The 268592-nt window shown below is 38.4% G+C and overlaps 4 protein-coding genes, 3 long non-coding RNA genes and 1 other non-coding gene across 21 annotated transcripts; 3 read left to right on the top strand and 5 right to left on the bottom strand.

Annotated features, from left to right (window-relative positions):
* Window positions 1-39619: 39619 nt before the first annotated feature.
* LOC129445035 (uncharacterized) lies at window positions 39620-48530 on the bottom strand. Of its 2 annotated transcripts, XR_012369548.1 has the most exons (3): window positions 48327-48530; window positions 40469-40575; window positions 39620-40389 (listed from the first exon to the last, which is right to left on the bottom strand). It is a non-coding gene; the product is annotated as an uncharacterized lncRNA (long non-coding RNA). The 2 variants fall into 2 exon arrangements; XR_008644686.2 differs by lacking the exon at window positions 48327-48530 and having other exon boundaries at window positions 40469-40957.
* LOC129445956 (uncharacterized) lies at window positions 43033-48181 on the top strand. 2 transcript variants are annotated; one of them, XR_012369547.1, is made up of 4 exons: window positions 43033-44184; window positions 44597-44684; window positions 44946-45028; window positions 46738-48181. It is a non-coding gene; the product is annotated as an uncharacterized lncRNA (long non-coding RNA). The 2 variants fall into 2 exon arrangements; XR_012369546.1 differs by lacking the exon at window positions 44597-44684 and having other exon boundaries at window positions 43068-44184.
* Window positions 48531-56772: 8242 nt separating the features above from the next.
* On the bottom strand, window positions 56773-58261 carry LOC129414926 (uncharacterized). The gene is made up of 3 exons (XR_012369545.1): window positions 58105-58261; window positions 57857-57974; window positions 56773-57443 (listed from the first exon to the last, which is right to left on the bottom strand). It is a non-coding gene; the product is annotated as an uncharacterized protein (transcript).
* A 6935-nt stretch (window positions 58262-65196) lies between these two features.
* msmbl (microseminoprotein, beta-like) lies at window positions 65197-66618 on the bottom strand. Its single transcript, XM_055169181.2, has 4 exons — window positions 66455-66618; window positions 66064-66145; window positions 65769-65886; window positions 65197-65506 (listed from the first exon to the last, which is right to left on the bottom strand). Exons 1-4 carry the CDS (start codon window positions 66455-66457, stop codon window positions 65377-65379), a joined length of 333 nt encoding a protein of 110 aa, XP_055025156.2. The 5' UTR covers window positions 66458-66618; the 3' UTR covers window positions 65197-65376.
* Window positions 66619-71503: 4885 nt separating this feature from the next.
* LOC129414410 (GTPase IMAP family member 7-like) lies at window positions 71504-77666 on the bottom strand. 3 transcript variants are annotated; one of them, XM_055168462.2, is made up of 4 exons: window positions 77475-77666; window positions 77226-77327; window positions 77109-77145; window positions 71504-72749 (listed from the first exon to the last, which is right to left on the bottom strand). In XM_055168462.2, exons 2-4 carry the CDS (start codon window positions 77319-77321, stop codon window positions 71902-71904), a joined length of 981 nt encoding a protein of 326 aa, XP_055024437.2. In that variant the 5' UTR covers window positions 77322-77327; window positions 77475-77666; the 3' UTR covers window positions 71504-71901. The 3 variants fall into 3 exon arrangements, with proteins under 3 accessions (XP_055024437.2, XP_055024438.2, XP_055024436.2); XM_055168463.2 differs by having other exon boundaries at window positions 71504-72713; XM_055168461.2 differs by having other exon boundaries at window positions 71507-72752; window positions 77475-77657.
* On the bottom strand, window positions 73192-76497 carry LOC129418357 (uncharacterized). 4 transcript variants are annotated; one of them, XR_012369544.1, is made up of 6 exons: window positions 75931-76497; window positions 75004-75125; window positions 74761-74884; window positions 74222-74365; window positions 73985-74073; window positions 73192-73895 (listed from the first exon to the last, which is right to left on the bottom strand). It is a non-coding gene; the product is annotated as an uncharacterized lncRNA (long non-coding RNA). The 4 variants fall into 4 exon arrangements; XR_012369542.1 differs by having other exon boundaries at window positions 74761-74921; window positions 75035-75125; XR_012369543.1 differs by lacking the exon at window positions 75931-76497 and having other exon boundaries at window positions 75035-75727.
* Window positions 77667-133941: 56275 nt separating the features above from the next.
* On the top strand, window positions 133942-167588 carry kansl3 (KAT8 regulatory NSL complex subunit 3). 6 transcript variants are annotated; one of them, XM_055168089.2, is made up of 22 exons: window positions 133942-134176; window positions 134768-135053; window positions 138149-138319; window positions 138524-138614; window positions 140602-140787; window positions 141075-141206; window positions 144459-144575; window positions 144724-144822; window positions 144925-144996; window positions 145081-145155; window positions 147182-147339; window positions 147429-147492; window positions 147646-147801; window positions 148835-148991; window positions 150469-150546; window positions 153652-153834; window positions 154585-154672; window positions 156585-156712; window positions 156789-156877; window positions 157058-157229; window positions 162572-162684; window positions 166625-167588. In XM_055168089.2, exons 2-22 carry the CDS (start codon window positions 134839-134841, stop codon window positions 166625-166627), a joined length of 2547 nt encoding a protein of 848 aa, XP_055024064.1. In that variant the 5' UTR covers window positions 133942-134176; window positions 134768-134838; the 3' UTR covers window positions 166628-167588. The 6 variants fall into 6 exon arrangements, with proteins under 6 accessions (XP_055024064.1, XP_055024065.1, XP_055024062.1 ...); XM_055168090.2 differs by having other exon boundaries at window positions 147646-147807; window positions 154597-154672; XM_055168087.2 differs by having other exon boundaries at window positions 133943-134176; window positions 147646-147807.
* Window positions 167589-178498: 10910 nt separating this feature from the next.
* On the top strand, window positions 178499-268246 carry bmp1a (bone morphogenetic protein 1a). Of its 2 annotated transcripts, none has more exons than XM_055167360.2 (20): window positions 178499-178701; window positions 207020-207133; window positions 210731-210871; window positions 211139-211256; window positions 215279-215457; window positions 216840-216945; window positions 231390-231514; window positions 236190-236305; window positions 237375-237477; window positions 237755-237871; window positions 240691-240836; window positions 241238-241433; window positions 241519-241644; window positions 248297-248457; window positions 251931-252111; window positions 252200-252325; window positions 254456-254583; window positions 255506-255719; window positions 258763-259013; window positions 264541-268246. In XM_055167360.2, exons 1-20 carry the CDS (start codon window positions 178557-178559, stop codon window positions 264676-264678), a joined length of 2931 nt encoding a protein of 976 aa, XP_055023335.2. In that variant the 5' UTR covers window positions 178499-178556; the 3' UTR covers window positions 264679-268246. The 2 variants fall into 2 exon arrangements, with proteins under 2 accessions (XP_055023335.2, XP_055023336.2); XM_055167361.2 differs by lacking the exon at window positions 178499-178701 and adding an exon at window positions 206801-206877.
* Window positions 268247-268592: the final 346 nt, after the last annotated feature.

The following is a 268592-nucleotide window of genomic DNA, read 5'->3' as shown; positions in this document are numbered from 1 at the left end:
AGATGATGGCATGGTCAGAGATGTGCATAGGACAATGCCCAAACATATCTATACCGTGATACTCCAAACAATAAATGACATCCAGGAAAGTTTACATCAATGCATAAACCTTACTGAACAAACATTACGCCCTAAAAAGATATTAAACCTGCCTGGACTTTGATGTTGAAACAAACAACAACATGCACTCAATGCTCTCTTTATATTTACAAAGTCTATTCCTGAAAATGTGGGCTTAGATAAAAAATCAGGACAGTGTCTTACAATAACCTGTTTGGCCCAATTCTCCAAGCAATACACAGATATTTTCCTTTCAGCTGTTGTGTTATTGTCAACTTACTGTACGGTAGTGGCTCAACTTGCAGAGATTAACATTAGTAATGTTAAAGTCACTGGATTGATTCCCAGCGAACGCACATACTGGTAAAATGTTAAGTCAATGTACTGGTCAGAATTATTGCCACCCTTATACACTAGGTATTAAACAGGAAATATGGGGATGACGAAATGTTTTTCTCCAATACATGTTGGTTTCAATTATTGATCCCTTTTTTTAAATACATTTTGCAAGTCTGCATTTTGCTAAGGTAACAGGATGGTCAGACCTTGAATTTGTGTTCAGTGACCCATTTTTGTGTTGACTTTGATGATTATTCTGGATTTGTGTCACGATCCAATCACAGCCTGTTATCTGATTAGCAGAGCAAGGCAGATTTTTCTTTTTCTTTTTTAACTTGTTGGTATGAAAGTATCTTACTTTTTATATTTTGATGCAATGTATGTCTCTTAAAAACACCCACAACATTACAAAAAATCCAGCAGTATACTAAACTGTGGGCAATTACTAATAAATTACCAAGATATGTACAAATGTAAATTTTCAGTGAGCGCACCGGGTCCAGAATTATCTTATTTTGACTTAATATAAAATATTCCTTTCATTTTTAATGGTCTATCATGGACCCAGTACCACATATGAGATACTGTCTGAAAGCTAAGACTCTCTACATTCTGCAGATATGCATCACTTTGAGAAATCTTTTACTGTAAGAAAGTTAGTTACACTTAATTTACACTATCATCCCCCCATATTTTTTAATATCTTTTAATATTCACATATTTCATATTTTTCAAGTATGACCAACATGGGCAAGTCTTATATCAAATGAAAGCTCTCATTCTCAGGAATAAAACTGCAGCGTTATTTTTGTCCTATTATTAACACATAGCCTACAATCGTCGAATGAATAATGAGGTAAAAAATTGTCTTTTGTAAACGTATGGGAAACTTGGGTGTGGACTGCCTCAGATAGCACATATAGCCACAAATGATACATCATCTTTTCTCTTAGGTCCTACTCTAAAAAATGAGTCCATTAACAGCATTTTCTTTGGTTGTGTGCATAATTAATCCCTTGCATTATATGTGCAAAACAAAACAATAATATTTATATAAAAAAAGTATTTTCGCACACTTCAGTAAAATGAGAATAACTTTTTAATGCTACATGCTAAAGAGTTCATTCTTTTTTTGGGTGTTTACTGTCTGCTGATGGCAACAACCAGAACTGTCTGCTAGAGCACCCAGAACCAGAGTTATACACTATCAAAGACAGTATTTACGACATAAAAAAAGAAAATTTGGTGTTTTATCATATGAAAACCAAATAAATAACACTATTTGTCACAAACAGCAGCTTTTTATGTAACTTCAAAGGGTTTTCTTTAAAATGATATAAAGCAATTGCATTTATTCCACTGTATGTGGTTATGGGAGCACTTCAAATGTTTTTAGGCAGAAATATATATACAAAGTATACAAAAAGCGTATTATTCCTCCCATCAGTTGGAGTAAAATAACTTTTGCATTTATAATGATAGAGAAAAAATTCCTTTTTCCTCTGTAAGCTGGCAATTGCTGGAATCAAACAAAACTGTCTGCAGGTTTCGTTACCACTCAGGGCCAGAGTTATACACTTTTAAATACAGACTTTAGAAAAAAAACATCATTTATTAGAGGACTGACAACACATACAACCATGTTTAGCACTTTCAACAGTGTTTTATGTAATTTCAAAGGGTTTCCTGTAAAATGATACCAAACTTTTGTATGTGCACCTCTGCTTGTGGGTATGAGAAGCTTTTAAAATTGGGTAGGCCAAATCTAGGTGAAAATCCCCAAAATAGCCTCAGAGTGTAAGAGGTTAAAGCAAACTTGACATTATTGGCTATTATTTAAAACTATTATCACTCAAAACAGTTAATTATAATAAAGACTGTTTATCTAGATACAAGAGTATATTTTAATTGTCTAGTACATAATTACCATCAAATTATGTAATGCTGATACTTCAATAACCTGAATTATAAAACTCCAAAGATATTGGATATAACAAGATGAAGCACTGCTTTGGGGGATGCTGCGAGGGATCGACATCAATACATCGTTTTAAAATTTCCACAGAACAAAGAACCTCAGAGAACGTGGAAAAATATATTCAATTCTATTTCACCAACAAGAGCCTTAAAAACTCATTTTAAAGTGCAATGTACAGACAGTTAGTACTTCACAATACTAACACTGTTTACATCTCTTCAAGACAGTACATAGGGATGGGCGATACCAGTTATTTTCTTGTCGATCCGATACAAGGTACTTTTAAGACAATTATCACTAACCCAACCGAAACCAAACCGTGAGGTACTATGCAATGGAAAAGCACCAATATTGTGGTACATAAACTGTATGTGTTTGGTAAATGTTTATTTTTTAATATCATTTAATTTGTCTATTTAGCATCATTCAATGCATATGAAATTATGACTCTGACTCTACATGTTTGGAATGCAACAAATATTATTTGAGAATATATATATGTGTCACACCCAGGGGCCGGCTATGGTTTGTCTAAAGCCACGCCCCTTTTCAACTTCCACCTCAAGGAGGTCCCCAAAACCAACCCAATGACCAGACAACAACGAGGATGAGTAAGTATAAAACATAGAACTTGGGGGAAATGGGGAAGGGCAATTAAAATTAGGGTCTCTGGCTCTGCCCTCCAGGTGGGCTACGGCCAAGGCAATGACGGGGAGAGGTGGAGGGGGGCGTAGAAAATCAGGCTCCTGCCTGGTCCCTTCTACCTGTGGCGCCCTCCTTTTCCTTCCTGGAGGCAGAATAAAAGCAAAATGAGTGTTGGCGTTGTTTTTCCTGTCTGCGTACCTTTTTTCTCTTCACGGGGACTTTCCACACGTGCTTGTACTGTTCCCTGTCGTGTCGTGTCGTTCACTCTCTCTTTCTCTTCCTCCACAGGCAACGGCTGGGACACAAAAGGCAGAGTTAGTTCGACTTGGTTTGTTCTCACCTCTTCGCTGACTACAGCTCACTGTAAGTACAGGTTTCACACAGTTCGTCCTCTTGGTGCTCACTCTCTTTCTCTTTCTCCACAGGCGACGGCTGGTCCACAAAGGCACAGTTAGTTCGACTTGGTTTTGCCCTCACCTCTTCGCTGACTACAGCTCACGGTAGGTACAGGTTTCACAACAGTTAGTTCTCTTGGGATCCTCCTTGCGTTCCGTTTCGGTGCGGTGCGTTCTCCGTCCCTGTAATCAACAGACTTAGAAAGGGGTCCAATATAATACAACCAGGTGGCGGACTTACAACAATTGGTTTTTCTCAATAGGTCAGATCGACAAGCAGTTTTCCAGGCAGTGTCGGGGACAGACCCTCACGACGAGCTCGATGATCACAGAGGGGTGGGCACGTCGCACCGTCACACCAGGCCGAGCGCTGCCCTTCTCTGGTTGCCGTTAGGCGATCGTATACCGAGCAGGGGCGCCCCTTTGTAGAGACCACGGGACGGCTAAATTCCTACACCTCACTCTCTGCAACAGTAAGTATTACGTAGGTAAAAGCATCAACAGTAGTGACCCTTAATCGTACTCACACGTACACCAATCGTTCAGTTCTTCACCGCCGTTCTTTAGAAACACCCCAAACGTCTGGAACGGGAGATCGTCCGTGGCACCGCTTCGCTACGTAGGCCTGAAGCATTTTCACAACATATAATCAGATGTTCTTCACTAAGACCGGCAACCTCTTCGTCTTCCTTTGACAAAGTGTACGAAGGCGGGGGTTTGTCTGACAAGACACACAGCAATACACAGCAGTACACAGCACCACGTCAAAAGTGAAAGTTTCCACAGCACAAAGACTCACCCACCACGCTCAAGTGTACACAAAGGACGCCCGTCTCCTTCCACTTTGCCCAGGTCCGATTGGTGATGGAAAATACGGTCTAGCTGATGGTCTTGTCACTGTGCTTAGCTTCCTTCGAATATTCCCTCGGCTCACCCACCTATATTAGGGGTAGAGCCGCCCTCCTTCTCCTGGAGGTATTCACTGGAAAGACAGGTTAGTATACAAAGCGTCTTCACAAAATATTATACTCACGAATACTGTGAACTATTTGTCTCACTGTCCTTTGCTTCTGGTCCACACAACAGGCAACATCAACCCTGCAGAACAGGGCGTCTCTTCCAGCGTTTCCACAATTCACTTGCAGGTCTGTACTCACATATACTCCGTTCTTCTCCTTGTGTTGTGTCTTTGTTTACGATATCATCCGTTCGTCTTTCAACCTTTAAGGTTCACAATATCTCTCCAACTATACCGCTTCAGCCTGGGAAAGAGAGCCGGACCGCTACCAGCAACGTGCCCGATGAGTACACGCAGCACTTCAGTACAACGTCAACAACCAGCCTGGTGCAGTGCTCCTTTAACTCTCACAGCTCCGTCCTCTTTTGCCTCTCTTGGCTGCCGTACTCTCTCCTCTCGCTCTAAGCGCTCTGTGGATCAACGGCGCCCTCCGGCTCCTCCGAGGACGGAGTGTGTGATTTGGGTCTGCCCTAGGCAGTAGTGGAGCTCGTGCCCGAAACAACTCTAGTCCCTTGTGTGTTGCTACCGCTCTATTTATGTTGCCCGTCCTCATTTCTTCTTCCAATCAGAGCTGCCGCATTAATTTGCCGCACCTGTTGCTCGTATGCTCATGATCTACGTTGCTAGGGAGACAAGGAAGTAAAAGGTGCGTTTTAAAAATCGGGCCGGGCGAAAACCATCTTCAGGCGGAACCTATCTCTGCCACTTTTGGTTCCGCCCTTCAATAGTCACCCGGTGACATATATATATATATATTTCCAACATTCTGAAAACATGTCTCCGACTTCCCTATTTCAGGATGTTGTGCAAGTATCTCTCTATGCTGCACACATTGTATAAAAGAAGCAGTTCAAATGAGATTTGGATATTTTGTTTCAAAAACATCATGTAACATATTTTTTGCTAGCTATAGGATATTGATAAATTCAGTACCATATTCATAAGTCAGTGAAATGTAAAGCTGCTTGTTTTGTTGAATGCGCGATTTGAACTTCACAGTTTCTGTTATTGTGATTCTACCCTAACATTTCATTAAATCTTTTAAAAGAAAAACAATCAATTGACAGGTCCATAATCTTAAAGACAGTCTTTCACATCTTTTATCATAACAGTTTTGACGCGTGTGCAGCAGGCAATTATTTTGACAAAACACGTGAAGCACATGGTTCACATTACGCAACAAACAGATATTTTGAAAACACAAGCAACACACATATTTTCCCCTACTGCAGATACCTGTCTACTGTACTTCTAGTCCAGAGGTGCCCAAACTAGGGCCCGCGGTCCAAAGTTGACCCACAATGACCTTTAATTTTATTTAAGCATGCTTGTTCAAAGTCAGACCACATATTATAATGTTTGTCTTCAATCAATCTATTTGACAAAAGAGATAAAGGTTAGACTTTATAATAAGGGTCCATATATCATATGTATCATATAACATGCATGTATTTTTAACATGAACTAATGCTGAGTTAAGGCATGTACTAATTATAAACCAATGAAGAGTCATCATTAACTACAACATGACATGTTTTTCATTGTTATTGTATGTGTTGGGAATGTTAGCAACTAGCGGCTCTCTGCTATTTTAAATGATTTTAACGTTATATGTTTGCCTTTCTTTATCATTTTAAATATGAAGTATATCCATGTTTACAGAGGTCATGTACCATGTGGTCAACTTCGTTAAAGCTGAAGAGGTTTTTGGGTAAAAATAATGTAAATTTATTCATTCAGTGTTAAAATCCAACGTGATCTCACAAAGTTCCTTGGGATAATCACAGAATTTTTCGTTTTTCCGAGGCCCTGCCACAAACTTTCTTTTTCGCGTTATTCTGACGGATTGGTTACTCAACTGTTTTTTCCTATTTTCAAAACATTGTCGCTTCGGTTTAGTGTTAGTATGAACGTTGAAATGTTGTGCTCTTTCTCCACAGGCAGCGGCTGGGACACATACTGTGTCCTCCAATCACCCGGCGTTCCTCTTAACTGCACACAGCTGCAATCAATTTGTTGATTTTAGCTCTTGCGGCGCTACCGGAAGTCCGGTGTCTCTCTCTCCCGGTCCGGATGGAAACTTCCGGGCGGAACCAAACTTTCTCAATTTTTGGTTCCGCCCCTGACAAGATCGTCACCTTGTGACAGTAGTAGTAGTATACTTTTTATTGTCCTCGAAAGGTAAATTGTTTTGAACTACAAATACGTATTGGATAATACACTTTTGAATTGCGGACTGCAACATAGCAAATATACTGGTTCATCTGGTTGGAGCAAAGTGAAACGGAAGGGTGGAGTTCACACTGACGGGCAACTTCTCTGCGTATTTCTAGCGTGACACTCAAGTCGGTCCCAAAATACGACTCCAGTGCACCCACGTGGACTCGCATCAAGGGTCCCTAAAGTCTGCACTCTATGATGTCATCAAAGTGTGCACTCTGAGGAGGACCACAAATCCAGAGTGTCCCATTTGGGACAGGGCCTAACAAGACGCGATGTGCATCATGTCATGATTATGCATTGGTGAGGAACAGTTTTATGCACAAAATACGTGACAAGTTGTGTTACATATTGATTACGGGACAATATTTTCTCCCAATACATGACAATCCTATATTAAACGGATAAGTTGCAAATTTAAACAGTGTGGACTTGTTTACAGTATATGTACATTATAGTACACAATGTAATTAGCAATTATTTTTGTTCTTTGTTTCATTCAACTGACATAATTCAGTAAATAATGCCATGTTTTTTTTATGGCTATTGGGGTGTTACTTTTTTCTGCATTTTTTTTTTTGGGGGGGGGGCAGATCTGGAGGAAATATTTTGGTTCAGTTTTTAACTTGCCATGCCAGAATTTTTACTGGCATCACAAAAAAGCAAAAAATAATTAAATAGAACTATTGTGTATTTGTTGTTTGTGGCCTGTACTATTTTAACCATTGTTCAAGTAAACAACGATAAACCTTTGTGACAGTGCGGCTCTGAAGACAATTTTATTTATTTCCCCACCAATGTCAAAATCAAACTTACTGTATGTATAGACACCATTTCATTTTTAAAGAAACTAGTGGTTTAAAGGGGTCATATGATGAAAATGTTAGCATTGCCACTTTGTAGGTTTGAGCAAAAATGTGTCGTTTTGGGTGTGTTTTTTTAAAATGCAAATGAGTGGATGAAGTGCAAACACTGATCACAATGATGGTGGTTTGTTGTAATTCAAACTCAATTGTGCTGTCAAGTCCTTCTTTTCTCTCTCTTTCTCTCTGCACTAAACGGCAGTGCAGTGGTTGGATAGTGCAGATTAAGGGGGCGGTATTATTCTAATAAGATATCCTTATGACATCATAATGAAAGCCAAATTTCAATGACCTATTTTTGCTCACACCTACAAAGTGGCAATGCTAACATTTTCATCATATGACCCCTTTAAAGGAACACTTTAGTTTTATTGGCGAGGTGAAATAATTTAGACTTAGCAAGAGTTGTTGCAGTGAATTTTATGAAATTATATTGGTTTTTGCAATGTTGCCGTTTTTGTTTTTATTTACTTAAAATTAAGTAAATATGTTTTAAATTCATAGAGTGATTTTGTTTTATTCAGTGCGTTACTCTTGGTTGACACGAATAACATGGTTAACCCACCCAGAGCTGAAAATAGAGAATGCCTGCTGGTCATTAACATAAAAAGCCCTTCAAATCTCACAGCCAGCTGTAAGGATTCCTGGAAACTTCCACCAGTATATACATACGAAACGATGTTTCATGAGTTTACTTCTGTGTATTACCTTTCCAAGCACTCTGCCTCAAATCTGGCAAACCTTAGTTTAGGAGGGATTTCCCATCCCGTATACTGGACAGCTCTTTTCATGCAGTGATATACATTTTATGCTTTAACATTTCTATATTCTTTAGGTCTTGTAATGTCCAAAAGAAACCAGTGAAAGTTATTGTTTTTCGTAAATCAGTGGATACATCAATACTTCTATTATTTCTTCATTGATGGCATTTATTTAAGAGTGGCAGAATAAGGACATTGTTTTTTCTCAACAACTTGAACTGTGCATGTTGTGTAATCTCTTTCCACTGTGCACTTGTTCGGATAATTAACAGGATTTGGCATTCTGCAAAATACAATCAAAATCACTTAAAATACATAAGAGTACAATAACTGCATATATATATATATATATATATATATATATATATATATATATATATATATATATATATATATATATATATATATATATATATATATATATATATACACACATAAGTATAGGAATATATTATACAGCAGATTATCGTCAAACCACAATCAGGTTTAATGAGTTACCCAATACTCTATCCATGAAATATTAAGAACAGTACTTGTGTATAAATTCATTTAAATATATTCATGATATTTGTAGAATCAAGGGTAGAGCTTCAAACAATGTAATACTTAACACTACTTAACCTACATAATGTAAAGATCATTCTATGAAAAATAACCATGATATCTTTAATATTGACTGATGTCAAAGATTGAAAATAATACAATTAATTATTAGATACAATGAATTGCATTTCCTGGCTTAGCTAACCTTGGTCCGGGAAACCACCCCTTACTATTTAGTGTTGCATTATGTTAACACAAGAATAATTCAACTCAACGTTTTTCTTTCCGTGAGAGTAATTTTAGCTAAAAGTTGATAAAGTAGTTCATACTTACGCAGAACAGCAATTCATTGACTCAGCAGTACAATCACAGTCCATACACTTACTGTTCCTCCAAGTGGTACCAACAGGATGCCAGGTTTTATCAGTTGTGTCCTGACAAAATTTTACACCTGGCAAAAAATTCAAAAATGCATAAGTCATAATGTGGCCATGTATGTGAATGTAATGTTGACCACATTTCTGTAGCGATCTAGGAATGTGTGCTAGCAAAGGATCATAAAATTGCATTAAAAGTGTATAAAAATGAAGTGTGTGTACCTGCTTTTTGTGGATCCCGTGAGCATTGAGGATGGACAAGAGAAAAGACCGCACACAGAAACACTCCCAAAACTACAGACCTCTTTAAAAATCAACATATACAATAAACAAACTGATCCAACATAATCAGTAAATATATTCATAGCTATAAAAGGACATAATGATATAAGCTGAATGAAGTGATGCTTGCCAAAAGTTGTGAATAATTGATTTATTTATTGAAGGCAGACATATATAATAAAACTTACTATAGGAGTGAAATTTGTATTAATGTGTTTAAATGTGATTTTCTGCAAACTCAAACTGTAAAACCAATATTATAAAAAAAAGTTGCAGTTAATGCATGATAGGAACTTACCATATTTATGTAGATGATGACCTGATTATATGAGTCTAAACTCACAATGCCTGTATTTATAATGAACAGAGTGTAAGAGTCGTTATTGTCTGGTGTTAGTTTTCATTGTGTAAAGTGTTCTCACCTGTGTCGTTATCATCATCCCATTGTTTCCACCTGTGTATTAATTCCTCCTCCTGAGTTGCAGTCTTGTCTGGTATTGCCTTGTGAGCACATTTGTTTAATGTTTCATTAAAGTTATATCCCATATATTACTTTTGTATCCCGTAGTCAGTGTGTTCATCTCGTGCATGATAGAATACCAGACCAACAAAGTTTATATGATGTTAGCGTGTCTCCGTCTATGCAGTGATTCCCAACCGGGGATATGCGAAAAGATTTAGCTTTAGCTTTGATCTCATTAGGTGTGTTCGAGATCATCCGGCGCTGCGCAGACCGATCGGCGAGGTTTGCCGCTTGCAGTCGAGGGAGGAACTGAAGACGGAGCCGTCAAGCCGGACACCTGCTGCTTGCCGTAGTGACGTGTGCGCCCTGTTTCCTTGTTTATAATCGCAAATGAAGTGAATAAGATGCTGAATTTGATAAAAACAAACCTTTTAATAAAAAGTTGCAACCAGAAACATTTTATATCGAATATTTTAATTGCTGCTTAAACTGTATACCCGAAAATAACGGGAAACAAGCCTATATTATTAAAATACCAATAAAGTTTGTTATTTTCATTTTTATTTTATTACACGACACAATATAACATATTTTAGGGTATTAAAGTGTTTTTTTCCTGTTTTAAAACATGAATTTATAATGTTTATTAGTGAAACTAAAGGTTGGATTAAACTTGAAACGCACGTGATCGTTGTCATCAATGAGGCGACCAATCAAGTTAAGCTGTTACGTCATCACAACTCCGGGCAGCCGCTCTGGAGAAGCTGCACCGGCTGAGCCAGCCGGCTACTCTCAAAACGCTCTCGCGGTACTTAAAAACCATATGACACAGTCACGTGCCTGCAGCGCCAGCTGAAGTCGGACAAAAGTACTAACCAAAATGCACTGCTTCAAGGCAGCCGCCGATCGGTCTGCGCAGCGCCGCATGAAGTCGAACACACCTATTTACTTTTAATAACAATTTAGAAAAATCCAATGCAACCTTTTAGGTCATTGGAAGCTCCTCCCACTAAGGACAGCTGGAGCCTATATGAACTCAGTTAGTGCAATTTTCAATTGTGTTTGGTAGTGCAGCAGTTCACACTCTCCTTTGTTCCTGATTCATTTCTCTGTGGTGCTTTAGCTCAGAGGCGATTCTAGGGTTAGAGCTTTAGGGGTGCTGAGCACCCAATGAGCTCCGCTGCCTGCCACCACCCGCTCTTTTTTTCCTACAGAAACCAATAATATGTCTTTTGTAAAATAGCTATCATTTTAACATTGGTTCAACTAACTCCAAAATAAAGATTTTTTTTGAGACCTTTCAGGCATGAAAATGGGTCAGGGGTGAAAAAGATGAGAAGAATATTACCCCTCTAGGGTCCGGGAGCATGCTCCCCCTTAGAATTTTTTCAAAATAACATATTTTAAAGCATCAATCTGATGAGTTTTCAGATGCATTTTTTTTGCCAACCTTTTTATTTCTAATTAATGGTGAGCTAGCACATTTTTGCCATTAATGCCATATTAAAGTCTCAGGACGAAAGGTGGGCTACACCAGCAGTGTGGGTATGGTTTTATGTGAATATACAGTGTATCGTTTAAAGCCTTTGTCAAAATGACAAATCTCCTAATTTATAACTTTTATGCCTACAACATATGGAAGTTTATTAATAGTTTGTTAATTTGCAGCTTTTCTTTTAACAGTCATTTAATTGAACCATTACCTTTACTATATGTCTAAAACAGTGTTTCTCAAACTTTTTCAGCCCAAGAACCACTTTATCTTCCAATTTTTTTCCGAGGACCACCTAACAGAATCCCACTCTAACACTCCCCAAAAAAACAACAAAATAGGAAGGATAAGCTAAGTTTAAGTTTAATATGCAACTGTTTCAAGTCAAAAACTAATTTTTTGAAAACAAATGCAATGCGTTCAGAAATTATTATATGAATTTTATTTCATTTGAAAAAGTAAATGTGAAATGAGTTGCAGCTTAATATGAACAACAAACTACACATGTATAAAAACATACTATAACAGCCTAGGTCCCACTTAATGTCATTCCAAAGAGCCATTAGTTTAAAACTGAGGTGGTGGGTAAATGAAGTTTATGGTTATAACTACAATAAAATACTAAAAAAAAATGTTCCCCTTAATGTCCAAAATCACTGAAATTACAGGGATTTTACACATGAACAAAAACTAGTACATTACAAAACTAATAAATCTGTGGATTTTAGCTGCTTTCAGTTGACGCTTGATCTTTTATTTTGACTCCTCTTTGGTTTAGCCAACCGATCCATTTTTACGTTAATAAAACAGAATGGCAAGAACTGATATCACAGTTTCGCAAGTGCATTAAAAATCTACTTAAATAAGTGACGATTGTAGACACTTGCCTAGTTTAGGTCATCTTTTGGCGGACCACTGGGTGGGTTTGGTCCGCGGACCACACTTTGAGAATTACTGGTCTAAAACAAAACACTTGTGACTCCTGCACTAAGGGTTAAATACGTTATCCCCTTCATATTAGTCTACATGTGACAAACTAAAAAAATATTTATTGTCTAGTTTGATAGTCAGACAGTTAGTGATTTCACACATAACTTACCGGTAGCCTACTGGTGGTATACAGTGATATGTAGTTTGTTTTCACTCTGTTCCAAACGCCATGTTTTCATGACGACTGACCAGAAAAGACGCACGTGATGTCATGTTTACATGACTCCCGATTGTTAAAATAAGTCTCAAATTAACGATAAATCATACAATAAACTTGAACAACGGAGACACACGTATGCAACTACCCACTGAGATGCACAAAACTGCATGCGTCTTGCGGAAGAACATTGTAACCGGCGCTACTTTTCTCCGTTTAAGTCCATGGACGAGTCACCCAGGTACTTTGCTACTCCGCAGCGCGCGGGTACCCGCCGGACTAAAATAGTCCGAAAATAAACACTTATTATACGTGTACCATGGTGATTCATTATAAGACAAAAACACGGCGTGAAAGATTGATTCGTGATGTACTCGCTCATTATAAACATAACGTAAACATTTTGTAAGATTTGAACAAAAAAGTTGCATCACAACACTTACTGATTCTCACTCTGCGTGTGTTTCGCGCTGAATGGCGGTCGGGCTAAGCGATGCAGGTACGGAGAAGTAGAATAAGAGGATGACACCATTTGCTAAGCGGGGAGGTTTGCATTTTCTACCTTATTATACATTTTAAACCACAAACTACGGAGAATATTTTGGACATTATTTAACCTGGTCAAAGACGAACGAACATTTTAGAATAATTAAATTTCTTGCCCCAAGTTTAAGGGGTGCTGAGCTCCTTTTTAGGGGTGCTGAAGCACCCCTAAAAAGAGGCTAGCCTCGCCCATGCTTTAGCTGTATGTAATGTAAGTTTTGTTATCTCTGATTGTTTGGAATATATTCCTGACAGAAATGCTAAATAATATACAAAACTAAATTATCAGTGGTGTATAAAGACCTTTCATAATGAACCGTTATGTGTTTATTACCTTAGAATGAGGCGTTTTATCTACATAAACCGAGGGTCCCCTTACATGGAGGTCGCTATTTTGTGCCGCCATGTTTCTACAGAAGCTCTTAACAGACAAACATTTTTACTAAGTTGTATCCGGCGATGACATGTTTGTCCGGTGGCAGCTACCGTAGCTTCTCTATGAGTTTCAAAAGTGAGAGGTGGACTGAGCCTTTGGTTGTAATTCGCAACCTCGCCACTAGATGCTGCTAAAATTTACACACTGCACCTTTAAAACAACAACTGTTTTTTTATATTGACTTGTTTGCTTATGTAAATAATATAGAAACATTGCATTTTATTATTTTAAAACTTTTATTAAAAAAATCTGATTGCTGTAGAAAACACAATTCACTTAATAGGTTTAGATGTTGATGCTTTGTTTAATTTTAAGTCATCTTACGCCGATTATGCTTATTAAACTGATAATGTGTGGGGTCATGTAAACGCGTAAAACGATTTTCTTTAATCGGGGAATGCAAAAACCGATCGGCACAGGTAGTTTTTTTGCTCATTACGCCGATTTGGCGTGGCATGTAAACACCTTAACCGGCTTTCTCACGGTTTTGTCCATGTGCGCATGTCTCCGCGTATGAAAGATAAACGTCACACACACAAAGTGAGCGCAAAGTAACGCATAAAAGTCTCCGCTCGACTAAAGCAGTTGGCAGAGAAACTGTTAAAATAGAAGCTCATGTTACATTTACTTTTATGAGTTATTTATGTTGACTTTTTGATCGACTACTATGTACTATAGGTGGTGAAGTCACTGCCTGCGAGAAAACTGATAATTCTTCAAGTCCCATGTAAACGCAGTTATCTGCATAGCCTGCTTATTGATTTGCATGTAAACGCATGAAAACAGTTTTCTGTTATAAGCAGATTTTTGATAGTTATCCACTGATTCTGTGCATGTAAACGTACTCATTGTGATCAGACTCTTGCCCCTTGACTGTCTGCTTGCTAGTTTTTTACCGGTTGCATTACTTGGTGTGTATAAAACATATATAAATAAAATGGTAAAGATCATCATCTAATTAATTGATTTACCCATCAAAAGTTTATTTGCTGTTTATATTGTACATGGGATCCAGCACTTCTTTCACAGCCGTTTGTCATTAAGGAGTTTTAGAAACTTTGGGCAAAAGTTAACTGCGATATATTTGGAACACACAAACATCAACAATCAGAGTACTCACTAAAAACAGTTGGGTTAAAAATAACCCAATAAATAACCCAATGGTGGGTTACTATAGCACCGACCCATTGTTGGGTTATTTTAACCCAATGCATTGGGTAGAGAGTTTTACCCAATTAGTTGGGTTATGAAATAACCAATTTGTTGGGTTATTTTTGCAATGCTGTTTTAACCCCATTATTATTATTAAGTGTGCTTGCAAAAGCACACTTATTGTTCTTCTTAAGTTTTATTATTAAGTGTGCTTGCAAAAGCACACTTATTGTTCTTCTTAAGTTTTATTATTATTAAGTGTGCTTGCACAAGCACACTTATTGTTCTTCTTAAGTTTTATTATTATTTTTCCCGGGTAGATTTTTTTGGCCAGCTCTAGCGATTAGACCGTTTGACACAGAGACACCGTTCAAACTTTAAAATGTTCGGGCAGTACCGGTGTAAGTTGCTTGAGAAGATAAGGTCACAGATCGATGTCGTTCTTCCGCCATATTGGATAGAACCAGTCCCGGCGCCATGGGCGGGCTTTAGGGGGCCGGGCCCGCCCTGTGAGTCACTAGTGCCCGCCCCGGACGAACCTGCGGTCTCCCTTCACCTGTTCACCAGCTCCATGTTTTTATCAATAGGCCACTGTTATTAATTAAAAGTTATTGTTTTGTACACATATAACTCATAAATAAAAATAAAAATGTGTTTGGTCTGATTTAAAAATATATATATTTTAAACGAATTTGATTGGTTTGTCAGTAGTGAGCGCGAAAATGTTTGGTTGTTTGCCAAGCGCGCCACCGCTTAATGTTAAGAGTGCTGCCTGCAGTGAGACTGACACGTTATGGTTCTGCTGTTATCTTTTACTATTTTCGCTGCTGGAACAACAAAAACAGTCAACATTGCGTGTAAAATGTAAGTGGCTTAATATTAATTACTTGTTTAGTGAACTGTCATTAAATCTGTCACATTTTCAACCGTGATGTGATGCTGCTTAACTGTATCATGTTATTAAAAAAAAATCCAAATTTTTACCGCAGTACATTTAACCCACTTTGTTAACACACTTTGTGTTTGCTGTGCTTATTTGTTTAACTTTGCGTTTTTACATTATGCACTTTCGGTCGCCATTGATTAAAGGATGCAGAATCATTATCGTGTTTTGGTACTTGTTATTGGCGTTTCTAATCAGACTAGGCTACTTGTTCGGTCGAGCAAGTAAAATTGTCTTTCACTTGGCCTTTTAAAAAATCCACTTGTCTCTGATATTAACCGGACAAGCGTTGATGTCGAGCCCTGCGACGCGTTTTATTTGCGTTTAGATTGCTTCAGTAAGCTAGGTACAATCTTTACGACTTCTCCGTTGTATTGCGTTAATGGAGAGGTCTGTTAGTTCTTCCTCGCTTTTTTGTCCACTTAATTCATACTTAATGATATTATGCATTGCAGTGACGTTGCTCTCATTTGTGCCCCCCCTGAAAAATGAAATGCCCGTCCGTGAATTTGTGTCTGGCGCCGGGTCTGGATAGAACACAAAACCTTAAAAAAGTTTCACAGGTCACAAATTTTGTCCAAACTTCAGGAAAATCCACGTACACGATCCTTGGACCAAGCCTCACAAAAGTTACTAGAAGGATTTTTGATTTTCGGAAGCGTTTGTCCGTCACAGCTCAAACTAAATGTGCGTCGACGCCGCCAAAACAGGAAGTAGTTTATATCTTAGGAACGCTTTCACGTATTGAAACTAAACTTTGTACATGAATTTGGGTCTCAAATGTGAGGATGCACAACATCAAAAGAAAAAAAAAATTCTAAAATTTTACGCCGCCAAACAGGAAGTAGTTTATATCTCAGGAACGCTTTCATGTATTGAAACCAAACTTTGTACATGAATTTGGGTTTCCAATGTGAGGATGCACAACATGAAAATAACATTTTTTTTTCTAAAATTTTACGCCACCAAACAGGAAGTAGTTTATATCTCAGGAACGCTTTCATGTATTGAAACCAAACTTTGTACATGAATTTGGGTCTCCAATGAGAGGATGCACAACATCAAAAGAACAATTTTTTTTCTAAAATTTTATGCCGCCAAACAGGAAGTAGTTTATATCTCAGGAACGCTTTCATGTATGGAAACCAAACTTTGTACATGAATTTGGGTTTCCAATGTGAGGATGCACAACAACAAAAGAACATTTTTTTTTCTAAAATTTTACGCCCACAAACAGGAAGTAGTTTATATCTCAGGAACGCTTTCACATATTGAAACCAAACTTTGTACATGAATTTGGGTTTCCAGTGTGAGGATGCACAACATCAAAAGAACAATTTTTTTCTAAAATTTTACGCCGCCAAACAGGAAGTAGTTTATATCTCAGGAACGCTTTCACGTATTGAAACCAAACTTTGTACATGAATTTGGGTTTCCAATGTGAGGATGCACAACATCAAAAGAACAATTTTTTTCTAAATTTTTTCGCCGCAAATCAGGAAGTAGTTTATATCTCAGGAACGCTTTCACGTATTGAAACCAAACTTTGTTCATGAATTTGTTTCTCCAATGTGAGGATGCACAACATCAAAAGAACATTTTGTTTTCTAAAAATTTTACACCACCAAACAGGAAGTAGTTTATATCTCAGGAACGCTTTCATATATTAAAACCAAACTTTGTAAATGAATTTGGGTCTCCAATGTGAGGATGCACAACATCAAAAGAAATTTTTTTTTCTAAAATTTTACGCCGCCAAACAGGAAGTAGTTTATATCTCAGGAATGCTTTCAAGTATTGAAACCAAACTTTGTACATTAATTTGGGTCTCCAATGTGAGGATGAACAACATCAAAAGAAAAAACATTTTTTCTAAAATTTTACGCCGCCAAACAGGAAGTAGTTTATATCTCAAGAACGCTTTCACGTATTGAAACCAAACTTTGTACATGAACTTGGGACTCCAATATGAGGATGCACAAACTAAATCTGCAGCACCAGAGCAAGCACACTTTTGCAGTTCCTCCGGAAATGCATTTTCTAGTTATTATTATTTTTCCCGGGTAGATTTTTTTGGCCAGCTCTAGCGACCAGACCGTGTGACACAGAGACACCGTTTAAACTTTAAAATGTTCGGGCAGTACCGGTGTAAGTTGCTTGAGAAGATGAAGTCACAGATCCATGTCGTTCGGCCACCATATTGGATAGAACACAAAACCTTTAAAAAGTTTCACAGGTCACAAATTTTGTCCAAACTTCAAGAAATTCCACGTACACGATCCTTGGACCAAGCCTCACAAAAGTTACTAGAAGGATTTTTGATTTTCGGAAGCATTTGCCCAAAACAGGTCAAAATATACCTATGGCGTAGTCCCCAAACAGGAAGTAGTTCATATCTCAGATTGTCTGTAACATATCTTTATAATTTTTTTAATATGAACTCGGAACTCCAATGTGAACATGGCCAAGATAAAAAAAACATTGCAGTAACATGTCTATATTATGTTATTTTCACTTTAAAATGTCCAATAAAATCCTATGTAAAAATAAAAATGTCATATAGCTTTTACCACTAGAGGGCAGCCCAAGCGTGTTTAATTGCCTTGCCTTCACACGTGACTAGACCGAAACTTAGTCCGTGCCTATTGAAAACTATATATACTGAGGATTATTTGATACTAAATCCAATGGAATATTAATATTTCTCATATACATTTGTGTACAAAACTGCAAATGGATGTTATATTCTGAAGGCGTGAATCAACGCGAGCTCTCTGGAGAACGTGCAGTACAGGTAGGAATGTTTCGGGGATTCAGACGTAAAACCCTTTCTTTTATTTCAGTAATATATAACATGACAAGTTTAATTCCGTTTTTCATCAATGTAATACATTGTAAACCTATTAGTTTGTAAAGACGTCAATTTCGCGTCCTCGCGTAGCAGTGATCGTTTGGCATCGGCTCTATAACAGCTGCATGGTTTAAATGATTGTGAATTGACGCGAAAAAGTGTCACTTTACCTTAAATCATGCATGTTATGCCAAGTGTATTAAACGTAAAGAGTCATGACTTTGAGAAATGTATGAGACATTAAAACACAGCTTGCCACAGCTAGAAGACTGCGTATATTTACATAATCTTCAGATAAGAAAGTTATATATCATCGTATGCTTAACTAACGGGAACACGATCGATTGCATTATGCTGTCAATCATTATGCTGTCAATCACTCAGCGAAGCATTGATTTCACATGGAAAGCAAGAGGACAGGGTCGCAATCTTGATGCGCGTGCATATGTTGTTGCATGAGATGCAGAGCGCGAGTCACCCCTTCACGTGTATTCGCGCTTTGGTCTGCCCGCGTCAAGATGCAGAGACCACGGACTCTATGGCTGTTTTAACTTTATTTATTGTATTTCCAGCTTACAACAACTCCTCTTCCGACAGTTGTTGTCTGATATGTCGGCTCAACGATCACAATGACATTAGATGTCTTAATAAAGGAAACGATTTTTGTGAACTAGATAAAAGATCCTGGCGTTTCTCCGAAGTTCAAAGCAGACAAAGGCTCAAATATTATGCGAGTCATCGTTCTCACACAAGAATGCAATTTAAACGTGTAAGTTAATCGCCCATCGCTCACAGCCCAGCACCTGCACCACTGCATGCGTATCGCGCTGACAAACATACACGTGATTTTACTGCCCTGATGAAATCTAAAAGTATAATTTCTCTTATTAGAAGCTAGCTTAATGTTTGCCAGTTATTAAGATGGCGGTTGTAGTTTAAATAGAGGTCGTGAAATAATTAGCATTGCCAAAAAGTGCATAAAACAATGTTATGTTCCATATTATAAACTTTTGGTTATGTGTACTTAAGTGAGTAAATAAGTTAAATTCTCAATGAGTGTGATATGGCTCTTATTTACCCCTTTAAATGAAGAATAAAGCTTACTCGGGTATCTTACAATGCACTTATGTTGTTATGCAGTTTTAAAATACAAAATACGAACGTCTGGATGTAGATAAAGCCTACTTGGTCATATTACAATGCACAAGTTTTGTTGTATGCAGTTTGAAAATACATGTTTGTAGAAAAAGTATATTGTACAATGCACTGATTTTGTTGTTATGCAGTTTCAAAATACAACATGAGAATGTTTAAATGTATATGTAGTCATCATCACTGATATATCTCTGGCCCCCATGACAAACTAATTGAATAGCCCTGTCGTAGACGCTCAACACACAATCATATTCATAAATAGTAAAGAAATGAAATGATATTAGGCTATCAGTGCTGCTGTCGCTCTTTCCTATCGCTTATTTTAAAAATGAGCTTATGATCAATAAAATGCAGCTTACATCTGCTGCTTTTGGTGACGTGAACTCTGGCCTACATTAAGTCTCATGTTTTTAAGATTATCTTAAGTACTAAAGAAGAATTTTTGGTATATTATGTACAAAACTAGTGTGTGAAAATAGGACACTTTAAAGGGATTGTTCACCCAAAAATTAAAATTATTAAATTACAATTCTAAAAAAATTTAATAAGAAAACACTGAACATGTGCAGCATAGCTGTTATAGTTGGTTCTAGGCTAGCTAGAGCGGGTTATCTAGGCTTGTGATCCCTGTATTTACATAAAATGGTCTGTGCTAAACCCCGGATGTCCTTCAATGCTGGAAACACCCCTGGTTACAAGCCTGTATACATTTCTGTGTGTGTGTGTGCGTGTGTGTGTGTGTCAGGAATGCTTTCACGTAGAGGTCGACCGATATGGCTTTTTCTCTGGCCAATGCCGATATTTAGAAATCAGGGCAGCTGATGGCCGATATGTTTGGCCGATTTTCTATATGTACATAATTATCAAAATGTTCTCATCATTAGCAGATATTTTAAATGTAAAAATGTCACTATTTAAGTCAAAGTCTTTTAAAAAAATTATGACTGGTCTTTCTGAAGAGTTTTACAACCTCCTCTGCACCATGCATTTATCAGACACAGATATTACCTGACACTCTTCTGTCATCATCTTTGATCAGTTTTTTACCATGGCTTTTATTGCTTTGTAGGATAAAATCCTTATTTGGTAGACCTGATAAAATATTTATTCATCATAAAGTTAACATAGTAATAAATGTCTATGTTTTTTAGTTGAGACTGTTATTTAGGGCAAATCTTTCTAAACAGATTTACATTCTCCTTTCTGAGGCGCTATAAGTGACTGATTGTGCTGACAGTGACGTCTTGTGAGTTTAGTGTTGGGACAGATCTGTTGTTTCAACCGTTCATTCAAACGAATCCGTTCAAAGGAGTCAGTTCGCGAATCGGACGCATTGTGTTGTAATCCAGGCTGAGCAGCGCAAAACTGTAAACAAAGTGTTACTGTAACAACACGAAAAACATTTCCTCGGTGGATATGATTTGGTCTTCCGACCTTTCGCCATCGAGTCAGTTTTGTTTTGAGTAATAAAAGCAGGGAGACAGTTTAAAGACAGAACTGTCTCCCTGCTCTCCAGTAACGCATAACTTATGTTGTTATGCAGTTTTAAAATTCAAAATATGAACATGTCTGGATGTAGCATTTTTTTGTGGAGGGAGGTGCCCTTTTTTTTAGGTTAGAGCAACTGCCCCTTAAAATTCCTGTGCACGTCCCTGATGCTTACTTACTGTTGAATGGGAACACGATTGATTGCATTATGCTGTCAATCACTGAGTGAAATATTTTTTTTTATGGTAAATTTTAGAGAAACAGTTGTTACAAGTCTGTATACATTTCTGTGTGTGTGTGTGTGTGTGTGTGTGTGTGTGTGTGTGTGTGTGTGTGTTTTTAAAATGTTCGGCCAGTTCCGGTGTAAGTTGCTTGAGAAGATGAAGTCACAGATCCATGTCGTTCGTCCGCCATATTGGAAACCTTAAAGTTTCACAGGTCACAAATTTTGTCCAAACTTCACGAAATTCCACGTACACGATCCTTGGACCAAGCCTCACAAAAGTTACTAGAAGGATTTTTGATTTTCGGAAGCGTTTGCCCGTCACAGGCCAAACTAAATGTGCGTGGACGCCGCCAAAACAGGAAGTAGTTTATATCTCAGGAATGATTTCACGTATTGAAACCAAACTTTGTACATGAATTTCGGTCTCCAATGTGAGGATGCACAACATCAAAAGAACAATTTTTTTCCTAAAATTTTACGCTGCCAAACAGGAAGTAGTTTATATCTCAGGAACGCTTTTACGTATTGAAACCAAACTTTGTACATGAACTTGGGACTCCAATGTGAGGATGCACAAACTAAATCGGCGGCACCAGAGCAAGCACACTTTTGCAGTTCGTCCCGAAATGCATTTTCTAGTTATTATTATTATTATTATTCCCGGGTAGATTTTTTGTGTCAGCTCTAGCGACCAGACCGTTTGACGCAGAGACACCGTTCAAACTTTAAAATGTTCGGGCAGTACCGGTGTAAGTTGCTTGAGAGGATGAAGTCACAGATCCATGTCGTTCGGCCGCCATATTGGAGAGAACACAAAACCTTAAAAAAGTTTCACAGGTCACAAATTTTGTCCAAACTTCATGAAATTCCACGTACGCGATCCTTGGACCGAGCCTCACAAAAGTTACTAGAAGGATTTTTAATTTTCGGAAGTGTTTGCGCGCCACAGCCCAAACTAAATGTGCGTCAACGCCGCCAAAACAGGAAGTAGTTCAAATCTCAATATGTCTGTAACATTTATTAACCAAAATTTTTATATGAACTCTTTACTCCAATGTGAAGATGCCCAAGATAAAAAAACATTGCAGTAACATGTCTATATTATGTTATTTTCACTTTAAAATGTCCAATTAAAACCTGTGTAAAAATAAAAATGTCATTAGCCTTTACCAGTAGAGGGCAGCCTTTACGTTCAAACGTGTTTTTTAGACAGAATGTAAAGATAGCGGCAGCCATCTTTAGAAGCTAAGCTAACAGGCTATTGCTCCGTGGAAAAGTTTGAATAACAATGGTGGGACAGATTCCTGGATACATATTTTTAGACTCATAAACTTCATCTTATTCACTATACAGTATGCGGTTTCGGACGCAAAACTGCAAATGGATTTTATATTCTGAATGCTTGAATCAACGCGAGCTCTCTGGAGAACGTGCATTTTCACATACAGGTAGGAATTATATGATTCAGACATATTTTAATCCCTTTCTTTTATTTCAGTGATATATGGCACGACAAGTTTAATTCCCTTTTTCATCAATGTAATACATTGTAAACGTATTAGTTTCGCTCGCGTCAGTATCGCGTCCTCGCTCGCGTGATCGTTTGGCGTCGGCTCTATGACAGCTGCATGATTTAAATGATTGTGAATTGACGCGAAAAAGTGTCACTTTACCTTAAATCATGCATGTGATGCCAAGTGTATTTAAACAGTCATGACTTTCAGAAATGTATGACACATTTAAAAACACAGCTTTTGCCAGAAGACTGCGTATATGCCATTTACATGATCTTCAGGTAAGAAGATACATATATCTAAATCGTATGCTTAGCTACTGTTGAACGGGAACACGATTGATTGCATTATGCTGTCAATCACTGAGGGAAATATTTTCTTTTATCATTAATTTCACAGTCTGGGTCGACAGAGGCGCGGGCGCCGCAAAATCTTTATTTTTCAATCACTCCGCAAAGAGACTTAGATAACTCTGCTGATTTTGGACTTACATATATGATTTATACATCATTTAAAACGTTAAAGTGTCTAGTATTTTTTCTGTCCACTCCCATTAAAAACAGAATGTTGTGCTTTTCGCAAAATTAAGAAAATAAACATAATGCGCGTTTGTTCTCTCTCTTAGTGACGTCCTTTCAGAAACACGTCAGAAAAATGAGCTCTAACTTAACGAATTGTTTTCATAGAAACAAAAGATAAATGTCTACATAATGCTTGGAATGTCTGCTTTTAAATGGTGTAAGTGAAATCGAAAAACAAATATTGTACTTCGTTGTTAACTGTATTAAAAGAGGGAGATGTACCGTCTCTCATGTTACTGCATTATTTATAAAGAGCCACGCCCCGCTCCATTGAAGAGAAGAACAGAGATCATCCATATTCATTAGTCAACGCCACAACGAATGTTTTCTCTGTGCTTGCTCATACAGCAAAGGCTCAAATAGTATGCGAGTCATCGTTCTCACAAAAGAATGCAATTTAAACGAGCAGAGGTGTAAAGTACTCGAGTAAATGTACTTCGTTACTGTACTTAAGTATTTTTTTGGGCTACTTTGTACTTGTACTGAGTATCAAAAATATAGGCAACTTTTACTCTCTACTCAATTACATTTTTGATTGGGTATTTGTACTCTTTACTCCACTACATTTGAAATGACACTTAACGTTCCTCGCTACATTGTTTATTCGTCAAATAAAAACGAGACGAAAGTGTCAGAGGGTGATGATGGATAGAATCTGTGGTCGCGAGGTTACACGCACACACACAACTGAGGGACTTCATTTGGCGCTGCGCAGAGCAAACGTATGAAATCAAAGTACTGAGAGAGCGAATCAAATGCATATGGAGAAGTCTGGTCTCGCGGTACTTTGATGTCAAACGCTGAATGGCTTGCGTTGAGCCACCGTAGCGGGACATCTGCGTGCTGCGTATGTCATAAACTGTAGAGAAAAGTTCGCGTCTGGTCTGAGAGAAGAGATAAAGAGCAAACATATGGATGCATATCACATTTGCTTCTGTCAAGGGACCCTTTGTTAAACATGTGATGCTACAATCAAAACAAAAGTGATGCGCGATTGCAGGAGGGTCATCCCGCAACTCAAAGGCAAGCACAAATGTTTATATACTCTGACGCTACTGTATCAGCTAACCTGAGCTGGTTACATAACTTGATATAACTTACTATATAAGCCCAAATAAACCAGCGAGGTCCTGTACTGATTGCCCGAGTAACTTAAGTACATTATAAGATTGATAATAAGTGTACAATTTCACTGTCCTCACATTTAATCAAGTATGCTGTAATGTATTTACTGTAAAGAGGGATGCATGACGGAAGAAATGTAGTGCACTTAATGTGAGATAGTGGTGTTACGTACTACATGTGTTTACAATTAATCTGTCAAATGAACAACTTCACGTTTTTAATATGCATTATCATATTTCTGTTAGTGTAATTTTATTTTACAGGAATTTTTTAAATATTAAAATTATATCTTTTTTAGGATAGGCCTATATAAGAATATTTGGTAATGTTAACAACATTTTAATAAAGTATTAGTAATTGTTGAAATTAAAGGGGACATTCCATGAATATCAGACTTTTTCCATGTTTAAGTGCTATAATCGGGTCCCCAGTGCTTCTACCAACCCAGAAAACATGAAAAATAGCAACCCTGTAACTTTGTTTTGGTAAGGCTCTCTCTGCAAGCATGTGAATAAATAGGTCATGCGGATTTCGCTCCCCCCATGACGTAGGTAAGGGCTCCAATTATAATGATACCGCCCCTTCAACTGCGCTATCCAACCATGAACGGCCTCACGAGTGCGATAGACAGAGCGAAAGAATGACTGACAGCACGACGCGTTTGTATTCCATCAAACACAAACAGGAGCCTACAATCTTATAACTTGTAGTTTTAATAATCTTTCTAAAGATTGAATTAACGTTCTAAAGGATTAACGTTACCTTAGTGCAAGAGAGAAAGCGAGTGAGCGAACGAACGAGAGAGAGAGAGCAACGCGACGGTTCGCTTTCAAGCAAGTTATGTTGTTTAATATGTTTCTCTGAAGTTTATATAAATGAACACGAGGATTAATGCACTGCACGAGACAGAGTGAGTGAACAACGCGTATTCACTATCATACACAATAAGTAAATATGTTGTTTAATGTTTCTCTGAAGTTTCAAATGAATGAGGAGTTACAAAATAGATGAGAGACTGACAGAAACGCGAATGTGTTCAATATGTGTGCACAATAAACTTAAACATGTCATTTGATCTGTTTCTCTAAAGTTTAACCATTAAACGTGTTGTTTTATTACAGATCATTTAAATGTGCTCGTGTGGTTTGGTCAAAAAGCAAACTTCTGAGTGTTTGTGGACGTGTATTTTATTGTAACATGCTGAAACTCATTATGCCTGTTTAAAACAAGGGCAACATGAGACCTTAAGTCTTTATTTTTATTCCACAATGTTCCCCATCTACTGATAAACATGTATTTAGTATGCATAAAACAGATAATTTACTTTTTAAACTTGTTCATATTTATAATGCTTAACATCGCTCACAAACTTCTTTCGTGAGAGAATCTCCCTCGATGTTCTGTCAGCTCTGCAGCGGGAGCGCTTGAGACTCCGCCCACCTGAGCAGCTCGTTTGGATTTAAAGGGATACACACAAAAACGATGCATTTTTGCTCAGCCCCATAAATTGCCTATTTTAACATGCCACAATAAATTACCTATATGGTATTCTGAGCTAAAACTTCACATATGTACTCTGGGGACATCAAAGATTTATTTAATATCTTAAAAACGTCTTCTGGAATGTCCCCTTTAACATTAACAAAGATGAATAAATGCTGTATAAGTGCAGTTCATTATTAGTTCATGTTGAGTAATGTAGCTAACTAATGTTAACTAATGAACCTTATTGTAAAGTGTTACCATATATTTATATCACAAAGTTAGGCTATATATTTTTCAGCATGGCACATTCAAGTACACAATGACACTAGACTAAAATTAAATGGGTTTAAATTAAATTGAATGTAGATTTCTAGACTAAAATCTCATGGCATTTAGTTGAATAAAATTAGACTTAAACTAAATCAATTCAGATGACAAAAATATGACTAAAACTTAATTAAATTTTTGTCAAAAGACTATGACTATGTTTAATCTGTGTATGTTCTGCCAGGTCAAAATTTTGAGGAGTTTGATTTCTTTTCTATATTAGGAAATAAAACCTCATAAATAAACTTTCTTAGTTTTCACTGCCCAGGTCTACAATGTCTCTTTGTGTTGAGGACTAGTGCATCTTTGAGCCAACATTCAGTACGAGTAAAAATACTTGAGTACTTTTAAATTGGGTTACTTTAATACTTTTACTCAAGTCGTATTGAAATTGGTAACTTGTAACTTGTAGTGGAGTAATTTTTACTGTAAGGAATTTGTACTTTTACTCAAGTATGGCTTTCAGCTACTCTTTACACCTCTGTAAACGAGTAAGTTAATCGGCCATCGCTCACAGCCCAGCATCTGTCCTGCACCACTGTATGCGTATCACGCTGACAAACATACACGTGATTTTACTGCTCTGATGAAATCTAAAAGTATAATTTCTCTTATTAGAAGCTAGCCTAATGTTTGCCAGTTATTAAGATGGCAGTTGTAGTTTAAATAAAGGGTTGTGAAATAATAAGCTTTGACAAAAAACTGCATAAAACAATTTTATGTTCCATATTATAAACTTTTGGTTATGTGTACTTAAGTGAGTAGATATGGCTCTTATTTACACCTTTAAATGTAGAATAAAGCTTACTCGGGTATCTTACAATGCACTTATGTTGTTATGCAGTTTTAAAATACAAAATACAAACATGTCTGGATGTAGATAAAGCCTACTTGGTCATATTACAATGCACAAGTTTTGTTGTATGCAGTTTGAAAATACATGTTTGTAGAAAAAGTATATTGTACAATGCACTTATTTTGTTGTTATGCAGTTTCAAAATACAACATGAGTATGTTTAAATGTATATGTCGTCATCATCACTGATATATCTCTGGCCCTCATGACAAACTAATTGAATAGCCCTGTCGTAGACGCTCAACACACAATCATATTCATAAATAGTAAAGAAATGAAACGATATTAGGCTATCAGTGCTGCTGTCGCTCTTTCCTATCGCTTATTTTAAAAATGAGCTTATGATCAATAAAATGCAGCTTATATCTGCTGCTTTTTGTGACGTGAACTCTGGCCTACATTAAAGGTGCAGTGTGTAATTTTTAGAAGGATCTCTTGACAGAAATGCAAAATAATATACAAAACTATATTATCAGGGGTGTATAAAGACCTTTCATATGGCTCTTATATGGCCGTTATGTTTTTATTACTTTAGAATGAGATGTTTTTATCTACATACACAGAGGGTCCCCTTACATGGAAGTCGGCATTTTGTGCCACCATGTTTCTACAGTCTTAATGGACAAAATCATGACATGTTTGTCCTGTGGTGGCTACCGTAGCTTCTCTATGCATTTCAAAAGCGAGGGGTGAGCTGTGAACTGAGCTTTTGGTTGCAATTTGGAACCTCACCACTAGATGCCGCTAAAATTTACACACTGCACCTTTAAGTCTCATGTTTTTAAGATTATCTTAAGTACTAAAGGATTTTTGGTATATTATGTACAAAATTAGTGTGTGAAAATATGGCACTTCAAAGGGATTGTTCACTCAAAAATTAAAATTATTTAAATTACAATTCTAAAAAAAATGTAATAAGAAAACACTGAGGGCTTGACATTAACTTTTTGAGGAACTTGTCCTTCGGACAAGTAAATTTGTGTTTCACTTGTCCATGCACAAAAGTCACTTGTCCGGGTAAAGTTTTATAATATAATGTATTTTTTGTGTTTTGATAATCAGTGGCAGAGCAAGGGATTTTTCATAGAGGAGTCGGACAACTAATTTTTTCTTACACTTGTCCTACAAAAAATCCACTTGTCCTGGACAAGCGGACAAGTCTTAATGTCGAACCCTGAACATGTGCAGCACAGCCGTTATAGTTGGTTCTAGGCTAGCTAGCTATCCCTGTATTTACATAAAATGGTCTGTGCTAAGCCCCGGATGTCCTTAAATGCTGGAAGCACCCCTGGTTACAAGCCTGTATACATTTCTGTGTGTGTGTGTGTGTGTGTGTGTGTGTGTGTGTGTGTGTGTGTGTGTGTGTGTGTGTGTGTCAGGAATGCTTTCACTTATTGAAACCAAACTTTGTACATGAACTTGGGACTCCAATGCGAGGATGCACAAGATAAAAAACATTCTAAAATGTAACATTTCACAAATCACGTTAGTGACCGCACCAGAGCAAGCACACTTTTGCGGTTCCTCCGGAAGTGCATTTTCTAGTTTTTATTATTTTTCCCGGGTAGATTTTTTTGGCCAGCTCTAGCGACCAGACCGTTTGACGCAGAGACACCGTTCAAACTTTAAAATGTTCGGGCAGTACCGGTGTAAGTTGCTTGAGAAGATGAAGTCACAGATCCATGTCGTTCGGCCGCCATATTGGAGAGAACACAAAACCTTAAAAAAGTTTCACAGGTCACAAATTTTGTCCAAACTTTATGAAATTCCACGTACGCGATCCTTGGACCGAGCCTCACAAAAGTTACTAGAAGGATTTTTGATTTTCGGAAGCGTTTGCGCGCCACAGCCCAAACTAAATGTGCGTCAACGCCGCCAAAACAGGAAGTAGTTCAAATCTCAATATGTCTGTAACATTTACTAACCAAAATTTTTATATGAACTCTTTACTCCAATGTGAAGATGCCCAAGATAAAAAAACATTGCAGTAACATGTCTATATTATGTTATTTTCACTTTAAAATGTCCAATTAAAACCTGTGTAAAATTAAAAAATGTCATTAGCCTTTACCAGTAGAGGGCAGCCTTTACGTTCAAACGTGTTTTTTAGACAGAATGTAAAGATAGCGGCAGCCATCTTTAGAAGCTAAGCTAACAGGCTATTGCTCCGTGGAAAAGTTTGAATAACAATGGCGGGATGTAGTTTTAATGTTAAGATGGCAAAATGGAATTTAAAAGAGCTTTTGAGAGAATCTGGTGTTCCTTTAAGAGCCACAATACAGCGAAGAGCTGAGGAAGAGAAAGCAGCCCGGAGAAGAGGCGACAGCCTCAGACTCTGCTGCGAGCCCATGGAGGACTCAGTAACCTCGGCTGCCACCCAATCTTCGTATCGTATATGGACAGATTCCTGGATAAGTTACATATTTTTAGAATCGTAAACTTCATCTTATTCACTATACAGTATGCGGTTTCGGACGCAAAACTGCAAATGGATTTTCTATTCTGAATGCTTGAATCAACGCGAGCTCTCTGGAGAACGTGCATTTTCACATACAGGTAGGAATTATATGATTCAGACATATTTTAATCCCTTTCTTTTATTTCAGTGATATATGGCACGACAAGTTTAATTCCCTTTTTCATCAATGTAATACATTGTAAACGTATTAGTTTGTAAAGACGTCAGTTTCGCGTCCTCGCGTAGCAGTGATCGTTTGGCATCGGTATTTTAATTAATTACGAAATTTGTATTTTATTTTTAAATTGCTATCTTGTGTTTCTGGCGCATTCGCGGATTAATGACTCATTTGAGTAGTTTTCATTACAAAGTGTTGCAAATAAATGAGTCTTTTGAGTCGACTCTTTACAAAGCGAATGGGCCAAATGTTTTAAAGTGGTTCGCGAATCAGTTTGAATGAATTGTTCAGATCGCTTCAAACACGGAATCGTCCGAAGCTGTTTTACTCGTAACCTATGTAGAAACACGCAGAATATAACCAGTGTTGGGTGACGTGGAAATGAATTTACCAATCTTTTAACTAAAAGCAAAACTTCACACATGTACCCGCCATTACATACGCGCGACCGCCGACCTGTTCGTCGTCAGACACAGTTAAACGCGTGCAACCTCCAGAAACACTGTAGCACAGATTGAAGAAAATCCATGATCCATGAATTCGATGATTGACGTCTGATTCGCTGTTTAATGTACTGTATGATGTAAGTGATTCTCACAAAACACACGTGACATGACAACGTAAGAAAACATGAGTTTTGTTATAGTGTAAACTGTCAATGTCCTCAGACCATCTTAGGAGATTCCAACTTTATACATATACAAAACTGTTGTCAGTTTACTTGTCTGATATTTCAGCTACAAGCTACATCAACATTGAGACTAAAGTTAATTTGTTAATTTGAAATGCTTGTCTATTCTGTGCTCGTATTCTTTTTCTGTACTGTTGGTGTATGTTGCAGTTTTACACATACTGTAGAAATGCCCTTCATACGTATTCTTCTGTTTGTTGTGGAGTCAAGAAATGTCTAAACATTAAAAGATGAACATGAGACAAAAGTACAGAATCTGTCACATTATTTTTTTTAATGGGCACTGAGCGGTGTCCTGACTGTTTACACATGAAAAGCATAAAATATGTAGGATCAGTTTGATTCACTTATGTGCATTTGTGTACAATACACATAAGTCAGCATTTAATGCTGTTGTTCTTTGTTGTTAAAGCATGTATGTGTTGAAACATAAACAAAGGTTAATAAAATGTGACATTCTAAACTTCTGGCATACTGATATTTATCTTACCAATTTCTGGTCTCCACATCAAACAGAAAAAGCTTGTCTTTATTGTTCTGATACTTATGGAGGGCACTGTGTGTGTGCGTGTGTGTGTGCGCGCGTGTGTGTGTGTGTGTGTGTGTGTGTGTGTGTGCGTGTGTGTGTGCGTGTGTGTGTGTGCATATATCTAGATTTATTTTTTCATGAGTAACTAGTAACTCGCTACTTGAGTATTATTTTCATTGCATACTTTTTACTTCTACTTGAGTAATTATTTATTTAGTTACTTTTACTTTAACTTCAGTAAAGTTTTTGGCTACTCTTTCCACCTCTGTTAAAATCTTCATGAATCTAGGCTGAGTTTGCCACGTTGAAGCCTAAATAATCAGACAGATAGTAAGTTAATCGCCCATCGCTCACAGCCCAGCACCTGCACCACTGCATGCGTATCGCGCTGACAAACATACACCTGATTTTACTGCCCTGACGAAATCTAAAAGTATAATTTCTCTTATTAGAAGCTAGCCTAATGTTTGCCAGCTATTAAAATGGCGGTTGTAGTTTAAATAGAGGTCGTGAAATAATTAGCATTGACAAAAAACTGCATAAAACAATGTTATATTCCATATTATAAACTTTTGGTTATGTGTACTTAAGTGAGTAAATAAGTTAACCGCAAAAACTAAATGTGCGTCGACGCCGCCAAAACAGGAAGTAGTTTATCTCAGGAACGCTTTCACGTATTGAAACCAAACTTTGTACATGAACTTGGGACTCCAATGTGAGGATGCAAAAACTAAATCGGCGGCACCAGAGCAAGCACACTTTTGCAGTTCGTCCCGAAATGCATTTTCTAGTTCTTATTATTATTCCCGGGTAGATTTTTTGTGTCAGCTCTAGCGACCAGACCGTTTGACGCAGAGACACCGTTCAAACTTTAAAATGTTCGGGCAGTACCGGTGTAAGTTGCTTGAGAACATGAAGTCACAGATCCATGTCGTTCGGCCGCCATATTGGAGAGAACACAAAACCTTAAAAAAGTTTCACAGGTCACAAATTTTGTCCAAACTTTATGAAATTCCACGTACGCGATCCTTGGACCGAGCCTCACAAAAGTTACTAGAAGGATTTTTGATTTTCGGAAGCGTTTGCGCGCCACAGCCCAAACTAAATGTGTGTCAACGACGCCAAAACAGGAAGTAGTTCAAATCTCAATATGTCTGTAACATTTACTAACCAAAATTTTTATATGAACTCTTTACTCCAATGTGAAGATGCCCAAGATAAAAAAACATTGCAGTAACATGTCTATATTATGTTATTTTCACTTTAAAATGTCCAATTAAAACCTGTGTAAAAATAAAAAATGTCATTAGCCTTTACCAGTAGAGGGCAGCGTTTACGTTCAAACGTGTTTTTTAGACAGAATGTAAAGATAGCGGCAGCCATCTTTAGAAGCTAAGCTAACAGGCTATGGCTCCGTGGAAAAGTTTGAATAACAATGGCGGGATGTAGTTTTAATGTTAAAATGGCAAAATGGAATTTAAAAGAGCTGTCGGGTGAGAATCGGGTGTTCCTTTAAGAGCCACAATACAGCGAAGAGCTGAGGAAGAGAAAGTAGAGAACCCCGGAGAAGAGGGACAGCCTCAGACTCTGCTGCGAGCCCGTGGAGGACTCAGTAACCTCGGCTGCCACTCAAGCTTCGTATCGTATATGGACAGATTCCTGGATACATATTTTTAGAATCGTAAACTTCATCTGATTCACTATACAGTATGCGGTTTCGGACGCAAAACTGCAAATGGATTTTATATTCTGAGTGCTTGAATCAACGCAAGCTCTCTGGAGAACGTGCATTTTCACATACAGGTAGGAATTATATGATTCAGACATATTTTAATCCCTTTCTTTTATTTCAGTGATATATGGCACGACAAGTTTAATTCCCTGTTTCATCAATGTAATACATTGTAAACGTATTAGTTTGTAAAGACGTCAGTTTCGCGTCCTCGCGTAGAAGTGATCGTTTGGCATCGGTATTTTAATGAATTACGAAATTTGTATTTTATTTTTAAATTGCTATCTTGTGTTTCTGGCGCATTCGCGGATTAATGACTCATTTGAGTCGTTTTCATTACAAAGTGTTGCAAATAAATGAGTCTTTTGAGTCGTCTCTTTACAAAGCGAATGGGCCAAATGTTTTAAAGTGGTTCGCGAATCAGTTTGAATGAATTGTTCAGATCGCTTCAAACACGGAATCGTCCGAAGCTGTTTTACTCGTAACCTATGTAGAAACACGCAGAATATAACCAGTGTTGGGTGACGTGGAAATGAATTTACCAATCTTTTAACTAAAAGCAAAACTTCACACATGTACCCGCCATTACATACGCGCGACCGCCGACCTGTTCGTCGTCAGACACAGTTAAACGCGTGCAACCTCCAGAAACACTGTAGCACAGATTGAAGAAAATCCATCGATGATTGACGTCTGATTCGCTGTTTAATGTACTGTATGATGTAAGTGATTCTCACAAAACACACGTGACATGACAACGTAAGAAAACATGAGTTTTGTTTTAGTGTAAACTGTCAAAGTCCTCAGACCATCTTAGGAGATTCCAACTTTATACATATACAAAACTGTTGTCAGTTTACTTGTCTGATATTTCAGCTACAAGCTACATCAACATTGAGACTAAATTTAATTTGTTAATTTGAAATGCTTGTCTATTCTGTGCTTGTATTCTTTTTCTGTACTGTTGGTGTATGTTGTAGTTTTACACATACTGTAGAAGTGGCCTTCATAAGTATTCTTCTGTTTGTTGTGGAGTCAAGAAATGTCTAAACATTAAAAGATGAACATGAGACAAAAGTACAGAATCTGTCACATTATTTTTTTTAATGGGCACTGAGCGGTGTCCTGACTGTTTACACATGAAAAGCATAAAATATGTAGGATCAGTTTGATTCACTTATGTGCATTTGTGTACAATACACATAAGTCAGCATTTAATGCTGTTGTTCTTTGTTGTTAAAGCATGTATGTGTTGAAACATAAACAAAGGTTAATAAAATGTGACATTCTAAACTTCTGGCATACTGATATTTATCTTACCAATTTCTGGTCTCCACATCAAACAGAAAAATCTTGTCTTTATTGTTCTGATACTTATGGAGGGCACTGTGTGTGTGTGCGTGTGTGTGTGTGTGTGTGCGCGTGTGTGTGCATATATCTAGATTTATTTTTTCATGAGTAACTAGTAACTCGCTACTTGAGTATTATTTTCATTGCATACTTTTTACTTCTACTTGAGTAATTATTTATTTAGTTACTTTTACTTTAACTTCAGTAAAGTTTTTGGCTACTCTTTCCACCTCTGTTAAAATCTTCATGAATCTAGGCTGAGTTTGCCACGTTGAAGCCTAAATAATCAGACAGATAGTAAGTTAATCGCCCATCGCTCACAGCCCAGCACCTGCATCACTGCATGCGTATCGCGCTGACAAACATACACCTGATTTTACTGCCCTGACGAAATCTAAAAGTATAATTTCTCTTATTAGAAGCTAGCCTAATGTTTGCCAGCTATTAAAATGGCGGTTATAGTTTAAATAGAGGTCGTGAAATAATTAGCATTGACAAAAAACTGCATAAAACAATGTTATATTCCATATTATAAACTTTTGGTTATGTGTACTTAAGTGAGTAAATAAGTTAACCGCAAAAACTAAATGTGCGTCGACGCCGCCAAAACAGGAAGTAGTTTATCTCAGGAACGCTTTCACGTATTGAAACCAAATTATTATTATTATTCCCGGGTAGATTTTTTGCGTCAGCTCTAGCGACCAGACCGTTTGACGCAGAGACACCGTTCAAACTTTAAAATGTTCGGGCAGTACCGGTGTAAGTTGCTTGAGAGGATGAAGTCACAGATCCATGTCGTTCGGCCGCCATATTGGAAAGAACACAAAACCTTAAAAAAGTTTCACAGGTCACAAATTTTGTCCAAACTTCATGAAATTCCACGTACGCGATCCTTGGACTGAGCCTCACAAAAGTTACTAGAAGGATTTTTGATTTTCGGAAGCGTTTGCGCGCCACAGCCCAAACTAAATGTGCGTCAACGCCGCCAAAACAGGAAGTAGTTCAAATCTCAATATGTCTGTAACATTTATTAACCAAAAATTTTATATGAACTCTTTACTCCAATGTGAAGATGCCCAAGATAAAAAAACATTGCAGTAACATGTCTATATTATGTTATTTTCACTTTAAAATGTCCAATTAAAACCTGTGTAAAAAATAAAAAATGTCATTAGCCTTTACCAGTAGAGGGCAGCCTTTACGTTCAAACGTGTTTTTTAGACAGAATGTAAAGATAGCGGCAGCCATCTTTAGAAGCTAAGCTAACAGGCTATTGCTCCGTGGAAAAGTTTGAATAACAATGGCGGGATGTAGTTTTAAATAGGGATGCACCGAATCCAGGATTCGGATTCGGATTCGGCCGAATACTGGGCTTTTTGACGGGGTTCGGGTTCGGCCGAATCCTAGATTTTTTTTCCACCGAACCGAACCCTAGGCTTGCGCTACGCTGGTCGACGTCACGCGGCCGTTGATCACACACATCGGGTGCTGACGTGGAGATGAGCTTTTTCTTTCGGTGAGCCTTAGGGGCTGGACACGCCAAAACTTTTAAACACGGCTGAAAACGCCTTGAGGACGCCAAATGCCAGCTGTTTTTCAGCCGAGCGCTTGGTAGCTGTGATGCTTCAGCTGTGAGCCGGTTGGTTGCTGTGGTAATGTCCCGCCCCTCCTCCACTGTAATTGGACGGCCGTGTGAAAACTGACATTGACGAGCGAAGCTTCTCACTCAAAGTTAAATATAGTTTTCAGCGCGGAGCTGCTTGCTTATTGGAAAAACGAGCGTGTAGCAACGCATTGCTTTCATTATGCATATGCTTATGGTAATTGTCAAAATAGTTTTCCAACTTGTCATCCTGGCATAATGTACAGTTAAAATAAATAAAATGAAAAATACACTGCTGTGGACGTTGTTTACTTCATTAATGTGCTTTACTGTGTTAATGGAATAAGGATGCGAGTAGGATTCGGTATTCGGTTTCGGATTCGGCCGAATCTTAAACTGTGGATTCGGGATTCGGCCGAACCTAAAAAATCTGGATTCGGTGCATCCCTAGTTTTAAGGTTTAAATGGCAAAATGGAATAGAGAAGAGCTGTTGAGAGAATCGAGTGTTCCTTTAAGAGCCATAATACAGCGAAGAGCTGAGGAAGAGAAAGCAGAGAAGCCCGGAGAAGAGGCGGCAGCCTCAGACTCTGCTGCGAGCCCATGGGAGGACTCGGTAACCTCGGCTGCCACCCAAGCTTCGTATCGTATATGGACAGATTCCTGGATACATATTTTTAGAATCGTAAACTTCATCTTATTCACTATACAGTATGCGGTTTCGGACGCAAAACTGCAAATGGATTTTATATTCTGAATGCTTGAATCAACGCGAGCTCTCTGGAGAACGTGCATTTTCACATACAGGTAGGAATTATATGATTCAGACATATTTTAATCCCTTTCTTTTATTTCAGTGATATATGGCACGACAAGTTTAATTCCCTTTTTCATCAATGTAATACATTGTAAACGTATTAGTTTCGCTCGCGTCAGTATCGCGTCCTCGCTCGCGTGATCGTTTGGCGTCGGCTCTATGACAGCTGCATGATTTAAATGATTGTGAATTGACGCGAAAAAGTGTCACTTTACCTTAAATCATGCATGTGACGCCAAGTGTATTTAAACAGTCATGACTTTCAGAAATGTATGACACATTTAAAAACACAGCTTTTGCCAGAAGACTGCGTATATGCCATTTACATGATCTTCAGGTAATAAGATACATATATCTAAATCGTATGCTTAGCTACTGTTGAACGGGAACACGATTGATTGCATTATGCTGTCAATCACTGAGGGAAATATTTTTTTTTATCATTAATTTCACAGTCTGGGTCAACAGAGGCGCGGGCGCCGCAAAATCTTTATTTTTCAATCACTCCGCAAAGAGACTTAGATAACTCTGCTGATTTTGGACTTACATATATGATTTATACATCATTTAAAACTTTAAAGTGTCTAGTATTTTTTCTGTCCACTCCCATTAAAAACAGAATGTTGTGCTTTTCGCAAAATTAAGAAAATAAACATAATGCGGGTTTGCTCTCTCTCTTAGTGACGTCCTTTCAGAAACACGTCAGAAAAATTAGCTGTAACTTAACGAATTGTTTTCATAGAAACATAAGATAAATGTCTACATAATGCTTGGAATGTCTGCTTTTAAATGGTGTAAGTGAAATCGAAAACAAATATTGTACTTCGTTGTTAACTGTATTAAAAGAGGGAGATGTACCGTCTCTCATGTTACTGCATTATTTATAAAGAGCCACGCCCCGCTCCATTGAAGAGAAGAACAGAGATCATCCATATTCATTAGTCAACGCCACAACGAATGTTTTCTCTGTGCTTGCTCATACAGCAAAGGCTCAAATATTATGCGAGTCATCGTTCTCACAAAAGAATGCATTTTAAACGAGTAAGTTAATCGGCCATCGCTCACAGCCCAGCATCTGTCCTGCACCACTGTATGCATATCGCGCTGACAAACATACACGTGATTTTACTGCTCTGATGAAATCTAAAAGTATAATTTCTCTTATTAGAAGCTAGCCTAATGTTTGCCAGTTATTAAGATGGCGGTTGTAGTTTAAATAAAGGGTTGTGAAATAATAAGCTTTGACAAAAAACTGCATAAAACAATTTTATGTTCCATATTATAAACTTTTGGTTATGTGTACTTAAGTGAGTAGATATGGCTCTTATTTACACCTTTAAATGTAGAATAAGAATAGAACTCGGGTATCTTACAATGCACTTATGTTGTTATGCAGTTTTAAAATACAAAATACAAACATGTCTGGATGTAGATAAAGCCTACTTGGTCATATTACAATGCACAAGTTTTGTTGTATGCAGTTTGAAAATACATGTTTGTAGAAAAAGTATATTGTACAATGCACTTATTTTGTTGTTATGCAGTTTCAAAATACAACATGAGTATGTTTAAATGTATATGTCGTCATCATCACTGATATATCTCTGGCCCTCATGACAAACTAATTGAATAGCCCTGTCGTAGACGCTCAACACACAATCATATTCATAAATAGTAAAGAAATGAAACGATATTAGGCTATCAGTGCTGCTGTCGCTCTTTCCTATCGCTTATTTTAAAAATGAGCTTATGATCAATAAAATGCAGCTTATATCTGCTGCTTTTTGTGACGTGAACTCTGGCCTACATTAAAGGTGCAGTGTGTAATTTTTAGAAGGATCTCTTGACAGAAATGCAAAATAATATACAAAACTATATTATCAGGGGTGTATAAAGACCTTTCATATGGCTCTTATATGGCCGTTATGTTTTTATTACTTTAGAATGAGATGTTTTTATCTACATACACAGAGGGTCCCCTTACATGGAAGTCGGCATTTTGTGCAACCATGTTTCTACAGTCTTAATGGACAAAATCATGACATGTTTGTCCTGTGGTGGCTACCGTAGCTTCTCTATGCATTTCAAAAGCGAGGGGTGAGCTGTGAACTGAGCTTTTGGTTGCAATTTGGAACCTCACCACTAGATGCCGCTAAAATTTAAACACTGCACCTTTAAGTCTCATGTTTTTAAGATTATCTTAAGTACTAAAGGATTTTTGGTATATTATGTACAAAATTACTGTGTAAAATATGGCACTTCAAAGGGATTGTTCACTCAAAAATTAAAATTATTTAAATTACAATTCTAAAAAAATGTAATAAGAAAACACTGAGGGCTTGACATTAACTTTTTGAGGAACTTGTCCTTCGGACAAGTAAATTTGTGTTTCACTTGTCCATGCACAAAAGTCACTTGTCCGGGTAAAGTTTTATAATATAATGTATTTTTTGTGTTTTGATAATCAGTGGCAGAGCAAGGGATTTTTCATAGAGGAGTCGGACAACTAATTTTTTCTTACACTTGTCCTACAAAAAATCCACTTCTCCCGGACAAGCGGACAAGTCTTAATGTCGAACCCTGAACATGTGCAGCACAGCCGTTATAGTTGGTTCTAGGCTAGCTAGCTATCCCTGTATTTACATAAAATGGTCTGTGCTAAGCCCCGGATGTCCTTAAATGCTGAAAGCACCCCTGGTTACAAGCCTGTATATATTTCTGTGTGTGTGTGTGTGTGTGTGTGTGTGTGTGTGTGTGTGTCAGGAATGCTTTCACGTATTGAAACCAAACTTTGTACATGAACTTGGGACTCCAATGCGAGGATGCACAAGATAAAAAACATTCTAAAATGTAACATTTCACAAATCACGTTAGTGACCGCACCAGAGCAAGCACACTTTTGCGGTTCCTCCGGAAGTGCATTTTCTAGTTATTATTATTATTATTCCTATTTATTACTATTATTTGCTTTATAAATAAATAATACAAAACTTACAAATACATTTATAATGCTTTATTTTCATTTAGTCATTTGCACCTGCATTTAAATGTATAAATACATACATGTATAGAAGCATAAATACATACACACATACATAAATATATACATACATAAATAAACAAAAACATAAAAACAAAACAAATCTACTCAATCTTATCCAACTAAAAACTGCTTAAAAGCATAGTTCACACATTTTGTCATCATTTTCTCCCTCTCATGTTGTTATAAACCTGTATATAAGTCTTTACTCTGATAACCACAAAGGTACACTTCAAAGAATGCCTGAAATCAGACCGATCACGAGCCCCATTCATCCCCACAGTATTCTTTTTTCCTACTATGACAGTCAATGGGGCCCACAATCTGTCTGGTTTCAAACATTACTCAAAATATCTTCCTTTGTGGTCATCAGAACAAAAAAATGTGTACAGGTTGGTAACGACAGGAGAGGAAGAAAATTATGACAATTTTCATTTTGGGGGGAACTGTCCCTTTAAGCAGGTGACAGTGTGTTCAGGAAACATCACATGGTACAAAATGTATTGTGTGTTACAGAAACTACTTAACAGTAGTGAAAGGCTTGGGATACTCTGTATAATATGTAAAAAAAAAAAAATTAAAGCATGTGTCAACTGCTGGTCTTGCTCCTGGGCCATGCCTCCCCACGATAACAAAGGCTTGTGATTAGTCGAATTCATCCCATAGGAGGACATGGGGTCTTCGTCATACCTCCTCCTCCAAATACTGAATTATGTTTGTTTTCTGACCTTAAGACAGAATTTAACACAATGTAAATATGCACACATAAACAGGATAAAAAAACTAAGTGTCATAAATGATACTTACAGGTTGCAAATTAATAAATGTTTGCTTTGCCTCTTGGTACTGTAGGAAGGCTGAATCATCTTGCTGGCCATTTTATAAGGTTTTTAATGCAACATCTCCAAGAATGTCTACATTTAAAGAAAATAATAATTAATTAAATCTCAAAGCAAACACATCTGGCACGCTGAATAAATACTCTACTTTGACAGTAGATGGCGCTGAATTGCAAATTCAACCGTTACAGGGGTTACAGTAAACAGTACGTGCAGGATTAAACAGCGCTTTGTCAGGGATTATACTGAAGTAAGACGACAATAAAATGCCATCGAGTAATTTCTTAAGACATTTACATTCAGAATGACATTTATATTACAGCTCTGTGTCTATAACACAGACCGCCAAAATAAAATATTTGGAGCAAAAAACACCCGGTTGCATCCCTTACAAAAGTTAAAAAACGGTTTTTACTACACTTTAAACCAAAAAACATTGTCTGTTACAGAAAGCATGGTTTAAAGCAATATGGCAATCAATACGCCATGAAACTAACGTTATACTACTAAAAGAAGAAATTAGGTAATACTTTGTTTTACGACCCGCAAGGTGCCGCGTAGTTGAACCGAGTTTACAGCGTGCCTATTTGTAGCGGCGGAGTGCCTCTACGGTGCGTACTTGTAGGTGTGGGGGAATGGTATTTTGAGTTTGGGGTAATAAGGGGGCAAGAATATATGGAAAACTATTCTCCAAGTATTTCACACCCACAGGGCACCCACTGCAATACCACGTGGTATGTATGACTTATGTCTATGGGTAATATGATCTATGTGTAATATGTTTTTTTTTCTTATTTGCTGATGAAGTGTTTTGTATACCCTACAGTTGATGTCTACAAGCCACGTCGGCAAATAAAATATAACACACAATAAAAATAATAGCAACTTGTACCTCTTTGATCTGTATATGTATACAGGAGTTACCAGGTAACTATATATTTGCGGGCTGTAAATTAAAGTGGGGCTTATTCCCCGCTTGTACTGTGTATGTAACAGGTAACTCTCATATTTGCGGGCTGTAAACTAAAGTGGTGCTTTGTTCACCTCTTGTTATAAATGTTATAGGGTAAATACCATAAACATACAGAATATTGTTATTTTTATTTTAAAACTTATTTCAAAACATGTTTAAAACACTATAATTAAGTCAACACTTAATGTTTATTATCACATAACTTTTATTTCAAATAAAGTCATGACAATTTTTCGTTGTTTTTGCGGCTGGCTTCCTCTGTTGGTGTTCTTGTCCACTCGGATGATGAGTTGATTTCGTCTCACAAATGCTGTTCTGCATTACATATAAAAAACATAAATGAAAGCCTTAAGTAAACATTCCTTCACTGTGCCTTGACAGAAACAGAGTTTTTTGAGCCAGTTAATAACTTTAGGCTAACGTATGTGCTAGCTAACCTGCTACAGTTAGCTGGCAACTTTCTTGAAAACACATTGTTTGAAATGCTTTAGTCATGTATTAACAAAACCAGTCACCTTATCCAGCATGCGGATCCTGCTGACATCACTCGCAGCCGTACTCCACAGTGTAGAAAGTTTTTAAAACCTCTTAAAGAAATTTCACCTCAGGATCGCGTTCCAGCAAACCTCCTGCAGACGGCCGCGCGCTCTACACCTGCGCAGTAGCCTACGCCTGTAGTCGTCTTTTGCTTTAGCAGGAGCTGATATCTGCTGTTGTTTCATTCTGGTTTGCCATTGCATAAATTATATTTGGCTAAAATACTTATTTAATTTTACCAATGATAACACCTATTAAAAATAAACAAATAGCGTGCTGCTTTGTGGTCATTATTGTGTCATTTGAAATAAAAGTAAATAAATTGCAAAGCACCACTTCAAATATGTCCGCAAATGTGAGAGTTTCCTGGTAAAAAGGGAATAAGTTGCTATTTTTATTGTACTTACCTTAAAAAAAAGATAACCACATTAAATCAGCTGGACTTTTGTTATTAAAAGCAAGTAATATAGGCTACTAAAATAAAAGTGATGTGCTGTTATATTTATTTGCCGATGTGGCTCGTAGGCATCGACTGTATACAACATTCAGTAGTCAATATGAAAATTCACAATAAAATAAAAAAATAAAATAAAACAATTTCCTCATAGACTTGACTAAGTCATACATACCCCGTAATACTACAATAGGCACCCTGCAGCCACAAAACACCCAGAGCATAAATAATTTATAATTCTTCATATTCTTACCCCCTTATTACCCAAACTTAAAATACCATTCCCCTATACCCACAAGTACGCACTGCAGAGGTACTCTGTTGTTACAAATAGGTACGCTGTAAATTCGGTTTAATTACGCGGTACTTTGCGGGTCGTAAAATAAAGTGTTACCAGAAATTATTCATTTTTGTAAGTGACCATGCTGTTGGTGCTGTTTAGTATTAAAATAAATTGCGATGTCTCTCTACGTTTATGATGGCTTAAAAACGCGTTTGGCATCGGTAACAGTTAATCAATGGAACAGGTCCCAGCAAACAATGACCTGGCGGTCCGCCGGCGGTTTTTGGGCGGCACGAAGTCAGCGGCTTGACACGGTCGGACCACCGTCGGGGCACCTTCGGCAAACCGACCAACGTAAAAAAGTTGTCGGTCTGCCGGCGTTTCTTGGGTGGCAAGCCACCAGCGGCTTGCCCCTGCTGGACCACCGGTGGTACACCAGTGGCAAACCGCCCCAGCAAATAATGACCTGGCGGTCCGCCGGCGGTTTTTGGGTGGCACGAAGTCAGCGGCTTGACGCGGTCGGACCACCGTCGGGGCACCTTCGGCAAACCGACCAACGTAAAAAAGTTGTCGGTCTGCCGGCGTTTCTTGGGTGGCAAGCCACCAGCGGCTTGCCCCTGCTGGACCACCGTTGGTACACCAGTGGCAAACCGCCCCAGCAAACAATGACCTGGCGGTTCGCCGGCGGTTTTTGGGTGGCACAAAGTCAGCAGCTTGACGCGGTCGGACCACCGTCGGGGCACCTTCGGCAAACCGACCAACGTAAAAAAGCTGTCTGTCTCCCGGCGTTTCTTGGGTGGCAAGCCACCAGCGGCTTGCCCCTGCTGGACCACCGTTGGTACACCAGTGGCAAACTGCTAGTTTTCTACTGAAACTAAGAATTATAAAAATCTTAAGAAAATACATGAAAAGCAATATGAGACTGCATATAGGGCTTATTTAACGAAATGCATACATATTTTTTAATATTTCAGTTTAAAAGAATTTTAAGGATAGAATAAAAAATGAGAGATAGTGTTTAATACAATATAGTCCACGTGCAGGCGTGGTAATTTGGACATTTATAGACAACAAAACGAGTTTGTGATTTCATAATCATTTGAGGAGATTTTAAATTGTTGTAGTGATTATGTCAATGTGTGAATTTGCCATGACGCGTGTGCTGTGCGCGCCGAACACGTGCCCTTTTTGGCTTGTTCGACTTCATGCGGCGCTGCAAGAACCGACAGCTGCATGACGTCAAAGTACCGCGAGAACGATTCGAGAACTCATACGAAGTGTAATTTCGTCTCGCTCTCGCGGCACTTTAACGTCACCCGTCTGTCAATTCTAGCGGGGCCGCAAGCAGGAAGTCGAACAGCCTTCTTTCTCAATACGGATTACCATGAGGTGGGACTGACGAAGCTCCTCTTTCACGGGTTTCTTTACTGTTTTCAGGTAAGTTTAGTCCCTCAAAATACACAAATAATACACAAAACTATTATTGACACGTAACAGAAACGCTTGTGTTGAATATTTACTTCATAGAAATGTTTTTTGTCTTAGAGAAAGTCTGATAGCATGTGGACGCTTTTCAAAAGTGATAATGTTAGTGTGACTATAGCTTTTGCATTGTTTATTAAGTTTTGGCTTTTTAAAAATAAACTTCGTGTGTTGATGAGATGATGTGAAAGCTTTGTTCAGGTTGTCAATTCATTATTGACATACTTTGTTTAGCCTAAAATATGCAATGTACTGCACAGTTAAACGGTGAAAAAACTTTCATATAGCGTGAGTATTTGGTGAAAGTAGTACAAACACATGTTTTATCGTAAACATATATATACAAAAAGTTGTTATTTTATTTTAGGAGTGATCAAAATAACCTCTATAATAGAAGAAAAGCTGAAGATTTCAAAATTTTCTGAAGGGAGCCACAGACAGAGATGTAAACTCAGGCAGGTTGAGAGCATATTAACTTACTTTTTTCACAACATATTACCATGAATCTTGTCATTTTTCTGCGTTTATAGCAATTATTCCAGGAAGGTTTTAACATCCAAACGTGAGATGCACCATATGAGCAATATTAAATGAACAAGTAAACCTAAAAACATAGATTCTGTTATATTTTGTATACTTCAATTTTCTTTTCAGTGTTTCACATCCTTTTAATCAATATTGATTGCTTTGTGACAAATTGCATGTTATGTTTGTAGATTTTCCAGGCTGATATCCGTGCAGCAGAGTCGAAGCAGACCTGTCAGAAAACATCTCTAAGGTGCTATGAATCTCATAACTAGTAAGTACAACCTCAAACTAATACATTGCTGTTTACAGGTTTAAGGTTGTGGTTTATTTATAAAGTGCATCCAAATTCATTGGTAAAAAACAATGTTATTTTGTGTATTTGGTATAACATGCAATGTGTTTGCGTGGTGTACGGTTAAAAACACATACATTTTTATAGCTTTAGATTTCCTCCCTTCCTCAAACGCATTGATTTTGTACAGAACTCATCGATCTGAAATGCGCTGTGTCCCTGATTGGCCAGCTAATATGTACGTTGTGATTGGCCTGAATATGTCTGACGTCAGCCGGAAATGTGACGCTCCTGTTTGAAAGATTTGGTCACAATGCAATGCTGACAGGAGTTAATGTGTAGGCCATGAGTAAAAGCGGGAGCAATTATAGAGACAGCGCATTATTTGAAAACCACGCCCACCGGGGGAAAACAATCCAACCATCTCAATTTACTTTATATTGCATTTCTGGCTTATAACCAAAGATGAAAACAGTGCCTGAAAGCTGCTGCGTGACAGAGTCTACAGCTAACACGTTGAAAAACCCAGAAATAAGTTTTTAGTACCAAGCTATAAAACTCAGCGTTTAAGGAGACAAAAGTGGATCGCTGATTGTGTATCCCTACAGTGGGCCACTGGGCATAGTTCTAATTATAGTAGTACTATGACAAGTTGCCTGTATCCAGTTTTGTGTCTTTGAAACGCTAGTTTTTTTTTGTGTCAACAGCTTATAAAATCTTATTTCTGGGTTTTTGGCTTGTTAGCTCAAGCCTGGTCCAACCAGACTCTCGTACATTCATTTCATTTGTACAGGGAGTCTGGCCACGCTCCATTGCAAAAGTGTTACTTTCGTTAAGGAGGGTCTTCTGTTGAAGTTTAAAACTATTGGATCTGCCCAGAGTCACTCAGGATCTGCCATAGGCAATTGTTAACGTGTGGTCGTGACGTATGTCATGCGCCAAAATTGTCTGGAAACAACAAGTTTGAATGATCAGACCAACAAAACTTAGCAAACATTGTTCTTGCTCCGGCTTTAACTTATGTGTATTCGGCAGTTTTGCAACAACGGACTGAATAGCTTTTCTCACGTCTCTCTCCGCTGCCATTACTGAATTACAACTCAAACTGACGCACGACCTCTGTTCGCTGATTGGTCCTGCAGATTTTTGCAGGAGAAAACGAAACTTTACACAGCAGTCCCAGACATTGTACTGAAGCTAAATGAAAATTAAGCGGAAGCACGTAGGAGGGCGGAGCCAGGCTATGTTAGCTCCACACCCTGTCACACAGCAGCTTTTAGGCATTGTTGTGGTATTTGTTATAAGCCAGAAATGACATGGAGGTTCAGGCAGCCTCACGCAATACAAAGTCATTGTTACTCATTGTTTACGCATATCGTTAACATGTACTAATACATACTTACACACCAAAGTAAATGTAAAATCATGAGTCGGACCATAATTGCTCTTTAATAAAATACAATAAAAAGGCAAGGCTTTTTCACATTTTACTCCTAAATTCTCCCATGCAGTCTAAATCTAGAAAAAACACCTCTTCTAAGACAAGCATTCACATACACAAATACATCTTATGACTTTGTTAGTCAGTAATTAAATAATAAAATGCCCAAATGAGCTTTTGCTTGAAATAATATGAACAGCAGCAATCCTAATCCTTCTCATTTTGCTTTTCTGTTTTTGTCCATCAGGATACACATCATAAGATAACTAGAGCTTACGGCTCTGTTTGGATCCAGCCTCACTTGTGAAGACTTCAGATGACGTAAACACTCACAAAGACATTATATGATGGCATCTACAGATGGACATACACAACTGCCAAATGTAACATATTGTAATTACTGCACCAAAGCGCAACCCTACAGATTTTCAACCCACTTAATATTGTTACAAACACAATATATGTTTATATTTGAAAAAAATATTCTTTAGCTAATTTTACTGATTTATTTCCATTTATTTGTCCACAATACTCTGCCAAAATGATGTTTGCATCATCCAAATATTGTTAATCTACATATTACAGACATTGTAACAACACAAAGTGGGTTGAAAAAGTTTCTAAGTGCAGTAACTACGCAAACACTAAAATCGAGAAAAAAGTTCTTAAAGTGTTTTACACCAGCCAGTCAAACTTGTTACTGCAATTTTGGCAAACACATTTCTCTGATGGGACAAAATTAAACCAGGAGACTTTGTCACAAGACAACAGATCTCACAAAGCCCATTTCAACCTTTACCTCAATTTTGACCAAATGCATAGTTACTGCGCTTTGGCTTTGTTGGGCAGTATAGTAGTATTATATTAATGCTGGAGTGAAAGCATGGTAACCATATATTTTTAAATCATGGTAAAGTTTGTGGTTACTAAAATGTAGTACTATAAACCTATGCTGTTGTAAGAGAATGTTTATTCTTTATTATTGTTGTGATTTTATATTTACCATGTGTTACTGCAAATGATGGTAAAATCATGGATAACTTTGCATGGGTACAGAAAGGTGTAAACTGGTTGTTTTTATTTGGAAGTCATGTTGGTTTTAATGCATGTGATATGTATATGCATTTGAATATTTATTCTGTTTACTGACAATAATAAATTTGCAGTTGCTGATGTAAATTGTTTATTATTGTGTTGAAAGACATTTGGTTAGCGTGATTAAACAATTATGAACCACGGACCGACCGGGCAGCTAGCAACCATTACCAGTATAAACCAGCGGACCTTTGCGGCTGCCGCTGGTGGTCCGCTGGAAAAACGATGGGTAAAACTCCGGTGAGCCGCTGGCGGCATCCGCCGGCGGACCTCCGCTCGTCCGCTGGCCTTGTGTTAGCTGGAGCAGCGGTCCAACAGCGGACCTCCAACCTTTGCGGCTGCCGCTGGTGGTCCGCTGGAAAAACGATGGGCAAAACTCCGGCGAGCCGCTGGCGGCATCCGCCGGTTGACCGCCGCTGGTCCGCTGGCCTTATGTTATCTGGGGCAGCGGTCCGACAGCGGACCTCCGTCGAAAAAGTAGCGGCTGCCGCTGGTGGTCCGCTGGAAAAACGATGGGCAAAACTCCGGCGAGCCGCTGACGGCATCCGCCAGTGGACCGCCAACTTTGCCGCCGGTGGACCGCTGACCTTATGTTTGCTGGGGTGTAACGGAAAAAAAACTAGACAACAGCGTTTTTGTACACTTATTTAAACGTGACTGATAGTTTACTGTGTGTTAGAGCTTAAAGACACTTTGTAGAAAAATAAAACATTACACAGAGATATATATTTTAAAACGTACCTCTCGTGTCTGTCCGCACTCAGCCGTGGCACCGGTCAACCGTTGAAATTCAAAATGCGTGACGTGAGCCCGATTTTAACCCAACTCTCTGGGTTGTTATGGAAATAACCCAATACCAGCTAGGAATAACCCAACAGAACAACCCAATATGTTTAACCCACCTATTGGGTAAAACAAATAACCCAACGGTTTTTAGAGTGTATGAATCTCAACCATGGTGACAAAGAAAATTGTAAAATTCTCATTATTTATCCATGTTGCAGTGCATGCTGGGAGTCCTGGATGAGATTTGTAATTTGTTAATTCCCAGCATGCATTGCAGCATGACGTTTTTCATTCAATTGTTACCATGATTGAGATTCATACACTCTAAAAACCGTTGGGTTATTTGTTTTACCCAACAGGTGGGTTAAACATATTGGGTTGTTGTGTTGGGTTATTCGTAGCTTTTATTGGGTTATTTCTATAACAACCTAGACAGATGGGTTAAAATCGGGCTCACGTCACGCATTTTGAATTTCAATGGTCGACAGGTGCCACTGCTGAGTGCGGACAGACACGAGAGGTACGTTTTAAAATATATATCTCTGTGTAATGTTTTATTTGCTACAAAGTGTCTTTAAGCTCTACACACAGTAAACTATCAGCCACGTTTTCTACAAATACTTGTTCAAAAACGCTGTTGTCTAGTTTTTGTCCGTTACACCTGTTCCATTAATTAACTGTTACCGATGCCAACACGCGTTTTTAAGCCATCATAAACGAAGAAAAACATCGCAAGTTACTTGAATACTAAACAGCACCAACAGCATGATCCCTTACGAAAATGAATCATTTCTTTTTTTAGTAGTATAACGTTAGTTTCATGGCGTATTGATTGCCATATTGCTTTAACCATGGTTTCTGTAACAGACAATGCTTTTTTGTTTAAAGTGTAGTAAAACCCGTTTTTTAACTTTTGTAAGGGATGCAACCGGCTGTTTTTTGCTCCAAATATTTTTTAGCCGGTCTGTTATAGAAACAGAGCTGTAATATAAATGTGCTTCTGAATGAAAATGTCTTAAGAAATGACTCGATGGCATTTTATTGTCGTTTTACCTCAGTGTGACAGGATTGGCAAAGCCCGTCCTGCTCTTGGATTGGTTGGTCGTTGTGTTCATTGATCAGCCTATCACTGGGCAGGGGGATGTATAAATTTGACTGCGAAGCAGTATGGTGTGATGCGTTACGCCCCCTTTCTGCGTCATCTCGAGTCGCCGGTCAGGTATGTGTTGGTTATGTTGGTTGAGGGTTTGTAGTGTGCTGTGTCTTATTAGTATTTTCCTTGTCTAGAGTTGTTATTTGGACACACCTTGCGACTGGAGCTTGGTTGACGTGTTCCCTCTAGTGATGGGGAAATGAAGCTTCGAATGAAGCACCGATACTTCTCTTACTGTTTCGAACCATGATTCGAAGCCTCAACGAGGGTGTCGAAAACAGCGCCATCTTTTGGTTAATAAAACATATAGCAGTTGCTTCTGGAAAAAGCTCCATCAATGAAGCAACAAGCTGATGAAATTCAGCTGAATATTAATATTATGTGTACAAATAAAGCTTAGACAACATGTGTGTGAATGGTCAATATAATAAATGTATTTACTCATTAAAGTGTGGCGATAAATTCCAGTATGAGTTAAAGGAATAGTCTACTCATTTTCAGTATTAAAATATGTTATTACCTTAACTAAGAACTGTTGAATCATCCCTCTGTCATCTGTGTGTGTGCACGTAAGCACTGGAGCGCGCTGCTACGCTATGATAGCATTTAGCTTAGCCCCATTCATTCAATGGTACCATTTAGAGATAAAGTTAGAAGTGACCAAACACATCAACGTTTTTCCTATTTAAGACGAGTAGTTATACAAGCAAGTTTGGTGGTACAAAATAAAACACAGCGCTTTTCTAAGCGGATTTAAAAGAGTAACTATATTTTATGGCGTAATAGCACTTTTGGGAGTACTTCGACTCGCCTGAAAAGTCCGTTCCCCTTCTCACTCTCATAATGGGAGAGGGAGGGTGTTACTGCGCCGAGTCGAAGTACTCCCAAAAGTGCTATTACGCCATACAATATAGTTACTCTTTTAAATCCGCTTAGAAAAGCGCTACGTTTTATTTTGTACCACCAAACTTGCTCGTATAACTACTCGTCTTAAATAGGAAAAACGTTGATGTGTTTGGTCACTTCTAACTTTATCTCTGAATGGTACCATTGAATGAATGGGGCTAAGCTAAATGCTATCGTAGCGTAGCAGCGCGCTCCAGTGCTTACGTGCACACACACAGATGACAGAGGGATGATTCAACAGTTCTTAGTTAAGGTAATAACATATTTTAATATTGAAAATGAGTAGACTATTCCTTTAATATTCATATGATTCAATACTGTATTGTACAGAATAATGTTCACACGCACATAATAACACACGCGCACACAAGTATAAGTAAATACAATACTATATATACAGTATTATGTGAAACCAAGATGTGAATAAGGCAAATAACCTCTAGGGTTCGAACCTTCTGACACGCAAAGCGAAGCGCGCACGTGACTGAGCAGAAAGTGTAGCTTCGTTTGTCATTGGTCACGTGATTATAACGTTACCAACACAAGCTTCGAATCAAAGCTTCATCTGCCACGCCCACTTTTGCTCAACACAAGCTCCAAAGCCTCGCTTCAAATGTAACATCACTAGTTCCCTCTCGATAGGTAAGTGAAACCGCTATAATGCGTTTTCGTGTAAAGACTGCATGTGTAATTAGAATGCGTCTGTTTGTGTATAGTTTGAAGTGAGTCTGCAGGAGACTTTAACAGTGCCGACCGTTGCCAGATGTTACCCGGTGCCGTTGTGCGCTGTGAGATCTCTTTATGTAAGTGAGCCCACGGGTGCACAGAGTGCTGTGTACGTGATTTGTGGGGAGATGGCACACATACGGTACGTGGTTTTAGAGTTTTAACCGTGCAATAGTTCCAAATGTTAGGTTGTATGATACTGTTAATTCTATTATAGATCGTGTTGTCTCGTATCAGCGGCTCCTGTTCCCTGTACACGCTAATCCCAGATTGACAGAACGAGCCTGCAGCTTTCTGCCTTATCCTTGTATTATCTGTGTTTCCGGATCGCTCATTCAACCGGTACGTGTTTTTAAAACATAATAAACATTTTGCATGTACACTGTTTAATGTGTTACTATTTTTAACTTCATTACAGACTTGTTGCGTCTATGGGCGATTAATATTCGTACAGTCAGGGCTTCGTGGGAAGTATCGTCCAGAGGCGCTGTTGCTTTGCCTGTAATTTAGTGTGTGTGTGTGATTGAAGCTTATTGAACGTGATTGCTTCTTTAGTTTTGTTGCTTTTCTTTTACTGTGATATTCGAGTGCTAAAGGTTGTTCTTTTTGTTTAATGTTTTTTGATTTATTTTTGTATTTTATTAACTCTAATTTATTGAGTTATTTTGTTTATTGAAGAGGGATATTAATATCCCTCCTTTTCCTTTTTGTTTTTGGTTTGTTTTGATTTAATTGATGTGCTTATGTGTAAAGGGCACAGTGAGAAGTTAAAGGTGCCCCCCTCATCCTCTGTGTTGACACTCATAGTGTGTTGTGATCCTACCAGTGACTTTGTGACCATTCTTAAGTGTAATATACTATCTTATTGTTACAGGAGCTGAGTGCCGAAGGCGGGGTGGATTTTGGTGGTGGTATTGCTTCACGAGTGCTGTGCTGCGTGCAGTGGTGTGCGTGTGTGTGTGTGTGTGTGTGAGTGTTTCCACACAGGTGTAGCCAAAATTGTGCGGTGCTGTGGAGGCCTATTAGTGCCCTTAATCCCTGCTGTCACGCCTCGGCTCCTGCTTTTACACCCATAGAGGTATTTGAGGATGGAGGTCACCCGTAGTACATCCTATTAAATTGATTGTGTTGTGGTTTCATTGTGTGCATAATACTCTTTTTTATATTTAATAAAATTTCATACTTATTTTACCCACGTCTTCTACCAATTCTTTAGTACAGGAACCTGTGTTGCCTAAGTGCAAGTTATTATCTCTGGCCAAGTGCCAGGGTGGCGTAGTCGCTATATATATTCTATCAGCCCTCGGTGTGTCATGCCACATCAGTATAACCCCTGATAAAGCGCTGTTTAATCCTGCACGTATATTACTGTTTACGGTTACCCCGGTAACGGTTGAATTTGCAATTCAGCGCCATCTACTGTCAAAGTAGAGTATTTATTCAGCGTGCCAGATGTGTTTGCTTTGAGATTTAATACATTATTATTTTCTTTAAATGTAGACATTCTAGGAGATGTTGCATTAAAAACCCTTCAAAATGGCCAGTAAGATGGTTCAGCCTTCCTACAGTACCAAGAGGCAAAGCAAACATTTATTAATTTTCAACATGTAAGTATCATTTATGACACTTGTTTTTTTTATCCTGTTTATGTGTGCATATTTACATTGTGTTAAATTCTGTCTTAAGGTCAGAAAACAAACATAATTCAGTATTTGGAGGAGGAGGTATGACGAAGACCCCATGTCATGGGATGAATTCGACTAATCACAAGTCTTTGTTATTGTGGGGAGGCATGGCCCCGGGAGCAAGACCAGCAGTTGACACATGCTTTAATATTCCCAAGCCTTTCACTACTGTTAGGTAGTTTCTGTAACACACAATACATTTTGTACAAGGTGATGTTTCCTTAACACACTGTCACCTGCTTAAAGGGATAGTTCCCCCCAAAATAAAAATTATGTCATAATTTTCTTCCTCTCCTGTTGTTACAAACCTGTATACATTTCTTTGTTCTGATGACCACAAAGGAAGATGTTTTGAGGAATGTTTGAAACCAAGCAGATCATGAGCCCCATTGACTGTCATAGTAGGAAAAAAGAATACTATGAAAGTGAATGGGGCTCATGATCAGTTTGTTTTCAAACATTCTTTGAAATATGTTCCTTTGTGGTCATCAAAATAAAGACTTTTATACAGGTGAGAGGATGAAAATGATGACAAATATGTGAACTATCCTTTTAAAGCAGTTTTTACTTGGATAAGATGGAGTATTTGTTCTGTTCTTATATGTTTTTGTATATTTATGTATGTATATATGTATGTGTGTATGTATCTATTTATGCTTCTATACATGTATGTATTTATACATTTAAGTGCAGGTGCAAATGACTAAATGGAAATAAAGCATTATAAATGTATTTGTAAGTTTTGTATTATTTATTTATAAAGCAAATAATAGTAATAAATATTAAATAATAATAATAATAATAATGGGGTTAAAACAGCATTGCAAAAAATAACCCAACAAATTGGTTATTTCATAACCCAACTAATTGGGTAAAACTTTCTACCCAATGCATTGGGTTAAAATAACCCAACAATGGGTCGGTGCTATAGTAACCCACCATTGGGTTATTTATTGGGTTATTTTTAACCCAACTGTTTTTAGTGAGTACTCTGATTGAAAAAGATCTGAAATGGAAATAAGGAACAGTGAGCGCGTGGGCCCCTATTCGGGGAAAAAACTGAAATCATGACTTCTGGTGAATATAACTAATTGATACATTTAGATAAATATATTTCATACAACTCATTAGGCCTAAATATTTATAGAATAGCAAAGTAGGCCTAATCTGCATACAAGACTGAACCACATAGATGTGAAGTATAAAGGCTATCATGGGAATTTTGCCAACAATAACCCATGGATTTGTTAAGTTTCATGCCAAAAATGGGCCAGATGAAGGTGTCAGATGTGAGCCAGATCTGGGCTACAGCAATTTTGCTATCTGGGTAGCTGCCAGTAACTTGCTGTAGATTTTACATTTCTGTTATTTACTGGAAATAGTTTGTTCAAAGTTAAATGAACATGAAACATTGTCTTCTACAGTAAATTACTGGCAATAATTACAGCTAATTTTTACAGTGCATGCAGTGGTCCGGTGAAGTTCATTTGGAAAAGTCATTGTCAAAAAGACAAAAGAGAGCATTTCTTCTAGTGTCCTGCTGTTGTTGTGAGAGCAGAGTGAATGTTTTAAGAAGAAAATAGTCTTTTAAACATCTAAATATGAGATGAGTTCCACAAATGCTCACAAATCTGTATTTTATAACAGTTAAGCTATTTTCATGTAGTCGCGACGTTATATTGTGTCATCTTCATCAAAATAAAATGGATAAAAAACGTAGACCCCACTTCATTGGTATTCAAATAATTTATGCTTATTTTGAACTTTATTCTTGTAAAAGAGACGCTGTAAGCCTCTTCAGTTCCACTCATGCTCATACACGGACATTCAAAACAGTATAATTCACTTTTTATATAGTTTACATCTTACAAATCATGTTTAATGCAATTAAGCAAGCAAACGGCACGTGATCAGCCATGCCTGACGTAAATGCAGCAAACTACGGGAAGCACGGCGCGTCCAACTTCACGTCTCCGTTTTCAGCTCCTCCCCGCCTGCACGCGGCTAATCTCGCCGATCGGTTACATCCAGCCACAGCCGATGTCGAACACACCTATTGTGTTTTTGTCACAAGCCGGAGTGGACCACAAACTGTGTGCGTCACGCTCCTCCCAAAGTTCCACCTCGAGGAGGTCCCAAAAGCACCCCAATGACCAAACAACGAGAGATAGGTAGAATATAAAACTGTAACTTTATTTAAATTAATTAAAAATCAGAGGGGAATGGGAGTCTAAAATATTTCTTCTCGCCCTCAGGGGGAACTACGGGGCAGGGGACGTTGGAGGGTCTGTTCCGTGGGGCCAGGGGATAGCAGGGCAAGGGCCGGGCGGAGCTCCTTCGTCCTCAGCCCACCTCCTGCGTGGAAGGACTCCTCGGTGCTCCTCGTTCTCTGAAGCCATACATCACCACCACCATCTGACATAACAGGAAGCGGGGTGGGGGGTCCCTCCTGGTGCTAGGCTGTGGCCGACACGGCGGCGCCTCGATGAATGGAAGTTCAGAATGGCAGAGACCACATGTCCTCTTTTTTTCTCCTAGGGCAGGCGAAGATCTCACTTTGTGGCTCCGGCTGACTCCCACTGGACACAGTCACGTGGCGTGTTTGATTTGGCTTGGCATGCACCGGCGTCTCCACAGAGGTCTAATCCTTCCTGAGGTGAGTACAAACGACAAGGACACGGCACAACACTACAAAGCTGTACTCACGTCAAATAGATCACTCTCACGCTGCACAGCACACACTCCAGTGAATAGTTAAGGTCCGTACTCCTCTCTTGGCGGGACCAACTCTGGGTAAGGGAGAAAGGTCTAGATCGCTACGCCCAGCGGTGTCCCAACTGGGCTTGGAGGCCTCGCTGTCCAATGTCAACCCAACACACGTCTTCCGGCTCACCCACCTATCACATACCTGGTGGGGCTGCTCATAAACAGAATACACTCTCCTTTAACAATGTAAGTCACTCTCATACATCAGTGATTTCTGTTACTCACGACTGGGATGTCTCTAATCGATCTCTCTTTCTGCTTCCTCCTCCAGACGTCCTCCAATGCAGACAGCCCCGTTGATACGACTCGCCCAGGCCTTCGTGTAAACACAACAGTAACAGGGATATTAAGAAGTTCATACAACTCTGGTGCTCACCTTTATTTGACTTTAAACTATTTCTCTTCCACAGACCCAAGAGCGTTTGCTCAATGCTGCCTTCCGGTGCTCAAAGTGTCAACCCAGTGGATATTCCCAGCGCCTGTCCAATGCAACCGAACACTACAACGTCCTACAAACAACCCCGCCGTCCTTTCGCCCAGACCAGCCCCGCACTCTTTCCGCCCGCTTCCTAGCGGCCGCCGGATCAGCGGGGCCTCCGGACTCTTCAGAGGCTGGTGTTTGTTGTGCTGCCCAAGGCGGAAGTTGCCTCGCCCGAAATCGACTGCCTTTCTGCATCTTCAGTCCACCTTTTATGTCCCTATCAATCATAGGGACCGCCCAGTCAGTGTTCGCTCATTCATTTGCGCACCTGTAATGAATTAAGCCCCAAATTTGTTGCCATAGAGAACCAAGAAGTGATTGTGTTTTAAAAAATTTGGTCCGGGCGGAACCTCTCCTCTCCATTTTTGGTTCCGCCCTAAAAGTCACTCCGTGACATTTTACCAGCAATGTCTGTCTTTATGTGTAGCAACTTAAAGGTCGCAAAGATACAGGCCCAGTACAAACAGATTGTTGGAATGGGAGGGCTACTAAAACTGAGGCACTATTTAAATCACTGAAAAACTCAGAACGGGGTCATTGTCATTGTCATTTTACCAATGCAGGTGTATACACCCTATGACCAGTATTGTGTTTCAAGCTGTCTGACACAATTCTTTAATAAAATACTTTGAAGACAATTTAACATCTCAATCGTCTCTGATTCTCCTGAAAAAATCAAACAAGCAATATTGATTCAGTTTTATTTATATAAACCCAATACAGCATATCACAGTTTTGTGTTAGTTAGTATTGACTAACTACTTGAAATTACATTCATATTTATAACATACATGTATTGTGCTTTTTCTTTTCTCTGCCTTTTACCTTCACTGTAAATAAAGGCAGCTAACAAAGGTGTCTTTATACAGCATTACATTCCCTTATCACACAAGTTATTAAATTCATATATATTTTATGCTTTAACATTTTTATATTCTTTATGTCTTGTGGTTACTGTATTGTTTTTATTCACTGTAAAATATTTCTGTATTTTACAGTATTACTGGGTATTATTGGTAACTAGCTGTCAGTAACTTACTGTAGATTTTACATTTATGTTATTTACTGGCAACAGTTTGTTCAAAGTTAAATGAACATGAATTTTTATCTTCTAAGTTACTGGTAACCAGCTGCATAATTACAGCAAATTTTCTACAATGTATGATAATGTCCAAATTAAACCAGTCAAAGTTATTGTTTTGTATATCATTGGATTTTTTTTAATTTTCACTGTTGGCATTTATTTACCAGTGGCAGCATGAGGACATTGTATTTTCTCAACAACTTGAACTGTGCATGTTGTGTAATCTCTTTCCACTGTGCACTTGTCCGGATAATTAATAGGAGTCGCCATTCTGTAAAAAAATACAATCAAAATCACTTATAAGAGTACAAATACTGCATACACATATCAGTATCCCATTGCACTCCCATCACCAGTTTGTATGAATTTAAATCAAGACGCAAGGCATACATTTGATACCTCCACTATCGGTAAATACATATGAATCAGGAGTCCTGAATCTAATCTATGCATACCAATAATGTTTTTTTGTCATTTATGTTTGTAAAGACAACTTTAATGTCTTAATAAAAGTAAAGCCTAGTCCTGGATTAATCTAAATTAACTACCCCTTACTGTTTTAATGTTTGGTGTTGCATTACAGACATTATGTTAAAACAAGAATAATTCATTTCAAAGTTATTTCTTTGTATATTCCGTGAGTGTAATTAAAAGCTAAAAGTTGATAAAGTAGTTCATACTTACGCAGAACAGCAGTTCATTGACTCAGCAGTACAATCACAGTCCATACACTTACTGTTCCTCCAAGTGGAACCAACAGGATGCCAGGTTTTATCAGTTGTGTCCTGACAAAATTTTACACCTGGCAAAAAATTCAAAAACTCTTCAATCATAATATGTGGCCATGTATGTTATGTTGACCACATTTCTGATGCGATGATCATACACTTTAAAAAATGCATTAAATGTGTGTACAAATGCAGTGTGTGTACCTGCTGTGTGTGGACTCTGAAAGCATTGAGGATGGACAAGAGAAAGGACCGCACACAAAAACACTCCCAAAACTACAGATCTCTTCAAAATCAACAAACACAAACAAACTGATCCAACATTACTCAGTAAATATATTCATAGCTATAAGGATGAAATCAAAGAACATAATAATGAAATGATGATGATATAGAACTAATGAAATGATGCTTGACAAAAGTTGTCAAAAATTGATTTATTTATTGAAGGCAGAAGTACATCATAAAACTTACCGTATAAGTGAAATTTCTGCAAATTCAAAATGTAAGAACAATATTATAAAATAAAAATAGTTGTGATTAATCCATGATGACTTACCATATTGATGTAGATGGTGACCTGATTATATGAGTCTAAACTCACAATGCCTGTATTTATAATGAACAGAGGAGGTAGGAACAAAATGTTAATGATTCATTTGTCATATGATTTGTTGTCGAATTTTTCAGTATGCCAAATTCCTATAAAAATACAAATATAGTTTGATTGTACTTGAAACTATGCACTCTTAAAATGAATTTTGTAAAAAAAAAAACATTTTGTATTGTTCCTTTTATTTATTTGAACTCAAAATAGACACGAAACGACACACAATGTGTTAAATACAGTAGGACAACACAAAACATAAAAAATTAACACATACTTTTAGAGTATAGGCATAAACACAAATGACAATAATATTAAGGTCAGCTGGCATATCATACTTTAAAGGGGGGGGGGGGGGCGGGGGAGGTTCAATGGTATTTCAAGCATTCTGACATATTAACACAGTTATAGAGTTGTTTCCTCATGCTAAACGTAGGCAAAGTGTCAAAAAAAAGCATTTGGGCATGTTACAGAGTATTTTTGTGCCGAATGCACTTCGCCAGGGTTCGTACAAGTTTCGGAAAGTTTTTTTTCCAATTACAGGTCCAACTGACGTTTCAGGGGTTTCTATACGTATCACTTCTTTATATGGCCACTTCCCCCGGAAAACCCCGCCCACCCGTCAATCAGCGGGAGACCCTAGAACTTACAAACATTCACATCACGTTACACAGCTTTGTTTAATTTCAAAACTCAACAATGGCACGAATGAAAAAGTGTGTTTTTGGATGTAAGGAGAAGAAATACACTCTTATGGAAACAATGGATATAGTTTATTATTCGGGGTAGCAGCGGAGTTTTGCGTGTGTGTTTGATGCGCTGGATTTTCCCAACCGGGTCATGAGTTGCATGCGGTAAGTAAGACTTCTGTCTTATGTTGGAAATATGCGAACATGTAGTGAATCATAAGTTATACGTGCTGTATAGTGTTGCGTGACTCGTACTCGCTCTACCCGCGGTAGTAACTCCTCCTTCTTCATTTTTTCGTACGTTATTGGAAAGATTCGGTAAAGCTAATCTTTCTTTTATAAATCTAATTAAACTAAAGACTCTTCGGAGATGTAAAGGATGTAATACTACTCTATAGGTACTCCAGATTAACATCAGAAATGCAGAAACAGCGTGTGTTACGTGAGCTTTAAAGTAGGCTATAACAAATTATTTTTTTAAATAGTATTTTTATTTTGTGCTGCATGGTTTGTTTACAGTAGGAGATCATGGCATGGTCAGAGATGTGCACAGGACAATGCCCAAACATATCTGGGTCATTCTACAGAAAAGGTGGAATTCAGGTGATGGAAATCTGCTTAAATGAACTTCTTTCAACATATCCAAAACTTCTATAATAGCATTAATTAACGCAAAATGGGGAGCTTAATCTATGTTTAACCTTTTAATACATTTTAATTTAAAAAAACATGACAAAATGAGAATATAATAATAGATAATGAATATGATAAAACTTATAAACTTAAACATTTTTCCATCTTGTTTTGTTTGTATGCTTTTATGTTGGTCAGTAAAGGAATAGTGCTTAGGAAGTACTCATTAGTAACACCAATGACCGTAACACCAAAGACAATTTACAGAAAAAACTAACATTTTAACAAAATGGCTGCCATTAGCCATGTGCTATTTCATCAGAGATGTAACAATCACATACTTATTCAGTATAATGTATTTTTATGTAAAGATCTTAACACTCCCAGCTATAAAAAAGAGTAACACTAATGACATCCAAAAAATCTTATCTCAAAATTCTTAGATTTATCATGATATTTTAGACAAATAAGGAAAGACATCTCACAAACCTTTTGCCTTCCTCCACTGCACTTCTGCACTTAAATAATAAAGCCCTATTCGGACGGGATAAGTTTTACTGGGGGACCTCTGAGAAAATCGTGCTTCTCAGAGGTCCTCTGTGTTTTTAATCCCGTCCGAATCGGCCATGTCTATGTTTTTCTCTGACGACCTCCGTAAAAATTCCAGAGCAATTTACCTAATGTTTTTCGCCGAACTCAGAGGTCCTCTGAGAAATGTAATCCCGTCCGAATGCAAATGTCTTTGTTTGCCGCAATATCTTTTGAAAACGCGGTTAATTTCGTGTTTTGGCCAACGTGATCTGCCGTAAGGTCTTAATTACTAACGCGCGTATATTGTATTTCCTGAGTCCCATTCATTCAGATATGAATGTTTTTTCGCATTCGGCAAAATAAAGTAATTAAATCAAGACGAGCTGAATATCATACACTGTTAAGACTAAACACTGTAATGTCATTAACATTATAAGAAACTCCGTTCAAAGTTGTTCAACTCCGGAATGGTAATGTTAATTAATAAAGATATTCAATTTTATTAATCATTATTTCTTCATTTCTTTGTGTTTGTTATAAGCAGACAGTTATATAAAACACGCAGGCTAACGTTACTTTAGTAGGATTTGTATATTTTATTTTGATTTGTTAAAATTAAATTAATAAATTACATGTTCTGTCATAATTTTACATTTAAAGCAAAATATTTAACATTACAAACACGCGTATCAAGAGCACGTGCTACTGCAACGCCCAAATGCATGAAACAGACACTCCCATCTCTGGAATAGCCTGCATCATTTTAATCCCGTCCGAATCGGTACATAAAATCACAGACGTCCTGGGGGACACGCTGAAACTCAAACGTCGTTTGGAAAACTAATCCCGTCCGAATAGTGCTTAAGTGCACAGTTCAACTTATGTATGATCAAAGGGACAGGGCAATTTTCAGGACCAGACATTTAAAAAAAAGTTTTAAAAAAGGGAAAAAAAAGAAAATTAAAGAAACTCTCTCATCATTTTAAGGACAGTCTATATTTACAAAAAATATATCATTATGGGATTATTGGGTCAAATTAAATGATTAAGGGGTCTGCAAAAGCAAGGGACAAGCATTTCCACCTTTTTTGTAGAATGACCCATCTATACCATGATACTCCAAACAATAAATGACATCTAGGAAAGTTTACATCAATGCATAAACCTTACTGAACAAACATTACGCCCTGAAAAGATATTGAACCTGTCTGGACTTTGATGTTGAAACAAACAACAACATGCACTCAAAGCTCTCTTTATATTTACAAAGTCTATTCCTGAAAATGTGGGCTTAGATAAAAAATCAGGACACATGTCTTACAATAACCTGTTTGGCCCAATTCTCCAAGAAATAGCACAGATATTATCCTTTTAGTTGCTGTGTTATTGTCAGCTTACTGTACGGCTCAATTTACAGAGATTAACATTAGCAATGTTAAAAGTCATTGGGTTGATTCTCAGCAAACGCACATGGTATTATTGAATTATCCCACCCGTAATATATACGGTAGGTATAAATCTGCATTGTTAATACTATAAATTTACTCCACAAACTTAAACAGTAGGAAATATATGGATGATGATTTTTTTTCTCCAATACACATTGGCCTCAATTTTTGACCCACCCCCCATTTTAAATGCTTTTTGCAGTCTGCATTTTGCTGAGGTAACATGTTGACAGAACCTTGAATTTGTGTTCAGTGACCCATTTTTGTGTTGACATTGATGTTTATTCTGGATTTGTATCACAGCCTGATTAGCTTAGACTTTGATTACTTTTTTAAATTGTTGGTATGAAAGCATACTTTTATATTTTGATGCAATGTATGTCTTTTCAAAAACACCCACAACACTAAAGATCCAGCAGTATACTTAAGTTGGGGCAGTTACTAATAAATTACCAAGATATGTAAAAATGTGAATTTTAAAGCAAACTTGACATTTTTTGCTATTATTCAAAACTCTGGACGTCCATCCCTCAGTAGAAACAAGTGGAAGAAACATAAGTTATGGTACTCTTAATGTCTGTTTTAATTATTGGTCAGTATTATGTTGTTAATTATGACATTAGGATGGGATTTTAGAGATATCTATTTTTTCCGTAGATAGGGCAGTCTTGAAATGGCTGCCTGAAGTAGTTGCATGGCACAACTTCTTTAAAGGGAATCTGACTCTGCTCGATACTTTAAAGGACAAGTTCCGTATTTTACACTTAAAGCCCTGTTTTCAGATTGTTTATGATGAACTAGAATGGTTTTGACTGAAATTTGGACATATGATGCTCGTCCGAGAATTTTCGTTTTTTGTTGTATCAGCCCCCACCCTCACAATGGCTGTATAGGTGCACTGAAACAGTCCTTCCTAAAATGCATTAAACTTTCGTTTACAAAGACGTGAAACTCACCGAGTGGTCAGGGGTGTTCATTGATATGCTCACACAAAAATCGCTGCAAAAGATGCTTTCCAACAGGTGTTTTAGCATTCGTTGTAAACTTGTGGACCTATTTTTCCAAACGCCTCACACCCGTATATTCTTCCGTTAAGAGCTTGAATAATAGTATAATAGACTCTCCAGCCCAGTTGGTGGCGATAATCTGATAATCTTGCCAATTGCAGGAATACAAACAAGGTTCCCGGCGCGGAGTAATACCGTACCTCACAGCACATCTAATACAAGTAAATGGAGTTGGACAAAAACTACGATAAAACCTGTTGGAATGTGTCTTTTGCTGCGATTTTTGTGTGAGCATATCAGTGAACACCCCTGACCACTCGCTGAGTTTCACGTCTTTGTAAATGAAAGTTTAATGCATTTTAGGAAGGATTGTTCCAGTGCACCTATAAACCCATTATAGAGGTGGAAGGTAGAACAAACACCCCCAAATTCTCGGGCCAGCATCATGTGTCCAAATTTCAGTCAGGACTGTTCTATGTCATCATTAACAATCTGAAAACGGGGCTTTAAGTGTAAAATACCGAACTTGTCCTTTAAAATGTTGTTAAAATAACAATAATTTGTCAACAATAATCCAAAGCTCAATACAGCAGACTATGTGATGCTTATTTATGATGTGCTATATGAAGAGTCCAGTTGAGAGAGGGAGGTCTGATACTCTTTAAACATTATTACCTAGGATACACCTTTATAACACATCTGGCTGGTGTAATTAAAGAAATATTACTTCACAATAAGTTAATCCGTAACATTTATTATTTCAGTAAGTACAGTTTTTACCATTGTATTATACCTTTAAATTTACACAATTTGCATTGTTATTGTCTGAAAATTGCACAGTAATTACTTGTAATATATGGTTTAATAATAATAACATTACCATGAAATTACATATATATTACCATAACATTACCCCGCTATTACCGATCTGTAAAGTGTAACCGATATCTTTTATTAGCTCTTTTGTAAGAAAATTAAACCCACTGTGATGGACACCTGTTTCCTTATGGTGTAAGCAAAGATGCATTCAGTTTATTCATTTATAAATAACATGTCACATATGCTATTATTTATACATATTTATACTGTATTCCTTTATAGCTATTAAACTACACTTTGTAATGCTGCATTTACACCAACCGCATTTCAGGCGTCAAAATCGCGTCTACCGTGTCTAGTTTGCCGCTTGAACAGTTTAAAATGCATTCGCGCGTGTAGAGCGAAGTAGACGCGCGGAAAAAGCAAGCATTTGACGCGCGTCAGAGGCTTCTTGTGGGAGGGGCAAGTGCTATGCGGTTGTCTGTTTGCAAGATGACTGATGTTGATTGTGCATTTATCGAGAGAGTTACCAGTTTGTATTTGGTAACCTTACTATAGGGGGAAAATAAACTGCGCGGGTCGATAAACGTCACGTGACTCAAAAGTGAAATGTGTATTACAACTTACCAGGTTGCCCAATGTCCTCACTGACACTCTTCAAGCGAGGTCCTTTTTATTCCTGTCTCTATAGAAATAAGAACTTGTGTCGTATAGCTCCGGGTGACTGCTTACGGACAATATCAAGCGTTGGTTGAATGAGTGACTCCGGGCGGGGCTGCCACCACAGCAGCAAGCAGGCTCCTGATTGGTTAACACAGTGTGCGAAATTCCGCCAAAGTTCAAATTTTCAACTCAGGCGTCAGCGGCATATTCGCGTGAACGCAAAATGCACAAAAAGCACCATTCGCGTGTACCACGCACCAAGCTCAATTCGCCTTTCGCGTGAACTAGACGCCAACCGCGGTAGAGGTGTGAAGCGCGAGCGACCTCAATGTCAAGTCAACGCGAAGACGCGTCTACGCGCGTCCGGAGGTCCAGCGGCGCGGATGAGGCATTTGGCACGGCGCGAAAGAAGCGTTTCTGCTTCATTCGCACTGTGCCAAATGACCTCCAGACACGCGCAAACGCGCCCTCACATCGACCCAACATCGAAATCACCCGCGCTTCACACCTCCACCGCGGTTGGTGTAAACGCAGCATTAGAAGACTGGTAAAACCCGGATGAGTGTTATTGTTTGTTTTAGGCTACACATGAGATTAAAACAAAAAACCTTACATTTCATTTTTTCACTTTACGTTTCAAGACACCACTTTTATTGTAGTAAGATTGGACCAAAGTTTTGAAAAAATCATAACATATTGGACCAAAGAAAGCATAATTTAGTTTTAGAAAATGGTAATACAGCAACACGTATATGAAGTGTCTTGTGGTAAAACTGCTGACCAATCAAAATGCAGTGGGAGGAGATCCAGCTCCTCCCCCTGGATGTCATGTTCTGCAGTGAGATGCTATTGAAGAAAGCCAAAGACGTGAATGTTGATCTCAATGAAATAAGCGGATGTGTTTTGCCATTACAGGTTGTTTAATTGTCCTTCATTGGGGGGACAATACAGGCTTTATGCATTTTACATCCATTTAGTTAGGTAAAGCACTATTGCATGATACAGGATAGTCTAGTACATTATTTTGTTTGATATCAAATGAGCACACATTTTAAGCAAAAATAACCTTGCATGTAGTATTACTTCCCAGTAGCACCGTACTGACATTTAATGTTGCGGTCTTTTGTATGAAACACCTCAAAGCTGCATTTTCTGTAATCGTACTCCACAGTGCAGCCTTCAGTGTGGATTTTGACCACTTTGCCCATCCTACAAAAAAGCAAACATAATTTTAGAAAACCTAGTACAGTAGGTCATTGTAAGTGCTGTTTGCTCAGTGTAAACATTGCTTCACTTACTGTAGATTACACTCCTATCAAGCCTTGAGCCAAATCAACCATGTTTACTTTATAGGCAGCTTATTTACATGTAACATTCAAGCATTTTAAGCTAAGACAACTTGCACAGGTTGCTTAGTGATTCTATCACATATATAACATTGTTTTCTAAAACTAGCACAAAAATGTCTTACATGTCACAGCATCTCATTCCTCTAGTGGAGCATGTACATCTCATACACCCGTTGCTTCTCCAAGTACTTCCCAATGGATACTGGGAATTATCTTCGGAATCAATACAATGTGTTGCCCCTGGTAAAAAAAAATAAGACATCATGTGTTTAATTCTAGGATATACTGCATGTACTTTCGACAAATTTTACTGCTAAACATGTATGTCAATTCTTTTTTAATTTTAATATTGCCTTAAAAAGTTTCTGCAAATCGCTATACATTCACCATTGCATTTTTGTGTAGAGTTTTTTTTACCTGCCACTGGAAGTTGATGAAAACAGGCAGAATCACTGAGAGAAATAAGGGCACATAACACCAGACTTAACGCCAATAGTGCCTATAAAAAGAAAAGTAGCAAGTAGTAAAAGAGAAATATAAACATTATAAAAACACTAATCACAACGCTGTATCTGAAAATTTTGATCCTACCTGGTTAATCGTGCCATTCAGACATCTTTTTTTAAATTATAAGTGCATAATAAATGTAAAAAAACTACAATCAGTCGTAATGCTGTAATGATCGCTATATAATATCTTTTATTACACGGCTCTCTGAAATAACGAATAGCAGTAATTCACAAATTCTTTTACAGTCATACAAGAATCGTCTACTCTATTTACAAATTAATAGCGTCATTAAACTTACCATTTTTGAAAGCACAGCTGTCCTGATGAAATAGTTTCTTACTTAGTCTTTTATAACAAATATGAACAAAAGAGCATGTCACATGGGCTCATAGGTCATTGACATCAACCCACATGTAGACAAATCCTTTAAAACAGGACTGATTGTTTACTGGTATCTTCAGCCAGTCACAGTCCTTTGTACAGTGAGGAGGGTTATTCCGGCAGTAAGCTAGTAGGGCCGTCCCAAAGCCGAAGTTCAAAATGCTGGACCGGCACGTCACGTGACTCATGTAGACTTCAGATATACTTTAATCCCAAAAAAGAGCAAATTAACCCCCCACCAAAGAACATTGTTTTCCAGGATAGTTTGGAAATTGGTGATGATACAGGCACATATACTTCCCACACACACCAAATTAATCCTGACAGCATTGTTTATGGGCATATTAAGCCGTTTTCACACTGTGTGGAGTATTTTTGGAGAATTTTGGGTCTGATGGCAGCAGCTTCCAACATGATTTCTTTTGGCCTACTGCACATGAGACCTCCTCAGTGTTGGTTTATCCCTGTAAAAAAATCTGTAAAAAAAAGGGTAAAAGTCTGGCAGCAGAGTTTCCAGACAAATTTCGTCAAATTAGAACAGAGATGATTTTACAGTCAAAATTAATTAAATTGCAGAATATTACAATTGATAAACATCACTTAAACCCTAAAAAAACTAATCTTGAATTTAAAAAACATAACAATAGCTGTCAGGAATCAGACGAGAACCCAAGCGGAGACGATGAAGGGGTTAACAAAAGACTTTAATTTTACAAACACAAAAACAAAAGCCCTCGTGGGGGCAAACAACATACACAAGACTCTTTACTCTTTTACTACTTTTCACACAAGCGGTCAGGAATGCTAAGGCTAACTATTATAGACAGAAATTTGTTTCTTGTGGCACTAATACTAAAACGTTTTGGGATACAATAAAGTCTATGGAAAACACAAACGCCACTGCACAGTTACCCACTGCTTTCCATTTGGCAACTCCTTTCCCAACTACTAGTACACCACCCCTTGCACAACCATGCTCCTCCCCCTCATCTTTTTCTTTCGCTCATATTCATATAGCTGATGTTTTGAGCGAACTGCAAAATCTAGATTCCCTTAAATCAACTGAATTAGACAATTTGGATCCTTTTTTTCTAAAATTGTCTGCTTCAATTATTGCTTCACCTATCACTAGTATTTTTAACATCATCTTTGACTCTTCTGATATCCCAAAAGACTGGAAAGTTGCTGCAGTGATTCATTTATTTAAAGGAGGGGACACGCTCGACCATTATTGTTACAGACCTATTTCCATTTTGCCTTGTCTCTCAAAGGTCTTGGACGCCTTGTCAATACACAGATCATCACTCATTTAAAATCTCATCATAGTTTTTCTGATATGCAGTCCGGCTTTCGAGCTGGCCATGGGTGCACCTTGGTTACTCTTGAAGTTTAAATGACATTATAATACTGTCCAGCAGTTTTCATTGACCTGGCCAAGGCTTTTGATTCTGTTAATCACACCATTCTTCTTAGTAGGCTGAAGAGTCTGGGTTTCTCCGATAATTGTCTTGCATTGTTCACAAATTATTTTTCGGAACGTTTCCAGTGTGTTAAATCTGAAGGCCTGTTATCCAGTCTTCTAGCTGTTTCTATGGGGGTTCCGCAGGGTTCAATTCTCAGGCCGACCCTTTTTTCTATATATATTAATAATGTTGCCCTTGCCGCAGGTAACTCTATGATACACCTATATGCAGATGATACCATTCTTTATATATCTGGCCCCTCTCGTAGCACTACGTTACAAAATCTTCAAGTGAGCTTTGATAGTATTCAGCATTCTTTTGTGGCCTCCAATTGCTTTTAAATTCTAGTAAAACTAAATGCATGATCTTCAAACAATCACTTTCATCACCTCTCTGTCCAATAAACATCACTACCCTTGATGGGTTTGTTTTAGAATGGGTTAGTAATTAAAAGTATCTAGGGATCTGGCTAGACTCTTAATTTTCTTTCCAAACCCATATTAACTCTTTCCCGCCATTGACAAGATATCTCGTCAATTAAGAGAAAACGCTTCCCCGCCAATGACGAGATTTTCCGTCTTTCCGCAATACCGCTTTTATCCACCAGGTGGCGCACTTCCGCAACTTATACAACCCGGAAGTATTGCCCTCTGACAAGCTGCTGCATGTCCGTGTCTGTTTAAAGATCGCTCTGAATGGGATCTCTATGAAAAGTCCGTCACAAAAATGGAATTATCTCAGCTTTTTGCTCAAAATGTGGTGTTTTTGCAGAAACCTACCCATATTCAAAAGCTGATTACAAAAGAACTACTGAAGGTAGGATGAAACGGTTTTTGTTTGTTTGAAAGCAGAGGGTCTGTTCTTTCATTTGGTATATTGTATGTTTATATATCGGAAGAAGAACATTTTCTGGAAGGCATTAAACTTTGGTGAAAATCATGAAAAACGCTGGCGCTGACTGGCAACTTTTTAAAAAAATGCTGGCGGTGAAAGAGTTAATCATCTTCAATCTAAAATAAAATCTAGGATTGGCTTTCTTTTTCGTAATAAGGCCTCCTTTACCATCTCTGCTAAACATGCCCTTGTGAAAATGACCATCCTTCCTATATTAGATTTTGGTGACGTGATTTACAGATCTGCCTCAAACACTTTTCTCAGAAAACTGGATGTACTATATCATAGTGCCATCCGTTTTGTTATCAATGCCCCATATAATCACTGCAATCTAATCAATGCACTAATTGAATGGCCCTCACTTCATATTTGACGTCTAATACATTGGTATTGTTTTATTTATAAAACTATTCTAGGCAAAACCCCATTTTATTTAATTATTATAGCCTCTCCTTCTATAAATCTGCGTTCAAGAAGGTTTATCTCTTTGGTTGCCACGAAAGCTCGTACCTCTTTTGGTCGTCTCTCCTTCCAGTTTTCTGCAGTTAATGACTGGAATGAGTTACAAAAATCCTTGAAGCTTGAATCTTTAGTCCCTCTGATTACTTTCAACTAGAGATTAATATCTAACCTATTGACTCATAGCTGTTCATGTTAATTTCGCACTGTCACTTTATATTTCGCTGTATTAAGCTACAGTATTGGCTTTTATCATGTTGTTTGTATGTTACTGCTTGTCATTTTAACTCAGATTACTTACCTTTGTAGTAGCCAGTCACTTATTATCTGGGACTTATGCAATGACATGTCGTTTTATGGATGTTTGTATATTGTATTGTTTTTTGTAAATTTGTCTTGTTATTTATGTGTAACTACACTGTAAAAATACTTTGCTGCTTTAAAATCATGTCAACAGATATGAGTTGTCACAACTTATAAAATATAGTTGAGAAAAGTCAACTAAATTTTATAAGTTATAACAACTCATCTGTAGTTATAACAACTCATCTCTAGTCAAGATAAATAATAGTAAGTTGAAATGACTTGTAAATCCGAGTTGATTCAACAAAAAATTTTAAGGCAGCAAAGTATTTTTTACAGTGTATTTGTTGTTTGCACTCGGCACTTTATCTTGGCCAGGTCGCCGTTTTAAATGAGAAATTTTTCTCGACGTGCCTACCTGGTAAAATAAAGGTTAAATAAATAAAAATAAATAAAATAAAAGACTATCACACTAGACAGAATAACACTAAACTAGAGACTCGACACAAAACTAGACTATGACTTGACTTGACTTGAAATACACAAGACTTGAAAACACACAACAGGACAAAATCATCCAGCACAGGACTATGGACACAAAGGGATTAAATAAGAAACCCAAACAAGATAACGAGAACAGGTGAAGGGGGTAACGCATTACAAGTAACTTGCATTACGTATTTATATTACTTTTCTGAAGTAACGAGTAAAGTAACGCATTACTTTATAAATGTACACATTAATATTTGAGTTATTTTTCAGTTTATTAATTTGATTAAAAAAACTGAATTAAACTGAATTTATACCACAGGCCTGTTGAATGACTTATTCTGATCGTTTGAATGTTCCACGGGTGTTGCTAATTTTTCTGTAAACTGCACACCTGACCTGTCAAATGTCTTCAAAATAGGCACCAGAGCATGTTTGTGGTAACCGTGGAATAAGAGGAATAATTGACTCTGGTCCTTTGAATTATAAGAAAATAATGCACACCCATGGTGTTGACAAATGTGTCACGGCTGAATGGGAACAGTTATAGTCAGAAACGGAGATGGCAGGCCACAGCTTGACATTTTTGCGACGGAAATATGCATGAAACTTCTCTGTCATAAAAAACACCTGCAAAGCCTAAAAGAGATCAAGCCGCAGCCAAGTAAGAAAAAGTAACGCAAAAGTAACTTAAAAGTAATGTAAGCATTACTTTCCATTAAAAGTAATTAAGTAATGCAATTAGTTACTTTTTTGGGAAGTAACTTACTTAATATTGTAATGCATTACTTTCAAAAGTAACTTTCCCCAACACTGGAAGGGAGTAAACTGATAATAAATAATAAGCAGAGAGAACAAAGGGGCGGGACAAGAGACGAGACACCAAGGGCACATGACCCGATACACAAAGTCATGAGCCCATAAACATGGGACTGTCAGTTAACATCTATTAATGGCAAATCCCTGTAAATGTGTGGCTTTCATCAGGTAGTTTATGAAGCTGTTCTGCATTTTTACAGAAATTTACTTTAAAATTATTTTCCATGTACAATAATTGAGAATTATCATATTAAAAACAGAAAAAGCTTTAAAGCTTATATTATTATTATTATGAAGTAATTCTGTCTCTTTACAGAAATGTACTTAAAAAAACCTGTACAATAACTGGGAAATATTTTCTGAAAAGCACAACAAATACATAAAACAAAGATACCTGACTGTAGATTTACAGTATTAATCACAAAAAGAATAAAAAATACAAAGTAAAACATTAGGGAACATTTATTGGTTTTAGTTTACTTAATAAATCTTACTATATAGGTACTCAAATAATTTGAGAAATGGTTTAAGTTTATTTAACTCAAATGAATAAAGTTACATAAGATAAAGAAATACATTGGTATAAAATAATCATGACAGAAAGAGATAAAATTATTACATACTGCAAGTAACATCATTTGTAACAAGTTTTACTTTCTTCCTTATGACATTTAAACCCAGTTTACTTTATATTGAAAAAGTCGGAAAAGGCAAACTTCAGGATGTGGTAAATAACCTGTTGATTGATTATTATTGTGAAAAAAGTACCCCTTCAGTAATTTACCTTGTGGTTGATGAAATTATTTGAAATTATTAATTGGTTGAATATATTACAATAGAATATATATTGAGAATGTTGATTAGGAGGTGTCAAGAAACATTTTTTTGTGATAACGTTAGTACTTTGACAATCAAATATCTATATAAATCGGTCTTTTCAAAGACCTACTGTATTTCTAATAAACTCCAAACCGCTTTTTACCATGTCAAAAGATCTGTAAAATGGCATCAGAACACAATCGCATATTTCAGCCCTATATCTTGCATCATCATCATATTTCTTATTTAGCCTTTTTATTTCTTCTTCAAGCCTGTCGGTTGTAAGTTTAGCTTTCAGATATTCTATCTCTTTTATTTTCTGCTCCAATGTCTCTTTCAGGATACGTTGTTTCTCTTCCTCAATCGCTCTCTCCACCCTCTCAAGCATCTCACTGCTGTAATGCTGCCCATCATTTGCAGTAACCAATTGATCAATCTGGTCCAGTAACTGAATGACCTGATTTGGATTCTTATCTAAATTATCGAACACATGGTATCGTCCATTGCAGGTTTTGATTAACTTGACCAGTTCTGGACTTTCACTCAAAAGTTCAAGAATGTTTGTGTCCTTCAGTTGATCTCCATGAGTAAACAAGACCATGCTGTATGTGGAGACTTCTTTGCCAAAAATTGCTTGCATGATTTTAACAGCTTTTGCCTCTTCCTCAGTGAATCTGCCCAACTGAATCACAACTAAGAAGACATGTGGACCAGGAGCAGAGAGAGGAATACAGCGTTTAATTCTTCTGATTGTCTCATCTTCACTCAACTTGGTGTCAATCAGACCCGGAGAGTCTATCACTGTGACGCTTCTTCCATTAACTACGGCATGACTTTTTTCACATTGTCCAGTCACAGAGGCAAACGACATGGATGATTTAAAAACATTTTTTCCCAAGATGGTGTTGCCTGTTGCACTTTTCCCCACCCCTGTTTTTCCAACCAAAAGAATTCTGAGTTTTTTTTCTTCTGTACATAAACAAAAACTATTATTTTACATTTACATTCATTTATATATATAAATATATATATATATATATATATATATATATATATATATATATATATATATATATATATATATATATATATATATATATATATATATATATATATATATACACTCTTAAAACAAATGTGTTAAAAACAACACAACATGTGTTATTTTTTACACATGTTCTGAGTGTGCGCAGGGACAACACATGTTGAGTTAAATTTAACACAGAATATGTGTTATAAACTGCAACACAAAAATGTGTTGCTTCAGTAAACACATTAATGTGTAACTTTCTATTAATCTAACACAACTGTGTGTTACCGAGTAATTGTTTAGTTTTAATATTAAAGAGAAAAAAAAACATATGATTTGTAAACTTTAAATTATGAAATCAAGCAGACAACTATTGAATATTGTTCACAAACTATTTATTTGTAAAATAACAAATATTTGACAATTAATGCTTGCATGAAAATATGCTAGTACTCTATGTTGCTAGATGTATGCTAATTTAAATAAATGTAAGTGCAAGTATAATAACTTCAAACATACATTACATTGATACGTTTTAAAACACTATTTATAAAATAATTCATTGAATTTAAAAGCAACTGTGCTAAACATGTTGAATAGAACAATGTCTGAAATCGTTTCCAACATGCAAATTATCAAAATTTTTTAACTTGTCCTGAAACATTAACATGTTATCTTACATTTAGAAAAATACTTAAAATGAACTTGACAAGTGTATTCAAAGAAATTTCCGTCACAAAACATTTAGGGGCGGTTTCCCGGACATTGGATTAGCTTAATCCAGGACTAGGCCTTAGTTTAATTAGGAAATATAACTGGTTTCAACAAAAAACATTACTGGTGTGCATTTTGAGGCAAAACAAAGGACACTGATATATTTTAAGATATGTCAGTGCAAGTGGTTTTCAGTACCGCACAGGTCAGATTGTCAACATCAGGTGGAAAGGCAAAAGAATCGTTCATTGCAACAGTTACGTAGTGGCCTCCATGTCCTGAAGAACCGTTGGAAACCAACTGTGGCTGAGCTGATTTCAGACACCCTTTGATCATTTAGTAAGCAAAGACGTCACACTGCTACCAGCCTACACAAATGAAACAATGAACATCATTAGAAAATGTTGTTGCATGAAAATTACTTATTTTATATAAAGTTTAGAGTCACAAAGCCTACCGGCATCAAGTCCCACAGGTCTGACACAGCAGAATTCACACAGCAGAAGATGAACGAGTATCCTTAACATTGTATAACACAGCTCTCATCTGGGTGTAGTAAACATGCAGGTCACATGTAAAATATAAATGAGAAAAAATTATTTAAAAAGGATTACTTTTATATCGTATTTTGAATGTTACATTTTAAACGTAATTTTCCAAATTAAACATTTGGAACAGAGATAGGAAATCATACCATTATGTTGACTGTCAGCTTTCTTCAATAAATGTCTGATGTCCATTTTCTTCTCTAAAGATGCTTTTCCCCTGAGTTTCTCAATAATTGTCACATTCCCATTTCTTCTTTCCCATCGGTAAGTCTGGAAAACTGGATGTCCCCCTTCAGTGAATTTAAAAAAAAAATATTAATATTGGAATTATGAAACACTTTGTGTAAAGTTATCTCCATTTAAATGCGGAGTGCACAATGTTTGAAAAACGCTTTGGAAAAGGAGACGGGCCGACTACCAAAACACATTTATAGCCAATCAGCAGTAAGGAGCGTGTCTACTAACGGACATCCTTGCCGGGTTGCTTATGTGTGGGGCGGGTCTTTTAAAAGAAGGTCCGGATTCTATTGGGGTAGGGGCGTGTTTGTTTAAGTGATTTCAAATATCAACATTGGCTTTCAAACATTGTGCACTCCGCCTTTAAGTATATTACAAACACTGGCATGTCCAGAAATTGGGGATATTCCTTAAAGATTTCACCAATAATTGGTGATTTTGTCATTACCTGTATCCATCTTCTTTGATGACTGAAGGTTTGGTCAATGGCATTCTTAATTGATGATGTCCTCCCACTTCAACTCTGTTGAAGCTACCGTCTGATGTTCTGTAATCTCATTTTTATAAATCCACTGTGTGATGGCCCATCAAAAAAAAAAAAAAATGCTCCTATCATGATCAATGCAAAAATAGCACTTAGTTAGAGTCAAGTACAGTTTTTATACACATTGTCAAGTAAGTAATTTCATACACATAAATGAAGTATGTAAAAGCATCCTTACGGTACATGTCCCTCTTTTTGACCAAATGAGACCATAATCCAAAAACACAATCTCCTTTGAGAGTGCCAGCTTTTCTTTTTCAGATGGATAGCTGAAAAAGATTACAAACAAACATTGACACAAGAATTGTGATTTACATCTAGTTAAGTATTACTGGGCAGTATTTATAACTCAATAGTGCAAAAACACTTTACAGCTAGTAGCACAAAACTACACTAATCTTATTCACGTAGCACTTTAGCCTTACTGCAGTGAAAGGTTCGTGAAGTTCGACTCTTAACATTAGACCACTACTCTCCCAGTAATTAATTGCGTCTTGTGTAACTTTATATTGAACGCGAGCGGCGCGACACGAAAATAAAAAACAGTATTATAAAATGTGGCTGTGCATCATCCAGAATGTACAGCATCACCGATTAATAATGAGTTTTACCGTCTTTTGTCTCGTCATGCCGCTCACAGGTGTACAGGACGTTAGGTACAGTGATGTGCATACTGTTCCACCATGTGCTTAACCAAACGCGACGAGGCGTTACGATAATCGAAAGGCATAATTTATAATGACCCGTCCTATAACGTAAGGACATAAACTGAAAAAAAAACCGTTACCGCGTGTCACGTCTATTTAGGACACGGTGTTAACGATTTACTTTACAGTGCTGCAAGCAAGTGTCACACATATTACTAACACGTAACTAGTCCAATGTGCCTTTCATTAAACAACAATGACTGTTAACATGAATCTCAAACGTAACTTTGCAAAACGAGCGAGCATTTAACGTTACCATAATAAAGTTTAAATTAACAGTCTCCTGCACAATTAATACGAAAGTTTCTTACACTATATGAAAAATAGATATCATATTATAACTGTAATTTTTAATTTAATTTCTTACCTGATGCAGACAGGAACATTCGTCACGTCCTCTTGACTGGAAAGGCGGTTGGAAAAGAAAGTCACTGCGCAGGCGCAACACAATAAGCGTTGTGTGTTTGTTTTTTCAATAAAACAAATTCAAAACAGACTGCCAGCCAAGGCTCAATAATAATGACCATGATTTTCATAATAATTAAATAAAAATAACACACGCAAAAAATACAATTAAAAATACAATAATGCGTAGTTGTCTGTCCATGTGAAACGTCATCAGCAGATTCGTGTGAACTTATGACAGCCACCAATGGAAGAGAACGCCTGCATAATGTTTGAAATATTACTCTTATTGTGTCACAAAGTGTATGTTCAAAAGCTTTTTAGGCGAGAATGTATGTATAAAAAGTTCAAATTTGCGGTCGGTTTATAAAGAGAGCGTTTATTAAAAAATCTGCCCCGACTTTTTCGGATTTCTGATCCAGACAACCAACGGGTACTTAGCGCTCATGTACCCCGCCCAACGCAGCTTGATCTCGGCAAGTCCTTCTGAAAATCACCGCTGGCCGCTGGGTCTTATGTGTTAGTAGTGGTTAACAGTGTTATATATATATTTTATTTTCGGTACTGTCTTATGGACAATCTTTGGTCTCATAAATATATTATCTGTTCCTGGGCAAATCGTTTTGACTAAGGACAAAGTTGCATTGTAAAACTTTATATTTTTTATTTAACTTTGTGGTGAAGTGCAGACTTATTTGTGCTTTTGACCGAACTTGCTTGTATATTTCCTGTTGCACAAACATCTTATACTTGATAAAGGAATGTGTTATATATGATATTTGGTTTTTATAACAAACAAAAGTACAGGATAATCAGTGTCAGTGCACGCTGCCTAAATCACTTTTTTATGAAAACGACAGGATATAGTGTTTTATATCACATTTTTTCGTGTTAATTCGTTTAAATATAAATCGTCATTAAACTACAATAATTATGCATTTCATTTTATTTTGTACTGGTTAACGTGTTTTACACATTCATTGTGTAAGCAGTAAAGCATAATATTTACACATTATGTGTCAGTTCCAACACAAAAATGTGTTAGAATCCTTTTACACATATTTTGTGTTAATTTTTAACACATCAATTTTAAGAGTGTAGTGAATATTATATTATTTGTACATACAAGTAATACTATACCTATATCACACAAATCATCTTTTTGGTGATTGAAGATCTAGAGATGATTCAAAATATGGTTGTTTATGCATGTTAAAAATAAAAGAACAAAAAAAATTATGATTTTTTTAAGCATACCTGCTGAATCCCAATAGCAATGAAGAGAATTATAGAAAGCATCTGCGGGATAGTGAAGAAAGAAGCTGCTCGTGTAGGGTCTTCAAGGCTTTTCATGACTATCTAGAAAGTGAGGTCAGAACTGGTTATGGTTGTACAATTTAAAAATTGAAACTAAATGTGTTAAAGCCTGCAATGGCACAACATGTAGAAACAAGACACTTTAAATGTAATATTACATTGAAAAACAGTGTGAAATAGCTCACTCACCTTTGGATGTTGAGCAAATGATGAAAATCCTATTGCCTATTGTAGTTTATGCAGGGTTTCGTTTTCTTTTTCCCGTAATAGAAACTGAACTAAGGTGTAGATACTCCACGCCTTTGCATGCTTGCAAGACTTGTTTTTTGTGATAAGGGCGTTTTGATACATTGTAGCTTTTTTAGCAGTTTTGGTTCCTTTTCACACCACACTGATTGCTCTGATCCGCACCAGTTGAAACAAACCAAAATTCAGTCATGTGATAAGATCCACATCACTCATTGGCCACATGTATTTGAACTTATTTCCTAAACTGCTTCTCGATTGGCCAGAATCCACATGCTTGAAATTCCAACGGAACCCCTGGAAGTAAACAAAAAGAAGGAAAATAAAGCAGACACCATGGACAGATGACTGCACGCTGTAATTATGCCCGTGGTTGTTATACATAGATTGTATACAGCACGCTAGACAAACTGTTCATTTCCAGAACAACTTTTAATGCACTACAAACAGCAAAGCCACCAAATTTTCACCAAAGCACTTACTCGCAACTCCAGGTATGTCCGCAACCTGTCATTGTGCTAATATTGCTAATAAAAGCTGTCAACAAACACTTCCTCATCCAATAATGCACAGCGCAGCTGACTACGGCAGCTGGTTTAGTCCAAAATGTGAGTACTTTTGCTGTTAGATCATTTAGATCTTGGATCGTGTTCTCACCACAAACAAACCGCTCTAGAGTTCATTAGAAAGCGTACCGCGAGACAACCTCTTCAAGAAGGTCTTGGTCTGCTTGTTTGGTCCACTTGTTTGGTTCGCTTTTGGTGCACACCAGAGTTTGATTGCTGGATTCTCACCTGCCCAAATGAACCGCACCAAGTGAGCAATCGAATTCTGGTACGATTCAACCGAACTAAACGAGGCAGGTGTGAAAGCACCCTTAGTTCAGTGGTTCTCAACGTTGTTCCTGTAGGCCAGTGCTTCTCAATTATTTTCTGTCACGCCCCCCCTAGGAAGAGGTAAACATTTCGCGCCCCCCCCCCAACTCTCCGCCGCGACTGTAAATAGTATAATTTGTCTATAAAATTACACATCTGCAAAACATTCCTTATTAACATTGAGTAAACCCAAAAAGAAAACACAAAAAAAGAAATATCGATCAACAACAAAGAATAACTTTATTAACATTGTTTTTTAGTCTGTAACAGAAAAGACTTAAAATGCATCAATTTGCCTGAAATAAAAAAATCAATCCTTATTTAAAGTATAATATTTTTTTGACCATTTGATACTGAAAAATTAAATATAATCAATAAATAATAATAAAAAACACAAGCGGCTTATCAGCGTGATTGGGGTGTAATGTCTTTAAAAATCACTTCCTGAAAAAGTATTTTCCCTGGGGTCTTACGCCCCCCCCTGGTGTAGCTTCGAGCCCCCCCTGGGGGTCCCGCCCCACTATTTGAGAAGCACTGCTGTAGGCCCACTGCTCTGTACATTTTTAATTATTATTATACATTTTTTATCAGTTATTATTATCTGATTCAAAACATCAGCTCATTAGAACATCGGGGAAAAAAATGCAGCATGAAGTTACAACAACTTGGTTTTGTTAGTTAACTTAACCTACTTTTTAAGTTTATATAGATGATTTGTAAAGTTGCAAAGATTAAAATCTCAAACGCAAAGAGGTAGTCTTTTTAAAAGTGAAGGCTCATCCTCGCTTTCCTAAAATGCTTGGTTCAAGCATGCCCCCACAGTTGGATGTTGTAGTGTGGTAACATTGCCTAACACCTCCTACATGTATAAGCAAAGAGCGAAGGCATAACTTTTATTTGCACTGTAGTATTGTTGCCACCCCCACCATTTAGTATTGCTTTGGGAGCGGATATTCCAAATACAACATTTCCATAACACACATGAAGTATTTGGCCAATCACAACACACTGCATCTGGTCAATCGGAGCACATCGTGCTTTTCTTCATACGATGAGCTTTGTAAAAATCAATGCATTTCAGAAAGGCCTTTAAAGAAAATTTCCTTTAAAGAAATAAGTAGATTGTTGGTTGTTTGGTCCCCTGCTGTGAAACATCAGCGGTGCCATCCATATTAGATGTGGCAAGCAAGACTAGCCTGCAAATAAATAAGAGTAAATGGGGGTGCTGGGTTTATTTAATTCATAACTTTTAAATTACTCAACCGATTTCAATTACTTTTAATATGTGTAAAAAAGCCTTTATGCAAAGACGTCATGACCATTTTTAAGCCAAATGGACTTTGCATGCAACCTCAAAATCAATGAAGCATCTTTTCATGTGTTAATTTGTTTTACAGCTGTCATGATTTTTGATATTCAAAATTTTTTAAACATACAGTAAACCAATGCCAAAGTATTTTAATTTTTCAAAAATTTTAACAATTTTAATAGTAGGGGAGAGCGGGGTATGTTGTCACACTTTTCACACTGTCTAACATTTACTGAGCACCATACATCAAAATGGTATAAATCTCATACCAAATGAAAGAAGGAAGTCTTGGGCACATATGTTGTATTCATAACATCTTTATATCTTATCTCATTACAGAGTTGTAGACTGTTGAATAGTGACTGTGCACTTGTGACAATTTGCCCCATCGGAGGGTAAGTTGTCACACTAGGGCGGGTAAGTTGTCACACTAGATTATCTAAAAATAAGAACACAACTACTTAATTGTGAATATTGATTTTAATTTTTAAACTCAAACCAAACTGGAAATATAAACATCCGTGCCTGGAGAATCTGGAAAAACAATTATTTCAATCCAAATAATGCACATTTCAATTAAGTGGCAAGACCACTTTACTTTGAACTTTGGTTCAAATGTTCTATGGCTTTCACATAAAACCAGATAACTGAATGGAACGCTGCAGATAACTTGCTTAACTTAACATGTTGAACCTCTGAACAAAACAGATGCCCTGTATGACTAATAGGACTCATCTCCAGAATCACAATTCTGACACACATAAATTGCCTGGCCTGAGGTGCAAGCATCATGGGCCCAATTGTTGCATTTTACACATTTTACCCAGGTCTCCTTTGGACGACTCTTTGAAAATGGCTCTACACAGACGAGGCAGAAGCACTCTTCATCATCTGATGATGACTCTTGCATGATTTTTCTTCTTTTAGCTGCCTTGTTTTTCATAGGTCCAGATTTCTGCTTCCCTTTCTTTTGAAACAGCTTTTTGCTAGATTGAGGCTTATTCTTTTCTATATCATGTTTTCTGAGCATGTTCGATGTGTTTGTTTGTACAGGGGCAAGTTGTCAGATGTGACGACTTGCCCCAAAGTCATTGAGACAACTTGCCCCATACTTACTTGTGTGCTAATGTTGTCTAAATCTCAAGTTTAGCTCATCATATCACTTTAGCTAAAGTATCAAAAGACACTTTACGGTCTCCTCTATTTTGTGCAAAATAATCATTTTAAACATTCACACCTAACAAAGTTGTATTGCATAAAATGTAAAGTGATTTTTTTTTTACTTTTTAAGCAGAAAAATAAGAAAATTGTGCTAACCTCAGATTACAGTGATCTTGACCACATGTGAACAGGAAGTTCACTATAGAAGAAGAAGTCACATAAAGTGGCTATTTGATTTTTGACATAGAGCCTCTAGTGTTGGAGTTATTAACAGTGTGACAACTTACCCGTGTGACAACTTACCCCGCTCTCCCCTAGTCTTAAACTGTTACTTTGTACGGACAGTTGCCTCACCTGGCATTGAACAAGTTTTACGTTCCAAAACAAAAATTAATATTTAATATAAAAAATATTGAAAATGTATCTTAACCATACTCGTCACGATTGGACATTTTCCTATCTGCTTAGTTCAATGTTATTTAGTTAATAGTCTGTTCATCGTCTTTAATTAGCTTTAATTAGTTTCCTTAGCAACCCATTATGTTTACCCAACCAGAGAATACAGAGGTGGCTTCCAGTTTCACTGGTGGGGGCATACCTCGTTTATCTTATTATTTTATTGTTATTATTATTATTAGTAGTAGTAGTAGTAGTAGTAGTAGTATTACATGGCATTCTAGGCCTGTCGCAATAATTACTTTATCAACTTATCGCACAATAAGTGAACATGACCTCAGTAGGTTTTGGGGAGGCGATATATTGCCATAGTGTTTACATGTGTGTTTATTTGCATAAAAATGAATGTCATTAGGCACTCAAAAATGCTTATTTATGATTGCCCAGTCGCGACATTCCAATGTATTTTATTCTGAAATAACAACCACCTGAAACTATTGTAGCAATTCAGCCTTATCCAAGTATATATATTTACTCATATAACAACAAGCTGTGAAATTAGCAGGATAATGTACAGTACAGTCGGTCGGGTTTTTATTGCAAATAAATCCCTTTAGGGTAATAAAGTCTGTACATTATTCCTAACTTATTATACTTCAATAAACCTAACCAAATATTAAACAAGTCACTGATCACTATAATACCATAACTTATCATCAATGATAATGATAATCTCTTGTCACAAATACTAAATAGACTTAACACTACAATCCCCTTAATTATACAATCCCCTTAACTATTTTAGGCATAATATACATACATATACAATAAGTTATAGCATATTGTAATGAGATGAGTGGCATGGGCTCGAAAAATTAATATGAATGTTGTTGATGAGAAGCCTGTAAAGGATACAAGTATTTATATTCCCATGCCACTTGTATCCTTTACACGTTTCTCATCTTTTATCAAGTTTTCCTTAACACTGATGTAGACCTTTATTCTCATCTATAATGATTTTTCATTTTAAACCCGCACATGCGTGTCTTCTCTCCTTCTCGCGGTTCTGAGTGAGATGTGTTGACTTTACCCCGGCTGCGTAGACACGCAGAGGTTCAAATCACACAGAAAATCAATAAATCATATTCTGTATCTTATCAATGTCGTCAAAATAAGTTTCCTTCTGCTATATGAAAATGAGAGCTATGATATTCCCATATGTGTCCTTTGTTTTCCTTTGTTTTTTATTTAGTTTTTTTAGTAAGATGTCACATACTGAAGTTGCAGTACTGTATTAATTACATTGTTATAAATACATCCTATAAGGAGTTTGCATGCGAAGGATATATGCAAAGTGGCTTGAAAATATCTTCCTGTACAAGAGGGAGGCTTGGTGGAAAAGGTTTGGGAACCACTGGCTTAAGGTAAAATCAAGACTTTTCTTTTATTACAGAGAATGACTTTGTATCATTTTCAATTTAACAATGGACACTATTTTTATTTTTTAAACCAATCATTTTTGTCTAATACCAAACTGTAACAATAATGTGTTAAGCAGTTTAAAATAAAATAAATCCATCTATATATGCATGTCTTACCCAATATTACGGTGGTGCAATTCAAAGGAAAATGTTGTGGCATTGGGGGCCCCAGGTCTTTGGACTTTGGTTAGGGCCCCCAAAATGGTAAACACGCCACTGCTTCATGACGCAAGTACAAAACTATGCATACTCACGCAAATACTAACAACCAGCACATAACCAAATAACAGCAAAAGAAAACCATGTCACTGACAGATCTACACCAGAATATAATAAGGCAAAAAGGCTTTTGACCTTCAGAAGAGGTTCAGGAGACGAGGACCATTGAACTTTTTAAGAACAAGGTCTTTTTTGTTGCAAAATTTCTTCGTAAAGTCTTGCTAAAATGCAAAATGCACAAGCATTGAGATGAGACAAGTTTGACTCATTGCTCATCTGTGGTCCGTAAAAACATTCTTTAGAACAGAAAATAAGTTCTTACATGATGGAGGCGCCGAACATGACAGAAACTTTAAGTGCAGACAAATCACTAGGAATTGCTTCAAAAACTTTGCCTTGTTCAAATGTACACTGTAAACAAAGACAAGTTGAATTTACTTAAAAAAAATGGAGGAAACTTGTTGCCCTACAAAAAATCCTGATAGCAATCACTATGTTAAAGTGTTTAAATGGTCAGTGACAAAAACGGTTTGGCAAGATGAGAAATTCCAAAATCTTTTAAAAAAACTTTTTTTGAAAGCATGCATCAAGTACATGTTACATTTTATGCAATTACATTTGCCCCATTTTTATGAAAGTTAAGACAAAAAAGAATGAGAAATATTAAATATTTTATCCACCTTGATGGCATAAAAAATAATAAATAAATGTTTAAAATATCATACGAAAAAACATTCTATTAGTTATTACTAAATTTAAATTTTAATGCGTTTTTGTTTTATGTGTCTGAACATATGCTGAAAACAGCTCTGTTTTCTAAATATTTTTTGACAAATTATGTAAAAAAGTATGTAAAAAAATCATATTACAATAAACTAGATGATTATATTTTATTCCACTCTTTTATATATTTATATTTTCATTAAAAAATACTAGTTACACCAATTTACACAGACTGGTTACACCACACTGCCATTTTTTGCAAAATATTCTTTTAAAATGAAATACAACCAGAAATTTTAGACTTGGTCCTCTTAAAAGAGAATGCATGCAAGTAATCTGCAATTTTATTTTGAAATTTAAACCCTTTTACATTTAATTCACCATACGGACACAAAATAATTAACGTCACGTCATTGACCCCTCATCTGTAAAAGGCATAGGACCAAAAAATGTTTAACAAATCATTGAACTCGGACCGAATGCAATAATTGGACGCATGAAAATTTTGCTTCTCTTCTGTGAACGTGTTTTGCACGCCACTGTGCACCCTGTTTACGCAGACATCATACGTCATCAGCCCTTTCAGGTTCGTTCACCTCCCATCTGTAAACAGAGGGAGAATGACAAACTTTTCTGCTAAATTGACAACGTGCACAGGAGACACAAAACAAAAGACATTTTTTGAAAAAAAAAAAAACGTCTGGATCAGCAAAGAGCAAAAACCCGAATTCACATCTTTAACTTTACTACTTTTCCACGAGATGGAGACAGCTGCGGGAGGCAAAGGGTCTGAAAGGGTTGTTGTTTCTTTTGGTGAGGTAAGTACGCAGGATAATTGTATTTAGATGGATTTAGACAGTGGTGTAGTCTAGATTTTTGTATACTCTGATTTTTCTCCTCTTACCCTTATGCTAACTCGTCCCAGCGCAACGCACCACCACACTCACAGATGCATACAGTATGGATCTTCATGTAACAGAGCATTCTGAAAGTGTACTCATAAACACATAAACTGAATGTGTTATCAACATGTCAGTTTATTATAAGAAAAAAAAGAGTTTACAGTTTTTCTCAATTGCTAAAACACTAAAACCCATTGGCTGAACAAAGTTCTCAGTGTCCTGAACTCATTCATCTAATTGTGCAGTCTGTTGTCAATACCTTAAACCATTTCACATCATAAAACACAATTTGCAGATCTCACTTAGACTTTTTAGCAAAACTCCAAACACATACTCATTCTCAAAACACAATCTGCACTCAAATGCACATATCGTCTCGGTTACGGATGTAACCCTCGTTCCCTGAAGGAGGGAACGGAGACGTCACGTCGTGACCGACGAATTGGGAGCTCGCTTAGAGAGACCAATCTGCTTCGAATACTACTAAAACGCCAATGAACTTGGCATTGAGATATTTGCATAATGCTGGCGCCGCCCCGCCAGATGCGTATATAAGGCGCACGTGCAAATAGGGAAATCAGCTTCTGTTCGCTGAGAAAGCCGGAAGGTGACCGGCCTAAACAGCAGGTGGCAGCACCTGTGGCGACGGGACGTGACGTCTCCGTTCCCTCCTTCAGGGAACGAGGGTTACATCCGTAACCGAGACGTTCCCTTTCAGTCGGTCACTACGACGTCACGTCGTGACCGACGAATTGGGAAACCCTACTAAAACGCCACTAGGGGCTGACCTCTTCCAGTGTCTGCTTAAAGCCCTCCGGTTCCACTTAAGGATAGGAGAATTAGGTTTCAAGGCAGAAGGCCGGGCACTAGATGTTCCTTTAACCCCACAGTAGTGCCAGCGACTGGGAAGCGCCCTAACTGAGCGGTATAGGGACGCTGCGGAAGCCACCGCCCCGTTAAGGGCTAATGGTGGACGAAAGTCAACCGTAGTTGAGGTATAAATGACAGCCGTGGCTGTGTAAGCAAAGCAGTGCTCTGCTAAGGGAAACGTGGGCTGGTAGGATTAACCCCACGGAATAATACTCACAAAGGAACCCGTTGGGACACAATGTGGGGCCCTGGCCAAACACGTAGGTTCGTGAGAATACAACTAGTGAAAGGCTGACAGCCAATGCTCCGCAACAAAGGCTGTCAAGGCAGTGGAGAGAGCAAATCAAACCATTACGCATTTTTGCTCTGTTAGCCTTCCATACTGAAACTCAATTTGGAGCCTCAGTCGGAGGCTGCAAGCCGACTTGCGAGTCTGCTCTCCGTGTCCTCCCTGGTGAGGACAGAACACGAGAGGATACAGGCTCGATACGAACATTGTAGAATCTAATGAACGTATTAGGTGTCGCCCAACCAGCAGCTCTACAGATGTCTGTTAGCGAGGAACCACGAGCTAATGCCCAAGATGAGGCAACACTCCGAGTGGAGTGCGCTCTCAAATTAAAGGGGCAAGGAATGCCCTGCAAATTGTAAGCCAGGGCGATAGTATCAACTATCCAAAGAGACATCCTCTGCTTAGTGACAGCTTTCCCTTTCTGCTGGCCACCATAACAGACAAAGAGCTGGTCTGAGGTCCTGAAGCTTTGCGTGCGGTCCACGTAGAATCGCAGTGCGCGTACGGGGCACAACAAAGCCTCGGTTGGGTTTGCCTGCTCCAAAGGCAATGCTTGCAAGCTCACCACTTGATCTCTAAAGGGAGTAGTGGGAACTTTGGGCACGTAGCCTGGTCTGGGTCTCAAGGTCACGCTCGAGACAGAAGGACCAAACTGAAGGCACGAATCGTCAACAGAGAATGCATGTAAATCCCCTATTCTCTTCACCGAGGCCAATGCTAGTAGGGTCAGAGCCTTCATGGATAGAAGCTTCAGACTCGCGGACTGCAAAGGCTCGAACGGAGGACTCTGTAGCGCTTTCAGCACCATGGACAGGTCCCAGGGAGGAATAGAAGGAGGGCGCGAGGGGTTTAGCCTGCGAGCGCCTCTCAGGAATCTAATAACCAAATCATGCTGGCCCACTGATCTGCCGTTAATAAGTGAGTGATGCGCAGATATAGCGGCGATATCAACTTTAATAGTGGACGGTGACAGCCTACCATCTAACCTTTGTTGAAGATATAAAAGCACAATGTTAATAGGGCATTCTCTGGGGTCCTCGCGTTGCGAAGAGCACCAGGTGACGAAAAGGTTCCATTTTAACGCGTAAGCCCGTCTCGTAGACGGAGCTCGTGCCGCGTCAATAGTGTTAGATACCGCCTGGGGCAAATCACTTAAACCTTGCGCGCGCTCAACGACCAAACGTGGAGATTCCACAGGTCGGGGCGCGGGTGCCATAATGTGCCCCCTCCCTGAGAAAGAAGGTCCTTCCTCAGGGGAATCCGCCAGGGAGGGGCTGTCGCGAGGAGCATTAGTTCCGGAAACCAATTCCTGGTCGTCCAATATGGGGCGATCATTAAAAGGCTCTCCTCGTCCTGCCTGACTTTGCACAGTATCTGTGCTATTAAACTCACTGGGGGGAACGCATATTTGCGCATGCCCCGTGGCCAGCTGTGTGCCAACGCATCCACGCCGAGGCTGCCCTCGGTTAGTGAATAAAACAGGCGACAATGGGTATTGTTCGGTGACGCAAATAAGTCTATCTTAGACTTAAAGGAGGAGATGACGAGCGAGATGCGACAGGTGACGAGAGCGCAAACCGCCTTGACGGTTGATATACGCTACGGTCGCAGTGTTGTCTGAGCGCACTAGTACATCCTTCCCTCGCAGCTCCTGAGCGAAGCGTACGAGTCCCAGATATACTGCCCATAACTCGCGGCAATTGATATGCCAATGCAACTGGGGTGCTGTCCACACCCCCGAAGCCGTGAGCTCGTCGTACGTGGCTCCCCAACCCGTGTCGGAGGCATCTGTGTGCACAACAGCATGCCGGGAGACCTGTCTCATGGACACGCCGGCCCTGAGAAACGCGGGGTCTGACCACGGGGGGAATGTTAGGCGACACGCAGGTGTAATGGTTACACGATGGATGCCAGCGCGCCACGCTCTCCTCGGGACTCGATCGTGAAGCCAACGCTGAAGCGGTCTCATATGGAGCAGCCCGAGCGGTGTCACGGCCGCAGCTGCTGCCATACGCCCCAGGAGTCTCTGAAATTGTTTCAGAGGGACCGCATTCTTCCCTCGGAATGAACCGAGGCAAGTCAGAATTGATTGGACGCGCTCTTCTGTTAAACGCGCCGATAAATCGATCGAGTCCAGTTCTATACCGAGAAAAGAGATCCTCTGCGTGGGGCAGAGTTTGCTCTTTTCCCAGTTGACCCGAAGACCCAAACGGGCGAGATGTTGAAGTGTTAGATCTCTGTGTTCGCACAGCGTCCGCCGAGAATGCGCTATTATAAGCCAATCGTCGAGGTAAGCCAGAATGCGAACACCGCTCTCTCTGAGGGGCTTTAACGCCGCCTCTACCACTTTCGTGAACACACGGGGAGAGAGAGACAGCCCGAACGGTAGTACTTTGTATTGGTATGCCCGCCCCTCGAACGCAAACCGGAGAAACGGTCGGTGACGAGGGAGAATGGACACATGAAAGTACGCGTCTTTCAGGTCTATCGCTGCAAACCAATCTTGGGGGCGTATTGCACTGAAAATTTGTTTCGGTGTAATCATCCTGAAAGACCTCTTCTGAAGAGATTTGTTCAGGACACGCAAATCCAAAATCGGTCGTAACCCGCCGCCTTTCTTGGGTACTATGAAATACGGGCTGTAGAAACCCGATCTCATCTCGGTAAGAGGGATCGGCTCGATCGCGTCCTTCGCCAGCAGGACTTCGACCTCTGCACGCAGTACATGTGCAACGGACGCTTTCACCGTGGTGAAACGTATGCCCGCAAAGTTGGGAGTGTGCCGAGTGAATTGAATTTCGTACCCGAGGCGGATCGTGCGTAAAACCCAACGAGACGGACTGGGAAGCTGAAGCCAAGCCCCCAGGGCCCGTCCGAGAGGAATTAACGGCACTACCGGTGTACCCACGGCGGGGCAGCGAGGCGGGACAGGCGGGACTGCCGGTGCGTCTGCCGTGACAGCATAAGCATCTACAGTGTGTGTGTGTGACACTGACCTGAGCCCGCTGAGGTAAACGGTCGTCCGGTCTCCTCAGCTGAGGACGCAGACTCCGAAGGGGTTGCTGGTGGTCCGGTCTCCGAAGGGGAGAGCTCGAACTCCTCAGAACACCCACTGGCGACAGAGGAGAGGGAGGAAGAGCATCTGACTGCCCGCTCACATCTCTCTCGATCCTCTGGAGACCTGGAGAAGGAATAGGAATGCACTCTTTTTGTGGTTTTATGGGTGCCGGCTGAGAAGCCGGCGGAACAGAAACAAAACGAAACAAAAGATTTTCCACCCGGCCCTCTACCGGTGGAAGGAGCGGTGCCGTCACCGTCTCCCGTAGAGTGATCCCATCCAACTCCAGGTCGCCCGTCTCAGGGCCGCGTCGATTTCCGTTTGCCACGGGAAGCGGGTGGTGCGGGCGGGGCGGGCTGCCGACGGCTGGTCCCTCTCCGTGGTCTAGAAGACGTTCTAGCGGGGGGGGCGGAGGCAGCCGCCGGAGGGCGCCCTCGGCGAGGAGCAGACGGGGCCGCCGGCGCTGGGGGGCGAGATGCAGGTCGCTTGCGCCGGGGCATGATCTGAGCGATCGCTTCCGTCTGCTTCTGGGCGGCGGAGAACTGCTGGGCAAACGACTCCACCGACTCGCCGAACAGGCCTGCCTGGGATACGGGCGCATCCAAGAACTTGTTCTTTTCTGCATCCGTCATGTCAGCCAGACAGAGCCACAGATGGCGTTCCTGGACCACCATCGTGGACATCGCACGACCGATCGCCTGTGCCGTGACCTTCGTAGCACGGAGGGCCAGATCCGTAGCGGCCCGGAGCTCCGAAAGCACAGGCGAGTCGTGTCCTCCCTCGTGCAGATCTCTCAAGGCCTTGGCCTGGTGGACCTGCAGCAACGCCATAGCGTGCAGGGCTGAAGCCGCCTCTCCACATGCATGATAGGCAGCCCCCGTTAAACCGGAAGACTGTCTGCAAGCACGGGAGGGGAGGGCTGGGCGATCCTTCCAGGTGGAAGCGGTGGCCGGACACAATTGCATCACAACCGCACGCTCCACGGGGGGGATTCCCGTATAGCCCTTAGCGGCTCCATCGGTGAGGGAGGTGAGGGGGAGGGCTGAAACGGCCGTAAACGGGTAGAATACGGCGACCTCCAGGTCCTGGTCAGCTCCTCGTGCACCTCGGGGAAGAAAGGTACCGGCGGAGAGGGTTGTGAAACCCGGGCAGCTCCAAAGAACCAATCATCCAGGCGGGACGGCTCGGGCTGTGGGGGGTGAACCCACTCCAACCCGACGGTCTCCGCCGCTCGAGAGAGCATGGCCACCATCTCTGGATCGAAATCCGGCGTCACGACCCGTCCGGAAGGGGGGAGGACATCCAGATCCTCAGAGGTAGAGGGCCCACCCTCGGATGCTGCGGTCTCCGTGGACCCGGAGGGAGGCACGACAGATCCAACAGACATCGTAGAACACGACTCTGAAGTTTCCATCGGCGCATCAACCGGCTGTGGATGAGGAGGCTGAGAGGCAGAGGACGAATCCCCTGCCCGGTTCAGCACAGTGATGCGGAGATCATCCTTCGAGAGCTTCACAGCCGCACCGTGGCGGCGATCAGAGCTCGTCGGACGTGGGTTGCGTTTTTCCCGGAGGAAAGACAACCGTCTCCGCAAATCCACAAGGGACATGTTCTCGCAGTGAGAACACTTACCCCCAGCGAACGCTGCCTCAGCGTGCTCGATGCCCAAGCACGAAAGACAACGCTCGTGACCGTCCTTCGGACCCATATACTTCCCGCATCCAAGATCGCACGGACGAAAAGCCATCCTGAAAAGGACGCTAATCTCCGGATATACGAGAGAGTGGCTGCCTTTAACAAGGCACAAAGCTCTCTCGTATCACTCTTTTAGGGAAATTCACTCAGATGCTCAGTTGATGATGCGCACAGGGAAGGCAACGCACACACTAAACTCAAAACAAAAAAGATGCAGAGCCTGTGGAATACTGCGAAGCGTCCGCTGTGGTACTGCCAGTCCAACCAACTTCCGCAATCGATCCCAACAGAGTGAAGTAGCTTCTCAGTAGCAGATACTGCCGGCTTTCGAAGCGATAAAAAGCTGATTTCCCTATTTGCACGTGCGCCTTATATACGCACCTGGCGGGGCGGCGCCAGCATTATGCAAATATCTCAATGCCAAGTTCATTGGCGTTTTAGTAGTATTCGAAGCAGATTGGTCTCTCTAAGCGAGCTCCCAATTCGTCGGTCACGACGTGACGTCGTAGTGACCGACTGAAAGGGAACATGCATATTGCTAAACACAAGCAGCAACAATCAAATACAAATGTCATCACACATGTCATTGATTAAACACAACCACTCTTCAGCCAGTTCACTGTTGTATACAGAAGTACAGTTCATTTTAGACTGTATACTGTACAATGAACAAATTGTATGGCCCTGAACATTGTGCTTTCCTTTTGTTAACAGTACTGACTGTATTGTTTTACAGTATCACAGAAACAAAGGACAAGTTTGTGAAATGAAGGGTACAGTAAGGTAAAACTAGGGGTGAAAAGTCTGAGTTCATCTCTCAAAAGTACATTTTTACATTAGTGAACATGTCAGTTCCATCAAAATGGCAAGACAGTCAAAATGTTGCCATGTTGTCAATATACCAAGTGTACACAATTATATGTATCAGTATTTTTTTATGTAAACTGTGGATGAATTTACATGTTCACCTTTTTTTCTGTAAACAAATAACACAAATTGTGATTTTGAAAAAAAAACAGTAAAAATAAACAATTTCAAAAAATGACTCAAAATTTCAGGATTCACTTGACAGGAATTTATCGATTCAGTTCACATTTACAAAAATCCTATAGAAAACATGCTTCATGCTTACAGTAACAGATTATGACACATATGGTCAACAATTTCATGCTATGCACAATGAACTACAGTTTTTTACAATTGCTATGACACTTTTTCAATACTTTTAACAAATTTTCCAAACTCTTAACACAGTTAGCACTACATCCACCTGTGTAAGCTATACTATTAACACATTTCTTGTTGGTTTAACACAAAAGGCATATAATTAACACAAATTTAAAATGCTTGAACTTCTTTTACAAACAAGCTCAAACAAGACCAAAACAATAGATTTTTAAAGTCAAATTTACAAATGCTTTCACACAGCATGTCTTGACAGATAACATCATGTGCTGAACCTCACTTATAGTCAAAGTAAACAGCTGTTTATATATCCCCTGTATTTTATTCCATTGGGATTGAAAAACAACTTATTGTACCAATGCAAATATATACAGTTTTTTACAATCACTTTGCTACTATTTTCAGAACCTTGATGTCATTTTTCACAACTCTAGATACAAAACTCAAAACGGTAATCACTTGTAACACAGGCTGTCTAGTGTTCAAAACATTGCATTGTGCATTCACATCTTTAAAGACATCTTGCACTTGCACAATCATTGTTTCAAAACACACATTTACTGTGAAATACCATGGAAACATAACTATAGATCACCCACACACAAGCAACTGATAGTTTCACTAAGTCATTGTTTGTACAATCATTAAATATTGTAGAACAAAATTGGTGATACAGATTTCATTATGGTACATGTAGAGCAAATACATATCTGTTAAAGTTCTGCAGTAGTAGAGAGAATACGACAGACACATTGGAATCATTGAACAAAGTTTGTAATGTATTGATGAAAACACTACAGTACAATCACAACATAGGTCACATCATTTCACAATCTGCACTCAATCATCAGTAACAAGTTGGCAGAATTGGACAAGCAATTACAAGGGCCTGCATCTATACAGTACAGTGATAATTGGTTCATGCTCCATGCTTATTGGTTACAATGAACCTCATTATCTTGAAACTTTCATGATTTTCAGTAAACATGGAAGATTCTTTGTCTGTTTCCATACAACTATTACGAATAATGCAACAGTTACTTATCAGTTTGGGCAGTTGTATTGATTGATAGTTAGATCATTGTAAGAAAATGAATAGACACTTATTTGAAATGTGATGTGTGAATAGCCTTTTGAAACAGTAGTACTTTGATGTTAAGTTGTGTCATATTGAACATGTGATTTTGGTTGAATGAACAAATGATCCAAGTTTTATGTGTATTGTATCCAAGCAATTGAGAAAAGAGTTAAGAGTTTTGAAAAATGTGCATTTTGATCTTTGGCTGTGAGTTTTGTGTCTAGAGTTGTGAAAAATGACATCAATGTTCTGAAAATAGTAGCAAAGTGATGGTAAAAAACTGTAAATCACAGCTGATTCCCACCTAGGAAACACACTCAGGTTCTTTCAATTGCATGACTATATAGTATACAATAGTGTAAAGGAGGGCCTCTTTAGGTTGATCTTGTTTGTTAAAGGAACAATTTGAGCAGCACACAAAAAAAAGATATATGTCTGCACAAGTCAACGGAAGACCACCAGGACAGTTTTCCTCAAGTCCCACCTGGATGCAATAGATGGTGCATTCCCAGACATTACACCTGAACACTGTCAGGGATGGATAAGACATGGCAAAAGATTCTTAATAGATATCAGGTGTAATGTGAATGAGAACATATGGCCAAATAGAAATGTAATAGATTAGATTATGAGATTTTCCTTTTACTTTATTTTACAGTGGCTTTTTCTGTTTGTATTTTTTTTTTACTTTTTACTGTAAAAGGAAGTTATATTGAATATGTTTGTTATCTTGCAGTAATGTCCGGTTGTAAATACTGTAAAGTCTTTACTGCAACAATTCTACTTTTTTTCATAAACTGTACTCTAAGATGAATGATTCATTTTTGTCTTGAATTGCTGCAGCAAAACAAACATAATGAATGCATTTACTAAACCCAACTAAACAAAAATATAACCAAGTTTTCAAAAGAAACTGCAGTGCAAAACTCAGTCTATAATCAATACAATCTACTGTCTATTGTATAAGGACAGACTTACACATAAACTTATGCAGTTTTTGTTTTTTCATCTTATGTTTGTGTTTTTCATGACATTGTGTTATGATTGACTAAATGTTTCTGTTGGAAGAGAACATGTGTTGGTGATCTGGTATAACTAGTTGATTCTGAAACATGTTTACAGTGTTTTTGTAAACAGAGTTTAGTTTAAAATGTGTGATTTTCAGGATAAAATTAATTGTTTTGCCAGTTGTGTGTTTTAGGTGTGTTGGTGCATTAAGAGTTTAGAAAATTTGTTAAAAGTATTGAAAAAAGTGTCATAGCAATTGTAAAAAACTGTAATTCCTAAATGTTTTTTGGTGTAAGACTATTCAACAGAAACCAGAATTATGTATTTTCATGAAAATTAAATTGAAAATGCAAACAGCAGACATTTGTACATAATCATCTGCTTGATTGTATCAAATTAGTCCAATGAGAGTTACACTGTAAAAATGTAAAAATTTACTCCCTGAGAACTATATGTTTTGAACCATGTGTTTTCTATTTTTTGGTGTAGTGTTTACTCACTGTTTGATAGTGTATATCATTTTGATCACTTTGTTTATGAATTGAGAGCAGTGTTTGATTTTGAAAACAGGTAAAACTGTTTTGAGAACAGTGTTTAATTTTGAACACAGGTAAAACTGTTTTGAGAACAGTGTTTAATTTTGAACACAGGTAAAACTGTTTTGGGGCGAAAGTTTTATTTTGCAAGAGAAGTCAGAGGTTTTGCAACTAGTGCTTGAAGATGAGGTTTTGTGTTTAATGTTTTCAAAAAAAGGAGCAAGGTTTCAGAAATTGTGTTTTAGCAATTGAGAAAAACTGTAACAGCCAATGGGTTTACAGCTGGGGAAACTGAACTGAATTTTAGACTGGTTTAGTGTTAATCAACATCTAACTCGGGGCCAAAACTTACTCAACTGTTAATTAAAATTAAATAAACTGTTTACAATCTTCAATCCATGGCTAACACATGCATAACTATTGATGACATTACCATGTGTAATTTAATGGTGTAAATGTTTTTAATTAATACACATTTAAGATGACCATGAATTAACTCTAATAACTCTAATTCATTTGGCGCTAAGCAGACCTCTTGGTGATGTCAAAGTACCGCAAGAGCGATTCAAAGCAGATTTCTCCATGTGATAACTGTAATTGCTCTCGTACTACTTTGTTGTCACTCGCCTGTGGGTTCTTGTGGCGCCGCGCCACAGCAGTCTGCTCCCCAGTCACCAGTGGCGGAGCTAGAATTTTTTTAATGGGGTGGCCAGGGGGTGGCCAAAGCTACTTTAGGGGGTCCATAGTCCATAAAAGAAAATGACATGTAACCATGTATCAAGAAAGCACAAATGAATCTTTTGATCGCATTAGATGTAAACATAATGAGGGTGAATTTTAAATCTTTCTACTGTATTTCTTACATCTGATTTACTGTCTGTTAAAGGGATTCACCCAAAAATGAAAAATATGTCATCATTTACTCACCCTTATGTTTTTCTAAACCTGTATTTTATTTTAATAAACACAAAAGAAGATATTTTGATAAATGATGGTAAGCACACAATTAATGGTATATCCATTGAATTCCATTATGTTGTTTTTATTCCTACTATGGAAGTCAATGGTTAACAGCTGTGTGCATACCATCATTTATCAAAATATCTTCTTTTGTGTTCATAAGAAAAAAGAAATTTGTACAGGTTTAGAACAACATAAGGATGTAAAAATGATGACAGAATTTTCATTTTGTGAACTATCCCTTTAATGTAGCAAAAGATCAGGAAATCTAAACTCCATGATAAACCTTAAACTTACTTCAAATATAGCAGAGCTCAACACAAAGGATGTTTCAATTATCTTTATTTACGAAGATACAGAAGATGCAAAAGTTTTCTTTTGATATTTTAATTAACTTTAATGACAGAGAGACTTCAACAGGTTAGGCTAAGACCGAATGCAATAAAATGTTTATTCGTTTAAGACGTACAGTAACCAAATGTTTAGTATGAAAATCACCAAGACAGCTATTTTGACATATGAGCATTTGTCCATTTAAGCCAAAAAGACGCGAATATGAAGTCGTTTAAGCTCTGGCTGTGCACGCGCACTATCGGATATGCGCGTCGCGCTTTCAAGTTCAATGTGGCAATCCAGTCGAATTAACAATCATACAAAGATCATGTCAAGAATGAAAACATGGTGCTGGGTTTTGTTTTAAAAAGAATTGGCAATCTTAGATTCAGTCCACAAGACAATTACCACACTTCCAGCATATACGGTGAAAATAAATCATATAGTATTAGCAAAATGTACGACTTCACTTACATCATTTTAAAGAGATTCCAAGCAAGACATGACATTTATCTTCTGATGGTATGAAAAGTATTCGTTAAGTTACAGTAATTTTTCTGACGCGTTTTTGAAAAGACGTCACTTATGGAGAGATAACAGAATGCGCATTATGTATATTTTCTTAATTTTGTGAAAAGCACAACATTCAGTTTTATAGACACACAAAAAAATGACATTTGAACGTTTTAAATGATGTATAAATTATATCTGTATGTCCAAAATCAGCAGAGTAATCCAAGTCTCTTTGCGCAGTGATTGAAAAATAAAGAGTTTGCGCCACGACCGCAGGGAGGGTTAATATTCATAATGTTTGTTTTTAACAATGTGCTGCGCTGCCACACGTCGAAAAAAACATAGCGATTAAGTCAAAGTAGCGCATTAAATTTGGGGTGGCACACGGGGTGGCCAGTGACATGTCAAGGGTGTCCAGTGCCACCCTGGACACCCCTCTGGCTCCGCCACTGCCAGTCACTCTAGCGCCGCTATAGTATTAATTTGATTTCATACGCCGATCGGATCGCGCAGTTCGGCAGGAAGTCATCAAATATATAGCTTATGTATATCCATTTAAACCTGCTAAAGTAGCAAGTGTAGCATGTTAATGGTTAGTGCTTCACATCTAAGTTATGACTAAAAGTTTGAAATGTCACGAAACCATGCTGTTACGCATCCTCACGTTATTTTTAGTGTGTATACGGAAATCCTTGACAATTTCTAGTGGGTATATGGCGTAGTCCTGCGTATCACGTAGACTACACCACTGTATTTAGTTAGTCTACTTTGATGGAATATTGTGTTGCCTATGAAGTTTGTATACCTTTACAAATTAGCATAGCGATATTTACGTTCCCTATCGAGATAGGTCACTCAACATTGTGTCTGCTGACGCTATGGGAACTCCTCTTCCGGTTTCTCTGAAGCTTTTATTGAATAATGTCAATGTACTGGCCAATGTCGCCCATGATGGCATATAGGGACAGGGCTTCCGCTAGTAGGGATGGGCACCGAACTCGGTACTTGTATAGGCACCGACCGAATTGCGTCGGTACTACCCAGTATCGATTCACATAAAATCAATCGGTGCTCAATTTCGGTACCTGAGAGAACATGTCCGCGTGCCGCGTCTGGTACGCGCGCGCGCGAGAGAGAGAGAGAGACAGTGTGGGAACTTGGTGACACCCCTTTGCAACTTGCTTAATGGCTAACAAAAAGCAATCTAACGTGTGGTTAAATTTCACAAAAGAAGGTGCAGACAATGCTACCTGCAATATAAGTGCAGTAAGTGCAAGGCAGGCAGTAATACATCCAACCTGAGGAAGCACTTACACAATGTGTATTTAAAAGCACAAGAGGGCTTATTAAGATGCGTTTTCGTCGATCGGATCACAAGTAGACGAGAGAGACAAATTCTTTAAACACCTGGTATTTATCAACACCAGTCCGTCTCTTTTGTCCACTTTCGACCGCTTCTGTCCTGATTACTTTGAGTGGTGGTCCGTGGAGACTGCGGGGAAGTCCCTCTGCTTTCGTTTTAACGCGAGCTGGAGCTGCTGTTTAAATGGACGCAAACTAATATGGCGCTGCTTGTGTTTAAGTAAACATGCTGAACAGTGTTTTGTACATGAATATGTTGGCGCTTTCTCCGATTTTTCAGCGCAATTAATGAAATAAGATCGCGCAACTTTCATGCGCTCGCAAAATGAAACTGCGGAGATCAGCCGCTTTTAGTTTTATCAATGAAAGCCTAAAGACTGTGTGTTCACGCTTAAAGTAAGAAATGACGTAAAACTTTGTGCTCAATACCTCAGATTAGATAAATGGACGGAGAGAAGGCGGTCCGTGTGGCTGTTCGAGAACACATTCAACCACATGCGGACCAAATGCCAATGCTGGCCAGCTTGGCAAAAAAAGTATCTGTGTCCAGTTCTTTTCTACATCCTCACTGTGTCCCTTGCTGTAGAGAACACTCGCTCTGTATTGTTTTCTACATAAAAGTTTACTTTTATGGTGCTTTTATGACGTTTATGTTCATTGATCATTTATCTTACTTATATGTTTTATTTATTTATATGTAAGACATATGCCCTGGATGTTATAGGGATTTTTTTTTGTAAAGATTGTGTGTATTATTAAACATTTTGAAATAAATAACAAAATGTTGAAAATGAGAGGTTTGGGCTTATTATGTCCACCGAAAGTCACTTAAAGGTGCAGTGTGTCATTTTTAGAAGGATCTTTTGACAGAAATGCAAAATAATTTACAAAACTATATAATCAGGGGTGTATAAAGACCTTACATAATGAACCGTTATGTGTTTATTACCTTAAAACGAGACCTTTTTATCTACATATTCTGAGGGTCCCCTTACATGAAGTCACCATTTTGTGCTGCCAGTTTTCTACAGAAGCCCTTAAAGGACAATTTCTTTTACTAAGTTGTCTCCAACAATGAAATGTTTGTCCGGTGGCTGCTACCGTAGCTTTTTTATGTGTTTCAAAAGCGAGGGGTGAGACATGGACTAAGCCGTTGGTTGCATTTCGCAACCTCACCACTAGATACCGCTAAAATGTACACACGCTGGGTACCGGTATCGAATTCCAGGTACCGGTATCGGAACCGGTACCGGTAAAAATGTGAACGGTACCCAACCCTATCCGCTAGTATAGCCTGTTGGCAAAATACTCTGATTCTTTCACTTCACCTTGAAACTCCAAGGACCACGTCACTTTCACACGTTCCAGCAGAATTTTACAAGTATTTAGAGTTTCGCTACTTGAGGGAAGGGTCGTGTATGGACCCTGAGGAATATCGAATACTGCGTTCTCGAAACCGAACCACCACTGCCGCCAGCTGGTGGGAGTGCTGCCAAACTGAGTGCTTCCACAGTACGCCCGCCCTAGCATTAGTTTCTTTTGCGTCTACCTAGTGTGAAACAGTGCGCTGCCTTTGGCTGTCTCTCAAACATTTCAGCTACTCAGCACAGTGCCTGGCTTAGTGTGGCGGGGCAGTGGGGAGAAACTGAATAATTATGTAATATAATAATGCCTCAACGTGTTATTCCAGCTATAAAAACAACTAATTTACAAAGATGCCAGAAAAACACTGCAACATTAGCCTCTTTAGCCAAACATACCTTTGACGGAAAACCACTCGCGCACACACAAAAGGGCGGAGTAACCAGTGACGCATCTCCAGGTGGCATAAACGCAATCTTTAAATAGACCAGCATTAACTGCTGATAGGCTAATCATTACTTGGGAGGGAACCTAACCTACCACAATCTTCCCCCATCTTTTGCATCGTCGCCCCGACGATGAATGACTCAAACCCTAGCAGACTTAATGCCAAGGCCTAAATAAGGCAGAAACAGAGTTTGACATAGTCCCTTCCCTTGCCATCTCCCCAGCTGCCCGAGGGAGATGGTAACGGTTAGAATGCTGGCCAGTATTAGCTCTCCCAGTACGTCACACCATGGCATCCCCAACGCTGGACTGACTTTCCAACAAGGGTTCTGCAACCACAGGCTCCATTACTGGCATCACACCTGGTGGTTCAAAAGACACAGGTGCTACCCCTTCACTATGCTCTACACACTCTGACACAGAGGGAACCCCCAACACAGGGCCCTGGGCAATCATCCGATCCCCCATCAGTTGAGCTTCAGGTACCGAAATCCACAAGTCCACCTCTTCCATACATGTGAACTCCTCCAATGGTGATGCCTCCACCACCTCAGGCACCCTGTCAGAAGGCAAGGCAGGGGACTCTACCTGAGCTCTGATCTTCTGCAAGGAGCGATGGACATGCTTCACCTTATTCAAATCGTCTACCGGTGCGATTGTGTAAACAGAACCACCCATCTTAGGTGCCTTTACCACCTGATACACCACCGGGCTCCAAAGATCCTGGATCTTATGTCGACCTCTCACGCCGTAATTGCGGAGGTAGACCAGCTGGCCCTCCCCCAGTGGTGTATCACGCACATGCAAATCATAATGCGCCTTACGCCGATCTGCAGCTGCCTTTACGTGCTCTCGGGCCCCTTCGAAAGCCACCTGCAACCTGGTTTGGTGCTCCAAAACCCACTCGTTTATGCTACCATGCCCCATCTCCTGACCTCCACCCAACAGAAAGTCAATAGGGAGTCTTGGCTCTTGGCCAAACATTAAAAAATAAGGAGATTCACCAGTTGTTTGATGAGGGGTAGTATTGTAGCAAAAAAGCATTTGTGGGAGTGCAGAAGGCCAATCTACTTTCCGAGAGTTCGGCAGAGTGCGGAGGAGATTGTGCAAGGTTCTGTTAAACCGCTCGCATTGTCCGTTGCCTGCAGGGTGGTATGGTGTAGTATGAGACTTGCTAATCTGATAAAGATTACAAAGCTGCTGAACCAAAGAGGACTCAAAACTACGGCCATGGAGAGCATCCGCATTTTTGTTACTCCGACCGGATCGATACCTGATCTCAAAATCAAAGACTGCAAGCTGAGCAGCCCAACGCTGCTCAGTGGCCCCTAGCTTGGCAGTATTTAAATGACTGAGAGGGTTGTTGTCTGTAAAGACAACACATCGATGGCCCAATAGATATTCTCTGAATTTCTCCGTCATGGCCCACTTGAGCGCAAGAAACTCCAACTTCATGGAGCTATAGTTAGACATATTGCGCTCAGTGGGCCGAAGACTGCGGCTGGCGTAAGCAATAGGCCGCACCCTACCCCCTTGTTCCTGGGATAAAACTGCTCCTAAACCACCATGACTGGCATCTACTTCCAGGACAAAGGGGAGGGAGAAATCAGCGTAAGCAAGCACTGGAGATGTAATAAGCCTACCTTTTAACTTGTCAAAACTCCTTTGACACTCCTCAGTCCAAACATTAGAAAACTCCTGCCTTGCTCTTACCTTGGGCCCAGCAGCTGCACACTCAGCCACCACCCTGTGGAGGGGAGCCGCCATTTTTGCGAACCCCTCCACAAAGCGACGATAGTAGCTGGCAAAGCCCAAGAATGAGCGCAACTCTGACACACTAGTGGGGCATCTCCATTCAGCTACAGCTTCGATTTTACTAGGATCTGTAGACACTCCCTGTGCTGAAATCACATGTCCGAGATATCTTACCTGTGGCTTAAAGAAAGCGCATTTGCTCAATTTGGCTTTTAAGCCCTCACGCCCCAGGCGATCCAACACAACCCCCAGCCGTTCTACATGTTGAGACACAGAGGACGAGAAAACTACGATGTCATCCAAGTAGAGGAGAAGAGACCTGCCTTGCTGGTCCCCAAACATCCGTTCCATTAAACGCTGGAAGGTGCTTGGGGCATTGCAGAGCCCAAATGGCATCCGATTCCATTCGAATAAACCAAAAGGGGTGCAAAAAGCAGTCTTGGGCCGATCTCCTTCAGTGACGGGGACCTGATTGTATCCGCTAGCCAAATCCATAGTGGAAAACCAACAGGCCCCCGTCAAGAAGTCTAAGGACTCCTCAATGCGTGGCACCGGGAAGGCGTCCTTTCTCGTCTTTGCATTTAACTGACGGTAGTCTACGCACATGCGTAGACCACCGTCCTTCTTTTTAACAAGAACAAGAGGGGAAGCATAGGGGCTGCAACTCTCCTTAATAATGTTTGTCTCCAACAACTGATTTATGTGAGACTTGACAACCTCATACTCTGATGGAGGAATCCTCCTGTATCGTTGCCTAACAGGAGCAGAGTCTAAAAGGGGAATATCATGAGATATCAAATTTGTGCATCCTAGATCGCCCTCGTGAGATGAAAATACTGTCTGGTACTTGTGGAGCAGAGCCCTGACTTGACCCTGTTCAGTCTCAGAAAGAACAGACAAATCAATGGCTTCAATCTGTTCTTGAAGGGAAGGGGACACCTCCACGGCATGGGAGTTCACTGTAGCAGTTGCAGATTTAACCTCAGTGATCCCAGCAGGCAAACTTACAACACAGACATCATTAAGGGTTCCAAGAACAGTATTAGCGTAAAGCATAACATCCACGGTGCCTACATTAACCACAGGTAAATAAACAGTACCTCGTATGGCCTGCACTAATGCGGGAGAAGCCAGCAACCCAGCTGGTAACCCAGACTCTGGAGGTTCAAATAGTACTACACTCCCTGCATACCGCCCTGAACAAGTTGCCGCAACAAACTTCATCATGCCACCTGGAATGCGGCATGGCTGGCGGCCTCGCAACTTAACACTGCCTACTTGACTCCCCACAGCTCCGTCATCTATGCGATGACAATGTTGCAGTGCCTGTATCACGAAACTAGGGACCTCAGTATTTAAGGAGGGGTCGAAAAGGGCCTGACCATGTTGTCCAAAGAGCTCCCGGTAACACCGACTAAGGACATTCATTCCCAGCACCCCTGGAACTTGGGTACGAATGCCACCGGGAGGATCCCTGACAACAAGCACTCCACATTTTGAAACGACACGGCCACATAATTCCACGTCCAATTCCATATAACCTATATATGGAATTGAAAGGCCGTTAGCAGCCCGCAGCTGCAACCACTGGCATGACTTAAGTCGGTCCTGGCCCCATGGTTCAAAATGTTGACGAAAACAACTTTCAGTAATTGTAGATACCATGGAGCCAGTATCGACCAAACATGGCACTGGAACCCCACCCACTTGTACAATCAGATGTGGACAAGACGACATTAAATGAGACATACTTGACTGGTTACTTAAGTAATTAGAGCCGGTCACTTGCCCAACCGCGCTTTGGCTCGGCGGCGCGGTGGGGATTAGTTACCCACCCCCAGCTAATGACGAACTACGTGAAGGTGGTTGAGGGCGAGGGGAGACACGGTCCCCTTCACATTCTCTAGCAAAGTGGCCAGGTTTTTGACATCTCCTACATATATTAGGACCTCTATAAGAGAGGTGACTGCGTGGCGGAGGGGCCTGCAAAAGGGCAACACTTTGGGTTAGCTTATTTAGCTGTTCCTGCTGTAATTTCAACATTTCCCTCAACTCACCCAATTCAGTCTTTTGTAAGGGCCTTCCATCCTCTAAGGAGGATTCACTGTGCACCCCATACTGAATTCCATAAGCAGATGGAACGGAATGACTACGGGCCCTCATACTCCCTGGCATACCCTCTCTTTCCCATCTAAGGGCTTCGCTTCGGACGTCTAAAAGGGTTAACATAGGTTGACGACGTATCAACTGCTTTAGTTGCGACGAAGAGCGGCATCAGAAACATGCTCTATAAACTGATCGCGTAACAAAACTTGTGAATTCAGCATTGCATAAGGCGATTGCTGCTTTACTCTATCAAGCAGGCCCATCAAAGCGAGGGAGAACTCCAACAGCGATTCACCCTCCTGTTGTCGCCTAGAAAAGAAAGCCTCCTGAAGAGAGAAATATGACTGTGAGCAACCATACAATTCCTTTAACACAGCAATAATTTTATCTGGATCATTACGTTCATCATCTAAGCGGTACTTAATCTCATCACGCGCTTCGCCTTCTAATTGATCAAACAAAAAGAAAGCCTTATCGGAAATGGACATGTGACGAGCCTGCATACAAGCCTGGACCTCCTCCACCCACTCCTCAATACCAATGCCAACCCTGCCACCAAACTTTGGGCACTTTCGATCTCGTGGTACAAAAACAAATCTTTCTGGCAGGGCAGCACTCTCACTATTTAATTGAGGGTAGCCACAGAAGGCCCAGGCCCAGCAGGAGACGCATCACTAGAGCTAGGTAGTGCAGGTACGCGCTCCTGACGCAGCCTCTCATTATCGGCCCGCAGTTGAGCCACCATTTCCCGCAGTTCCTTTAGCTCCTCCTCCATTACGTTAACCCTGATAACACTTACCGATAAGTAGGCCCACAATGAAGCCCAGGATCAATCCACAAGACGCACGCTGCTGTCCTGCTGCTACCTCTCCTGCAAAAATATACAAAAACAAACACACACAAAAAAAACACAAAAACAAAACACCGTTATCCACGTCTCTGCCGAACACGGAACCCTGCCGACTACGCCAGTTTGTGGCGGGGCAGTGGGGAGAAACTGAATAATTAAAACTCTTAATACTCAATCTCAAGATGTAATAGAAGCAGACTACGCCACCCCTGTTCACAGGGGACAATGACAACCCAGAAATAGGGCACAAAGGTTCGTTACCATGGAGGGCAAAGAGACGTGGATGGCAGTACAAAAATATATTTTATTTAATCACACAAATGGGTAAAACATTCAATATCAAAATATAAAATATTGCTCTAGAAGCCACAATGCGTCAATTTTCCACAGACACACAAAACAAACTTTAAGGCAACCAAGGCTTTACCGTAGCCGGGCAGGCTAGCAAAGAGTAATTATCCTAGGCAAAACCACACACACACACACACAGTGAAGTGTAAGCAGTTACAAGCGGCAAACCACACTCCGTGCTCGAAAAGACCACCACCACACGGCAAGAAAGCTAGCCTCCCGACCCGGAGCCTGGCTGCCTGGAACAAACAAAGGACCATTAATGAATGAATAAACAAAACAAATTATAATAAAAGTGATTTCCAAGATGTTGGGGGGGGACTTACAGTTGGTAATCAGTCAAAGAAATCACTGAATAACTCAAACAAAGAGATTAGTTTTTAACCAACAGAATATTCATAAACAAAATGAAAAAAACAAATTAATTCATACAATTGTATGAATTATTAAACTTTTGAAGACAATAATCAATTTCACACACACTTACAAACAGCCAGTGGCGGTAACTAGAGGCCCATGCACACGTCACACATGCGGCGAGGAATAGATTGAAAGCAGTCCTACTCCAGCCACCAGCTGTGGTATAAAACAACAAAACAAACAAAACAAAAAAAGGAAAATCTGCACACATGCAGCAGAGCAATGCAGCCAAAGAGCACAGCAAAGCAGAGCCACCAGCAGAGGAGCGAAGCAAAGAAGCGAAGCAGAGAAGCAGCAAGACAGCAGCGCCGTCTCAAGGCATTTAAGCAGCAACCAGCCACCGCAGTATTGTCTTACGAGCGCTCATTCAGCAAATCAATCGTCCAGTGGTTCCCATAAGACCCACACACAAAGCAATCACTGACTGTTAATAAAAGAAACTCAGTTAACTAAACTGATTTAATGTTTACAATAAAGCAGGAAAACTATACGTACCAGATAATGATCACAGAACCACACATTGTACCGTAGCTCACAGCATATGCCACCACAGCTTACACGCCTGAATGATACCTCACAGCTAAAACAAAAGCACGATTTAACGTAACGGCATAAAGAGTGGCAAATTCAGTTCAACATACCTGAGGATTAATAACAGCCTGGACCCACCGCGATGCCTCAACGTGTTATTCCAGCTATAAAAACAACTGATTTACAAAGATGCCAGAAAAACACTGCAACATTAGCCTCTTTAGCCAAACATACCTTTAACGGAAAACCACTCGCGCGCACACACAAAAGGGCGGAGTAACCAGTGACGCATCTCCAGGTGGCATAAACGCAATCTTTAAATAGACCAGCATTAACTGCTGATAGGCTAATCATTACTTGGGAGGGAACCTAACCTACCACATTAGCATAACACATGCTCTCCTCAGGCTCTACCACATGACATCTCCCGCTGTGGGCGCAGGTACACTTGGCGCATTTCGTTGTATACAGTGAGTTATACTTGAGCCTGTGACCCAGGCTGCATTTTTTGCTCTTCATATGATCAGTGGCAGGGCCGCGTCATACACCGCACCCCGTCACCCCTTGTTTTGGGTGACGACGGGAATCTGTGTTGGCTCTACTTAGGCTCTCACATGTTGTGTCCAATGGTCGCTGACGGGCAGCGAGCTGCCGACTCAGCACAATATATTTCAGTGCCCTGGAAATTGACGAAACACATTTCCTCTGCAACATGTCCTCGTTCCAGTATATATATATAGCAATATACAGCTCTGACGTCATCGGACACAATGTCTCATTCCCGTCTCTCTGGGAACTTTGTGCTGCAAAGTTTTATCACTGGTGAATGAGACATAACTGGGCTTTTGATCTGTGCGTGTTCTCTTGTTTTGGAGGAGGCGTAGCTTTGGATAGCGATTTGAATGGAGGATGGGATCATGATTTCAGTGCTAGTTGGCTAAAGTTAGCATTTTTCAAAATCAGATACCCAACCTTTAAGTAATGCGAACTAAGACAGAGTAAATTTAACTTAAAATTTCTAGTATTTCAATATAATTCAACAAGTTCACTTAACTTAATTTTAAGTTGATTTAACTTAAACAAATTAGCGTCGCACACCTGAAGTGAATAGATAGGTCATGGGATAAGAAGACAGAAAGTCTGATTACATGAAAAGCAACTGGTTGCCTGAGGAAGATCAATCGGTCGAAACGTTGCAACATTTATTAAATTTTTCAGCAAGCAGATAGTGTCCGGGAATTGCTTTTCAAGTTCATTTAACTTGAAATAATTTGTAATATAAATTGTTTTGTCCAACATCTCCACTCAGTTGTTCTTTTTTAATTATATTACTTTTAAGGTTATACATTTTATAAGAACACAAAATTCATGACTATTTGTCAGTTGACATGCATTGTGAGTACTGTGGAGAATAATACAATAAAATGTATTGTCAATAAACACTGATCACCTGAATGTGACACAAAAGTATAATTAACAACAAAACGATAAGGTTACTCATGTAACCCTGGTTCCCTGAAATAACGGGAACGAGCATTGCGTCAGTTGCTGACGCTATGGGGGGGAACTCCTGTTTACTCCGCGATTGAAGCCTATTGTTAAATATCTGTAAAATTTACAGACCTATGGCGTTCGAGCCTGCAAAAGGGGCGAGGCTACACCCTTTATAGTCCGGGAGAGAGCGCCATGAGCTCACTTGCATTCAACTGAAGTGCGTAGCCGAATGAAGCTCGCTGCGTAGGCATTTGTAGCATGGCCAGCTACGCAATGCTCATTCCCGTTATTTCAGGGAACCAGGGTTATGTGAGTAACCTTATCGTTCCCTTTCAATATGGTTCACTTTGAATTGCGTCAGTTGCTGACGCTATGGGGGAACGTAATCCCATCACGCCGTGCATACACATCTGACTGAAGTGCCTTGCCAGAGAGACACTGCATGTGGCCCTATATCCAGTATATCCAGTATTTCAGATCCACTGGTATAAACCAGTTGCACAGCGAATTAGCGTTGTTATTTGTTTGGTTGTGAGCATTTTGAATGGCCATCTGGCGAGAGCGCGATTCAAAAATCGTAAATCCAAAATCGGTCTGAAGCCGCTGTCTTTCTTCGGAACGAGAAAATAATGGCTGTAAAAGCATGATTTGCTTTGCGCTGCCAGAACCGTCTCTATTGTGCTTTTGACAATAAAGAACGCACCTCTTCCCTGAGGATCTGAGCGCAATCGTCTGGGACAGAGGTGTATAGAACCCCTTGAAAATGGGGTGGTCTGTGAGCGAATTGTAGCAAATACCCGTTTTGGATCAGTTTAGAATCCAATCCGGCATGCCGGGAGTGGATTGCCAAGCAAAAGGTTTGACGGCGAACGTCGACATGGTTATGGACGTTGAGCCGTGTGTGTGTGTGTATAGAGGAGAAAATTTGCTCTTTTTGTGAAAAGTTCAAAATGTGTTTTTCGCTTTTGCAGCGAAGGGGTGTTCAGCGCCCGAAGGGTTATGTGAGCTTAACCTCCGGTTCGGCTGTTGGGGTTGTGCTGAAGTCGGTTTGGAGCGCTGAGCCGGTGGCAGTTTCGGGCGGCCGGTTTCAGGCGTTGAGGCAGCTCATTTCGGCAGGAAATGACGCATGGCTTGCAACGATTTCTGTGCTTCAGTGAAGCGCTTGGGGAAGCTTTCCACCGCAGAGCCGAAGAGTCCCGATGGAGACACAGGAGACTCAAGGAAGGCAACTCGATCCGTTTCCTTGATATTAGTCAGGGTGAGCCACAGATGTCTCTCCAAGACGACCAGGCTGGCCATAGCTCTTCCTACAGCCTGGGTAGCGACCTTAGTGGCGATCAGATCAGTCGCGCTGCGCAGGTCTTTGAAGGATGCCGGGTCTGGACCCGTCTCGTCCATGTCTCAGAGGAGCTTCGCCTGGTAGACCTGCAGCACTGCCATCGTGTGGAGAGCAGATGCGGCGTGGCCGTCAGCGGTGTAAGACTTTAGTCCAAACATTACTGTTGTATACATTAGCATACAACAAAACTATAAACATGTAAGCCAGAAGTATATTCTTTACAGTAGAATACAGTAAATTGTGGGGGGGGTCCCGGTCCAGGAATTGGCAGGGGGTGGGGTGCAGATTGCCAAAACAGATAATTTGACCTTTGACCTATTCATAGGCCTATCTATACTACTGTAAAGTAAAGCAGTGATTGGTTAGTGAACATTTACAGTTTTTTTCACCGCTTACACATATTTACCAAAGTTTTCCTCTTTTTTTTAAAAACTTAACACACAAATTCAAGAATTGCACACACAAGATGCTAAATGCCTTACATCTCTTTCAAAATGAAACGGCAAAGTCAAAATAGCACAAACATATTTCAAAAGCAAACATTTGTCTTACATTGTAAACACCTTTACCATAGTGTTATATTTTTGAATATGTCATATACTCACTGTTATTGTAAACCTAAAGCTCTTCTTTTAAAATCCCATGTACATGATTGAATGTAATTAAGGAGAGAGCTGTAGAATATATAAAGTAAAAACAGAAGCAAAATTGAAGCCAAACTTTTTATGTTTTTATTTTTTGCTCTTTGTGGTTGTAAATGTAGTATTAGTCTACACAGTTTGAAAAGAAAAAAATACATGAAAATGTAATGTTGTTGCATGTAGTGTAAAACCAAACGTGTGTGCTTGCATGTGGGGATGGTTGTGTGTATCAAGGCTCCATCTTTCCTCCAGGCTGGGTTCAGCCACAATACTTCATCCACTTCACATGCTATATTCTCTCTTGCCAGACACCATGGAAAGAACCTTCTTGTATGGCGTATCCAACTTTCCAGCACCATGTGGAGAAAAACTCCTCAATAGGATTTAGAAATGGTGAATATGGAGGCAGGTAGACAACAGAAAAATGGGGATGAATAGCAAACCAGTTTTTGACCTGATGGGCATGATGAAACCTTACATTATCCCAGATGTTGACAAATCTTGCCTGGTCTTCATTCTCCAGACCATCAATAGTTTCCAGAAATTGTATGATGTGATCAGTGTTACAGGGGCCACATTGTCCAATGACATTCCTTCCCCTTCTTCTTTTTTACTGAGATTAAAGCCCACCTCATCCACATAAATGTATTCATGGACAATGGCATGGGCATCCATTGTCCAAAAGCTATTCCTTGACCTTTGGCCTATTTATAGGACACTCCAAAAGTCATGATTTTTTTGTTGTTAGTTAAAGCAATAAGTGTTTGCACATATGAGGAGTTAGTGTGAGGCACTGATGAATTAGTGGGGCATTTTGATTTGTTGTGTTTATAAAAGGAAATCAAGAAACTACCTGTCAGATTTTTGTGTGATGCATAGAAAATTGTTTGTTGTGTTTTGCAAAAAGTATTTAAAGGTGACATAGAATGATTGAACGGGGTATTTATCCTTGTGACATGTAGACACATTTTTTTTTGTTTGGGTGTGTAATGCCTTAGAAGCTTCCTAAAAACGTCTCGGGGAACGAGACGCTGCGTCGCCATAAAGACGCCTTCAGGTGTGAGTGCGTCTGAATGTGTATATCAAATCCAACCATTGGTGGGGCGTGACGTCACCGGCGGTATGACGCAGGAGCCGGAAAGCATAAAAGGCGACGTACAACCACGCCCCCACTATCTGAAATATTGCCGAAGACGGCTTACAGGTACGCAGGAAGTATGGCAAAGGAGACGCAGCGTCTCGTTCCCTTCTCAGGGAACAAGGGTTACATACGTAACCCGAGACGTTCCCTTTCGAGGGAACGAGACGCTGTGTCGCCATGGAGACGCTTTGGGAACGCTATACCCAATCCGCCAGACTACGAGTGCCTGTCTGTGTGTAAAAAGCACAACTAAGACCTAAGCACCAAAGATCCAGGAGTAGGAGTGAGATCTAACTCATAAAACTGTACAAAAGTGAGCGGTGAGGACCAGCCTGCCGCATCACAGACATCCTGGACAGAGGCACCTGCCCACAGGGCTTTAGATGCTGCTGTCACAGGGTGACTTAGGGCGGAACCAAAAATGGAGAGGAGAGGTTCCGCCCGGACAGAATTTTTAAAAACACTGGTTTACTTCCTGGTTCTCCATAGAAACAAATGAAGCCAAATTCGCTACAGGTGCAACGAATTAGTCAAGCAAAAGTGTGATTGGAGGCTGTGGGAGGATGAAGCACTTAAATAGCTCTGCAGGAACACAAAGAAGGGGCGACTGACACGGGGAAAGCTCCTTTGCCAAGGGCAGATTGAAGACACTCACCTTTTGAAGAGCCCGAAGGCTCTGTTGATCCGGGGATCGCTGGAAGCGAGCGGAAAGAGGACAGAGCCACAGGAGGCGAAAGAAAGGCAAGCTGTGGATCTTTTAAAGGAGCACCCCGAGCGGTTGAATCTTTTTGGTGTGTTGAAGCGCTGTGTTGTGCTCGTCTGGTGCGTTGCTGGGGGCTGTCTAAACTCTCTCTCTCTCAGGCTGAAGTTGCAGTATTGTGAAGACATCGTGAACCTTAAAGGTTGAAAAGTGAACGGAATACATTGAAAACTGAGACAAAGCGAAAAGGAATTGAGAACGGAGTTGATGTGAGTACCAAGATTAAATTGGAAACGTATTGTATATTGACCTGCCTTTATGTTAGATACCTCCAGGAGAAGGAGGGCGGCCCTACCCCCAAGATAGCATGGTGGGTGAGCCGAAGGAACACAGAGACTGAAGCGGTCACAACAACATCACTACCAACTAGGCAGTAGTATTCATCGCCCGGTCCGATCAAAGCGAAGTGGAGGAAGACGGGCGTCCTTTGTGTACACTTGAGTGTGGTGGGTGAGTCCTTGTGCTGTGGAAACTTTTATTTTGACGTGGTGCTGTATATTGCTGTGTAGTGCTGTGTGTCTTGTCAGATAAACCCCCGCCTTCACACATTTCGTCGAGGGAGGACGAAGAGGCTGCCGGTCCTAGAATAATTCAGTACAGCATATGTTGTGAGCGTGCTACAGGTCTAAAGAAACGGTGCGGTGCCCCGGAACGATTTCCCCCATCTAGACATTGGGCGGATGTGAGAGTGGCGGTGAAGAGCAGAAGAATTGGCAGATGTGTGAGTACGACCAGGGGCTGTCATTGTTGATGCTTTCCACTGTGTAATTGCTGTTAGAGAGAGAGAGGTGTAGGAATTCCACCGTCCCGAGGCCTCTACAAAGGGGCGCCCCTGTCCAGTGTTCGATCGCCTAATGGTAGCGAGGAGAGGGCAGCGCTCGGCCCGGTGAGACGGCGTGACGTTTCACCCCTCTGTAACCATCGAGCTTGTCGAGAGGGTTCGCCCCTGACGCCACCTAGGAACTGCTTACCCCATCTGACACATCGCAAAGACCAATTGTCGTAAGTCCGCCACCTTGCTATAATTAAATACCAACCTCTTTAAGCCCGTTAATTGACAGAGACGGAGAACGCACTGTACCCGATCAGCGCGTGAGGAGCACCACGAGGAGAAACTAAGTGAAGCCTGTAATAACGGTACGCTGTGTCAGCAGAGAGGTGAGAACAAATCCAGTCCAATTAACTGTCTCAGCTGCTGCCTGTGGAGAAAGAAAGAGAGTGAATGACACGAGAAGGAATTGAGTGAAACCTGTACTTACGGTACGCTGTGTCCAGTAGAGAGGTGAGAGCCATTCAAATTGAATTAACTGCGCTTTTGTGTCCCAGTCACTGCCTGTGGAGGAAGGAAGAGAGAGAGTGAATGACACGAGAAGGAACTGAGTGAAACCTGTACTTACGGTCCGCTGTGTCAGCAGAGAGGTGAGAATAAATCCAGTCCAATTAACTGTGCCTCTGTGTCTCAGCTGCTGCCTGTGGAGGAAAAGAGAGGAAGAGTGAGTGACACGACAAGAAACTGTGTGAGCACGTGTGGAGAAGTCCCCATAAGGAGAACCAAGGTACGCAAAGAGGACATTAATTCCAACACTCATCCTGCTTTGATTTCTGCCTCCAGGAGGAAGAAGGAGGGCGCCACGGACAGTCAAGACCAGGCCGGAGCCTGAGTCCCACACCCCACCCCCCCACCCCCCTTGAACTACAGTGCCCCGGATATTCTCCTGAATTACAAACAGGTCAGCTTTCGCTTGGCCGAACCTGAGCCAAATTTGCTCCCCCACATGTGGGTGGAGTCTTCATTCCCCAAGCTCAACGCCTGCCTCAGCAGAACGTCTGCTCCATGTGGACTTACATAGATTTTGACCTTATGGTCTTCCATAGCCACTTCCCGGCCTTAGAGGGATGCATCCGTCGTAAGCCTGATGTGACGACCCTGAGCCCCCGATATTGGCCTTCATGGGAAAGGAACCATGGTTTCTTCCATAATACTAAGGCACAAAGCATCTGCGTGTGACCTTGATCATGAGAAACGGGTTGCCCCTTAGGGAACCCCATGGTTAAAAGGATGGATTCTTTACGAGCAGGAGGCAACTGTGCCTGCAGTCGTTGAAATCCATACCACAACCAGAAAAGAGGTCCTCTGTGCTGGAGAAACATACTTTTCCTGGCGTTTAGTTGATGGGACATTTTTGACCCTTTTGGCTTTCCATAACTGATCACAGCTAGAAAGGGATGCGTCTGTCATTAATGTTTTGCGGCGACAGACCGCACCTAACTTGGGGCCTGTAAACAAATACCCAATTTTTTTTCCATATTCTTAGGGCACGAAGACATATGCACGTAACCCTGAACATGTGAAAAAGCCAACACTGGCCTTTTTTGAGAAAGGAACCATAGTTTCTGCAATAATACTAAGGCACAGAGTATTCGCGTGTGACCTTGATTATGCAAAACGGGTTGCCCCTCAGGGAACCCCATTGTTAAAGGATGGATTCTATACGAGCAGGAGACAACCGTGCCTGCAGTCGTTGAAATCCATACTACGCCCAGAAAAGAGGTCCTCTGTACTGGAGAAGCACAATTTTCCTGGCGTTTAGCTGATTGGACATTTTTGTCCTTTTGGCTTTCCATAGCCGATCCTCAGCTTAACAGAAATGCATCTGTCATTAATGTCATGCGACAACAGTCCGCACCTCACCCCAGGCCTTAGACAGAAACCCAGCATTTTTCCATATTCTTAGGGCACGAAGACATGCGCGCGTAACCCTGAACATGGTGAAACGGCCAACACTGGCCGAAAGGAACCATTGTTTCTTCCATAATACTAAAGCACAAAGCATCTGCGTGTGACCTTGATCATGAGAAACGGGTTGCCCCTTAAGGAACCCCATGGTTAAAGGATGGATTCTATACGAGCAGGGGACAACAGTGCCTGCTATCGTAGAAATCCATACTACACCCAGAAAAGAGGTCCTCTGTGCTGGAGAAACGCACTTTCCTGGCGTTTTAGCTGATTGGACATTTTTTCCTATTGGCCTTCCATAGCTGATCTGCAGCTTAAGAGAGATGCATCTGTCCTTAATGTCATGCAGCGACAGACCACACCTCACCTCGGGCTTTGAGACAGAAACCCGAAATCTTTACATATTCTAGAGTACGAAGACATGTGCGCGTAACCCTGAACATGCAAAAAGGGTTGCCCCTGAGGAAAACCCTGATTTTAAAACCATCACTTAGTGTGCGATTGACCTAGCTTCAACTCATTCACTTATGTGAAAAATGGACATGACACGAGCAGGAGACATCTGTGCCTGCATCATCGTAGAGTTCCATATTATCCCTAAAATTTGATCACCTGTGTTAGGACTAACATACTTTCCTTGGTGTTCAGTCTCAACGCTAGGTATCTAGATGTGCAAACACAACATCGCGATGCTGTGCTGCCATCTGTGCTGACTGTGCTTGTCATGGTCCTGTCAGACATCCGTGCTAGATGTAGGTCTGAGTGCATCTGACAGGACCGTGGCAGTATCATGTTCTGTGTGGGGACATGTGGGATCACATTCTGTGTGTGGCTGCCACATGTTCCCGGTGTCTTGTTGCTGTCGTGATCTTGCCAGACCTTAGTGTAGATCAGGTCTATGTTCTGTGGGCAAGGTCAGGGCAGCAGTGTGTGTATGTGGGAACACGTGTGTTCACATCATATCTGTGTGACACGTGTTCCCAGTGTTTTGTGGCTGTCATGGTCTTGCCTGACCTTGGTTATCATCCAGAGGGCAGGACCAGGGCAGCATTGTTTTATGTGGGAATACGTGTGTATTCACATCATGTATGTGTAACACGTATTCCCAGTGTCTTGTCACTTTTACCCTACTCCCTTATGTAATCATGTCTTAAGTGATTAATTATGTTCACCTGTTCCCCATTGACGTGGTGTCTTTATATTGCCCTTGTGTTCTCTGTGTGGTGTGCGTGCGTTGTTTGATGTTTGTTGATACAGTGTTCATGTCTTCAGTTTTCATCCGAGTGTTTCTCGTATTCTGTTTATTTTGTGTTCCTACACAGTGTTTATGTTTCCTTCTGTTTTTACCCCCTCGTGGGTGTTTTCAGTTTCAGTTTAAATAAATAGTTTATTTTTGTACATCTTGCGTTTGGGTTCGTCTTCTGTTAATTTTCCATTATCCGGTTTTGACCAACCGTGACAGTGCTAATATTAGCCAATCATCAATATAAATAGTATGCAAATGCCCTAAAGATGCAACGACACCAGAGCAGCATTTACAAATTTTCTAAATGTGTGAAGGGATAGATCTAGGCCGAAGAGAAGGCTGATATTGGTATGCCATTCCCCCAAAGGCAAACCTGAGATTCTGTGAGCAGGAAAAATCCATTAACAAAAGCCAGTCCTCGGATCTGATTTGAGATTAATGTGAGTGACTGTCAACATCATGAACCATAATTTTGTGACAGTTTCGTGTAGCCTTTGAATAAAAGGAATTCCAATTCCTGCTCTAAAATTAGGGATAGCCTAATTTTCTGTGCATAACATCCATTGAGATATGTTTGGAATGTTTTTCCATGCTATTATAATTTTTACCAAGGGAACCTGATTTACTGTGCTCTGTACTACGAGAGGCAGAGTGTTCACAGTTAATATTGGGGTCAGGGGCGGAGCCATACATTGTAGACATTAGCCGCTTTTGCACTATCGGGCCTGTGCGAGCCAGGGCTTCAAACGGGCCTCACGGAGCCAATAGCCTCAGACCTCCAGCTGTGTAGCCAAAATCACGACGCGTTTGCATTGTCAAGCCAATAGCGCCGCTGCGCTTCAGAAAACCCCGCCCTTAATACGCCTACCTGGATGTAACGTCACACAACTCCGCCTGTTTTACCGTGAGGATGTCACTTCAATCTGACAGGAGACGGGAGTGAGATCGCATCATTATACAACAAACATAAAGAACATAACTGAGGCGGCTGTTTGCACGGTGAAAGCCAAGATGAGAAGATAGAGATGTTTGCTCCATCCGCGCTGTTACTCTTGGAAGTTTATGTTGGCTGCACACGAGCGATCTCACGACAAGACAAAATCAGAAGCAATAGTAAACTTTATGAAGTAGGATCATTACAAATAAAGCGTTCATCTACCTAATGTGCCATTATACTATATACACAATATTTTAAAGAATATAACGAGTCCTAGTTTTACATTTATGTAAAATAGTCTTATTTTAAAATACAGGTGTGCACGTGTGTCTAAATATGTAACGTTAAGTGTATAGTTCAATGGCGATGTAAACATACTTACACATTATAAGAGGTGTGATATCTTTAATCATGAAAACGTTAATAGTTGAGCATCACATGAAACACAAGGTAACTGTCTAATAGCTATTTCAATAATGTGTCAATCAATCAATACTTTTGTCTATAAAGAACTGCCTCGAATAGCTGAATAGGACTGAAAATCACTTTACTTGCATCTCAAAAATCAAAACGTTTGAGAAATCATTAGAAAATGTACTCGTTAAGAATCAACTCTGAATATACACATGTATTTAAAAAGCTATGTTACAGTGGTTAAGTTAATGATGGTTATATTTACCATTTTGTGGCATCTTACTATTTCTGTGTTTCAGATGTGATCCTTATTAAGCAATCATTTTCAACAAACTGACAAGCAGTCGTAGTAATAATAACGCGGTACTTTATTTACATATGAAGTTTATATCAGTGCACAAACAGGTGTATTTAAAGACATCTCCTTCGGACGGATTTCAACATCCATGGCTCCTCTCGTCTCATCATCATCTGTTCGTTTCATCTCCTGCTCTTGCATCTGTTGCTGTGTCATCTCTCATATACAAAATAAAAACTCCTGGATGACAAACTGAAAGCTTTACGTTGGCATTTTTTCTGTCAAACGGACACAAAAGAATTAAGCAGCACATGTGATGTTTTGTATAAAGGGTTTGTACATACACATACAGTATACTCACATATAAAGTTTGCTACATTCATATAAGAGTTAAATTAATCTCCAAAATACCAGAAAGCATGGCTATGACTAATATAATAAAACCATGGTTACTTTTTCTAAGGGCTGACTAAAAAATTCAACACAGATGACAATATAGCACAAAAAACACAATAAACACCCATGTAAGACACTTCATAAGCAAATAAGCAATCGTTATTTGTATTGTATTTTAAGTGTTTTGTATGCAAACGTTATGTAGCATGTTAACTCACCATCTGTAGATACCATCGTGACTCGAGTGATCGCTTCTTTAATACATAGACGATGAAATGATAATCCAACACACATCTTTAATTTCTCAGCACTGTTGCACTTTAAACACTTTGTTCTGTGCCCGAAACTTTATAAACTTCTCCCGAACCGGTAAGTTAGCGGTGTGCGCCGGATCCTTAGCATGGCGAGTTCGGCGTTGTAACGCGTCTTTGTTTTTACATATGCAGATCATTTTCTACAGTCCGAAGTACAAACATAGCAGGCATCTTCCGTTAAACAGTAAATTACTGGTGATTCCGATTATTTTTAAAGTTTTAAATCTGCAGACAGATGGATGCACACCTTGCCAGAGACTCAGATAAACCCCGCCTTCGACCTTTACCACTCCCCTAGCCCCGAGAAGCCCGATGTGGCCCAAGGAATTCGGCGGGCCAGAAAAGCCGGGCCTTAAGCCCCAACGAAGCACCAGTGAAGCACGATCATGCCCCGGAAGTGACAATGCAAACGCGACAGGCCTCGGCAGGCACTGGCACGCCCGCTTGAAGCCCGATAGTGCAAACACGGCTATTGGGGGCTTAGCCCAAATCTAGGGGTTTCAAAGCTTGGTCCCGTGTTGATATTTTTTCTCCATTTACGGCAGCTTTATAAACTATTTTTTAATTTAAATGTTCTCTGTATTGTCCAGTGTTGGGTGTAACTAGTTACTAAGTAATTTGTTACTGTAATTTAATTACTTGAAAAAGTAATGTAAGGGATTACTCTTATTTTTCTTGTAATCGAATTACAGTTACTTCTGATGTAACTAAATACTGTGTATGGACTGTAGAACAATTATGTATAAATAGTGGATTTAACATGGTTTTAGTTTACAATTCTCACTATTAACTGGTTGATTATCAGCATTAATATTACTGAGATGTTGACTGTTTTTTAGTAGGCCTACTTAAATAGCACATATTAATGCCTGATTCTGCAAAACCTTATTCTACATCCTTAACCCTCCCCATTTCTACAAATACTTCAAATAAACTATTAATACTACTTTAGTGTTAATAAGCAGTAGTTGGAGTATATTGAGGCAAAAATAGTTAATAGTTAATTAATAGAGAGAAATGAACCCTAAAGTGGGACCAGAATAATTGATGTACTTTTATATTGTTTCTTCGAGCCATTTCAAGCCTATCCTTGTATCATGTAGGATTTAGAAAGTAATTAGTAATAATTAAATACTTTTTGGAGAGAGTAATTTGTGAAGTAATTTAATTACATGATTGAAGATGTAATTAGTAACTAGTAATTAATTACTTTTTTGAGTAACTTACCCAACACTGGTATTGTCATTTTGAAACTGCAACTTAACAAATTTTGACAATGATACTTTAACTTCTCTTATCCAAAAATAGGCAAACATGTTTGCTGAAGGCTAATCCAGTAACTATAAAGCTACATAAGAATAACAATTTTTGACTTCATTGACAGAACAATTTCTCACCTGCTTATGGAAGCGTTTCTCTCTCTTTCTGTCTATCTGTCTGTTTGTGATCTCTCTCCACCCTCCTCTCTTCCTATTTGCACTGACAGTTATCACACATAAGGATATTTTAATGTAAGAGATTGGGGATTCACATTTTATAACTGTCTATCAATGTATTTCTGAGGTAAAATCATTGCAAATTTCAGTGAAATGCATATGGACAAAACATAAGCTACCCAACTAACTATATACTTTCTCACCTTCTTACTTCTGACGTCTTTAAAAATATAAATCGTATATCCATCTATAAAAAAGTATATATGCAACAATGAGCAAGTTTTTTCAAAGTTTTAATTCACTGTTATTAAATGTACTTTAAATACAACGTTACCAATGACCAATGAGGCAGACTAGACCAGAGCACCACAGTAAGTTAGACGTTAGCCATGCAGATAATATATCAGTTGACGCTATTTAACAGTATTTACATCACATAACTATAAATATACACTTACAGTAATGACGAAGGCACTATAATAATAAAGACACTTTGAAAGTGTGTTTACTGTGGGGAGATTCAGCATATTATTTTGCCTTCAACACGCATCTCTTATTGATTTTCAGTTGAGTGGGGGACCGGAGAGTTAAAGCTGAGTGCCGCCACCTAGCGTCCTGGATGAATTTATTTTACAGATCTGAAAAGATTCGGGGCTATTGACAAAACATTCGGGGCTTGAGTCCCATAAGCCACCCCCTCGCTCCGCCCACATATGGGTTTGTCCAAGGGTTCCACTATGGCCCCCACCTTGGTTGCCCACATGAATTTGATATGGAAACAAAGTGGGGCTAATGTGGGGCCCAGCTGGGCAACACACATGGGGCCCATTTTGGCCCCACCTAATGAAGCCCACATTATTTACCAGGGCCCAGTATGGGTTTTTAATGGGTACTGGACTGGTCCCTTATTATGTAATAATTACACTTTTAATGCTTAATTGTAATTTACTTAAATAATATATTTGTTTTAAATTGAAAACCGATAAAAGCAAAATAATTTCAGTTTGGTAAATTTCAGTTTTCAGCATAAATATTCAACATTTCATTCATCTATAACATCACAAAACATGAAGGAGGTTCAATATAAAAAAATCAAATAAAAAACTGAAAAGGTTCAATAAATCAAAATACTTTGTCAATTTATAACACTTTCAATGCTAAAGTAATCATCAACATTTCAAAACTGCTAATGCAGGTAATGACTAAAAATTTAACATAACACTTAAAATAAGCATTGAAATACTTTGAACTCAAAAACAACACAAACATTGCTCACTCTTCTGGACATGGTCTTAATTCTGATCATCAATAATCTTTGCTCAAACGTTTTATGAAGAACATCCACAGCCAAACTCATTAAATGTCCTTGCACGTTTGCTTTGATTCATCCCTGTGCAGTCCGTGAACTTGCACCGTAGTATTACATTTTCTAAAAACACAACTCAGGATAAATTACAAGTGTAACAGTTGTGAGAGACTCCTGCTGCTCCGATAGAAACCGTATCCTTGCGCCTGAGCGGAAATTCTTGTAGTTTAAATGTTTATCATCTTTATAGTTGTAATTTTAAAAGTCTGCCTACTTTAGCAAAGATTATTTAAAATATGAGTTTACATTATGTGAAAAAAATCCCAATTATAAACATTTGAAGCAGGACTACTTTGTCAAGCGTAATGTGTCGTAGCAGTGAGCAGATTGTAATGAGGTCTCCTTATATGAAACACCTGACTCCACTAATCAGACTCCTTTCAGAATGTTTAACCTGATAAGGAACACTGTGCCGTACACGGTACACCCCCTCCCTTGCACGTGAGGCTGCATTACGTCATTGTAACTTTGAAGCATTAAAGGTAGGGTAACACATTTTGAAAAATGCTAACGGTAGCCGCCTAGCAATGAAATCCCGATCCCACCCTCAAGTCAAATCGCCATCCAAAGTCACGCCTCTTTCAAAACACATGAACACGCACACATCAGACGGTCGCATCTCATGTCTCATTCAGCAGTGAGAAAACTTTGCAGTACAAAGTCGAATAACACTTCCAAAATAACCAAACAACTGGTTTACATCAGAATTAGTTTAAGCACACGTTCGGTTGTGTAGACGTAGTAACTATATCATTACGCTAATCCGTAAACGAACACAAATTTCATAAGCAACACAATGTTTCATCAAAGTAGAATATCTGAATCCATCTCAATACAAACATATCGTGTACCTACCTTACCAAAATAAACAGTGTAACGACTCTTTCAGACCCTTTGCAGCTCCTGCAGCTGTTTCATCTCGTGGTAAAGCAGTAAAGTTACCGATGTTCATTTGGGTTTTTGCTCTTGCTGATCCAGGCAGTTTTTGCTGTTGTTGTTATAAAAAATGCCTTTAGTTTTGTGCCTCCTTTGTAGGTTGTCAAATCAGCAGAAAAGTTTGCTGTTCTCACTGTTTACAGACGGGAGGTGAGCGCACGTGAACGCGCCGATGACGTATGGTGTCTGCGTGGACTCGCTGCGCGGTTGGCATTCAAATTATGCTTACGTATGAGGGACAAAAATGGAAACGTCGGTTCGGACCGAAATCTATGATTTGTTGAACATTTTTTGGTCCTACGCCTTTCACAGATAACATAAATTTCTACAAATACATTTAAACAACTTAACACAGTGATTGCTATCAGGATGTGAGGAGACTTTTAACCAGCATAACAAAAAATGTTTCAGGATCAAATCTGTTACCCTACCTTTAAATCTTCAAAATATACGGTCATGCAGCACATCGCATTAAGCTTAGACTTTAGGGATTCCATTTAGCGCACACAAAGCATAAAATGTTTTTTAGCAGTCATAAAACTGTAATCTAGTTGTTAGTTACCTGAACCGGGCAGTGCAGATTTAGGATATTTACTTACCTTCAAAATCTTCCCTTTATCCGCTTCGGTGAAATTGTCCAAAACAAATTGTTCATAAATCCCCAAAAGTCCAAGGAAATGGAATATCCAAGCCTTTTAATCCAAAACAATTTGTTCATCTCACAGTCTTGACGTTTCTGACCGAATTACGATATAAATAGTGTATACAATTAGTTCACTAATGGACATTCGTTCGAATCTCACTTTTCATTCACGATTTATAATGAATATATTCGGATGTCACGTTTATTGTGCAACATCTGAGGAACAAATACGCCCCCTTGTGGAATTTCAGCCGTTCCATAAGAGGCTACAACATTTCTTTAATTAACACACTAACAAACTGATGAACTTTTTGACATTTCTTATTTTCACTCATGCTTAGCTGTGCAAATTAAAATTAATAATTGGCAGGTAAACATTACAAATATCACAATTAAATGTAAACAATAATGCATTTTTATTTAAAATGTTTAATACTGATCATATCCTATCTGTGATATTATTTGATCTTTGTATAAAAGTGACTATCAACCAAAAGTAATAATTTTAAGAGTAAATGTATATAAAATGTATTTTAAGCATGAAATTATTTTACCCACATAGGTCCCATATTATCATCCAACATAGCCAACCCACATGGGACCCATATATATTGCCCATGCCACGTGGGGCCCACATATCAATGTTAATTAAATGTAAAAAATAATGCATTTTTATTTCAAATGTTTTATACTGATCAAATCATATCTGTTATATTATTTGCTATTTGTTTAAAAGTGACAATCAACCAAAAGTAGTTATTTTAAGATTGTAAATGTATAAAGATGTATTTCAAGCATAAAAATGTTTTGCCCACATAGGTGCCATGAGGGCCCCACATTATTATCCCACATGGGCAAACCTATATGGGGCCCACATAGGGAAACCCACATGAGACCCACACAGTGGCGGAACTAGAATTTTTTTAATGGGGTGGCCAGGGGGTGGCCAAAGCTACTTTAGGGGGTCCATAGTCCATAAAAGAAAATGACGTGTAACCATGTATCAAGAAAGCATAAATGAATCTTTTGATCGCATTAAATGTAAGGGTGAATTTTAAATCGTTCTACTGTATTTCTTACATCTGATTTACTGTCTGTTAAAGGGATTCACCCAAAAATGAAAATGCTGTCATCATTTACTCACCCTTATGTTTTTCTAAACCTGTATTTTATTTTAATAAACACAGAAGAAGATATTTTGATAAATAATGGTAAGCACACAATTAATGGTATATCCATTGAATTCCATCATGTTGTTTTTATTCCTACTATGGAAGTCAATGGTACAGCTGTGTGCTTACCATCATTTATCAAAATATCTTCTTTTGTGTTCATCAGAAAAAAAGAAATACGTACAGGTTTGGAACAACATAGGGATGTAGAAATGATGACAGAATTTTCATTTTGTGAACTATCCCTTTAATGCAAAAGATCAGGAAATCTAAACTCCATGATAAACCTTAACCTTACTTCAAATATAGCAGAGCTCAAAACAAAGGATGTTTGGATTAATCTTTTTTTAGGAAGATACAGAAGATGCAAACGTTTTCTTTTTTCTTTTGATATTTAACTAACTTTAATGACAGAGACTTCAACAGGTTAGGCTAAGACCGAATGCAATAAAATGTTTATTCGTTTAAGACGTACAGTAACCAAATGTTTAGTATAAAAATCACAAAGACAGCTATTTTGACATATGAGCATTTGTCCGTTTAAGCCGAAAAGACGCGAACATGAAGTCGTTTAAGCTCTGGTGCACGCGCACTATCGGATATGCGCTTTCAAGTTCAATGTGGCAATCCAGTCGAATTAACAATCATACAGTAGCCTATAAAGATCACGTCAAGAATGAAAACATGGTGCTGGGTTTTGTTGTAAAAAAAATTAACAATCTTAGATTGTATTCAGTTCACAAGAAAATTACCACACTTCCAGCATATACGGTGAAATCATGTAATATTAGCAATTTACGACTTCACTTACATCAGCATTATGTAGACATGACATTTATCTTCTGATGGTATAAAAAGTATTCGTTAAATTACAGTCATTTTTCTGACGCGTTTTTGAAAAGACGTCACTGATGGAGAGATAACAGAACGCGCATTATGTATATTTTCTTAATTTTGTGAAAAGCACAACATTAAGTTTTTATAGACACACAAAAAATGACACTTTAACGTTTTAAATGATGTATAAATCATATCTGTATGTCCAAAATCAACAGAGTAATCCAAGTCTCTTTGCGCAGTGATTGAAAAATAAAGAGTTTGCGCCGCCACCGCAGGGAGGGTTATTCATAATGTTTTTAACAATGTGCTGCGCTGCCACAAGTCGAAAATAAACAGTGATTAAGTGAAAGTAGCGCATTAAATTTGGGGTGGCACACGGGGTGGCCAGTGACATGTCAAGGGTGTCCAGTGCCACCCTGGACACCCCTCTGGCTCCGCCACTGGACCCACATAGACAACCCACATGGGACCCATATATATTGCCCATGTTAAGCCCATGGCCACATAAAATCCATGTTGCCCATATGGGACCCACGTGGGGCCTACATATCAATGTTAATTAAATCTAATAAATAATGATTTTTTTTATTTAAAATGTTTTATACTGATCAAATCATATCTGTTATATTATTTGCTCTTTGTTTAAAAGTGATGATCAACCAAAAGTTATTATTTTAAGATTGTAAATATATAAAGATGTATTTCAAGCATAAAAATGTTTTGCCAACATAGGTGCCATGAGGGGCCCACATTATTATCCCACATGGGCAAACCTGGGTCCCACATAGGGAGACCCACATGGGACCCACATATATTGCCCACGTGAAGCCCATGCCCACATGTAACCCATGCTGCCCAGATGGGGCCCACATATCAATGTTGGCTGGGACAGTATGACCAATTTTAGGGGTAATCAATATTATATTTTTACATGTACAGAGCAATCTGAACTATTTTCTGTTTTCACACTTAGTAGCATTAAAAATGTAGAGAACCGATACTTCTTGTTTTGATGTCTAAAGACGTTTGCCCAAAGAAAAAATAAGATGTACCTTGTTTACTGACCATTTTAACAAGACAAATGTCTTAATAACTTCTAAATGAAGAACATCACAATACCTGTATCAGAAACATTAAACCTAAATATTGTTACGTATTATTGAAAGTAGGGGTGCACGATAAATCGCATGTGTCACGTCACGTGCATCACGTCAGTAATGCCAGTTCCTTGATTAGTATTAAATCGCCAACAGCTGCTTTCAGATGGCGCGACATTAACTGCACAGAGCCGTAGTTCACTGACAATCGGGGCAATTTCACATTAATTATCGCGGACGTATCTCCTGCGATGTGTATGCGATATATGTATGCGGCCCAGCTTGTCAGCTTGTTTTATTTGGGAATACCTGAAACGACAAACAGCCTCAAAAAATGTATCTTAAATTGAGCGTATCAGTCACACAAGATAAGTTATTGTTTCTTCTGATGTTATTTGCAATGTTTTAATCGGGAAGGTATTGCCCTGCTAAAAAAACAGCATACCAGCAAGACCAGCATATGTTGTGTTTTGGTGCTGGTTTGCTAGTCAACACCAGCTAAACCAGCATCAAACCAGCATCAGCACCAGCATTAGCACCAGCTAAACCAGCACCAAACCAGCATTAGCACCAGCATCCCATGCTGGTCATACCAGCATTTGTTGTTTTTTGATGCTGGTGAGCACCAGCTAAATCAGCATAATTCCCATGCTGGTGTGATGCTGGTTTTTCAGCAGGGTATAGCATGTTAAAATTGCCACTTAGTAGGTGAGAGCAAAAATGTGCCATTTTTGTGTGTTTCCTTTTAAATGCAAATGAGCTGATCTCTGCACTAAATGTCAGTGCCGTGGTTGGATAGTGCAGATTAAGGGGCAGTATTATCCCCATCTCACATCACAAGGGGAGCCATTACCATGACCTATGTTTTCACATGCTTGCAGAGAATGGTTAACCAAAACTAAGTTATTGGGTTGATAGCAATACTTTTGTCCTTGCAGTGGGTTGAAGATTATAAACCTGGAAAAGTTGTAAAGACACACTATGCAGTTATTTTACCTTAATATAACAGCTTCAAAGTTATTTCAGTGGTAAACAAAGTCATAGTAGGGCGAATCATCCTCCTGTTGAAGCTCGGGGAGGACGCCGCTAGCAAAACCACCAATGCAAGCTTGAGAGAACCGCCCCTGACAAATCTCGCCAGAATCATGACTTGCTTTACGGCATCGATCAAGCCTATAACAACAACTGCACGCGTGAATTTGAGACGTGATGCTAAACGATTTAAAAGTTAAGAAAGCGCGTTCATAAGAGAGTAGGAAAAGAGAATTTGACCGCGTTAGGAACCAGACAAGAGTCCCACTCGGTCAGGTTTTTACTCATTGGCGTGAGCTAAAAGACAGCACTGGAGGGATGCTGATCTGGCGATCTTGTTGATGTACTAGTAAGTAAATCTCTTATTTGTAAACTTGTTTGCGGTCTGTGTTGTATGTTGTTGCGCTTGCTTGTAGTATGTCATGCGATTATCATGACAACAGTTGTCAATATCTCACATAATTATCAGGACATAAATAAGCCTAGAGGTTGTAAATAGTGTAAACATGCACAATTTGCTAACTATTATGATAAACAGCAATAATCATTTATAGTGACATTATAATGACCAATGTTATGAAATAATGCAAAGTACAAAATTAACTTTGTAATGGCATTTTGTAATGTTTACATTACAATAAAAGAACACAAATGAAATGATACAGTAGACATCGACTATACATTGTTTACTTGTGATTTAGCTGCAATCATGTAAAAACGTTATAAGCTAGCAAACACGGTACTTTATTATTATATGCACTCTACACTTGGAATAAACTTCTTATTATCCTATCTGTAGTTTAGTAGACTATGCAGTAGCCTAATATTTGTATGAAATTGTGAAACATTACCTGGTCATCATTATCTTCGGAGGTGTACTAGAGTGGGAAATTACGACAGTTGCAAGTATTCTCCAGCGACTCTAGGGGTCGCTGTTTGACAAAAACGCCGAAAATGCATAGAGCGGCTTTAATTTGTTCTGATCATAGACTGTAAAAAAAGATGGACGACGCCTGTTCGCTCTCTTCCATTGGTGAAAAGTGAAGCCGCCAGTGTCCCGATATGGGGCTGACATATTAGCTGTGTCCCAATTCAGGGGCTGCGACCTTCTAAGGACATATTTTAAGACCGATTGCGTCACAGCAGCGCGACTTCAGGCTGGCAAGGCCGTCCCAATTCGAAGGATGCTTAGAATGAAGCCTCAAAATGCGTCCTCATTTCTCCGCGCTGCCGAGGATATCCCAAGATTCATTGCGCGCCTGCAACGGCGGCTGGATATTCTAAAATAAACAATTAAAACCTTAATTAAATAAAAGTGTGTATTTATCAAAAAAAAGTTTGTCACTGTTTTAGTATTACAAGTTATGTTTTGTGTTAATATTATTATTTTTATGACGCATATATTTCTAAGGTTGATTAATTTAATTTAATATACTGTTGAATAGTTTAATCTACATCAACGTGTCATATTTTCTAAACTAAATTCATATTTTTTTGATTTCATATTTATTTTAATAAGTCAGAAACGTTTCCGCTATGTCCTGCTGACAGGCGCAGCAGGTGACGCCAATTATGGGTCGTCCGAAGGTTAGACCGTCTCATTTCAGATCTATTTCGACCTCACTCAGACCGTCACCACGGTCTTACCTTGAATGATGCAATCCTTCAACCTATCCTCGAGACATTATATCAACAAAGTCATGTGACCTCCGGAGGCCTGGCCGCCGTCTATAAAAACCCCCCCGGTGGCAACACCTCTTCCTCTTTGCTTTACTCGCCTCATCCGAGACAGGTAAGTGGTGTATTTTGAGACACAAAACTATTTTGGGACTCCGCTGTTCTTAATCCGTCACTTTTTTGTGCAGGTGCCTTGTGTCCCTGAGGATTGTGTGTGGTGTTCCCATTGACAGAGAGTTGTTTTTTCTCTACAGGAGTAAAAACCCTTTACTATTACTATTTTGAGTTCATTCCCGTTTGCTTGCTGTCCGCAGTAAGTTGGGTTTGTTAACTCCCTCCCCCCAGCGTGCGTTCGCGCACCTTATATGGGGGAGGTGTGTTTTTTGTTAATATAAAATATAAAGTAAAATGATTTTAAAAAAAAAAGTTTTTGTTTGGCCTTTTTCTGTTTGTAGAACATTGGCAATTTGTGTTTTTTCACTTATTGAAGCTCCCCAGCAGTTAGACTAATTAATTATTAATTATTAAATTAATTAGGTAATTGGACACATAGTGTGTTTGTCTTTGCTGTTTGTCTTTTGTTACCCTTTTTCCAGCTATACGTAGCTGTTGGGCCCTGACTATTGTGGTTTTTTGTTCGCAAAAAAAAAAAAAAAACTAAAACTTATCATAGTGATGTCGTCACACTTGTGCCGTTTTTGTTGGGTGGCACTGGATGCCCGTGATGCCCATCGTGAATGCCCCTCTTGCTTAGGCATGGCGCACTTATTAGAGGACATTGAGAATCCCTGTACAGCTGCGCTAGAGCTGTCTGCTGAGGAGCGTGCCCTGAGAGCCCAAAGGGCGGAGAAGTCTGTTCAGGCTTCAGCGGTACAGCCTTCACTGGGTGACACAGGACGTGTTTCTAAAAAACACTCCAAGAAACGTAAACGTGAGGACCCCCCTGAACACAGAAAGGGACAAGGCTCAGATTCACAACCGGACCCTCAGTCCCAGATCTTAGCTGCCATACGTGGTTTGTCTGATCGCTTGGGAAAGATTGAGGCTCAACATTCTGTGGCGAGGCCCACTTCAGAGGCGGGACCCTCAAGGGTTTCCTCCCCTGACAGGTAGACCTCCTATCAACAGGGAGATGAGGATCACCCTGACGCCCTCTCTCTTTATGCCCCAGCCTCCCCTTTTGGAAGTGGTGGGCTGGCTGAAGAGGCCGCTGAGTCTGACCATTTTTTAGATGGACTGTCTGCTTTGTCCGACCCAGGTGACAATGAGCCCTCAACCATGGATATTATCTCCAAGGTGTTGAGTGCGGCAAAGATTGTGGGTCTTGATGTTCCGACTGTGCCCCCGGCTCCGGTGGAGGGAGTGTGGGCAGGTATCTCCCAGTCTCAGCAATCGGTTTCGGTCCCTGTGGCTGGGGATTATTTGCAGATGCTAAGAAAGGCATGGAGCGCCCCTAGTGGGGCCCCTCAGTTCAATGCAGGCTGCCGGAGATTGGCTAAAATACCATATGCTCCCGACACTGGTATGGGAGATATGCCTCCGGTTGAACGGGAAATGACAGCCTTGACATCTCTGGGCCCGGAGCTTGTGACGGCTACTCCACGCTGTCCGGTTAAAGAAGGCGATAAGACTGACAGTCTGGTGTGTCGCACCTACAATGCCGCCACAAGGGCGGCTCGCTCTGGTAACGCGCTTGCCATTTTGTTGGCGGCCCTTAGGAAGACTGCCAATCCTAATGACAAGGATACTATGAGTCTCATAGACTCCGCCCTTGTTACCCATTCTCAGCATACTAGAGATATTGGGTCTACTATGGCGTCAGCTGTGATGTCACGACGGCAGGTTTGGTTGGCGCAAACGTCTCTACCGGAAAATATCCGGAAAGAGCTTGTGCAAATGCCGGTTGTCCCAGGACAGGTTTTTCATCCTGACTCCCAAGGATTGTTGGATAAGGCTGAGCAGTCTCGGCGAACTAGAGATTGCGTTCAACGCACTTTCAGCAGGGCTGCTGTTGCCAGGTATATGCCCAGGGGCTCCCGGCCTCCGCACCAACCCAATTGGGGGCATGGCAGGCAGTAGACTGTGGCGTTCTCTCCCCCCAATGGTGGTTATGGACAACCACCCCAACGCAGGCAAGGTTTTCGGCCCTACCCTCCGGCCAGAGGTACTCCTCAGAGAAAGCGCCCCCCCAGAGGCTCAGGGCCTTATGGGGGTAGCCGCCGAAACTCATCCCCAGCTGTGCCTGGACAGCTGGGTGAGAAAGATTTCAGACCCGTGGGTACTGGCTACGGTATCAAACGGGTACCGACTACAGTTTCGGCGCCGTCCCCCTCCTTTCTCGCAGGTCCGCATGACTCTCGTCAGGGATCTGGTCCAGGCTCAGTTTTTAAAACAGGAAATTTTAACCCTTCTACAGAAGGATGCAATCATGAAAGTCGATCCCAGCGAACAGCTTGCTGGCTTTTATTCCACGTATTTCCTCGTTCCAAAAAAAGATGGTGGGTTGCGCCCCATCTTAGACCTAAGGCGGTTAAACACCTTCATGAAGGTTTTGCCTTTCAAGATGCTGACCACAAATCAGGCATTGGAATCTCTAGAGAGAGGAGAGTGGTTCACCTCCATCGATCTAAGAGATGCATACTTTCACGTGCCCATCTTCCCAGCCCACTGGCCTTTTCTTCGGTTTGCCTTCCAGGGACAAGCATACCAGTTCAAGGTCCTGCCATTTGGCCTGTCCCTCTCCCCGAGAGTGTTTACCCGGGTGGTAGGAGCTGCCTTGTCTTCACTCCTACTCTCAGGGATGAAAATCCTTCCCTACTTGGACGATTGGCTGGTTTGCGCCCCATCTCCCAGCCAAGTCTCAGAGGACACGAGGTCACTTCTCTCACACATCCAGTCCCTGGGCTTCACAGTGAATGTGAAGAAAAGCAACCTCGAGCCAAGGCAGCAGGCAGTCTTTTTGGGTCTCTGTCTGAATTCTGTCACAATGTCAGCGTCTCTCACTATGCAGAGGGTGCAATCGATTCTGCCCCTCTTGGACCAATTTCAGCTGGGCAGGCGGGTGAAACTGGTTCAGTTTCAGCGGCTGCTTGGGCATGATTTCGGTTGCTGTGGCTGTCGTTCCCTTAGGCCTTCTCAGGGCTCGGCCGCTGCAGAGATGGCTGAATGCCCTCAAACTCCACCCGAAGGTGGACAGGCACGTAAATGCCTCCAAGCTCTGTGTCCGTGGCGGGACCAAGCACTTTTGGTCCAAGGAGTCCCTCTGGGGCTCATTCCTTCACGCCGAACGGTGGTGACAACAGATGCCTCCCTGACCGGTTGGGGAGGAGTCTGGGAAGGCAGGATGGTGCGAGGTGTGTGGGAACCACCTTGGACGGAAGCACACATCAATGTTTTGGAGTTGAGGGCGGTTCACCTTTCTCTGAAGGCTCTCCTCCCTTTTATTCTGGACAAACATGTCCTAGTGAGAACAGACAGTTCCTGCACTGTGTATCACATAAATCACCAGGGAGGCACCAGCTCTCTACAGTGCCTCCAGGTCACACAGGAACTCCTGTTTTGGGCCATTCAACACCTGGCTTCGCTCAGGGCGATTTACATTCTGGGAGTTCTGAACCAGGCAGCGGACCTTCTGTCCAGGTCTGGCCCTCCCCCAGGAGAGTGGAGACTCCATCCGGAGGTAGTGGCCCTCCTGTGGACTCGGTTTGGCAGGGCACGGACCGACCTGTTTGCATCAACAGCGACTACCCACTGCAAGATGTGGTTCTCCATGCTGGGTCAAGGAGGTCCCCTGAGAGTGTCCGAGAGTGGCCGGAAGGATTATTGTATGCTTTTCCTCCGTTCCCTCTGCTTTCCAAGGTTCTCCACAGGGTCGCCATCGGCCATTACAAGGTGCTACTGATAGCTCCTCGGTGGCCAAGAAGGCATTGGTTCCCTGCACTCCTTCGCTTGGTGTATGGGGAGCCTTGGGCCCTGCCAGTCAGGGCGGACCTGCTTTCTCAGGCGGAGGGGCAAATATGGCACCCAAAGCCAGCCATCTTGCAGCTCTGGGCTTGGCCCCTTCTCAGCCCCTCTCTCAGGGACTAGATAAAGGGGTTTTGCACACCATAGATAATGCCAGGGCTCCCTCCACTCGTTCTAACTATGCCCAGAAGTGGAGGGTGTTCTCAAGATGGTGTCGCAGTAGGCAGAAGGATCCAGCAACTTGCTCTGTCCAACATGTTCTTCGTTTCCTTCAGTCGCTTCTGGACTCAGGGAGGGCGTCTAGCACCATTAAGGTGTATTCTTCTGCAATATCCCTTTTCCATAAAACTGTAGAGGGTGTTACTTTAGGGAGACATCCCTTGGTGTCCCAGTTCATTAAAGGTGTGTGTAGACTACGCCCATACAGGTCCCCTAGATCTCCTTCATGGGAGCTTCCCTTGGTGCTGAAGGCCTTGACTCAAGCTCCTTATGAACCCCTAGAACAGGCTACACTTAGGTTTCTGTCTCACAAAACAGCCTTTCTCTTGGCTATATGTTCTGCTAAGAGGGTTGGCGAACTGCATGCTCTCTCCGTTAGTGAGGACCGTTTAAGATGGAAGGCCGAAAACACTGGTGTGTCTCTCTGGCCGAACCCCTCTTTTCTGCCTAAGGTGGTCAACCATCAGACTCTTAACCAGGTGATTGAGATAAGCTCCTTTCAGCTTGACCCGGCTCTTCCACCGGAGGATGCAAGCTTGCTTACTTTATGTCCAGTGAGGGCGCTGCAGGCTTATCTTGCCCGCACTCAGGCTCTGAGACGCTCTCATACCCAACTTTTTGTTTGTTTTGGTGACAGGAAGTTGGGGCACCCTGTGTCTAAACAGACCTTATCCCACTGGATTGTGGACACGTCTCTGCAACCTATTCTGGACAAGATCTCCCAGTTCCAGCTAATCTGGTGGCCCACTCGACCAGGGGCGTGGCCGCTTCCTGGGCTGCTCTTAAAGGAGTTCCTCTTTCAGAAATTTGTGCTGCAGCAACATGGTCTGCTCCCTGTACTTTCTCCAGGTTCTACAGAGTGAATGTAGCATCCCCTACACCATTGGGTTCAGCTGTTCTCCTCTCGGCCTCGGGGCGCGTTTGTGACGGGGCAGAGCCCCCTGTTCCTCGCGACCCTGATGGTACTTGTCATCCAAGGTAAGACCGTGGTGACGGTCTGAGTGAGGTCGAAATAGATCGTAAGTTATGACTATAACTATGGATCTATGAGACCGAACGATGACCGTCACCATCTCTTGTCGCTCAGAACGGCTGAGGCGTTCCAGGCAAGAGGAAGAGGCGTGGCCACCGGGGGGGGGTTTATAGACGGCGGCCAGGCCTCCCGAGGTCACATGACTTTGTTGATATAATGTCTCGAGGATAGGTTGAAGGATTGCATCATTCAAGGTAAGACCGTGGTGACGGTCATCGTTCGGTCTCATAGATCCATAGTTATAGTCATAACTTACGTTCTCTTCGCGGACTTCTGAGGCTGCCACCTTGAAAGACCGAGTGCTCATATTTAAGGTCGCATGCTTAGAAAGTCGCAGCCCCTGAATTGGGACACAGCTATAGGGTCTTGAGTCTGCACAGTAGCGATTTCGGGACCAGTCATGCGCAGTAGTGAGCACGAAGTGAAGCCGCGAAATCAAAACCCCGCCCTCGCTCTCGTAGAATGCGCATATCACACGATATCACAGCTGTCAATCATGACGTGACACCACTGTTTTTATAGCATTAAATAACTAACTAAAAACAAACTTATTTTAAAAACAAACACTTGAATTTACATCAGCGTGATAAAAACTACAGTAAATGACAGAAACCAGCTTCGGAAACAAGATAACTGAAGTGTAATTAATTTTTTTAGTTGGTCTCAACAAGTCCCATTGAATAACATGGGGAGGCGGGGTTTATGACCTATACTGGGACCAGTCACTGGGGGGGCGATCGAGACGTTTTGGCTTCATTTTTCAGGGCTTGTGCGGCAAGCTTGGTTCTGATTCACTCTCAGCTTTAAAGAGTTTAAGGTCTTTTAAATCCAGTCATCAAGATATTCTTTTTAGTATCTTACAGATATATTCAAGATTGGTTCAGAATTATATTTTAATCAGTTTTATTTGGCTTCCATGTAGGTATAAAGGGAAATGAGAATGTGGATAAATTTGCAAAACAAGCTTTGTAGAGAGAAGAAATAGAATTACAAATTTCTCTAAGCAAGTCTGAAATTAAAGTTTTAATATGGAGAAGTTGATTGCAAATAAAATGGGACAACAACAAAAGGAAATATTCCTTTACATTTTAATTAACAAAGTAAGTCAAAAATAAGACATGTTGGTAATAAAAGTAAAGAAGAGGTTGTATATAACAGAAATTGTTGGGACATTCCACACTCAGAATATTAGGGAAGCATCCAAATGGTCCAATGCAAATAAACTAATGCAATTCTTGAATGTTAGAAATATGAAGAAGAAAGAAATTGTATGATAATGGAAATCAAGAAGAATGGAATTCAGGTGGTACATTTTAAATCTGTAATAGAATGGGGCTGGGCAAGTAAAATAAATAGTAAAGTTTTCTTTAAATTTCTTAAAATGACGGGTTTAATAAATATAATACTCCGGAGCAGAAGGTGGCGGTAATGCTCCTAAGTATGTTGATTGCCAGCCGCCATTAAAAAGAAGAAGAAGAAGAAGGAAATAACTCCATTTCGGGTTTTTTTCTCAGCCCCACAAATCCAGTCCAGCTTGTTAGAGTATCCGCTGAGTGGCGCGACAGCCAGCAAAACAATGAGACAGTTGGCCCTACAACAACATTTATAAGAGTGGGGATTATTTACATGAAGTATTTTTTCACGTATCGTGTGGACCTGAATATTTAGTTTTGCTTTGATATTCAGAAGATTGCTGTCTGGATAGAAGGGACATGAAAGGCGCCTGACAGTGTACAGTAAGTATTCAGTAGCGAGTTAGCGTCAAAGCTAACTTAAGAGCCTGCTGCTAGGCAACACAGACTAAATCTGTATTGTTTAATATATGTTGGTTAATAGGTCAAACCACCTAGGACATGAGTGAAGTTTATGTACCTTATAAAGATTTAAAGGCTTAAAATATAACAAACTGGCGCGAATAGTATGTATTATACACTTCGGGCCCTAAACGCGAGTCGCCTTGCTCGCGCCGCTCCCCACGTCAGGAGCACGCGTGCGTCAACCGTAAACTCAAACCGTTGACATAACGAGAAGTCAACAAACGCCACACCGTCAACATTTATGTGTGTTGTGTTTTCGTTTTGGTTTAACTTTCATTTAACGTTACTGTCGACACCATAAGATGTGTAAGTGTCATGCCCAGGGATAAAACCCAGAAAAGCTAATTTAAATTGAATTGAGATTACCATGTGTGTCGAACCATGACTTCATTCTGACACTAAATATGATACAAAGTGTTTTGGCAACTTGGTTTTAATAACAAAGAAGTTTTGAGGTCTTACATGATGCTTTTTAGTACAATGATATGTCAAATGAGTGTTGTTTTCTAGGGTTCATGTTTGGAGTACAAGAATCCCCTGTTTTTGGGAACTGTGGGGTTCCTGTGTGGGACTAGAAGATCATGCTCCGTCCTGGCGGAGAGCGAGATTTCCAGACGTCGGCTAGAAGGATGGGGACATCTCTGCTCTTCCAGCTGTCGGTTCACGAGAGAGAGTTGGATCTTGTGTTCCTCGACCACAGCTATGCCAAACCCTGGAACGCCCACCCGGACGCCAGCAGTGCACGGCCCACCCGCATGCTGTTTGTCACCCCTCGACGGCAGCCTGAACCCTCTGTGTGAGTGATGCAATGCTGTCAGCAGAATATCATTGGCTGGTATTTAACATGTGTTGGATATCAATATATGAAATCTAGTTTACTTACTAGATCATACCCTCTGTTTGGAAATATCTGGTTTAAAGTCAACTCGTAAGTTGCAAATTAACACTTCTACCAGCCAAAAAGTAGATACAGACATAAAGGGGCAACAGAGGTTAGAAGACAAAGTGATGATGGACTAAAATAAGCAGAGTTTATGTAAGAAATAAGGTACAAGAGGCTGGTATATAGCGTGGAATAAGTCACAGCTGATGGGCGTTGTTGGGTACGATACAAATGCCTCACTCGTACACAGTGCGTTTAAATTCGGTTGTCAATTCACCTTTAAGTGCTTAATTCTGTTCTGTACACACACATTAGTAATTTACAGGACTGACAAACGCATTTTACAAGTAGGGCTGCAGCTATTGATTCTTTTTGTAATCGATTAATCTAGCACTGAATCGATCGATTAATCAAGTAATCGGATAAAAAATGTGTGTGTGTTTTTAAACAACCAAAATAAATAATGCATAAGGAAAATGACGTGGCTGTAAAATGTTCAAGCATTTGGCTTTTATTTAAAAAAAAAAAATCTGAGGTATTGACATTTAGCTCCAAAAAATAAGCCTATTTATTTCAATTTTTACCCATTTAGTGTTTATAAGTGCCAGTGCTAACAATTAAGCACTTAAATTTATTAATATGCACAACAGGTTTCATGCTGTAATCTAGCCCTGACATCAAAGTAAATATCTGGTTTATGTACATTTCTACACCTGCAGCATTTACCATTAGGCTACTAACAAATAATATCTCATTTCTGGGGTGAGCCTATTTTGCTATGGTAACAACCTGTGTGTATGCGCGCACGTGCACCTGTGTTTGTGTGTGTGTGCACGCGTGCTGTGCGTGAGGAAGAGTGACGCCTCAGCCCAGTCAGACGTTCAGTTGCTCCATTGCATTTTGGTACGTCAGAAATACATACATTTATTTGATGCATTTGGTTTGCATCACTTGCATTGCGTTGCATTTTAGGTAAAGAATCTGTTCGAAAAATCACAACATCGCGTTCCGCTGTGTACAGTAAATGCATGCAGCTGAAATTATTGTTGTGTGGCTACATAAAAGTTTAAGCATATGTGATGCATTGCGCGATCGGTCTGACTCGCGTGAGAGAGACGAGGGTGCATGCGTGTGTGAAGAAGGGGTTATTTTTTAAGCTATACTCTCTTGCAATTCAACGTGAATACGTTTACTACTTAAAAACATCAAAGCTAAAAATCATATGTAGTTAAAACGCATAACGACATCGCTACAAATACAGTATGGGATTAAAATCAGCGAACGTTACCTTGTTTCATCGACGCTTGGTGAAACAGCAGTGGATGTTTTCGGTTCAGATGCTGAATGTAATGTAATAAGAATGTAATGATCCCAGACTTTAGACATTCTCTCTCTGCCGTTTATGGACATATTTACTCTTCGCCATCGCGCCAACTAAATTCAAAATGTATCACGTGCTATGATGTGCTTTCTGAACATTGAACATGGTCCGTGTGAATCAGATCTCGGTGCGTGTAGTGCGTGTCATAAGAATTTAACGAGGAATTTTTTGAGTTGAGTTAATCGAGTAACTCGATGAATCGTTTCAGCCCTAATTATCTCCTGCAAAATGCATGTAGTAACAACCGCATTTACAGAAACTCTGCATAGTGGACATGACAGGTCTCTCTTCTGAGAAAATAAATGCATAGAAAGGGAAAAAGTCTTGTGTATGCGCAGTGCAGAAAATGATAGAGGCATGAACGCTTGCTTACTAGTGTTGCCAGATCTTACACTGAGCAAACAAGAAAAATCCCATGATAAACTGAAATAAATCCATATGCATTACCTTAAAAATCTAAATATTGGGACCGGCACCTTCACACTTTTAATAATCCCAAAAACTTGATCGCTTTGTGAGCCAAAAGCCATAAACGGTTAGGTGCCACAATAGTATGCAAGTACAAAAAAGACGAGGACCTGGCAACACTGCAAGACGGCGCTCCCTAGAGTAGCCTCACAAATGCGTACAACTCCAAGACGGAGGTTTATTGCAAAACATAACGCTGTTAAATTATTTTGGTCAAAGCCGTGAAGCATGCAAGACGGCAGAACGTTGCTATTGTTATCTCTAGGTCAATCATCACATTTTGTTAGGTTTTTGAGGAAAACATTCCAGTATTTTTCTCATTTTAATAGAATTTATTGCAGTTTACAGTTTCAAAGCAGCTTCAAAGGACTCTAAATGATCCCAACCTAGTCATAAGGGTCTTATCTAGGAAAACCATCGTCATTTTCGGCAATAAAAATATGCACTTTTAAACCCCATCTTCTTGTCTTGTGCCAGCCGTGTGAAGCGCCAGCGTGACCTCTCGCATTGTGTAAGCACATTGAAAGGTCATGCTGACTTATGCGAAACTACCGGCCAAAGTTTTACAAGTGTGGAGAAAGAGGACCGTTCAGACGTTGTTGTATGTGGATTGATAACAATTAATGTCTTTGTGTCAGTTTATTGTTTAAAATGATACGCAAGTGTGCGTTTCACATATGTAACGCATGACCTTTCGACGTGCTTATGCAAATACGTAAGGTCAAATTACTTTATGGAAGACTGGAGCATGTGCTGCGGCCACTGTGATTGGCTGTTGGCCACGCATCGGTCAAGCCTTCCTTCAAGAGTTAACGCTTTCGCCCCGTGTGAATGTACCGTTAGAGTCCTTTGAAACTGCATTGAAACTGTAAACGGTTGAGGTCCAATAAAGTCTATTAAATTGAGAAAAATTTCTTCTTTACTAAACAAATAAAGACATCAACAACTTGGATGACATGGGAGTAAGTCAATTATCTGTATTTTATTTTTATGAATGTGAAGTAATCCTTTAACAGAGGCATTAGCTCTGTGCTAAATAACATTTTTTTTTTTAGATTTCAAAGTCAGTTTCTTATATTAGCATCCTGAAATAGGATAGCATCTATTTCAGCTTTGTCATATGTGAATAATGTTGGATCTGCTTTGTTACCTTCTACAGTGATTCAGACATTTCCATAGACGTGGAGACGGTCACATCCACTCCTGTGCCCCTCTACGACAACCAGAAAGCACGCAATGTAATGAACGAGTGTGATCGCCATGTTTTGTTCGCCCGAACTGTTGCTGATGGACCGCTTCCTCCAGACGATTGGGAAGAACATATCAACAAGTAAGGAAACACTGCCAGTGCTTGGCTACAATATCACAAATGTTTGATTAAGAATATATAGCCTAATGGCTTTAAAGTTGTTAAGTAATCCACATGTTTATGTCACCAAACACATAAAATAAAGTTGGGAAGAAGAATGTTTTGATTTCACTTACTTACATTTTTAAGCACTTAGTTACACTGCTGTTCTTGAATCTGATTTAGGGCTGGCTGGTCTTTGGCTCAAAACAAGCTTTTTAACAAAGTATTGAAGGCTCTACAGGCTGAGAGACTGGGCAGATTGGCCAATGATGGGGTGAGTTTTCAAACCTTTAAGGATTTAAAACTGGGTTTAAAAATAAGTTAAGCTCTGGCTATTTTTTGTAAGGTGATTGAATGTGCCAAAAAAAAAAGAAAAAATGTTGATATTATTGTCATTTTTATTTTAAGTCACTGATTATATAATGACAATAAAATAGCATAATTAGACCTGTTAATATTGACCTGTTAACCATTATTTAGATTAATGTAGGGATGCTCATATCAGTTAATTTTCCCGACCGACAACCGTAGCTTCTAAACCGAACATTAACCGTTAACTTATAAGATTTTAATATGAAATTGTCTTGGGGTAAAAAATACAGTTGACGGTTGTCATTTAATTTGAACATGCAAACAGCAGCGACAGATCAACAACAGAACCAGGATTCATACATTATCAGATATTCACGCAAAATTACCTTATTAAAAAGCACGCGATCAGTCCAGAGGATTAATATCCAAAGGGCAGATTGTCTCTGTTTCATCTACCACAGTTGTCATTTCTAAAGCAGGACGCTTTTCAGAAAGTTTTGCTTTTGCGTGGCCTTTTCCGTTTGTGCAAAGAGATGTTTATGGTCAGGTTCAGAGGCCATCAGCGAAGGTCTGTCCGAAAGTAAGCGAGACGCACCGCGTCATCCTGTGCGGACGCGCGCGTCTCCGTCGAGCTTCCAAACACGCATACAAATGATTTCTCATACAAATGATTACTTTATCAGACCGTCAGGGCAGCAGTAATTTGTGTCATTTACAAGGACATTCACAAATAAAGATAGAAAAGTGGCGAAATGTCTGTCGGCTCATGGCTACACGCACCATGTATTAACAAATATTTTTTTATTTTAACTGATAATGTTAATCGGTCATACATTCTTACCTTCGGTTAACCGTTAAACGGTCAATGTGAACATCCCTAGATTAATGTTATCAGTTAAAAGAAAAAAAATGTTAAAGCATGTGGTGGATGTTGACATGTGCCTACTGTCATTTCGCCACTTTTCTATCTTTAATTTGTAAATGACCTGTAAATGACGCAAATTATTGCACAAAGATGACGCAGTCCATCTCGCGTGCGTCCGGACAGACCTTCGCTGATGGCCTCTGTCCTACACCCTGACCATTAACATCTCCCTTTTTATACCCTTTTTGAAATGTGTCCTGCTTATAAACGACAACATGACAGATCCAATTTTGATATGTGCGTTAGCCGTGGTTGTTACTGACAAGCTATTAAAGGACAACGTATTATAAAAGCAGCATAAACGTTTTATGCACTATATTCAAAGTCTTCTAATACACTCAATAGCTTCATGTGAAGGAACAAATGCACATTATCTTTAAGGTCGCAGAAACAGTTAATTCATTGGTGTTAATCCATTGGTGAAGCGAACAAAAGAATTCACACACGCACACACAAGATAACTGTAGGCTATTCTAAAGATCTGATTTTATAAAGTCTCAATAAGCCGTTGGATGGATGCAATTCACTTTGTGCTGAGCACACGATGCATCTATTCTCTTTGTGTTTTAACAGTTATAAACTTTCCATTATGGTGCGAGGATTCCCATGAGAGGATGCTCCAAGGGCATAAATTCTGCACCCAGAAACCCAATGAACATAGTGTGTTATGACTAGGGCGCATCAATTCTGCACCCGAAATGCATAAAAAGTCCGGTCAAACGCATAATTCCCAAAAATAACCATCTGCACACTAAAGCTTTTTTACTATGTCAGTTTTAAGGAAAAAATATTTAGCATACTTAATTGATCAAACGTACCTATTATATGTTCTCCTAAATACTGTCATGACTAATATTTACTAATGTTTCCTGTAACTTGTAAATAATTTTAAATGATTGATTTTTACATTTTAAATGATACTAGATGTAACTTTTTTTTTTTTTAGAAAAATCTTATTTTTTTATATTCGATTAAAGTTTGCAGGCTGTGTTCTCTCTTAATATCTCTTTTCTGCTCTTCACAGGCCTGTAATGAACCTGTCTTAAGGAGGATAGCTGTGGATAAATGTGCTGGTAAGGTACGACACGCTCTGGCCAGCGTCAACTGGGATATAAAGCTGACTCAGTGGCTTCATAGCACAATGGTGGAGTCTCTCAGTCTTTCAATGCTCGCTGCTTACCTTGATGTGCTACAGACACTCAAAAGCAAGGTGAGTAAACAAACACTCGTCTGTCGGCTTCTTATGGGATTTTCACAAATTGATTTATACAGCACTGCAGAATTTCCTACAGAAATTTGCTTTTGCATTGGAGCACTGAATCCTCCTTCAAATCACTGATTATCTATTTAAATGTAATGAATTATTATTATCACCTTGAACCACCATCAGGACAGACAGACCAAAGATAAATACGGACAACTAAAGCACTATGAACAGATTTATGTTTATATTATAATTCATATCTGAGTTTTTTTTATTCTTTTTTGTTCTCATAGGTACCGTCATTGATTGACAGGATGTTGCTGTCATCTTCAGTGAAAACTGGAGCGGCAGGGGCTGAGGCTCTTTCTCTGCTATTAAAGCGCCCGTGGGACCCCGCCGTGGGTGTATTGTCACATAACAAACCTGTAAGTATCTCACTTTATTCTGTATTTTTTTTTACCTTTGATATGGTAGCAGAACTTTGAAAGTTGCATAAATAACACTAATGAATAGCTGGCATATTAACAAAAGGTATTAAAAAAGAGGAAATGTTTAGTGTATTTGGGGCTCTGCTTACATTTTTAACAGGCACTTGTAGGAGCACAATCAAAAATTTGGGAGTAGTTAAAGTCATTTTTTTAAGACAGTAACGGTACATTCATACAGGGCAAAAGCGTTAATGCTTGATGGAGTGCTTGTCTGAAGCGTGGCCATCATTAGCCAATGATAGTGGCCGCAACACATGTTCCGGTCTTGCATAAACATAATTGGCTGGCTCGCACTAGGTTATTTGCATAAGGCGATCTAATTGGCGCACGCGTGGGTTGGCGCTTGAAAAATTGAGAAATGTTCAACTTCTGCCACGAGAGACGGTAGTGACGCGAGGTTGACGGGTCCACAATTTAGTTTAGCAACGCATGACGTCACCCATTAAAAGTAAATGAGAAGCGTTACCGCTTTCGCCCCGTGTGAATGTACCATTACATTAATGTGTAGGCAAAAGAAAACTGAGCTTATCAATTATGGCATATTTCAGGAACATACATTTTTCCTCCGATAATTTCAGGTAATTGGACCTGTTTATTTGACAAAAAACAGATCATGATATACGGTCCTCTATTTCACTTTGTAATCAAACACACAGAAACACACAGGGGCCTGTACCATGAAACTGGTTTAGTTGGCTGTTCAGGTAAGTTTAGGATTTAGTGTTGGGCGATATGCCCTATTTTGAGATCGTCCTATCGTCAGCCTGTGAGATTGGCGATACACGATAATATCGGGGGGGCGGGGCAGTAGTTTACTTTTTTTTATTTGTTCATTTTTTACTCATAACAACAAGTCATTTAATGGGTGGACAAAAAAGAACAAGAGCAACACCGTCATGACCGCAACCTTCTTAAAACTGATGCCATTAATGCGAGCGCGTCATTAAAACCCTAGTCTCAGCCTCAGACGCCACGCCCACAAACTGTTGGCTGAACGTCTGATGTTTTTCGTACACTTTTCTGGAAACCCTGTGAGAATGTCTAAAGTCGTCTTTTGATTGGTTGAAATAAACCGGATTTCCAGGAGACGCGAGTGTCGCGATTAGTTTCGGTCCCTGGAAAACAAAGCTCTGGCGTTCCATTGATGCAGAGAATCAGTCATGTCCACGTGGATAATAATGACCAGTTATCATGATCAGCTAAACATTGGACTCTCAAAAATATGCAAAGTTCGCAGCATAGACTCTCTAAAAGACGTCCAAGAGTTTTGCTTGAGGCAGTTAGTGGAGTCAAAAAGTTTGGTTCTCCTGAATTGCTTGTATGTGCTAAAAAGTGGAGAGATATGCTTCAAACAGACATTTAACGGGAGCGTCTCATTGGTGTGGCTGTTGATGAAGTGCACAACGTTGTTCTTTGGTGAGTAATGTTGTTTATTTAGATGCTATTCGATTGCAGCTGGTTATTTCAATAACTGACTTGTTGCCAGCCGGCTCGTTATTGTGAGGAGTCCGAAACGTGACGCTAGACGAAACAAACTGTGATTGGTTGTTTGACATGTCGGTCAAACAGCTTGTGGGTGGGCTTTGTCCAGAAAAAGCAGCGAAAAACACCAGACCTTCAGTATGAAGGTCTGGCTACGCGAGACTATTAAAACCCTAACCATGACTACTTAAAACTGTAAAAACATGCATCTGCATACACACACACACACGTGCCCGCACATACAAACAATTCAATGCATTTGTTAGGTGAGGTGGCAGAACGCTACACGTGTCAAGCAGTGGTGCTCTCAGAGGAGCCCTTTTAAAACGCATCGGTCTAGCGGAACGCGATCATATTTTAAACACAATCATATATTAAACACGAGGGACGTGTTGCTACAACTCCTTGAAATGCATATCATAAACAGGATTATTAGAGTGCAGCTCTCTGCACGTACGCGAGAGTGAGAGAGGCGCCAATATGCAGCGGGTCATATTTTAAACAAAAAGTTAAGTTTGCCTCAGCTCTCATTAAACGCATTAAACTGAACAAAGACATAAGGATTACTACTTTAGTTTATGTTTGGACTTCGGACAGACGCGAGAGTGCGTGCACGTGAGACAGAGAGAAGCGCAGCTGCTCATGACGCGGCGTGCTGAATTTAGTGCTAGGAGGAGTCCAAGACGCACGCATTAAGTGCAGGTACGTGCAAGAAGGAATTTTCTCTTTACAAGCTCTCAGCGTAAAGTGAAGCCCACAAACCCTCATGCGAGGAAAAGCATGCATTGTGGATGTTAATGTAAAACTATGATGATAATAATAATAATAACCATTCGCCAACTATCGTCATGACTATCGCCATGAAAGCCTCTCATTGGCGATATGTCTAAAGATCGTCGATACACGATACTATCGTCTATCGGCACAACCCTATTAGGATTAGTTTATGCCAGTCCTGAGTTTTGGGTACCATAAAAGTAGCTCGAATTCAAGCGGTGTTCTTTCCCATAGCAACTTATTCTACAAGGCATGTTCCAGATCAGAGATCTGGCACACTGAAATGCAACTAATCAGCTTTGAGAAAAGTGACATGTGAGTGACGTGACCATTTCACAGTTCGCATTGCAATATATTTTTTCTTTCTAATCCTGTTTGTGCACAAACCCTTATAAAAAAACTGTAAAACTGAAAATTTTAGAGTAGCCTTCTACTGTGGCCAGCCTAAGGCATACCTGTGCAATAATCATGTTGTCTAATCATGTTGTCTAATCAGGAGAAGTGCTCACTAACACGGATTTAGATAGATTTGTGAACAATATTTGAGAGAAATAGGCCTTTTGTCTACATAGAAAAAGATCTTTGAGTTTAGCTCATAAAAATTGGGAGCAACACAAAAGTGTTGCGTTTAAAATTTTGGTCAATGTAATTTAGTGCCTTCAATGCATTTTTGTATTCATTTGCGCATGATTATTGAGGACTGACTACTCATAAACATATGCGGACCTCTTTCTTTCCACGTTGAATGCAATTGGTTGTTTGGTGCCAACGTCACTCTTTTATGTGCATGTGCTGGTGGAATAATCTTAGCTTTCGAGACAAAGCTTGAGTTTAAAGGGAAGGTTGATGACCAGTTTCATGGTACCATATCACATTAATTTAGTTTTGTCAATTTAAACCTTATCTATATGTACATTTTAATATTTTCAGAGTAAACTTCCTGGTTCCCCTCTGATCCTGATAGCTCCATCAGGACCGACCAACCCAGCCTTCTCTACCTCTCGACGAATGAGATTCTGGCAATCTCAGCTGTCCTGTCTCGGGAAGGTATGCAAGCTCATTTGAATGCAGGAGAAATAGATGCAGTTGTTTTAATGGTTTTTGTTTCAGTTTCTTTTTTATATTATATTTATCTGCTTTTTATTGTGCGTATGATGTCTTCTGAACTGTTTCTGTGTTTTTGTTGGTTATTCAGGTCATTCCCATTAACATTCATGTGGGCAGTGGTGCCAACATCAGCATCGCGCAGTGTGTAGAGCATATGATTGGCACAGTTAGAGGAAAGGTTATCGAGGTTCACAGCTCATTACACAATACTCACTTTACATTATATGCTAGTCTAATGCATCTGATCTAAATGTTTTCTTGCACTTACTAGTTTGTTCGTATGATCTAGGTTCACAGTCACTTTCCTCACAAGCCGATCATTCTGGTGGGCTGGAATGTGGGAGCATTGATCGCTTGTCATGTAAGTCCCTGTAAACATGGGTTTCCTTGTCTGATTGATCTGTTGTGAACTGATGAATTCACGTGCATTTTTGTTTGCATCCAGGTTTCCCTCATGGAGTACTTGACAGCTGTAGTGTGTTTGGGTTTTCCTCTTCAGACCGTCAATGGGCCACGAGGGGTAAGAGCACATATAGTCAAGAGTTACACGTCTATGCTGTAAACCTATGACATAAGCCCAACGCAGTGGTCTACTTGGCTTTTTTGTTTATATAGCTCTGCTATACTGTGTCTGCATCATTCTGCAATTACAAAGCCAGAATGCAAGACGCCGGTGTCCAGTAGGCTTTTTATATTAGTCTGGGGTGTATGGATGGCTATCTCCAACTATATCAATTATGCCACAATTCAATGCATAAAGATATCATAAACTATATACTTACTAGAAATGCACCAAAGCGTAAGAGTAGCCTAGTGTGTCACCCGAGGCTTCGCATATTCCGGGTCAGTTTGTGTCTCATAAGATATAGCTTTAGTCTGTAGGAGGGTTTCTGATCACAAAGTAGACCAGATGGGTCATTCTACAGAAAAGGTGGAATTCTGGTGATGGAAATTTGCTTAAATGAACTTCTTTCAACATACCCAAAACTTCTTTAATAGCATTAATTAGTTTGTCAAATCGACGAATCCGCAAAACGGGGAGCTTAATCTATTTTTAACTTTTTAATACATTTTAATAAAGAATCTATGAGTCATATATTTGTCATTGGTGTTACCTGTGATTTAAACAACATTAATGTTGATACTAAATATTTTTTCTCATTACAGCTTGTGTATTTAGTTAAAGGTTGAGTAGAGTAATGATAACAGCAAGAAAAATAATTGATTATTAATATTTGTTTAATAAAATTCTTAATCTTTACCAAGAATTGTATGAAATAGTTTGATTCTCAGTTTGACTTTTGTCTTTAAAACCAACAAAAATATTCAACCAAAAAGGCTTTGATGCAAAGACTGAAAAATCAACAATGTCTTACATCCCATATCAACAACAAAATATTACTAGAAAGTACAAGAAAATACATTCATAACACCAAAACTTGATTTAACACCAATGACACAATGTAACACCAATGACACAATTAGAATATAATAATAGATAATGAATATGATAAAACGTATAAACTTTCATAAAATTTTCCATCTTGTTTTGTTTTTATGCTTTTATGTTGGTCAGTTAAAGGAATAGTGCTTAGGAAGTACTCATTTAAGTAACACTAATGTCGGTAACACCAATGATGGTAACACCAATGACAATTTACCGGAAAAAAAAAAACGAATATTTTAACAAAATGGCTGCCATTAGCCATGTGCCATTTCATCAGAGTTGTAACAATCACATACTTATTCAGTATAATGTATTTTTATGTAAAGATCTTAACACTCCCAGCTATAAAAAAGAGTAACACTAATGACATCCAAAAAATCTTATCTCAAAATTCTTAGACATATCATGATAATTTTAGACAAATAAGGTAAGACATCTCACAAACCGTTTGCCTTTCTCCACTGCACTTCTTTGACTGACCTCTTGACCCATGAAAAACTTTAAAGAGCTGATGCATTGTTTCAAAATAAAAGTGCTTTGGGTAGGGTAACAGCAATGACATAAATTTGGGCGACAAATATTTATTTGATTTTATTCATATTAATAGTGTATTTTTACCATTTCAGTGTTGTAGTAAGTTCATACAGGGTTAAAGGTAAATGTAAATTACAAAAAAAAACATGGTTTTACATAATAAGTACACAGTTCAACTTCCATGTATGATCAAAGGGACAGGGCAATTTTCAGGACCAGACATTTAAAAAAAAAAGGAAAAAAGAAAATTAAATTAAAAAACTCTCTCATCATTTTAAGGACAGTCTATATTTATTAAATATATATCATTATGGGATAATTCGGTTAAATTAAATGATTAAGGGCTCTGCAAAAGCAAGGGACAAACATTTCCACCTTTTTTGTAGAATGACCCAGATATGAAGTAGATATCTGCGTAAATAATATATAGATATATATTGATATAAAGTTAACATTTTTGTAAAAGAGCACATCATGCTGTGACATAGGCTGCCCGGCAAACGCTAGGTTATCGCTGTCTGCAATGCTAACTGTAAGTCTAACATTTAGTTTTTGTGTTTGGCAGGATGTTGATGATCCATTGTTGGACATGAAGACTCCAGTGCTGTTTGTGGTCGGTCAGAATGCGCTGCAGTGCAGCTCTGAAAACATGGAGGAGTTTAGGGAAAAGATTCGAGCCGATAACAGCATGGTAGTTGTCGGCGGGGCTGATGACAACCTGAGGTGTGTTTACGTCTTTACACATTTAGGTGCATAAATGTGGTGTTTGAAACTGTGCTTAAGGGCATTGGTTTTGATTCTTTTTTTTTTAGGATAAACTCCACTAAGATGAAAACAGAGGGTTTGACCCAGACCATGGTGGATCGTTGTATTCAGGTCAGTATTTTAAAATTACCTTAAGTTAAAACCTATAGGTTGTATTGTAATGAAGATCCAGGGTTTTTTTACAATTCAACATACGGTAAGGTCCTGATTTTGTGGTCTTTTGTGTGGCTGTATTGGTCTGTAATATTTCCTCCTCTTTTTTAGGATGAGATTGTGGATTTTCTGACCGGAGTTTTGACCCGTACTGATAGCCACGGTCATGGCTCGGGTGAGACGCGTGACTTGGATGCAGAAAAAAAAAAGAAGACACGTCGTGAACTCCCCTTTGACCTTGAAAGATCGCGCCCATCTTCACCTGCTGTAAGGGTACCTATCTCTCCCTCCAGATCAGAGTTGATAATATTTTGAGGGTCCGGGGCCATAATACAGAAACTTTGTTTTCAAAAACTTGAATTATTATTTTCAACTGCAGGAGTGTACCACTTCTTGCTTTACATCAATTCAGTTTTGTAGTCCAGTGTAATGACTACATAATCCACAATACAGATTTAAATGTGCTTTTTGGTTTGGGAAAGATAACTTTCCCATATCAAAATAAAACAAGTCAAAAATGTTCAACTTTATGAGTAGCATATTTATCTTTAAAAGGTTTAGCTCCTAAATAAAGTTAGTGGTATACGAGCCCTTGCATGCTACAAACACTGCTGGTGTAAAAGCACAATGTGCATGTTGTATTTATGTCCAGTGTGAAACAACGGCTCACATGCAAAGCTGTAGCACTGGTGCCATTGCCGTAAATTCAGTCGTTGCACGGAGCGTTTTTGGTCAGGCACATGCAACATTTTACTGCACTGCTTTCAGTGTGGGTTTTTAGCGGCATCTAGTGGTGAGATTGTGAATTGCAACCAACAGCTCAGTCCACAGCGCAACCCTCAATTTTAACATGCATAGGGAAGCTACAGTAGCTGCCACAGGACAAACCCGTCATCGTCTGAGACAACGTAGTGGACGAAACATGCTCTGTAAACAGTTTGTCCGTTTAGTGCTACTGTAGAAACATGACGGACACTTCCATGTAAGGAGACCCACAATGTAAATAGATATAAACTGCTCATTCGAAGGTAATATAAACAATACAGTTCATTATGTACGGTCTTTATACACCACTGATAATATAGTTATGTAGATTAGATTGCATTTCTTCTTTTTTTACACAATCGAATGTCAATATGATTACTAAATAGACACAATTATATAACTCCAGTGTTTTTGGCCCCCGGATTCTTAAATTATCTTTTCTGATTTTTCTCTTCCATAAATAGATATTCAGTTTTGAATATAAGAACAAGTAATGTTTCAATTGTATTACTTTGAACCCATATTTCCCCTCCAGGATATGTCCAGTGTCTGCAGTAGTCCTACAGGCAGTCCCAAACCTAAGACCCTTGGGCTGTCCCCAGCTCAGAAATCCAGTCTCATTACTGCCACACAACTACTGAAGACACACATGCAGCGCTCAGGAACTATGCTAACACACAAACAGGCACAAGGTGTGTATCAAATCCATTCATAGCTTATTTTGGGTTTATCTGTATGCTTCATCCCATGTAATCAATCTAAGTATGATTAGATGAGTTTGTGCAGCTACTGTACCTGCATCTATAGCACCCTGGACGACTGGCACTGTCCTAAACTATAATAACTAAAAGTAAAAAAATACATATATGCATATATTCCAAATAAATATATGAAGGGTTCAAATGCAAAGCTCTCAGTGCATCTGACATGTTTTGTAAATGAGTTTAGTTTCAGAAATCTCACTTTAATGCAGTGCTTCTCAAATAGTGGGGCGGGACCCCCAGGGGGGGCTCGAAGTGACTCCGGGGGGGTGCGTGAGACCCCAGGGGAAAATACTTTTTCAGGAAGTGATTTTTTTGCACCGTCACTTAAAGACATTACACCCCAAACACGCTGATAAGCCGCTTGAGTTTTTTATTATTATTTATTGATTATATTTAATTTAATTTTTCAGTATCAAATGGTCAAAAAATATACTGTAAATAAGGATTGATTTTTTTATTTCAGGCAAATTGATGTATTTTAAGTCTTTTCTGTTACAGACTAAAAAACAATGTTAATAAAGTTATTCTTTGTTGTAAGTTGATTGATATTTCTTTTTTTGTGTTTTCTTTAATGTTAATAAGGATACAATGCCTTGCAGATGTGTCATTTTATAGACAAATTATACTATTTACAGTCGCGGCGGAGAGTTGGGGGGGCGCGAAATGTTTACTTCTTCCTAGGGGGGGCGTGACAGAAAATAATTGAGAAGCACTGCTTTAATGCCATTGAAAAGGGTTATTAGCCAGTAATTAAAGTGCCTTATTCTCACAAAGGCCACTTTTGTCATTTTATTGTTATTTGACAAATTTAAATACAATAAAATGACCATCTGAACTCTTTCCCCACCAGCGCTTAAAAAAAAAAGTTGATCGCCAGTGCAAGAATTTTTTATGATTTTCACAAAAGTTTATTCCGAAATAAAAATGAAACTAAATCTAGCAAACAATTAATGAAAGCAATTTGAATGTTTCAATAAAAACTCATTTTAAATGCAAAACTATTACCCTTGCCTCTGCGTACGCCCACTGACTTGATGCCTGATGGGAATTTTGTCATCGAGATGTCCTGATGTCTCTGCATGTTAAATGACTTTGAATGTGCGTTACGGATGTTTTATCCAAAAGTCATCATGATGTTTTACACCTATATGACTTCCTTCTGGGGAACAAAAGAGGCAGACTGTTAAAGACCCAATCACCTTTCACTTCATCGTTTTCCTTGAAATAAAGTGATTCGGGTGAACTTCTGTTCCAATGAAAAAAGTCATTTTTTTAACTATTTAACTGACATGAAGATGCACAGTCACATTCTTCTTATATGGATCCCATCCAGCAGTAATGTTGTGTTCAGTTCCTCTCTTTTCCTTCCTTCGCTCTCTCCATCTTTGTCTTTCACTTGCTACAGCTCAGTTTGCTGCTTTTATGAAGCATAATATGCTTGTGAGGAAAAGCATTCCTCCTGGCAGCCCTTCATGTCTTTTCGGTGAGTATCTTTCCTTCCCTTTATTCTTCTATCTGCGTCTTTTCTTACACTGTAAAATTCCTTGTTGCAACTAAATTTTTTAAGTTGAATTTATTTGAAAGTACAATTAATTTCAATTTTCTTGACTAGTTAAGAGTTGCTATAAATTATAACAAATAAAAAGTTTAAATAACTTAAGCAAAAGCCCCATTCGTAATTGTTTCTCATGAGGATGTCTGTAAAAATAGATTTGCGGTGGATGTGTGAGTTTATAATTTGAAAAGACCTGGAAATGCGCTGCACGTGTGGTTATTTACATGATCATTCACATGACCCGGATATGATTATATGTGTATGGAATACTGTTGCGTAATTAAATACATTTAAACACTTGTTGCTGCTAATAGACATTTTAAACGTTTTCATGATTTTCTTCTCTATATTTATATCAGCTCTCCACTCGCTGTAGTGGAGCATGATGAAACTTTGTTCCCATATACGTCTCAGTATTTCAGTTATGAAGGGGTTAATATTTAAAATGCATGCAAAGAAAGACGCTTTACTGATGCAGAATAAATGCTAAGTGCGTGGCCATATGGTGCTTTTCAGTGGAAGTACAAAATGATGTTTACATTGATCCCCTTTTTATAAACTGAAAGATCTGGATTCAGACGGCAGTTAAATTACCACACAACCTTGGTGTTCATCAAAAAAAAAAAAAAAAAAGGTAATTCGAAAAACACTTGCTGCGTCCCAAACTGCCTACTTCCATATTATATAGTATGTAAAAAGCACTACTTCGCCTACTATATAGTATGGAAGTAGGCGGTTTGGGAGGCAGTGACTGAATTTCTGAATTCGAATGGCAATAAAATCACTGACAACTCAGTAGAAACAATTACCGTTCGAATAGAGCTTAATTTCGCATTATTTTTTAAGTAACAGCCACTCATGAAAACCAAAATAAGTTGAAATAACTTGTAAATTAAAGATTAGACAGATAAGAAACAAATTTACCGAGCCCCTAAGGTGACATTGGGGTACAAAAAATCTAAAGTTTAGTTTCATGTGCTCACCTCACGCACGTAAAAAGCAAAAGTTTCACATGCACACGCGAAACTAAACTTTATTTAAATTTTGCTATCTGTCCCCTTCGGGGATACAAATTTAAGTGCAACAGAGATTTTTATTTTTTACCGTGTACCCTCTTATCTTTGTCCTTTTCTGCTACAAATATAAGATGCGCTTAGTTTCGTCTTGGTTGGTGTCTCTTGGTTGGTCTTTGCAGAAGGCAGTAACATTAGTCAATGGTTGAAACAATCACTGTTCACATATTTGCTCTTTCCCTGTTAGCACCCTAAATTGCATCTATTTAACAAATGGTTTTCCAAAGTGATTTACAAAAAGTGAAGAAACCAGCAAAGCAATTTGTCATAAAAACCAGGCACTGACGAATTGCCTATACAGTGTTTCCCACAGATATGAAATATACTTGTGGTGGTAGCCAGTACAAACGTATGAAAAACAACTAGTAATGTGTGACCTAACCCAATAATTTGATTTATTGAACATTTATATTAATATAACATTTTATTTTATAAATCCAACCACCTCAAACTTTCTTGGCCTTCTCTTTGCCACGAACAAAGACACATTTGAAAGGATTCATTAACATCTAAAATCTAAAATTAAAAAATTAAAATCTAGAGATTATAAATGTGACCAGTGTTATAATTGTTTATGTAGCTTTCTTCAGTTTTTAGATGGGCATTTTTACTGCTTCTGCTCTTTCTCTTTCTATTCCTCTTTTGCCGATTAAAAAAGAAGCTTAATCCACTCATTGTTTCATATTCAGAAGTCTATTTGCTTATCACTGTGACGGGTGGCTTTACATTACAGCTTTGCATTTTAAATCTTGAGTCTGCAATGTTCAGTGCAATGGGATTGAAATTTGCATTGCTTATTTGCTACTATCTCTGTGCTCTATGAGCAAACATTTTGGATATTAAAAAGATGGTTCATTTAATAATATTATAATAAAAAATGGGAGAAAGAAAGTGCAGCGTATGACTTTCAAAAAAAGAGCCAGTTGTTATCGCCATAGAAACCAGAGGCACGCTTAAGACTGCCCATGCGCTTTAGCCCTGATGGTACATTCACACGGGGCGAAAGCGTCAACGCTTGACGGAAGGCTTGTCTGAAGCGTGGCCAACAGCCAGTCACAGTGGCCGCAACCTATGCTCCGGTCTTCCATAAACGTGATTGGCTGGTTCTGCCTAGGTTATTGCATAAGGCGATCTAATTGGCTGATGCCTGCGTTGCCTCTTGAAAAGTTGAGAAATGTTCAGCTTTTGCCGCGAGCAATGGCACTGACGCAGTGCCGACAGATCCACAATTCAGTTCGGCAACGCATGACGTCACCCATTAAAAGTGAATGGAAAGCGTTAACGCTTAGGCCCCGTGTGAATGCACCATGACTGACTTTGACCACAGGCGGTCGTTCTCCGAGTAATTTGGGTTTTACACACACTGTTAGGCAGACCCAGGACCTGAAGTACTTGAACTAGGACCGGCCTGGACCCGACTGACCATATGGGTCCCAGGTCCCCTGTGAAGACCTCTAATGCATACAACTTGGATCAAGTTCGGAAACCTGAAAGGGTACAATGTGACACAGAGCTTGTTTTGCATCGCAGTCAATTCATCGAGAAACAAGAGCACGCAAACGCACACCAACGTCATCGGGAGGGGCATGACGTGATGCCAGATATACTTGCGCGGCCTTTCCAAATAAAGTCAATGTGTGGGAGACACTTCTCTAAATTTCTAAACCTCCCTTCATTTAGGTATTTTTGTAGCAGGACAGATGGATTTTTTGTCGTCTTGTCACTTTTTTAAGGGCTTTGTCTACTTTTGGTTGGATTTGTTGGTCTGAATTACATTAGTTCAAATCTACAAATTCAGTCATTTGTCAAATATCTGTAAAATATCTCTTTAAAGAATTTTATTCTGAAATAGGTTGACCTTCGCAATAATTCCACAATACTTCATCTTTAATGGCACGATTTGAACTCTTCAATGAGCTTTAGAGTGTCGGTGTCTGATTTTTCAGCATTGTGTATTTCGTGCCAGTACCCAGTGACCAGGTTGAGGGTTTGGACCGGGATGATCTCAGGTTTCACCTGAAGAGGAGACAAGCTCCTAGCCCAACACCCACCAAAGCCTCTAAACGAGCTAAGATCAAAGTTACAATCGTTTCCCATGGAGATTCAGCGGCGGGGAGCACGGCTGGTTCCTCGGCTCAGGAAGGTAAAGAAAACAACTCACTCATATTACATATCTTGTGTGCATGGGTCATCCTTGTTTAGTGGGTTACCTTCATCTGTATTTAAACAGCAATGACAACCACTCCTGAAAAAGGCAAATTCTCGGTTCTAGATAGGGCTGGGCGTTATATCGAGTTATAGCATGGGTCTGTTGAATGCTTTATTCTGATTGTCTGTGAAATGTTCATCTGTAAACTGCCCACCTAACCTTTTAAATGTCATAAAAATAGGCACCAGTCGTGTAAGAGGAATAATTGAGTCCGGTCTTTTGAATTAATTTAAAAATACTGCACTGTATAAAGCTTGGTGTCGTGCCACATTACCACCTTGGGGGTGTGCATTATTTTCAAATAATTCAACGGGCCGTCATCAATTATTCCTTACTTATGGTACTACATCACTATTTTTTCCAGTGGGTTCATGATAAGACAGTACCGCATACATCAGTATGGTCTGATATGATGCTCCTTCCTTGTTACAAAAGCTTTGCCAGAAATGTACACGTGTTTTACGTCTGTAAAAGTCAGACGTAAGTGTAGCTGTGTATTTTCAATGGTGAGGAAGACGCTTTCTTTTAATTTTATTTTCATCATGCATTGTTGGACTTGATATAGAGTCATGTGTATATTTTTTAGTAAGAAGTTGTATGGCTAATTTAAACAGGCTTAAATACAATAGTTTCACAGACAGGTGAATGTGGTTACATTTGTGTATCTGGTTTGTTTCTATGCAGTGGGTTTATCAGGAAAGCCCCTTGGATTGACAGTGGGCCAGACGATATCAGGGGCTAAAGAACTATCAGAGCTTCTCACTGCACAAAGGTAACTTTGTTTCTTTACACCAGACAGATTGTACATCAAACAAAAAATCAGTATATGGAGCGATTCGTCTCAAAGACCAAGCACACTACAGAAACATAATGCTGTGTTTACACCAGCCGTGTTTGAGGCATCAAAATCGTGTTTACCGCGTCTATTTTTCCGCTTGAATATTTTAAATGCATATATTTTAGACGCGCGGAAAAGGCAAGCATTTGACGCACATCAGAGACGAAATCCGCTTCTTGTGGGAGGGGCAAGTGCTATGCAGTTGTCTGTTTGCAAGATGGCTGATGTTGATTGTGCATTTATCGAGAGAGTTACCGGTTTTTATTTGGTAACCTTACTATAGGGGGAAAATAAAGGGGGCGGGTTGATAAACGTCACGTTACTCAAAAGTGAAATGTGTATTTACTAGGGGTGTAACGGTACGTGTATTCGTATCGGACCGTTTCGGTTCAGGGCTTTCGGCACGGTGCACACGTGCACCGAAAGGCCGAATGCAATCTTTTATGTGCGCCTGTGCGGAACATAATATGTGCTTTTCCACACGAACATATTAAGTGGCAGAAGTCTCTGTGTTCAGCGCAAGTCTTCTGTCAAACATATAACATAATTCGGCCCGCAGAAAGATTTTTATTTACTTAGTTGTATATTCGTTTGATTATTGATGTAAACGTTTGCCTGTCGGGTCTAAATGCGCGTGTTAAACGCGTGTCAACACGCTGTTTTGTTCTTTCAAAAGTGCGTGAGAGGATGCACGTCTTTCGTTGCTACGCAATCATGAGGCGCACTTTCTGTGACACGCGAGAATAAGGAATGCATGATCAGATTTTTCATCTGCACCTCACGTCAATCATATCACTGGTACATAGCCAATTCAATACTGTGAGTTAAACAATCCAAAATAAATCAAAACAGAAAATTTTTGGTGGCAAAAAATGTAGGCTAATAGTTCATAAATGTATTCAGGAATTGAATTAGTTAGTTTAGTGCAAGGTTTAAGTAGAAAAAGTTTAAGAGAAGGTTAAGAAAAGAGTTACCTACTGTTATAAAATAATGTAAAAAAGAACTTTGCAGTAGTATTTTATTTATTATTTGTTAATTTTATATATATTTTATATATTATATTTTAATAAAAAGTGTTTAAAAAAGTGTAAACAAATTGTAAAAAAGTTTATAGTAAACAACCTGCAGTTTAATGTTTGCATTTTCCCCTTAATGTACAGAAAATGAACCGAACCGTCGCCTCAAAACCGGGGTACGCACCGAACCGTGATTTTTGCGTACCGTTACACCCCTAGGATTTACAACTTACCAGGTTGCCCAATGTCCTCACTGACACTCTTCCAAAAGAGGTCCTTTTTATTCCTGTCTCTATAAAAAATAAGAACTTGTGTCGTATAGCTCCGGGTGACTGATCACGGACAATATCAAGCGTTCCTTCATGTTGAATGTGTGACTCTGGGCGGGGCTGCCGTCACAGCAGCAAGCAGGCTCCTGATTGAATAATGCGGCGCGAAAATCCGCCAAAGTTCACATTTTTGAACTCGTGCGTCAGCCGCAAATTCGCGTCACACGCAAAATGCACAAAAAGCATCATTTGCGCGTACCGCGCCAGACGCTCAATTTGTGCCAATGAGGTGGAACCGCGTCAAACTCGCCGCTCAACTCCTCATTCATGCTGCGAGACCTACAGACGTGCGTCAACGCGTCTTTACATTGACTTAACATTGAAATGACTCGCGCTTGACAACTGTACCGCGGCTGGTGTAAACGCATCATGAAAACAATACTTTTGATGATCACCAATACTGTTAGTTTAGGGCAGCTGTTGCACAAACCTTACATTGGGTGGTGGTCATATATATGTGTTTAGCACTGCATTTACTGTTTTATGTTGTGTGTTTTACAGGTCAGGTGGTTTAGCAGAGGTGTCTGGAGCTTTGGGTTCTAATGATGGGTCATTTCACAGCATACAAGGGAGCATCATTTCAGGTTCTTCCTCTCCTATTCAGGCTCAGGCCTCTGCTTCAGCACAAGGTACTGTAACCTTTATATTGACAGGACTGTCACCTGTAAGGGCTTCGTTTAATTCTTCCTATGTGTTTGTGTTTAGCTGCTTCAGCAAGTAGTCTGCTGCAGGGTCTCAGCCTCAGTCTGCAGGAGATCAACACAAAATCACCAGGCGTACCCTCCACCACACAGGTGCCAGCCTTACACAGACACATCACACCCATAACACCACTTAATGATGACTTTTAGTATATTTAATGTCTGAATATGCTTGGCTAGCCTGTTTGTAATACCAAGTGGAAACGTTTACATTTTGTAAAAGAAAATAAGCATTAATGAAAAGTATAATTGTATGCGTGTATGTTTTGTCAGGGGTTGAGCGCTCTTAGCCCAGGAAGCGCTTTATCAAGGACAGTACCAGTCGTGTCTACTGGCTCCGGGCTGACCAAAACCACAGCGATCCATCAACTTCTCACCAACAGCGGTCTGGCCAAGCTGGCCAACAGTCTGCCAGGACTGGCCCACGTGTCCGGTCAGAGCACGGGTACGTCCTCTTCACCACTGATGACACAGCGCTCCAAACAGCGACGTCCTCGATGAGTGGGGACAGACGTCACTAGTGTAGCAATTAGGTCAACAGTTTTTCAATTCCAATAAAACACCAATAATAAGAGCAGAAGTGATGGACGAAACTTTTATGGTAAAGAAATGTGTGTTGAGCCAAGTGTGTATATATTCATGTACCATAAAGACAAACATTTGTGAATATTTGAATTGTTTTTGTAATGTAAAGAGGTCATGTTAGGTGGTCATTCACAAGGATAGAGCTCATTTAGTCATCTGATAATTTGCTGCTTGCATATTAATGTACCTCATTCATTAATGCTAGTTATAAATAGGGCTAAAATACTGAATGACAAAAATATGATTACTTCAGCTCTGTGTTGACAAATTTTCCCATTATATGCTTTATTTGGTAGCTCCCATAATGTCAAGCTTTGTGTTTCATCATTTGTGTTTTGTTTTGTTCATTTTTGTTACTTGTTTTCTTCTGTTGGATGTGTATATAATTCATAAAATGGCTTGCTCTCATCACAACAACATTCATTAAATGGCCAACAGTAAAGAGTTTTGTTCTTTTTTTGTGTGTGTCATCTTGTTTTGTTTTTTCCCAACATGCATGCATATGAACTCCTTTTGCAGCAGCTTATATCATGTAATATCAGGAAATTTAAAGAGCCCATATAATACAAAATGTGTGTTTGTAGTGTGAGAACACAACAACTCCTCCGTTTTAGTCCCCATTTAAACCAGAGCAGTCTCATTGGAGATTCTCTTGTTAATGTGATGTCACATTGATAAAGCCCCACTCACAGTCACTGACTGACTGGTTAATTTTACCCAAAAGCTTTTCTAAATGTGTTTGTTAGCCTGTTGTAGCACTAATTTGCTAAAGATACTATTGTCCCATACTATTTACAGGAATCAGATCTATTTTTAACCTAAAACAGTAGATCATTTGCATTTAAAGGTATATGCATGTAAATAGCACTTTTTTGCTCCTGCCCAAATAGGGGCATTTTAGACATGCTATAATAAATGAACTGTATCAGACATATTTTAGGCACGCCTGAGCTCTATATTACATTTTGTCAATACTAGCATAATATTGGCCATTTAAACACACTCAAACCAAGTCTTGTCGTTGAAATCATTCACTTGTGTGTCTTTCAAACCGCTGACTTTTTGTTGAACAAAAATAATGTTCATGTAGCTTGTGTGTATACAGTGGAGAAAAGGGCTCATCAACTTGAAATGACACACATCTCATTCCCACTTCTAAGTTGATTCACAGTCAACAAAGCCATTCATACATTAGTGTTTTAAGATCCTTCCAATATCATCTGTCATGTTTAATTTTTTCACAGTCAAGGCTTAAGGCTAGTCCTAGACTGAGATACATGTATGAGCTGTCTCAACGGAAAATAACGTGTGTGTGTGTGTGTGTGTGTGTGTGTGTGTGTGTGCGTGTGTGTGTGTGTGTGTGTGTGTGTGTGTGTATACACTCACCTAAAGGATTATTAGGAACACCATACTAATACTGTGTTTGACCCCCCTTTTGCCTTCAGAACTGCACTAATTTTATGTGGCATTGATATAACAAGCTGCTGAAAGCATTCTTTAGAAATGTTGGCCCATATTGATAGGATAGCATCTTGCAGTTGATGGAGATTTGTGGGATGCAAATCCAGGGCACGAAGCTCCCGTTCCACCACATCCCAAAGATGCTCTATTGGGTTGAGATCTGGTGACTGTGGAGGCCATTTCAGTACAGTGAACTCATTGTCATGTTCAAGAAACCCATTTGAAGCTTGCATTATCCTGCTGGAAGTAGCCATCAGAGGATGGGTACATGGTGGTCTTGAAGGGATAGACATGTTCAAAAACAATGCTCAGGTAGGCCGTGGCATTTAAATGATGCCCAATTGGCACTAAGGGGCCTAAAGTGTGCCAAGAAAGCATCCCCCACACCATTAAACCACCACCACCAGCCTCCACAGTAGTAACAAGGCATGATGGATCCATGTTCTCATTCTGTTTACGCCGAATTCTGACTCTACCATCTGAATGTCTCAACAGAAATCGAGACTCATCAGACCAGGCAACATTTTTTCAGTCTTCAACTGTTCAATTTTGATGAGCTCATGCAAATTGTAGCCTCTTTTTTCTATTTGTAGTGGAGATGAGTGGTACCCGGTGGGGTCTTCTGCTGTTGTAGCTAATCCGCCTCAAGGTTGTGCGTGCTGTGGCTTCACAAATGCTTTGCTGCATACTTTGCTGCATTTTTGCCCACAGGACTGCCGCAAACTGGATGTTTTTCCCTTTTCACACCATTCTTTGTAAACCCTAGAAATGGTTGTGCGTGAAAATCCCAGTAACTGAGCAGATTGTGAAATACTCAGACCATGCCACGCTCAAAATTGCTTAAATCACCTTTCTTTCCCATTCTGACATTTAGTTTTGAGTTCAGGAGATTGTCTTGACCAGGACCACACCTCTAAATGCATTGAAGCAACTGCCATGTGATTGGTTGATTAGATAATTGCATTAAGGAGTAATTGAACAGGTGTTACTAATAATCCTTTAGGTGAGTGTATAGCACTGACAGATCTTAAAATATGCCAGCGCCATTGATTTGTCTCCAAATACACACAAGTAACGTCTTTTTGTAAGTCAAGTTTATTAAAGATGCTTAAACATCTTAGGCCTGGTTTCACAGACAAGGCTAAGATAAAGCCAGGACTATTAAGATGTTTATGCTTCTTTTAGAAAAATGTCTTAGAAAAAAATTATTACTGGTGTGTATCTTGAGACAAATCAGTGGTGCTGGCATATTTTAAGATCAAGTTATTTTCAGTTGAGACTGCTCAAACGTGTTTTAGTCGAGGACTAGCCATCTTAAGCCTTGTCTGTGAAACCTGGGGTTAATTTAACTAAGGCCTATAATCCTGGCTTTAGTTACCTTGTCTGTTAAACCAGACCCTATTGTTGTTTTTGCTGACTTACCCACTGAAAAGACCAGCCTAAGCAGGTTGGCTGGGTTTAGTTGGTCTCCCAGGCCTGGTTAAGATAGTGTAGCAGGCTGGATTTTGAATGGTTTTGGTAATTTTTTGCTGGTCAGGATGGAGGACCAGCTTTGCCAGGCTGAAAGGACCCTCTTAAACCAGTTATTTCCGTCTTTAAACAGCTAAGACCGGCCAACCAGCTTATACTGAGTGCACACCAAAAGATAACCTGGCAGATTTTGGGCAGATTTTCCCCCTTCCGACAATCCTAGCTATGTCTCGATTATCTTGATGGTTCTACAGATTATTTTATCAGATTTTCGATTGGTGTGAGGTGTGTTACAAGTGTCCGAACCTTGGAGTCGTCCTGATCGAAAATCGTAAAATCAGAAATCCTGATATGTGAGGGGAACACTGAGGACAAACCCGTGCACGCTCTTGAAATTATCACGTGAAACGAAACCAATATCCAATCAGAAAGCGATATGATGGAAGACGGAGCAGTCATTGCGCAGCACAAAGTGAAGTTGATGTGGACAGCAGAGATGGACCATCTTCTCGCTGTCTCCACGACTTCACCCAAACCCTTTTCTTTATTTTCTTGAATTTTCTGTGAAAATAAATCCAAACACTATCTTTGAAATTTGTACCTGCTTATCGTCCGCCATGCTTATTCTGAGATTTTGCGAGATTTCCTGTGTTCACAATCGAGAATCTGGTTGAAAATCTGTTTGTGTGTGGTGTGCTGTATTTGACACATCATGGCACACCACACACTATAGACGGTTTCAGCAGTAACAACATAAACACGCTGCTTTCTTGGTCATCACGTAACTTCCAGTAAACTCTGCGAAGATAAATAACAACAACTTATTTATATAACAAGCAAAATAAACAACACGTAGATTACATAGGAACCCAAAACATTTATTTTAGACGAGGTATTTGTTTAAGAGTTCAGTTTCAGCAACTAGTCAGCCCATTAAACAAACAGAAACCGCAAGTAAAGTTCGGACCAGACGCTTATCGCGTCACCGCACGTGCGCCCGATGAAACCATCTATTGGAGCAAAATAGTTAAATCTAGGATTTTGAATCCTCATGTTTGTGATATGTCACATTTTGAAAATCTTATAAGATGTAAAAAATCTTTTGGTGTGAGTTAGGGTGGCCATTCGTGCCAGTTCCACCGGACACGTCCCGAACAGGATTTCGGGTGCTTTCTCCGGAAGTTGTGTTGCTCGACTGCATACGTCATAGAGGTTCTCACATTTCAGTTAAAATACCTTAAAAATTAAGATTTATTTCTTTTAAGACATACAATCCTTGTAGTTTCATTCTTACCTTGAAATGTAACGGTTGCTTTTCTAAAATTGACCCCTAAATGTTAAACCTTGATGACCAACGTGACTTCTGGAGAATGCACCCGAAATCCTGTTCGGGACCTGTCCGGCGGAACTGGCATGAATGGCCAACCTAGGTGTGAACCCAGCATTAGCCAAGCTTCCAGCCTTGTCAAGCATGTTTAAGGGGATAGTTCACCCAATAATGAAAATTGTGTCATTTATTCACCCTCAATTTGTTACAACCCTTTATAAAGTCTTTTTGTTTTGCTAAACACAAAGGGGCTGTTTCCTGGACAGGGCTTATCCTGGTCCCAGACTAAAATGCGTGTTTGAGCTACCTTGATTTAAAAACACCTTGCATTGACATATCTTGTATATCAGTGTTATTGTTTTGTCCCAAGATGCACACCGGTGTTTTTTTTGTAAAAAAAAAAAAAAACTACCTAAATGTCCTATTATAATTAAGGCCTGGTCCTGGATTAATCTAAACTCTGTCCAAGACACTGCCTCAAAGGAAGATATTGTAATGAAGCAAGAAACAGGAGCACCATTTACTTCTAAGAAAGAAAAAATGGAAGTTAATGGTGCTCAGAAAAGGTTTTGGTTGTTGTGTTCAGCAGATCTAAGGAATTTATATAGTTTTGAAACAATTTAAGGGTGAGTAAATGATAATAGTTTTTTATTTTGTGGTGAACTATCTCTTTAAGCTGTTGAGTCAGCTGGTGTCCAGAACCCCTCTCAAACTAGCCTGGGAGACCAGCTAAATCCAGCCAAGCTGCTCAGGCAGGGTCTTGCTGATCTTTTTAGTAGGGTTTGCTTTATATTTGATTTATTTGCTTAAAAAAATGGTCAGTCACGCTTCCAAAAATCCATTCCTTTCCTTAAAATAGATGTTTTATTGATATAAATAGGATTTCCCTAACGTGTTTGTGTGTGTGTGTGTGTGTGTGTGTGTGTTGGTTGGTTGGTTGGCAGGGCTGAAAGCTCCTACCACTATCACTGTGACGTTGCGAGGACAGCCCAGCAGAATTCCCTCTCTCGGCCACACGGGGACGACAGCACCTTCTCACAGCGCACCTGAAAACCAGGTGTGTGTGTGTGTGTGTGTGTGTGTGTGTGTGTGTGTGTGTGTGTGTAAGCTGCAGTCATTAAATGATCATGATCAGGAGCTCCACATTTGTCATTTTAGATTGCCATTGATTAGTTTATTTTGTATCACGTCAAATGCTCTTTAGTTGCAATGCCCCTCTGTGAGATTTTTAGTGAGCATTATTCTCATTGGAGCGGTTGCTGTGGTAACCGTCTCATTGACCATGCAGAGAGATGAGATGCTGTTGTTTGCTTAATCACCCTGAGGAGTCTAATTATACACTTGTCATGTTTGCTTTGGATTCATTAGGTCCTATAATTGATTTTACTCATTTAAGAGTTTGAATTCATCTAAAGGCTACAATTGCTTTATCATTACAGTTTAATTTCTGAGTTGAAAAGGTTTACTGTGTATTTAAACCATATAGCACAAGAAGAGGGTTGTACTGAATGGGTCTCTGAATGGATCAAAACCTTTTATAAAAGTTATCTTTAACCAATACCCAATACATGTTCAAATGCTGATTAGTATATTTTGCCTAAAGGAAAATTGTTGGCATTTCCCCAAAAATTCCCATATCATCTTTTTTATATACAGTATGTCCAAATATAGGTTTTGTTTTATTCTGCATATAATACAACAAAATATGACTTATTTATTTTACATATATCATGATAGCAAATTAATTTTATTTATATAGAGCTTTTCACAATTGTTTAATTGTTCCAAAACAGCTTTACACTAATAAAAACAGAAAAATCAGAGGACAACAAAGTAGCAAAGCACAGTGGCAAGATTAAATCATATAGCGAGCGGAGTAATAAGAAAGTATTAAGTTAAGCTAATGTCACCTAAATCAAAAAATAGGAGAAAAACCGTTGGGAAAAAAGTCCTTTGGGAGAAAAATCCTTACGAGAGAGCCAGACTTAGCTGATCCTATATATACACTATATATTGAATACTGAGTCTATATTATAACATTTTATGGGAATAAATGGAGTAAATATGGGAATAAATATGTAAAAAAAATTAAGTAAAAGTTAAAGAAAGTGGTTGGTTGTCAGTGGGCATATAAAATATTATACTATGGGGCGGTTTCCCGGAGAGGAATCCTAGTCCCAGACAAAAAGGCATGTTTCAGCTACTTTAATTTCAAAACACTGGGTACTGACATATTTTAACATATATCAGTGCCATTGTTTTGTTCACCAGTAAAGTTTTTTTTATAAAGTTTATTTGTAAAAACTTTTTAAATGTCCTAAAATAACTAAGGCCTAATGCTGGATTAATCTTAATCCTGTCCGGGACACCGTCCTTACACTGAAAAATGATTAATTCAATTTACTTCAATTTTTTAAGGTAAGTGGTTGCAATCAATTTATTTAAGCATCATTTAAACAAAAGTTTTTTGTTTTGTTTTTAAATTTTTTTGTGTTTAAATGTACCTTTAATAAATTGATTGCAACCACTTACCTTAAAGGGGCCATGGCATGAAAATCTGATTTTTTCCATGTTTAACTCTTTCCCCGCCAGCATTTTTAAAAAAAGTTGCCAGCCAGCGCCAGCGTTTTTCATGATTTTCACCAAAGTTTAATGCCTTCCAGAAAATGTTCTTCTTTGAATATATAAACATACAATATACCAAATGAAAGAACAGACCCTCTGCTTTCAAACAAAAAAAACCGTTTCATCCTACCTTGAGTGGTTCTTTTGTAATCAGCTTTTGAACATGAGTAGGTTTCTGCAAAAACACCACATTTTGAGCAAAAAGCAGAGATACTTTTTGTGACGGACTTTTCATAGAGATCACATTCAGAGCGATCTTTAAAACAGACACGGACATGCAGCTGCTTGCCATAGGGCAATACTTCCGGGTTTAAAAAGTTGCGGAAGTGCGCCATCTAGTGGATAATAGCGGTATTGCGGAAAGACGGAAATACTCGTCATTGGCGGGGAAGCATTATCTCTTGATTGACGAGAAATCTCGTCAATGGCGGGAAAAGAGTTAAGTGCTATAATTGGGTCCTCAGTGCTTCTATCAAGTTAGAAAATGTGAAAAAGATCAACCCAGTAACTTAGTTTTGGTAAACCATTCTCTGTAAGCATGTGAATAAATAGGTCATTGAAATTCAGCTCCCTTTTGATGTCATAAGGAGTTCTTTTTATAATAATACCGCCCCTTAATCTGCACTATCCAACCACGGCACTGCCATTTAGTGCAGAGAAAAGCACAATTGAGTTTTAATTGCAACAAACCACCATCATTGTGATCAGTGTTTGAATTTCATCAACTGATTTGCATTTTAAATGACACACTCAAAATGACACATTTTAACATTCTGTAATAAATTATCTATATGGTGTTTTGAACTAAAACTTCACATATGTACTCTGGGGACACCAAAGATTTATTTAGCATCTTAAAAAAGTCTTGTGACTTGGCCCCTTTAAAAAAGTTGAGTAAACTGAATGAATATTTTTTTTTCAGTGTTTAAGACTTAATGGAACGGTTTCCTGGACAAGGATTAGACTAGTCCTTCACTAAAATAAATTTAAGAGCTGTTTGAAAACAACTTGCACTGACATATCTTAAAATACATCAGTGCCCTTTTTGTTTTTGTTTTGCCTCAAAATGCACAAAAGTAATGTTTTTAGTAAGGCATGTTTGTTAAAACTAGTTATATTTCCTAATAAACTAAGGTCTAGTCCTGGCTTAAGCTAATCCCTGTCTGGGAAACCACTCCATAAAGAATTAAAAAAATTAGAAATTTTGTTTTGTACAACAGTTTTACTCAAGAAGTTGATGTTGAGTAACTAACATTTCAGACACAGTTGAAATAAGTAACACAATATTTGTAGCAATATTCAACAATATATTGTATGAGTCCAAATTATTATTATTATTTTAAATGCCAAAAATCATTAGGATATTAAGTAAAGATCATGTTTCATGAAGATATTTTGTACATTCCCTACCATAAATATATTTAAAATGCTATTTATTATTAGTAATATGTATTGCTGAGGACTTCATTTGACAAAGACAATTTGACAAAGGAGATTTTCTCAATATTTAGAGGAGATTTTTTTGCACACTCAGATTCCAGATTTTAAAATAGTTGTATCTGGGCCAAATATTGTGCTATTCCAACAACACACACATCAATGGAAAGATTGTTTATTCAGCTTTCAATGATTTCCACAAAACTCCACGGTCACATATAGGCTTTATATTGAAGGCCAAACATATTAATTTATATAAGTCCAGAATAGATGTGAACTTCAGTAATGTTTTAAAAGCATCTCAGGATGAAGCTTTGATAAAATGCCAAGAGTACATTTCTGCAAACTCAAGGCAAAGGGTGACGCACTGAAGATGATAAAATAAACATCGTATTAATTCACTTTAGATGATTTATCTCAACATTATTTCGTATTATGTTTGTCTGTTCCATAGTTTTAATGAGTTTATATTATTCTAAATATGTGGAAACATCTAAATCAAGAATGAGTAAAGTGTTAAAAAAAGTGTGTGCGCATGTGTGTGTGGGTGTGCATGTGTGTATCAAATATATACAGTATGTAAAAAAATAACTGACGATGGGCCATTGAATTATAAGAAAATAATGCACACCCAAAATGGTAATGCACCGAGGGTATGCATTATTTTCAAATAAAATAAAGGACCAGAGTCAATTATTCCGCTTATACCACAATTCCCACAAACATTGCTCTGCTCCCTGTTTTTAAGACATTTGACAAGTTAGGTGTGCGGTTATTGAAAAAGATTGCATACTCGTGGAACATTTCTCAACCAATCAGAATAAAGCATTCAACAGACCCGTGGTATATTAAATCATAAAGTATGAAATAGCTTCAATCAAATCATTACAAAACAAAACACTAATACTAAAAATCCATTATCTTCTGTCTTGCAGTGACCAGGATCTGTTATGGAAAGCTGAAACGTTCATAACTGACAATGCTCAAAAGAAGGCAAAGGAAAAGAATCATACACATATAAAGCTCAAATACATTTAACGCCTGCACGAGCGGCATGTACTGTGGATTCTTCTTGCTCAAAACTGAAGAATAGACTTTTTAGTAATCATTATTATTATTATTATTGTAATTTCATGGAATATTTTATTTTAACACCTCTTTTTTAAACCATGTTGGAAAAATATTTATTTCTCATTCTTCATAAATATAAGAGAATCATTTTCTTGGCTTTCTAGTTCTAGTAAATATTAAGTTTCCCAGCACAGTTACATTTACTTGGGGAAATGTTTCTTGGTTTGTTTATTTATTTAACACCATTCCAGCATCTTTGGACAATTTGGCATATCCAGTTCACATTGCCTGCATGTATTTGGATTGTGGGATGAAACCGGAGTACCCGGATTAAAACTCACACTGACACAGGAGAACATGCAAACTCCACACAGAAAGATCTCCTGAACCAACCGCGGCTCAAACAGGGGATCTTCTTGTTATAAGGCAACACCCACTACAAAGCCATGAACAGCTGCTGCTGCACCTGAAATTTAAAATCATGTGCCATTTTTTTTATTGTGTGTGAAAGTGATTTGTCTCCTCTGTATTAATCAAGAAATCCTATTGGATCATTCATCTACAGACTTTTATTAAGGCATCATTAACAACATTACAGTATGTCATGGTTCAATTTCCAGGATTACAAATAAAATGTAAACCTTGTAAAGTACAGCTTTGCACAAAACCTTCAAATGTAAATGCATTTTTATAAGAAGCTGTCCTTCAAATAACCATCAAGATGACAACCATGGGCATTATAATGGGTCTGTCAAATAAAGTCACTATTAAGTCTAATTGTTTCCATTGCTTTGTAATAAAGGAGACCAATCGAGGTCAAAAATCATACATGAACAGGATGACACTGGCGTGATATTCTGCATTTTGCCAACTTAATCCATACAAAAAGTTTAAAACAGTAAGAGAGGTTTAATTTGTGCTTGTGTAATAAGGCTGTTCAGTTAAGAATTACTAGGCATTATTTCTATGCTGTTTGGGGGATTTCTATGGTGCTGCCTGGTCCCTATGTGATCCCACCCAAAATCAGTTAATGGTTTTGTACCCCTAAAATTTAACTGGTACAAAATTGGTTCTTAAAAAAGGGATAGTTCACCCAAAAATGAAAATTCTATGATTATTTTCTTACTGTCATGTTGTTGCAAACCTGTATAAATGTCTTTGTTCTGATAAACATGAAGATATTTTGAGGAATGTTCGTAATCAAACCATTCATAAGGCCCATTCACTATGGAGGACCACAAGAGTCATGCAAAATGTAATAAAGAACTTCAATATTTAATAACTACCTGGAAAATAAAAATAGCAATTAATAAATTTGTTTAAAAATTCATTAATTAATCTACACTGAAAAAAATGATTCATTGAATTTAATCAATTTTTTAAGGTAAGTGGATACATTTAAACAAAAATGTTATATTTTATTTTACGTTACTAATCTTTTTTGTTTAAATTTAGCTTTAATAAAGTGATTGCAACCACTTACTTTAAAAAAATTGATTAAAATCAATGAGTCATTTTTTTCAGTGTATATATAAATAGACAAAGTTACAAAAAAATCATTATGTAAAATTTTATTAGGCAACAAAAAATGAGATTATAAAAATAATGTAGAAATGAAACATTAATCCATCAACAAATAGTTAAAATCAATATAACAATTTACAAAAACAACACAAAACACCCAATAAGTTCATCATTTTAAATTGCATTTATCAATTTTTAATTAAATAATGGAATTTTAAAATTTATTTCAAAAAGCGATTTAATAAGAGAAATAAATAACTGGATTTATAAATTGAACTACAAATACAGGTTTAAATTACACTGTAAAAAAAATCCGTAGAAATTACAATGTTATTGCAGCTGGGTTGCCGGTAATTTACCGTAGATTTACATTTATGTTATTTACTGGCAAGAGTTTGTTCAAAGTTAAATAAATTTTAAATATTAACAAGTCTTTATCTTTACAGAATAAAACTATACAATAACAGCCTCGTGCAAAGCATTCTGGGAATCAGAAATCATGTTTTTTTAGTTTTACTCTGTAAAGACAAAGACTTGTAAATGTTTAATGTTCATTTAACTTTGAACAAACTCTTGCCAGTAAATAACATAAATGTAAATCTACGGTAAATTACCGGCAACCCAGCTGCAATTTCTACGGAATTTTTTTACAGTGTAGGCATTTAAAAGGGCATTTCCGTTTTCATTTCCCGATGGTTCTCCTTATTCTTTTCGCTATTCGATTTGCTTTTCGTTTTAGTCTCTCTATTTAGCTTTTCTGTGACTCTTTGGGTCCTTGCAAATGGTCAAATGAGAAATGCCAATTAGCTATTGCCAGGTGGATGTAATAAGCTCGCTGATTGGCTCTGATTGTACGTCATGTGCAGATTTATAGATCTCGGATGAGGACCCAAAGAGTCACGGAATTATTTATCTGTCTCATAACGCAGCGAAACCTATTACATAAAGTGAATAATTGATTGTCGAGCGATCGATATCAACCTATTCAGCACCATCGCCATGGACAGCACCTGGTAACGTCATTCGTAAGATGGAATACCTTGAGAAACCCGCTAAGATACAGTTCGGAAAAACACGCCTAGAAAAGGTATAACTGTAGTTAAGGTTTAACTTAAGAGTCTTCGTAGCGCGCTAAGAGACAACGTTATTGGGAAACGCAGCCCAGGTAGTTATAAAATATTGAATTACTATATTACATTTTGCATGACTCTTATGGTCCTCCATATTAATGGGGCTCATAATCGGTTTGGTTCCTCAAAATTATTTTCATTTATGTTCATCAGAACAAAGACACTTATACAGGTTTTTAACAACATGAGGGTCAGAAAATGATGACAGAATTTTTATTTTTGGTAAAAAAATAGGTCCTTATGGTATAATATTGTTCCCCAAAAGCTACAACATTTCAATGTGTTGTACAAAAATGAACCTTTAAGGGTATCAACCCAGTGAAAGAAAAGGTACAGTTTTGTAAGATATATTTCATTGTATGCAAATCAATGATTTTGCCCATTTCGTTGTGGATAAGCAACAATATATAGATCCAACCATCTGGAAAAGTTATAACAGCCCTCCTGAACAAGCCTCACGCTGTTATCATTCATGTCCATAGCACAGCAACTTAACAACCTCTGCTAAATGACATGAGACGGGGAGGATTGTGAGTGTTTAGGAAACATTTTCCTTCTTTAGTACCATCCACTTATTCTCACGGGCAAGCTAATATTAAACCCATATGTCCTGGTTTTTCATCACGCTCCTCTAAATTAAAAAGACATGATATAATGGGGCTATTATCTCTGAGTCTCTCTGTACAGTATGTCTAAATGCCTCAAGGGGGCAATCTTTAATTCTCCAAACAGGACAGTCTGCAAAATGTTACTTTTTTTCTTTTCACATAATAAATTCAAAGACTGACGATGTAGGAATAATTCCTCACAAATTGAGTTATTTGCAGGGTTGCGTACACTACTATTGATTCCCAGTCATGTTTATGCATAATGATATTTATGTGACCCAAAGATGTTGTACGGTTCTTGTTTTGCTTTCAGTCCAGTTTTCAGTTTGTAATTTTCTCCAAATGTAAATAGACAAAAACATTTCATTTCCATAAAGGCTTTGATTTGCAGTTGGAGTCCCCTCACTTTATGACTCAAGTCAAACAGGATATACATGCTTAACTATTATTAACAACAACAAATATATAGTTTATACTGAGAGTTACTGTCCAAGCATTGATTCAAGTGGGTAAGCTTTGGAAATCACAGCGAGCACAAATTGTTTATAAGTAAAGTAAGTCTTGATCTTTCACATATGAGGCATTCGAACTGTAATGTTTGGGAAATGCTGGTGTGCACAATATGAGCAATATTTTCCGAAACTCCCAAGTTTTTCTTTTTTGTAGCATCTACTTATTTAACCAGTTCGCATTAACATGTAATCGATAGGGAATAAGATATTTGGCGTGCTGTCCGAGAAGAGGGCTCTGAGCTCGGAATTTTAGCCCGAATCCAGAGTACTCCCCCCCCTCTCTTTAACTGTGATGGGGATGGGGTGGAGGAGGGATGCTGCAAAAAATCTGTCACGGGACAGAGATGAGGGATTGCTATTTATAGGCACCTCTTCGCACTGATTGGTTGGATCACATGACCATGCTCCTCCCGAACTTAGTTACATTAACTTCATTTAAAATTTGAAGATATTGATGATTTTATTAATTGCACAATTTTTTTAATACTCATACAAATTATATTCAGTTAAGCTTAAACTTTATTTTTAATAATATGTGACCATGTCTGTGAAATCCACGCTAATTTCAATCTTTGACATAACCTTACTCAGTCAATATTAAAGACATCAAGGTTATATTTTCACAGAACGTACTTTACATTATATAGGATGATTATATGTAAAAAAAAAACAAAAAAAAAACATTATGTAGATCACAGTAGTTAAATTACCAAACAGGTCTTATAGTCCCAGACTAAAATGTATGTTTGCCTTAAAGGTGCAGTGTGTAAATTTTAGCGGCATCTAGTGGTGAGGTTGCAAATTGCAACCAACTGCTAAATCCACTGCTCACCCCTCACTTTTAAAACACATAGAGAAGCTACGGTAGCCGCCACCGGACAAACATGTCATAGTCGGAGACAACTTAGTTAAAAAAAAATTCCGTTTAGGGCTTCTGTAGAAAAATGGCGGCACAAAATGGCGACTTCCATGTAAGGGGACCCTCGTTGTATGTAGATAAAAAGGTCTCAATCTAAGGTAATAAACACAAAATGGTTCATTATGAAAGGTCTTTGTACACCCCTGATAATATAGTTTTGTATTTTATTTTGCATTTCTGTCAAGAGATGCACACTGCAAAAATTACACACTGCACCTTTAATTTAAAAACATCTTGCCCTGACATAACATATAACAGTGCTGTTGTTTTGTCTCAAGATGCACACCAGTACTGTTGTTTTTTGTAAAGTTTGCTTGTAAAAACTACCTGTCTAGGAGACCGCCCCTTTTTGTTTATCAGTTTATCTAAATATGCATACAGCGTATAAATTAACGCCCATTTCCTTGAATTTGACACTGTCAGAAATAAAGACACAAAAGTTGTTTTTGGGGCCTTTAAAAAGGTCCCAATATGTACCATTTAGGTACAGAAGTGTATCGTTGAGGTATCAATGTGTATCTTTGAAGTACCAGTATATACCTCTTAAGCGGAAAATACACTGAAAACATGACTGGGTCTTTTCCGGGATTAGTTTGATTTTGGTTTGTTCACACAGACAGTCTTTTTCCGGAATCGGTGTGAGCGTTCAGACACATCCCGGATAATTTCCATAAAGACACGTGACATTAGGGTGTGACGTATAATGTACGAGTCAGAAACGTCCCACCCTAAACGGAAACGGAAACATTCGCTGAGGCAAATGGTCGCTCGATATCTACGTCATTACAATGACGCGCGCGTCCTCACTTTGACACGCCTATTACAGCATTGTTTCGGCTTTTTGTTCACACATAGGGTTTTCCGTATATCTTCCTAGGTCCTCTTTCCGGCAACAATCTCGGAAGACATACGGAACGTGTTTGTGTTCACTTCACACAGACGCTTGTCTGGCAATTTTACGGGTATTTTCTGGGACCAAAGGTCTGTGTGAATGGGGTTTTAGTTACTTATATGCACCCTTTAGGTACAAATGTGTATTATTTGAAAGGGTACCACCCCCCCAGTGACGGCTTTTGTACATTTATTTTTTTGGGAGTGAAACTCATGACCTTGGCATTATGAGCAGGTCAACATGTTATAAAAATGACTAACACAAAAAAGTAAATGAAGATCAAGATTAACCATTTACATTCAGCCTATTCTTGCTATGGACTCAAATACCAGACTGGTGGTCCTTTGAGTACCATTATGATTTGAGTTGGCTTTAGTCAGGAAGTGACTGGAGGTTTACATTTACTGGCATTTCTAACAATAAAACCGAAAGAGCAAAAAAGTCATCTGGGATATTAATTCTAGGATACATGCAAAAACAAAACAGTGCATATGAAATTGTGAAACTGCATGACATGTATCCCAATAGATGCAAGGGGAATTCCACTCAGCGGATAATGAGTGTGAAAAAATATGGAATTTCCCCTTAAAAGAAGAATAAGAGTCAACATTTAACTTAGAAGGGCTATAAACCATAGGCTACATTATACTGTATCTACATTATATATTGGTTATTGTATAATAGTTCTGACTGGATGTGAAATGTTAAAAGCTATTTAAGCAACATTCAGTTGGACATACTTGAACTCGCGCACTCAATGCACAGGCTGTTATTCTGAAAAAAAAAATAATGCACTGATTTGTGCTGCGCATGCCACCAACAACATGAATTATTGTGATGTATTTGGACATTTGACAGGAAATATCTTTGTTGATGCCCTGAAGTACTTTTTGCCTCTATATTTATAACTTCTATGCATATGACTACTCTTCAGGACCCTTTAAGAAATAGGTGAGATTAAAGGTGACCAGATACAAAACCTAACAAACGTAATACATCATTCTATCTCATTATTGTACGTGTCCTTTCATATAAGTTTTAACTTAAAATCTTTTCAAAATCCATGGGCGCATCATAGGATTCACAGAAGTGAGTAGAGATAAGGAGATGCATTATTTGTTGACATTTATATAAAAGTGACATTTCAACTGTAGCAAATAATTTAAATAAATAAATTCTTTAAAACTGATATTATTAAATAACATGACACATAGGCTTGTGAACAAATGTTCATTTTAAAATAACCACAGTCAGTCTTTACAGATCATTCTTAAAAAAAATGTCGTGAAAAACATAGAGCTGTGCGTTTTCCAAACAATAACTGTAAACAGGATATTTCACAAGCAGCTTTGCTACAGAACAGATCTGATTCAGAGGGAGACAAAACTATATTTTCAGTCAGCTAGTGGGACGCTGCATTTACATTATTTACATGCGTGAAAGACTTTGAACTGGTTTATGTAAATAACTTTATCTCAGAGTATACAGTATATAGTCCAGTATACAGTAAATGTTTTGAGAGTATTGATTGTAATATTGACAGTTTGATACTTTTATCATACATGGACTGAGGTGTTGTGAAAATCCCACAGATGGGCCAAAAAAAGTTTTGTTACTGTAAATCAAAACACAATGAGGTGCCTGGAAATGTGCAGCTTTGTTGTGTCGACATAATTTCTGCTGAAACAGGAAGTACGGTGAGACATATTGAATGGCTCCTCCTCCTTTTAAAGGTCCCATTCTTTCTGTGTTTTTGAAGCTTTGATTGTGTTTACAGTGCGCAATATAACATGCATTCATGTTTCACGTGTAAAAAAACGCAGAAATGCGTAGCGAGGTCTGATTGTGTGGTTCGTTTAGTGTGTTGTGATTCGCTCAGCAGAGCCGTTTGAGCTTAGCTGGCGACTGACGTATTCCTGTAGACATTTAATTCTCATACATTTTTTTGCTTGTTTTTCACACAAATATATCTTTCAAAAACTGAAAATAAACACAATAAAGTGTCTGAAAAATAATCGAAAATAAAAATGCAATCAAAATAAACTGACTATACCAGAACAGGCCTTAAATAGTAGCCAATCCTACTATTATCATATTAGTACAATTAGTACACATGTACTGAATGGCTTTGCAATTTATCAAGTTGCACTGTCAGTTAAAGGACAAGTTCGGTGTTTTGCACTTGGAGCCCTGTTTTCGGATTGTTTGTGGTGAGGTGGAACGGTTTTGACTGAAGTTCGACATGTGCGGCTGCCCCGAGAATTTTTGGGTGTTTGTGTTTCACCTCTACAGTGGGTTTGGTGGTGCACTGGAATAGTCCTTCCTGGAATGCATTGAGCTTTAGTTTGCAGGGACGTGGGGCTCACCGATTGGTCGGGGGTGTTCACTGGTGTGCTCACACAAAAATCGCAGCAAAATATGCATTCCAACAGGTTTTATCGTAGTTTTTGCCAACTCCATTGACTTGTATTAGTTGTGCTGTTAGGTACGGTATTACTCCGCGCCGGGAACTTTGTTTCTATTCTTGCAATTGGCAATGGCGGATTAGCGCCACCACCTGGCCTGGAGTGTCTATTATTCAAGCTCTAAGCGGAAGAATGTACGGGTGTGAGGCGTTTGGAAAAAAAGGTCCACAAGTCCACAAGCGATTTTTGTGTGAGCATATCAGTGAACACCCCTGACCACTCGGTGAGTTTCACGTCATGTAAACAAAAGTTTAATGCATTTTAGGAAGGATTGTTCCAGTGCACCATTAAACCCATTGTAGAGGTGTGAGGTGAAACACAAACACCCGAAAATTCTCAGGGCAGCCGCATATGTCAAAATTTCAGTCAAAACCGTTCCATTTCACCATAAACAATCTGAAAACAGGGCTATAAGTGTAAAATACCGAACTTGTCCTTTAAGGAGCATCATCTGATACTGTCTCGCTTATACAGGCACTACAGCTCCCCCTTGTGTTTTGTGCAATCATTGCGGTAATCTGATTTCATCGCGATAAGGTCAAACAATTGCGATGAAACGATTATTTAATCATTGTGACAGCCCTACCTGGAATTGAACTTTATCATTTTGTAGGTATTATATGTGTGTGTGTGTGTGTGTGTGTGTGCTCTAACAGCAACATTACACACTAACTAACGTTTGAAAACTGGGATCAGGAAGAATGTGACCTTTAAAATAACCAATAGCATTTAGTTTGCCTTACAGCCTGGAATCTGATTTGAGGCTGAAGTGCAGAATGATGTCATAAAAATTATTGAATTGTATTAGTTTAAGAGAGATACTGTTTGTTTTAAAAGCTTATATCTTTTGGAGCACACTACCCAGGTGAAAAAGTAGTACACTTCCATAGTGTACTTAAAGTGCTGTATTTTCGTACACTAATTTTGTACTTAATATACTAAAAATAAATCTTTAGTACTTCTTAAAGGTACAGTGTGTAATTTTTAGAAGGATCTCTTGACAGAAATGCAAAATAATATACAAAACTTTTTTTAGGGGTGTATAAAGACTTTTCATAATGAACCGTTATGTGTTTATTAACTTAGAACAAGACCTTTTATTCTACATCCACCAAGGGTCCTCTTACATGGAAGTCGCCATTTTGTGCCGCGATTTTTCTACAGAAGCCCTTAACGGACAATTGTTTTACTAAGTTGTCTCCGACAACGACATGGCTGTCCGGTGGTGGCTACCGTAGCTTTTCTATGTAGTGAAGCACTGCTTCATGAGGCTTCGAAACATTTACGAATCTTTTGTTTCGAATCAGTGGTTCGGAGCGTGTTTCAAACTGGCCCAAGTCACGTGATTTTAGCAAACGAGGCTTCATTATGTCATAACTGTTTCGAAACGTTTCGAAAATCTCGGTTCACCACTAGGGGGAGTTGATCACAAGTAACCAGTGTCTAATATGTTTAGGTGAACTCAGGTCAGTTTTATTATGCAAGTTCATAAAACATTTATCCTTCTGACTAATTACACTGCCATTTTGTCTACTTTTTGTTTATAAACAGATTTAATGAAAAAAATTTGCATAATTAAAAGGGTAGTTAGTTTTAATGATTTGTTTGCCCTAAATAAAAAAAAACACATAATATACTTTTAATTATGTCTTAATTAAGTTAAAAATTTTTTTTTAACATATTTTAATAAAAATCTTGCTATTACTTTGTAAAAAAAGTGTAAAATGTTTTGACGTATCTGCTTTTACATTATTTTGACCAGCAGGGGTCGCCAGCGTGTGTGGTGTTTCGATCTGCTTCGAAAAACTGAATCAATTTTCGAAGCAATTGGTTCAATTGTTTCGAAAAGCTTAGTTTCTCCCATCACTATTTCTATGTGTTTCAAAAGCGAGGGGTTAGCAGTGGACTTAAGGGCGATTTATAGTCGTGCGTAGGTTCTACGCCGTAGGCTATCCGTAGCCTGTGCGTAGCTCTGCGTAGCCTGACGCGCACCTCGCAAAATTTTTAACAGCGCGTCAGTTCTACGCGGACCGCAAGCGCTGTGATTGGTCCACCAGAACCCCTCCTGTCAGGTAAAAAAAACTGCGTCATAGGTATTTCCGTTTGCAACGGTGAAAACAAAGAATGGCCAAGTTGAGGAGTGATTTAACTCAAACTGCAACAAAAGTCGCTGTGTATTTACATCCATCATTGCTGGTCTTCTCAAATCATACACAACAAGTTGCTGTTTCTTCTTCGTTTGTGGCTTAACCTGCAAAGCTTCTTCTTCTTTGGCGTTCGCTCTGCTACTGTGGTTACACGCGTGGTTATACTGCCTACCAGCAGCCTGCGCGCGTGTTTGCACGTCGACGCGGACGACGACGCAAAAGTATAAATGAAAACCGATGCAGCGGCTACGCCGTAGGACCTACGCACGACTATAACGAGCCCTTAAGCCATTGGTTGCAATTCGCAACATCACCACTAGATGCCGCTAAAATTTACACACTGCACCCTTAAGATGTTCTTAAGATCATCTAAGTGCACTCCACTGTGCTATTTTGAGACATCATAAATATGAACTAAAATGTGTTAAAAATGTATTTAGGTACCCCTTGTAGTAAACTTGAACCCATCTTTGTATGAAAGTTGAGTTCAAGTTTAACACAAGTGTTAACTAAATACATTTTTTAATACAGAGATAGTACTGCATGTTAAAAGTGCATTTTAGTTCATATTCATGGTGTCTCAAAATAGCACAGTGAAGTACACTTAGATAATCTTAAGAACATCTTAAGTACTAAAGATGAATTTTTAGTATATTAAGTACAAAATTAGTGTGTGAAAATAAAATAAAGCACTTTAAGTACAGTACGGAAATGTACTACTTTTTCACCTGGGTAGTGAATCTTTCAGACTAACATAGGCATACTAAAAAAATAAGTTTTTTTGGGGAGGGGACTTTAAGGCCTACACATTATGTACACTAAATATAAATATGTTGTTTTTACCGCATTTGTTTTTTTCTAGTATTTTCTCAACATGATACACAAAAGCAAAACCTGAACTTTTATGCATATGAAAAACACAGACACGAAGCACGGACATAACAGAGCATGCACAAAACACACAACGCACACACAAACAAAACAGATCATGCACAAAACACACAAACAACACACAGCATGCACAAAGCACACAAGCTAACACAAAGCAGAGCAAACACTAAACAAACATACACAAAGCACGCACACAACGCACGCACTAAACAAACACACACAAACACAAAGCACGCACTAAACAAACATACACAAAACACACAACGCACGCACTAAACAAACATACACAAAACACGCACAAAAAGAGAGCATGCACAAAACATACACAAACCACAGAGCATGCTCGAAACATAAACAAAATATAGAGCGTGCACAAAACAGCATGCACAGGCAGCACAGTCTACACCACCAAGCACACAGCATAGACACCGAGCAGCATAAACCGTGAGGTTTGTGAGAAATCGGCGTCAGGAGCGCCACTACTTTTCTCCTCACAAAGTTTGCAACCTATGTAACTGGCACTGAGCCCCGGCTGCACAAATCACTTCATCACTACGGGAACGCGGCGTGTCCGTGGAGGCAGAGCAGCGCTTTTAAACCCGCCCTCGAGAGGGATCTCATTTCCCCTAAAACCTCCCATTCTCCTCCCTCCCTCTGCCGATCATCTCTCTCCGTCTGTACCTCTATTCCAGCTCCACTATCCCAATCATGGACCTCGCAGCGAGGTGCGCGTTCCTGCTCTCCAGCTTCGCCTTGCTCGCAGCGCTCGATTTGGACGCGATTGATCCCGGCTACTATGTGGAGACCAGCAGCTCCTCAGACGTGATCGACTATAAAGATCCCTGCAAAGCCGGTGAGTGCTACAATCATTTATTTGCCCTGTTTTTGCATTGATGCAAGCTTTCACAGAAGCCACGTACAACTGCTGCGCGAACTATAAACTGTGCAACTAGATGACAGCGGAGCCACGCAAAATAAACACGCGATTGTTCTCGCCACGAATATACTTCGCTCAAAGCAAATACGTTGTTGACACGAGATTCCGCGATGTTTTGACATCCGAAACGAAAACATTTACCAGGTGCTGTTTTTTTTTTTGCCACATCGCTGCCGGAAAGTTTTTTTTCCGCTTCTTGTTTTGTTTGTGAACAGTTTTGAGACTGCGCGCGGATACTAATGCATGTTGTGTACTCGTCAGCGCATGACATTTGTTTATATTCAAGTGTATCGCTGTAAAAAAGTATTTGACAAACTTTTCAATGTGGTTGCGGGAAGTTGCAGGTCGTGTTACCATAGCAATATATGTTTTCCGATAGATCGTGCTCGCTCTTTGGGTTTGCAACACCCCTCGTTGCCATGTCGTTGTCCCGAATGACGTAATGACCGGCCGGCTCGGTTTACCTGCTCGTGACGTCATGCATACGGAAACAAAGTGGATGATAATTTTTTCCTTATGACGCAGGGCAACGTCATTCAGCCAGTGACACAACTGATCCTTATTTTTTATTGTCCTGAGTGACGTTATGATCGGCCGGCTTGGTTTTCGTGGTCGTGACGTCATGCTTACGGAAACAAAGTGGATGATGTTGTTTTCCTTATGACGCAGGGCAACGTCAACTGGGTTTCCATGATCACACTGATTTTATGCGCATTTTGAAGTATCGCATAAGAAACGAGTAATAGAAACACCAAATTTTGAATAAAAATCCCTTAATTTGCAAAAAAAAACTTGAGGTGTTTTTTGACGTTTGCGAAAAAGAGTAATAGGAGATGGAAACGCATATGCCGTGTAAATTTTGACGTAGCGAACATTAAACCCACGTGACTGATTGTCTAGCTGTATCCGCTGACGTCATCTTTACCATATATGGGGCTCGACGTCAAAATGGTGTGTAGCATACTGTTTGCTGTAAAGTAGGCAGGATACGTCGAATACCGCCACAATTTTATATAGGCTAAATAGTTGCGAAACAATAAACAGCAACCCCTAAACGGAGATGACTATACTGCATTATTGACTGTAATACTGATCTCACTACACATATAGTTAAATCAGAGAGGGCCATACAGTTATCATCTCAAAAATTAAAACATTATTTTGTGTTTTGGTCGAGAGAAAATGTAAGTGGCATATTGGAATTGTATTTGGCCATCTGGGTACTTCATGCATACAAAATATACATAAATAGTATAGCAAAATGTAGCCCTAGTTACGAAAATGAATGTCCCCAATCTCCCGGCTAGACCAGACTTGTACCGTGTATATCCACATATTCCAGAGGATAACTCCGCGGGCTACATGACCTCAATTCAACCAATTATGTCTTTTATAATTTTAGTAGCTCTAGGGAAGTAATTAATTTTTTACGACCCTGGAGATGCATTGACTATTTTCACTTTTCGTGTCGTCAAGCGCAGGTGCTCTTATTTCGTCGAAGTTATTGAGATTCACAGCTGTTTACACTCGAACAAATGCTGGGTTATTTTCAACCCAGCTTTGGGTCAAAAAGGGACAAACCCAAGCAGCTGGGTTAAATTAACCCAGAAAATTTTTATTTTTGGTTAAAACATCCCAGCATTGCTTAAATTACAACCCAACATCTTGAGTTTGTCCCTTTTTACCCAACGCCGCAATAACCCAGGGTACTAAGGAAGAATGAGCCCACTAATGAAAAGACCAGACGGTCTGCATTTACCGCTTTAACGTGCAGAGACAACTATCAGTAAGCCATTCGTAAAGTGATTCGCCTAAAAGTGCAGACACTGTGGTGCAATGTTTGTCTGAGCATTCTGACTAGACTGAAAGGTCGACATTGGCTCGGCCAATGGTGTGAGTTAGAGGTGGGACTACCTTTTCGAGTGACCAATGGCAGACAGGAGGACTGTACTAAAATGTTTTGGTTTACATTGCACAATTAAAATAAGTTTTTTGGTTTAGTTTGATAATGCTAGAGTGGGAAAGAATAAAACTTGATCCAAAATATTTTAGGTTTAAGGGGTGTTTATAAGTCTCCAAAGTCTGTAACTTTTTAAGACTTCCTGCAAAAAAGTAAAAAAAAATTGGTTTTATAGTGAGGTGCTATTGGTTTCCATTGTTTATCCTAAAGCAGGATGTTATTTAATGGCCACATTGAGCATTTTTATGCGGATGGATCAAAGTGAGCGCAAGTTTTTCTAAGCTCAATTCAGTCTGTCTCTCACCGGGGTCACTCGGGAGACGGCGCGTCAAATCTCTTGGTCTCTATTAACTCGTCTGCTGGACCTCTCCTCCTTTCTAACTCCCTGTCTTTCATCTTAGTCTTTTTCACTCTTTCAGGTCGTGCTTTTTTCCATGTCCTCATTTGCAGTTGAATAAGGCCCTTGGCTGTTCATTTTTACATTTTCACCCCTCTGAGAGACAGACTTTCCTCTTAACAAGTGGCTAAAGGACAATAACGCAGCCCACCAGTTGAAATTGGTATTCCAGGCAGATTAGGCTGGTTGACCCGCAAAGACTCTGGGGGGGCGTCAATCTCATACGAGGATTAACTTCTTAGATCGCTCTGTGATTCAGACTCTCGAGCCGCAGTAAGCCGCCACCGCGATACTGTTTCCGTGTGCGAATCCTTGCTTCGTGTGTCATTTAGGATTTGCTTACAGGGTTCAGACGGATCATGGAATGTCTGGAATATCATGGGATTTTAAAAAGGTCTTTTCCCGACATTGAAAGTCATTTTAATTTGTTGCTTTAATTTTTAGTTTCCATTTATCAAAATGTAATCTGCTTGTTAACTTGTTGACTACTTTTACCGGGTCCAAGCCTTCGCTGACTACAATTTAAAAATCTCTTTATTGGCCCTGTTAATTTATTTATAACGCATTTAAGCTACATTTTATGAACTTAAGGTGTACACTACATTATCCATGCTCGCGGCATCCCGAACATAGGTCATGCAATTCAGGGAAAAGTCAGGGAATTTGACTTGGAGTGGGAATCATGTGCTTAGCTAGAAGTGTTTATCTTGGTCCCAATTTGTGCTTTTTATCGTCCTTTAGTAAAAAGGAAGTGAGATATTTACATGATGCTATGAGTCAGAGTTTATCAGCCGGCACGACACATGGGATGTGTCCCATCATTCCCAGCTCTACCCACGAGTTCATCTCTTTCTGTTTATGTAAACAAACCCCGTTTCGGAGCGCGTCCCTCTTAAACAGTTCAGCCTTAAACAGTTTTGTCAAAGTGGCGCCGTAAAGTGCTGCCCTTAAATGAGTTTTTAGATCTTTCATAACCTCAAGTGTGTTTATCAGTGACGTGTCTTGCTCTCTGACGTGGCTGAATTTTATTAAATGTGTCAGTAATCCCGAACAACACCATGTTCACCCCGCATTGCTATCAGATCTGAGCGGTGGAAGGGGACGGGGTTTAGGACTGGATGGGACCCAGGTGGCCCAGCTGTAGCTGAATTTATGCGAGTAGTACAGCCAGCGTGTACGAGACAACGTGTCTTGTTTACATTTAGACACAGTAGAACGTTCACATTGTCCTTTTTTTGTCAAACATGCTTGTGGTTAAAACTTGCCACGTGTAAATGTTTTATGTTCTTATAGCCTCAAGTTAATTTATTTTCTAATGCCATCACACACACAGATAAAGATCAAGAACTAGAAACCATGTGTTCAAGTCAGAAACAACTTTCTTTGCCTGTTTTACGTCTGAATTGTGGTGTTATTCCAAGAGAAATTGGATAGTCGAGGAAAAAAACAGGAGAGGACTTGATTTGATCCTTTGGGAATTGATTGGATTGTGAAAACTGGGTGTTTCATACTGGAAGGGGGACCGATGAAGATTGTGCTCATTAAAATGATATCTAAATAGCTATTTTGCAAGCATGCATGGCTTAGGTTATGAAAATATATATATTTTTAATTTTTAAAAACACAATATTTTTGTCATTAGTTGCATAACAACATCAGGTATTTGTAGTGAAGTAAAACATCAGTTTAAAAAAATATAAAGTCTAGCTTTGAAAAAGCAAAAGCGTGGTACTGTTTCTCATCTGTCTTCCACGTGTTATCAAAGTGCTTAATTCATAAACTCCATGAAGTACACCAGACAACAAATATACAGGCAGACCGTAAGCTCTCTGCACTTTCACCCGTCTGTAGCTCTCTCATGGCAACTGTTGTCTTGTGTTTTTCCCAAGCGTTGGTTTTAATAAAGCGCTCTTTGACCTGATTCCCTGTCGCACCGCTTACCCAGTAATGTGGTGGTGCTTAAATTCTTTCTCTTTTCCTCCTCTGGGTCTGTCTCATAGCTCGGCACGGAAAGCCGCAAGCGCAGACGGCTCAGCTGGATCTGAAGGGCGAGCACATGCACTGTGTCATCATGCATGCATGCACAGCTGGTGACATCACACCTTGAACGAGCTCGCAGAAACATTTTTCTTCTTTGATTTTAAACTTTTGAGTAGTTAGGTGTGTGTACAATAACACCCTGAAAAATAACACCCCCCTAATGCATACTAGATTACATCCATATTTGCCCGAGAGCAATTTCTTTCATTAAAGGTGATGTCATTTTTTATGTAAAGTAAACAATTTTTAAGGTGATTTCCCTGAAAAGTGTAAACATTGGAACATGTGTAGCACTGAATGAATCAAGCAATCTGGTTGGAGGTTGGAGTCGCGTCTGCCAATGGCAGACAGATTGAAACATGATTGTATTTGTGTTTGGTGATGCCAGTGGAGCAGAAATTATTAATAGTTTACCTTTAAAGGAACAGTATGTAAGAAATGTATATCAATGAATCATAAGATGGCCCTGATATGTCACTAGACATTAAGAAATCATTTTCATTTCAAATACTTATATCACTGACAACAGTGGTCCGGCCAGGATATTGTCATTTAAAAAGTGGAGTTGCAGCCCTCAACTGATGTTTATGTTGTGTATTTTGTGTATTGGCCACCAGTTGTGTGATTGAGGACCAGTTTTAGCCACAAGTTTTGTGATTGCAGTACCGGTTTTGGCCACAATCCTACATACTGTTCCTTTAAGTAAACTTCTAGTGCACTTTGGATAAAAGATTCAGCTAAGTGACAAAAATCATTATCTGTACTATAGCGTGTGCTTTTTTTGCATATGCACAAAGATAAGCATTGCTCTGTGATGACAATTATCATGGAGCCCCTAAGGGGACATGGAGCAAAAATTAAATAAAGTTTAGTTTTGCATGCGCACGCGAAACTATCGCGCGCCCAAACGGAACTATCGCGCACTCACGCGAAACTACCGCGTTTAGTTACGCATTCGCACGTGAAGCGTGTGAAACTAAACGAAAAAAAATTCTGCACATGAAAGTTTCACTTGAGCACATGAAACTAAACTTTTTAGATTTTTTTACTCCAATGTCACCTTTGGGGCTCGGTACAATTATAGCTGATTTAAAATAATCAATAAATCTTAATAATATTTTTACAGGACATCATAGGAAATGTATCTGGAATGTGTTTTCAAAACAATCTTGGAATATTTTAAGAATTTAAGAAACATTAATACCAAAGTTGTATGCTTGGAAAATATTAGGCTGTATTTCCAAAAATAATGTTTTTTTAATCTAACCATAAAAACCTCCCAGGAACTTTCTGCGCATCCATCCAGATAAAATCTCCGTTTATTAAATTAAAAATGAATGAGTACCAGTCACGCACAATAGCTGCACGCCTCTCCAACGTTTCTCCAATGCTTTTTTTCCTAAAAGGATTAAAGAGGTGCATTGCGTAATGTTGGTCTGTCAACATTGTTTCCTATAATCTAGCCACAGACCATCAAATGAAAATGTTTAATTTGTAAGACCTTGTTGTCTTAAGCATCATACTAACTTCAGGATCTCTTAGTATGGTTTCCGGTCTCATTGCAACTTTAAGCCCATCGCTCGAATGGCTGTGAAACAGACTTTTATAACTTTAACCCAACATTTCCCTTCTATTTCCTTCCCTCTTGCCCCCTGGGTAAAGATCACAGAAAGCGAGAGATAGATTGATATATAACAGAGTGAGAAACGGTAAGCATGCCTCCAGACTGTAGGTCATTCAGTGCATGCCAGCATGGCCAGTCCTGCAGGCTTTTGCGTCTGTCTGCCAGCTGATGTGACTGTGTCTCATTCAGGCTCATCTGGCAACTCGGTCTTTACTCATACATCATCATGTTGAATGTCTGGACTCATTTCTGTGTTCATTCAGTCTATAGGCAAGCAAGAAATTTAAAGAGCTTGGGACTGCACGCCAAATATGCTTTATCTCATTACCTATTGATTACATGTTAATGCGAAACAAAGTTTACAAAATGTTGCCGCTTTATACTCCATGCAATGTCACAAACCTAATTTATTGTCCATCTAAACAAACCTGCTTGATGCTTTTGCCATCTTTATTGTTTGTATGTTTCGCTCTGCACATAATGCACATAGCGTCTCTTTACAAAGTGGCATCGCCATCTACGGCCTGCCACGCATAATGCAGCCATTTTAGCCATTAGCGCTGATTTGTGCAAATGCAGATTTTTTTTGACAGCAAACAATTTTCAAAAACGCAAAGGTTTGTTGATACATCATTGTGGTTTGGACAGCGTGGCCGTTGTTAGTTATTTCTCAAAACTGCAGTGATGCTTTCAAGGGAGTTCAAAGCAGACTGTTAGCACACAGATTGAGTTTGTTTGACTCAGATAAGTGAAGGTCAGGGGAGGTAAGAAGAGGGTGGAGAAATCATGCTAGAAACACATCTGTTTTTGTTACATCTGCCATTCTACTTGAATTTGCCAGAAGGAACACATTGGATATATTGGATGCTTTACTTTCTGTGCAGTCTAAATTCACTGCCTACCACCAAAAAATCTAGGCGGGACCTACATTTGCAGTAACATATTATTCATTTACAAATTTTACCCCATGTCCCTATTTATCTTCAATGGCAGCATGCATCAGAGCAGGCATGGAGTGCCATTGCAACACAAAAATGTGTTATTTTCAAATGTTCAATTCAATTCAATTTTATTTATATAGCCCTTTTCACAAGGGTTAATTGTTTCAAAGCAGCTTTACATTAATAGATGTAGGAAAAAGCATAGAAAAGCGAAATAACGTATACAAGTATTAAGTTAAGCCAATGGTGTCAGACTCTCAAGGGGATGAAAAAAAAACCCTAGGAGAAAAACCCTGTGGGAAAACTTCTAGGAGGAGAAAACCCCTTGAGAGAGATACATATATATTTATATATATAAATACTATTGGGGTATGTAAACGTATAAGGAGATTAAACAGGTTCCGCCGTTGGTCGTTGGTCAGGCATCGGCTGGGCATCACTTTGAAGGACGGTCAGTAGATCAGTGTTGTGATGACCTTCACAGCAGCAGGAACTGGGTCTGTTTGTCTCATTGTCCTCGTGGTCGAGGACGAGACAGGGAGAGAGATACAGAATCCTATTAGCATAGGGGGCGTTCACATGTAATGCAAGTGTCATACAGTACGGTGGTTTAAATCAGCTTGCTTCCAGAGAGGCTAACTATTGCGGCATAAGTTTATTACCTAGATGAGTTATGTAAATGCTTTGTTCTGGACAAACTACCTATTGCGGGATAAGTACATTTACTGGACATTTTATGTGAATGCTTTATTAAAGAAGAATGTCTTAAGTTTAGATTTAAATTGATTGACTGTGTCTGATACTCGAACATTATTTGGTAGCTTAGGGTCTAAGTAAATATCTGCATATACAAACAACAACTTTTCAACTGGACACAATACATTTTATTTTTAAGCAACATACAACATGTATGCCAGTTAAAATAAAGCCTTAAATTATAATATTCTTTCAAACAATTAGAAAAATTATAAAATTAAAATTAAATGTAAACATCAAATCAGTTACATGACAAAATTATGTAACAAATTTTGTGTAAACACAGCTTATACCTTGAAAACGGTATAATATAAAATGTTGTGTTTTTTAAAACCTCGGTATACCTTGAAACCGGTAACCGGCCCATGCCTACTTACAAATAGTGCAAAAAGGTTTGTTTCCAATTTTTAACATGGTTGCTGAGTTTTGGACCTCACTATATGTGCTCACATTTTGCAACAATAGTTGTACAGTCAACTTCGAAATGCACTTTGTACCGTGTCACTGACCTGCATATCAAAAATCCATTCTTGTGTTTATTTATTAATCATTAAAAACATGCACACTACTGTTTCAAAGCAAATGAGTCGAGAATACTAGAGAGTGAGAAGATGCTGTTTGCAAGACTCATAATTCACCAGCCTCTTCACCTCTGACATTACAGCCCATTTGTTCCACTAATGACACAGCGGGATTCAAAAAACACCATGAGTCCTCTAGATGTCTTCAGCATGTGTGTATACAGAGCGTAAATGAGTGTGCGTATGGATGTGTACTGTATTGTATGTGAGAGGAGAGGTTTGTAGGCCGTGGATGCGTGAGGTGCAGTGAGTAATGAAGTGATTTGAAGAACAGAGCATTGCTTCCTCAGGGAAATGTTTGCGAGTATTTCCATCCCGTAGGTGTTATATTTGCAGCAATGCGCTTTTATTCTGACCTGCACTGTTACACAGGGTCACAGGTCAACCTTTATTTCTTTTTAGCAGGTTCTCAGTCTCAGCCAATAGTTTACCCAAGAGAAATGTGTTTTTCTGCAGATACAGCATGTTCTTGCATATTTATGTGCATAAATTACAGTAGGCGCATTACGCCTTTCATATGCAGCTATCTGAGTATTTTGAACATTACAGAGTTTCTTAAACTGAAGTGACCCTTTAGGAAAGCAGTACTCTGAATTACTGCACAGATATTTTGTGCGGTGTTGGGAGTGACCCTATTAAGCTTACTATGTGAATATTTGTCAGTAGTAGTAGTATACAAAAACGTGTAGCTTTACTGTACATAGTGGAATATATCAGTTTGTTTATGTTATGCAATTTAGGCTGTTTTTCGTTACATAAGACTTTTAATAAATCAAGTTCGTTTTGACAAATAGTGTTCCCTTTAACGGAACAAATTGAAATTAAAATGTTTCATAGATGAAAATTACCCCATAATGCCATTTAATAATCACTTTAGGTAGTTATGACTTCCTTTCTTCAGCCAAACACATTACGGTACATTCACACGTAAACGTTGACGCTTCACATTCACTTTTAATTGGTGACGTCATGCGTTGCCGAACTGAATTGTGGATCCGTCAGAAGTTGAACATTTCTCAACTTTTCAAGTGGCAACGTGTGCGTCAGCCAATCAGATCGCCTTATGCAAATAACCTAGGCAGAGCCAGACAATTACGTTTATGGAAAACCGGAGCATGTGTTGCTGCCACTGTGATTGGCTGTTGGCCACGCTTCAGACAAGCCTTCCATCAAGCGTTTACGCTTTCGCACCGTGTGAATGTAACGTTAGAGTTATATGAAAGTATTTTTATGGAAGTCGCATCACTGCGCCGCCATGTTTCCAAGTATTTCAGATACTGCACATGCAAAAAGTTTATTGTCTTGTAGTACTGAAGCGCGGAGTATTGTCTGTTTTTTACGTCTATACGCGAACGTACTCTCACGGTCTTGCAAAGCAAATTCGCATTTGACTTCGACACGTGCATCGTGACAAAATGCAATGCATCTCCTAGGATACATAATACATTCACCCTTATGCGCATTATGCAAATCCGGCAATGCGCGTACAATTTGCTTGATTATTCTAATGATGAAATTTGCGTCACACGGACCCTTGCGTATATGTAAGAACGTGACTATAATTCTAGCTTAACGCTGTTTGAACGCTAACAGAGCCTCTCCCCCGGGCCAATAGCAGCCATATTGACCGTTGCGATCTGCTCTATTCATAGTGATAGCAGTGATGCATCTTGTTAATATAAAATATAGGCGGGTGCAGCAGTAACAACATAAACAAGCGGCTTTCGTGGTCAACACGTAATTTCCGGTAAACTCTGCTAAGAATAAATAACAACAAAGTACTTTAAAAGTAGTTTATTTATACAACAAGCAAAATAAACAACACGTAGATTACCTATATTCGTTATTTTCGACGAGGTATTTGTTTAAGAGTTCGGTTTCAGCAACTAGTCAGGCCATTAAACAAACAGAAACCGGAAGTAAAGTTCGGACCAGAGTCAGACGCTTTATCACATCACCGCACATGCGTCCGATAAAACGGTCTATATTTGGTTAATTAAAAAAATATCCTGCCTCCTTTTGGCCTTGTTATAGCATCGAATCGTGGTCACGTGTTTAAAGCCCATCCATTATCAGAAAAAGGAATTCATTAGATTAATATCTTCTGAGGCAAAACAATACTTTTGAGTTGAATTTTGAGAGAAAACGATTCATATTTTGAGCGTATTTAGAGATCGCAACAATATGTTGCGTTTTATTGTAACTGCATCTAGATCACTGGCGACGGTGATTTCTCTTCTGAGGGGTGTGAATTCAAAATATGTATTCGTAGTGTCGTGTGTTGCTCGTCATTCCAAAATATGTGTTTGTTGCCTCATGAACCATATGCATCATGCGTCTTGTCAAAATATGTGCCTGCTGCACATTTCGAAAGAGTTTATGATAAAAGAGACGCTCACATTCACAGAATACCCGCGAGACACTAACTTAACACTAAACTTTGATTAAACATGGGATTATGCGAGTATCTGGCAAACATGAACGTCTTTTTTATCATAAACCCCTTCGAAGCGTTTGCAGCAGACACTTATTTTGACAAGACGCGTGATGCACATAAGTTTACATAACACGGCAAACACATATTTTGACATGACGATCCATACACATGACGACCTAAATACATGTTGTTACGAGCTTCGCATTGTGCGCCCGTGAAAAAGAAGTCACCAGCGCCACTAATATTGTGGCACACTTGCTCCATGTTAGCACGTAAAACAATGAATGGTTCTCGCGTGTTTCGTGACTGCACATTTCGTCACAATGCATATAACGACTAGTCACTATTACTAAAAACTAGCTACATTATTTAGTAACGCATAGTGTAGCGAACTATCAAATGCACAGATTGACTGTAGTTTAACTGCATTTAGAAGTTTATCAACAATATATTTACAAAAATAAAACATATTCATGCTGTTCTGTTCTCCTCTATTCCATCTCATATAACATTGTGTACTAGGTTTTTTAGTTTGCTCTAAAGACAAAATGTTAAAAGTTCCTTTTGATAAAAGTGTCTGCTAAATACATACTGCAAATGTACCTTCAAAAGCTACTTTCACAAAGTAGCTGTTAGTAACAAGGCTTATGTGTTTTGAAGACTTATCCCCCAACTCTGGCTGTCCACATTCTCTGAAGTTTTGGGCTAATTGGGATCATAAGTCTGTGCACATTGTCTCCTGAATAAAGACGAGCCCCGTGTGATGCATTAGAGAGAACAATGTGTTTGGTTGCTGGTGTGAAACAGCAACAATAAACTTTGGGAGTACACGCTCTAATCGTCTATTCACACCTAATTAGGCACAATAATGAGAACGCAAACTGACCATAAAAAGCAGGCACCCGTTTGCTTGCTAAGTCGGCGATAACTTTCTCACGTTTATAATTCCAACTTATTGCTATACCACCGACTTTAACTGAAAGCAAACATTTTGCAACCTTGTGTTTTTAAACACACACACGTTGTTTGTTTACATGATATAACTGTTTCGGGGACAGTGCAGAGTACTTGGGCTACTAGGTTTACAAATGCAAATGTAATGAGTGGTTAAGTGTTTGGATAGTTAGTTGCCTTCAAAAGAACCAGTATTTGCATACTTAATCTCGGATCAAAACACCAAAGATCTGCTTGTGTCAAACTCACGAGCTGTTACGAATAATTAAAAGCATAAATTTTAACATAAAACTCTTATAGACTCTTAAACCAGCATTTTTAGCAGGTATCGTTCATAGGTGTGTGTTAAATGAGCTTGGCTGATGGTTGAATCAATAGCTCTTTGTAGGCACAGGAGTTGGTTTGTTATGGACAGACCGACCGCAGCCACCATTCTGACCCCCTGCTACCCTTTATAGCAACTGTTTCCATTTAACACAGACATGCACGTGTTTGTGTGTGTGCGTGATTGTGTTTAATTGGGCACATGCAGTTAACTAAATCTGAACTTGTCCTTTTAAGAATCAGGGTCTTACTGGAGTTTTTTTTCTGTTGTTATGTTTTTGGACCATTCTTGCGATAGACTGATATATGATAGGAGAGGACAAGAAAGTACAGGATGGAAATAGGGGTATGGGATCCGCAAAGGACCTTGAGCCGGGATTCGAACTCGGGTTGCCGAAAGTGCATGTGCACTATATGTGGGAGCGCTGTCAACTACACCGCAACATTCTCAAATATTTAAACAAGGAAGCAATATATAGAAAATTACAGCGATATATCGATTGCATATTGAGGTGTGTTGGTATTATATTGCGATGTGTCGGCGGTATATTGTGGCCTTTGCCAAATCAGACAAACACTAAGCAGGTCTTTTTTTATGGGAATTTGTGACCACGTCTGTGTAATCGAGGCTAAAGTCTCAATCTAAGTATGAGATTAATTTGATTTCAATCTTTGATGTGACCTTACTCACTCAATATTAATGATATCAATGTTATATTGTCACATACAGTGTTATGAAAAGTTACTTTTGAAAGTAATGCATTACAATATTAAGTTACTCCCCCAAAAAGTAACTAATTGCGTTACTTAGTTACTTCTTATGGAAAATAAATAATGCTTACGTTACTTTTGCATTACTTTTGCGTTACTTTTTCTTACTTTGCTGAGGCTTGATCTCTTTTAGACTTTGCAGGTATTTTTATGACAGAAAAAGTATTTTGAAATTGCATATTTCCGTCGCAAAAATGTCAAACTCTGCCCTGCCATCTCCGTTTCTGACTTAAACTGTTCCCGCTCAGCTGCGACGCATAGAGTGTGTAATTCTACATTAATATCTAATGAATAATTGACCACAGGCTGTTGAATTATTAATAAAATAATGCTCACCCAACACTGCAGGTGTGCATTATTTTCTTATAATTCAAAGGACCAGAGTCAATTATTCCTCTTATACCACGGTTACCACAAAAATCACTCTGGTGCCTATTTTTAAGACATTCACCCCTGGAACATTTCTAAGCCAATCAAAATAAAGCACTCAGCAGGCCTGTGGTATAAGTGCAGTTTAACATTATTTTTTTAATCAAATTAATTAAACTGAAAAGTAACTCGCATTACTTTTTTAAAAAAGTAACTCAAATATTAATGTGTACATTTATAAAGTAAAGCGTTCCCTTACTCATTACTTCAGAAAAGTAATATTATTACATAATGCAAGTTACTTGTAATGCGTTACCCCCAACACTGGTCACATAATGTTCTTTACGGGGTGGTTTCCCGGACAGGGATTAGCTTAAACCAGGACTAGGTTTAATCTAGTTTAATCACACATGCATTACTAAAAACTTTACTTGTGTGCATTTTGAGGGCACTGATGTATTTTAAGATATGTCAGAGTAAGTTGTTTTCAGTTTGGACAGCTCTCACATTTATTTTAGTCTAGGACTAATCTAATCCCTGTCCGGGAAACCGCCCTTTTATGTAGGATGATTTTATGCAAATCAAGTAAATCACAAAAAAACACTTTTCACAGATTAGGTCACATATTCTCAAAAAATCTGAGGCAGTCGGGCAGCTACTAAAATATATGGCAACCGACTTGCGACTCGGATTAGGACGAATGATGGACGACCTGTTTGCTTTCCAAATGTCAGGCACCTCTCTGGCCGTGTGCCTCCGGCTGTCTGTGAGTCCAGGCATCTAAAAAACACATCCTCCTACCCCCCTCCATCACACTTTCCCCCCTCCGACAATCCCTGAAGGCAAGACAGCTTGTTAGGGAATAAACCCTCCTGTTCGCAGTCCTTGGCTTTTAGTTTGAAGTCTGTTCTATAGCACAATCTATGATTAGGTCTTTGAAAAGAAGCAGCCGCGTAGGCTCGTGGCCTCTGTGGCCTGAGGTTCAAATTGCAGAGTCAGGAAATATCAAGGTAAGCATTTGCTAAGGAGGAACAGCTGGAAGTGTTTTTACAGGAGAGAACAGTACAGCGGCTGGGGTGTTTATGAGAATCCCCTATCCACATGATCCTAACACAAACATTACCACCATCTAGGTCTGTCAAGAGAGAAAAGAAGTGGTTTGTGTTTCACGAAGAGACATGCCGTTTACTCCGGGGAAATGTCTGGGCGTTATTGGATTTGTCTCCAATTCTGGAGACACACTGTCATAACTTCAGTCATAATCAAATGGCTAGTACGCTTGTTTTGCTTCTTCATGTGATTTTGAATAGGATTGGATCTGAAATGCAAGGTTGTGGGTCTCCAGGAGCAGGATTAAAAGCCCCTGGTGAAAATCCTCAACTTTTGTGCACCAGCATTGACTGTCTGGTTGAATCTCATAAAAACAGATCAAGGTCACTAGGTTCACGACACAGCTAAAAGAAGTAAAATGAGAAATTATGGGTGCGTCCCAACCAGCTCCCTTGTTTAGTTGTCAGGGCACTAATCTGGGAATCTGCCATTTTAAGGTCTCAATCGCAAAATCATTTATGTATTAAAATGTTCGTTGCCTAAATATTTCCACAATGCATTGCAAAAACCAGTGAGCATCGATGGTCCCTAAGTTCCCTTACCAGAAATCATGTGATTTTTTGTTTTTGTTTTTGAAAAGCTTCAACCAAAATAGACATAATAGCAGCAAATTTCACAATATTACTGTCTTTGGGCCACAAAATGTAGTTTTAAGATTAGTTTAGATGAGAATATAGCTGGATATTCTGGAGTTGATTTGTAGTCAGCGCCTATTTATAAATTTGATAGATGAATTCGGAGAGGTGAGTTCCAGGCTTGACCAGCAGGCTGTCAGCACTCGTGAACCCCGCCGAGCTCAACCTCATCTTGGCCACTGCTATAATATGCCGCTGACTATGATGTATCGGTGTATGATGGTCAAAAATTTGATTTTAATTTGTTTTGAGTAAATCTAACCAACAATGAGATGTCGTTTCTACGTGTTTCTACATTTTAAAAGTCACGTCACTTCAAAATAAATCAAGTGTCCTATTGTATAGTGAGCCAGTGTCCCTGAGCCCCTGATTCACGACCTAGGAAACTGATTGAGGCACACTATGCTTTGTGTGTAGAAAGATAAAGTAGTTAAGATAATTATTTTTTTTTAGATGATTGCTACTGTATATTGATGTAATAATATTATATTTACTATATTAACATATAATAATATAGTAGTATATATACAAAAAAATGGCAAAAAATATACGTACTGAAATATATTTTGAAATATGTTTAATTTATGTAAAATGTATAATTTTTTTATTTTTTTATATATTGGTGAAAAATAAATGTATATTTTGTTTTTGTATACATTTTTTTATTAAAAGCATTTTTTTATTTAAAGCATTTAAAAGGCCAAAAATATACGTACTGAAATATATTTTGAAATATGTTTACAAACATTTTTTTATTTTATTTTTTTTATATATTGGTGAAAAATAAATATATATATAAATATATATATAAAAAATATACCAAAAAATGGCTATATATAGACATTTTTTGGTATATTTTTATTTTTTTATTTAAAGCATTTAAGCTTAAGCATTTAAAGCATTTAAAAAAATAAAGCATTCACATTGAATTGGAAGAAAAACTTTGTAAGTTACAAACTTTACTTAACTGCAAAAATATACTTATAATTTTATATTTTATTCATTTTATACTTTATACATATTATATAAACTTTTATATGTGGAAAAATATATTTTTTGCCATATGGTTTGTAAATAGAAATATATTTGGTGCCCCTGAAATACATTTTGAAATATATGTTAATATTTGAAAGTTAAAACTAAATATATTTTAAAATTCAATAAAATATATAATATATAAATAATAAAATATATTTAATTAAGATTTACTTTCTACAAAATGTATTTAGCATATATTTTAAACATATTTTGGCCAGAGATTTTTTTTTCTGTATGGATTAACATGCATACTGATGAAAATGTTTACGTTTGTAAGGGATTATAAGTTACTTTGGATGAACGCGACTAGCAAAAGCATAAATGTAATTTAATATTGTTACAAATCAAATATCAATATAAGTATTATTATATTACTAAAATATTTAGTTAAGCATTGTGATGAAAGTCTTTTTGCCTTGAGTGAAAAACTTTTTATTATTGTCACAGGTTATTCTGCTTACTGTAATGACCGTAAAATAACTATAATGATACAACCATCTGAACAAACATTAGCATCATAACATTATTTTATTGAAACTGAAGCACTTTTCTTACATACCAATTTCAGTAAACTGCCATAATGTTTACCTTTTACTGAAATTCAATCTGAAATGGATTAAATTAATGATTTTTTTACCCATACTTTTAGTAATTTACAAATTACTAAAGATTTTACAACTTGTAATCAAAATGCCAAAAAAACTATTACTATGAAACCCTGGTTAATTTTTTAAGGGTTAATGTGACACACTCTTGACAGGATTGCACTAATCCTCTTTCAAAAATACAATAGGCACAGTTTAGAAGTTGTAGGTTTGCAACGTTGTTGTTTTTTTGATACCAAAATCACTAAGTCCCCTTGAGTGAATTGTTACTGTCTAGTTGACAGTAAGTGAAACTGCAGTCAGATGGTTTGAGTCCTAACCCAGCATCTAATAGACAGTCTCTTAATGAATGTGAATGGTGCGTTTACATTTAAGGAGGCGCCGCTGTATTGGGACTGGTATTATCATGCGCAGCAGGTTTGTAGTCTAATGTGCGTCTGCATTAAGACCCCTAGGCCGTGCTGTCCTGCTGTTTACCTCAAAGATGCTGAAGGGCGAGAAATCTCAGTGTGGGTGGTAACTTTAAGACCTGTCTAGACCTCACATGTTATACCCTAGGGGCTTTGAACAGAAACCAGTTTCGGTGAAATAGGTGCCAAAGTGGCTTTTGTCAATGAAAGTGCTGTTGTATTGTGGATGTGATGGTTGAGACGGGCCAGGCGGTGGAAAACGACATTTGAGTAATGAAATACCTCGGTGGACCTGATCCTGACATACAATCGAAGCTTTAAAAGTATCAAGCCTTCAGCCCATTTACTTTCCAGGTTTATAGCAAAAACTGTCCATGGATGCTGGACAGTTTGATTGACAGGCATAATTGCATAGTTAACTCTACTCTGGATACAATGTTTTTTGTGTTTATGTCTGAGTGTATGATTAAAATACCTCACATACATACTTATGTGTGATGAGAAGGTTAAACGTTGGTTGTTCAATCCATTACCTTAGTACAGTGGTTCTCAAACTTTTTCAACGTGCGGCCCCCCATGTGTACGGAGCTGTCCTTTGCGGCCCCCCAAAGAAAAGTTAAAAATGTGTTCTAAAACGGAACATTTTAATTAAACAAAACATATTAAATTATACAAAGTAGTGCTGTTTGTTAGTAGCCCTATTTGTTTAGGTTTAATTACACATAATTTATGATAAATTAATGTATTTTATAAAATGTCATAAAACTGGGGCCCCCCTAACACCATCTCGTGGCCCCCAGTTTGAGAACAACTGCCTTAGAAGAAACAGTTAAACAAATATTACAATAAGGACCAAAAGATGTGCCAATTTTGTTTAAATGGTGGATTTTAGATTGACAGTCAGCAGATGTTTTGCAATTTTAAAGCCCGGAGTATAGTCTGTTTTTTTACATGTACGCGAACGTATGCATATACTTTGTTTGACTTGGACGTATACACAGACGTTCAACACATGCGCATTGCGACCAAATGCAATGCATCTCTTAAATACTAAATACTATTTTCTTCTGTATGTGTACTGTATATGCGCGACCTTCTTGTACGCTGTTTGCAGGGTTTTAAAAATTCCGTCTGTGTGCGTACAGTACGCACATATTCTTCTGAGGAGGGAAATTGCATCACATGCTCTGTACGCGTAAAAAATGGACCATACTTCGGCCTTAAGGATTTCGATTTTTTGTAACGGTGTTTTTGAAATGTTTATTTATGTTTGTAAACAAATGTGACAGAAAATACAATCCCTTACAGAAAAAATATTTGTTTTTAAAGATCTTGTCTGAGCCATAATATGGCCATTAGCTGCGTTTGCAGATTTCCTCAAAACTTAAGCGTTATTTTCTTAATGTCGACAAAAGACTATTGCGAAATTAATGTGTTTCCATTAACCGATGATATTCTATTGAAACGATAAGTCATTTCAAACATCTATATAGGTCGATTGATGTTGGTAGGTTTACTAATTTCACATCCACCACATTAGGCATTATTTTTAACCCAAGGAGACGTTAAGGTGCATTCACACAAGCCGCGGTAGAGGTGGCAAAAACGTGCTATTTTTGGTAGTTGGACGCTTGAACATTTGAGTTTATTCGCTTAATTTGCGTGTGAAATTCTAGTCATTCGACACATTCACGTGGAAATTCACGTCATGGGAGGGGCTTTTGCGACTCCGCAGAGACTCCGATCGCTTCCTGTAATCACATCACTACTACAGCAAGGTCCTGATTGGTTAATGCGGCGTGAAAGCTGCCAAAGTTCAGATTTTTCAACTCGCGCGTTTCATGTGGCAACGCTCAATTCGCGTGTACCGTGCCGCAGGATACCGAATCGCGTCTTTGCATTGACTTAACATGTGAATCACTCGCGCTTGCCGCCTCTACCGTGTCTGGTGTGAACCCTGCATAAGAGTATTATCCAAACATTAATGCCAAGGAAAGCTCCTTATACTTAGGAGCGGCAACATATAGGTATTTCTTGGATGTAATGGTACATAATTTTAAATCAAAAGAGATGTAGGAGTGTTATCCAAACTTTATTGGCAAGAAAAGCCTCTTATACTTGGAAGCAGATATTGAAGTGTTTCTGGGAGGTTTTAGTACATAACGCATCATCTTTAAATGATAATTATGTGACTTACTTGCATCAGGTGATCTGAAAATGCGAATAAACTGTTTCCATTGCAGTTTTGCCAAATACACCTTTTCCGAATTGCCTGAAAAACCACCTAATGCGAGCGTAAAAACTTTTTTGCGATATATGGGTGTTTTTGCGAAATTGACGTGTATCCATTGGCCCTATTTTTAATTCACAATGTCAGTTTGCACAATTTAACCCCTTAGCATTTCTGAAAAAGGATAAAAAACAGAAACTAATTGTACCTGCTGTGTTGCTTGTATTTTAAAAGGGTTTACATAATTTCAGTCACAAGAATCTCATCTTACAAATTTCAATCACAAGAATCTCAGCGTACATAGATATGTGACATGTTTAGCTTTTTGTTTTTGAGTTTGAGTATGTAATGAAGGTTTCTGTCAAATAATGCAGTGTTCCTCACTGGGTACATTGGAACTTTGCGGTTAATGGAAGCGCAGCTATTGTCTGCTAACTTTCCTTGTATCCATCTGTCCCTTTTTACTGAACCGTGTCAGAATTTTTTTTCATAAAATGGTCTCAAGCTGTGACTTGGACAGTACTCCTTAAAAAGGTCCTAAAGTGTACCATTTAAGTACAGACATGTATACATTTGGTACCAGTATGTACCTTTAAGGTACTAATACAGCTGCAAAGGTAGATTCTTTGTACCAGTATGAACTTCTGAGTTACGGACATAAACTCTATGGGGCAGTTTCCCGGACAGGGATTATCTTAATCACTAGGCCTTAGTTTAATTAGGAAATATAACTAGTTTTAACAAACATGCCTTACTAAAAACATTACCTGTGTGCATTTTGATGCAAAACAAAGGGCTCTGATGTTTTTTAAGATATGCAAGTTGTTTTCAGTTTGGACAACTCTTAAAAATGTTTTAGTCTAGGACTAGTCTAATCCCTGTCCGGGAAACCACCCCTTTAAGTTTATAAAAGGATACCACCCCAGTGACGGTGTTTTTTCTGACAGTGTGCATTGCTCAAAACGTATAATATCACATCGGTGATCGGAATATTGGACAGGTTGATACATTGACTCATATTTGGGCATGTTTACAGATATCTGTGACATCCTTGGTTGCAGTAACAGTACTAACCACATCTCACTTGAAAACCCTATGACTGGCAGTCACACCCAAAAAAAAATTCCCGGTTCCTTCTTTGTTTCAAACATCAAATCCCAGGCATTCAGTGGGCGCTGAGGTTATTTTGCAACTGTTAAGTGTCTCAATACTGAATGTTTCTGGATAAAGATCAACCCCACCAGCTAAATGCCAAACCTCAGTCTGCCACCAAGCTCCTTTATTTCATCTTTCATTCCCCGCCATCATTAATAGATCTCCTACATTTACTAAAGGTCATAAGTTCACGCTCTTGTTTTCTGGATTAGTAACCAACAACATCTTTGATTCCTTTAAGATCTTGTGTCATAATTCTCTCATTCTTTTATCTCAAGCGTTGCATTCCGATAAGCTCATCTTCATTTCGGCTTATAGAAAGCACGAGGATTGTGATTTTTCCGGTGATGAATCCAAGCTAGGGCGACAGAGAGGATTAAGAAGGGAATCCCTCGGGCACACAAGGATGAAATTCGTCGCCACAACAACTGAACGAAGAATCACGCGGGTGGCTGTTTGTGCACTTGTCCTCGCCAGTCTTGGCTTCTGATGGAGCGCAATTACACGCTAGATTAAGAGGCTTGTGGAGATACGGAGGACTGTGTCGTTCCCTAGGGAGGTCTCTAGCGGCCTGGACTTTAAACCATGTCTGTTTGTGCAATATGTCGCTGGCACTCTCCCTTGAGACGGTGTCGCTGGCATTGGTACTGTTGGTGCCTTTGGAGTCCAGGTTTGTGAGATCAGAGGATTGCGACCTAGCAACTGTTTGTTTGGGTTTCAGTCGTAGCATTGAAGGGCTTTCTTTCACTCGTACGATTGTTTTGAGTTCCTTTATACGCCCTGATACACTTGCCTACTCTAAAGCCTTTTATCATTGTTCAGAAAGCATAATATAGCATTCTTTATGGACTTGTGTTGAGAATGATGTTTAGTTTTTAGTTGTTTATGTTTAGTAGAGGTTGGAAAGTTTGGACAAGCCCCTAAACGTTACAATAAACTATTTGAGTAACACATACCGTTTGTCGTACGATAATGGAAGTTACGTAAACTGTGTAAACGGTCAACGTTAACAATTATAAAGTTTTTACAATCAAGACAAATGAGGAGAATAAAATGTGCAATATATATTCTATACTATATATTTACTTTCCTGTTTTCTGTGTTGTTTTTGTCTTTCATGTAAAGCTACTTAAAAACAATGCAAAATTCAGAATGATAATACAGAGATTAAAGGAAATGGCGAATGATATGTATTACAATACATTTGTTATGGTACGATACGATGCATTTTTGTTCTGGGCAAGGCGATATATTTGGATATTTCTTGTTTTGGGAATAGAATAGGATATAATTAGGGCTGCACGATTTGGGTAATTTTTCCAATTGCGGTTATTGATGCTAATATTGCGATGTGCGATTGCGATTATACGAAATGGTATCATGAGTCAACTTGATGGGTTTTAAGGAAAATCCACACACAGTTTAGCTAAAATGTGTATTTGTAAAACTATAAATGTTTTCGTATTGCCACGTGATGCAGCAACTGCTCAGTGTCAGTAATCCTGGTAGTTGGCTCTTATAAGAACACTTCTGGACTGTTCTTGGAGATCTCGCTTTTTTCCAGTTTGATTTATTAATGCCACGCTTAATGGCATAAACATAGTTATTGTTTTTTTTTACCTCTCAGTGTATGTAAGTTTGGGAGGGATGTCAGTGTTAGCAAAAGGATCTTTTTGTCTCTGCATGTTCCTTCAAGCTTGTCTGGTCTTGTCGAGGAGAATTTACACTTTGTTTTGGTCAGTTTTTGTCTGCGACCACATATAAAGTCATTTACTTGAAATTATTTGCTTAGTATCTGTAGTTCTGGATTATTCTCGATCATAAATCCCAGACATTTAAGTGTATGTCATGCAACAAAATGTCCAATGAACTGAACTCTATTCTTCTAGATGTTGCTTTAGGACCGTCTTGTCCAGATGGTTTCTCTCTGCTTCTCATGGACTGTGGTTGTCTGTGTGGATGCGCGTTGAGAAGTAAAACCCTGTTATTTCAGTGCTGTCAAGCATTTTTAGTTCAGCCTGTTTTTAGACGAGAGTTCAGTGAAGGTTATCCGCATACCTAACTGGATATTTAACAGGGACTGTCATAATGGAATGTAGAGACAACTAAATAATTCAAGTAATTAAAATACCTTTTTGTTATTTACAGTAATAATTTAACTTTTTTTAAAATATGGTTGACTGTAAATTGTTTGTGTTGGTTTCGTGTTAACCAGCTATTTTTGTGGTTAATATGATAACACTAATGTGTTCAGGATTCCTGTGTGTTAAAGGGCACCTATTATGCAAAATCCACTTTTACAAGGTGTTTGGACATAAATGGGTGTTGGCAGTGTTTGAACACAACCACCCTACAATAAAAAATTCACCCTCTACTTCTTTCTTAATTCTTTCCCCGTCAGCGTTTTTTTTAAAAAGTTGCTAACCAGAACCAGCATTTATTATGATTTTAACAAAAGTTTAATTTCTTCCAGAAAATGTTATTTTTAAAATATATAAACATACAACATATTAAATGAAAATAATAATGATAATAGCAGAAATACGGATTGCCAGAAAAACTCCTTATTTTTCTTTTAATTGACGAGTTAAAGCAACTCTATGTAGTTTTTTTACCTTTAAATAATGTCTCTAAAATTTTTTCAGTGATAGAACAACTTTTAACTGGACAAATTGTTGCTGCAACCTGAGCAGCCTCCTAGCTGCTACAAGCACACTCTGAAAGTGGCGGTGGAGGGTAGGAAACACAACCCCACCCCGCCCCTCCCCCTGCCTGCAGAAGAGTGTCTGATATCAGGCACTGTTGCGCTTTTCAACCACATGGGGGAGCTGTAAGTCATTTTTAAATGGAAACTACATAGTGTTGCTTTAAGTGTCATACAGTATTGTGGTTTAAATCAGCTCGGTTTGAGACAGGCTAACTATTGCGGCATAAGTATATTACCCAGATGAGTTATGTGACTGCTTTGTTCTGGACAAACTAACTATTGCGGGATAAGTACATTTACTACATTTATGTAAATGCTTTGTTAAAGAAGAATGTCTTAAGTTTAGATTTAAATTGATCGACTGTGTCTGATACTCGAACATTATTTGGTAAAACATTCCAGAGCTTAGGGGCTAAGTAGGAAAAGGATTTACCACCTTTAGACACTTTTGATACTCTAGGGATAATTAAGTGGCCAGAATTTTGTGATCGCAGTGTACGTGATGGATCTGATAGTAATTCTTTAATATACTTTTATATTTAATAAAATCATCAAGTAGTTTTGTTTAGACGGACAATGAGGTAGGTTTATTACAACCAGTGACCCCGGAAAACAAAGCACAAAAGTTTTGTAAACTTTGTTGGAGAAGTGTTAATAAACCCATGGGTTGGAACATGGTATTCTGTGTAATGTTATGGATGTCACACTAATACTATTAAAATGTTCAATGAATAGTAGACTGCCTGGCGAAGGAGTAATTGTCTTTATTGTCCTGTACAGGAAGCTACAGGTCACTGCTTCACTGCCCAACTGCCTCGGGCAGGGCTATTAATTTGTTAGGTCTGTTTGATCTCTCTCTCTCTTTCTCTTTCTCTCTGTCTCATGCTTTCATAAAGAAGCAAATAACCAGTGTTACGAGTCTTGTAAAGTCTCTCTGTTTTGTAATTTCTTCTTGTCAAACCTCATTAAGAAACAGAATGTGCTGCACTTTTTTCTAGGCGCTTGCTGACTAAACAACTCCTAACATATTCTTGCCCAAACAAGATACAGAAGTATTCGGATGTCCATTATCGAGCTTCTACTCTTTCAATACATTTTGTGCTCTGTGAAGCTATCAAGTTGTGAAACTATGGCAGACACTAACAGAAAAGTTTATTTCTTTAAGATTTATCATTGTAATATAACTTGACACATGAATATAGTAATAATTCAGTATCATGGTTACTGTTTGAACCATGAGACCACCTCAGTACTTCTTTTTTATTAACCTTTTAAGCATCACCCCACCCTATTGAGTTAAATCTACACTCTTGGAGCTTTCAAACAATATACAGTTTGTCATGATTAGATAAGAATTAATATGCAAACATTGAAGTAAATGTAGGCGTCCTGCTGGTGGGACAGTGACATTTAGCAGAAAATAAATGTTTTGAGGCACACTCTCTTCATAAATGAATCAATTACTCTCCCTACATAATTTATTTTATAAAACACTGTTGAAATGTCTATTCTGGAGGCTTAGACCTTTCCAACTATTTATAGTTTGTAGTGATAGATTAAAATTTACATCAACAATATTAATGCAAACTTAGGTGTCCCGTATTCGGGACGGCGACGCTTAACAGTTTAAACTCTGCAAATGACTTCCATCAAGTCTGTATTAATCTGAATACTAATGTTCTGCATGTCTGTACCTAACATCATTTATTTTATAATATTACATTATTGCTCTGTGTTTACTAGGGTGCCTTAAAAAACGAATCCATAGAGCAGTGCTTCACGATCCTGATCCTCAAGGACCCCCTCCCAAAAGGCTTTAGATGTCTTCTTATTTAACACACCTGATTTAACTCATCAGCTTGTTAGGGAGACCTGTTTACCATTTTGGAAGGAGGCTGATGAGTTAAATCAGATGTTTTAAATAAGGAGACATTAAACGTTTTGGAAGGGGGCCTTTAGGACCAGGATTGGGAAGCACTGCCATTGAGATATTAAATGTTTTCTGATGTGAAGCAATGGGTTTTGTAACTTTGGGTCAAAGATCAACCTTCCACCAAACCTCAACTCTCTCATGAGCATGCGTACATGTGTAGTTTATAAAGTTTGAAAGATAAACGTTTCCTTACAAAACCCATGCCTTCACCTCAGAAGACGTTTAATAGCTATATACATTAGTTTTTGATGAATTGGTGTGATTTTTGGGGGGCTTAAAAAGAGGGCACTATCCAATGCCATTATAAAGCTGAAAAGAGTAATATTGAAGATATTAATAAAAAATCATTTTGGGGTGAACTATTTCTTTATCATGTCCTCATATTTATGAGGATAAAAGTGGTCAAGATTCTTTTGGATACAAAAATGAAAATAACATTCTAAGAGGACTAAAAAAATTAATATGCAGAATATGGCCACTTTAATAAATTGTGTTTGAGACAATCATAATTAATTTCTTCTGTCATCGCTCCTTTGCGATGAATTTCCAGCGCTTGATTCCAAGATTCCGATCAAAACTGCCAGAGATCCAATTATTCCCGGATGGGCTCATTTAACTCATGTGAAATTCATGCGGTCCCATATAGGTCAACATCCTCCTGTTGTGTAGATCATTAAAATTTTTATCCTCCTATATATTGCTTAATTTTCCAAAGTTAATCAGCTTCTCTCTCACACGAGAGGGATTTATTTATCCCTGTCCGAGTTATGACCCCAACTATAAATGGCATCGCAGAAGATAAAATAAAATAAATATGAGGCTGCGGCATGTAGTAGCTAACTGGACCCTGCTACCTCATAAGGGGTTGTTTTTAAGAACCGTTTGAAGATAAAAAAAAGATGCACAAGGAAGGGCATTTTATAAACATTGCAAAATCGCTCATAAACAAGTTCACCATTACATTATTCAAGAGGTCAAAATTAAGTTATTTTTGATGGCACATAAAGTGTATTAGTTATTAGTAGTGTTTGCTAAGACAAGCGTCAGTCATTTAGTGCATTAAATGTGTAAAACTCATCCCGCTTTGTTCATGCTGTACATGAAGTTTCAAGTTTATTGGTCATGCACAGATGTCAATGACCTTTTGTACAATGACATGTTTGATGGGAGGTTTTGATGCCTTCCTGTAGCAGTAGAGTATAAAAATAAGTAAAGACAGAGTTGAGATAAAGATATATATTAGAATGTGATCCTCATTGTAAACAAAGGTCCTCAGTTCGAGCCCCGGCTGGGTCAGGAGGGCTTTCCGTGTAGAGCAGGGGTCTTCAACTACTTTTCTTCGGGGGCCAGATTTTAAAATTGTAAATATGACGCGGGCCAAACTTTTACCCCTATTTTTACTTTTGATATTTTTTTTACTTTTGCCATATATATGTGTGTGTGTGTTGCTGCCATTTTTGTTACTTTTGTTGTAGTATATTTGAAAACAAAAAACATATTAAAAACATGCATTTTCAAAAAAATTGAAATTAAAAGCCTTTTAATTACTGAAAACTCATATTTTCTTTATTAATATTTAAAAACAATTGCAGTTTAACATGTAAGAGCCAAATGTTAATAGTAAAAGTGTAAAAGATCAACACTCTTAAATATATTTTGTTTATAACTGTTTAACTTTCATTAATTGTTACATGTCAAGTATTCACAATATATAGCCAGTCTTCTCCTAATGACTAAAATTGCACTACATGTTTTCTTTTTTAATATTTTATAGATACATAGGCTAAACAGCCTTTCCGTTGTACATTACATACAGATATAAATGTCGGGAGTTCGCCCCCTAGTGGCGTAATGAAAATGTAGTTTAATCGTAAATCTCTCTGTCATGTGAGAGAACCTTTAATCTACGAATATTTGTATAGTTAATAATTTACTTACCAGTAATTAAAGTATTCAAATGTTACTGATAAAGTAAAACAAACAATAATTAATAATTTTAACTTTGCACACAGTTTTGATTGGAACACACTGAAATACATCACTTCCGGTCACCGCGTCACATGCGGTGTAGTCGCATAAGTTTATTTTCTTGAATGCATCCAAAGCTCGAATTGGATCAGATAATTACGCACCCGCAGATGGTTGGCACCACACACAGCCCCTTTCTGTGTTGTCTTTTACAGTGTAAAGGTAAAAGTAACCACGCTGAATTTAAATCAGACAATGGTCGTTTCTCAATAAGGCTGCAGCCTCCGGAGGTCGCATTTTGAGGCTGCATACGTCATTAAGTCTAATTTCAGAATTTTAATAATTATAAAGTTGACTATTATTCTTAGTTAATCGTAAATTGTTGTAATATGCTTATGATTTGTGAGTGTAATGCTCAGTTAACTTAAACTTGATGACGAATGCAGTCTGCATATGCGACCTCCGGAGGCTGCAGCTTTCCAATTGAGAAACGGCCAAAGGTGACCGGCGGGCCGGATAAAGATGATTGGCGGGCCGCAGTTGGCCCGCGGGCCGCCAGTTGACTAGCCCTGGTGTAGAGTTTGCATGTTCCCCTGTGTCAGCGTGGCTTTAAGCCTAAGTTAAAGTCGTGCGTAAGGTCTACGCCGTAGGTTATCTGTAGCCTGAAAATTTTAACAAGCGCGTCAGTTCTACGTGGACCACAAGCGCTGTGATTGGTCCACTAGAACCCCTCCCTTCAGGTAAAAAAAACTGCTTCATAGGTATTTCCGTTTGCGACGGTGAGAACAAAGATATGCCAAGTTGAGGAGTGATTTACTCAAACTGCAAAAAATGGATGTAAAACTTCTGCCTGTTTTTAAAAGCAATCATTAGCTTATTTCTTATTTGATTTCTTTTGTTACTGTTGTGCTGGTAGAGATGAATGGGGGATTGTCCAAAAAGAAATCTATCAACAAATTAATACAACCACAAGGCCCACAATATCCAAGATGTAATTCAATCTATCTTTTCAAGGTTTTGGTCTTGTCTCCGTCTCAACTGTCTCTGGTCTTGGTCTTGTCTTGGTCTCTGTTTAGGGGTTTCGACTACACCACCAATATATCTTCAATCATGTGACTTGTTGAAAAGGGTTGTGCATTCTGAAGATGTAAATATCAGTTTTGAACCTTTTACTAGTGACAAATAGGCCACAAAAGCTGTCTTTTTATTTTTCATGTACCTTATATTAATTTTGTTCTTATGTGGTTATTCTGAAATGTAAACTATACTTTGTTTGTGTTGGTTTTTAGTTGCCTATCTCGGAGACATTGCACTTGATGAAGAGGACATGCGCATGTTTAAAGTGGACCGCATCATAAATGTAGCGCAGCGAACCATCACAATTCTTAATAACACTGAGACTGGTAAGTTGACATGCATAATGACATGCGTATAATGACATGTGACATGTGTATAATGACATGTGAATAATGGCATGCGTATAATGACATGCGTATAATGACATGTGTATAATAGCATGTGTATAATGACATGCGTATACTAACATGCGGCGTGTATAATGACATGCGTATAGTAACGTGACATGTGAATAATGACATGCGTATAGTAACATGTGATGTGTATAATGACATGCATATAGTAACATGTGACGTGCATATAATAACATGGATATAGTAACATGTTACAGGCATATAATGACATGCATATAGTAACATGTGACATGCGTATAATCATGACATGCATATAGTAACATGTGACGTGCGTATAATGACATGCATATAGTAACTTGTGACAGGCGTATAATGACATGCATTTAGTAGCTTGTAACATGCGTATAATGACATGCATTTAGTAGCTTGTAACATGCGTATAATGACATGTATATAGTAACATGTGACGTGCGTATAATGACATGCATATAGTAACTTGTGACAGGCGTATAATGACATGCATTTAGTAGCTTGTAACATGCGTATAATGACATGTATATAGTAACATGTGTCGTGCGTATAATGACATGCATATAGTAACTTGTAACATGCGTATAATGACATGTATATAGTAACATGTGTCGTGCGTATAATGACATGCATATAGTAACTTGTAACATGCGTATAATGACATGCATATAGTAACTTGTGACAGGCGTATAATGACATGCATTTAGTAGCTTGTAACATGCGTATAATGACATGTATATAGTAACATGTGTCGTGCGTATAATGACATGCATATGGTAACATGTGACGTGCATATAATGACATGCATTTAGTAGCTTGTAACATGCATATAATGACATGTATATAGTAACATGTGACGTGCTTATAATGACATGCATATAGTAACGTGACGTGCGTATAATGACATGCATATAGTAACTTGTAACATGCGTATAATGACATGTATATAGTAACTTGTAACATGCGTATAATGACATGCATATAGTAACTTGTGACAGGCGTATAATGACATGCATATAGTAACTTGTGACAGGCGTATAATGACATGCATTTAGTAGCTTGTAACATGCGTATAATGACATGCATATAGTAACATGTGACGGGTGTATAATGACATGCATATAGTAACATGTAACATGGGTATAATAACATGCATATAGTAACATGTGATGTGCGTATAAAGACATGCTTAAAGTAACTTGTAACATGCGTATAATGACATGCATTTAGTAACATGTGACGTGCGTATAATGCCATGCATATAGTAGCATGTAACATGCGTATAATAACATGCATATAGTAACATGTGATGTGCGTATAATGACATGCATATAGTAGCATGTAACATGCGTATAGTAACATGCATATAGTAACATGTGATGTGCGTATAATGACATGCATATAGTAACTTGTAACATGTGTATAATGACATGCATATAGTAACTTGTAACATGCGTATAATGACATGCAGAAAGTAACATGTGACGTGCGTATAATGATATGCATTTAGTAACTTGTAACATGTGTATAATGTCATACATATAGTAACTTGTAACATGTGTATAATGACATGTATAGTAACATGTGACATGTGTATAATGACATGCATATAGTAACATGTGACATGTGTATAATGACATGCGTATAATAACATGTGACATGTGTATAATGACGTGTATAGTAACATGTGACGTGTATAATGACATGCGTATAATGACATGTGACGTGTATAATGACATGCGTGTAGTAACATGTGACGTGTATAATGACATGCGTATAGTAACATGTGACGTGTATAATGACATGCATATATTAACGTGACATGTGTATAATGACATGTGTATAGTAACATGTGACGTGTATAATGACATGTGTATAGTAACATGTGACATGTATAATGACATGTGACGTGTATAATGACATGTGTATAGTAACATGTGACATGTATAATGACATGTGACGTGTATAATGACATGCGTATAGTAACATGTGACATGCGTATAATGACATGCATATAGTAAAATGTGACATGTGTATAATGAAATGTGTATAGTAACATGTGACGTGTATAATGACATGCGTATAATGACATGCGAATAGTAACGTGACATTTGTATAATGACATGCATATATTAACGTGACATGTGTATAATGACATGTGTATAGTAACATGTGACATGTGTATAATGACATGTGTATAGTAACATGTGACGTGTATAGTGACATGTGACGTGTATAATGACATGCGTATAGTAACATGTGACATGCGTATAATGACATGTGTATAGTAACGTGACATGTGTATAATGACATGTGTATAGTCGTGACGTGTATAATGATGACATGCGTATAATGACATGTGACGTGTATAATGACATGCGTATAGTAACGTGACATGCGTATAATGATGACATGTGATGTGTATAATGACATGCATATAATGACATGTGCTGTGTATAATAACATGTGTATAATAACATGTGACGTGTATAATGACATGTGACGTGTACAATGACATGCGTATATTAACATGTGACATGCATATAATAGCATGCGTATAGTAACGTGACGTGTATAATGATGACATGTGATGTGTATAATAACATGTGTATAATGACATGCACATTATAAAATCACACATGTGACACTTTCTGTGTCCTTGTAAATCAAAAGGCTTAAAAACGTGCTAAATGCTAATATTTTATAGGAAAAAAATGCCAAAAGGTGTTTGTTAGAGTTAGGTTTAGGGGATGGATGGGTTAGGGAATAGAAAATGCAGCTTGTACTAGTGATGCGCAGGTCCATTGAATCTGATTAGACCATTAGCACCGTGCTCAAAAATAACCAAAGAGTATCTGCAGACCCGGAGATCAGCTAAATGGATTCCAAAATGGTAAAAATCAAATGTTTAACTCTAGAGGAGCTGGAAATGAGCATATATTCGCAAAAATGGGAGTGTCTCTTTAATGAGGTTTTTACTGCAAAGGAGGGGCAGAGTTAGATATTTAGAGGAATGTTTGAAACCAAACTGATCATGAGCCCCATTGACTTCCATAGTAGGAAAAAAGAATACTATGGAAGTAAATAGGGTCCACGAATGGTTTGGTTAGAAACATTCCTCTAAATCTCTTCCTCCATGTTCATCAAAACAAAGAAATTTATTCAGGTTTGTAACAACATGAGAGTGAGCAAATGACAGAATTTTCCTTTTTGAGTGAACTTTCCCTTTAAGAGTCGTCTATTGTTTCTAAATGGCAGTAAAATATATTTGTGTAAAGGTTTGCTTTTACAAGTAATTAACAATTGCTATACTGCACATTTTAAAACCGTTATAAAGTATTTGAAACTGCTGAGCTCTGTCCAAAACGATTTATTCGACTAGTCTATAAATGTGTTTTTACCGAAATCTTATTTGGTCAGAAACCAAAAAATTAAAAAGTGTAGACGTGTAACCACTTTGTATCATTATGTGATTGTAGTGATCTTAACTAATGTATGCATATTTAAAGATTTGTGTTTATTTGATGTTGGAAACGGTAGGTTCAGTATCCAATGAGACGAGTCCACACAACACTGCATCCAATCAAAGGTCGCGTCGCAGGAAGAGAGCAGCAACGTCCAGACCGGAGAGGGTGTGGCCTGAGGGTGTCATTCCTTATGTCATCAGTGGAAACTTCAGTGGTAAGTAAACTCAATCACTAATAAGTTATGGTATTATAAGCTGTGTTGTATTGTGAATTTGTGACCCTGTCTGTCAAATAGATTGATTTCACTCATCTTTGACATGACCTTACACAGTCAACATTAAAGATATCAAGATTATATTTTCACAGAATGTTCTTTACATTATTCAGGATGAATACAAATGTAATTTAACCCAATATTGGATTTGTTCCTTTTTGACCCAACTATTGGTTAAAATAATTGGGGTATGTGTGTGTCCTATAGGTAGCCAGCGAGCCATATTCAGACAGGCTATGAGACATTGGGAAAAACACACATGCGTGACTTTCATTGAGAGAACAACAGAGGAGAGTTACATCGTCTTCACCTACCGGCCGTGTGGGTAAGTTTGCGTGTGAGGATCTACACTGACAAAACACTCGGGTACAAGATGTTTCCACAGCAGGGGGACGTCTTTGACTCTTCTAGGAAGAAATCATGCCTGTCTTTTCCTGCTCATGTGGAGCCTGTGCTGTCCTTCATTTCACTTTTCTTTTCTCTTTCTGAATTATCGCCTAAATGGTTTTCTGTCCTCTTCATCCGTCCCGTTCATCCGTTTCTAGTTCTTCTTAGTGTTCCAATAAAAGGGTTTTGTGTGTGGGCCTTTATGTCTTGACCTAGCTATCACTCTATTCTCTAACTGAGGAAATCCCAGGCGGCTTTGTCACACTGTTCGCCACGGGACTTGTCACCTGAAAGTATGGGTTTTATATGAGCACAATGGCTCCCCGTAGATGCTTTCATAAGATGTCAGAAGTTCAGATCCTCTGCTTTTTGACAAACCACAGCTCTGCAATCAATGTTGTCTGTACAAAGCTGTTTCTCCCTGCAGAAATATAGGATTTGCTTTTGATCTGTTGAAATAAAAAAAGAGTTTTTGATGAGATAGTAGTGTATTATGGCAGGTGGTATCTGTGTAGTCATACTTGAATGTTCCTTCTCAGTCCAAGAATGCCATTTATGGAAACAAAGCAGTACAAACTTTATACTCATTATGTTTTGACGTCACAACCATGAGCACATTAACATGCCAGACAGTTCACACAGGACTTTTTATTATCCTTAAAGCTGTCAAAAAAACAGAACAGAATGTGCTTTTTGATGTGTAAAAGGTTTTTTAATAAACAAAAAAAAAATTATTATTAGTAACAGTAAGGTCATGTGTATTCTCAGGGAATACATAGACTGATACAATGTGCTGTAAGTTGTACTACACTGCAAAAAAAGGATTTTCAAGAAACAAAAATCTTAGTATTTTTGTCTTGTTTTCAGCTTTTTCTTGATGAGCAAAACGACTCAAGAAAATAAGTCTAGTTTTTAGACAAAAAATATTAAATTTAAGTGAAAAAAAAACATCTGCCAATGGGGTAAGCAAATTGAAAATGAATTTTTCTTGAATTTAGTGTTTAAGAAAAATGTTCAAAATGTTTTGCTTGCCCCATTGGCAGATTTTTTTTTTGCTTGTTTTATGCACAAAATCATGTAAATTTGATATTTTTGGTCTAAAAACTAGACTTATTTTCTTGGGTTGTTTTGCTTATCAAGAAAAAGCAGCTTAGTTTAAAATTTTGTAGATATTTTTACTGAAAACAAGACAAAAATACTAAAAATACTTAAAAAAATAATTTATTTGCAGTGTAGATAAGTGTTGTGTCAAATGTATCTTTAAAGTAAGGATTTCTCAGAAAAAAATATCAAAAAATTGTCCCAAGCTATCTTTAGGTACAAGTATGTATAAATTTAGTAAGCTACCTAAATGTACTGCTGAGGTACTAATATGCACTCTTTGGTACCAATCTGTCCCTCCGAGGTATTAACTCTTGCAAAGTGCAAAGTTGTACTTTTGAAAGGGTATTGTCCCATCACAGTCAGGGACCATATTCCTGACAGTGTACAAAAGCATACATAAACCCATCCATACACAATGATTCATTAATATTAATGGTTAGCTTGGTCAAGACTGTAAATTTAAAGGGGACATATAATAAAAATCAGATTTTTCCATGTTTAAGTGCTATAATTTGGTACCCATTGCTTCTATCAACCTAGAAAATGTAAAAAAAAAACACAAACCATTCTCTGCAAGCATGTGAAAAAATAAATCATTGAAATTTGGCTCCGTTGTGATGTCAGAAGGGGATATTTTTATAATAATACAGCCCCTTAATCTGCACTATCCAACCACGACACTGCTATTTAGTGCAGAGAGAGAGAGAAAAGATAATTGACAGCACAATTGAGTTTTAATTTCAACAAACCCCCATTATTGCGATCAGTGCATTTGCATTTTAAAGGACTAATAAATTATGATTAAAATATGTTTTTTTTTTAGCTACACATTTAGCTTCACATATGACACCAAAGATCTTGTGAAATGTCCCCTTTAATCAAAGCTTAATAGACATTTCTCAAAGGGTCCCTAGGCAATATAATAATAAAAATGTAATATTTACAGAGTTTGCGTTCTTTTTGTTTAAGTAGACTTGGCGTTGTTGTGCCACAGTGAAGGAAAACTTAATAAAATATACGACGGTTTTCATCATGCACTGCTTTGCCAGTCGTGTTTGTTTCTTTGGAAGTACAGAAGTCCTTTATGTCTCACTGCAGGCTATGATGGACAAACAAACTGTGATGTGTGTGTGTGTGTGTGTGTGTGTGTGTGTGTGTGTGTAGCTGGGGTTAGGGAGGTGTTGATGCACCTTTGCAGCCAGCAGTAGTTGCCAATGGTCTGATGAGCCACTATATATATGTGTGTGTGTATGTGTTTGTAAGTCTGTGTGTGTACAGTATGTGTGTGCTCAAGCGACCCCTGTCTGCACTGTGCAAAGTTCAAGGCAGATTTTCTGGAGCGAGCGGCTGGGTGCACAGTAATTAAAGAGTGTTTTTGCACCCACACAGTCTGTGGATGTTGGTTTGTGCATCTGTGTGTGTATACTGTGTGTGTGTGTTTTTAAGCAAGCTCTCAGCAGTCTCTCTCACTCTTTGACATATCACATGCCCTTTTAGAAAGAGATTATTTGATTGTGCGTGTTTTTCTGCAGACTTGATCCCACACACACCCTCCGAAGCAAACATACACTGAAAAAAATGACTTTTTCATGTAGTATTTTTGTCTATTTAGTACAAATATCTAAAAATCAATAAATCAAGATGCATTTTCTTGATGAGCAAAATTACCTAAAAAATAACTCTTATTTTTTTTAAATATCAATTTTAAGTGAAAAAGTAAAAAAAAGAAAGACCTGCCATTGGGGTCAAAATTTACTTGAGGTACATGTTTACAACAAAAAAAATGTTATTACCCCATTGGCAGATTTTTTTTTCTTTGTTTGTTTTTGCTTATTTTAAATCGACTTATATTAGATATTTTTTGTCTAAAAACTAGACATTTTGCTCATCAAGAAAGTGCTTGATTTAATTTAATTTTCTGAGAAAACCATTTTTTTGCAGTGTACCATGCAGACTATTCGTGACATTTTGATCGATTTCACTTTATGTTCTGTTTTGGTGCTTTGTGGGTTGAAGACCCTTTAAAAATCAAAATGGGTGTTTTCTGGTATTTGGATTAAATGTTTTGGTTTAAAACACATCTTGAGCTTTTTTGAAGTCCTGAAGTCATTCGATTAGGATTTAGTATTTCATTTTATTTAGGTTTCCTGCTATTGCTCACGTAGAAAAAGAGCTCACTATAAATACTTCACACTTTAAATAATATTTTTTTCTGTTTTTTAATACTGCATACACATTTCCTGCATTTTTGGTTGAATTTTAATAAAGAGACTGAGACAAATGTATATATGGTCCATTGCAAAAACAACAAATCTAATGGTGCCATGGTGACCTTAAGACTTTAGCACAGTACTGTATTTGCATTTCAATTTACTATTTCTGAAAGTAAGAATGTTCATCTACCCAATACCACTTGAAACCAACTGGGAAATAGTTGAAAATGGCATGGAAATCAGGAATTGGAATCATGGCTTGTGGCTGTGATGTAAACTAAGCTATTTATATAAAAAAAGATACACGACTTTTGGAAAAGTCCCACCCAAACTTCCTGTTTCAATAAGAAATGCATAAACAAAGAAAAAACCAAACCATAAACCAAAGTCAAGCTCTTTTAGCTACAAAAAACACAAAAAACACTAAATATTTGCTAGCACTTTAAATTGGACTTTTTTTTTTGGAAAAATAGGAGTATTTTTATAGTATTGTATATTCACATTCCTTGTGATTGAGATAATAATACTCTTTAGATTTTTTATGCATTTATTTTGTGTATGCCTTTGTCATCAATAAAATGAAATAAGCAATCAAATAAAATGTAATATATATATAATTAATGATGGTGCTAAACTTTTCCAGGTGCTGTTCGTATGTTGGACGGAGAGGAGGTGGTCCTCAGGCTATATCTATTGGGAAGAACTGTGACAAGTTTGGAATTGTGGTGCATGAGCTTGGTCATGTGATCGGATTCTGGCATGAGCACACGCGTCCCGACAGAGACGATCACGTCGGTATTATACGGGATAACATTCAGCCAGGTAGGAGAGATTTAAGAAAACAAAAAACAACTGACACTAACGCACGCTGACATTATCAAACAAGAGTTTGTTAGGTTGAGGTACATTATCAAATATTGTGTTCGAAGATTGCACAAGATCTGTTGTTTTTGAACTAGTAATATGCAGGAGCTGTGCAATACAGGCCAACTCAGGCAAAAAGCACGCAGGATTTTGTGCCAACTTTCAGAGAACTTAATCAGCTGTTACACCACATGCTTGGAACAACGTGGCCCATTTGCTAAAACAAATTCTTGGCTGCTGAGCTCAGCACAAATCCACCTGCAGATTTATTTCTCTTTTATAAAACTGTCCAAAATATTTGATTTAAAACACATGTTTCCAGATAACCGTGCGTAGACAATAGGAATCATTTACAATTGACACAAAATGTATTTTGACTCATAAAAAACTGTATAGGTGTTATTTGGTTTGATGTTTTGTAAGAGCCATATCATAGGCACTCCTTTTAAAGAAACATTCACAATTTGTAAGTATTAAAATGTAGTTTTAAATGAAAATAATAGCTGTACTGTTTGTAATAAAGTAAAGTAAAGTAAGTCGACTCCGGTCCGAATCCGCACCTGATCTGTACTGGAGCCACTGAATTTGGTGCAGATCCGGTTGTCTGATGTCTGGGTTTGGATGTCAAACATTAGTGGAACATGTCAATTTGCTAAACTACACCTGTGGTTACTTTTCTATGAAACTTGTGTAAATATAAAATAGACTGACATGCATCAAATTTGGTAAAAATCCCCATCAATTAAAAGTAATTGGTCATTTAGTCATCATCTGTCATCATCTTAAATCAGCCGTGGGTTAATTTGGCAACTAGGTAGCTGCACATGTACAGATTTGTCTGTGAAGCCAAACATTCTTTACACCTTTTAGCAGCACACCCCAGACAAATGCACAAAATACCCTTAAGTAATGAATAGACGTCTATGGAAGAAGAGATGTTATTACATCTTTAAAATGTGGCACAAACTGAGAGATAAATTTGCTTTAAAAAAGTCCGATAAGAGAGAAAATAAATATTCATAGATTTATTGTATTTGTCTGTTTTTCCTTCTTTCTTATGTTGCATATTTTTTAAGCGCAATACTTTAGTGCCTTTCAGAATAATTGCCAGCTAACAGGAAATATATGCTTGAGCTTTTTTAAGCCATGCTCACCACCCGTGAATCACTTGGGAACGTTCCCAGTGTACATATGTGCTCGAAATTTCCTAGAAAGAATACGAATAAAATAATAAAAAATAATAAAAAAATCTGTAAAATATAATACTGTAATAATAATTTATAGAAAAATGACTTACATGTACGTCACTAACTTGCAAGTATTTTAATTTCATCTCACAGGACAGGAGTACAACTTCCTGAAGATGGAGCCTGGTGAGGTGGACTCACTCGGAGAGGTCTATGATTTTGACAGCATCATGCACTATGCAAGAAACACGTTTTCCAGGTACGAACCTGCCCAGTATACAGTAGGTCTCTATGTCTTTTCATACTTCCAGTTATTCCATCATTTCCATCCTGTTTTTACTTTCACTTGTGTTTGGCGATGACAATGTTCTGTAGTCACTTTTAGTGGTGCTTACTTCAATCTTAGGTAATAAAGTCCCTGTGAATGTGACACATTTCAAAGTGAAACGGAATAACACGTGATGGAAAAAGTGGGCGTGGCTTGTGTTTTCCATTGTGCTTTGATTGGACATAGAAAAGTAGGCGTAAAAAAGTCGCAGACTGACAGTTGGAGGGGGCGGAGTTAACAGATGCTCCGCCCAAGCCGTCTAGCTGACGTCATCAGAGAATGATCGCCTTTTTTTAAGTTATGAAGGTTTAAATCAAAACAAACCAACTGCAGTTGAATTGATATTAATTGGAATGCACAACCAAAAAACGAGATTTCTGAACAATTAAAAAAACGGTGGTTATCTCGTTTTGCAACGAAACTCTTCAAGTACATTTTCAGATTTTGATTGAAGTTTATGAGGGCTCATGATTTTTTTTAAATTATGACTTACACAGATTTGACAAGTTAGATGTGCATTTTACAGAAAAATTATGAACACCCATAGAACATTTCTCAGCCAATCAGAATTCAACAGACCCATGATATAATTTTTTTATAATAAACACTGCAATATTACATAAAAAATACGAACTGTCAGTTTTTATTGTGACTTTAAAGCTCCCGTTCTTTCTGTGTTTTTGAAGCTTTGATTGTGTTTATAGTGTGCAATATAACGTGTTCATTTTTCACGTGTAAAAAGCACGGTATTTTTCACACAATATACTTTTTACTTACAATATAGCGCTGTTTGCAGTGTCCTCAAAACAGGCTGATGTCTTCTTTGTTCTATGAAGTCCCTCCTTCAGAAATACGTAACGAGTTCTGATTGTGTAGCTTGTTTAGTGTGTTGGGATTTCGATAGCAGCATTAGCATTGGATGCTTTAACATGTTTCATTAATTTTTTTTTTTGTATAAGTATGCAGTGTCATAGGTACATCTTTGACGTTCATTACAAACCAAACCGTTTGAAAATTGGTAGACAATTAAGCAACCATTAAAACTCAATGCTACGAGTGAGCGAGCGCCCCGTGGTAAGATGGCCGCCACATACTGACGTTCCACTCAATTGGCCAGCAGCGCGGGCGAGACATCTTGCTTTTATACATATCTATGATCATACCACTTTAGGTGCTTTATAGTAACTATGTAGAACTATAAGTGTAAACATTCATATTTTCAGATTTTTATTCACATTGTTGTGTAACTTCACTCTGCATCTGTATACATTTTTGGTACAGCACCAAATAACTAATGTGTCTTGTTTCTCATTTTCTCATTTTGTGGCGGTCACAAATCACACATACAGGCACTCACACACTTTTTTCCCTCAGTTGTCTCAGGGTGACCCTTTTAATGTGGCATCAGCACTCGTGAGATGTACATGGTTATCTAAGCATCTCTATTTCTGCTGATCTTTCACAACACAGCCATTATGCTTCTCACATACCAACCTGTACTCACGCAATCTAAGCGAGCCTGCATCTCTATGTGTGTGAGAGAGAGAGAGAGAGAAAGAGAGAAATAGAAAGCATAGCTTGATGAACTGATGTCTCTCTCTCTCTATGTCAGCTTAATTCATCTTCCTGTTTCTCCTTATGGTTTCTCTGGCACTGCCATGCGATGGGGCCAATAAACCCTGGCATGAGTTTAGGGATTAGGCATTATTCAGATTTAAACAGCTGCCACCAGATTTACCTTCACTACCCTGTGTCCTGCTTCTAGATATGATTAAAGAGAATCATCCTTTCATTTAGGGCGTGTATTCAGAAACATTGATGATTGTTATTTGTGGTAAATAGTTTTTTTAAAACTCAGTTCAATATTCAGTTTACACAGTTAAATTTTTTTATGCAAATAGTTTGGAAGTTGATATCCTGTTTATATCATGTATTGGTCCACAATTCACTGTATGTTATTGCAAAGGACAAAAATCTTTGTCTTTATAATGTTTTGGTTATTGAAATGTAGGAACTAAAACAAGCTAATAGCCAAAAAGCTTGATCTAGTTCATATTGAATCTACTACTGTTTTTGTATCTCGTGGCATGCAAGAACTTCAACTTAAATTTAGACCAGATGTGTTTTTTGTTTGCGTTAAGCGCTGTTGTGATGGTAAATGTTTGATCTTTTTTGTACCTGTGTCACTTTGCCCCGATGGACTGACTGACCTTTCGTCCCATCCATAAGCACACACACATTAAAACAATTTGTTTCGGTTTGTGACATCTGTAAACCAAACATAGACGTATGCTTTTATTTGACAGAATGGACCCTTTTATCACAGTCCCTCATGTGAACATGTAATGCTGGCCAGGTTTCTGTGAGATCATTAAAGATATCCTTTTTTTCTGCATTTTACTTGTTTTTTCGTAGAAATAAGTTTTTTTCATAGTTTGCATGAAAACTTCTAGGTAGTTTTCTTAATGGTAATATGTAATGGTATTTTTAAAACGTCAAGCCGCACAATGTGTAAGCCTATGTATGTTTTTATAGTAGGCAACAAAATATATAAGGAAGTAACATTGTACCAAAATATTAAGTAGACAATTTGAAGCAAAATAATAATAATAATAATAATGTATTTAATTTAATATAATAATAATAATAATATATTTATTTAATTTAACAATATTATTATTATTAATAATAATAATAATACAAATAATGTATTTGATTTAATAATAATAATAATAATAATAATAATTTATTTTATTTAATGTAATAATAATAATATTTAATTTAATTTAATTTAATTTAATTTAATTTAATTTAATTTAATTTAATTTAATTTAATTTAATTTAATTTAATTTAATTTAATTTAATTTAATTTAATTTAATTTAATTTAATTTAAGACATAGGAAATATATTAAATTATAATAAAAAAATAAAGCAATTCACAAATTATAAAGTATTTCAACACAATTTCATTCACTACTTTGTAACTACTTTCAATTTTAGTTTTAATGTCAAAAAAATCTGCCGATTTCAACCCATTGACGGTTAGAGGTGGGTTTAAGGGTGGACCTTCATGCTTTTTAACAATCATACGTTTTTGTACGGCCTGGCCCACCCAATCAGAGCCTTGGCCCACTCTGGCCCCTACACCACATAACAGCCAATCTTTTGGCCAAAAATCTGTAATGTTATACTTTATTAAAAGACGTGAGGATAATTCTTAAGCTAAACAGCATTTCAGATAAAAGTAACATTTTTAGTTTGTAACAAGTTTGTTTTAGTTGATGTAAATAGTTATTTTAAAAGAACTGCCCCTTTTTATCAAATCTAAAGTTACAAGATCTGTTAAGGAGTAAAAAAACAAATGCAAAAAAAAGAATGAAAAAATATATTTTTTTATATATTTAAAGTTACTAAATAGTTCCAAAATATGTAAAAAAATAATAATATTAAAAATGAAGAAAACACAACAATAACAAACAACCCTAACAATTATCTTAAATATATGATATTAAAACTATAGACATGTAAGATTAAAGCATTAAAGAACCCCCCCCCCAATCCGACCGGCCCACCTGAAGCATCACTTAGCCCACCTTTTATCTCATCTGGAGCCGGGCCTGATAGCAAATTACTATTTAGTTGGAACTACTTTAATCTGAGATACTTTAGCATCAGTAACGGATTGGTATCTTATTTGTTCTGTGGAGGAAGTCTTGGATGGTCCCTAGCTAAGTGAAGTAGGCTTATGGGATTTTCTGCTAATGGGATTTAAGAATGTTATTCCCATTTCATATGTTTATCAAAAGTTATCCCGAACAGTTTTGACAGGCCACAGCCAGCATTTCCCCGGAGTGAAAGTAACATGAGATGAGACACAAGCGAATGCACGGCCCTTATATGAGAACCATCTGTTTCCTTAGCTTTTGTTCTCGTTCTTTCTCATCTGGTCAATGAACCTCAACATATTTTTGAACAAATTGCTGTTTGTCCATGGCTGCAGGAAGCAAGGGCATATCTGGATTATACTGTATTTCAGTCCTCCACATGTAGCTTTATCATTGACAGGACCATTACTCAACAAATCCTGACTGTATACTGTAAACACCACAAGAGACAAGAAGGTCACATGTATCTCAATGCTGCTTTATTTAATGGTCACTAAAGTACAGCTCACACTTCTCTGCATTCAGACATAAAAGTGGGGATTTCTTAGATTCTAGGGAGTGGTAAATTTCTCGGATTTGCTGATCGGTTGTGAACACGAGAGCTGGACATTATCACATTTTCGGGATAATAAGCCAACCACAGGGATGTGGAGGCATTGCGAATTCTTATATGATTGTTACATGACTCCATTTTATTCTTGAGTACAGAGAAAGGCTCACTTATTTGATATTTAGTTTTGCAATTTTTGTTTGTACTGTCAGTTGATCTGAATATGCACAGCCTCCTTGAAGAAAATTCTCGTATCACTGAGCCATGTGCTGTCATCCAGTCAGACATAAACTGATAGATAGAGAAAGAGAGGCACTTTATTGGTGCCACAGGGGAAATCTAGATGCTAATGTCAGTTTTGCTTTTACATAGTCACATAAATAAGCCAAAATATCCTGTCTGATCAGACAAAAATGGTCCCTAGCTGTGACTGGGTCGGTACCCTTTCATAAAGTACACATTTGCACCCAAAGAATTCATATCAGTATGAATATCAGTATCAAAGGAAAATATTGGTATCAAGTGTATACATGTCTGTAACTAAATGGTACATAGTAGGATCTTTTTAAGAGCCGCCGGTGAATCCAAAACTGCATCATCAAATTTATTAAAAAAAAAATATATGGGTTGTGGAGCAGAAAGTTTTCTTTAAATAAAAAACTATTTTTATCAATTTACTCCAAAGCATGTGGGTAGATAAGTTTTTAAAATTTAGGCAAGACCGATTCGGCAAAAAGTCTAATTATATTACAAAACATAGTGTACTGCCCCAGGGACAGCTCGGGACCATTTTGAACGCGTGCCGTTTTTTTCTGACATTGTGCCATGGTCATTTTGTGCATTTAGATTAAACATTTTGAATCTAATGGCGCTTTACCATTCCATAGTACCCCACGGTTTAGTTTAGTTTGGGTCGGGTCAGCTCACTTTGGCGTGGTTGGCTTTTCCATCGAGTTTAGTATCACCTTGCAGTGGGAGGGATTATAGGCGTGTCTTTATATGTGCGCTGCCTACTGCTGTGACATCATACAAGTGAAAGCCTCGTTGTACATTCCCATACATTTATTTATTTCTCAGTCCACCACAAAATTAAATTTGGCCACCGCAAAGATGTTTGCACATTGTGTTTATCACTACCTCAGTCTCACATGACAGTTTCTGTACAAACATCCGTGGGGTCAGTCGACGCGCTCCGCTGAGCCTCATTGAAATTGAATTTAAGCATATATAATGTTGACGTGCTTGTCGCGAATTTCCGCCACAAACTGCAAGTCTGTGGAAAAAACTGTTATGGTGTCCCTGATTCTCAACCTGTGGATGTTTTTCATCGCTAAAAGGGAATTTGGGTACTTATAGCAGAGCACAGTTGACAACATGTTTACTCGAGACGGCAGAAGCTAGCATGAAGGTAAAGCTAATCTTTTACATTATAGCAATGACGCTGGTAGTGGTGATTCTCTCAGACCAATCAGTGATCTATGGTGTTTTCGCATCACGTTTGGTATCAGCTCGGGTCACTTGGAACCCCAACCGAGGTGGTACAAAAAAGTATCGGGTACTACGTACTGCACCCAGTGGAAAAGCTCCCAAAAGTAACCCGACCAAACTAAACCAAACCGTGGGGTACAATGCAATGAAAAAGCGCCATAATTGGCTAAAATATTTTTTTCTAGAAATGGCAGTTTCTTTGCTAGGACCAAGTACACGGAAAACTCCCGTGTGCCGGAAAACTCAAGGCCAGAGTTAAGTATAGCACAGGAGAGATGAAGAGCACATCCAGGGCATCCTCACAGATCATTTTACAGCAATCAATCATTATTAACTCTTTCCCTGCGAATAAACTCGTCAATTAAGAGGAAAGCTTCCCTGCCAATGACGAGTTTTTCCGGCAATCCGTATTTCCGATATTTTTCACCAGGTGGCGCTCTTACCCAACCCAGAAGTATTCCCTTAGGGCAAACAGTTCAAACTCCGTGTATTAGTGATGGCTGGGTCAGCGTTTTTTCCAACCCGCGGGTCCCGCTTTTATGAAATATTTGGCCCGCCCCGCACCACTGTATCTATTTTTACAACCTGCACTGCCCTGCACCCGCGACCATTAAAATAGACATACTAGACATTTGTAATGTAATAAAATAAAGTAATTTAACCTCATCAAAAAACCTAATAAAATATGAAAAAAAAATATTTTCAAATATTTAATATATGCTACAGGGAATTAGACGCAACATACATGATTTTTATTTTGTTTTTAATGACATGCCCCACAAAAATGTTACAATTTCTTTATCCGCCCGAACCAGACCTACGGGTTACGAGAAGACCCGCGCATCACTACTGTGTATGTTTTAAGGATCGCTCTGAATCTGATCTCCATCAAAGTCCTTCACAAAAATGCAATTACCTTGTATTATTGAAAAAAAAAACTACCCATATTTGAGAGGTGATAAAAAGAGAACAAATAAAGTAGGATGAAACTTTTTTGTTTGTTTGTTTAAAAGCAGGGGTTCTTTCATTTGATATATTTGCATGTTTATATATTTGAAGAAGGACATTTTCTGGAAGGCATTCAAGTTTTGATAAACTCATTAAAAAAATGCTGGCGCTGGCTGGCAACTTTTTTTTAAACACTGATGAGGAAAGAGTTAAGTGATTACTAGAGACTGTATGACTGTATTGACTTTAACATACAGTAAATTCCTCCCTTTCCTTCCATTTCTTTTCTGTTATACTCAAAACCGAAGTGTTTTATAACAGTCCCATTGCGATTGGCTGCTGTATTTGTTCGACTGTCCAGTTGTTTTATTTCCCGTCATGCCCTGCTGTGTTTGGAAAGCATTGGTGCTGTAAATCTCCATGGGAAGACATGGTCTTTGATTGCACTCGTATTGGGAGGTTTTAGTGACCTTCCTTTAGGTTTTTTTCCTAAACTTTTTCTCAGTGAGAAGCGAGTGGGTTCTCCTGGCTTTTCTCTTGTGCATGTTTTCCGACCTCGTCTCTTTTGTCTTCTGCCCCCCTGCCTAGTCAATGAGGTTTTTCTGTTCGAAACTGGTACTGGCGAGATGAGCCAAAAGCAAATAAAGAGCTAGCAGTATGTCTTCAGTGTGAGATGACATCAAACCAATGCTAGCACTAGCACTCACCCACACAGCTACTGTTCGGCTCGATACACACAGATTTACAACAAGAGTAAATCTCATGAAAACATGTGCACGTCACATTTCACTTTAAAGACTAAAGAAACTAAATCTGTCTAAGGACAACAATGATTTTTTTGCACATGTGACATCAGTCACATTTTCCTCCCGAATTCTCCTGTTTCTCTTATAATTATTGTAATATATCCAGACATTTTACCATAATAATGGTAATGATTGCGATTACTTTCAATAGTTATCCTCGTTGTATTCAGTGTTGTATCTTTTCTAGGACTTTACTTACAATCTTGTTTCACATGTACAGACTATGTACTTACTGTGTCACTGAAATTACTAGGTACCAGCTGTGAAACCTAAACCAAACCCATATTAAGTACATGTAGGTAGTACACTTTAAGTACACTGTAGGTGCACATGCTTTAAAATGAAGTGCAACCATATTTTTTTCCTCATTTTCTCTTTTTATTTTCGGGTTAAATTAGGCCTGGACATAAGATTTTAGCTCTGGTAGTTTGTGCCACATACGTGGACATCACATTTTTTTGTTTGAGCCGTTTTTATCTACATACACCATGGGTCCCCTTTCCCGATTAATCACATACAAAATAAAAGTTTGTGTTTGCGTAATATATTTATGTTATTGTGTAATTATTATGTTTATATAATAGTGCTGGGCAAAGATTAATCACAATTAGTCGCATTCAAAATAAAAGTGATTTTTAGCATAATATACAAGTGTGTGCTGTGTGTAATTATATATAATATATATATAAATGTAAAAAATATATGTGTGTTTAAATATACATAATAATTACACACACACGTATATTATGCAAAAATGTACTTTTATTTTGTATGCGATGAATCCCAATTAATCTTTGCCCAGGACTAAAATACACACATACATGTATACATTTAAGAAAAATGTTATTTATAAAAATAAAATGTATATATAATATAAAATATATCCAAATCTAAATATATATACATGTAAATGTTAAGTACGGACATGCATGTGAGTGTATTAATATATAAAAAATAATTGTATATATACACAGTGCACACACATATATAATGCAAAAACAAACTTTTATTTTGTATGCGATTAATCGCAATTAATCTTTTGACAGCCAACACGTTTAATTGCGGCTGAAGACGGCAGGGCTGTGGGCGCTTGCCAGCTTTTTCAGCTGAGCGCTTTGGTTGCTATTATACTTCTGCTTTGTTTATCAGTCATTGAACGATGTGCCGATCAGTCATCCTCCGCTGTGATTGGACAGGCGAGTGAGAAGTGACAAGCTGAGAGTTTCAATCAAAGTTGAAAATTTTTCAACTTTCTGCGCTCAGCATGGACAAAACTCTCCAGCTACTGCCGTTTTTAAAGAGTATGACACTTCCATTTGAAACAATTAAATAAACATCCGCCGGCGTAAACGCCTTGGTGTGCACGGACCCTTACATGGAAGTCGCCATCATGTTTCTACAGTAGCCCCAAACGGACAAACTGCTCTACAAATCGCGTTTTGTTACTACGTTGTCTCAGACGATGACATGTATGTCCTGTGGCGGCTACTGTTGCATAGTCTCTCTATGTATTTCGAAATTAATGTTGGTTGCAGCTCGCAATCTCACCGCTAGATACCACTAAAAACATGCCTACTATGCCCTAAAAGTATGCACTGTTTTTGTTGTGAGAAAGTATGGACATTTGAGTGCATTAACATCATTAATTCTAATTCTGCCTACTTATTTTCTGTATTACTGATATTATTTATGTATTTGAATTGGGACGCAGGGTATAACTTATAAAACCCCATTAAAACATATTAATAGGTTTTTATAAGGCATTATGCCTCCATTATAAAGCATTAGGAAAACCCTTATAATGCAGGCTTCATATCAAGTGTTACCCAAATCTTCTTCAGATTTCTTTCACATCAAGCTTGTAGTCGAGCTGAAAAGGCCATGCTGTCGTATTTGAACAGGCCTGCTGTTGACTGGACGGTTCCCATGGGAACGAACAAATGAACAGACCCTCACTGACCAACACCGAGTGAAAAGCAAGACATTAAACTAGCGAAAAGTGTCAACGTATGAAAAGAAGGGTGAGAAAAGAGGCAGGATTTTGATACTGAATCATTTTTCGTGAGACTACGTAAATGTTTATTTTTCAATCGTAGTACGCTAGAAACATTTGTTTATAGCTTAGATACAACCACATGTTCTCATGATGTCATGATGAAGTTTTAAGGACTGTGAGTACAGCATACTGTGTGTAGGTGTTGAATTCAAGGTCTCTGAAGAAATCATTTGCTGCGTCTCAGTTCGCCTACTTTTATTATTGTCCAAAGTATGTACTGTTTTTGTTATGGGAAAGTATATACATCTGAAGGCCTAGAAGAAGAGTACTGTATGCAAGTTCAGAAACACACTAACATGCAAAGCCTGAAGTATAGATTGTTGTTTTACACGCACGCAAGGGTACAAGCACAGTCGAATGCACATTTCTGCACGTTTACAAAAATACAGGTATGCATGTACTATTCTGATGACAAAATTTGCATCACGTGCACTCTCTGCTGACTTTCGCGTATGCGTAAAACTGAACTATCTCTTTAAGCATGCTCATTTTAAGGGGCATACACACCGAACGCAAATTCAACGATTTTGTGTGAGTAGATTACATACAAAATCAATGCAAAAACGCAAACTCGTGCGGGGTGATGCGAATGACGAAAAGTGAGCGCCGCCATTGCCACGAAAACATGCGCTATTTGCCCCAAACGCGTCTTCGCGCAAGTTGAAAATTGTCAACTCAAGTGAAAAATTCGCATGACACAAAGTTAAATCCCGCAAGTAATCTAGAGTGAGAAACACGCTGCTTCGCGTTTGGTGTGTATGCAGCATAACATACTACTATTTGGGACAATATAATCCAAGTTTGTTATTTGGGATGAATAGCATGCGAATTGTGAAAGGGATTGTTTTGTTCTTCTGTTTTCTGATTGTCTGCTTACAGTATAGTTGTTCAACATATATTGTATGTTATTGGGCCATCAGACACTTACACCACAGATGAGATGACCGCAATGACTTTCCAGTCTTTAACAAAAGTACAAGTTAAAAAAAGGTTTTGTATCTATAATGACAGCAATAATTTATTGGAATTGACATTGGACAGGCAATATTTAATCCACTCTTTTAATCTGTTGTATGACAAGGGTAATTTAAGTGCTTTACACGTTGTAAATTTGGCTGTCACTTCCAGACACTGACTCACAATTCATTGCATGCGAGTATCCAGACTTTTGACCATCAACATTAAGGGCCCTATTTTAACGATCTAAGTGCATTGTCTAAAGCGCACAGCGCAACGTCTAAATGGGCGTGTCCGAATCCACTTTTGCTAATTTAACGACGGAAAAATGGTTTGTGCGCCGAGCGCATGGTCGAAAAGGGTTGGTACAATTTTTTTAATGAGTAATGGGGGTATTTTGGGCATAACATGCAATAAACCAATGAGAGTCTCAGCTCTCATCCCCTTTATAAGCCTGTTGCGCTGGCGCTATGTCTAATCCCTATTTAGATGACGGACTTTGTAAACTGAAAAACTAAGCGAAGGAAGAAGATCCCCAGTTTAAGATTAATGTTAAAAGTTTTTCACTTGTATTGAATTTTTTTTTATTAAAACCTTTAAAACCCGTTTTCTTTTAGTCATATTAAGTACATGTAGGTAGTACACTTTAAGTACACTGTAGATGCACATGCTTTAAAATTAAGTGCAACCATATTTTTTTCCTCATTTTCTCTTTTTATTTTCGGGTTAAATTAGGCCTGGACATAAGATTTTAGCTCAGGTAGTTTGTGCGGTTTGTTAAAATGTGCTTCTGTTGTAGTAATCTCCATTCATTTATTTCACCATTCACCTCCTAACATCACATTTTTTTGTTTGAGCCGTTTTTATCTACATACACCATGGGTCCCCTTTCCCGATTAATCACATACAAAATAAAAGTTTGTGTTTGCGTAATATATTTATGTTATTGTGTAATTATTATGTATATATAATAGTGCTGGGCAAAGATTAATCACAATTAGTCGCATTCAAAATAAAAGTGATTTTTAGCATAATATACAAGTGTGTGCTGTGTGTAATTATATATATATATATATATATATATATATATATATGTAAAAAATATATGTGTGTTTAAATATACATAATAATTACACACACACGTATATTATGCAAAAATGTACTTTTATTTTGTATGCGATGAATCCCAATTAATCTTTGCCCAGAACTAAAATACACACATACATGTATACATTTAAGAAAAATGTTATTTATGTATAAAAATAAAATGTATATATAATATAAAATATATCCAAATCTAAATATATATACATGTAAATGTTAAGTACGGACATGCATGTGAGTGTATTAATATATAAAAAATAATTGTATATATACACAGTGCACACACATATATAATGCAAAAATAAACGTTTATTTTGTATGCGATTAATCGCAATTAATCTTTTGACAGCCAACACGTTTAATTGCGGCTGAAGACGGCAGGGCTGTGGGCGCTTGCCAGCTTTTTCAGCTGAGTGCTTTGGTTGCTATTATACTTCTGCTTTGTTTATCAGTCATTGAATGATGTGCCGATCATTCATCCTCCGCTGTGATTGGACAGGCGAGTGAGAAGTGACAAGCTGAGAGTTTCAATCAAAGTTGAAAAAAGCAGGCTTTTAATTGCTTTAAATGTATGGTCCAATATCATCAAGAAATAATTTACAAGTATGTAAGAAAAGGTTTCTACTCTAAAAATACTTTATTTGTAACAAATAGGAGATAAAGAATTTACAAACGCCTCTCCGCAAGGTTCAGCACTTGGACAGCGTCAGTTTTTTTTAAGCATTACTTAAAAATGTTTCTCATCTCACCATATCCACAGGTACAGAGTCATCATATACAATAAATCCGTGAGGTAGCATTTAAAAACATTTAAAAACAGATGCATTTGTTTAAAGCAAAGCATTTATTTACTTACCAGGCTGCAGGTGAAGCAGCTCTTTGCGCCTTCTAACGTCTCATAATTGGTCCTCATTTATGTCCAAGAGACTCAATAATAATCTTTTACATTCAATCCTTTAATCTTTCATATTTAAAAGCGTTTTTGTGCTGCGCATTCATGTATGTGCTGCGCATTCATGTATGCGCATTAATGTATGCGGGTAAGCAAAGCCGCGTTGTCGTCCCATTTAGGCACATATTACTAACGCGCTCTTTAAATAACAAAAAAACATATTGCACAATTGACTTTAGACCAGGTTTTTGTTGGTATATGGCGTAGTTTATTTTAGTTGCCTCAAAATAGCAACACGCCAACAATGCGCCTGAACAAACCTCGTTTTCAGACCAGAACACCCATGGGCGCAAATGGGGGCGCAAATGCATTTGCAATTTAAACAACACGGCGCTCAACGTGAAAATTATAATTGCGCAGGGTGGAAACTAGCAAAATACACTTGCGTCGCGCATTGCCCTGCATTGCGCCGGGTGTAAGATAGAGCCCTAAGTCTGACCGACATTGTTCAAGAACCTCCACTTATACAGAACCAGTGACTTATAAACACTGTTTGATTCCTTTTGGAAAAACATGCAAGTTAGGCAAATTGGAGATATCAAAATTGTCCCTCCCCCAACCTGTGTATGGATCAACTTGTCTGAATAAAACTTGTGTATGGATAAACTGGTTCTCATCATGAGTATAGCCGTAGATGCTGGAATGTCGTTAAGAAATAAAGGAAGAAGAAGAAGATTCCTATTGGATTGCTAAAAAACACTGTAGTAACAAAAATGTATAAAACCCTTGGTAAATATTCCTGCTAGGTCTTGGCCGACAACTTGGAATCGGGTCATTTGATGACCCTGTCTATCAGTAGCTGCGTTTCCACTACAGATTTGCGCGAAACTAGCGTTTTTCTTCCCGCGATAAGTCATTCCAAACATCACGTCGACTGATGTTGGTAGGTTTACTAACATCTCATCCACCGCACTATGCATTATTTTTAACCGAAGGAGACGAAAGAGTATTATCCAAACATTAATGCCAGTAAAAGCCCTTTACACTTAGGAGCAGCAACGTATAGGTGTTTCTTGGAGGTAATAGTACTATTATAAATCAAAAGAGATGTAGGAGTGTTATCCAGACATTATTGTCAAGGAAAGTCTCTTATACTTGGGAGCAGACGTATTTAGGTATTTCTGTGATATAAAAACTAGTAACAGCATTTCCCTAAAGCATTACGTGTGCATAAGACTTCTAGGTGTATGGGGACTTGATTTGAATAAGAATAATATTTAAAGGCCACCAAATATTTAATCCACCTATTATGTCAAATTTTACAAAATGTTAGTCTCTGATGTGCCCAAAATGTGTTTTAGCTCAAAATACACCACAGATCATTTATTATACTGTAGCATGTACAAAATGCCCCAATTTGGGTGGAAGCAAAACGTCCTGTTTTCGTGTCTGTACCTTTAAATGCTAATGAGCTACTGCTCCTTACTCCCTTACCAAAGTGAGCGCTTTCAGTTTAAATAGATCTGATTTCTGTAAATACAGTCTGAGACAATAGTATATTACTATTTGAGATATGGCGGACAGCGTACAACTCGCTGAGGGTGGAAATTATGGTAATGGTGGTTGTGGGGGGGAGCTTTATCAGTGTGATGTCATATTAACAAGAGAATCAAAACGGCATGTCTAATAAGACTGCTTTGGTTTAATGGGGATTAAAAAAGAAGGAGTAAGTGGATTTTCATTTTATTGTATGGTGGTTGTGTTCACACATAACCATGTAAAAAAACATGTAAAAGTGAATTTTGCATAATAGAAGTTCTTTATGTAAAAAGTTGTAATACTGCTCAGATGAAATATGTTACGCCAAGCTACATCACTGATTACTTTTTTTTTGCTTTGTGTTACAGAGGGATATTCCTGGATACCATTTTGCCGCGATATGACGTGAACGGAGTTCGTCCTCCGATCGGTCAAAGGACCAGATTAAGCAAAGGAGACATCGCACAGGCACGCAAACTTTACAAGTGTCCAAGTAAGACAATCAAACAATTAAGTTAAATTAATGTAACAAATGCAAAGGTACAGAAATTCAGTGATTTGAAAGGTCTTTCTGTACAAACATCAAACCACTGTCACATTCATAAAGAATAGATTGAGATAAACAAATGTGGGTCATAGGAAATTATAAGCTTATCTCTTGCATTGTGCAAACTTCACAAGTAGTAAAACTTCTCCTAAAGTGCGTTCTATGATTCACGTTGGAACAGCTAATGGATTTGGTGAACCATACATTACAGAGTACTTTAGCGTAACAAATACAGGGTTCTCAGATGTAGTTTGTCTTGTCTGGAAATAGCAGAGCATCCACAATTGATGTGGTACGGTATCTTGGCGACAGTCTCTGTGACTCCCAGCCTGAGGAAAGACACAGTAAACACAGGCCAAGCACAGGAAGTTCGCTATTTGCCTTCTTCTCCAGATAAAAAGGGAGTTGCTTTCTAGGATACGGCAAGTAAATGGAGTACAAGGGGTCAAGACATTTACAGAGTAAACTTGAAAGACATACCACCAGACTGCAATTGTAAACCTTACAACAATGTGTGAACGCATCCTAGCACTGCTAAAGGAATTTTAAAAAGCATTTAGTTCCACATGAAATCGATGCTCTTTATTTCTTTATAAAACGCATGTAAGATTGCATTTTAATACCAAGTTACTAACTAAAAACCATGCATACAGTACCACATTTTTTTTCATTTGTAAGCACATGTGCACAGACTTAAAAACGTATCAGTCCATGTCTACAAAGTCATTTTAAGGTGTACGAGATAACAAGTGGTTGTATTATACGTGTTTCGACTGTATGTTCACAGCCCTCAAATGAAATAAACATATGCAATAACATATTTACTATCTTACATTTTATAATTAATCACTCAGCCTCTCATCTTTGCTTTCGACGAGAACGTAAATTAAATAATTGATTTGACTAAATGACTGAAATGCACCCTAATGAATTAAATAAGTGAGCTATGGAGGATGTAAGCCTCATTTATAAATAGAGGTTTGATAAAAATATCAGAAGATGCTGATCAGAACATGTGTGCTAAAATGTGGCATTAAAATAATACAGATTATGAAAAATTAATTGTTAACAATGTGAGGAAAAATTAAGAGACCACTTCAGTTTTGACTTTAATCATCATCTCTAGATGTATTGTGACCATTTATGTCTAGCTTGGGAGTTGCATAAAGTCATCCAACAGCAAATGTAAAGACTGAGAGAATGATAAGACCCATAAAAGATGTGTCTAAAATTTATTTGAATTTTTCCTAAAATACATGTAAAAACTTTAGTATTTTGTTTTTGAGAAATGAATTTGAACTTGTTTTCTCTTCAGTATTGAAGATCAGAAAAAAATCATATTTTTGTCATTTTGACCATGTTTTCCCATTTCAATTATTAGTAAATAAATGCAAATAAATTTTTTTTTTTTTTTAAGATTTTGGCCGAAATGTTGTTGGTAGTTGACAGAATGAATCCAAAATTATAATTTTACTTAAAAACATATAAAAAGTACTAAAAATAAATCTAGAAAAACATTAAAATGGTCTCTTAGTTTTTTCCGCAGCTGTATATGACCCTGGACCACAAAACCAATCATAAGGGTCATTTTTTTAAATGATATTTATACAACATCTGAAGGCTGACGTATGATGTATGGTTTTGGCTGTGGTACAACTATCTGAAAATCTGGAATCTGAGGGTATCTGAGGATGTGTTGTCCAAATTAAGTCCTTAGTAACACATTACAAATGTATTTATGGTAGGAAATTTACAAAATATACATTTTTAATTGATATCCTAATGATTTTATGATTATTTTGAACCATACAATGTATTGTTGTTTATTGCTACAAATATACTCATGCAACTTAAGACACATTTATGAATAAAGATACCCACTGGCTCACTTTTAGAAGACTTTTCCAAATGCACATACAGTATTAATGCATAATATATTTCTTTGCATGTGCTTCATAACTTATTCATATGAATGTGTGTTCATGTGCACATTTGATATAATTAGTTTTGACAGTGTAAACATTTTCTAAATTATTCATATTAACATTTTGGATATTATCACATGTAGATCATCGCATGCAGGCTTGATAAATCACGTTTCTGGTCTCACTGTGCAGAATTCATCAATCCTTGTGCCTCAGAAGAAATCAAAGAATGTTTGTCTTGGAAATGCAATTACTTACTTCACTTCTAAAACATTTTTTGCTGTCATTAAATATTTCATTTTAATCTCAAATATTATAGAAGTTTAAATGGGTTGCCAAAGCGATTTCATGGTAACTTTTAAGCCTTTCCAAGTTCCCGTCAGATCAGTGACTTAATCTGAGATATGCCTTTAAAGGGGACATTTCACCTTTTAAAAATTTAAAATAAATCTTTGGTATATATGTGAAGTTTTAGCTTAAAATTTTATATAGATAATTTATTATAGCATGTTAAAATTGCCGCTTTGTAGGTGTGAGCAAAAATGTGCCATTTTTGGGTGTGTCCTTTAAAATGCAAATGAGTTGATCTCTGCACTAAATGGCTGTGGTGTGGTTGGATAGTGCAGATTAAGGGGCGGTATTATCCCCTTCTGACATCACAAGGGGAGCCACATTTCAATGATCTATTTTTTCACACACTTGCAGAGAATGGTTTATCAAAACTAAGTTACTGAGTTGATCTTCTACACATTTTCTAGGTTAATGGAAGCACTGGGGACCCAATTATAGCACTTAAACTTAAAAAAGTCTGATTTTCACTATATGTCCCCTTTAAGAAATCCACAAATAATTTCAGCTGTTGCTTGTGTTACACACATGGCCATCAGATGTTAAACATCTGGTTAAGGCTTATTGGAGGAAGCTGTGTCACATGACGTCGTATCTACGCATGTCAGCACGGGCGGATGATGTGGCCACACAGGGCAAAATTTAGAAAATCACATGGTGGAAAAAAAGGTGGAAGTGTTGCACGGCTTTCCCTGTGGCGTCTGTCACTTGCTGTGGCTTGCCAGGCCGCTTGTTAATGGTTTCAAACATTGAACCCACTCCACGCTTGGCATCAAGAATCTCTGCTCTTGCTATTATATTTTTACATGCGTAAAAGAAGGTACACTGATGCTTTCTAGTAAAAGATTTTAGTTGAAAAATTTCGTTTTTTAAAGGTGGATTCTACAAAATTATCAAAATGCTCAGGCAGTACCCTTTAGAAATGTCCCAATATGTAACATTTAGGCACAGATATATGTACATTGTACATGTACGTTTGTATACACCAATGAGTACTTTTGAGATACTGATATGCATCCTTTAGGTGCAAAGCTGTACTTTTTAAAAGGCTATGGATCCAGCGACAACTAGGGACCATTTTATATAGTGGGTAACATGTAATATTGTGGGGACAAATCCTATATTTAGCCACACCCTACAGTCATTGTGTTTTTAATGAATATTTTTAATCGAATACTGCAACATATCATTAAAGGGACACTTTAAATATTTGATTTTTACCGTTTTGGAATCAATTCAGTCGATCTCCAGGTGTGGCGATACCACTTTTAGCATAGCTTAGCATAATCCATTAAATCTGATTAGACCATTAGCATCGCGCTAAAAAATGACCAAAGCCTTTTGATATTTTTAAATTTATTGACTCTTCTGTAGTTCTGTAATGTTATTACGCAGTGCCTAAAAATAGTCCCCTTGGTTTTCTATTAATAGCAGGGGACTACTTTCGGGCACTGCGTAATATCATTGCGCCTGCTGCGGACATGGTATGGCAGCAAAGTCATTGAGTATTACACCAGAATGAGAGTATAGTCCTAGCCATATAGCCTTCATTTTCTGTTGGACTTAGTACACGATGTGACTACAGAAGAGTCAAGTTTTAAATAAGGAAATATCAGAACTCTTTGGTCATTTTTAGCGCAATGCTAATGGTCTAATCAGATTTAATAGATTATGCTAAGCTATGCTAAAAGTGGTACCGCCAGACCCAGAGATCAGCTGAATGGATTTCAAAATGGTAAAAATCAAATGTTTATCTCTAGGGGAGCTGGAAAATGAGAATATTTTCAAAAAAAAGTGGAGTGTCCCTTTAAGTTTGCACTTACAGTAGTAGGCTATAAACCAGTTCAAATGATGTAAACAACACTGGTCCAGAAAAACTTCCTGTTACAGTTTGTGACAGTTATTTTTTATTTAACATATATTATTATCTTTAAGATGTTTGTTTAACTTCAGTTAATTAAGGTTTATATGTTCTGTTGGTTTATTTTATCCCAACGTTTATCTAGAGTTAAAAACGGAAACGGGAAGTGCTTCTGGACCAGTGTTGTTTACATCTTTTGAAATGGTCTATACATTTTACATGGCATATCTTTCTCTCTTGTTCTGCTATATTAGGCAGGTGCGTATAATGAGACACAGATGAGGTTTATAACATAAAAGAGCACACGCTGTAAAAGAAAGTTTGCGTTTGTCTTTGCCCTCTGTGACCCACAGATATATACAAAGGGAACATACTGTACTGTGCCTCTGTGATTTTGTAGTACTGTTAATGTAGTTGAGCTCCTTATCTCCTCTCGACATGTTGATAGCTAATAAATTTAATGCTTTTCCATCTGTCTTCTTGTTAGGATGTGGAGACAGTTTGCAGGAGAGCAGTGGGAACTTCTCTTCTCCAGGGTTTCCTAATGGTTATTCAGCATACATGCACTGCATCTGGAGAATCTCTGTCACACCGGGAGAAAAGGTAAAACTAGCTAACTTTTTCTGTTTGAAAAACATATTACATTGTACATTACATTGTTAGAGTATAGCTTTATTGTAATTTCAACCTTGTACACAATGAAACGAAACAACATTTCTCTAGGATCAAGATGCTACCCAAGACAACACAAGACACAAACTTAAGGGAATGGTCTACTCATTTTCAATATTAAAATATGTTGCCTTGGCTGGGGGTTGTTGGTGCATCCCTCTGTCGTCTGTGTGCGTGCACGTGGGCGCTGGAGCGCGCTGCGGCGCTTCGGTGGCGTTTGGCTTGGCCCCATTCATTCAATGGTACCATTTAGAGATAAAGTTAGAAGTGACCAAACACATCAACATTTTACCTATTTAAGACGAGTAGTTATACGAGCAAGTTTGGTGGTACAAAATAAAACGTAGCGCTTTTCTAAGCGGATTTAAAAGAGGAACTATATTTTATGGCGTAATAGCACTTTTGTGAGTACTTCGACTCGGCGCAGTAACACCCTCCCTCTCCCATTATGAGAGTGAGAAGGGGAGCGGACTTTTTGGGCGAGTCGAAGTACTCCCAAAAGTGCTATTACGCCATAAAATATAGTTCCTCTTTTAAATCCGCTTAGAAAAGCGCTACGTTTTATTTTGTACCACCAAACTTGCTCGTATAACTACTCGTCTTAAATAGGAAAAACGTTGATGTGTTTGGTCACTTCTAACTTTATCTCTAAATGGTACCATTAAATGAATGGGGCTAAGCTAAATGCTATCGAAGCGTCGCAGCGCGCTCCAGCGCTTACGTGCACGCACACAGATGATAGAGGGATGTATCAACAATTCTTAGTTAAGGTAATAACATATTTTAATATTGAAAATGAGTAGACTATTCCTTTAACTGTATGCACTTAAATAAACTTAACTTTAAATAAAGTTATTTTTAAAAGACAAAAAAAGGCCTTAACAATAAACTAAGCCAATAAAGTAAAAGATATACATAGAGTTATGTAACAGTCAGCCCATATTGCTGCTAGTTAGTTTACACAAATTGATTATAGACTTGTTTGTTAATTTTTTTAAAGATCATTTTAAACTTTACCTCTATGGATTTATACCGGAGTCATTTGTGCTGGTACGATCACGTGGAGATCAGAGATGGATATTGGAGGAAAGCACCGCTGAAAGGTCGAAATTCAATTCAGTTTACATTCATTTGCATAGCGCTTTTCACAATGCATATTGTTTCAAAGCTGCTTTGCAGTAAATAAAGTTGTTAGATAGTATCATAAGGTTTCAAATGTGTATATTCTCGCAATTATACTGTAGGAGATAATAGAGTGTATTATATATGTAATTTTTTATAGTTTTTATGTGATCCAAAGCTGAAATAAACCTCTTGATGTTTTTAAAAGAAGAAAATGAAGCTTGTTGATGAATAATTTTCTTGTGACTGCACGTACAGGTCGATTCTGTGGGGATAAATTACCCGAGCCCATCATTTCAACAGACAGTCGGCTGTGGATTGAGTTTCGCAGTAGCAGTAACTGGGTTGGAAAAGGCTTCTCTGCCGTTTATGAAGGTACTTTAATATTTGACAACATTTAAAGAAAGTATGACGATGCATTTTAAGTGCTGCTTTGTACACTTCTGTCTTGGTTTCAGTTTGAAAGTTTTGCTAGTTTCAACCTGGCGCAGTTTTCATTTACATGTTCAGCTTCACGTTGTTTAAATACTAGTGATGCAACAATACACTTAGTTCACGGTTCAATAGAATTTTCAGTTCTTGTCTGCGGTTTTCGGTTCGGTTTCGGTTCTGATGCCTTGGCCTATTAAAGTGTTTTTTTTTTATTATTCTATGCTTGGGTAACAGGAACATTGAGATGTTAAGAAGCAAAAATACTGGTTCTCTTTATTTTATGTAAATGCAAAAATCATCTTACACATTTCTAGTGTATTGATACAATAATATAAGATATAATTAAATAAAGATGTATAAAAATGATATCCTATTCAAACTGGGGAACGTGTGAATTCATTACATTACATAAATTGCCCATTTTATATACCTGTACTTAGTAAATTAAACTTTACATTGTAAATGAAGGCTACTGTTAAAGGTGCAGTGTGTAATTTTTAGAAGGATCTTTTGACAGAAATGCAATATAATATACAAAACTATATTATCAGGGGTGTATAAAGACCTTTCATAATGAATCGTTATGTGTTTATTACCTTAGAACGAGACCTTTTTATCTACATACACAGAGGGTCCTCTTACATGGAAGTCTCCATTTTGTGCCACCATGTTTCTACAGAAGCCCTTTACGGACAATTTTTTTTACCAAGTTGTCTCCGACGATGACATGTTTGTCCGGTGGCAGCTACCGTAGCTTCTCTATGTGTTTCAAAAGCGAGGGGTGAGCAGTGGACTAATATGCAACCTCACCACTAGATGCCGCTAAAATTTACACACTGCACCTTTAGGTCCAACATCATGCTGTCTGTGTAGAAACCAAAAGTGCGTTCCTCAATCAAGATTACTGGTGGGATTTATTTTAGCATCATGCGCATTCTCTTCTTGAGTTAAACTTTTCAACTTGGGCGGAAGACGTGTTTGAGGCAAACAACGCGCGTTTGCATCAATAACAAGCCCAATTTGCGTCATTCGCATTGCCCCACGCGAATTTGCATCTTTACATTGATGTATGTTGTATGTAATCTACACGCGCAAATAATTAATCCACACCTCAGATTTAAAAGACAGTGGTGCTGCTTCTTTTTGTTGTCGTACTTCTGTTGTGTGTGTGCGCGCGAATGAAATTTGAGACCAGCATTGCAAGCAGAGTTCAAGCAGAGTTAACGCAGCTAGCGCACAGTGATTGAATATCAACTCGCTGTGGCATTTAAGCATGAAGATCACGCGGGCACGCACATTAACAAAAGTGCAGGGAATATAAAACTGGCAGATTTGGATGGATAAACCGAAAAAAAAAACCACGCAATTCACATGCGCGTATTGGACCGTGGGGGTCGAACCGAACGGTTCAATATTATATTGAGAATTGTGGCATCCCTATTAAATACCAATTGTTTTTCGCCCAATTTTGCGCCCATGGACGGTCTGGTCTAAAACGAGGTGTGTTCAGGCACATTGTTGGTGTGACTACGCCATTGACCAACAAAAACCTAGTCTAAAGTCTATGGCACAATATTGTTTTTGTTATTTAATGAGCGTGTTAGTAGGCTAATATGCGCCTATAAACAGGACGACAACGTGCGTTTGCTTATCACATGGATCCAGGCAGCACAAAAACGTTTTAAAATATGAAAAATCAAAGAATTTAAATGTAAAAGATCATTACTGAGTCTCTTGGACATAAATGAGGATCGATTATGAGACGTTAGAAGGCGTTAGTATTTTTAGAGTACAAACCTATTCTTGCATATTTGTAAATTATTTTTGAGATAATGATCATGTAGTCTATCCGTTTACAGTAATTTAAAGCCTGCTAATTGTACTTCCATGACTGAAAGATAACGACTTTTTAAGGTTTTAATACCAAAAATAACAGTTTCAATACAAATAAAAATAACGTAATATTTAAATACCAATCTTAAACTGGTGGTCCTCTTCCTCCGCTTAGTTTTTCAGTTTACAAATTCCGCCATCTAAATAGGGATTAGACAACTGGTTTTTAAAGGGAATGAGAGCTAAGATTCTCATTGGTTTATTGAACGTTACACCCAAAACACACCCATTACGAGAATAGGAACAACCCTTTTAGGCAGTGCGCTTGGCGCACAAACCATTTTTCCCGTCGTTAAATTAGCAAAAGTGGAGTCTGACATGCCTGTTTAGACCGTGCGCTTTAGACTATGCGCTTAGATCGTTAAAATAGGGCCCTTAAACTACCAAGTGTATGGCTGGCTGGTGATGGCAAAGTACATACTGTACTTTTTACATATACTGTAGTAAGACATAACAACTATTATTAGGGCATACTACAATGTACTCTAAATACTCACACACTCACTGTTTATGGGATCTCATATAGTTTGAAATTCAAAGATGCAGCCGGCTGCACATTTCAGGGTCACTGCTCGAGGGCGATGTGAATGCGGAGTGTTGGAAAAAATTGAAATATCGTTGCTCTCAAAACAAATGCGTTTGACAATTGTTCCTGTAGATGTTTTGTCCCACAAACCTGCATCCAGCCCTCGAATCACATTTGGGTTTCCATTAGGTGCAGTTGTGTCATTTTTATGTCATGACTATTTTCATGCTCAATATACTTCTGGTACTGTATGTCGAGGCCTGTATTACAAAAATATCTATTTTGTTTTAGATAAAAGCAAATACGATGCTGATTGTCGAGACACTGTTGTCTGTTCTTGCAGCTATTTGCGGCGGAGAGGTGAAGAAAGACAACGGTCAGATTCAGTCTCCAAATTACCCAGATGACTACAGACCCAACAAAGTGTGTGTGTGGAAGATAACAGTGTCTCAGGGCTACCACGTAGGCTTGACCTTCCAGTCTTTTGAGGTGATTAAATGTTATCACTGTGTTATAATCATAACACCTTGCTGTGTATTGTCGGAGAGGAGATGGTGTAGAGCTGGAAATAAATAGTATAGGACTGAAAAAATCACTGTGGAGAGATCACAGCTTAGTTTAGCTTTGTCAGGCCGATGCCAATGTGTTATTGTGCTGACTTTGGGTTTGGTTTATATTGGCTTACGTTTCGTACCAGCTGGTGTAAATAAACACCAAGCCTACTTGATCTTTGTGTTTGAGATCTTTTATTTTAAAGGAAAGGGTATAATGTGGAAAATATGCTTGGCACATAGTGTTAGCGACCTTGTTTGATGAATTCCTTGTCAAAGTTCACATTTTAATGCAGTATGCATCAAATAAAAACGCATGTTCTGTTATTTCAATCCCAGATCGAGAGGCACGACAACTGTGCATATGACTACCTGGAAGTTCGGGATGGGAATTCGGAAAGCAGTCCCCTGCTGGGCAGATTTTGTGGTTATGACAAACCCGATGATATCAAATCCAGCTCCAACCAGCTCTGGATGAAATTTGTGTCTGACGGTTCTGTAAACAAGGCTGGTTTTGCTGCTAATTTCTTTAAAGGTGAGATACTACAACCTGTTATATTTCATTTTTTATGTTTTATTTGGTTTCGCAGTTAAATATGCCATGGCTCTTGTCATTGCAGAAATGGATGAATGTTCGAGGCCTGACAACGGTCGCTGTGAGCAGCGTTGTGTTAACACACTCGGCAGTTACAAGTGCGCTTGTGACCCTGGTTATGAGCTGGCCGCTGATAAGCGAAGCTGTGAGGGTGAGTATGTTGTGAACGTTTTGCCCCACGTTTTTCCTTTTGGCAATGTTATTTCAGTCATGCAATACTAAAGTCCTATCTACTAAATTATGATTGGTTCATTTAACTGGAAAGCGGGGCTTGTGTCGCCAGAGCTGCTATATTGAGCGTTGCAGTTCCCTATTCCTTATTTATTGTAATAGCAGTGCTGCATTATTATAAATATCATTTTTTGCCCAAGACCATTGGTCATTAGCATAAGTTAACTCTTTCCCCACCATTGACAAATTATCTTGTCAATTAAGAGAAAACACTTCCCTGCCAATCGACGAGTTTTTACGGCAATCCATATTTCCGCTATTATACACTTGGTGCCGCTCTAACTCAACTTATTCAATTGAATTTTATTTATATAGCGCTTTTCACAATTGTTAATTATTTCAAAGCACCTTTACATTAATAGATGTAGGAAAAAGCATAGAAAAGCGAGCATAGTAATAATGTAACGTATACAGTAAAGTAAGTTAAGCCAATATTGGCGAACTCTCCAGGCGTTTAAAAAAATCCTTGGAGAAAAACCCTCCTGGCTAGTCCAGGGGGAAAACTCCTAGGAGGAGAAAAACCCCTAAGAGAGATACAATGCCAATGACGAGTTTTTACGGCTATATATATATATATATATATATATATATATATATATATATATATATATATATATATATATATATATATATATATATATATATATATATATATATATATATATATATATATATATATATATATATATATATATATATATATATATATAGAAAAACCCACCTTGCTAGTCCAGGGGGAAAACTCCTAGGAGGAGAAAAACCCCTAAGAGAAATACAGAAATATATAGCCGTAAAAACTCGTCATTGGCAGGGAAGTGTTTTCTCTTAATTGACAAGATATATATATATATATATATATATATATATATATACTATCAGGGTAAGCAGATTAAATGGGTTCTGCCAGTGGTAGTTGGTCAGGCATCGGCTGGGCATCACGTTGAAGGACGGTCAGTAGATCAGTGGTGTTATGACCTTCACAGCATCAGGAACTGGGTCTGTTTGTCTCATTGTCGAGGACTAGACAGGGAGAGAGATACAGAATCCTATAAGCGTAGGGGCCGTTCACATGTAATGCAAGTGTCATACGCAATTGTGGTTTAAATCAGCTCGGTTCCAGACAGGCTAACTATTGCGGCATAAGTATATTACCCAGATGAGTTATGTGAATGCTTCGTTCTGGACAAACTAACTATTGCGGGATAAGTACATTTACTGGACATTTAAAACACTGAAGCATCCACTGATCCAAAAACAGTAAAAATTTTGCGTACGTTTTGATTATCAGTCTGAATCTGATCTCTAACAAAAGTCATGTATAAAAATGCAATTATTTCAGCTTTTTGCTCAAAATTTGGTATTTTTAAAGAAACTCTTTTGATAAAAGAGAACAAATGAAAATAAGATGAAACTTTTTGTTTGTTTGTTTAAAAGCAGAAGGTCTGTTTTTCCATTTGATATATTGTATGTTTACTAATTTAAAGATTAACATTTTTTGGAAGTCATTAGATAAAATCATAAAAAAATGCTGGTGATGGCTGGCAACATTTTTTTTTTAAACACTGGTGGGGAAAGAGTTAACACTGCGTTTTTAAAACAAGTCTGACCTACGGCTACAAAAAGCTTTGACTAGTGTAGTCTAAACAGTTTGCAACCGGCCACATATTTAAATCGTTAATGAAAGCGACATTGCATAAAAAATTGCACAGCAACAATTTCCACTGGCCTTGGTAGTGTAGTGATAAATGTAAGATTTTATTTAAAAGATGCGATCAGTTTAGGGCAAAGACAGTATGTTGGTGTTATTTATGGTCCTGGGTAGTGAATATTTTTAAAAACATACTAGAAGGTTTTACAAACACTCCCTCTATCTAGTCCTGCACATAACATTGGCTGAGCCAGTGTTGCTTTGTCAGTCTAAATAGGATACTCAAACAGATTAATGTTTTATGGCATTACCGTTTCGTGGGAAATAGACACAATTATAATTGTTCTGCGTATTAGTCTTGGATAGACAAGTATTTTAACATCAAGATTTTTGGAAAAGGCTATTATCTTAAAGCGATACTCCAGCCAAATGAATTACCCCATGATTTACTCACCCTGAAGCAATCCGGGATACAAATGTCCATCATCTTTCAGATGAGCACATTTGAAATATTTTTTAGTAAATGTACCTGCTTTTCCAAACGTATAATGGGAGAAAATGGCAATCAGGGAATAACTTCTGACTTAAAACCCCCCAAAAGTGCATTCATCCTTCACAGAAGTAATCCACACAACTACAAGTGGTTAATAAAGGTCTTCTGTGGGTAAAAAAGTCCATGTTTTAAAACTTTATAAACTATTATAACTAGCTTCCGGTAACAACGTGCCCATGACAAGTGCTCACTACACCAAATCTCATGGCATCCAAGATGGCATTGTTACAGGAAGCTAGTTATTACAGTTTATAAAGTTTGAAATCTGGATATTTTTCTTACAAAATCAAATCGATTACCTGGAGAAGACCCTTTATTAACCCCTCTGTGAAGGATGAATGCACTTTATTGGGGTTTTAAGTCAGAAGTTGTTACCTGGTTCCTGTTTTCTACCATTATAAAGCTTGGAAAAGCAAGTACATTTACTAAAATAACTCTAAATGTGCTTGTCTGAAAGATGATTGGCATATGTATCTCAGATTGCTTAAAGGGGAGTAAATAATTTGGTCATTTTGATATTTGGCTGGAGTATCCCATTAAGCAGCTTTCAGCAGTGACTACACTCTGCCTCTAGTGGTCATTCTGTGCCATTGCGCCATCTTAATTAAAACTGCTTGCTCTGTTGACTTTCTGCCAACATCTGTTTTGTGCTGTTGGCTTGAGGCTGCCAGCAAGTTGTGAGCACCTCAAAAGCATCAAAGCAGCCCTCTGTTGTCAGAAACGATCAGGAAGTTCAGATCTGTTTTCTTTCGGAACAAAGCGTCAGAAAATACGATGCAAGTTTAGGGTCAAAGCATCCCGAGTGTTGTTTAACAGCCGCTGTCTTTTATTATAGTGTGGGTACGTGAATCAGTTGCTAGGACAGCGCGTACCCTTCAGCTATATCAGGCAAAAATTTGTTGAAATGTGTTCATACATGCGCTGAGAATGACTCAACAGATCTGATGGTGACAGACAGCAGCGATTGGAAAACGATTCCTGGTTAGATAAAAAGAAAAATCGTCCAAGCACGGCTTCTCTGTGGCTCTCAGATCGGCGGAAAATCCAACATTATGAAAATGACCGTTTCTCGTTTGCTCAAAGAACAGAAAGGAATCATTGGGCAACAATCCTGTGGGAAAAGAGATGTGCACAAAGCTAAACTTCAAGGCACTGGTTTTCCAAAGGCATTTAAGTGGCATGGTGGTAACCATGGAAACGTCTCTTCCCAAGCGCATGTGCTTCGTGGAAATCGCTGCAGGGGATCCGTTCGTTAATTTGGATCATACCGCACTTAACCAAACTACTCTGTCTTTCTGCTTTATGTTTTCTGAGTTACAAAGCCTGAGGTCTCCTCTTTGTGTATTTGAATTAAAACAGGACTGTTCTGGTATTTTATGTGTAGCATATGCCAGTTTAGACAAATCACATCTCGGGTCAGCTTGACAGATCGTTTTTGTGCATATGTGCATGCATATATGTAGTCTCCTACTCTAATACTCTTCATATTAGTTTTTTTCTTAAGTAACCCTCTTCGAAAGTGCAGTACCACAATGCTTTTGTTGTCAAGGTTTCTGCACCAAAATCTGTTGTTTTGCACGACATTTACTACACCATCTCTCTTAGGATTAAACAAACAGGCTGTTTGGCTACTGTCCCTTTAAAGTCCCCCTGTAGTCACAAATTGTATCAGTTTAAACTCGTATTTGAGCATCATAATAGCATATGTAAATATGTTGGACCTGTCACAGTAATTTCTTCATGCTTTAAAACAGCTTAAATGTAACTCTACACCCCTCGCCTCATTTAGTATATTGTGATAAATATGCAAATTAGTCACTGCCTCCACTCTTTTGCACCACCTCGGACCATAGATATATATGTAAATAGATGCTACATTCGGCAATTTCAGACACATAATTGTGCGTTCACACCAGATGTGAATAAAGTCAAATAAATCCTTCTATTCGGGCGTAGTTGGACTCTGGAACATTTTGAATTAACTCGCTTCATGCGCGCATGAAATTCATAAAGTTCAAAATCACTCGTTACGTGCTTCAACCGTCCGAAACGCTAATTTCACATCATGTAATTCGCTCGAATGCAAAATGAGTGTTTTGTGTAGTTAACGCGCGTAACGAGTGTTTTGTGTGAATCACGCGAGTTGAAAAATCTAAACTTTGGCGGATATATGTGTGACCTTAACGAATCTGCAGGTTGGCTATCGCGGCTTTGCATTGACATGTAAATCACTTGCTCTTAACGCTTCATTCAAATATGCGAATTAGTCACCGCCTCCGACTCTTCAATCTTTTGCACCACCTCGGACCATAGATATATATATGTAAATAGATGCTACATTCGGCAGTTTGTAACAATCAGGCCTATCGGTTGTGTCACAAAATATATATAAGGGGTCAGATTTTACTGTGTGAGATTTAAAGAGTCAAGCAAGGGTAATCAACTTAAATAAGTGTATTTACAAACACAAGACTTAAAACAACACACTAAAAACTCAAGACTGTTAAAAGAAAGGAATATAAAAACCAAACCTAAAACAATCCAAAAGTCCAAGTCTACTAAAAGTACAAGTGTTCTCCCGCGTATATATAATTATAGTGTAATCCACAAACGTTCTGGAAGGGTAAGTCCACAAAGAAAGAAACTCCGCAATCCAAACAGTTGTGTAGCTTTAGCATATGCTAACAATGTGCTTCTGCTGCTTCCTTTTATACTGGCATTGTTTCCTGTCATGTGATTACTCACATGACAGGCCGCCCAAACAAAATAAAAGACATAAACACATAAAATAGCAAAAGGATTAAAATGGAATAAAATGGCTAAGAAAACATGTAAAACCTATTTAAAACTCAAATATACATAAAACCACAATACAATGTATAAAATGAGTGGTAACATGTTTCTTGTGTGATGGTGTCACAAGTTTCAGACACATAATTGTGCATTCACACCAGATGCGAATAAAGTGAATAAAATCGTGCTGTTCGCGCGTAGTTGGACGCTTGAACATTTTAAGTTATCTCGCTTCATTCGCGCATTAAATTCATGAAGTTCAAATTTTTGAACTTGCACGATTTGTGCATATCACTCGTTACGTGCGTCAACCATCCGAAACAGTCATTTCGCATTAGAACGAATTTCATGGTGCGAAATTTGCATTTCGGATGGTTGACACACGAAAAGAGTGATTTGTGTGAATCACGCGAGTTAAAAAATCTTAACTTTGGCGGGTATTCGTGCCACATTAGCGAATCTGCAGGTTGTCTATCGCGTCTTTGCATTGACTTAAAATGTAAATCACTTGCGCTTAACGCTTCATTCAAATATGCGAATTAGTCACCGCCTCCGACTTCACTCTTTTGCACCGCCTCGGACCATAGATATATATGTAAATAGATGCTACATTTGGCAGTTTCAGACACATAATTGTGCGTTCCCACAAGATGCGAATAAAGTGAATAAATTGTGCTGATCGCGCGTAGTTGGACGCTTGACGCTTGATGCTTCATGCGCGCATGAAATTCATGAAGTTACATTTTTTAACTTGCACGATTTGTGCATATCACTCGTTACGCGTGTCAACCATCGGAAACACTGATTTCACATTTGAGCGAATTACATGGTGCGAAATTAGCGTTTCAGACGGTTGACGCACATAACGAGTGATTTGCGTGAATCACGCGAGTTGAAAAATCTGAACTTTGGCGGCTATTCGTGCCACATAGTAAGTGCTGTAACCTGATGTAACCTGATGTTGCAAGTGTGAGCATCACAGAAGCAGATCTGAAGCAGCTGTGCTGCGATCATTTTAGCGGCAAGCCGAACTGGTACTACTGATCCACGCGTTCAACCGTGATGATGTTATTGATTACATGTTTGTAACGTTGGAAAGGCAATTTGAAACCGCAGGAATAAGACTGTCTCCAATTTTATGCTGTTGAATGATAGACATATAAACAGCAATGAAAACCAGATTTTCCCCACAAAGTTTAAGACTACAGTACTTATGTGGTTTATCAGTACTGCAAAAATATTGTGATCACATGTAAAACGTGTGGTTTTGGAACATTTTCATGTGAATCCCTTGTAAATTCCTGTGTAAAAATCACATGTAAAATGCATATTCTTTAAGTGTTTGTGTGTAATATTAAATAAGCATCAGTTCTACAGTTGTGAATGGACATCTATGAGGCAAGCAGAAATGTAAGGCTGTCTACGGATACAAACTAAAGTGGGACTTGGTATTACTTCCTGTGGTTATTGAGATAATGCAACACTAATTGTCGATAGAGCTTTTATTGAACCCATCACTTTCCTTTATACTACCATATATCATGAATCCAAATGTGTTTGTCTTATGTTCTTTTCTAGCTGCCTGTGGTGGTTTCATTACCAAGCTGAACGGATCCATCACCAGCCCAGGTTGGCCCAAAGAGTATCCGCCCAACAAGAACTGTATATGGCAGCTAGTGGCACCCACGCAGTACCGCATCACCCTTCTGTTCGACGTATTCGAGACGGAGGGGAACGATGTGAGCACTAGGTTTTTGCTTCACAGTGGGGTGGGTTTGTCTGGTTCATTTCAGCTCAATTGGTGTAAATCACCCAGCGTTTGGAAAATCACATTCATTTCTTACTCACTTACATAGCGCTGATGGCTCACAGCACTTTTGCTGGAACAGTCACATAATGAACATGCTGGTGAAAAAAGCATTTTCTAACCTTGTTAATTGATGGAGCATTGCATCGAAACAATTGAGGAGCACAGATGCAAAACCCTCTAAGTGCGTCTGATCTTTAGTATTTTTCTTTAATGAAAAGGTTATTAGTCAGTAATTGAAATGCCTTATTTATTTACAAATGTAACATATTTTCACAAATTTGACTGTGAAATTTGTCTTTTGTGGCAGAACCCTCTAAGTGCATGCACACTTTTTTGGCAAAACCCTCTAAATACATATTAAAATATCCACATTTTTGGACAAGACGTAGTAAACTGTTGCGAAATCACCAAAGATCTAACTAGAAACATTGCAAATGATGAAACCTCGTCATTTATCAAATTAATCTTTCGTGAACTTTTAAAAAAAGGATATTTCTTTTTGTGATTTATTTGTTATTATTTTCCATTATTGCACAATGTGATATTTCTAAATTGCGTCAGACTGGGATTAAGCAGATTAACATATAATACATGCCCAGAGCATTTGGTCAATGCCATTATCTCATTTTGACATTTAAAGGCTTTTGCATCTGAGCTGCTCATATCTTTATTTACAATTATGCATTTGGCAGATGCTTTTATCAAAACTGACTTGCATGCATTACAAGGCATACATTTTTATCAGTATACGTGTTCCCTGGGTTCAAATTCTTGACCTTTTGCACCGCTTACACAAGGCTGTACCACTGAGACTAACACAAGTTTTAACAAAAGCAAACAAAGGGCGGTGCAGCTATTTATTGTCTTTTTAAGCTCTTAAACTACATGTAGGACATTTTAGGTTTGTTTCCACTGATTTACTGAGTCATAATAAAGTAGCAACAGCATTGCATTAGAGCTAAATGAAAGCAGTGATCATGAATTGTTCAGTGAATAGGCTTTGCTTGAACTTTTTAAAACAGGCATTATTATGTCGAACAAATATAGTTTTTATAGCTTCAAGCTTAAATAAACAGTTAACAGATTGTGTTCCAAATTACCAGCCTTTATATATATATAATTGCTTGCTAAATAAATTGCCTGTCGATTAATGCAATGTTTTAACAGTGAAAAGTGTAAATAGCCTTTAGCTGTGCTTAGTCGTGCATGCCAATTCTCATTCTGGAGAACTACAGTACAACTTTCACGAGCATTATTTATGAAAATATTGCCAAGTTTTCAGTTGTGTTGTGATAGAATAAAACCAGGAGATGTACTTGTTTATTCTGGAAAGCTGTTATCATCATTTCTGTATCGGGAACATTTAGATTGTTGTGCTCAAAACAGCAAGATTAATAAATCACACTTCTTACCCCACTTTCTGTTTAAAGCAATAGTTCACCCCGAAATTAAATTTAGGGCAGATTTTACTAAGCCTCAAGCCATCATGGCTGTTTATGACTTTCTTCTTTTCAGTCAGAGTTATATTAAATAATATCCTGTTTTTTCCCAGCTCTATAATAGCATTGGACAGTGCCCCATTTTTAAACCTTCAAAAAGCGCATCCAAGTGATGAGTTTTTGCAAGAAAAAACATTTATATTTCAAACTTCATAAATGATGATCACTGCCTTCAGGCAATGGTCACGTGCATGTTCATGAGGGAAACAAATACACAAATTTTCATTGCGAATACTCATTGCTTTAATAATTTTATGGACTTGTTGGTAACACTTTACTTGAATGACATGACACCTTCATAATCATGACATGACACGTGTTATGAACATGATAGAGAGATTTTATGCACGCTTATGACGACTGTCATTAAGTGTCATTTGTTGAATGATGTCATTTTTAATGCAAAGATGACATTGTTTGAGATGTCTTTGTTATGACAACTTGACATTAACCAATACATCACAACTTGTCATAAATCTGTCATAAACATGACATAGCAGAATGATTATCAAACTTAAGAAACTACCTAGCTTTATGGGTTAACTTTACATTAAACTGTCATTTAAATGTCATTAAGTGTTAATACTCTGTCAAATAAGTTTAAATACAAAATGCAACAGACACATCAAAAGATTATACTTTATGTATGTGCACAATTAAATTTTGTGACATAGAAGAAAAAACATTTATTAATTTAATGTAATTAACTGTTTTTCCAGCGATGTTGACCCAACGCTGCATGGCTTAAGCCATTATTGTACCGTTTACATTTAATTTTAGGTGAATTGGTCTCCAAATGCAATAAAATATTATTTAAATTTTATTATTATTGTTAGTATTATTATTATTGTTGTTGTTATTATTATTATTATTATTATTTATTAGTATTATTATTAGTAGTATTATTATTACTGGATAATTGATTTTATTTCTAAAACACATGGAGGAAACTAAAAAAAACGTTAAGAACTGAAGAATATTCATGACGTTGTTTAACACTTAATGACATTTTAATAACAAATTATATTTGTAGCACTGTAGTTGAGGTCAAGAAAAATATTTATGACGCTGTTATAAAACTATATGACAGAGTATTACCACTTAATGACATTTTAATGACAAATTCAATTTGTTTCACTGGTCAGTTATGTTGTCTTGGTAATATCAAGTTGTCATGACAAAGACATTTCAAACAATGTCATCTTTGCATTACAAATGAAATAATTCAACAAATGACACTTAATGACAGTCGTCATAAACGTCCATAAAATCTCCTTCATGTTCATAACACGTGTCATGTCATGATTATGAAGGTGCCATGTCAGTCTTATGAACACCCCTTCAAGTAAAGTGTTACCAATTTGTTTTTGGATGGATGGATGGATGCACTTATTGCAGCTTTAAATTGGGGCACTATCCAATCCCATTTAAAAGCTGAAAGGAGCCGAGATATTATTTCATATAACTCTGACTGTGTTTGGCTGAACAAATAAAGAAAGCATAAAAATGGCTAGAATGGCTTAAGGTTGAGTAAATATGGACACATTTTCATTTTGGGGTGAACTGTTTCTTTATTGTGTACATTATACAAAACAGCATAGTAACAATAAATGATTTCTCTTTATGCATGTTATTAAGGCAGAAAAGAAATGTAGAGGCAGGACTTGATTTTATCATCCATGATTGATGTTATGGTTAAAGTGTGCATTTGGAAGTGAGATTAAAAATCAAGAGGGTTTGGTTACGTCAGCTAAAATTCATTTTAAATGTGGAGTAAGTTTGAAGTGATGTAATACAAGAGTACATTTTGATAAAAGGCTTTAAACGCATCCAAAGTTGGCTGAACTTTCAAATTCTCAAACGGATACTGATACATGACTCAAGTTTACTCTCTCTTGTATAGGTGTGCAAGTATGATTTTGTTGAGGTGAGGAGCGGTTTGTCTGCCGACTCCAGGCTGCATGGGAAGTTCTGCGGAGCTGAGAAACCGGAGGCCATCACCTCCCAATACAACAACATGCGCATCGAGTTCAAATCTGACAACACTGTTTCCAAAAAAGGCTTCAAGGCTCAGTTTTTCTCAGGTGAGCGCCTGTGTGTGTGTATGAGTAAGTGAGTTTAGATGATGATGTTTGTCTATGTAAGTGTGTTTTACGGCTGCTCTCCCTGCAGATAAAGACGAGTGCTCAAAGGAAAACGGCGGTTGTCAGCATGAATGCGTCAATACTTTTGGCAGCTACAGTTGTCAGTGTCGAAGTGGCTTCGTACTGCATGAGAATAAACACGACTGCAAAGAAGGTGAGAGATATCATTTTTTGTTACAGTATGTCTAGAAATCTGAGTGGATGCGTGTGGTAAAAACACAGCAATGTTTAAAAAAAGGGTTTGGTAGATAAAAAAAGTTGTCCCAAAAGTAGCTATTTGGTCTGTATTGAATGTTGTTATAGTTTTATAGGAACACAATGCAAACTAAAAATAGTTTTTCTATACAATGATAGCTGAAAGTGACGCACGAACTGATTTTGCCAAGTGGTTGATGTCCTCAGGGCAACATATTGTGTTGACCCTAGGACAACATTTTTCTAAATAAAACCTAAACCTACCCCAAACCCCTAACCTAACCATAACCAAACCCTAAAATCAGAGGGACATGATAAGTGACACAATGGTCTAGAAACAGCTAATCTTGGTTGTAAGCTTAAACTTAAAACAAACTATAATCTTATTTCTGAAATCTGATTGGCTGATTGAAATGTTGTCCCAGGGTCAACATAATATTGCCCTGAGGACATTAACCACTTGGCAAAATCAGGAGAGCCTGAAAGTGACCATGGAGTTAAATTATACTTTTTAATTTGTCATTCGCTGACAATCATTTTTTTAATGTCACTTTTGAATGTAAGCACAAATAAGTTATTAGGTAACATTTTAAGTGAATGGATGAAATTCACATAAGAAGAAGAACATAAGAAGTTGGTGTCCTAATGATTTTTGGCATAAAAATTATGATTTTGACCCTTATGATGAATTGTTCGCTATTGCTACAAATACTGTATACTCGCGCGACTTATGACTTTTGTTTTGTGGTCCAGGGTCACATGTATATCACACATATATATCAAAAGTTAAAGTCAAAGTTGATTCTGAGGAACTACTTTGTTTGGCGGAAGAGTAATATTTGTACTAATATAATTACAACTTATTTGTGTTTTATTCTATAAAATCCTGCTATGCATATGAAGTAACTGTTTTATAAAAGCAATAAGCCCCGCGAAGCAGTGGTGTTACAGTGCATTTTATAACTGCTAAGGGGGTTTAACAAAAATGTTAAAAAAATGCACTGGTAACCCACTGCTTCTTGGGGCTTATTGCTTTATATTTGCATTATTTGAGCTTAAAAAACAAAAGTTGTGGTACATTTTGATCAAGTTTAATTGTTGGTCAGAAATATGTTGTTGAATAGTGATTTTAGAGATGTCTTTCCCAATTCAAGTAGATAGGACTTTAGTGTTGCATGACTGAAATAACTGCACAAAGGAGTTGCAAACATGGCCGTCTAACACCACTTCTCTAAAGGGATTTTGATGTTACCAAAGGTACTCTAGACTTTTCGTTTCATTGACTTATATTCATATTCGTGCAGATCAGTCAGACCGAAAGGGCAAGCTCATGCGATGATATTTGGCAGGTCCCAGGTCTGATTTTATATCAAGTGGTGCGTTTTGACCAGTACAAAACCTGTATGTCACTGTGTGACCTTTTGCTCTACCGAAAGCACAAATGGGCGAAGCCAAAGATCATATTGATGAGCTGCCCCTTCCCCATTCCCCACAGCAACGTCCAACAAATACTCGCATGCAAGTCTAGTGTGACCGCAGCTTACGATTCTTCAAAGCTGCTTCTGTTCACAGGTGACTATATATTAGCTTATGGCACATTCAGTGCTTAAATGAGCTGTTTTATGATCAGGAGAAAGCCACACGTACTTGGCTCAGTTGCCAAACATTGGAGAATGGAAATTTTGTGTCGAAATTCCAAAAGGTGATATAATCCTTAAAAAATGTGGTATTTCTGTATTTCATGAAATTCTGCAGAATCCCTTTATGTCTGGATGTTCTCGGCTTCGTGTTGCTGTCTGAATATGCGTCGGCAGTCTTATTGTTTCATTTAACCTTTTAGCTCAAGACGGCTCGAAAAGCTTTACCATCGATTTCAGCTCACTGACACTAACAAGCTTCTGGATATTTTTAGAAAAGACAGAAAAAGAAAGACGGAGGCAGTGGTAGAGAGAAAAGAGCAAGACAAATGATGTGCGTGAAAGGGTTTGGAAATGCACGCCGAAAACAACAATTTGCTCGTACGATGAGAGCTCTATTTGTGTGTGTATCCGAACCACGTGTTATTGACTGTCGGAGGTGTCTTTTGCAGCCGGCTGTGATCACACTGTGAACAGTGTGAGTGGGACCATCACCAGCCCCAACTGGCCAGATAAATACCCCAGTAAGAAAGCCTGCACCTGGGCTCTCTCCACTACACCAGGACACCGGATTAAAATAGTATGTCATTTACACACAACCACATTACACTGCTCTCTTTCTTTATTTTTCTCTCTCTCTCTCTCTCTGAAATGTAAATCTAAAGAGAAACGACAATGACTGTAATAGATAGTAATGAACGAAATTTAGCTACCAAAAATGCAGCATTGCATACGAACAGAAAGAGGAACATGACATCATCTGATCTCTGTGATCTGAAAATATATAGGGCAGCATTTATTTATCACCGATTGATTGGATTTATTTCAGTTTTAAAATTGTATTATAATCGAATATTATGCGGACAAATGTGCAAATTGTTTACAAGAAGAACTGAGATGTAAATATTGTCAATTTTGTTTTCACATTTACTATTAGTCTTAAATATTACAGTAATATAGTAATATAGTTTAATATTTATATTATTTTATAAAGCGGTTAGTTCCAATCCTTGATTCTGATTGGTCAATAGGTGTGCTTTATTCACAATAAAACACTGCTATGACCGCTTCACCCAACGGTTCTATGTAATATCACTGCGCCCTTAGCAACACATAAACATATAATGAGACAAAGTCTGAGCACAGTTTGTTGTTTTAATTTGAGCTTTCATGTTGTTGTTCGCAGTCAGGGACTATTTTTTCTAGCGGAAGGAATGCTTTTATTGATTTAAGTTCATGAAAGTTGCACTCATTTTTTTTTACTTTAATATTGTGTAGTAACCGTTTTATAAAAGCAATAAGGTACTCGAGGCAAGTGCTGTATCATGAATAAGTAATGGCTGAAGGGGTTGCAGGCACTCCGCTTCGCGTCGTGCCTAACAACGCCCTTCAGCTGTTACTTATTCACGATACAGCACAGCCTCTCGTACCTTATTGCTTACATAATATATGTTAAACCATAATTATTATATCCTGTAGTTATAGTTATACTTGTCTTTTAGGCTTTTAATGAAATCGACATGGAGCCTCATTTAGAATGTGCTTACGACCACATTGAGATTTACGACGGTCGGGATGGGAAGGCGCCCAGCCTCGGCCGCTACTGTGGCACAAAGAAACCTCCACCAATCTTATCCAACGGCAACAAGATGTTTATACGTTTCTTCTCTGATAACTCTGTGCAGAAGAAAGGCTTCGAGGCTTCCCATACTGCAGGTGAGCAACACATAGTTTTGTTTGATTTTTTTAAATATATACTGTCATAAACTGACCATAAAAATGGTCCCTAGATGTCACCTTTTAAAGCAACACTATGTAGTTTCCATGTAAAAATGACTTACAGCTCCCCCATGTGGTTGAAAAGCGCAACAGTGCCTGATATCAGACACTCTTCTGCAGGCAGGGGGAGGGGCGGGCTGTGTTTCATACCCTCCACTGCCACTTTCAGAGTGTGCTTGTAGCAGCTAGGAGGCTGCTCAGGTTGCAGCAACAGTACAATTTGTCCAGTTAAAAGTTGTTCTATCACTGAAATAATTTTAAAGACATTATTTAAAGGTAAACAACTACATAGTGTTGCTTTAAAAAGTACACCTTTGCATCTAAAGAGTTCATATATTAGTACCTGAGAGGTACATATTGGTTCCAGAAAGTGCATATTAGTACCTCAAAGGTACGTGGGTCAGTGACAAAAATGGTTTGGCAAGATGAGAAATTCAAAAAACTTGTTTGAAAAGCATGCATCAGGTTTATTTCAGTGCGCATATTGTATTTATGTTGATTTTTTGCAATAAAAAATTACATTTGCACCATTTTCATGAAAGTTAAGACTGAATGGACCTGAAAATGTCAAATGGTGTAACCGCCAATTGCACCAAAGAATGAGAAATATTAAATATTTTGTCCACCTTGATGGCATGTGAGTGTAATCATAAAAAAATATTTTAAAATATAATTAATTAGTTATTTCTATTTTTTTTAAAGTACTAGTTACACCAATTGACACAGACCAGTTACACCTCATTGAAATTTTGCAATTATCCCCCAAATATTCTCTCAAAATGAAATAAATAATAATTACATTTTGAGCAGAAACTTCACAGATTTATTTTGGGCAAGACTTACAGTACATCTTAAAAATAGGCACAATAGGTGCCCTTTAATAAAAGACATTAATGAGGGTTCCCACGGGTCCTTGAAATCCTTGAAAGTTTTTAAATCTGGGTAAAATATTCAAGGCCCTGGGAAGTTTTGGAAAATATACAAAGATACAGGTCATTGAAACTTAAGTGCTTGAATCTATTTTATGCAAGAAGTTTTCTAGAAAAAAAAACATTATTCCCTGTGTAGTGTAGGATAATATCATAAAATTTCTAGACTTTTTAAACTGTTCACTTTAAACGCTTATATCTTCCGTATGTGAATGTTGATTCATACCAAAATGCTTTTTGCATAGTTGTGTTTGACACATGAAAACGTCTGTGGTTACGTATGTAACTGTTGTTCCCTGAGAAGGGAATGAGACGCTGCGTCTCCCTTGTCATACTTCCTGCGACCCTGTAACGCCGTCTTTGACAATATTTCAGATAGCGATATACTTCCTGGCTCCCACATCACCCTGTCTTTGTCATTAAGCCTCACCATTGGTTGAATTTGATATACACATTCAGACTTACCCCTGCGGTGTCCCCAAATTTTCACCATAGTGACGCAGCGCGAGTTCCCTCGAAAGGGAACTGTAACAATGTATCTTAAAAGGTAACACGATGTAACCTTGCTTTCACTTGAAATGTATCCCCACAATTAAGTCCTTGAATTTGAGGGTATTGGACCTGGAAAGTCCTTGAAAGGTCCTTGAATTTAAAGTTAACTAAGGTGTGGGAACCCTGATTAATGTTCAATAAATAATTACAATAGTTGTCATTATAAACAGTTATTTTTCTAGATAATCTGAACTTGATTATTAACCTCCTAAGGTTCACATACGTGAACATCACATTTTTTATTGTTTGCACCGTAATACTTAATTTGTGCAACTGGAACCTGTTGTACACACACGTGGACACTTACACTGCTTCATGTTCAAAGAAAAAAATTGGTTATTATATTTATTGGTTCTTCCTAACCCCAAGTAGCTGGAAGAAATCTGAAAATAAGTCAAACCAAAGCTCGGGTCTTATGCGGCTTTCACATAGGACGCGCTGCGCTATGAAACTCATTCATTTCAATGGCTTGCGCCGCGCGAGGGCGGTTTGTTGTTGCGTCAAGCAAGGCGCGGGCGCAGCTTGCGCTCACGCCACGGTCAAAGTTCAAAATAGTTTAACTTTTGCGCTGCGCTCTGTGACGATTACCCGCGCGGCCAATGGAAACGAGGCGTCCAAACAAAATGGACGAAGAGTTTATACTCGGGTCTGGCCAGCAGAGCACAAGCGGCGATCGCAGCGCACACCGCTTCCTACGTGAAAGCCGCATTAGGAGGTTAAAGACCTTATAATAATTACAATGATTGTTGATTTTATTTCCTGAATATATTGATATTATATTGATGATTATCTGATCATTTACATTAAAGGAACAGTATGTAGGATTGTGGCCAAAACTGGTATTGCAATCCCAAAGCTTGTGGCTAAAACTGGTACTGCAATCACACAACTGGTGGCCAATAAACAACATGACAACATAAACATCAGTTAAGGGGGGCAACTCGACTTTTTAAATGACAATATCCTGGACAGACCACTGTTGTCAGTGATATAAGTATTTGAAATCAAAATGATCTAGTGACATATCAGGGCCATTTTATGATTAATTGATATAAATTTCTTACATACTGTTCCTTTAAGGATAACATGTTTTCATCACTTTATTATGATTTGTTGCAGAAATAGCACATTAATATATAACCCAGTATATAAATCCAGTGGCATGTACAATGGGGTCCAAAAAGTATCTTGATATTTAAAACACACTTTGAAAAGTTTTCATGTTATTGCATTACATTACAAAAACCTAATTTTTAAGCACTTTTTATCAGCATGCTGGCACTATCCATATTCCTTATACAATATATTAGTACATACAGTATAATATCTTATACAATAATTAGTACATATAATATTAAACGTAGGGTATTAAACACAGTGTGTTATAGGAAAAGTTACACCCCCAGCAGCAGTTTTGTAAAAGTGTATATGACTGATGTGCAGTGATCTTTGGCGATGTCCGAGATGCCGTGTCAGTTCATTTCCTCTGTTTTTTCCAGAGTGTGGAGGCCGTCTGAAAGCGGAGGTCAAAACTAAAGACCTTTACTCACACGCCCAGTTTGGGGATAATAACTACCCTGGAGCATCGGACTGCCAGTGGGTGATCTCAGCAGAGAAGGGTTATGGAGTGGAGCTCATCTTCCAGACCTTTGAAATTGAGGAGGAGGCTGATTGTGGCTATGATTACATGGAGCTGTTTGACGGGGCGGATGTCAAGTCGCCCAGACTGGGCCGCTACTGTGGATCAGGGGTAAGGCACAGATTTACTACTGTAAAGTATTCGTTATGAAGAAGTTCCTACATTTCATGTCAGAAATGGTTGTAACAACTTTAAAGCAAAGGTCCTCCTTTAACATCAAATTAAAATCATAGTTGACCCTTCAAATTTACATAAAGGAACACGCAAACTTCAGAAGACTTGAAATGGACTTTGCATAAAGTCCCAATTTCACACCTGCCTTGTTTAGTTCGATTGAATCGTACCAGAGTTCGATTGCTCAATTGGTGCGGTTCGTTTGGGCAGGTGAGAATGCAGCAATCGAACTCTGGTGCGCACCAAAAGCGGACCAAACAAGCGGAAGAGGTGGTCTTGGTATGCTTTCAAACGAACTCTAGTACGGTTTGTTTGTGGTGAGAACACGATCCGAGATCTAACCGACCTAACTGCAAAAGTACTCGCATTTTGGACTAAACCAGCTGCCGTAGTCATCTGCGCAGTGCATTATCGGATGAGGAAGTGTTTGTTGACCGTTTCTATTAGCAATATTAGCACAATGACAAATCGCGGACATACTCGCTGTTTGTAGTGCATTAAAACGTTGTTTTCAATCCGCATCCGCGATTCATTCTGAAAATGAACAGTTTGTCTAGAGTGCTGTATACAAACTATGTATAACAACCACGGAGACATAATTACAGCGTGCAGTTATCTGTCCATGGTGTCTGCTGTATTATCCTTCTTTTTATTTACTTCCGGGGGTTCCGTTGGAATTTCGCGCACGTTGATTCTGACCAATCAGGAAGCAGTTTAGGAAATACGTTCAAATACATGTGGCCAATGAGTGATGTTGCTCTTATCACATGACAGAATTTTGGTTGTTTCAACTGGTGTGGATCAGAGCAATCAGATTGGTGTGAAATGGAACCAAAACTGCTAAAAAAGTACCGAACTACAGATGCGAAAACACCCTAAGTGACATTAAAAAGTTACACAATATAGTAAACATTGTCCTTAGTAACTTTTTAGTTATTTTAGATGTGATTAGAATGAACCGTATTGGATTGAATGGGTTGTATTCAAACACCACCGTATTAGAGTGCACATGCAGTCGTAATAGTTTAGTTTATCCTTAATTAACTGTGGACACATTAGCACCAACCACTTTACTAAATGTTCCTGTTTACTAGGATTAACTTTTTATAGTTTTTAGTCCATACCATCAGAATGACCAGAAGCAAATGTTTCAATTATAAAAACCAATTTTATGCAACCAGGTGTAAAAAAAAAACGATTTTGCTCCCTCTCGTTGGAATGACTTAAACGCAACCTTCCTAAATGTGGGATTGTTATTATTATTGCGTTCACAGACTGGCGTTTGACAATCATGTTTTTTTCATTAATGTTGTTAACTGAGGCAAGCATCACTAATACTCAGAGGTGCAATGAACAGTTTCAAGGGAGGTATGCCAGACAGAATTTTGGGCCCCTTCTTTTAGATTTTTTGACGTTAGGGTTGTAGTCATAGCATAATATGTGGCTAAATAAAAATGTATTTCATTTTACAGTGCTCGACAGAGCATTTCACTCGACTAAACTAAGTGCATGCGAATTGAGAAGCAAAAAATGATTATTATGCCATTTTTGGTAAAGCAGAAAACATTTCCGTGACTCATTTTTAGGAGATCACTAAAAAAATGAATATGGACAGTACGGCATATGCAAGCATCAGGATTGCACAACATTGGAAGTACATGCACATTTTGGTTTTAACTTAACTTTTATAATGTAACTCTATGAAACCCACCTAACTGATCCCAAACCAAAATTTTGCCTGCCCACCCATACCCATTTTACCCACACAATCTAATTAAAACCACCAGGTACCTGCCAAATATATAAAACATTGCATCTAGGTCATGTTTGCACGCTGCTTTTTTAAAGAGCCTTCATTTTATTTAAAGGACAAGTTCGGTATTTTACACTTAAAGTCCTGTTTTCAGATTGTTTATGATGAAATAGAACGGTTTTGACTGAAATTTGGACATATGAAGCTGGTCCGAGAATTTTCGGGTGTTTGTTGTATCACCTCCCTCCTCTACAATGGCTGCATAGGTGCACAGGAACAATCCTTCCTAAAATGCATTAAACTTTCGTTTTTCAAATACGTGAAACTCACCGAGTGGTCGGGGGTGTTCACTGATGTGCTCACACAAAAATCGCTGCAAAAGATGCTTTCCAACAGGTGTTTTAGCATTCGTTGTACACTTGTGGACTTATTTTTCCAAACGCCTCACACCCGTATATTGTTCTGTTGAGAGCTTGAATAATAGACACTCCAGCCCAGGTGGTGGCGCTAATCCGCCATTGCCAATTGCAAGAATACAAACAATGTTTCCGGCGCGGAGTAATATCGTACCTCACAGCACATCTAATACATGTCAATGGAGTTGGACAAAACTACGATAAAATCTGTTGGAAAGCATCTTTTGCAGTGATTTTTGTGTGGGCATGTCGGTGAACGCCCCTGGCCGCTCGGTGAGTTTCACGTCTTTGTAAATAAAGGTTTAATGCATTTTAAGAAGGATTGTTCCTGTGCACCTATACAGCCATTGTAGAGGTGAGAGGTGATACAACAAACCCCCGAAAATTCTCGGGCCAGCATAATATGTTCAAATTTCAGTCAAAACCGTTCTATTTCATCATAAACAATCTGAAAACAGGGCTTTAAGTGTAAAATACCGAACTTGTCCTTTAAGACATAATGCAGTTTGCAGTAGTTTTATATTAATTTACTTCAAATTTCACTACAGTCTTAGTAATTGAAGCGTTTACAAAAAAAACTGAAAAGTGATGACGGCGGGGCCCCCTAGCGTTCTCATTGGCCCATACTGTATGCCCTGGTTGCATTTAAAAACACCTTAACACAATGCAGTTCCCTGGCCATTAATATGTGCATCAGACTGGTGATTTCGGCATGGTACAGGTGTGAAATCTAATTTCCGGTGAAAGAGAGAGAAGGTGTACGTTTGGCTGTATGATTTCATTTACTTTGGTTCAATAAGAAGTAGCTTAGCTTCTGAGGAGCTGTATCAGATGTTAATGTCTGATACCGGTTCTGCTTTTGGGAGCAAGCTGTTTATTGACCAAGAGATTTGTTTGATGCGAACAGCATGGATGTTAAGCAGTATACATTCATCTCAATTATGTTTTGGTTACATGCCGTTTAGCATATGCTTTTAATCCACAGCAACTGACAATTCACTAACAGCAGGGAATGTCTCCCTGGAGCAACATTGATTTTAATGTACTGTGCCATTAGGCTGTCACAACTTAAAAGAACCCATTTGGTTTTGGTCAGAGAAGAGTCACACACTGTGTCACAATCAAATTATTTAAAAAAAAGTGTGCTACCCCAGAGCGGTTAAGTAATTAAAAATGAAACAATAAGTGCCATTTAGGCTTAAGCTTCTGTCTTGTGTCTACATGCAGGACCATGAGGAAAAACCAATACAGTTGGCCCCAACATTAAATTACTTACTAAATTAATTACAATGATGTTACAATGCTAAAAACAAAGTTGTGACTGTTGAGTTAGTGCTATATGCTAGTTAATGCTATATGCTAGCACAAACTTACCACTCAGAAACGTCCATTAACAATCTCCAAACAATTGATTATTCCTCAAATTCCATATCTTCATCTGACAAATATAGACGTAGTGTCCGTGACGTCACCCATTGGTTTGTGAAGATCGTTTTTGAAGTAGGCGGTGTCTGCCGTCGCCATCTTGGCCGTGAATCACTCGTGGATATCCGAAAATGGGTAAAGAGGCGGGACGTGGGTGAAGCTGAGGTGGCTGGTTGCTGAAACCATGCCCACCTAGCTCGACTCTAGTGACAGCAGTGGCTGTTCAACCGTTACTCAAGTGGCCACGCCCTTAATTATGCAGAACTTTAAAGCTTAATATAATTTAAACGGATGAGTTACAAAAAAATTCACCTCCCTCACAGTTGTCATGAAAGGCAAAATTAGCTATATAGACAAAAAAAAACTATTTTTGTACCAGGCTGTAAACATATTATTTTCTACTGTAAAGTTGGGCATTTTAACATGGGGGTCTATGGGAATTGACTCCCTTTTGGAGCCAGCCTCAAGCGGCCAGTTGATGAATTGCAGTTTAAGTCACTTCCATATTGGCTTCACCACAGAGATCATAAGGTTGCCCCTCGGTTTACACACACACAGAGCTACTTGAGGAGCTGGTAAACAGCCAATCAGAGCAGAGCTCAATATTATTATTTATGATCCTTTCAAGTCAGGTAATAATTGTCCTAGGGTTGTAAATGGACATGTAAAACCATCTCTGGATAATTTTTGCATTTAACAAAGTCACATACTTTCTATGTAGATATCAGAGAACAATTTAACAAATTATTTTAATGCATTCCTTGGCACCTTTAAAATGCTGTCATGTTATGTTTTTATATCGCTCCATGGTGGCACTTCGATAAAGGCAAATCAAACTTCTTATGATTTAATGTTAGGACTCTCCTTGGCGTTATCAATATGCTGCCATACTTTAAATTCAGAGCACGTATCTGCTTGTTTATATATCAGTTCCGCTAAATAAGATGCACATTTTTAACGTTTTCACTCAGAAATGTCTAGTTTCACTTCAGAGGAGAGGACATACAGTATTAAACCTTTGAAGTCATTTGGATGATGGATGGATGTGCTTTTTGAAGTTTCACCATTTTGAGTACCATATAAAGAACATGATGGCATTTAAATGCAAAATAGACAGGAAAATACTTGCAGAATGTTAATATATTAAATAATTTATTTGTGTTTACCTGAAGATTGGAAGTCATATACATCTGGAATGGCAGGAGAAAGAATTTTACAAGACTTTTTTTGGTGATCTATTCCTTCAACATTAAAACTTATTTTTCTGCTGCTTCTTAATCTGATACATATTCATTTTTAAATATAGCCAATTTAGAAAACCTCAGTGTAAATTGCGACGTTAACCTTAACTATAAATGAAGAACTCAGATGGAAAAGCCTCTAAACGGCACCTCGGCACATATTACACTTTCATCAAATACTTTGGATTGAAATCCGCTTAATCCCGGGCCCAGGCCATTCAGAAATACAGCTTTGTTGTTAGAATCCGTTAAGCGCCACAATGATTTTTTTAGCAAAGTCCTCTAAGTGTACAGAAGAAGAACTGAATGAACGACATTGTGGATAAAGTTTTCTTACCTGGTTAAAAAGGTTATATAAGGGCCTTTCACCTATATTCAGACAGGGCAGTGAAAAGTGTCTGGGGACTTTTTTCGAGCACTTAGAGGATTTTGCAAAAAAACAGACAAATTTGTTAAATACCAATGAAATGATTTGTGAAAGACATTTCAATAAACCTTTTGTTGCCATAAAAGTGAAATTACTCAACCTAAACATAAGAGCCTGATAAAAGAAATGCTCATAAAGCATTTCTAAACTCTTCAAATTCTGAGTAGCTTGTTACCTGACTTTGTCTTTTTGGATTTTTCAGCCTCCAGAAGAGATCTATTCTGCTGGCGACTCCATTGTCATCAAATTCCGCTCAGACGACACCATCAACAAGAAGGGCTTCCATGTGCGTTACACAAGCACCAAGTTTCAGGACACACTTCACTCCCGTAAGAAGTGACCCCTAGTGGCCGGGAGGGGCCGTGCAGGGCCCAGGGGGAAGCGAAAGGGCCCCAGGGGGAGGGTCTCGGCCATCGCTCGGAGCCCCCCGGCCGCCAAGAACACCCAGACTCGACGGACCAGCCGCAAGAACGCCAACCGCACCTCAGCAGATCAAAGGGGCTCTGGCATCCCCTACTTACTGTGAGGAGTAAAGCCATTCCGCAGTAGACCTTGTTTTTACCTTTTGAATTTTAATTATTACGTTTGGGGCAAGATGGGGAGGGGGTGGAATGTATTCAGTTGATGGATACTTTAGGGATAACGGGCAAAAACAAAGGGAATTATGGTATGTGAGGGTGGGTAGGGTGGGCGGATCACCCCATGGAACCCTTTCCGCGTTTTTTCTTTAATGAGCCAAGAGCGACGAACACGAATACACTGAGGACCTCCTGCAGGACAACCAAGCAGCCAAACCTTCATCAAGCCAGTCATCTATACAACAGTGGGATAGGGTTGAAGAACAGAGTAGGGCATTCCTCACAGGTTTTAAAACCTTGAAACAAGATTACCACTGCACTGTGGGGAACGACTGGCATGTTATTGGCATTGCTTGCCTTGTTGGCCATACTGGGCTGTTTTCATATACAGCACATGAATGACACTGTACAGTGTATGTCAAAGATATAAGCAGTACACAAAGAGGAAATGTGGATGTAATGGCACCAGCATCTGTGATACAATTATTCCTGGCCAGTAATCCAAAAGGTCCCCTGCCCAATATAATCGTACTCTAGGACACAGATATTATATTAAAAGTCTAATAAACAAAACATGCCCCACGTCTGGCTGTTTATTACTTTTGCCAAAAAGAAGAAAAGTTATTGTGAAAGAAATATCCGTTCAAGTACAGACATCTTCCAGGTCCTGATCCTATAAATGCTGTACTTCCCTCTTTTAAACCATATAGTTATTTACATGTATTGGTCACAGTCCGACGCTAAAATGTTATACTCTGTTGTCCATTGTGTAACTAACATGTCATGAAATGAAATCTGCACTGTAAAAAAAATTGGTTCAACTTTAAAAAGTAAGAAACCTGGTTTACCCTAGAGTTGATTCTGCTTAAATTTACGAGTTGTCACAACAATTGTTTTGATTTAACTAAAACAAAAATTTTAAGGCAACCAGGTAACCCACTTTTTTTAAGTTGAATCAACAAATCATTTTTACAGTGTGGGTGTATGGATCTTGGTCAGGGTAGATTGTAAATGGAGAGATAAAGTATATTTAATCTGTCGTATTGAAGCACAATTTCCACACAATTTTACAACAAAATTACAGAATCGGTCACTGGGACAGTACCCTTTATAAAACTACACCTTCATACCTAAGAGGTGCGTATTAGTACACTGTAAAAAAACTTAAATCAACTTAAAAAAATACTTCAGTTGGTAACACCTAAAAATTGTTTTTATTAGTGAAAAATTAAGTGAAAATACTAAGTTGAAAAACTTCCAATTTAAGTAATTTTTTAAGTTGATTCAACTTTTCATTTTTTACAGTGTACCTAAAATGTACATATTTACGGAGCCCCTAAGGGGACATGGAGCAAATATTAAATAAAGTTTAGTTTTGCGTGCGCACGTGAAACTATCGCGTGCTCACGTGAAACTATCGCGTGCTCACGTGAAACTACCGCGTTTTGTTTCGTATGCGCAAGTGAAACTACCGTGTTTAGTTTAGAAACTTTCACGTGCACACGCGATAGTTTCACGTGCGCGCACAAAGGTCTCACGTGAGCATGCGAAACTAAACTTTAAAAAAATTCTGCACATGAAAGTTTCACGTGAGCACATGAAACTAAACTTAAGATTTTTTTTACACCAATGTCACCTTAGGGGCTCGGTACATATTGGTACCTCAGATACATATTTGCACTATAAAAAGTGAAAAGTTGGTTCAAGTTAAAAAGTTACTTTAATTGGTTACACCTAAAAAATGTAAGTTTATTCAACTACATTTTTTTATATAATGTGAAACATAACCATTTTTTGTTGTTGTTGTTGTTACCAATTGAAGTAACTTTTTAAATCAATCAAACTTTTCGCGTTTTTCAGTGTGTACCTAAGTGGTAAATGCTAAGACATTTATAAAAAGTAACAGTGTCCCAATGACAGGTTTTGTTTTCCTGTCTGCTTGAAGATATTTTTCTTCAACTTGATGATTATCTATCACGACTGTACAATCTTTCGCAGCCTCATTTTTATACATCTACCCTGGTGAAAGCGCCACACAGCTCTTCACCTATACCGTGTAATGTCACAGCTTTTCTGGCCAGTATGATATGAATGTGAATTTCACGTTTAAAGCTGCATGTAGACATTGCTTTAACTAAAAATGATGTTGAAGGCAAAACCGATTCGACGTAAAAGAGTAATTTCTGTGAATACTGTAGCTCATGGTGCTATTGCAACTGAGCCCTATGCCACACGCATGTGGTCGGTCTCGTGAAATCACTCTTTTACCATTGATGTCTAATGTCAGACTGAGAGTTGTTTCAGCTTAAATCCTGGCAGAATAGTGCTGAATAGCATGAAGTGTATTGTGTGTGGGTAAAGATCCACGTGATCCATGTTTATGTTTGTGAAGTAGCCTATGGTCGACATTACCTCTGTCTGGTGGAGAAGTCCTTGCCTTTGTCTTTTTCGCTTCAGGCACTCTTTTCATCCTATGATGTCATTTCACACCTGTTTGCCTTTGTGGATTTACCTAAAGCTCTTATAATCTCAGGTTCAGATCATTCACTTGTTCTTACCCGTCGAATCATAGCGTTTCAGGATTCGGTTACAGTTTGGCTTGGTTATGTCAAATCCAGAAAGGCAAATGATGAGGATTTAGGTTTTTAAAGGATGTTTTAAAAGGTTTATGTGATTTATGAGCCTCAAGCCACGTTTGCTGTGCTCTTGACCAGACAAGTTGCTCTATTTACATGTCTGAAAGTTAATAAAGATGGAGATCTGTGCCACTTTACTATTTGCTCAAATGATCAACCGAATTGTATTTTGGTTCTTTAAGCTGTTTTATTATCTTCTTTACCCATTTTAGCCTCTCTGTATTTGAATATGCATACTAGCATAGCTGTTTAGAGTAGTGAGCACTTGTACATTTTGCTAATCAAAGCACATTAGCTTTAGCATTATTAATGTTTTTATTGCCCCTGTTGTTTTCTGTTAGAAATAAAGTGTCAGTGTTTGGGAGAAAGTGGGAAACGCAAACTTCAAACGATGTTTTAGCACAAATTTCAAATGTTACCTCAGCATAAAAGCGTATGCTTGACCAATTCACTCTGATTAACATTCCCACGAGACTTGGTACATGTTTATGCATTATCATATGTATGTATGTAAATATGTATTAATGTATTCAAAGTTCACTAAACCGTAGATAACTTGATGAGAAATAAGGCTATGTGTAATTGCAAACAAAAGATGCAATTTATTTATATTGTATAGCTAATTTTCACCTATGTATTGCACATAGTGTTTAACAAGTGCATCTATTTCATAAAATGTTATTTTCATTTTGAAGTGTTTCATGTCGCGTTTTGTCTTGTAGACTTAGGAATCAGACGAATAAAAGCCTAAATATAGATGGTTTCAGCTGTAACAACATAAACATACGGCTAATGGGGTCCAAGCATAACTTCCGGTAGACTTCCGCATAGAATCAATAACAACGAGTCCTTCTAGAGTAGATTATTTCTGATAACAAGCAAAATAAATAACAAGTCAATTCAACACTTTTCCATTGCAATTCGTATGCATTTTTGTAAGATTTCCTTGACCCCTGTGACATTGGGGTGGGGTTTATGATGATCATATGTTTTTGCACGATTAACGTCGTAGGAATTCATATAAATTAGCCAACTCGTAA

Source organism: Misgurnus anguillicaudatus, chromosome 5 (genome assembly GCF_027580225.2).
Source record: "Misgurnus anguillicaudatus chromosome 5, ASM2758022v2, whole genome shotgun sequence".
In the NCBI taxonomy this organism is placed as follows: Eukaryota; Metazoa; Chordata; class Actinopteri; order Cypriniformes; family Cobitidae; genus Misgurnus; species Misgurnus anguillicaudatus.
This window is presented reverse-complemented; position numbering and strand designations above follow the sequence as displayed.

Bases quoted from the DNA above. Each gene is read 5' to 3' on its own strand.
- msmbl (XM_055169181.2), bottom strand. The intron at 65,887-66,063 runs GTAAAAAAAACT...TTTTTTTACCAG, and splicing joins TCATCAACTTCCAGTGGCAG to GGGCAACACATTGTATTGAT. The intron at 65,507-65,768 runs GTAAGACATTTT...GCTTTTTTGTAG, and splicing joins GGAATGAGATGCTGTGACAT to GATGGGCAAAGTGGTCAAAA.
- LOC129414410 (XM_055168461.2), bottom strand. From the start codon at position 77,321: ATGAAAAGCCTTGAAGACCCTACACGAGCAGCTTCTTTCTTCACTATC. The intron at 77,146-77,225 runs GTATGCTTAAAA...AATCATCTCTAG, and splicing joins TTGCTATTGGGATTCAGCAG to ATCTTCAATCACCAAAAAGA. The intron at 72,753-77,108 runs GTATAGTATTAC...GTTTATGTACAG, and splicing joins AGATGATTTGTGTGATATAG to AAGAAAAAAAACTCAGAATT.
- kansl3 (XM_055168087.2), top strand. From the start codon at position 134,839: ATGCTCCGTCCTGGCGGAGAGCGAGATTTCCAGACGTCGGCTAGAAGG. The intron at 147,493-147,645 runs GTCAGTATTTTA...CCTCTTTTTTAG, and splicing joins TGGTGGATCGTTGTATTCAG to GATGAGATTGTGGATTTTCT. The intron at 153,835-154,584 runs GTAAAGAAAACA...GTTTCTATGCAG, and splicing joins TGGTTCCTCGGCTCAGGAAG to TGGGTTTATCAGGAAAGCCC.
- bmp1a (XM_055167360.2), top strand. From the start codon at position 178,557: ATGGACCTCGCAGCGAGGTGCGCGTTCCTGCTCTCCAGCTTCGCCTTG. The intron at 236,306-237,374 runs GTAAAACTAGCT...ATTTTTTTAAAG, and splicing joins CTGTCACACCGGGAGAAAAG to ATCATTTTAAACTTTACCTC. The intron at 252,112-252,199 runs GTGAGCGCCTGT...CTCTCCCTGCAG, and splicing joins CAAGGCTCAGTTTTTCTCAG to ATAAAGACGAGTGCTCAAAG.